The following is a 249,519-nucleotide window of genomic DNA, read 5'->3' as shown; positions in this document are numbered from 1 at the left end:
CAATGAATTGAGATGAATGAATTATTAAATCATTAATCCCTTAATCTTTCCAATAACGATTAATTTGTTCAAAGGTAACATTCCATAATTTTAAAGATTGAGGCTTACATGAAATAGTATCGAGAGAATAAAAACAGTTGGAAAATGTAAATTTATTCGTATAAGATGCGATGAATTTTTCTTTCAAATTAGCAGGAACATTAGACACTGCCTGGTTTTTTATGTGTGTGTGTGTGTACTGTACTTAGATCATTAAACAAGTAGCAAACTATTGAAGAGATATGTGTAAACATGTTTAAAACGCTACATTTGGGAATCATATTAACCAAACTGAACATTGCGAAAGCCATTGTTTCGCAATGTTGTTGCGATGCGTTGAAAGACTATTCTCAGAGAGAGAGAGAGCCGTTTCAGGTACTTTTTGAACGCTGAAAATTTTTTTTTTTTAGTCCTATTCAGTATATAGGTTTAAGGCTGCGGCTGTGCACTGCTGAGAATTTGACTAGCCTACACGAAGAAAACATTAGGAGTGGGGGGAGTAGATTCAATTGATTAAAAAATGAACTAAGTCCGATATACTTAATGATACTTACACAGTATCGAAGCGTTGAATTCCTTTGAACCTTTTACGGAAAGCAATGCAGATTGGGATGATACCCATTGAATCTAGGGACATCAAAAAACGGTCATCATTGCGAGATTTGAGGTACATTGAAATGAAACCATTTGGCTCAAAACTAGCCAGTTTGCTTTTTGCCATTCGATCTAGATGAATGTTATACTTTGTAAAGACATTCCGCGGATTTTGTCTCAAGTCATCGCCGAATACTTTCATGTAACCAGAATCAGCTTTCTGGAACGAAAACCATGTAAGAACAATTGAAGTTTAAAAATTGAGAATTCTCTATGATTAGCTGTGCCATTTTAAACACTCATTATAATTTGTTATTATTATGTATTCAATTTAACACGAAAGGAAATGTAATTTATTTCTACGTAGGTTCTGAAAAAAAAAATGTATACCGACCGTACCATTATGAGGTTGTAAAATGCTGATCCACGAGAAGAGCTGACATGATATTTTCCGGCAAGGACAGCTTCCTGAAGCTTTGGTAACGTTTGGATAGGCTTTTCGTAAGAAGGGGCCATAATGAATGACAGTAATACGCAAAGGTAGCCAAGAATCAAGACGATTCTGGATATCGACCAAAACGAAAGGAATAACAGAATATAAGAAGTCGAATCTTGATATTTTTTGTACGAGCCTGAAAGAATAAAAAGAGTCTCATAAAATGAAATTTCGCTTTCATCGGTAAAATAATTTACATAGGCTATAATAAAATCATCTATAAATGAATCATCAAAGTGTAATTCTTGTCAGGTAGAATTCGAATGACTAGATACCACCGATTGAAGAAACTTGTCCTGGTATCCACACCAGTTTCTTCCAGGAGAGTATTATATAATATACGCGGTATAATTTTTTTTCAGCTACAATCAAACTTGCTTATAACGACACCTCAGCTATAACGTCAAAAATTGGCGGTGATGAACAATTCTCATACAGAATAACGGCAATGACCCTTGTTTATAACGTAATTAAAATGCAAAAATCTCGGATATAACGACATTTTTTGGCGCTTTTGCGACGTTTTCCAAAGAAATTATTGGAATCAGATTTTAGCCAATATATGCTACACCAGCAATATTTTTAGTATGGTGTTGGTTTAGCACATTGAAAGAATAGAGACTACTGCCTCTACTTAAGCGCCTCACGCCACAGCGCGTGAAATAAGAAAGGCAGGGTAGTGTCTCCAGTGGTGTAGATGGTAGTATGTTTGCCCGGGTTGAAAGACGGCCCAGGTTCGAGTCCCGGTGGGGCCCATATGACCTTTCTTTCCGAATTCACTTCGGCATAATATCCAGAAAAAAATTTTTTTCCTTGAAAAGAATGTTTACCTGTTGTTCTATTAATACCTAACTGTGAAAAAAAGAAAGAAACATAACGTTATTTGGCGAAACATTCCATATTTTTCCCGTACTTTTGTCCGACTTTTTATAAAATTTGCCCCGTTTTTCAATGATTATGAAATTGAATTTCATAAATTATGAAGTTGTCCCCGATTCATTATTATTACTATAATTGATATATTATGTAATAAATATGACTATAAATATTCATATCCCATATCTGCCATGTTCAAATTTTTTCTCCGAGAATTAATAGTAATTAATCTTTCTCTGTAAGTGGAATTAATTTTATGTTATTGCATACTTGCTGTAGCCCTTTATTTCTCGCTAAGAGATATTTATACGCAATCATTTGCAATTTTGTTGAAAATGGGATAAAATTTTTTTTTAAACTATGGTCACCGTAATAATAATTAAATAACAACTTTGACTACATCCGATTATATTTTTACACACCTAAAATATCTTGAAAACGTCTACCTCTGTTGTAGCGACAGAATTTCGTGTAATCATCGATGGCATTGAAACCGAGTTTGATTGTAATCGTACATGGGCAACATTTAGAGGAGAGTGGAACTATTTGTTGAGAATTCGTGCCGTAAAGGGAGAAATGGCAGATCTTCAGATTTCGACACTTTGAAATCTGGCAACAACATCTATAGCAGTAGGTCCCCCCACGCGAAGCTCGTGACATCACTGGAGTAGGCCATTTCACTTACAGTCATTGGATATACTGCAGGTGATAAAAAAGATAAAGATATCGCGTGGGTCGGCCTGCCATATCCAGTGGCGTGAAATGGCTTACAAAATGGAAAAAAAGGTGATATGGCCTACTTCAGTGTCATCACGAGTTTCGCGGAGGTCTTCTTCTGCTATAGATGGTGTTGAATCTGGTCACCACAGATATGTAGACTCTCTACCTCCCCCCCCCCCCTTTTCCACATATCATGAATTAAATGTTGTGGTAATTTTTGTATCACGTATGTACTTTTGTGTATTTGTTTCCTTGCATGTATTAGAATTTACTGCTGGTATTTTTGCTTATGTAAAATATTCACTCCCCTTTTATCACATATTTTATTTTCTTTGTCCGAGAATCATGTTTGGATATTAATTTTGGACATTGAGTGTAGTATACGGCGTAACTTCGTCACGTCAGAGGCCATTGGAATTTTTTTTACTTCTGCATCTTTATCACTGTCTGAAAAAATGAATTATTAGTCCCATTAATTCTCTTCTCCATCCACAATGGATGCAGAGAATACAGCAAGAGAAAAAAAATAAAGAGAATATAATAATCTTTTAAAACTAATATTGCACTCGCAGAAGTTATTTCATTTATTACACACCTTGGCCAAGAGTCAAAGACACGAGATAGCTTAATTCGTCCATCAATGAATTTCGACGATTCGCTTCAGGATGGCCTAAGTGGTCGAGAAATTTCAAGAACAACGCTGATGCAATCAGTGATAAAGCGAGGGTTATCCATACCTGAAATCGAAACAACTAGTATGACATGCGTGTGGGCAATAGCATCTGAAAAAAATGTCGTTTTTAATCTTATATCGCTTTTTTGAATCATTTCCTTTTCACACCTGAGCCAAAACTATTAAAAAATATATTTTTTTGATTGATTTGTTTTTATGCGTTAAAAAGTGCCCTTTAAAAATAAAAATAAAAAGTTAATTAATTTGGGTCGATTTACAGGATGTTTCGAAAAGAATCACCCGATTTAAAAAAAAAATCATAACTATTCAGCTGTTAGTCTGTTTTGATCGAATAATGTATAGGTAGAAAGAGCGAAATCTCGAGTTTCACGCAGTTGCCAACAGGTAGCGCTAACGCTCTTTCTTTGGCCTCCACTTCAGTGTCTGTCAAGACGGCGACTGCACAACAGAAATCGTTTTGTGTTCTAAGCATTGCGAAGTGTGAGTCCGTAACAACTGTTCATCGTGCTTTTCGTTGCCAATACCCCGGTGTTGGGGTATTGCCAACGAACTTCCTACCGCTCAGAGCATTAGGCGATGGTATAAACAATTCCGATACATGGGTCGTCTGTGTAAAGGGAAATTCCCTGCCCGTCCCGCATGTCAGACGAAAATGTGGAGCGCATCCGACAGAGTTTCGCACGTGTGTTGGACAGAAACCCACTCGCAGTGGATGCAAACATACTCGCAAAAGTTTGGGATAAATTTGACTACTGTATAGATATGTGGCGTGCATCAATCAATCCCAAACAATCATTCCTTGGTTTCCTTGTGAAATTGATGGGGAGGAAGGATTTCTACTCCCGTATTCGTCAAAGTCATGCAAAGTCATACTGGGCTATTTCTGTTGGAAGGGAGAAATAATGCCCCCCCCCAAAGGTGGGGCTGACAGGGCCAGGACAGTTCTCGTCATTTTTTTTTTTTCATGCTATAAATTCCCTATAGAAGGGGGCCCGTGGAAAGTTTGGCCTGGGGGTCCGCCAAAGATCCCAGCCTAGGGGGCCCATGTGGATAGTCTTAAATGAATACAAATGTTTATAAAATGACCTATTCGTAGCTACTTCACAAAACAAAATAGAATAATTTTTTTCTTAAAGAAAATACCAAATATGGTTAAAGAATTTAGCCATTACGTATTTTATTCTTTAACCTGCTTTGGGAAACACCATGAATCCATGTCAGCACATTCTGCTATGCGTTATGAACTGAATAATGAAACTAAGTAAATTGGTCCGAATACAACACATAGCAACGGTTCTTTCTTGTGCATCGGTTTGCATGTGTGATATAATGATAATACAGTCGCTCCCCCCCCCCCCGTATTCGCGGTTTTCATATTTGCGGGTTTTTTTCCTTTATGGGATTTTTTTTTTTTTTGCAACATTCAGAAATCGTCATTCACGTGTTTTGTTTACAAAATTTGAGTTGTACATGTTCAGGATGGCTCGCTAATGACATTGCTGTCATCACTAGAGCCGTGTCAGCTCCCAAGAGAGAAACAGTCACCTCGGGTTGGATTAACCTTTGGCTACAATGTGCGTCAAAGAACACAACCAATTCTACAAAGCCAACTGAAGAGACTATGAAAGACATTGCCACGTTAGCGAAACAGGTGGGTGGAGAAGAAGGGTTCAATGATATGGATATAGAAGTCGAACAGCTAATTAATAGCAGTTCAGAGGTATTGACCGAGGAGCAATTAATGTAACTGACTGCTCCTGAAACTGAAGCGGTACCAGATGAAGAAGATCAAGATAAAGAAGTAGAAGGCAAGTTCACCATGAGTAACATAGCGGAAGGGCTTCGCACCTTCAAATCAGCAATAGATTGTTTTCATGTCATAGATCCCTCTACGGTACGCTCTTCACATGTAGAAAAATTGGTAGAGGAAGCCCTGTCATTTTATTGCAACATACTTGATGATATGAAGAAAAAACGGCAAACAGAAATCACAATGTTCTTTCAGGAAACATCGCCAACAATCTCTCACTGCATCCTCTTTTACATTCCCTTATACCTCTGCGTTAACCCTGCTCTTATGCTGTTCAATAAACGAGGTATACAAGAAAAAAACTATGGTTTCAGTTATTCGTGGATTTCCCGTATTCGCGGTCACCCCCGGAACGTAACCCCCGCGAATACGGGGGGGGGGGGCCGACTGTACACATATATATATTAAACTTTTTCAATGTTCTAGGAGCATTTTTATTTTTAGAAAATATTTTCTTTGATTTACTTGGCGTTTATAAATTAAATAAATAGATGTGTCTGTGCAATTTTTGTGACCCTCTTATTACAGTAACTTACGTTGAACTCGAATGGCAAAATGAAGACATAATCTTTAGACATGAGCCCAGGTTTGGCATTAATGAAATTGATTTTGTCCACAAAGTAAGGATAAGAATAATCCGATACAGCCGACCGCTGTTCTGTGGCCGTGATCCAAGAAACAGCGAAATCAGCCTCCTGCATTATGTAGTAGAATAGAACTATGATATGTAAGATCAACGAAAAACACTGAAATAGCAATTCATACATGCAAACACATAAAATTTCGAAGTTGTTGGGGCGTGGTCTGGGAAAATTACATGTTATACATCATACATGCTCAATCCATGGCCCGCGGGCCAAATATGGCACTCGGAGTTATCTTATGTGGCCCGCGACCCCACAACTAATTTTGTGAAAGAGAACTTGGCAACCCACACCCCTTACAGATCACTCATCAGTTCCAGAGCACCCAATTGGCCCACGCCAGATTTCCACATGACTTCAGTGGGCCGTGGCACGCTCTAGATAACTTAAGTGGCCCGTTTCATATTTACAGATCATATAAGGAGGGGATTCTAGTGGTTCAAATGATCTCAAAATGTGTAATCAGAGTAAGTGTAATCAGATCTAAGTGTAAATTACAGGCACTCAGTTCCAGAGCACTCAAGTGATGTAGAACTACATCGTGGAATAGAACCATTTAAGAACCACTTAACGTGTGTTAATGTTAATAACCACTTAAGAACTAACCACGTGTAGAACTACTTAAGTTACCTGCGGCATATTCCCCGATCAGTTAAGTCAGTCATCTTCAGCCGATTGCTCGCGAGCACTCCATGGTGCTCATTGAAGCACCAAGTGTGCTCGATGCGTGCGTCCGATTTCATGCTCGCGAGCACTTGTGTGTGATCAACGCTTCAATTAAACGCCCTATAAAAATTGCATTCAAGGATTAGCATTGAATGTAGATTTCAGGCATAAGTATTTCAAAGTTGACTTAAGGGGTGCACTTTGTTTGATAATGGGCATGGGCGCAGTGCTCGCGACTTGAGAAAGGTTAAAGACACCTCACTTAAGTGATCCGCGGCGCATTTGCAGATCACTTAGTTGTCTGGGAAACGCTTTCAAACCAGTGAAGTAGCCCGCACTAAAGGTTGAGAGGTTGAGTACCCTTGAGCTACACTATAATGAACTTTGTGGTTTGTTGTAAACGGGAAACAATTAGGACAAGACGCTTGATTATGCCTTATATTAATTTCATACTGGAATTGTATATTTTTTAGTTTTTCATGTACAAAACTTTTTGACCTCACAACTGAAATTGCTTACATTTGTAATTGCGTATAACTTATATAGCTTAAAAAACAAATCCAAAGTATCACAACTTCTCGTAAGAAATCCCTATCCTAAATAAGAATAACTTACCTTTCGCTGCAGCATCCCCATCATCCCAGTCCAGTTTCCGTCATCTAATACAGAGCCCCATACGTTTTCTGGTGGTTTCAAAACCTTGTATCTGAATTTAACACGTGGTAAGGGATGGGTTTATTTTAAGCATATAATTATTTTTTAGATCTAATCTTCACCACAAATAAGCAGAAACAAATTGGCAAAGCAGATGATGTAATCAACTGACTTCATAACATAGTGTCTGTCCCACAATCGACTGACGGTTTTTGAAATGGGATTGATGGAAAAAGGTGACAGATATTAACGTCATTCTTGGGGAATATAAATGATTGTTTTGTATAGTTATTATAAAATATAAAAAAAATTAACTTTTTATATATGAACAGTGAACACCCTGTGCCCTAAAACTCCATTAGAAAGTTCGTATCTTGTTTCTCCTGATGTCAACGGAAAACTTCCCCGTTTCTTAGTGCAATATTCACAGAGATATCTGAATTTAAAATCAAAGAAAAGAAGGGAAGAGAAGCTTTGTCAGTTAGGCTTTTTTTTTATTTTTCCGATTTTTGAATTCAAAAATACCTCAGCGAATATTGCGCTTAGAAACGTGGATTTTCTTTTTTTTTTGTTGGCATTAAGAGAGACACGGCAACAGCTTTCTAATTGCGTTTTTGGGTACAGGGTGTCCGTATAAAAGTTATTTTCTTTATTATTTTAATAACTATAAAACCCCTTGCATCATGAATGACGTAGCTGAAATTCCTGACTTCGCACATTTGTATTCCGCAATAATGTCTTTAATAATGACTGTCACCGTTTTCTTAGTATCCTATTTTTAAAACCGTCAGTCGATTTTTGGGACACTCGTGTGAATATAGTCTTACTTTTTACTGAAATACTAAAAGACGTTTAAAAAACATATTTTCTAAAATACCAAAAAAGAAATTGGTGTAACGGGGTTTTTTTTTTGACCATATACATTCCATGCATATTCAAACATACGTCAAACCATAGAGGGTAAGAAAAGAAATGTTTATAAAATTTCATCCACAATTTCACTAAAGTTAAATTTACCATGCTCAAAAATTCCTCCCATATCTCGTCATTATAATATGGTATAAAATGATAATATCTAGGTATGTTATGTTTATAATACAGTCGACGCTCGTTTTTACGAAACCGAACGGACGTGAAAAATAGTTCGCAAAACCGAAAGTTTGTAAATGAGAAAGACGTTTAAAGGAATAGTATATCATTTAGAACCGGAAGGTTACACACACGCACATTTACTTCAAAAAAACGTGCTGTTCGTAAATTAGAGGTTTGTAAAAATCTAGAATCTACTGCATATTTATCTTTTTGCAAATACGCAGTTGGTGTCATCAATTAAATTCATATTTTCGAAATACATATACAGTAGTTGACATCATACCTCTTAACGTTACTTCTACAGTATTTATCGAGTTGAATTATTTTTGGTCGAAATAACTAGAAAGATAGAATTGAAATTTTAGAGAGTTCTTAAATTTATTCTTTAAAGTAAATTACGCATATTGTTTCCATGAAAAAAGGGGATATAGAAAATTTTCAAGCAATAGTAAATTTAAAATCAGTTGAATTTGCAGTGCTCGAAAAATTTCTCTCATATCTCGTCACTATAACCTGGTATAAAATGACGAGTCACTGTCGCATTAGGCCATATTTATTTCAAAATAAACTTCCATATAAATTTACTGTAACTATATTGCTCGTTCTTAAGTTATAGCAAATTGTAATGAAGCGAAACTTTCCATGGTATAATGATAATAGCATTTTTACCTGAAACCGACTTTCTCAGCCAACACTTTCAACAAATCGAATTCTACGCCCGCTATTGGGATGCCATCGGAATCCATTTCAAACACCATGGAAACCTAATCAGAAGAAATAAGACTCAATCTGTGGGGGGAAAATTCTCTAGTTTATACAAAATTTTGCTTTAAATTGTCAAAAAAAAAAAAGAGGAAATATTTATTTGTTATTCTACATGAAAGAAAAGGTCGTTTAAAACCTTTACAAACTTTTAAAACGTACAAATCAAAAGAAGTTATGAAAATTAGACTTACATTGATGGCTGTTACTTTGTATTCTCTGACCATGTTTTTTAGACGTTCGGAAATGACATGGTTGAGATTTCGTGACAATTTCAGTGCTGTTCTGAAACAAAAAGCTGATATAAATATTACACGAAGAATAGACCAAAAAACTACCTAATGGGTACTGCGTGTAAGCTTCAATTATATATATAATGAATATTCAATACAATGGATATATTGTATTGAATATATATATATATATATATATATATATCTTGCACTTAGCACAGTTGAATCGATTTATTATTTATGACGATCACGCTAACACGATACCACATTTGAAATAATAATCTTTTACACTGCTAATATCACATCAAAATCGGTGGAAATGGAGGCCAATCATGTACTGAGTGCGATGTTTTTCCTGTATAAAACATTTTGATTTGATGAGCGTATCGTTGCTCTTTAATGATGCAGTACCCCTTTTTGCTTATACTGTGTAAAAAAGCTGAAACAACTCTTTCACAGTTGTTTTTGAAATGGCCACCAAAATGAGAGGTGACTTAAATGGGTTTTATCTAAAGTGAAAAACACAATTTGGAAAAGCGGTACACAATATATTGCGATAAAATAATCTAATCGCAATGGATAGAGGGAGAAAGAAATAAAAGTGCATTGATAGGATTTGTTTCAATAGCATCATGGAGGAAGGAAGTGCACAGAGCTGTGGTATACTGAAAAGTCGATTTTTCAGCAGTTTACCAAATTCAAGGCTTAATACAGCTTTCTTGCCATAATGTGCGAATTATTTGTAAATACAGAATCTATCGCAGAAATATAATGATGTTAACTATTACGTAGGGTGACCATTCTTAACGCTGTCCAATAGCCAACTCCCCAATTAAGTAATCGTTGAAAGTATAACTTTTTTTTTCAAATCAACAGCGATGTTTCTGTAATGTTGAAAAGATGAAATATATCATTTATACACAGGTTATATACAATTTATGATTGTAATATCATAAGTTGTTTATTTTATTTCATTTCTGCGGTCATTTTTGCATTCCTAACAAACTTTATACCTTTATCAACTGACCAAGTTCAGCCTCACATATTTAAGTTGTAATTTTGTTTAAAAGTGGCTAAACTCTCGAGATAACTCAGGAAAGTTCGTAAATTCTCCACCAGAGGGCGTTCCTGACGCAATCATCCTGTAGCGCATGCGTGATTCAGTACAGCCAACACTTTGTTCCATCTCTCTTTACACCTTCATTCGTTCGCAAGTTATGATTATTTCAATACCTCCCGTTTTCTACCTCTCGGGATCATTTTGGGATGCCTGGGAGCAAAAAGATAAATATTTAAGAGAAAAACATAATATGAGAAATTCCACTTAAACCTGAATAACTCTGGAAATATGACACATATAGTCATGAGAGTTACATAGTGATATACTGGGTGATTCAGAAAAGATGGGAAAACTGTTAAGAGGTCATTGCCAATGTCACTAATGCAAACAATTGTCATCAAAGAATTATGCATGGTCTAACATGAAACGCAAACGCGCTAGCTCGTTTCGAAACGGCCGCTCCGCAAATGTTAAAACGGCATTCCTGTTGAAATTTATCGAGAGAAAAAGAACACCACATGCATGCAAATGTAACCTAGGGAAGGAGAAACCGTAATCTGCACCACAGTGCGCGCACGCCAGCCCCGTGAAGTTATTCCAGCTTGTAACCGTTCTAACAGTTGTAACGTATGGGATAATGGTGCACTTTGGTAGTACTGAAAAAGCAAACATACATTTTATTTACGGAGCTGCAAACGGAAGTACCACAGAGACAGCACGAATGTACGGTGAACGTTTTCCCCCACAGGTGTTTGCTCAATCCGAAAATATTTGCGTGCTTGCATCGGCAGCTATGTAAAATGGAACTGACTAAAAAAAGTTGCCGTTTGGAATCGGCAAGAAGTTGTAGGTCCCGGTCTAATTAGCCCTCGTGAGCAGATAATGATTGTGGTGCGAGGCGCGAATACGAGCCAATCTCCCATTTGAAAAAGTCTCTCCTCAGAAAACAGGCAGACCTCCAACATGATACTTACATAACATGAAAATTTAAGCATTTATCATCTTTGCTTCAAAATATGGAACCCAGATGGCAGTACCAGCAATAACATGAAACAAGCACAATTCTAACAATACAAATACGTTAGGGCAATGCATATTCTCCACCCACACAACACGTTCTGACACTTAGTCTACCGATTCGTTAGAAATTCTGCCGAGGAATGTGTACGAGGTGTATGTACGGTTAAATACTGGTACTCTCGGTAAAAGTTTGCTTAGGTAAATGCACTTACTGTTTTGACTGTGTATGGTGATTAATCTAATTAAAATCTCGTGAGTTTTCTTACGAGTTGAATGGTGTCACTATCCCGGATGCAACTACGGTTACCGATTTGAGAATTCTTATTGACGAGCGGCTTAGGTTTTCTGAACATTGTTCAGCGGTGGTCAAAAAAGCGAATAGACTGCTTGGTCTCATTTTCGAAAAGGTCTCTTCGTGTTCTCCTAAAGTCATTCTTCCGCTTTCGCGATTCTTAGTTCGTCCTGGACTGGAGTATGTTGTAAGGTTTTGGGGTTTGGGGACCATACCTACAAAGGGACATAGACTTGGTTGAAGGGTTGCAGAGAAGAGCTACGCGTGTTATTATTGGCACAAGGGGCTTGAGTTATGAAGAGAGACTTCATTTTTTGAGTATGTTTACATTGGAGGAACGCAGGTGTCGATTAGATATGATCGAAGTGTTCAAAATTTTCAATGGGATGGATAGGATGGACCATGAACTTTTAGTACATCGCCAATCGACTGCTTTTACAAAGGGGCACCAGCATCGATTGGTGAGGGACAATGCAAGGTTATGGTGTCGCAGGGAATTTTTCTCTAATAGGGTTGTTAATAAATAGAATAGCTTACCCCCGGAAGGAGTAAATTTTAACACAATTGACACGTTTAAAAAGAAATACGATAAACATGTTGGGGTAAATCGAGAAGCTATCCATACTTAGAATAAGACAACTGTAAGTATTCTTTATGCGCATTGCATTATATTTTATCACGTGTATATATTGTTAATAATTTTTATTAATTGCATTTTTAATTGGGTTGATGTATGGTAGAAGTATATGACATCCATAAAAAGAGTGATCCATAAAAGAGCCGCTGTGGTGGTCGAGTGGTTATAGTGCCGGACTCGTGATGCGAGGATCCGGGTTCGAACCCCACAGTGGTGGTCGGCTGAAGTTGGTTTTCTGTGGTTCCCAACTTCAAGGCGCAAATGCGAGCCGATCTCCCCGTTAAAAAGTCTCGCCACAGAGAGCAACAGTCCTACAACGATAAATCATTCAATCATAACACTTCACCCATAGTTAGTAAAACTGGGGGCAGATGACAGCACTACACATAACAAGCATTACACAGAAACAAACTTTACGTCAGGTTGCACTACACGTACACGCACATTCCCGCATGTACCGATTCGTTGGGGGGTTCCGCGGCGGGGGGGGGGGGTGCATGTGTGGTGTAGCAGTAGTAGGTAGGGGCTCGGGGATCCATGATGTTCTTAAGTCAGCCACCTCGTTGGGCAATTTGCCTGTTGTGGCGTTGTATTTGTATTGTATTTGTATTGTATTTGTAAGCAACCTTCAACCCCCCCCTCCCCCCTTGTCATCAAAAGTCAGCAAATCCGAAACCCCCTCTCCCCCCCCCCCGATGCTGACGTAATACTTAAATGACCCCCATACATATCGAAAAAATAGCCATATTGAACGTTTCAACAACCTAATATTCATATTTATTGTATAAGTCAAAAGTTACTGACATAAAAATCCAGACAAATAATTTCTTAGAACTTATGTTAATACACAAATGTTATCTATTATTTTAATCTCAATCATTAATTTCGTCAATTTTTTCATGATGAGTTTCTTTTTCCTCGCATTCTTCTTTCTGCTGAGACACATCTATAGTAAATAATCTCAGCGATAAGAGCTAAGAGACCAATTACGTAGCCAGCAATTAAAACTTTGAATATTCCCGAAATGTCAGATATTTCCAGAGAACGATTATCAGAATCCGTATCTGGCTGAGATTTACTCAGCATCGTAGTGTTATTCCGTCTGGATAATCGCTTGCGAGTCTGAATTGGAGCGTCATCAACCCATTTCTTGTGTATTCCTGCACTGCTCAGACGATTAATTCTGTGTAAGAAATAAAGAGTAAGCAGTATAATTATCAAGTCATTCATTGTAGAAGAATTACAAACAAAGAATAAACGTTTCAGAAATTACTCAGGAAATAAATCTGGATGGACGAGCACGTCTAAAATGTTGATGATTCAATGAAACCCGATGACTGCAAACGTTGATCGGGACCGTGTGTCTCAAATTGTGTTTTTTCTGCTAAGTTCGATTTAATTAGTTCCCAACATTCATCAGTGAAATTTTTTTTTCATGTCGTTCTGAAGAGATATCGGTGTGGGAAGAGTATTCAGGGCTATATAATAAGGGCTGTTTCATCACCTTGAAGTTTCACTTGCCATTTTGGTTAAGTGGGCGTGGCCTCGGAACTATTGCGTGACGTCACTGCTCAAGCACTTTTTTCAAGCAGATGACAGCGGCACACGAAACGTACTCTTCTTTCTTTTTTTTTACATTTCAGTTGCTTGTTTATACAAGAGTTTTAAGTGAGTGATCTCTCGTTCATAGTGTTGCCGCAGGTATACGCGTGAGGTATTTTTATAACCGTTTTATAAACTATAAGCTAAAAAATTGATCCAAGAAATAGCTGGTAAATAACAATGCATTTTGATACAGGGTGATCAGCGAATAAGCCCTTATTTCAAAATTAAATGTCTCTACAACAAAGATCAATAGAATTATGCGGTAAACGGTACGTTTATTAGCAAAACTGTAAGAATGTTGTACAGAAATTTCGAAAATTTAGTTTTTTTTTTTAATTTTTTAAAATTAAAAAAAAAAACAAAACTGGAGATTTTGGGGTTCCGAAAATCCTCATTTGTGTGAAGAGAAACCACTGCATTCGCCTAAAGTTACTGCATGGGCTGCGGTATGCGCCATGTGTGCTGACAAATTGTTCCAAAATTGTAACGTAACGTTCAGTAGTAATCGTTTCTCGCACGAAGAAGGGGCCGATAATGCCTCTGGCGCATACCGCAGCCCATGCAGTAACTTTAGGCGAATGCAGTGGTTTCTCTTCACACAAATGAGGATTTTCGGAACCCCAAAATCTCCAGTTTTTTTTTTTTTTTTAATTTTAAAAAATTTAAAAAAAAACTAAATTTTCGAAATTTCTGTACAACATTCTTACAGTTTTGCTAATAAACGTACCATTTACCGCATAATTCTATTGATCTTTGTTGTAGAGACATTTAATTTTGAAATAAGGGCTTATTCGCTGATCACCCTGTATTATTAGCATTCAAAATAATTATAAAATATCTTCAAACATTTTATATTGTGATTTTTTTTATATATTTGCTACCCATGTTTTTATGTTGCAGTTGTATTGATAGTAATGAAGTCTAAGACTTCTAAAAGCTGCAGCTAATTCAAATGTAAACAAAACAAGATAATCAAAAATCATTTGAAAGTTCAGAAGATAATTGAAATTATGTGTCTCGAGTTGGCTTTTAATCCACCCAATTTAAATTAAATAACGTATATGATTCAACTGAAATGGATTCATTCGCAGGGGGTAATTATTTAGTCCATAAACAAATACCGAAATTTTTCTCTTTTGAGCGTTTAAAATGTTGTAAAAAGCAAATCATAAATATATACATACACTAGTGACAATAATCGGAAAGATAATTTTGGAAATAATTCAGTGAAATAGGCAGTACAGCGATTGCAAACTACGTAATTGGCAGGGTAGCAAAGCGGACGCACTCGGTTCTGTTTGAGCAATGACGTCACGCATGACGTCGGCTGGTACCGACTCCGGTGCGTTATAAAACAGCCGTTATTATGTATCCCTGGTACTAACCACTTAATATAGGTCTACTTGCCACATTTTAGTGGCGTCTTTCTCTTACATAAGTATAACCCTTTTAGCTCTTTACGATCACAAGCGTAATATCACACACCAGTAGAATAAATTCAAACAAGTTCTATATGTCTTCTTTCTGTATGTTCTCTTCACCATCGCAAAGCTTCATAGTAACCCTATTTACGAAAAAGTTGCTTTTTCTTTCCCTCCTTTATTTATATACTCCTGTTAATGATTTTTTTCCCACACATCTTAATGTATAATTATATCCATATAAGAGCGAAAGAGAACATTTTTCTTAGTTACGATGGGAATTAGGGGGGGGGGGGCAGTAGTTACACATGAGAAATTCCGTAACCTTATAAGTCATAGAGATTAAATAAGTTTGAAATGTATTAATAAAGAATCATCTATGACGGGCATCTTCAACTAGTTGCTCGCGAGCACCACGTTGCTCCCTGAAAACACCCAGAGTGCTCAGATTTCTGCTCGCGAGCACTTTATCAACGTTCTAATTAAACACTTTCCACAAATTGTATTCAAGGATTGAAATGATCCGGATTTCATGCACATCCGTGTGTCAAACTTATCATAAGGGTGCTCTTGTTTTGCTGGTACGTACAGAGGCAGTGCTCGTGACTGGAAAAAAAGTTGAAAACCTCATGTAATGTATAGGAAGATATTTCCTACGATACACCAACGTGTTAACGAGGATTAAAGCAATTGAAGTTTTTGGTTTTGTACCTTACCGGAAGATTTTTATTTTAGTGGGCAATGTCACCCCAGTTTCTCCATAGGAAATTTGGGATCACTTGTTTCAGAGCACCAACTTAAAAGGTATAAACGGATGAAATCTTATATAACGTAAATGTGAATTCAAACTATCAAGCAGCTTGAAAAAACGAAATTTTATTTTAAATAAGAGATTCACACTCTTATGAAGAACAAATATAAACAGAAAATAGTCTGACTTTACTCATGTTTGTTCCAGGGCAGATTCATGAAGTTCCTGGGGCAACCATTCAACCTGTAACTTTTACTGCCTTAAATAATATGTTTTCTCTTTCGATTCCGTTTTTTTTTTAACTCGTTCAGTATTAGATTTAACGTATTTTCCAAAGATAATAACTAATAAGTAATTGTAGCTTTGAACCATGTAAAGTTGTTTTTTGTGTATAGTAACTTATATTGCAGTGAAACCATCAGCTTGGTAGAAACATCGGCTGTACTGGCGGAAGTGTGACGTCATTTCCGGTTCGAAAGCACTGCTCACACTACCACTAGTGAATGCTTCTTAATTTTTAACTGGCTGTAACCGTATATTTTTGTATCTTTAACATTACTTACTTGACAATCACTCACAAATCACTCGTTATAGCGATATTCTCGTTATAAGCCGTACTCGTTATAACGGACTTTCACTGTAATTGTGCGTGTGGGAAGGGGGGGGGTACAAAGTTTGGTAGGAGGTCTGAAGCCACTTGAGCATTCTTCCTTTCCAGAATTTTCAGTGGGGATATACGCACACTGACAAACGGAAAAGCAATTTTTACACAAATAACTGTTCTATCGCTTGAAAAATGTGCGTAGCATGGTATAATCCAATAAAACTTACACGGTATCGAAGCGACGAATTCCTTTGAATCCCTTACGAAAAGCGACGCAGATTGGGACGAAGCCCATCGTATCTAGTGACATCAAAAAACGGTCGTCGTTGCGAGATTCGAGAAACATAGCCATGCCTGAATTTGGTCCAAAACGAGCGTATTTTCCTTTTGCCAGTCGATCTAATTGAGTGTCATCCAATCGAAAGAAATTCTGTGGATTTCGTCTCAAATCATCACCGAATATTTTCAGGTAGCCAGAATCTGCTTTCTAGAACAGAAAACATACACAGAAACAGGCAGAAAATGAAAAATTGAAATGTTCCGTGATTTATGTCATTTTACAGCCTCATTGTAGGTAATTCTCTTTCCAAAATTTTCTGTATTCAGCTCAGCACAAAAAGAAAAAAAAAAGAAAAAAAAATGAAAATTAAAAGATTAGCAGAAATTAAACACATTCGTGCTTAGGCTCTAAAACAAGTTGTATATATAAACACTGTACCACCATAAGATTTTCATATACTGTGCTACGGAGAACGCTGACATGATATTTCCCGGCTAGGACAGCTTCCTGAAGACTTGGTATCGTTCGTACAGGTTTTTCGTAGGAAGGAGCCATAACGAATGACAGTAATACGCAAAGGTAGCTAAGAACTAAAATGACTCTTGATATCGACCAAAACGAAAGGAATAACGTGATGTAAGAAGTCGAGTCTTTGTATTTCTTGTACGATCCTGAAAGAACAAAAAAGACGTCACGTAAATTCGTAAGTTCAAGGACGCGTGATTCATAAAACTGTTTTACGCGCGCTGCAATAAAATCACTGGACAGACGGGCGCCGAAATAATATTTCGTCGCAGGTATGTACAGGATGTTCCAAAAGAATCATCCGATTTTAAAAAAATCATAACTATTCAGCATTTAATCCGTTTTGATCGAATAATGTATAGGTAGAAAGAGGGGGAATCTCGAGTTTCACGCAATTGCCGACAGGTAGCGCTAACGCTCTTCTTTCGGCTGCCACTTCAGTGCTTATCAAGATGGCGACTGCGCAACAGAAATCCTTTTTGTGTTCTAAGCATCGCGAAGCGCGAGTCCGTAATAACTGTTCATCGTGTTTTTCGTTGACAATACCCCGGTGTTGAACTTCCTACCGCTCAGAGCATTAGGCGATAGTATAAACAATTCCGAGACACGGGTTGTCTGTGTAAAGGGAATCCCTGGCCGTCCCCGCATGTAAGACGAAAATGTGGAGCGCATCCGACAGAGTTTGTATATGTAGTCCACAGAAATCCACTCGCAGTGGATCCAAACATGCTCGCAAATTTTTGGATGAATTTGACTACCGTATAGACATGTGCCGTGCATCCCAAGATGGGCATATTGAGCCCCTTTAGTTTGGTTTGTAAAAAAACTTTATGATTAGCCATGTTGTTATATCGAACCACTAGAAGAATATATATGTATGCAATTATGTAGATTTAACCCAGGTTTCTAGTGGTCCAATACACATTTAGAAAAGAAATGATGACTCACGAAAGAAAGAATCATGTTACTGTTAAATTTAAATAGCATTTAATATTTAATCAAATAATCATGAAAAGAACGATTTATATTTACACAAACAAAAAAGTCAATTAAAAAAAAACCAAACATTACGATATCAAAATCTGCATAATACATAGACAGAATACTATATGTTCAATTATAATATTTTTTTAACTTGATGTTGGAATAACTCTCTTTCCCTTTAAACACTCATTATATTTAATCTCGCTATCTCCCCCTGTTAATCTCTCATACTTTGGGGTGTTAATTAAACCTTCATAATTTACTTAAAGTGTGGTAAGAATTTCTTTCCTACCTTTCCTCCATCCCTTTTCTCACGGATGATCCCAGCGTCCGATGGAAAGCTACCCTGTCTAAAAAACAAATTCTAAGTGTTACATCCTTTTCTCAACTTGATTTCTAGCTTGTACTAATCAATCTACTTTGAATTTTTTGAAAAACTTCCAAAGTAAAGTTTTGAGGGGCACCACCCCCTCTTTCCAATTGGTAGTTCGGTTTCAAAGAAAGATCCTTCTATTGGGTGATGAGGATTACGTAGGTACAAATTAGTATTAATATTAACATTATTGGTCAAGTTCAACCCCCTACGATCTTTCGAAGCATAATTGAGGAAGACGTTTTTTTTTGTGGGGGGGGGGGGGGTGTGTACAAAAAAAAGAGAAGGAAAAGAAAGAAGGGAAGAGGCAAAGAAAGTCAGAAAAGGCACATATTCCCATGGAAGGGATGCGTAAATAGATGAAATAAAGCCATGAAGTCAATTGCCTGCAGGTGGCAATACAATGGTCAAGAGATAGGTTTCAGTATTATGGGGAGAAAGAGGAAAGAATAATATAGAGCGGCTATTACGCAAACTTTGAAGGGGTCCTTTAAGTAAGTGGCCATAAAATTAAGGAGTGTTGATGATGGAGGCAAAAGAGCATGTTTTGTACATTTAGATGGCTAAAGGCCCCTTTCCCTTTTCTCTCTATTTATCCTCTATTAATATTGGACAGGGAATTTGAACTCTCCCGATTCATCTGATAGCGATGGCTATCGACGCTATAGCAATGTAATATAAAATTAATTTTAAGTGTCTATGTTCAATATTTTTCGTAACATACGCATTTCAAATCGGGTGATTCTTTTTGAAACACCCTGTACAAAAGATATGCATTTCGATTGAATGTATCAGAATTTCCTGCAGGTATTTTTGCTTATGCCAAATAATCGCTCTTCTATTAAGAGATGGTATTTTTTCGGCCCGAAATATGCTGAGAAATCGAATTTTCTGGATGTTACGCTGAAACTAATATTTGAAAAGAAATGTGATTTGTCTCCCCCTCGCATACCGGGCAAGTGCGCTAACCAATACACCAGAAACACACTTTCCAATTCCTTATAACACACATCAGTAGCGTGAAGCTCTGAGTGAGCAGCCTCCCTCAATACAGGAATTTTCGCCCCAGTTGGCACTTTTGTATTAATTTTCGCTTTGAAGGTGGGAACTACAGAAAAACAATCTTCAGCCGACCACCACTGTGGCGACGGCGGGGTTCGAAACCCGGGTCCTCAAGTCCGTGACTATGACCAATCGACTACTACAGCGGCTTAGTTAATGGACTGCATTAGTTAAGGGATTGGGGGGGTCATTAATTATTAATTAATGGCCCATTAACTAATGCAGTGCGAAACAGGAGCCGCTGTGATGGTCACGAGGTCCCGGGTTCGAATCCCACCGTTGCCACGGGGGTGGTCGGCTGAAGTTGGTTTTCTGTGGTTCCCAACTTCAAGGCACGAATGCGAGCCGATCTTCCCTTCAAAAAATCTCGCCACAGAGAGCAACAGACCTACAACTATAATTCAATCATAGCACATCACTCACTTCACTTCTGAAATATAGATGGTGGCAGTGAAAAATCGTACACAACACCACATATGCAGACTCTGTTAGGCACACACACAGTTACACTTCACTCACTGGGTAGTAAATCACCCACAGATGGTGATAGACCTGAGTTGTGTTCGGTTTGAAAGATAGAAAGTGCGAAACAGGGAGGGGAGAAGCTGAAAGGAAGCATAGAATGTGTGCATATAGTACATAATAATCATTCAAAACTATAGCATGCGGAAGTATTTTAGGGGCGCGGTAGCCCGGTCGATAAGATACTCGCCTAAAGTACCAAAGGATGTTTAGAGGTGTCGCGAGTTCGATACCCGGTTCGTCCTTGTCAGAAAACTTTCCTGACACAGGGGTACAACAAAAAAAACGGCGACTTGACCGCAGCAAAAAATTGCTACCGCAGGGAGTCCCCCATCGAGGGGTTAGCGCACCAACCTCTCGACGAGTATAAAAAAAAAAACAAGCCTGCCGTTCGGAATCGGCAATAAATTGTAGGTCCCGGTCTAATTAGCCCTCGTGTGCAGAAAATGACCGTGGTGCGACAAAAATGATCAAATGAGCGGAAGTATTTTAATTTATTTTACCTTGCCCAAGAGTCAAAAACACGAGAAAGACCAATTCGTCCATCAACGAATTTCGACGATTTACCTCGGAATGGTTGAAGTGCTTGAGAATTTTCAAGAAAAACGCTGATGCAATCAGTGATAAAGCGAGGGTTATCCATACCTGAGAAAATTAAACAACCAATTTCATACGACGCATCTACTACTACTACTGAAACGTACATGCAACTCGCACATGAATTAATAACGAAACGGTACGTCCCGGAATTGTGTGGGTCTGAGATTTTTATGTATCCCCTTAACGTATTTATGTTGTGAAAGTTGCGCTCGTTTCGTGTTCAAGCTGGTGCTGCCATTTGTTTTTAATATTTTGAGGTGAAAGATGGTAAATGTGCTTGAATTTCCATGTTATGTAAGTATCATGTTGTTACATAATTACATCACCATAGCATCTTATATCGCTTGAGTCTTGAGCGGTACAGAGTCAGGCCAGTCGTCAACTGGAAGCGAGCAACGCGGGCAACAACAGCCTGCGTTGGGTCAGACGACCAGGGGGTGTGTCTGACGTCGTCCACGGAAAGCGATCCTTACAAGCTATACTCAGTTCGCGACTGCACTCTGTTCAGAAGAGTGTGTGCGTAAATAATGTTGTGAAATATATTGAGAACTACAATTTTTTTTTTGAGAAATGCATTCAGAGGAGCTGTCCATACTTAACTTACGTTGTACTCGAATGGCGAAATGAAGACGTAATCTTTAGACGCGAGCCCAGGTTTCGCAGTAATGAAACTCATTTTTTCTATGAAGTAAGGATGAGAAAAATCCGACACAGCCAATCGTTGTTCTGTTGCCGCAACCAACGAAATAGCGAAATCAGCCTCCTGCATCATGTAGCAGAATAGAACTATTTGTGATATACAATACACACATGTACTGTAAATATTATGAATCCCGTTATTGCGCATAAAAATGATAAATTTTCCTAAATTTGTCACTTTTACCGGCGATAATGAAAAAAACATCCAAGCGTCGTTGGTAAATTTGATAAATTCCAAAAAAAAATTACTACAGTAAATTCGCAATAAGTCGAACTCCCGATAACTCGAATGAATATCTGTTTCATTCGGCCCCAGAACTTTTTCCGTATTTTACTGTTGAAATTTTACCCTTAACTCTCGAATTTTTCATCCTCCAAGTCGAAATATCAGGGAATGAGAGAAATTTAAAAAAATAGCATTTAGTAACAATTTTTTTTTTTAGCAGCATAGTATATCATTTAGCAATAGAATTTTGTACAGTATTCAGCAATAGAATTTAGCATTTAGCAATAGAATTTAGCATTTAGCAATAGAATTTAGCATTTAGCAATAGAATTTAGCATTTAGCAATAGAATTTAGCATTTAGCAATAGAATTTTGTACAGTATTTAGCAATAGAATTTTGTACAGTATTTAGCAATAGAATTTTGTACAGTATTTAGCAATAGAATTTTGTACAGTATTTAGCAATAGAATTTTGTACAGTATTTAGCAATAGAATTTTGTACAGTATTTAGCAATAGAATTTTGTACAGTATTTAGCAATAGAATTTTGTACAGTATTTAGCAATAGAATTTAGCATTTAGCAATAGAATTTAGCATTTAGCAATAGAATTTAGCATTTAGCAATAGAATTTTGTACAGTATTTAGCAATAGAATTTAGCATTTAGCAATAGAATTTAGCATTTAGCAATAGAATTTTGTACAGTATTTAGCAATAGAATTTAGCATTTAGCAATAGAATTTAGCATTTAGCAATAGAATTTTGTACAGTATTTAGCAATAGAATTTTGTACAGTATTTAGCAATAGAATTTAGCATTTAGCAATAGAATTTTGTACAGTATTTAGCAATAGAATTTAGCATTTAGCAATAGAATTTTGTACAGTATTTAGCAATAGAATTTTGTACAGTATTTAGCAATAGAATTTAGCATTTAGCAATAGAATTTTGTACAGTATTTAGCAATAGAATTTAGCATTTAGCAATAGAATTTTGTACAGTATTTAGCAATAGAATTTAGCATTTAGCAATAGAATTTTGTACAGTATTTAGCAATAGAATTTAGCATTTAGCAATAGAATTTAGCATTTAGCAATAGAATTTAGCATTTAGCAATAGAATTTTTTACAGTATTTACCAATAGAATTTTGTACAGTATTTAGCAATAGAATTTTGTACAGTATTTAGCAATAGAATTTAGCATTTAGCAATAGAATTTAGCATTTAGCAATAGAATTTTGTACAGTATTTAGCAATAGAATTTAGCATTTAGCAATAGAATTTAGCATTTAGCAATAGAATTTTGTACAGTATTTACCAATAGAATTTTGTACAGTATTTACCAATAGAATTTTGTACAGTATTTAGCAATAGAATTTAGCATTTAGCAATAGAATTTTGTACAGTATTTAGCAATAGAATTTAGCATTTAGCAATAGAATTTAGCATTTAGCAATAGAATTTTGTACAGTATTTAGCAATAGAATTTAGCATTTAGCAATAGAATTTAGCATTTAGCAATAGAATTTTGTACAGTATTTAGCAATAGAATTTTGTACAGTATTTAGCAATAGAATTTAGCATTTAGCAATAGAATTTTGTACAGTATTTAGCAATAGAATTTAGCATTTAGGAATAGAATTTAGCATTTAGCAATAGAATTTAGCATTTAGCAATAGAATTTTTTACAGTATTTACCAATAGAATTTTGTACAGTATTTAGCAATAGAATTTTGTACAGTATTTAGCAATAGAATTTTGTACAGTATTTAGCAATAGAATTTTGTACAGTATTTAGCAATAGAATTTAGCATTTAGCAATAGAATTTAGCATTTAGCAATAGAATTTAGCATTTAGCAACATAATTTAGCACTGGCATTTAGCAACAGAATTAATTCAATTAATTAATTTAGCATTTACCGATAGAATTTAGTACAGTATTTAGCAATAGGATTTAGCGTTCAGCAATAAAATTTTGCATTTAGCAATGGAATTTAGTAATATAATTTAGCAATATAATTTAGTACAGTATTTAGCAGTAATGCAGCATTTAGCAATAATTCAGCATTTAGCAATATAATTTATTACAGTATTTAGCAATAATTCAGCATTTTGCAATGTAATTTAGTACAGTATTTATCAATAATTCAGCATTTAGCAATATAATTTGGTACAGTATTTAGCAATATAATTTAGTACAGTATTTAGCAGTAATGCAGCATTTAGCAATGTAATTTAGTACAGCATGTATCAATAATTCAGCATTTAGCAATATAATTTGGTACAGTATTTAGCAATAATTCAGCATTTAGCAATGTAATTTAGTACAGCATTTATCAATAATTCAGCATTTAGCAATGTAATTTAGTACAGCATTTATCAATGATTCAGCATTTAGCAATATAATTTGGTACAGCATTTATCAATAATTCAGCATTTAGCAATATAATTTGGTACAGTATTTAGCAATATAATTTAGTACAGTATTTAGCAGTAATTCAGCATTTAGCAATGTAATTTAGAACAGTATTTAGCAATAATTCAGCATTTAGCAATAATTCAGCATTTAGCAATAATTCAGCATTTAGCAATAATTCAGCATTTAGCAATATAATTTGGTACAGTATTTAGCAATAATTCAGCATTTAGCAATATAATTTGGTACAGTATTTAGCAATAATTTAGCATTTAGCAATATAATTTGGTACAGTATTTATCAATAATTCAGCATTTAGCAATATAATTTGGTACAGTATTTATCAATAATTCAGCATTTAGCAATAGCATTTAAGAATAGAATTTATTCAAAGAATAGAACATATAAAGTTTATAGAATGTATTCAAAAATTACTTTTTTGACTGAAAATAATCTTACGTACACTTGATATATAATTCGTTTTATTTACAAGAGTATCACATATGCATCTGTTTCCATAATACATTATGTACGGCTATTTTATTTCTAAATATTCTCATTGAATAATTAAATGTTATTAAGTTAGTCTTATCTTAGAACTTATCTTTTTTGGAATTTCTTCATCTTCAGTAATTTGACATATTTTGGAATAAGATGTTCCCGATGTTCCGTAAATGGCCCCGTTATTTTAGTAAATTTTTCTTTTTCCCACTGTGTAATCGGAATTTACGGTAACTCGAAGTTTTTATTTTTGTATTCGACTTACCGAGATTTACTTTTACCGACAATTGTCCATAATGCTCAAACGTCGTTATTATAAACATAATTTATCGTGCTAAATTAATTCCATCACATTTGTCGGTTATTGTGCATAATACCCATTTCGTTTTGTTAAATACAATAAACAAGTCTCATTGTCGTGATGAGATTTATTATATTTGGATGACCGTACTTTTGAGCTATGACCTGAACCGGATACAACGAAATCTCGGATACTCGAATTTTTCTGAACACCACCCCACCCCTCCTATAATAACTCCTATTGGACGAATTCTAAAATCACACCTATTCAACAAATAATGTTCAAACCCCAGTATATATAATGAGGTCAATATAATCCTAATGTAATGATCTCAATATATAATGTCATTTAACAAATTTTACGATCACGCCTCGATATAATGATCTCTCATTCAACAGATTTTACGATTATATCTCTATATAATGAACTCCCATTTAACGAATATTACGATTGTACCCGGATATAACGAACTTGCATTTAAAAAATTCTTTTTTTATCGAATATTTACACGTTTTTGGGTGTACGAAATCAGACCCCAATATAACAAACTTCTATTCAACGAATTCTACAATTGGATCCTAATATTTCATTTGGGAAATATTTTCATATTCATGAAATTCCCCAATTACATTGGAATATTATGCATAATCACCGGTAAAAATGGTAATATTTTTAGCATATATCAAATTCATCAACGACGCCCTGGTTTTATGCATAATTGCCGGTAAAAGTGATAAATTTATCAAAATTACCAAGACGATTGTCAATTACGCATAATAACCGGTTATTATGCATACAGTAACCGATTTATCACATTTACCATAACATATATAACAACAGCAAAAACACATCAATAAAGCAATTGCTTTTCTGAGGGGGAAAAACTTTCTAATCGGGTTTTGAGGACAGGGTAACTGTATAAAAAAAGTATATAAGTACAAGTATTAAAAAAGTAACTGTATATAAAAAATTTAAAATTTAATAACTATGCAACCCCTTGCAATATAAATGGCGCATCTGAGGTCTAATTGCTATTTGGATCCTTTTTTCCAATTGAAAGTATACCTCTAGGATCAACGGTTCGCCAGTAATTTAAGGTGAGAGGAGTTAGCTATGCTCCCTGTTTGTTTATAAAACATTCAAAACAACCTCTCATAAATAATTCCTACCGTGAATAAGAATAACTTACCTTTCGTTGCAGCATTCCTATCATTCCAGTCCAGTTCCCATCTAATTCAGAACCCCATTCATATTCTGGTGGTCTAAAAACCTTATACCTTAATTAAAAACGTGATAAGAAATGCGTTTATTTTTGAGCATATATTTTTAGATCTAACCTTTACCATAAATAAGCAGAAATATTTATTTGCGAATAAATTCTCTTTGCAAAGTAAGCAGATGATGTAATCAGTTAAATTCATCACACAAACTGAAAATTAACTGATACAGTATTTTTTTAATTTTTCCATCACTACTATTTAGCAAGCTATTTTCGGTAGAAATTTTTTTTTTAAAAAAAAGTTCCTAGATTATTCTTCAAATTGAATTATACGTAACGTTTTTACTTAAAAAAAACCTTTCGAAGATGCCAGGTGTTTCAAGAAAAGTTGCAGCAGCGACTGGAAATTTTGCAATATGAGGTCCTCGTCAGAGTTTTTCCGCCTACGATTTTAATTTCGATCCCACATTGCTATATAAAAAATGCTTCTTTATTATATGTATTTTACCTTTCCTTAAAGTTTGGCCCATGAGTTCAAGGACTCTTTGTATATTCAAATATACACTGAAACATAAAGGGTTTAAAAAAATGAAAAGAAAATTTCATGCACAATGTTTTTCCATATCTCGTCATTAAAAACAAAAATTTCTCTCACATCTCGTTGTTATAATCCGGTATAAAATGATAAGCCATTCTCTCTCATCACGTCGCATTTATTTCAAAAAATTAACTATACACCATAAAAATTTATTGTAACGATATGCTCGTTTTTAAGTTATAGCAGATTGTAATGAAACGAAACTTTCCATGGAACAATGTGATAATATGATATTTTTACCTGAAACCAACTTTCTCAGCCAGCACTTTCAACAACTCAAAGTCTACGCCCGATATCGGGATGCCGTCGGAGTCCATTTCAAACAGCATAGAATACTAAGTGAAAGAAACAAGATTCAACCTTTTGGAAAAGGTCTTTATAGGTTCCTGAATTCTGCTTTTAGTTGTCAAGAAACCAGATTTATTTGCGATTGAACATGAAAAAAAATGCCTTTTCGATTTTAAAACTCTGCTGTGCATTCTCAAGGAATTATTTGACAGAATATAATGGTTTTTAATGGTTGAATAATTTGGCAAAATAATAAGGTTCAATTAAGGTTGGCCGGAATCAAGTCAAGAAGGTAAAAATATATGGTCCGGGGTATAGTTATCAATCCCAGCCAATCCACATCTGTAGTTGGCATCTTTGGTGGAGACGGCACTGATGTCCAAAGCTGCATTAAGAGTCAAACTTTCAAGCGGCTTTGCTGATGTCAGTCTGTCCAGAGATGCTCAACGATCTGGATCATAGCTCTTTAGTCGGGAATCATTTTACAAAGATATATTTTGCATTCGACATGTGAATTTTTTTTAATCAGGCTTGAGTATCCTGCTTTGAATTTTCAAAGAATAGATATTTATTTTTTATTAGAACTATTAGAAAGGATCTCAAAGTATCATAATTCTAATTTGCTTTCTCAAAATGTGTGAACATCAAGCATAACTGATATTAATCAGCTAAATACTATGTCTCACAATCGACTGACGGTTTTCAAAATGGGATAATAGGAAAACGGTGACAGTAATTATTAAAGTCCTTCTTGCAAAATATGAATGTGCGAAGTCAGGAATTTCAGATACGTCACTCATGTTGCAAAGGGTCATATAGTTAATAAAATATAGACACCCTGGGCTCTCAAAAACCCAATTAGACAGTTGTTGCCCGGGTGACAAAAAATTTCCACGACAAGACATTTCCATTTCCACTTGCAACATGAATAACGTATCTGAAATTCTTAACTTCGCACATTTATATTCCGCAAGAATAACTTTAATATCTGTCGCCGTTATCGTTCTTGCTAACTATCCCATTCTAAAAACCGTCAGTCAATTGTGGTACACTCTGTAAATTAATCGTAGTAATATCTCAGCCTCACTGGAAAATGGATTCGAGTAAATTATCACATCGGGAAAAAAAATTCGAAAAATGGACTTACGTTGACGGCTGTTACCTTGTATTCTTTGACCATGTTTCTTTGGAAAATTCGAGAAATAAGAGAAGAAAGAAGACGAAAATTCGAGAAGACGTTCGTACACTTCACGATCGTTCGGCAGCTTTCGTGGCGATTTCAATGGTTTTTTTGGAAAACGAAAAGCTCATATAAATAAACCACACAAGAATGGAACAAAAAACTACCTAATGGGTGTTACGTACAAGCTTGAATTATCTCTTCTACCTAACAGCATTCTAAAGCAATTTATTATTTATAACGATCACGTTCATGACGCAACGTTTGAAGTAATCTTTACTACACTGTTAACATGTTATTATACGAAAATCGGTTGAAATGGAGGCCAATCATGCATCGAGTGTGAAGTAATACGTACTTTTTTTTCTGTATAAAACATTTTGATCTACATATCGGATTTGGTTAGATTTTTGCTTATTCTGTATAAAAATGCTGAAAAGCGCACTTTTACGGGGTTTTTTTTTTTAAATGACTACGTGAATAAATGGTGGCTTAAATGGGTTCTATCAAAAGCGAAAAACATTTTGGAAAACATGTGCATAATATATTATGGTAGAATGTTCTAATCGCAATCGATAGAGAATTAAAAGTGTATTGGGGGGAAAAGGTTTATTTTTCAAAAGCATCACGGAGGAAGAGAGAGTTTTATTCTCGAAGTGCAGAGAACTGGGGGTTATATATACTGAAATTTATTTTTTAGCTTTTTTTTTTATCAAATTCATGTGAACTAGTTATAAATATAGTGAAACCTCGCTGCAACGATACTCGATATAAAGATAAACCCCCTCTATACGATAAGCGATACTTTTTTATATCTTGTTTGAAATCACCCGTAGTCTAATGTTGAACTCCTCTTGATACAACGATATCTTTTGCGACGATAAACCCATCCCTAAGGATATTTTTTGAGATTTTGAAAACCGTTACAAAATGTTATTTTTTTATATTTCGCCCGAAATTCTTTCAGTATGTAGTCGGACTGACTCGCTTGTGAAGAACACGGATATTACTAATTTTTAAATATAACGAAGTTTTTCTGTGTCCCGGGAATTTCACATTACTTATCTATGCTATTTTGATTGCTTATAACGAACACTGATTTCAGCAAAGTACGCCTATAACGAATTCTCAACCGATTTTCAAAAATGGAATGAAATGGAAATTTCTTTGTAATCTTATCAAAATCTACTTATCTGTAAATGTACCTTTTTGCCACTGATAATATCTTCTTGCTTCCCTTGGAAGACATTCTAGTATATAGAGTTGTTCTGGGTAGTGTAAAATCCTATTTTTTTTCCCCTCTACTTTTCGCTGTTAAATTTTAGTTTGTTTGCATTTGATCATTTGATAATTTATGTCGCACCCACGATCATTTTCTGCACACGAGGGATAATTAGACCTACAATGTATTGCGGATTTCGAATATCAGCATTCGACATTTTTATATTCACCGAGAGGTTTGGTGCGCTAACCACAATCCTAAAGTGATCCTTCCACTTTTACGGGGCTCAGTTCGCCCTGGAGTATGTTCACCCCGGGGCTTAGTATGCCGTCAGGTTTTGGAGACCATACCTACAAAGGGACATTGACTTGGTCGAGGGGGTGCAGAGAAGAACCACGTGTGGAACGCTATGCCTAAGTTATGAAGAGAGACTTCATTTTTTGAATATATTTACACTGGAGGGGAACGCAAGTGACGGGAGGGATATGATCTCAGTGTTTAAAATTTTAAACGGGATGGATAAAATGGACCATGAGTAATTAATACATCTTCAACCAACTGCTTCCACAAAAAGACACCAGTACTGATTAGTAAGGTTGTTGCAGGGAGTTTTCCTTATATGTTGGTTGTGAATAAATGGAATATCTATACCTCATGGGGTCGTGAATTCTCAGACGATTAACAGGTTTAAAAAGAAATACGATAAATATATTGGGATAAATCGAGAAGCTATCCACATACTTAGGTGAGACAACCATAATTTTTTTTATGGGCAGTATGTACAGGGTGATCCAAAGGCCACAAGACTTTCGAAAACTCAATAAATTTTTAAATAGAAAGATAGCGGCTTTCACAGATATGCTTAGAAATGCCTAGGATTTTATTTTTTATAATTAAAAGAAATCTGAATAGTTACGGTTTTTCAACAGATATCGCTATTGCATAATGTCGAATGCATTTCATAAACAGATGAGTTCATTGAGTGACATCCGCACAAGGATGTTGCTCAGAATTTTTTTTTCAGATTAAGATTTCGCTGTGAGAAACGTTTCTGTTCGAAAGTTCGATACATTTTGACCTGTAGACATGTTAACTTTGCGAGAAAAGCCTGCAGTGCCATCTGGTGAACAAAAACGCAACTATTCCGATTATTATTATTATTATTATGTGAAATAAAATCCTAGATGTTTCTAAGCATATCTGTGAAAATCGCATCTTCTTATTGCGCATAGTTGAAAAGTTATTGTTTTGAAAAGTCTTGCGACTTTTGGATCACACTGTATATATATATATATATATTTTATCATAATTACTTTTTTATTGCTCTTATTGGGTTGCTGTATTCTCGATATAGTTTAGATACGTATTCGAAATCCATGTATTTTTATGGACATCTTTTTTCAACCACCTCTTGTGTGTTGTGGCCTTTGTATTTTTGTACTGAAAAATACATCTCGTGCATGTAAATGTTTTATTTTGCTTAAATGCATAATTTTGCAAGCCAGTACGGATATACGAAGGTTTTTAACAGCTGGCTGATGAGAAGATATATTTTGGAAAGAGAGAAAAAATTCAACTGCCCCTGCTGTGAACCGAACCCACGTCCTTTCACTTTCCTGGTGAACGCACTAGACTACAGAGGCAACGAATACCTCAGTCTTTCCTAGGAGCTCGTGTGGACCATACATGGATAGTCGGACCTAACTCAGACCAAAGCTTACAATTACTAACAATGTCACCAGATAGCGACTTATCCGAAGATGATGTCACACTTGGCCTGAGTTAAGCCAGCACCTCCTAGAGATAGAAGGTCTCCGCAGTCTGCTTGTGACGTCAGTAAGTAGTCCATTTTCCCTCAGAATATTCGGGGGGAGGAATGCCCTGCTCATACCAGTATCATCGTTGTGAGGATAATAAATGATCGGGCTCAAAATTGGCGATTTCTACTCCCCACATCCAATAACTATGCGGTATTTGTCAGCCAATGAGGAAAATTCTACGTCAATACAAGAAGAAACGAAATAGGGTGCTGTGTTTCAAAATGTGGCAAACTTGCTAGGTAGTCTGAATGACGTTTATGGCAACCCGTGCGGGGGCCTTCTATCTCTAGGAGGTGCTGGTTAGGTCCGGCCATCCATGTACGGTCCCGTAAAGAGCACACGAGTCCAAGGAAAGATTGAGATGCTCGTTGCCTCTGTAGTCTAGTGCGTTCACTCGGAAAGTGGAAGGACCTGGGTTCGATTCTCCGCAGAGACAGTTGAATTTTCTCTCTTTCTAAAATATATCTTCGCATCAGCCAGCTGTTAAGAAACCTTCGTATGGATAGTTAAGAGTGACATCCTCCTCGGACAGTACGAAGTTCGCTTATAACGAACTGTTTCGCTGTTTTCTCCGATTTTGTTCTAAGTGTGGGTCCGACTGTATATTCTTACACTTGTCGCATATTTCAGTTCTTCCGAGGACATCTAACAATATCGATTTTTTCGTACCACGTGATTACCAAAAGTGTTGCGGTAACCCACTGCAGAGGTAACTCACTACCATTTTCCCTCCGAAGAAGTGTCTCCAATGTATTCATGATGTCGGAGTTGGTTTCTGGATACATCCATCCTTCGCGTGTTTGTCTGTTGCTTTATTGATGCCTAATGAAGAAATAAAGATCTATTACAGTAGACTTTCGCTGATCTGGCACACATCAGGCCTAGGGATACATTATTAACGAAATCGCCAGATACCCCCTTCCATTCAGAAATGAAGAAATAGGATGCACAAACGACACTTAATGCTGATTCCTATGACGCGAAATCATCTCTAGAAAAAACGCAACGCTCCCGAAATAAAAAAAAAATTCATTCTGGGAGAAGAAAAAAGAAAACCTCGCTCGCCTCTTGCTTCAGGTAAAGTAATGGCACTAACCAGACTGAGTGAACGACAATCATTAAAAGCTAAAGGAGAGACAGATCGTCATTTGCTCTTTTCCTTTTTTTTGAAGGTTCTATTTTAGTTGGGAAAAATTATTATGGCGGTAATTATATACTGTTATCATGTTTGTCGTTAGTACAGCGGTGCCGTCTGTTGTGGAAATTAGGGAAAGTGTCTCTACGAATGGTGAGTGCGTAAGCGTACTCCTTTCTCGGTTTTCGAATCTGGTAACACCATTTAGTAAGAGTGATTTATAACCATTGTTTTGCAAATCGCTGACAAACTAGTGACATTTTTGTTGCACTGCCTAGCACATTCATGATCCCAATTTCCCTTATTCTCTTCTATCAGATATGATCTCTCATCCCTTATCACAACTAAATATCAACTTCAAACACAGTATTTGGTTACATCTGATTATATATTCGTCCAAAAAAAGGCCTTGAAAACTACTTCAACCTCAGTTATAACGATAAAATATAAAAGAATCCTCGATGTCGTTATAACCGAGTTTTAATGTATCATAATCTAGAACATTCATGCATCAGGGTTGTGCTTTTTATTCCAGTTGCACTTGTGAGAGAGCGGTTCATGAATACAGGGGTTTTACATTTGGTTAAAAAAAGACAAATTCCTATTTATTTAGGAGAAAAAATTGTGAAATCATTCAATAGACAAATGTAATGAAATTCAAATCTGTTAAGAAACGAAAAGTACACACTTTTTTAGAACTCGGAAAAGAAAAATAATAAATTTATTAGGTTCCTTGAAGGTGTAGTTAAAACAACTGCGTAAACTCGATTGTTTCAGACTCTCGAATCGATATCGTTCATGCTCATCTACATTTTAACTGACCACAGGCTGAGATTGCTGAAGGCCGAGCTTTGCCTCTTGCGACCCTTATCGGCGATCGCCTCGAAAATCTGGATCGGCGCCTGCGACCTCATACCGATGAAACCCTCGTCGAACATGTACACGAACCGGTAGGCTTCGGCGTTAGCATGAGCGGCCAGGTTCTCGCTCATCGTCGCCTCGACCGCGTGCTTGACGTGCAAGAGCCTCAGCGCTGCTACGCCGGCCTGGGCCCTGGCCTGTTGGATCATCCGGAGGGAGATTTCCCTGGCCAGGTAAGCTATGGCCTTCAGTACCCCGACGTTGACCTCGTCTTCCGGACACACCAACTTGAAGACTCTCTCTACGGAAGGCACGTACTCGTACAGATTCGACCGGGGCGTGAAAGGCTTCTTTCTGGGTTTCGGCGCTTCGGGCCTGAAGACCAGGATACCCATCCTGTGTTGGACCACCTGCTTGTTACCCTCGGCGAGGGCGCACTGCCTGAGCTGTTCCCCGACGGTCGCGTACACCGCGTCGACAGCCGCCGAGAACACCGTCCCTTGCGTTTTCTCGCAAATTTTGACGAACACGCTTATCAGCTTCTCGTTGAAGTTATTCATCATGTCCCCGAGGAGATTCATCGTCGCCGATCTGATGCATAACTGACCACCGTGAAGATTCTTCAGAATTTTCATGAACGGCTTGCTGTAATCGATCGGTTCGTACTTGTAGTTCTTGCTCATGGTGTTCGATCGAATCAAACTCTATTCTTCACTTGAACTTCAAGGCTCGGGAGGCTCTCGCAGTTTCGATAAAGCGCTGCCTGTTTTACAAGTAATTTGTTTCGCGTGCTGTCTCTATCCTCCTGTAGCTGCTGAATATCGAATATACCTTTTTCTGCAAAAGAGCAAAAAATACTGTATGAAACAAAATTGCGTTGTTGGCATCATCAGGAGAAACACGGCAACAGCTTTCTAATTGGGTTTATGAGGACAGGGTGCCCTTATAAAAGGTCAATTTTTTATATTCTAATAAGTATACAACACCCCTTGCAACATGAATGGTGCATCCGAGTTCTATATACACGTTATTTGGATAATTTTCTCTAAGTGGAAGTACACCTGTAGGATCAACGGATCGCCAGTTTAATAGCGGCGAAGGGGGAATTAAGTAATCACCCTGCAGATTTCATTTAGCATAGAAGTGGACAATAATGAACCCCGGTATTCAACCTATTGCGTGCGTTCATTCACAAGTCGCTCGAATCGGCAATGAATTGAGTATACGCGCTTTGAAATAGATGTCAATGACGGAAATAGATGTCAAATTACATTTATTTACATTACATATGAATGTTAAGTATTTCTTAAACACGAATGGAGTATGGAATCGCGGAGGAGGAAGGAAAAAAAAAATCAACTTACTGCCTTCAGTGATATCTCCTAACAATATGATTCTTTGTTTCTTTGGAACTCGTTGCTTGTTAAAATCACGACCAGAACGTGGAGCTCAACTACCTTTTCAGCAGCTGTTGGAGTTCTGCGCAATGGCCGTGTGTAATATTACGAGCAATCAACATGAAAATTCAGGCAAATTCCATTTCCACTTCAGAATCTAAAAGACAGATGTCAGTCAGCACTATTAAATAACTTCAAATTGAGTTTTACCGGAAGAAATTGTCTGAGAAGTAATAAAAATTCAGAATCGAGGTGAATAAAAAATTAGAAAAACAAAATTAAAGAGATAATCCCAGCACTCATAAAATATCGGAATAAATGAAAGCAATAATTTTCCAGACTCTTGTGATAAAAATTCACAATAAGTGACAGAAATGCTTTCAGAATTTGGAAAAGTCCAGAATTTCAAAATCCAAGAAAATTCAGAGTTTCACAATTGAAAAAAATTCAGTATTGGAGGAAATTTGCAATTTCAGAATTGGAGAAAATTCAGAACAAACAGAATAAATGAAATAAATACTACTTCAATTATTTCCGGATCTGAATTTTCGTCAGTTCGATTTGATTGATTTTAAATGATTTTCATCATTTTGATTTTCCTGAATTTCTTTCATTTATTATTTCCATAATTTCATTTATTGTTCTTATAATTTCATTTATTGTTCTTATAATTTCATTTATTGTTCTTATAATTTCATTTATTGTTCTTATAATTTCATTTATTGTTCTTATAATTTCATTTATTGTTCTTATAATTTCATTTATTGTTCTTATAATTTCATTTATTATTCTCATGAATGAAAGAAATACTTCTAGAATTGGTGAAAATTCTGAATAAATGAAAAAAAAATGCTTCTACAATTCATAAAAATTGAGAATAAACGGAATAAATGAAAGAAATACCCAAGAGATGACAATTCAGAATTCTAAAAATTCATGAGAATCCAGAATTGATAAAATTTCCAAAATTTTATCAATTCAAATTTCATGAATTGATCCTTCAAATTTCCAAAATTTTATGAAGGAAATAATCATTACCGTAAGTGCGGGGTTAAGGGCGGCTCTGTTCTGTGGTTCCCAACTTTGAACCGTGAATGCGAGCTAATCTCTTTGTAAAATGTCTCGAGAGAGCAACAGACCTACACACACGCACACACACACACCATACAATGCTACAAATATTCAGTCATTATACTTCATGCATAGTTGTAAAAATAGATGGCAGCAGATACGAGCTCAGACTGTAGGTGAACAAGCACACTTACGGCAGAACTCATTCGGTGATAAATCGCTCAAGGCAATTTATCACCGAATCTTCGTTAGACTGGAGTTGTGATCGGTTTGAAAGATAAAAAAAAGTTATGTAGTATGAGCAATCAAAAAAAAGACTTTCTGAAGGTTAATGGTGGGGGATGGTAAGACGAACATTGGAAAGAAAGATTTGTTGTCTCCACCGGGAATCGAACGCTGCTCCTCTTGCAATCTGGTCAAGCCAATATACCACAGAGACGTACCTATTTCTTTCCTTACAACGCACAGTAGCGTGATACGCTGTGAAGGGACATGATAGCCCGCCTCCCACACTTAACTCAGCGATAAGCGACCAGGTGGCGGCAGTAGGAAGATTTTATTTTCTCAGCCCATAATATATCAAACAAAGAGACATTGAAAACAACTAATTTTCATTGGTTGATCGAGGATTACCCCTTATGTGTTCCAATGTTGTCTCTTAGCTGCGCAATCGTCTAAAATCTGGAAACAGCCTTTTAGCCAGAATCGGGTGAAATTTACCAAATTTTCGCCTGCCCATTCCACCAGCTTTCGAAAGAGCCTACAGTCAGGTGTGGATCCAGAGGAGGACGATGGGGGCGATCGCCCCTACCAAGAACCGAATAATATGGAGAAACTAGTCTGTCCTTACGGGCAGGGCCGTCTTAAGAGCATCATGGGCCCCCGGGCCAAGTGGTTTTTCTGAGGCCCTAGCTGGTAACTTCTCGAAACATTCAACTGCTTGTCGTTTTTGTGAGGCCCCTCTACTCTTGAGGCCCCCGGGCCGTGCCCGGGTGGGCCCATGCGTTAAGACGGCACTGCTTACGGGAGGCGATCCGACAAACCTACTCAATAAAGGTAATCGCCTCTTCTGACACATCGCTCTGGATCCGTGCCAGCCGCCACTATTTTCGCAGCTGAAGATTCTCCGGCATTATTATCAGCAAAAGTTGTCTGACCCCTCCTCCCTTCCATTCAAGGGGTGAAGGTGCCAAGGCTGTGTCGTAGCTCCTGCCTTGGCTTCACTCACGGCTGAACATGACTGCTTTCGCTTAAGTGCGGATCCAGAGGGCGGGCAATGGGTGATTAGCAGCTGAAGCCTGCCCCCACTCCATTTGCAGCTGGAACTGTCTGCTTCTGTTCCGGTGTTTTCGATTTGCGAGTCGAACGGTGCGTCCACCTCCACGTAGACACGAGGAATGGAATAAACAAGCAGTGCGAAATAAGAATCTCTCGGGCTTTGAAATACTTTTTTTTTCAAACCGAGGTCTCTATCACCTAAACTCAGGTCTATCACCATGTATGGGTGATTTACTACCTAGTGAGCTGTGCCGGAAGTGTACCTAACAACCTGAGTGCGTATGTATTGTTGTGTTTGATTTTTCAGTGCTGCCATCTATATTTCTACAAGTGAAGTGTTATGATTGAAATGCATTTGTACTGTTTGTAGGTCTGTTGCAAGACTTTTTAAAGGGGTAGATCGGCTCGCATTCGCGCCTTGAAATCGGGAACCACAGGAAACTAACTTCAGCCGACTATAGCTATGGTAACGGTTAGGTTCGAACCCGGGTCCTCGCGATGCGAGTCCGTCACGATCACCACTCGACCACCACAGCGACGCTTTAAAAGACTTTTCTTTTTTTTTTCTTTCTCACCGAGCACAACTCAGGTCTATCACCATGCTTTGTCGTGAGTTTGAGAACCGACTCGCAGTTTTTGCGACACCAGTGGTTTGGCATCGTCAAGATATTTGTAGTACAGTGTTACCTCGGCTTACGTATTTTTTTGCCTCGGCTAACAAATACAGATTCAGCTAACGATTTTTTTTATATACACGCACCAACATAAAAATTCCGCGTCCTGAGCTGAATTTTAGCGCCAATTATCTCACATACACACACACACATTACAATTACTGTCACTCGAGCCCCCCCCCCCCCCTCCCATTAACTCATGTCCATCTCGGATTCTTTTTTTACCTTTACTTTTTTCCTCAAAGTTTTAGCCATTTCATGTAAAATGAAATTCAGATAATAGAAAATGCATTGGGAAAAAACAAGCCTGTGTTTTCACAGCACGCGTTCTTTCAGTGCTAGACTCTTAGCATCAAACTGAATAGTCTGGACATTCAGTGGCGTATTTACAAGAGGGGCTTAGCGGGCTACAGCCTAGAGTGGCAAGTTCTGTGGGGCGGCAAAGTTTAGGAAATTGTGGTGGTCTGTAAAATTAGTGGAAAGGAAGAAGAGGGGCAAAATTTGATTTGCTCATAGGCGGTAAAACAGTAAGTCCTTCTCTGCTAGAGAATAAAGGAATAGATCAGTGAGTCACCAAACGATTTATCTAGAGCAGCGGTTCTCAAAGCGTGTGTCGCAGATTCGAAGGGAAATTTTTTCTCATCAACCTTTGCCAGAGGCGTCGCGGTAAGCTGTCTTTATTGATGTGTGACCAATGAAGCAGTTCTTTGTTAGACTGTTCTGGGAGCCACGAATACATGTAAGTTAGTGCAAGGGAGTTGCGGAAGAAAAAACTTTGACAGCCACTGAGAGACCAAGTGAACGACTGAAGAGCCAAAAGAACGACCTGTAGAGAGCAAGTGACCAGGCTAACGAGGGATCAACAGAGTGACCTAAAGAGTTTGCAAGCTTGTGAGTGACCAAAAAGGAAAGTGGGACCAATTTGGTGAGCGATTGTTACTTACAGCGTGTGCAAGTATCTGAGTGACCAGAACAGTGTGTAGACGTAGTCAACCAAAAGAGTAGCTTAGAGAGCAATGCACAAGTCATTAAATGACCAAAAGAGTGATCTAGGGAGTGTGTGAGCATGGGAGTGACCAAAAAAAGTGACATTGAGAATTTTTAAGCATAGGAGCGGCCTAGAGAGCAAGGGACCAGGTCAGAGAATGACCAAAAGGTTGACCAAGAAATTGTGCAAGCATATGAGTGACGAAAACAGTGACTTAAAGACAGATGATTATTTACAGGGGAAGGGGGAGGGGTGCTAAGCCTATGGCGGTGAATTTGAAAGGTTCGGAGAAATGAGAAAGGTGAATAAAATCAGAACTAGAATAGGAGAAGGGCGGCAAAGCCATAAATCCACTTCTGTGAACACATTCTAGGAGCTTATCTGTATCAGACACACAGAAATGAGCTGACAAATTACAAATGAATGAATCATTCGAGAAGGCTCTGTCAACACCAGCTCTAGTTTACACCAGCTGTGAACATGGTGTAAAATAAAAAGATCTTCAGTGTGCCTCATCCTCCTGTAAATTATCATTTATCCAATTTTGAAGCTGTTTATTTTAGCCTTTCGCCAGTTTTCATAGCACTCCTTGGTGTTGCGAAAAACTTATCTTTGAATTTTGGGCTGTTTCTGGAACGAATTAAGCGATTCTCAGTAGAAATCTATGGGAAATCGCGTTTCGGTCACCCTAAAACTACAGAAATATATTCGGCAATAAAAATCAGTGTCGAGTAGTGTTATACACTACTTGTGCTTAACCCAGGCGGAGGGGGGAGCTGCTCTCACCAACCCTATAAAGACTGGACCTTAGTTGCTCCGGCACCAAAACCAGGGATTTACATCTCAGTAGAAGCTGAGTTTTTGCACCCGAGTGGCGTGGTGGTAATATTCTCGTCTACTACCGTGAAGGTTGCCTTCAGGTCCCAGGTTCGAACAAGGAAGAATACAGATATCAAGATATTTTCCCTAACGAGCTTGAGGTGACCGCCCATAGATGGCGCCTTCATTTTTAGCGCAACTCGTTAACGGTAGTAAATTGCAGTATAGCGATGTGGTCGGAGTTATGTGGTGAAGTAGTGATTCTCAACTTCTGGGGGCCATGTGCCCCCCCCCTCCCGGGATCACAAAGGGGATAAGGACCCCTTACAGAGATAAGGGGTCCACGTCTTACAGTAGTAAGGGAGCGCTGATCCCAGGATGGGACCCAGGAGTGGACCCTTACCCCTGTAAGGGGGCCACGTGAAAATCATATGAAATAAGGAGCCGGGACAGGTGGTGAAGAGAAGGCCGCAAAGAACTGTGAGGAAGGAAAGCTTTCATGTGAAATATAGTGGGGAGAAAATGTGACTATATATACTTTTTTTCAGAATCCATCAGAGCTGTCCATATAATCAAGGCCATCTTAACCTATGTGTGGGCATGACATGAGGCCTTATATCCATAGTATCCACAGAGGGTCTGGTCTACATTAGATCTGGTACTATGAATTTTGAATGAGTGACCAAGAGAGCAAAGAACATGTCAGCGAATGACCAAAAGAATGACCCAGAGAGTAAGGTGCCAGGTCAGTTAGTAACCAAGAGAGATTTGAGTGCTGGAGTAAACCAGATTAAACGACCAGGTCAGTCAGTGACCAAAAGATTGACCTAGAACGTGTGTGAGCAACCATAAGAGCGACAGAAGTGTATTTACAGGGGAGGGGGAAAGAGGGATGCAGTTCAAGGGCTGCGAATTTGTCAATAAAATTAGACTTGAATGGGAAAAAGGGCGGCAAAACTTGTATAGCTCCACAGGTTCTTGGTAAGCCCTCTGGGATAAATAAATATACCTTGCGTACTTGACCAATCAAATACCCTGTATATCACAACCCCTATATACTGAAACCCCTGCTGCTATCTAAGAAAAAAAAAACAAATTACGCATAAGCCATATTTACATGGGAAATGAAAAATCCGGTTTCTTTCTCCCCGCAATAGGGAAAAATCACAATTTACTATGAAGGAAGGTGTATGCACCGCGAAAATCCTCATACATTAGAGAGGGTGTAAATATTTCCTCCTCTTTCCCCCTACGAGGGGGAAAAGGGGTCGTCAAGCAGATGCCAGAACACCCAATGCCAGTCAGTCATGATTTAAACTGGAGGGGGTGCGAGGCGCACCTTTTCCAAGTTCCGGGCCAGATATGGCGTATTTCTTCCAATTGCGGGACTCCCCATAGTGAATTTAGTGTAAAAAACAAGAAAATGGTAAAAATTCTGGGCCTCGGGGCTAGAACCTAGAACCCTGTCAGTTCCACTCATATAGTTGATCATAAGACCCCCCCCCCCCCCCCGATCTCGTACGGATAATTTTCTACCGCAATACCTTTCTCGGGCCGGGTGTTATGCGCCCTTGGTTTAAACGCTCTTCGTCAAGACAAAACTTATAAATTCTTTAAAAGATTTTTTTTGTTTCTCATGAGCTTTTCAAATGAGTTTTCAAACACTCACAGAAGCATATATTATGCCTTTTCCGCCTTTCTCCCAGTCTAGTCTTCATTTTCTCGACAGCTCTTTTCCTCGAACTCATTACCCTGTGCTACTATAACCCACCAAGCTTCCTCTCTGTCTCCAAATCACTCACGTGCTTGCACACGCTCTAGGTCGCTCACCGACCTGGTCCCTTGCTTTGCAGGTCATTAGTGTGATCATTCACATGCTTGTTCACGTTCTATAAGTTTTTTTTTTTTTTTTTTTTTTTTTGGTCACTCACATTCTTTTGCTCCCTTCATAATTGCAAACTAGTTAGGTCACTTTTTTTGGTTGCACATTCTCTAGGTCACTCACTGACTTCCTTGCTGTCTGGGCAGAGGCGGATTTATTGAAGCTTATACAAATTTCTCCGCCCTTCTTCCATTCTATTTATTTTCATGGTCACTCATTTCTCACATTTACCTCCCTGGCCTATAGCCCCCTTCCCGTGAATACGCCACTGACAACACACACACAAGACGCTCATCTTAAATTCAGGAATAACATTTATTGGTATAGTACCCATTAATAACACGTGAATTCTCTCTCATGAAAATAAAGATCAAAACAAAAAAAACGGTATGTTTTAATGAGCGAGTATTTAATGCCCTTGGCATGGACGTGTAAATTATGCACTATATATAAAGAAATTACCCAAAATTTTGCATACTCGTGACATTTTAATGAACTTAGTAACACTCTCATGAAATATAATGAGAAACGACGCTTTTACACAGACTTAGAAACTAAAATGTTCTCAATGTCAATGCAAGAAAGAATTAGAAAAAATAAACAAAATATTATTTTCACAACACATTACCATGTGTTACTGACACGAGACTACATGAAGCACACCGATAGGTTCACTTGCCAGTATTCAAAAGCAGGTCAAGCGGGGCCAAGGATTGCCGTAGACCCTGCACCGATTCCTTGGACGAGTAGGCGCGCCGATACTCGACGGGCAATCCGTACACTTCACGAGTGTCGATGTGGGCGAGGTTCTCGGCATGCCTGACGAAATGCGCCAAATCCTGTATCTTGAGCCTGACCCGACACAGCTGGACGAAACTTATCGGCGAGGCGTCGTCCGGGCTCCCGTCGCCGTCCTTGTCGACCAACTGCCTGAGAGCGTCCCCGAAGTAACAGTCGCTCATCACGGGCATGAACATCAGCACCTTCAGGCTCCGCAGGGTACGTTTCCACTTCCGCGCAATATTCGCGAAGACGTCACCGGCCACGCCGTAACTTTTGGACATGCATTCGAGTTTCTCCATCACCTCCGACGACAAATTGACCATCCCGTTCAGGGAGTCGTCCCAGACAGCGAGGTGACTCAGTTTCGGTGACTTCCCGGCGACCAGGCAGAGCTCTTTCTGCGTCAGATCGCCGTGGCAGGTGAAGGACTCCAGCATCTCGAAACCCTCATTATCGTCGCCGTCCGCGTCGTCGTATTCGAAACCGATGTTCCTCAGGATGAGTTCTTTCATTCGCGGGCAACCGGCCTTGAACTTCCGGATGTTGAACTTGCATTCGGAATTCGAATACACGACTCGGTTAGACAGGTGTAGTTTCTCCAGCAGGGGGCAACTTGCGGCAATGTCTGACGCGTCTATTCCCAGATCTAGACCGTAGACGTAGATTTTTTCCAGACGCTGGCACTTGGTGATGATCGCCTTGAAATCGCTACTCACGAGCTGGCGGTGGTTGTCTATGAGAGTAAGGTTCTGGGTGTGCGACAGGAAGCCCCTTTGGGAGAATCCTCGCAGGTCTTCTATGGAAGTTTCCATATGATCGTGCACCTGGACGTCACTCCAAACGGCCGGCTTGAGCGCGCTTTCCCTCCATTTCTTGCAAACGTTCGCCACGTTGTCCAGGAGGTTCTTGTGACCTTCGGATCCGGCATAAATCGAAAATATACGGGCGAGAACTTCATTCGAAATGTCGTCGATACGGACAGGAGACATCATGACGGATTGAGCAACCAGAAATCGGTACATTCAACTGCGACTGATCTTCACGTCTGTATTTCTCAACCGTTTGTCGGTGAAAGCCTTTGAAACGACTGTCTCTTACGGAAATTAAAGCTTTTGCTACATGCTATACTTTGCATTAAAGTAGTCATATCTATGGCGTGGCCAGATCATGTGACTGAGAAATCGGGACATAACGCAAATCCACTCATAAAAAACCGGGACATTTTCAAAAACTTTTTCAGAGGACACTATTGTGTCGAATTTCGAGGCAATGGCTAAAACAAACAAGTTAGTAAGTGATCAAGAGAGTGAGTGGATGAACAGGTGAGTGAGCCAGTGAATAAGTGATCGAATGAGTGGATGAGCAGGTGAGTGAGCCAGTGGGTACGTGACCAAGCGAGTGAGTGGATGAGCAGGTGAGAGAGCCATTGAGGGATCGAGTAAGTGATCGAGTGAAGGGATGAACAGGTGAGTGAGCCAGTGAGTAAGTGATCGAATGAGTGGATGAGCAGGTGAGAGAGCCATTGAGGGATCGAGTGAAGGGATGAACAGGTGAGTGAGCCAGTGAGTAAGTGATCGAGTGAAGGGATGAACAGGTGAGTGAGCCAGTGAGTAAGTGATCGAGTGAGTGGATGGGCAGGTGAGTGAGCCAGTGAATATCTGATCAAGTGAGTCAGGGAGTTATATAGAGCAAGCAGGTGAGTGTCATTTTGAGTCACTAAGTCATCCATTTGGTTACTAATGCGTCAGTAAATGATCAAGTGAGTGAGTGGATGAGCAGGTGAGTGAGCCAGTGAATAAGTGACCGGGAGTCAGGGAGTTATATAGAGTGATCAAATGTGAGTGGGTGAGTAAACAGGCGAGTGTGATTTTGAGTCACCATTTAGTCATCCATTTGGTTACTAATGCGATCACTGTGTGGCTCGCTCACTCAGTCAAGCATACGATCACTCACTCGCTCATTGATATTTCGCTAACGCATTCGGTCACTCACTTGCTCGCTCATTTCACTGGTGAACTCTTTGTTTTCAGTGAATTTTCCAGAAATCAATGAAATACCATGCGCCCAACTTCTGGTGAAAAAACAAAACAGCATTTTGAATGTGTGTGCTGAAAACTAGTTACAAAATGTTTAATCGTGCTGCTCTACACTGCACTGACTCCTTATTCTTCCCTCATTCTATTCTAAAAAAACGAGATTATTTTTCCTTTAAGCCCTGTCCTGGTTTTTCACCAGAAAGGAGAAGCAGTCATTTTATTAATTTGAAAAAAGTTCGCCAAAAGGGAAATTCACTGACGAAAAAATCACCACCGACTCGACCCTTGTGAGGATAGAATAGAACAGTTTGAAGTAAATTAGGGTACTTTTTAATATACAAGGTGTCCTAATTTTCAGTCACCTCGTTGGGCAGGCTGTCGTGGCCTTTGTACATTATATAGCCATGTCATGGGCTCCAATTTGGAGTTCAGAGACTTCTCGAATTTTAAGAAATATTTGATGACTTGTTCTGAAATCTGCATTTAAGGAACAAACGAAACGTTAAATAAAAAAAAAGTTTTTGATCAACCCTGTGACACTAATTTTTAACTTTCACAAAATATTTTACTTGCTATTTTCAATGTTTGTGGACACCTGGGCCAGTCGTCAACTCCAAAATATGACGGCAAAAGCTCAACCGATTGCTGGGGGGCTCTACTGGGAACCTGCAATGAAATGGCCTTCTTCAATGACGTCACGAGCTTCGCGCGGAGGCCTCTTGCTATAGATGGTATTAGCCATACTGACAGCCATCTCACAGCTGTTTGAGAATGCATGGTGGAAGACCCATAGAGCAGACAGCTAGAGGTGGATTTATGGTTTTGCGGCCTATGGGCTACAGAATTCCGCTGCCCTTCTCTCATTCTATTGCAGTTTCTTGACCACTCATTCCTGATTCACTGCCCTGTGCTATAACCCGCATGGCCCCCACCCTTGTAAATGCGCATCTAACCACTACTTAGGTCACTCACATGCTTGCGCACTTTTCGTAACTTCCCTACTCACACTCTCTTTAGGTTACTCTTTCGGTGATTCACATACTTGCACTCTTTTGGCAATTCACATGCTCACACGCGTTCTAGGTCACTTTTTTTTGGTCGCTCACTGTAACCTAGTTCCTAGCTCTCTAGGTCAGAGTTATTCAACCGCTGGTCCGCAGTCCAATGCCATTTCGCCCAATTTTTGAAGCAACTACGTGATGAGGAAGATGCATCGTTGAAAGATGAGAAATATGCTTTTTTTTTTTTCGAATTCATAGGTTAAAAAAGCGTTTTCCAGCCGTCAGAGAGAGAGAGTAATGAATACCAAGCAGAGGAATCGAATGGAAGTTGTTGCAGCGCTTTATACCTCAGAAACAGCGCTGAAGCCACGTATATGATTTTGTAAAAAAAAAAACAGCGGACGTCCAACTACTATAAAAATGTGAACCGTAATTCGTTTATCTGGGTAGCGTACATACGACCGTGTAACAGTTCATACCCTGCAGTTAGTGCATTGAAAGCCTAGGATGATACACAGTCTATGTTATCTCGCACCACCAAATGTGAAAGGAAATGAAAAATCTGTCTGGAAGTACGTTTTAATCCCGGGAGTTATCGGACCCGCCTCCTCGGGAACTAAATTAAAACCATGGGATTATGAAAATGCAGATGTTGGAGCTAAATGAACAAAATTCTGATGTCATAATAAATTGTGTTGTTTCTATGGAGGAGCCCCTTAGTCCTATTTTTTTTTTATTTATCAAAGAGAGAGTGAGTTACTAATTTATTTTTATTATTTAAAAACACATATATTTTTTCAAATTTACTGTTTTTTTTATTTTCCTAGAGCGGCCGCGGAGCCTCTGGGGAGTGCACACGGAGCACCGGTTGAGAAACGCTGGCCTAAAACATCGATGAATGAGTTCGAATTCAATTCCCTTTCAGATATTTTTGTGCAGAAGAGCAAGGCGCATAAATATTCATGGAAATACAGACACTTTGCGGCGGGATAAGTACTGCCACCTATTAAATAAGAACAATTTTTTGCATCGAAAATGTTTTGATCGTCTTTCGGGTATGGGGTCAAGAATGGCCTAAAATGTGCTGGCATAATACTTGAATGCCCCCCCCCCCAATGGATTAAGCAATTCAAATTGCAGCTTGCTTCCATGACGGTACAATACGGCTAGTATGATACTGAAACCCAAAAAATATAATACATTTGATTAACCGCAAAAGAAGTGATTTCCTTTCATTTACAGAATTAAAAGAAAACCCCAAAAAAATTACGAACTTAAGTGATAAAAGCAGAAAATTCTGAGGAAAATTTATTTGAAAGAAATAGTTTTAAGGGAACACAGAACATTAAATAGAAAATTTTTTCAGGGCTCCCAATCAAAAAAAATTTGTAAAAGCAGGATGGGGGTCAACATAATCATAGCATCATATAATAACAAAAAACAATCCCTATAAAAAATCTTTTTTTGAAAAAATTTCAATTTTTTTTTTCTTAGCACTATTTCAGTATCCTTAAAGATTGACTCAAGTCAAAGCAAAATGACAGAAATCACTCAGTTACAAGACAATTTTTCCAAAAATGTACTATATAGCAACTACAGATAATTCTTTCCTCCTCACAATATACAACTTGTATATTACATTCTTTATTTGGAATCTTCCACAGTCCAGTCTGTCAACTTTCTTCGACAATGCACACAGCAAATTATAAAGACATGTAGGTTTTTTTAAGAATGATGCTCTTTCGAGACCACTTCCAAAAGTACAATGCAAAATGTGTGAATTACACAAGGTCTGATATAAATAACTCAAGATCGACCAGATAGTTTTACTGCATTGTTCATCCCTTCTTTTAAAAGGATCTGTAAAAATTTTAGGCTTAATGCCAGTGTAATCATTTTTGACAAATGAAGCACTTTCATTTCTAGCTCTTTGCTGAGCATTGTAAATATTGTTTATAAGCATCTGCACATGCCCTAAAAATACAGAAGAAATTGAATGCTATTGGGTATCACAGTCACAAAACCTAGAATAGGTCTATGTACCCAACTGCTTTATTATGCAAACTGTTGTTTGACCTATACAGAAAATGTGCACCATAATTTTGAATGATGAATTTCAGTTACTGTCCAAGACCATGAAGTAGTAAATACAAAATTATTTTTCCCATCCAGACAAGTTTTCAATGACTACTCTACTTATAGAACCCTCAAAATAAATAAAAGGTAAATTAATAAACCAAATGATCCACATACACTTCCCAAAGAACCTGAAAAACTATGCAATTAATGATTCTGCCAAAGAAATTGTAATCTACCACATTTGTATTATTCTGCATTATATCGATGATTCCCACCTGAATTAGACAAATTTTGTTTATAGTATTTGATAGGAAAAGTAGGACAAAAATTGGAAAATAGGACAAAACTGAGAAAGTAGGACCAAAATAGGACATTTTACCAAAAAGTAGGATGAGTGGGAGCCATTTTTTTAGTATGCAAAATGTGACAAAAAAATCCTGTCTCTCAGAAAGGGTCTTGAACATGCATTAAAATTATAATTTTGTGTATACAATGAAAATAATAACAAAAACTAATGTAGCAGTTATATGAAATTTATTCAGTAAATTCATTTTTTAAAATTCATATTGCACAGCGAAAAATAATGAGCTCAAGACTGAGAACTGGACAACACATTAGTTGCATATGAACAGAAAATAGCAAAAAAGAAGTAAAAACTACATAGTCGAAGATCAACGAAGAAGAATGTTCATCAGAAAAATAAAATTGAATAATGTACAAATCAGCTCAGAATGTATCAAACAGAATTGAACACACATAACTGCATGAAAAAACTAAAAAAACAGTCATTTTGTTTTAGCCACACCTTTCACCATAAGAAAATGTCACCAAATAAACACAAATAGCTCATATGTTATACATAATACTGGGAAAGATAAGGGGTGGGGGAGGTGACAGACAAATTATAAGCAACACGTTCAATGTAAGTACAAAAGTGTACATCAAATAGAAAAAAAAGAGAGGGAAGAACTCTAAATAAGCTAAAAATTAGTTACAAGACATATTTAAGTTGCAAAACATGTAGTCTCTTGACAAGAGGATTAAAATATATTTAAATAATTGATTGATATCGGATCAACTAACTTGAATAGATCTATCAATGTCAAAAACTGGAATGCATACTAATACTTAACTTACTGATTTCAATGAAAAGTACTTTGAAGGAAAAAGTTAAAATAATTATTGTTTTCTGGTTGTACAGACAAATCTATAATAAAATAGCACTCGGTTACATTCAGATAAGATTATCAGAGATTTTACACAATTAATTACATAATGACAATGAAAAGGAAAAAAGTAAGAGTATCACATTCAACTTTTTTTTACCAGCTATAAAATTGCAAATCAAAATTCCCACAGTCCTTTTTCCCATTGAAAATGATTTTGTTTAAAAAAATGTGTCGCTCTAAACACTAGGAGAATAACAAAAACCGAATGAATTAAACTAAAATATATATATATCAATATATATATATTAAGATAAATTTGAATTAAATATGATTATTGCTTCAAGGGAATGTAGTTCCAGATATTATCAATAATAATAATGTGATTCCATCATAAATACTTCTATATGTCCTTAATGCATTCGAATAAATGTAAATAAAATAATATTTTAAGTAACCTTATATAAACTGTTATAACCTATACTTTTTTATAGCAATAATTCAGGTGCAGTTGTCCTTGATGTAATGCAATAAAGACGGTGTAAGGAACACTTTAAAAAAATTGGGAATATAAAATTTGAAACCGTGCAGAACATATATCACTAACGAAAAATATTTTTATTCACCAATAAATTAATTTAATTGACGCGAGAGAAATATTCTGGTAACTGTAATTGGTATGTATATATATTCATTTATTTTTATACATGCATTATATTCTCGTAATTCCTGGCAGCTATTTCTAACTTGAAGGTCACCGTGATGAAAATAAACTTTCTACTTCCCCAATTTCAGTATGTTCTTCGCTGTTGAGGTTATAGTTCAACTTATATTTAAAGCGAACTTTTTCCTATAAAAGGGGGAAAAAATAATGTATTATAGTATTGGATAAATGAGATCACAAAATTTATGTTACTATGATTTCTTGCATATAATTTGCAGATTCAAATTCCATTCATTAATAATGAAATATTAATGAATAGAAGAGGTTGTTGATCTTGTTTTTGAAGAAAAAAAAATATTTAGCTATATGCATATACTATCTATAAAATACTGAAAAACCACATTTTTTTACAAATTATTTTTTTTAAATATTTATCTCTATTCCAAACTCTTGGAGAAAAAAGCTGTAAATATAATATACAGCAAAATGTAATTCATGACAAGATATCACCATGCTTTTTCTTATCATACAATCAGCAGATTATATGCAGGAAAATACTGTACAATACATAAACAAAAATGCAGTGAAATCTTGGTACAACGATAAATCCATCTACAACAACATTTTTCAAGTCTATTCATTGTATCTACTTCAGTGCTGTACAATGTTTGAAAATGTCCATGATTTAAAGTTAAACTGCTGCATCTTTATATAATGATAATCCCTTCACAAACGATATTATTTCTTGGTCCACAGAATATCGTTATTTAGAGATTTCCCTATATACACAAGGCAACACATCAGACAATGTGATGTGTGATATTAATTATAATATTTTTAAGAGGGAGGATGAAAAGAAAAAATTACATGACAAATCTCTAGAGAAAGCAAAGAAATTTTCAAGACAGTAAGTTGCAGTAGCTTGGTTTCAGAAATTTAAATATGCTGCTTCATATAAAGTTGATGCTGATATGATGTCTATATTTTTTAATGTCACTTGATGTACTCATGTAGATATTACTACTTAAAATGTAGTATATTGCATACTTAAGTCTAATACTTAAGTTATAATGAACTTGTGCAGTAAGACATTTGTAAGTGGATACCTGATAAAAGAATAAACTGGTTAAGTGGAAAATGCGGAAAATGTTTCCTAATCCATCTCATTTCTACACATTCATATGAGAAAATAGAATAAGTGGGAAAAAACTGTTTTAATGGATAAGGGTAAAAAACATAATGGCAGCTGGTTTTCAATTCTACTACTAAACCAGACATGCACCTCGTCCATATTCCTCTCTGGAACCTCTAACGAATTGTTGCATGTTGGAATGTGTGTATATGTATAGTGAACCTCCCATGAAGTTTGTTTCCATGTAATGCTGCCATCTGCAATCAATTTTTTAAACTATGAGTTTTTTTCAACTCACAGTGCGTGAAGTGTAATAAATGAATAATTATACCATTGTAGGCCCGTTAATCTCTGCGGAAAACTTTTTAACGGGGAGATTGGCTCGCATTTGCGCCTCGAAGTTGGGAACCACAGAAAACCACTTTCAGCCGATCACCATTGCTGCGACTGTGGGGTTTGAACTCGATCCTCGCAATGAGTTTTCAATTCTGCAAGTTGGCGCCATTATGAATTGGTTTAATCAGGTTTTTTTGTTTTTTTTACCCTTACGCTGCTAAACTGGCTGCTCATTGGCATTGGCAAGATATCTTGTCAATGCTAATGTCACTTAAAGGATTAAGTATATACTAAATTTTTTTGGCAAAAATGGCTCCACAAACAAAAAAAAAAAGCAAAAAAACAATTCTATTTTGAGTAGTTGATAACCCTTAGAGACACAATATTTTTCTCACTGTATTCTTTTCTACGAAAGATTAAATAATCCTTTGAGTGATATAGTTCTTACATTCTGACCACAACGTTTGACTTGAGCGGATGTTTTTTTCCGCTGAGCAACCAGGAGTTAAGATTTAATATCCAACCCAAGTGGAATGCCTGGTCAGCATGAATAGTACTTATATTGTATTTATCCTCTGAAGATGACACCCATAATGCGTTGAAATGGATTAGGAATTTCATTTTTTTTTTGGTGCATTTGCTTTTTTTTTTTCACTTTGTGAATTATTCTTTTTTTAACCTCGGCGAGAGAGAGAGACTTCAACCCAAACTTCAACAATAACAAAAACAAACACCTACAACCACTTGAAGCCAGGGCTGAACTCTCAGAAGTTTAAATAATACCTACAGAAAGAAAAAAAGCAACACTTCAAATTTTCATACTGGGTCTGAAAGAAATAAACTCTTCAAAAAAATCTGTGAGAGTTGGTAGGAAGTGGAACTCAAGTCAAATTTTAAAAAATTATAAAAATGTGCTACTGCCAAAAGTATATTGACATAAAGCATCATAATTAATACAAATACAACGCCACATCAGGCAAAATGCCCAACAAGGTGGCTAAGAAAAAGATGCAAATAACAAATATGAAAGTCATATATTTCAAAAATACCGCAACCCAATTAAAAACTAAAATTATAAACAATATATACACATGATAAAATACTACACAATGCCCATAATGTATTTATGGTTGTCTTATTCTAAGTATGGATAGCTTCTTGATTTACCCCAACATGTTTATCGTATTTCTTTTTAAACGTGTCAATTGTGTTACAATTTACTACCTCCGGGGGTAAGCTATTCCATTTATTAACAACCCTATTGGAGAAAAATTCCCTGCGACACCATAACCTCGCATTGTCCCTTCCCAATCGATACTGGTGTCCCCTTGTAAAAGCAGTCGACTGGCGGTGTATTAAAAGTTCATGGTCCATCTTATCCATCCCATTGAAAATTTTGAACACTTCGATCATATCTCCTCGACACCTGCGTTTCTCCAATGTAAACATATTCAAAAAATGAAGTCTCTCTTCATAACTCAAGCCCTGTGTACCAATAAGAACACGCGTAGCTCTTCTCTGCACCCCTTCAACCAAGTCTATGTCCCTCTGTAAGTATGATCTCCAAAACCTTACTACATACTCGTCTCGGATGAACTAAGCCTCGAAAAAGCGGAAAAATTACTTTAGGACAACGCGAAGTTGCATTTGAAACATTTACGTTACCATAAATGTTGCTCTATTGCTCTAGCAAAGGATAGTTTTTCTTTTTAGTAGTAAGAGTAACTGTAACTTTGTAGGAGTGTAACTCTTTTCTAAAGAGTTTCACTATTTTAGAAAAAAAAAAAGTGACTTTTTTTTTTTCTAAAATAGTGAAACTCACATATAACAATATTCCCAGAACCGGAGAAAAGTATCATTACAAATGATTTATCATTATAGATGGAATATATCAACACTGTGAAAAATTCAACAGGACCAGAAAGTAATCTTGATTTATGGGCGATTAGGTATCATTATATAGAATTTTCATCATATCTTAGAAAAAAAATCTGTGGGTGTATGGAAGGAAGTGAAATTTTACATAGCATTCAATACCTTTTGAGGATTGGCCAATAGAAGCACTTGTGTTATGGCAGCTGGTGGCAAAATAGGATTGTGAGCTGGTAAGTCAGTAGCAGATGGTGGCTGCAACCTGATCTTCATTGACTATCCAAGAATGATGAAAAAGAAAAGAAAAATCATAATATTTATAATGAATGAATATATCCTTCCTTAAAAACTAAAGGAATTCAACAAACTATCTAAAAATAAATTAGTACAAGATACAGTCCAAGTCGTTTAATGTGATCACACCAGGAATAAGGATTCTGGTAACAACCACCGAATGATAACTATATATGAAAAAAGTCCTGTTTGCAAGTATGATGACCATACGTCTTGTTTGGTCAAAAATAATTTTTATATTTGATGAAAGAAGTGAAAAATTATCAAATATAAAAATAATAAAAATGAAACAGCAGTACGTTGAGAATCAAGATTTTTTTTCTCAGTAAGTATTTTAGGTAATAACAATCATATTCATAAGGGTAAAAATATTTACTATCCCTAAATCACGTTTTATGTACTTGTGAGATAGAAAAAACATGATTGATAAAGATGAAAAAAATTTAAAACCAATTTAAGCTTGTACAAATAACAATTAATTATTATTTGCTGAATAAATCTTGCTTTTCTCATATCACCAAGGATATAATCATAAAAAAATTCATTTTAGGTAACTGATTGGAATTAATAAATGATCTACAAAATTTTTAGGTTTTAAAAAGTATGTTATAAACTCAATTTTTAGTAACAAATGATTTTTCAATGCTCATATAATATCATATTGCCAGACTTTTTTTCAGTTTGCTTCTAGTTTCTTATTTTTTAATTTAACCCTCTATGGTCTGGTGTACACTATATAGCCAAAAGTCTGTGTGCACTTAGGAGTCTAGATATTTTTTCTTGAATTTCTAGAAAAATACTGAATGAATCACTTTGAAATTTTGGTCATATAGACCCTATGTTGGCACTCATGATTTCCAGTGAAAATTTAGTCACAAATGCATTTAGGGACTGATAAAAAATAAAATAAGAAAAAAATGTTTGTAATCAACCTGTATCAGAAAAAAACAGCAAATGACTTGTAACTTTAACAAAATATTGTACTAACTTTATGCAATAATACTTCTGCATAGTTTCGTGAGAATATATTCACAAAAATATAAATTTTTTGTATAAAAATTCCAATTTCCATTGCATATTTTTTGCTTATAATGCAAATGCAGAGTTTTCAACCAATAGTGCAACTTATACGAAAATTCCACCCGAATGTTATGGAATTTAAGATATATGCAATATTGTGAGCTGTAATCTTGGAACTTGTTGAAAGTAACTAAATGATAAGGGGATTTTTTACAAATTGGTGTATGATTATTTTCTGTTATTTAATTATTTCGAGAATAAGACCACAGCATTATGTGAATGAGCGAAGACACATGTCTGATGCTATGCAAGAGAAATGTTTTAGCATAACATCCATGTATGATATGTCAAAATGAACAAATAGAAGTCAATAATGAAATAACAGAAAATAATCCAATACAAATTTCTGGAAAACTCATCATTCCAGCAAGTTTTTAAATTATTGCTTACTGTATCATTGATATCTTCCTGAATTTTCATGACATTCAGCTGGAATTGCCATATAAGCTGCATTATGCATCTGGCAATCAAATTATGAAAAAATAAAATTTATATTTTTCGCGCACATGCAATTAAAATAATCATTTATACAAATACAAATACAGCGCCACAACAGGCAAAATGCCCAACGAGGTGGCTGAGAAAAAGATGCTCATAAAAATATGGATGTCATATATTTAAAAAATACAGCAACCCAATTAAATTATTTACTATACAAATGCTCATATATCATTGAGTAATAATTTGTCACATTTTATATTTCTATACAGTATGTCACATGTGAATGGTGTCATTTTTTTCTGTAAATTTCGTAAAAATTTGTTGAAAACTCATCATGTTATAAGCAAAAAACATGCAATGAGAATTGGAATTTTTATAGAAAACATTTATATCTTTGTGAATATATATGCTATCCTCACAAAAATGCAGAAGTATAGCAGAATGTTAGCACAATACTTTGTTGAAGTTACAAGTCATTTGCGGCTTTTTCTGATACAGGGTAGATCAAAAAAAATTTTTTCTTATTTTATTTTTTTGTCCATTCTCTTAAATCTTAAAATTAATATCTCTCAAATCAAATTAATTAATTCTCTTAAATCATTCTCGTTGGGCATTTTGCCTGTTGTGGCGTTGTATTTGTATTTGTAAATGTACTTTTGACTAAATTCTCACTAGAAATTGTGAGTACCAACTTAGGGTATATAAACTGAAGAGCCAAAAAAACTGGTACAGGCATGCGTATGCAAATAAAGAGATATGGAACCAATCAGAGTACGGCGCTGTGGTCAATAACGCCTATATAACACAACAAGTGTCTAGCATAGCTGTTAGATCGGTTACTGCTGCTACAATGGCAGGTTATCGAGATTTAAGTGAGTTTGAACGTGGTGTTATAGTCGGCGCACGAGAGATGGGACATAGCATCTCCGAGGTAGCGATGAAATTTGGATTTTCACGAGTGTACCGTGAATATCGGGAATCCGGTAAAAAATTAAATCTCCGACATCGCTGCGGCTGGAAAAAGATCATGCAAGAACGGGACCAACGACGACTGACGAGAATCATTAAACAAGACAGACGTGCAACCCTTCTGCAAATTGCTGCAGATTTCAATGCTGGGCCATCAACAAGTGTCAGCGTACAAACCATTCAACGAAACATCATCGATATGGGCTTTCGGAGCCGAAGGCCCACTCGTGTACCCTTGATGACTGCACGACACAAAGCTTTACGCCTCGCCTGGGCCCGACAACACCGACATTGGACTGTTGAGAACTGGAAACACGTTGCCTGGTCTGACGAGTCTCGGTTCCAATTGCTTTGAGCTGATGGACGTGTACGGGTATGGAGACAACCTCATGAATCCATGGACCCTACATGTCAACAGGGGACTGTTCAAGATGGTGGAGGCTCTGTGATGGTATGGGCCGTGTGCAGTTGGCGTGATATGGGACCCCTGATACGTCTAGATACGACTCTGACAGGTGACAGGTACGTAAGCATCCTGTCTGATCACCTGCACCCATTCATGTCCATTGTGCATTCCGACGGACTTGGACAATTTCAGCAGTACAATGCGAAACCCCACACGTCCAGAATTGCTACAAAGTGGCTCCAGGAACACTCTTCTGACTTGAGACACTTCCGCTGGCCACCAAAATCCCCAGACATGAAAATTGTTGAACATATCTGGGATGCCTTGCAACGTGCTGTTCAGAAGAGATCTCCACCCCTCTTACTCCTACGGATTTACGGACAGCCCTGCAGGATTCATGGTGTCAATTACCTACAGCACTACTTCAGACATTAGTCGAGTCCATGCCACGTCGTGTTGCGGCACTTCTGCGTGCTCGCAGGGGCCCTACACGATATTAGGCAGGTGGACCAGTTTTTTTGGATCTTCAGTGTAGAACCGAAATTGTAGAGCAATTCATTCAGTATTTTTCTAGAAATTTCAAAAAATGTCTACACTCCCAAGTGAACAGACTTTCGGTTTTATAATGCATATTTGAATATACTTGATAAATACATGGTCGGGGAAAAAACCTATTACACCAATTTATTTATTTATTTGGTACTTCAGAAAGTACATATTTTAATGTCATTTCTATACAAAATATGGCTGTATCAGTGCAATATATTTTTTATCTAAAAAGATTTGATTCCTCATTAGTGTCATTTTTTTTTGAGAGCTGCTGAAATCCTACATGTTCGGACATTTATAAAATTGTATCAAATTGTGGGAATTAGAAATAAAATTCAAGATAAAATTATTCAACTTTGTTGAGCAAGATTTTATCAGTTTTTAGATTACACAGTAAAAGAAAAGAAAGCTGTATATTTTACTTTTAATTACTATGGTAACTGTGTGTGTGTGTGGTTCCAACTTTTACTATAATACTCATTAAGAGAGATTTCTCATTTAAAGTTTTTTCTCATGAAGGTTTTTTTGAAAAATGTTGCAGGATCCACTGTAATTGAAAAATCCACTCTAATTATCCGAATTACAGTTTTGTGCATTGCTTCATTTAAAAATATGCTAACAGCATCAATTTACATCTGTATTTGTAAAAGAAAATTCAATACTTTTATATAGGGTTGAACCATAGAAAGTTAAAACCAAAGTCATTTCCAATATTTATAAAAACAAATGCTTTCTATTTAAAAGTCTAAAGCTATGTATTGTATCAACAGACAGATGAATACCTTTGGAACTGCAGCCTGAAACATAACATTTCTAACTGGACTAGAATTTTTACTCATAGTTGACGCAACCATTACAGACACATCTGGACGAGGCTCATTCTTAGTAAAATGTATCACAACTGTAACACCATTCTTCTCAAAGAGAGTCAATGGGGAATGAGATCCTAGAAGAAAAAAAAAGAATGTATGCACATAATTTCAGAAGTGAACAAGAAACTTTTTCTATGTAAATTTGATATCAAATACTGATTATATAAATTCTCATACATATTCTAAGAGTTCATGGCTATCTCAATTTTTACATTACACGATACAGGAAACCTATATTAACGTACTATAATTTAAATATTGATGCCCCAGTTCAAAAGGCAACAACTCAAAATTCTATGTTTTGAGAATTTTGCATTTCAAAGGTTCAACTTTGTAGGGAACTGAATGTGAATCAACTCCAATTTAATTCTAGTAGAGTCTATAAACAGAGTTAGGAGTTGTTTCTATTTCAATACATGTAGAAGTATTTACACCATTCTTATGGCATGCATTACTCAAAAATCCAATTTTCTGCACTTTTGCCTTTTTGAACTAGGCTGTTCATATTAAACTTTCAATTTTTTTTCCAGCTAAACTTAAAAAATTGAGATATATAATTCATATAGCAGACTGGCTCATATTTTTACATTTTTTGAATTGGTATACTATTGGACAGGCAAATAGTTTTATAGATCATTAATCATACTACACTTTGATCTTAGCCAAAAGGCAGAGAAGCGATCATACTACAGGGACAAAAACCAAATACTGAAAATTTATTAACCCTTAAACTGCTCCCACTGTCAATAAATGATGAAAGATTTGTGATATGGGGGGTAAATGCATATTTTCTTTCTTGTGCATACAGAAGGTGCATTTCTGACTATTTGTTTAATTTAAGGATTGAAACAAAAACGTTGCTAAATAGGTGTTATACAAACTTGAATCTAAAAATTAAAAAAAGCATACAAAATTAAAAATAATAATAATTTCTTTATTGAACAGTTCTGCAACAAAAAAGACATTTATAGTAAAATACTTTTTTCCCCCACAAAAATAAATTTTCTACATTCTAAAGATTGGAAAGCCTTACCTGGCTGAACAGTCTCAAGTGGAACAAAAACATTTGCAAGTGAAGGAACATCTGGAGTCTGGGGTCTTGATTCTGTATCCCCACTGGCATTTGCATTAGAGAATTCGTTATTTGAAATGTTTGAGTCAACTTTAGTTTGTATCAGCTGCTGAGATGCTGTTACTTGATCTTTCTGTTGCTTCAATTGACTTATAGGTATCTTCTGAGGTGTACTAACAAAGAATATAACATATTATTATCTATACCGATATATTTGAGTAGCATTATATTTTTTTTCTTTCTTCAAGGAAAAAAAACAAACATTCTGTAACTGAATTACAATGTTACAAATTTTGCCACATATTGCACCACTGATTTTGCAGGGAAAACTTATGTGTCTTTTGAACACACAAATGGAAGTCAGTCTTTTTCTTGTAATATAAAATAACATACTTATTTCAAAATTCAGTTTCCACTATCAAAAAAATAAAACAGATGCACATTGTATTTAATTGCAACAATTCATAAAAGCTAATTAGGCAAATACATGGATGAAAATCCCACTTGATTATTGAATAAAGTTTTACTAATTCAGTATCTAGATCTTACTTTGGAAACTCCATCTTGATGCCACTAGGTAGGCTCTTTTTTAACAACGATTGACTGAGTTCTTCAAGGTCTGCTAAACCTTTAGATGAATTCACTGAAGCATTTGTTACAGACTTGATTGGAGCACCTTCAATAAAAATAGAAACTAAAATTTATATGGGCTGTCAGAAAGTAAATTTTTCAAATAAATAGTTAAATCTGATTTAAACATGTCTAAACATTTCTAGTAACTAAAAACATTTTAACATTTCTCAATTTCATTTTGTAGCATTATTTATCATGCGTAGTGGATAAAATTAGAAATGATTTCAAAATTTAAAAACTCAACAAGAATTTCAAAATAATTTTGAAATGATTATGAACTTAAGATATACCAAACATAAGGGGAAAAAGTCTGGAACTTACTGGTTTGAGATCGATATGCTTTAATGTCTACTAAGCTAGGAGTAAGAGTTGTTCCAGAGGAAAAGCCAGGACCGACTGCATCCAGAGGAAGTGATGATGAAATAAAACCAGAGGAGACATTTGATGGTGTTTGGAATGAAGAAGAGATCGGTTTTGGAGTTGAATTGTCTCCCACTCTAAATAATTGGTCCAAATCAGCCAATTTACTTGAAGCTTTTGGATCTGATGTCACAGAATCAGACAAACTGCTGGAACCAACTGAAAGATCTTTCAATCCTAGTGAACAAAAATTAAAAATATTGGAGAAAATTTAAAATGATAAACACAAATTTGTGTGCTAATGTCAATATCATCACGTGATGAATGTTCTGAAGTTATTAGCACTGAAAAATAGATTAAATTACCCAATCACAATTTTTTTCCTCGATAATAAAATAGACCAAGACACATCTTTCCATATGAGAAAGATTGATATTCCCCCCTTTTTTCCACATCATCAATAAACATCTACTCATGATCCCCAAAGCAGAATGTGCTGAAATCTGCAACGTACGTCGCAGAACAATTACCGCTACTGCAGAACAATTTGGAAGAATTTTAAGAAAAAGTGCAAAAAACACTATTACATGTATGGGGATTTTTACCGCAGAACATTTCCAGTTAGCGGAAGGCTCGTCACAGAACAGTACCAAACATTCTGCTTTGGGGCTCATGACTTTTTTGTACATAAAAGTCATAAGCACAGAAGTGTTTTGTACATAATACAAACAAAAATCAGCCAACAGGTTTTTCTTTACATTATAATTGCATGCGTAAGTATAATGGTTTTAGAAACAGTTTTACAGAAGGTACACAATGGTTCACATGCACTGACTTAAGTATAGCAATAAGGAAGAATAGATTAGTATATATCTTCAAAAATTTTGTTCCATTTCTTGTAGAATATTTTCTTCGATAATGAATGTCTGTATTGATCAGCCACAACAATAATCCAGCCAATGCACTGAGAAGGTTGACTGTTTTGCACAATCACTGGAACGAAGTGGCAGATATCATTTGACTAAGCACTAATTTCGAAGAAAATCTCATTTGTGATAAAAATGTATTACCACTCCAGTTGAAATAAGCAGCACAATCCATTAAATGCATAAGGAGCAATTGTTACATCCCTCCCCCATTCAATCTGTGGTGCAGGCCTGCTATGCTGATATTATGCCACATTATACAGGGTGTTTCAAAAAGAATAACCCGATTTGAAATGTGAATATTATGAAAAATATTGAACATAGAACATAGACACTTGAAATTAATTTTATATTACATGGCTAATCATAAAGTTTTTTTTACTAACCAAATTGAAGGTGCTCAATATGTCCACCTTGAGATCCACAGCATATGTCTATACGGTAGTCAAATTAGTCCAAAAATTTTGTGAGCATGTTTGCATCCCCTGCGAGTGGATTTCTAAGGACTACACACGTGTGAAACTCTGTCGGATGCGCTTCACATTTTCATCTGGCATGCGGGAACAACCAGGGGATTTCCCTTTCACAGACAACCCGTGTCTTGGAATTGTTTATACCATTGCCTAATGCTCTGAGAGGTAGTAAGTTCAACACCAGGGTATGTTGATGAAAAGAGCGATGAACAGTTGTTAGGGACTCACACTTCGTGAAACTTAGAACACAAAACAGTTTCTGTTGTGCTGTCACCGTCTTGACAAATACTGAAGTTGCAGCCGGAGGAAGAACGTTAGCGCTACCTGTCGGCAACTGTGTGAAACTAGAGATTTCCCTTTCTACCTATACATTATTCGATCAAAACAGATTAAAAGCTGAATAGTTATGATTTCTTTAAATCGGATGATCCTTTTTGAAACACCCTGTATTACATTTAAGAACAGAAGTATTAATGTGATTAGGCATTTAGATTCAGCCAAATTCTTCCTCACATTCTTGACCCTTATGACAAAAAATTAAGCAATAGTTGTTTATGAGTAAGATTGATAACTTTCAAAACATCAAAACCTATCAGAGATAACAATTTTCCTGAAAAACACAAAATATACAACTGATTAAATAAAGAATCAAGAACATACCCAGAGACAGTAATTGGTCATCAAGAAGTGATATATCAGATGAGGATGCATGTGCAGTAACAGAATCAACTGGACTTCCCAGATCAAGAAGAGAGGCACCATCTGCAAAAGAAGCATACATGAAACAGATTTAAATTCAACTAAAACCAACACATATGAAATAATGAACCAAAAACAAATTTCATAAAAGAACAATACAGATACAATATTGAAATACTTACAGAAAATGGCTGCAACACAAGATAAAAAACACATTAAAGTAATTTCAAAATTTAACATTCCCGACATGCAATAAAATTTAATTTTCATAAATTACTTCTCTTAAAAAAGTTCTGAGAAAAATATGAGTTCAATTATCTGTATAGTTAGAATTTTCTCTCATCAGTGAAAACAAACATAATGCTCTCAATACAATCAAATGTATTGAGAGCAGTATGTACAATACCTTGAAATTCACTGTTTGAATTCCTTGGGACTCCCCGTGCACGAGCATAAATTTGAGACTTTCTCAAAATTTGAGTTTCACAATTTATCATTGGTTTACAATTAAATTAGAAATGAATTCCGAGGCACCACTGGTTTAATAAATCAAACTTACTTTTCGATGGTGATCGAGAACTATCAGACATAGAACAAGCTGCTTCCTCTTCAACACCCAGCTCTTTCTTATATCGATTTATGACAATCGTCAACTCATCATTTGCTTTCAAAATGTCATCTGAAATTCAAAAGAATTTATTTATGCTGAAATTTGAATCAGAAATAATTCTTCACAAGAGCTGAGATAAATCAAGATTTTTGGGATTATCTGAACCAGTTCATTTTAACATTCCACTAGAATTTTCATGACCAAAATGTTACAATACAATTGCACTTTTGTTTCCTTCCTTTCATTGAAGGAAGGAAAAAGGGAATTGAAGTTTGATCAGCAAAATTTTTAAAGCATATTTTTTGCAGCAATAACTTCCTGACTGATTGAAAAGTTCAATTAAATACTCAGATAGTTTCAGACAGAGATGATTATTATTGTACTGAATGTAAAACAAAAAATTTCCCATGGAAATAAGCACAAATATTGTCCAAAGTAGATAATCAAAAACACAAATGAAACAATATAAAATCCTCAACTAGTTCAAATGTCATATAGCCCTATTATGTTAAAACATACTATAAACAGTACTAATAGTAAATATTTAAATATCATTTCTGTAGCATAAGACTTTATCTTTTATACTATTGCTATATTATTTAGCACTTCAAAGACCTAAAATTACAAGAAAATCTCATTTCTATTTTTTTAAATAGAAGCTTTTTTAAATACCAAACTGCTGGATATATAAAAATAAATAACATTCCAGTAACTCTTTGTAACATCACAGGAGACAAAAAAAATGTGACATACTCGAAGAATGATGTAGCTTGTGGCTTAATCTAGGTTGTAATGTTTATTCATTTTCAACAAATATCCTAGTGAAAGTTGCAAAATACTCAAATGCACAGTGTTACGAGAGCAGCAACACACACACTATATAAAATATTGTACATAGAGTAACATTAGTGGTGAAAAACTAGGGGAAAAGATAAGAGGAAAATCAAACTAAATAAATAGAGCTGAATAAACTCACTTAAGCCTTCATCTTTTTCATCCATTTCAGCAGCTAAACGAAACAATTTAGGCCTAAGTCTTTCACAGCTATCAAACAATTCCTAGACATAAAATTATGCAGTTATAATTATTTAGTATCAAAATATAACCTTTAACAATTGTAACACCGCAAATAACCAAAAAAATATTGTTTTGAAATAAACACCAAGCTTTTCTTACATTTGGCATCTTTATGAACTTCATTTAGAAGCTAAAACACTAATTAATGTTTATGTTCAATAATGGTCCCACTTTACTTGTGAAGAGCCCAAAACAATTTATTGAAACATGTATTCCATCTTTCATTGAAAATTTATTATTAGTTACATTGAAACTTGAACTAAAAATCAAATCTTTCACATGGTCTCGTGTGATGCCAATGAGCATCATGGTAGTTATAAATTTGAGTTAGCAATAGCAAGCTAAGTCAAATTTATAACTACTTGCTACTTATTGTGCAATTTGTACAAGGAACAATTTATTTGAGCTTTCTGCAATTATTTTGAGCTTCTTTACATCTTTACAATTTATTTCAGCTTTCCTGGATATCTTGATTGTTTTTTTCCTCTTATTACGCTGCATGCCGATTAATGTGATCACAATGGGACACTGTGTTTCTGATAACAATAACCGATCGATAACTATACCCCAAAGAAAACCTAATTGTAAGTACAAGGATCATATACAGTCAAACCTTGTTAATGAGACACTCTTGGGAGAGCAAAAATATGATTTAGTAAGCGGAGTGACTCGTTAAACGGAGTAAGCCATAGCTGTGCCAATTCCTACCTGAGGACAACTGGGCTTCCAAAAATTGACCCGGTAAGCGGAGTGACGTGTTAACCGGGTGACGCACTAATGAGGTTTGACTGTATCTAGTTTTTTCCTTTCAGCTAAAATCATTGTTTTTATTCAGAAGTTGTGAGAAATCCTTATGAAACTATCTGATGTGTATTACAAATAATGATACTTTTGTTAATGTACGGAACGTTCCATAGGTCCCTTGTGAAAGTCTTCGAGCAGAGGAACCTGAATGTGGCCAGTTAAAGAAACAGAGCAAGAAATAAAGAAAGGGACTTTGTTTCTTTACTTTACACATGCCTTCATTCATTGGCATATGTAAAGGAGGGGGTTTGGAATTCTAAACCCCCTCCCCCCCCCCCAAGTCAAGATAATAGTGTTATTTTGCAGGAAAAACTTAAAAGACCTCTCCTTGAAAAGAAAAAAAAATTGAAACCTTCCCCCCGAGAAGAAAAAACTGACCCCCCCCCCCCTCCTTGAGAAAATTCTGCATGCACCTATGCCTTCATTATAGAAAAGCTGTCGCAAAAGGAGTGCTGCGTGTGCATGAATCATGGTGGCTACTAGGGCCCAATTAGGACATTGTAAACCGAGTATGGAAATTTTTGTCAACAAGGAAGCCTAATGACCTCCTGCAGGTTGATAAGGATAACTTAAAGGGGGAGGGGGGGACAAGTCTGGTTCAATCTCAGCTTCAAAATATAGAAAAAAAAAGAAAAACTTTTGACCAAAAAAAATTAATGACATAAACTGAGGTCCTGATAACTAGTTATAAACAAATTTTCTCCCATGTTAGGATATTGGTGTGTTATATACTTTATGAAAGTCATAACAATTCTGTGATTTTAATGCACAGCATCTACTGTACTCATAGCTGATTAGTCTCCACCCTTTTGCCGCAACTAACTCTTTTCTATGTCAGTAAAAATGAAGATTAGCAGCTTGATGCAACATGAAACAAAGTTGCCACTTTTTTAATATTTCTTTTATGGGAAAGAAAGATTTTCCCTTTCCTTTTCTTTAATTTTTCCCATCAAATGAATGAACAATTCTGCTTCAATTCACGGTGTGATTCATGAAACAAAAATAGCAACTTTCTACTACATGTTTATCCAGATCATGACATCCATATTTATTATGGGCATCTTTTTCTCAGCCACCTCGTTGGGCATTTTGCCTGTTGTGGCCTTGTATTTGTATCAGGAGCCACAGTTTAAAGCATTCATTCATTTTCATCTCATTTGAAATTTAAAAATACATTTTTTTTAAATTTCATTAAAAAATTCATTTTCTCAATTCCCCATCAATTTTCAGTTCATACCTGAATACAAGTGCTCATTTTTTGCATGTAAATAAAATATTTAAAAATCGTTCATAAAAAATGTAATTATTTTAACCAAAATCAAGCATTAAATGTATTTTTTCATATTATTCATTCTAATGATAGTCGAATAATGTTTTGTTATTTGATTCATTTTTGGATGAGTCAATACATGAAATATTTTGGAATGTTGATGTCATCCTGTTACATTAGCTAAAAAAACATTCACATGCACATTTTTAGACGTGCCAGTTTGATGAAAACAATAGGAGAAAAAAAAGCAATGCATCATTTCAGAGAGCACCTTATCTATATCTCATTTCTTATATGACACATAGAATTTACTGAAAGGTCAAAGACACAACTGATAAGAGACAAGAATTTATCATACCGAACAGATAACAATTTTTGATCTACAAGCGATCCTCATTCACTGTGTTTTAATGGAGATTTCTATGTAAATAAATATGATAACAGCAAATATACACAGAAGAGATAACAATTGGAAAAGAGAATATTTAATTACTAAGATGTAATAGATGAGCAAAAACCCACACTTTCAAAGTTGAATGATCATATTTGTTTATGACATAGTAATAGGGAATCAGTTTCATTGTACTAGAAAACATTCATCTGCCTGAGTTTAGGCATGACCATTTTACAACTCCATTCCAGAGCCATTCATAAATTAAGAAATTTTTTTGTTATGAAAGAAACACAATAAATTTACCCTATTTTTTTAATACACTGAATCTAAATTAACTAAAAAGATCCATTTCATTTTTGGTACAAAAGAAATTTTTAAGAATGCCTTAAGAAAAAAAAAACCTTTCACCTTCATAAGCTCTTTCTCCTCTGCTGATGTTTCTGCATAGTTATAATGATCTAACATATCAGCAAGTACTTTGGCATTATTATGCACAGTTTCTAATTCAGTGGATCTTTTGGCCAATAGCTCCATCCTTTGGTCTGCCTGGAAACATATATAAAAACTTTAAAAAAAAATAACTAGTGAATTGTAAAAAGTGCAACTAAGAAAAATCACTTTCAACATTTTTTTTCCTTCAAGTAAAGAAAGAAAATCTGTACAAATGAGACTAAAAAAAGGTGGAATTTTTTTGCAGTTAAAGGTAAACAAAATCTTTCAATTTATAGAAGATATAGAAATTAGCACTTGTACTAGGATCACATTTAACTGAAGAAACCATGAATTCCCTGGACTATGTCCTAGTCCCTAACTATATTTTCACTGTAATCTCCATTTTGTTCTGAAATGCATACTGTAAAGTCCTTTAGTAATCTCATGCAGACCTCAAGGAATGGCATATCATCTTTCGTACACAAAACTAAGGAAATTCAATCATCCAAAGTGTACCATGCATCACATTTGTCAAAAAAACATCAACATCAAAGCACATTACATAACTTCTATTGAAATTAAAAAGATATCGTACCTTGTGATTTAGTGACATGATAATTTCAATAAGCTGATTAAATATGATAGTATGCTTCAAATACCAGCAACAATAAAGTTAAAAAATATGTCAATGTAATTGAAACATCAAATCATATACTAATTTTCGTCAAATTGTAGTTATTTTTTTTATGCACATTCGTACCTACATATAAATAGTAGCCCTAACTAACCCTTAAACAGTACAAATGGCCAAATGTACAATAATACCCAAACTTGCACCACTACTACAAAACCCCACATACACCTCATCCATATTCCTCAATGGAATTTCTAAAGAATGAGAACATGTTCGAATGCTCATGTATGTGTTGTGAACCTAACGTGAAGCTTGTTTCTTAGAAATGCTTGTTAGGTGTTGAAGCAGTGCTGCTCTCTTCTAAATTTGGAAGCAGATGACTTGGCAAGTAAAGTTTTTGCTAGTTGTGTTATGTGTGAATTTCTAAATGTTGTAGACCTGATTGCTCCATAACAGCTTGGCACGCTGTAAACGTGCAGTGACTTTGAAATCACAGCACTTGAAGACGTTGAAGTCACATGAGAAGTGTGTCTTGTCCTAAAAATGATTTTTTTTCTGAATAAGACAAATATTGAACAAAGCTTAAAGGCTTCTAACATCACATTCTTTTAGAGAAAATGTTTCCCTGAGAGAGTCCCATAAAAAAAAGCCAAATAGAAAATAATAAAGAAAATCTGCAAGTTTATACCATCTCCTCCTCCTGAGGAAGGTAGGACATTAGGGGGTATTCAAGCATTACGTAAGCAGATTTTCAGTCATTTTTGACCCCCCCCCCCCCCACCGGCAAAATTTTGTCTGCAGCTTAGAATATTTCATACATTCAAAAAGAGGTGGTTGATCACGTAAGCAGCCTTCAAACCCCCCCCCCTTCCTCCCCTGTCATCAAAAGTCAGCAAATCCGAAACCCCCTCCCCCCCCCCCGATGTTGACGTAATACTTGAATGACCCCTTACCACTGGAAAAATTTACCTCAACTTCCTCACAGTCACTCTTTGAACAAATTACTGACATAAGCCTGGGTATCATTGTATACGTCTACACACACAAAATAAAATATTTTTTTTTCACCATTGGTCAAATCGTGACCAATGAGAGCAGTGTTAAATGAATTAAAGCAGATTCTTAATTACTATGACATTACCAAGATTTCAACCTGATGAACAAATGGATTGGTGTGATAATCACGCTGCTGCTAGGCAGCTGAAGCACTAAAGACAGATTGCAAAAATACATGCATACCTCTCGCACCATTGTCTTTATCAGTCTATTAGCAGCTTGAAGATCTTCTGGTTTTCTGCTTTGCAGTAACATCTGCAATTGCTAGAATAACATGAAAATAATAATATGGGTCATACTTTTATGTTTCCTCATCTTTCCAAAATCTGAGTACAAAAACAAAAAATATGTAACTTTTGTTTCTATGCATAGCTTTGATTTTAAGAGCATACTGGATAGTCAAGAAAGTTCATAATCTATTCAATTCATCAAATTTTTGGAACAGTAAAAAATATATGGTTCAAAAATATGACTTTGAAGCAATCTTGAATGATGTTTTACATGCATGAGATTTCGCAACAATTACCCGCGCTCGCTCTTCATCATCAAAAATTGCATTCCTAGGTCTTGGTGGTGGTGGCTCCGGAGACTTGTAATCCTATAAATTAAAAAAAAAAAAAATTCAAGTTAAAACTACAGAAAAAAATAAACTTCTTGACATAATTTTAATTTAAAAAATGTAATTAAGATCGTAAATGAATATTGTTTATTTTATTTATCTTATTTAGAAGCAATAAGAGCAAACACTGCAGATGTTATAGCAAAAGTTTATCTTAGTTGATAAAAACTCCACCCAAAGTCAGTATATACACCACATGGCCAATGCCCAGAAATATCTTCTTTATAGAACAAAGACCATTCGTATCACAAAAAATTTGGGATTCAAAACAGTAGTCTCTGCCTCTGTGAAAAAGAGGAAAACAATCTTCATTTCATCTCAGAGTGCTCCAAGGACACAGAATTCCACTCTAAATTACCAGACCAGAACAAGCTGACACTCTGGAAACGGCGCATCATCAGAAGTCCCATGAATGCAAATTGCATACTCAAACTTGTGAAGCATCTTGAAATATGAAAAACAGAATACGGATGCCCAAATAAACGGAATAACAATTTCAATGACTGAATATCTTGCTTCAAAACCAAAACAGAATATTCCCAGCCAGCATCTAATAATGATCATAAAACTCAAGAGTAGGGAAATACCTATCCAAGCAACCCTCCGTCCCTCTGAGATACCCTCAACATCCAAATTACAGCATCTAGATGTAAATGTATAGTTAATTAGTGTATGTTCAATCTTATTTTCTTTGGTATTGCATTATTTTATTTTTCCTTTTATGTTAATCCTGATTGTATTGTGTTCAATGTTTTGATGGATTGTTTCCACAGAATGTATATAATTATTTTTGTTGAATAAATACAAGATGCTTTCCGGCACAACCCAGCCTCCTAGGAGATGAGAGAAAGTCACAATAGCTCTGGGCATTCAATTCAAAATCAAATCAATCAGTTAATGATATTTTCACACTTCTCCTACTCCCCATAACTATAAATTTCTGATTGCGCCTTTTGCGATACGATTTTTATACAACTTTCCATGATTATTTATTATCCGTGCCCGTTGCACTTTACTTTAACTTGATTAATTTGATTTTTCGATTTACATGATTTTTGATTTCCTTGCACTATATGTAATCTTTGACGTATCAATAAATTTTGGTTTTACTGGAGATGCCCTGTTCCCCCCCCCCCCGGGGGGGGGGGGGGGGGTTGCTTACGTTGCTTCTTGCGACAGAGCCTGGGTGTCTCGCGGTCTCTCCATTTCCCCATAACTATAATCATGATATTATGTCTATTACAAATACCCCTGAAATAATCATTTGATCCTCTATGTTGCATCACAATCATTATGCATATTTATTAGACTAGAACTTTATAGCAGATTCTGAATGGATTTACTTTCGCGACTCTCCCCGAGAGGTTGGCGTGATAACAATAGACAAATTTTTTTATCATCTTAAGCAAATGACCTCATGAATATTCTTCATATGACAATGACATAACTACTGGTTTGCGGTCCCGTTGCCCGCTGCAATAGCGGTTCATACCCCCCTCATCAAGCCTCACCATCTGAGTAACGAATGTAGCGTGTAGCCATGGCGTTTTGTGCAGATTTATTACATATCAAGTACTTTCCTTTAAGGAAGTTAACGCCCCCCTTGAGGGCGAATATTCATATAGGCTACAAAATAGGCTAAACGAGACAACAAACTTCAACATGATCACAAAATTAGTGTTCAAGTAGAAAAAGTAAAGAATTTTCGTACCAAAATGATTATTTTACGACTGAAGTTTTAGTTATTTAGAGTTTTATTATTTATTTATTTAATTTACTTATAAATATAATATTTATTTTTCAAATCCAGGTAATTTCCAAATTATAGATTGAAAGAAATATCAACTTGAAAATTTCTTTTCATCTCAAAAGCATTACCTTTATCACATACACGGGATCATCCATCACAACACCTTGACGCTTCAACATTTGATATGCTTCATATATTTTCACCTCCTGAGTAAGTTGCACACTCCACATGAACAGCAGTTCTACTACTTTCTGCTTCACTTTTGGTGAGGAGCGATTTCCTAAATACTAAAACACAAAAAATATTTCACTTGTGGAAAAATTATTTTATAGTCAAACAAAACCCTTAGTTTAAAAAAGCCCCTCATAATGAAAGTCGCTTGATTAAAAGTTTGATCAATAAGTGAAGAGTTTCATTTGTCAAATGTGTGAAATCTTCACTGCCATATTCTTTGCATAATGAAATTCTTAGGTTCTTTAAAAGCTATTGACAAGAAATTCAGATGATCTCTATTTGCCGAATTGGTTATAAATATGGTAACCTTGCACAAAAAAGTAAAAGAAAGGGAAGGGAAAAAAATGAAAGGAAACATTATGATAGATAAGTCGATAAGAGAGTACATATGAAGTACATTTCTCCTTTCACCCTCACCCTACCTGTTCTCTTTCGCTCTTATATGCATATAATAATATAGTAGACGGATACATCATATGTGGAAAAAAAATCACTAACAGGAATAAACGAACGTAAAAAGGATCAAATTTCCTTTCAAAGGTAATAGGGTTACAACAAAGCTTCATGATGTTGAGGAGAGGAAAGAAAACAAAGAACTTGTTTGAATTTATTCCACTGGTGTTCGGACACAATATTGCACCCTTAATCGTAAAGTGGTTAAATGCATTTTAAGAAAATAAGAAGGGGTTGATACATGTATATTTTAAAACACATGCATAATGGTCATTAGTGCATAACTAAGATCAAAAGAAAAATGTTTGTGAATGAATTTGCTTGTGATTACCTTGGGCGAGACAACTTTCACCATCTCATTGAGAAATCTGAATTTTCCAACTTCAGAGCGAAACTTGCAACCACAACGATTCACACTTTCTTCAAGAACCTATTCATTAATAAACGGTACAAAATTATCTCTCAATTTTTAGACAGAAAAAATACATTATATACAAAGCAATCAGTCAATACCACGTTAAAGTAAGGGGGAAAACATACATACTGAGAGCGCTAAAAGAGATTCTTTTTCCAATGGGGACTGAATCTTGTGACCAAGAAGACACAGAGCCGTTTGAGGTCCATCTGGTTGTTTTTCAACCATTTCACAAAATTCAACTAAAGATTCTGGATCAGGTTGCTTATGCAAGGGATTTGTTGCTTTTGCTAAATTCAAAAAACATGAAAATTTTGTTAAAGATGTTGAAAACAACAGATTTTCATATCAATATATTACTTTTAAATAAATAATGTCAGAAACCAAAAATATGCTACCACTCTCCCATTTTGCAAATAGGCCTTGACAAAAAACTTCAGATGCCAGCCAAATTTCTTTGGAGCCAAGTATGGTTTTTTACTCCAGAGAAATGGTCATAAACGATAATTTTTCAACTTTTTCATCACTTAACGACCCCTTCCAATGTCAGAAGATACATTATTATGAAATCAAAAAAATTTGCGTCATCCTTAGATTTCAATTTAGCGAGTAAAACATTTTAGATGCCAATACTGGTTTTCTAGCTGGCATGATGACCTGGCACCTGGGATTTGTCAAGCTCTGATTAAAAACAGATTGAAGTTTGAAGCCCACCTACATGAAGGTACTCTGGTTCTTCAGGAAATAAAAGACAAATATAAATATGACTGGCTTTTTTCCCCCGCCCATATGAGCACCTTTACAGCCTTCGCTTGAACAAGGAGGAATGGAGCTAGTCTATTTGATATACCAACAATATGCATTAGGATCTTCACATGTAGTCATTAAATTGCTTGTTTCGCGAATCACAGCGACCTGTCATCATAATCACACTATACAGAAGCTCAGCAAATCACTAAAAAAAAAGCATACCAGCAAGTGTGTAGATCAGTATTGCCCTTCTCCCCCCTATTAAACCATTCCATGTTATATCTGCAGCTCCACCTATATAACTATTGTCACTCAAGCCCAATTAACTCATGCGCCCCTTGGAATCTTTTAAGATATACTCTCCGTTCTCTTCCTGAAAGTTTTTGAACCATTTCATGTAAAATGAAAGATTCAGCTAATAGGAAATGTATTTCGAAAAAAAGGAGTCCATGTTTTCAAAGCAAGCATTCTTTCAGTGAAAGACTCTCAGCATCAAACTAAACAGTCTGGACATTCTAGGAGCTTATCTTTTCCATCTGCACGTATCAGACACAGGAATGAGCTGATAAAATCACAAATGGATGGGGGAAACACTTACGACTGGGTTGTTCTACCCAGCTACCACTACTTCAGTAGACCAAAGCTGGTAGTCCTTGTGTACATATCAATGTAAAATAAGATCTTCAGTATCTCACTTATCCTGTATTTTCTCATTTATCTAATTCTGAATCTGTTCATTTTAACCTTCGGTCAGTTTGTGTCTTTTTATAGCGCTCCTTGATGTTTTAAAAAAACTTACATTTAAACTCTGGGCAGTACTTGGAATCAATTAAATGACTTTCCCATAGAAACATAATTATGGAAAATCCCGTTTCAGCTAATGGACGCAATCCCAGTTTGATTTATCTTCATTAGGTGAAATATCACTGTGTAGATGATTATGACTATTCCAGACTCTGCCACGAAGCTGGGCTGGAAGAGATATCGGCAACGGGATAAGTCCAGTGGCAAAGTTCTGGCATTCATTCATTGTATACGTGATTATAGAGGGTAGCGCTATATAGGATTTTTACTGTATTTGTGAATATACTCTACTCACAACAGCCCCCCCCCCCCCAATTTATTTTTCTACATCAATCAAAAGTCTGTTTTCTCTAAGATTAATAAAAATGGAAGTATGAAATGTACAATGTTTTGCATACTAGCCCTCATAGTTTAAATTCCTTAATTGTGTTTTTATTAAGCCCAGTATTTCTTTTTTGCTCTGACCATTGTCTGGGTTTTTATTTATATTCAAAAGAATAAGCCCTATTTATTCATGTATCAGAAGGACATGTCGTATTGCAGTGAAACCTCGATACAACCAAGCAGACTTGGATACTCTGCAGACCAAGAAAAAAGTATTGTAGTAGAGGAACTATTGTTATATCAAGAAGTAGCATTATCCAGGGCTGGAACAACTCGTGAAAAATCGAGGCACAAGAGAAAATTTTCAGGTGCCAAAAAAAATTTTACCCGAAGAAAAAGGTCCAAAATAACACTTCTTTTGACTTTTTCACGGCTTAGAGACCCGCTCCCTTGGCAGAGATAAGCTGCTGCGAATTCCAAAAATTTTGAGCTACTCTCAGCCAGCAATTTAATAACTACGTAGAGAAAAGTTTAGGCACCAATACTAATTTTTTTAACACCATGGTAACCTGAATCCTGGGATTTGTGCAACCCTGGCATTATCATCAGGAGCCGACAAATGTATTGCTGTTGTTGGTAACTCCTCTGATTGACACATCCCTCTCAAAAAATTAGTACCCTGGACATTTCTATTTGCGAGCACCATTTCTTTGGATGGAACCATCCATCGGAACAACAAATAAAGGGTTTCTAGTAATTGGATAATTTGCATATCCTTCTATTGATTAGAACTGACAACAGGTCTTCTGTTGTCCCTTATACGATATTTTTTCACTTTTTTTTTTTTTTCTTCTCTACTGCTTTCAATATACATATCTAGCATATTTACCCAGGGAAAGAAATCATAGATAGTATTTCCCCCATAATGTTCAGGGAGGCGAGAAGCCTCCCTTAAAATTCAGCTTGAAAATTATTTTTTCTCATCGTGATAAGCGTATTGGTTTGCCCAACTTCCAAAATGGCAGATGTTCGGAGGTTACTCGCAATGTTAAGTCTATGGGACGTGTTCTGTTCCACATAAAATTGTGGCTGTTGCTCGAAGTGGCTGTTAGAGGAAATTTTACTGTATTTCTCAAGCACAGTGTCAAAATACATATTTATATTTTCCACGTGAACAAGCAACTTCGGAGGAATAGGACACTAAATTGAGTACTTTCTAAAAAAAATCCCTTAAAAACAACATTGATGTTGCAAAATTAGTAAAATAGGAAGTATCAAAGCAACAAATGATATCTAATAAAAGCGTCAATGAATACTCATTGTAAAAAATGTGCTGACTCAGTAAACTCTCCCTCTCATTAACTCAACAATAAAACTAATTGTTTCTTTTCTTCTTTTTTTTTTTACTTTCGCAAATCCATGTTCATTAGTTTTCATGACAGAGCCTAGAATCGATTTTCGGGGATACCGTATTTTTTTTTTTTTTTTTTTTTTTTGGGGGGGGGGGGAGACGGGACTCGGACCCAAGGTCCTACAAGTTCGGACAAATGCATCACGATTACATAGAACAAATTGGAGCGGGGCATTGAAAACAAACCCAATAGAGTTTCCAGATTCCGTTCATCGTCGACCAATTCGTCCGCAGCCATCGGGTGAATTTCTCAGTTCAAAGTTTGACTCTCAAATGAACGCAAACAACACAACATAGCAAAACCGAAATTCGGGATCTACTCGAGTGAACGAGGACCGACCACCGTCGAGATAAACCATATCAATTTTGCTTTTAGGGTGGGAGGGGGAAAGAAAAATTAGGTGAAAGTACCCATAGGTGTCGCAGTTTCATATGTCAACCCATCACAAATCAGGGTTACCAGATCCTTAAAATAATTTCCAGCCAAAATCATACTCGAAAGTAGCCAAAAATAGTCCAAAATATTTTAACTTGTGCTGCCATCTAAGAAACAACACACGCACTGTAACGTTTGACGAAATTCTAGCTGGCCCTATGGTGCTCAACCTAGGGCTACATGAGGCCCCTTGCGGTCATGGGATATTCAAAGGGAGCCACGGGTAAAAATCACTTCACCGGGGGTGGACTCCAGTCTGTTTGTTGGCTTATGACCCGCTCTAAGGGCCAGTCACCAACGTAAACTTCTGAGTCTGGTCTGGTCTGGGCGAAAATCAGATGTTGGGGCCTCTGTGAAAATCAGCTGTCCTTCACCACGTGGGAGGGGGGGGGGGGGCTACAGAGAGATCTGAAGAAATAAAGCTTTCAAGTGAAATGTGGTGGGAAACATATACGTGGCCACTTTCAGAATCTATAGAACCAAGGTCATTTTTACCCCATGTCGCCAGTGCCGTCTTAAGGCATGGGCCTACCCGGGCACGGCCCGGGGGCCTCAAGAGAAAAGGGGCCTCACAAAAATGAAATCTGGTTGAAATTTTCAAGAATTTGCCTTGTAGGGCCTCAGAAAAATCACTTGGCCCGGGGGCCCATGATGCTCTTAAGACGGCCCTGCATGTCGCATGGGCGGAGATACGGGGGGCGTGGGGTAGCACTGCCCCCCCCCCCCCAGCGTCAAATGTGAAGTTGACTGATCTAATGTATATATGCATATATGAATTGACATCATCATCATCGTGCCCCCCCCCCTTCCCCCAGTTTTTACTAATTAGTGACGCCGTGAGCTTCGGCGAAGACTTTCTGCTATAGAAGGTGTTGGCTTCACCCGGGGCCTCATACCTTTACGATGCCTATATACGATGAGATATGATATGTAATAGGTAAGCTGTGTTATTTCCGTTTAAGTATATAGGGGCCCCAGAACCAAGAGCGCAACTTGAGGAGAGGAGAGGGGGGGGGTCTGGTCAAAATAGACAATGTTCTCGGGGGACAGAGTAAATTTTTGTTTTTAATACAGTCGAATCCCGTTTCAACGAATACCGTTATACTAAAACTCTCGTTTTAACGAGCACTCTTCTACTCCCCCCAGGAAAGTTTACTTATGAACAATGCAAAAACCTGGGATTCTTTTATAACGAAATTTCGTTAAAACGAAGTGATTTCTCCGGTCAACGGATTTCTCCGTTATAACGGGATACTCGACTGTACATCCACCCGGTCACGGCCGTAAGTTTATAGGGAGCCTCGTTGTAATGAAATTTGGTACAATGAATTCTAAGAGTATATGTATCTGAATTGATAAGCAGGTACCCGCTGTGGGTCGTTTTAAGCGCATCATGGGCCCCGAGAGAAGTGATTTTTCGAAGATCAATAAATTCATTCCTTTCAATTTGTATATTTCCAATCGGAAATTTTGCCCCCTCCCCCTACATCCTGCAGCAAGGCCTAATCGGAGATCTTTAGTGGACCACGGGCTATACTTTCCTCAAGGCCCTTGCATACTGAATTTTTAGTGCGATAAAAAACTGGGGAAAAAATTAAAAATATGGCTGGAGCTACCACCCTTGGAGGGCAGGGCCGTAACTAGGATTTTTGCTACCGGGGGCAAATATTATTTTGCCATCCGGAGCAGCTGCCCCCCCCCCCTCTATTTTCAGCCCTGGAGGGGGGGGGCAACATTTTTTTTTTCACCGGTCTCAAGAAGAAAACACCAAATAGGTGAGTAATGAAGTGAATGAAAAGAAAATGTTATTTGCTAATCAAGCAGGGTCGTCTTAAGAGCATCACGAGCCTCCGGGCCAAGTGATATTTTTGAGGCACCTAACTGGCAAATTCTCGAAAATTTCAACTGGTTCTCGTTTTTGTGAAGGGCTCCTCGTTCTCTCCATGCGTGGGGAGGGGGCAACTGCCTCGGACGGCAGTTTCAGGAGGAAACATAAACACCGTTACAAAACTATCGAATTTTAAAGTTTTGGGTGGCAAAATAATGTTTGTCCCGGGCGGCAAAAATCCATTTTACGACCCTGCTTTCAGTTTACATATATATAAAGTCGGCCCCCCGTATTCGCGGGGGTTACGTTCCAGAGATGACCGCGAATACGGGAAATCCGCGAATAATCGAAACCATAGTTTTTTTCTTGTTTATTTCGTTTATTGAACAGCATGAGGAGAGCAGGGTAACGCAGAGGTATAAGGGAACGTAAAAGTGGGTGCAGCGATTATTGGCGATTTTTTCTGAAAGAACATTGTGATTTCTGTTTGCCGTTTCTTCTTCATATCATCAAGTATTTTAGAATATGTTGACAAGGCTTCCTCTACCAATTTTTGTACACGTGAAGAGCGTACCACAGAGGGATCTATGTCATGAAAACAATCTATCGCTGATTTGAACATGCGGGGGCCCTTCCGCTATGCTGCTGATGGTGTGAACTTGACTTCCACATCTTGATCTTCTTCATCTGGTACCGTTTCAGTTGCATTCAACTGCATTAATTCCTTCTCGTTCAGTACCTTTGAATTGCTATTAATTAGCTGTTCGACTTCTTTTACATCCATATCATTGAACCCTTCTCCCCCCCCCCCCCCCACCTGTTTCGCTAATGTGACAATGTCTTTTATAGTCTCTTTAGTTGGCTCTGCAGAAATGGTTGTGTCCTTTAGCGCACATTGTGGCCAAATGTTAATCCAACCCGAAATGACTGTTTCTCTGTGGAGCTGCCACGGCTCTAGTGATGACAGTAATGTCTTTAACGAGCCATATCCAAATATGAGCCATCTTAAACATGCACAACTCGAATTTTGTAAACAAAACACATGAATGATGATTTCTGTGTTGAAAAAAAAAATTCCAATAAAGGAAAAAAAACACCGCGAATTAGGAAACCACGAATACGGGGGGCCGACTGTATATCGTAGGCGGAGATTGACTTGGAAGTCTGGGGGCGGGGGGCACGATGATGATGTCAATTCATATATACATATATACATTAGATCAGTCGAATCCACCTTTGACGCTGGCTGGGGGGGGGGGGCATTGCCCTCCCTCGTATCTCCGCCCATGATATATATGCTTGTAACTCGAAAATTTTAACCAGATCACATTTTTGTGTGGCTTTTCTTATCTAAAGGCCCCCAGGCTGTGCCCGAGTGGGCCCATGCATTAAGACGGCACTGCTGAAGAGCATCATGGTTACTCTGGCAGTGATTTTTTCTGAGGCCTCCATAGATATAAATTTGTGCCCTCCAATTTACACTCGAAAATTTTAACCAGATCACATTTTTGTGTGGCTTTTCTTATCTAAAGGCCCCCAGGCTGTGCCCGAGTGGGCCCGTGCATTAAGACGGCACTGCTGAAGAGCATCATGGTTACTCTGGCAGTGATTTTTTCTGAGGCCTCCATAGATATAAATTTGTGCCCTCCAATTTACACTCGAAAATTTTAACCAGATCACATTTTTGTGTGGCTTTTCTTATCTAAAGGCCCCCAGGCTGTGCCCGAGTGGGCCCATGCATTAAGACGGCACTGCTGAAGAGCATCATGGTTACTCTGGCAGTGATTTTTTCTGAGGCCTCCATAGCTATAAATTTGTGCCCTCCAATTTACACTCGAAAATTTTAACCAGATTTCATTTTCATGAAGCACGCTGAACTTGAGGTGGTCCCGCAGGGAGTGGGCAGGTGGGCCCATGCGTTGTGGTGGCGTTACTCTCAAGCGCAAAGGAAAAAAAAAAGAAAAATAGAGAAATATATTTTTTTCCGCCACCAAAGCTGCCCGCAGAAAACGCCACACACACGCACAAAGCCAAAAATTTCCCGCCGAACTTTCTTCAAACCAGCGCGATTCGGCAGGAAAACTGCCAATCTGGCAACACTGCCGCAAATGATACCTGACGCATATCTTTTTGTTTACAAACAGTGAGATAAGCTATCCGCTTCAAAGGCGCTGTTGGTGTATTATGTTGTGGTCCACTTATGGTTGTGAAATAATCCGTAGCGTAGAGATAAACATCCAAATAATGTTGAACAAATTTCTTAACAAGCACGAAATTCTTTGAAACTCTCCATGTGTGAAAAAACCACGTGTTTCTCATATGTTCATGTCGAATGTATGATGTTGGTTAGTGGTTTCGTCGCTGTGTTAATCCAAGATGAAGAGCTGTATCCCAATCAATGCTCATTTTTAGTCCACTGATATCGCTCTCTTTAGGACATGATTGAATATTATTTTATTATTGATTATCTATGAGTTTGATTTTTAAGGAGAATGAATTTTAAGTTCCTTGCATTAAAGCGTGTTGAGTGCCCGTGGAAATTTTAGAGAAGTATGTGGTTCATTTTTCAAATTTGTAGCTTGCATTTAAAGCTGTCATTTATATTTGTGAATGTTTGAAGTATGCAAGTGCTTTCATATAATCAATCAAGATTTTCGTTTTGAGATTTCGAAAAAAAGTTATTTTGTGTAAATGAGTTATTATTTTTTTTATTTTGCAAATTTATATTTATTTATTACTATTTTCCTAGCTTGTTCAAAATGAAGGCGACTCATGCCATTGTGAATGATAGTAATTGAGATACTGCCAAAGAATTATCTCTTATCACGACTGGATGAATCTCCAAAAATTTAGATGCCCAACTTAAAATACAGTGGATTCTACTTATAATGTCTTTTAAAATTTAAAAAAAACAACATTGTGAAGGCTCGTTTAAACGCATCAAGTGATTTAGTAGTAACTAAATTTAAAATTGTCAAGCACTTTAAAATGTATGCAGACGTTAAGGGCTGTTAAGTTGTCAAGTGATAGGTGAACAAGTGATTTAGTTGAGAAGTAAATACACCACATTTCATTTTTTCAGTTAAGTAGGTGCATGTGCCAGTGGGCATCATATAAAAATTTTCAAATGAGCATTTGTTAAATCCACTTAATGTGTGGACACTTTTTTGAAAATTTGCAAACTTGAAATTTAGTTAACTACTAAATCATAACATGTGTAAATGGTCCTTAATACATGTGTGAATTAATATTTTCTATTCATATGGGTGAAAAAAATGCATGCGGTCAAAACTTTTACATGTCAGGCAAATACATTTGTCCAGCCCTGTCTCATGATGATAGAGAATTTTTGAACAGCGTTTCCATTTTTTTTAAACTGAAAGGGTCCAAAATCATCTGTTTGAAAATTGTCTCATATATCAAATTATTATAAGGCAGTTGAAGATCTTTGTGGAGCTGTAAAAAATTTTCAACAGCTGTGGAGCTGTAAAAGCACTAAAGAACTTTGTTTGATTCACTTATGCGATTCCCAATAAAGTGAGAAAAAAAATGTACTCACACAAATTACCTGCACTATTTCTGTGATTATTCACCCAGTGTACACCCAGGGCCGCAACTAAAGAGGAGCAGTCAGGTATAGCACATCAGAGGATCCAATTTACCCTCAAATAACATTTTCAATGTTACACTGGAACCAAAAATGTGTTTTTTCTTTGTCTTACAAAATTACTTTGTATTCTTACATTAATACTTTGTATATTACAAAATTCTGTTAGTAGGCCCACAAAATATTTATGGTGTTTCACTTTTCCTAAATGAGGTTTTGTCGTATACCAACAAGAGTTTTCCAATCTTTGATTGCGGACATCATTGAGTTGCATATTTTTTGACTTTTTGATTGAAGAGCAACTTTTTATTTATTTTTGTTTTTCAGTATTTTGTTTTTCATTTTTTGTAGAGAAACATTTGCATCTCACAGACCAGTAACAAATTTGTATATTTTTTCCCTTTAAAGCATGAATAGCTGCCTTCATTTTGTTGAAAATCTCTTTGGAAGAGACCAGAAGAAAAGAGGCAAAAACAAGAACGGGAATGAGCAAAACATATATCATGAGCGTCAGGTGAAAGAGCTGTGTGCTCTACATGCCCTAAATAATTTGTTTCAAGACCGAAATGCCTTCAGCAAGCAAATTTTGGATAATATTTGCCACAGGTTAGAAGCATATTTCATTTTTCACTGATCCGAATTATCTTAAATACCATGTGTATCACTTTTATTATTTTCATGTATAATAGATGTAGGTATTTTGTTTTTCATAAACCTAGTTACTTATTGTAATTTCTTGCATACACAGTTAAACCTGGTTATAATGAAAACTGATACAGTCAAATCTTGTTTTAAAGAATACTGTTATAGTGAAAATCTCGTTTTAACGAACTCTTTTCTAATCCCCCAGATAAGTTTACATAAGAACAACGCAAAAACCTAAAATTCCTTTATAACAAAAACTTGTTATAATGAATTGATTTCTCCTGTCTCTTGGAGTTCGTTATAACAGGATTTGACTTTATTGTGAATTTTCACTTATAACAAAGTTTTTCCATGTCCTGAGAATTTTGTATTGCTTATCTGTGTTATTTTGATTGTTTATAATGAACATTGATTTCATCAAAGTACACCTATAACAAATTATCAACAAGTTTCAAACAAGAATTTTTGAGAATTTCTTTGTATTCTTATGTAAATCTTATGTGAAAATTTACCTTTCTACAATGCTTGGTTACAGCTGAAAATGTTTTTTTTTTTCCCCTGGAAGACATTCTATTCTTGCTTTTTTGGTATTTATTGTAAAATCTTTGTTGCTTACTTTTTTTACTGTTCTTCATTAAGTCCAATTTTCCTTGAAGAAAGTCTTGGGAGAAAGAAGCGAAAGGTTATTTTAATCTTAAGACCATAACCCCCAAAACTCTGCCTTTGTTGCATTTGCCACTAAGGGCATCAGAAATAGGGTGCTGTGGGTGCTCCCCATAATATTTTTTATTGCACAGCATCCCCAGAATTGATTCAGAAATCAAAGTTTCCTACGTAAAACTTGATTCAAGTGCCCACAGGTCTAAAACACTTTCAGTGTCCCTGTTTGCCACTTTTCTTTAGCTAGATTCAAGTGTTGGTTGTGATAGTGTTTGAGTAAAATTCCAGAATGTCCAAGTTCAAAGCGTTTTCAAAATTGATACAAATACAATGCCACAACAGGCAAATTGCCCAACGAGGTGGCTGACTTAAGAACATCATGGATCCTCCGAGCCATTTTTTGGAGGCCCTACCTACTACTGCTACACAACACATGCACCCCGTCCACACCCCCCCCCCCTGCGGAACCCCCAACGAATCGGTACATGCGGGAATGTGCGTGTACGTGTAGTGAAACCTGACGTGAAGTTTTTTTTTGTTTCTATGTAATGCTTCATTATGTGTAGTGCTGCCATCTGCCACCAGTTTTTCTAACTATGAGTGAAGTGTTATGATTGAATGATTGTTGTAGGACTGTTGCTCTCTGTGGCGAGACTTTTTAACGGGGAGATCGGCTCGCATTTGCGCCTTGAAGTTGGGAACCACAGAAAACCAACTTCAGCCGACCACCACTGTGGGGTTCGAACCCGGATCCTCGGATCTCGAGTCCGTCACTATAACCACTCGACCACCACAGCAGCCCCACAGATGCTATACAGTTGACTTGTAAAGTCAAAAATGGACAAAAAAGTGAAGTATCAAAGAAATTTGAGATTACCCGAAGTTCGTTATTTACGATTTTGAAGCTCAAAGAGAGAGAGGAATTGAAGAGAAATTCCAATTGATAGAGAAGAATCTGATGGTGATCTGAACATCTTTAAGAAGAGATTTATAGAAAAGAGCTTTCACTAATACGGAGGCAGCTCTTGCATTGTTTGAAAAAAGAAGGAAATGCTGTATGTATGTTCCACTGACCAGGACCCTACTAAAAGAGAAGATTTTTGTTCACATATTTTAATTCTGGAAAATTTCAATCAAATTTCAATTTTTTTTAAATATACAGGATTAATTTTTATAAAAATTATTTTTAAAGTACTCATATTATAAAAAAAATGGCCATGTGCTTGTAAATAATGTTTTATTTTGCTTAATCATTCCATTTTCCAAGCCAGTGTGGATATAACAAAGTTCGCATATCATGAACAAATTCACTGGATTTTTTGTTTGAACTTCGTTATAAGTATGTCCGACTGTAATGTGCTGTTACAGTACATACAGTAAGTGACGACCAATTATAAAGATGATAATAATCACATTTTGTAAATAAAAAATTTCAATTCTCAATTCTTGTACTCACACCTATTACTCACTGCCTATTAGCTTTAAACTCTAGTTAGCCCTCAATGGCTTAAATACTCAGAGAGTGAAAAAAAGTTCTCTAGATTTCAAAGATTAACAACACAGGTGTATGCTGCATTTATTAGCAAGGTAGGCTACGTACATACTGAAAAAATGTAATAAATTCAAGTTTCAGAACAATTAATGGTGCACACAAATGTTCAAAATGTGAACCGTGTATTATACAGCATATATGAATTCAATATAACAGTTTTTGCCAAACCTTTTGTAACGTGTTTCTGTGAATGCTAGAAATAGCAGTTGTAATATGATCTTTTAAATTGGTGATGGTTATTGGATATCTAGGCATATAAATACACACTTTACACCCCCACAAATATAAATCTTGCATGAATTTCCTATTTGTACGCTCTTACACTCCCACTTTTTGCTCTTAATCACAACTATGGCTATGGACAGTGCATTCAAAACTTGAATATTTGTGTTTTGAAACTTATATCATTCAAATAAATACAGCAACCACTTGTTGCACAATAAATCTGAGGAATTTGTTTTCATTCACATCCAGTTTTATAAAAAAAAACAGCTTACGGTACTATATTTTTTGAAAAGTGAGCATAGACATAATCAAATAATTATTTATACTATAACCGTGTTATTTTGTTTCGCTATGTTTTTTAATATTTTTTCCCTTGAAAGATTTATCTTTTTAATTTTTTTCAGCCTCTCTCCTGACAACCTAGTGAATCCACATAAAAGCATGCTCGGACTTGGAAATTATGATGTGAATGTCTTGATGGCTGCTTTACAACAGAAAGGCTATGCAGCCATGTGGTTTGACAAACGAAAGTATGAGCCTGATAAGGTTTTCGCTGCCATTTCCAATTGAAAGAGAAATTCTCTGAGGCAAAAAGGCTGTTGTCAGTATGGGTTAATTTTGCTCAATGTTTCAGCAACACCAGTGGCATCATCGAAACACATCATAACTTGACGCTAAATTAAATTTGTTTTTGGGCTGTAAATCTTTGGAGGGACTGACAAGTTGAAAAAGCATAAACACTAGCAGCGATCATTGGTTTGTCAGCTGTTAAAAAGTTTTGGATTTCCACCTACGAAACAAATCTTCAAATTTTGTATCAAGTTAAAACACTTCCTGATAAAGTCAATTATTGGTGTTAGAGAAATGTTTAGTAAAATGAATTTATACTGATGACAGTCTTTTGCTCTGAGAACTTTGCTTTCAAACGAAAGTGTTTTTTGTTAAAAATCAGAATAATAAAGATACAAAGGCCGCAACAGGCAAAAAGCCCAACAAGGTGGCTGAAGAAAGATATGACTCATAAAATATTTGGTTGTCAAAATATCTAAAATGATGCAACCCAAAAGGGCTGACACTAATAAAGAATAATAGAAAGGATAGAATATTATTCAGAGTTTTCTTTTTTTTTTTTCATTTTCAATTGTTTACCTCTTTCTAATAATGTTTGGCCAATGATGAAATCTAATTTCCTTGACTATCAAAGTATAAATTTTGTGTTAAAAATTTTATCCAATTATAAATAGAGATGTTTTTTTTCCTCCATGGTCTTTAGTTTTTGGACATGTTGTTACAATTACATGTCATCACAATTTCACTTGCAAAATAGTAATTATAATAAATTACAATAATACTTTGATTTTTACCTGCTTGTAGAAATTGTAAAGCTAGTTAAAAAGTTTTTTTTAACTAGTTACTTTTCTCTTAGAATATAAATTTCTTTTATGATAAATCAGACATCTAATTGGTGCTCATTTAAATGATCACAAGAGCTTGATGGGCATGTCCGATTCCCCTTGAAATCAGACATGCCTATCATGCTAATGTTATTTACATCCCAGTTAAAGCACAGCATTCACATTTTATTATACTGGTGTGAAAACTTTAACCAGCTTAATCAGTAATTTGGTTAAGAAGGCTGTAGATGTCATAGCATGGCTATAGCCAGAGATGTTGTTCAGAGGGGGACCACTGGTGTTTCAGGAATGAGGAGGAACAAAGCCATACAACAATAGACTTGACCATATTATTTATATATCGCTCATGGGCTGCAATAGTGGCAATGAAATTACAAACATTGGTGTTAAAATATTGACTTTGCTATCTTACAGTAATATATTTAACTATTCGACCTACCTCTGTTGCTCCCAGAAGTGAGTTTATTTTAAAGTGTTCACAATAACTCAAAAATATCAGCCCATGAGCAATACAACAGTCATTTCTCACAATTTGAAGAAATTCGGGTCTTCAGGTCACAGTCTCCCCTCCTGCTACAGCCTTGTGTCATAAACATATATTATATCACTAAAAGTACCAAAAAGATATGTTAGAAAGCCTGGCGTAAAATGTTAAACTATACAAATTGAAATCTGATATCTTGTTTGTATCAAAAGGGGAAAAATGGCCAGAGCCCCCATTTTCATGTGTTTTACTCAAGCTCTCAAACATTTTTTTGAACAGTTTTGTAAAATCACATTGAACTACCTCCTTTGAGTTGATTTTCATCAGACAGGTTGCTGTTCGGTTCAGCATACATTAAAATCACTTCTTCTGATGTTGGGTGTGAATGAAAATGGTTGATGGCTCCGAAGAGGTTAAAAACTGACCAGTTTTTCAAATTATTTAAAAAAAAAATTTCCCTACTCAGTAAAATTTTTTTATTGATGCAGAAAAATATTTCTTTTTTTAGTCTTATTTTGCTAAGCTTTGTGGGATTGTGACTTTCACATGCAATCATCTTTTGATATAATAATTAATAATTGTTACTTTCTTTTCCCCTCTTCAATCATGATATTTTGATTCTACAGGGACCCAGGAAATATAGATTTTTCAAAAATTGTTGGTCTGATTTTGAACATTCCAAGTGAAATGAAATTCTTGCCTTTACCACTGAATAGAAAACATTGGATCGCAGTGAAACAAATCGGGAACACTTTCTACAATTTGGATTCAAAATTGGATAGTCCTCATGCAATAGGAAAAGTAAGAAAATTTTATTATGTTCTATTATTGTGTAGAACAGAGGTCTTCAACCTTTCAGACACTAGGCTAAATGGAAACTTCCCACGAAGCCCATGGGCAACCAACTCATGTAATTTTGCGAGTCCCTGTTTAACTTCGGGCCTGATTTAAACAGGGGCAAAAATAATTGAAGACTTATTTACTCCAAAATTGTTTCTTTTATCAATTGTAAATTTTTGTTTAGTTCTGAAATGATTTTTTTCACTATTAAAAAGTTTTTGATTAATTACTGATAAAAATTAATTCTGAGATTATTTTTAATCTAAAATCACTTTAACCTTTTCCAGCCTGGTGTAGGGCCACCTGTTTACATTGTTTTCTATGGGTTTGGGAAAAAATCTGCTCTTCAAAGGATTAAATGATTCTTTAATTACTTATTTTGATAATTCTGTAATCGTTTTTGTTCTCAATATATCATGAAATCATTTCTTTCAATAATTATGCAATTATTCATTTATTGATTGTGAAATAATTCCTATTATAGAAATTACTAAATTATTTCTCATATTGATTTATAAGTTTTTTTTAATCTCACTAATCCTTAAATTGTTTCAAAGTTCCAAAATTATTTCTTTTATCAATTCTGGAATTATTTCTTTCATTTATTCCAAAATTAATGGCTTTTCAATGATTTCAATCATTTTCTGAAAATGCAGCCGCAACAAAAAATCTGAGGCCCAGATCTGGCCCATGCGCCATGCATTGAAGACATCTTGATGGAGGAGAATAAGATATGTTTATCCTGTTGTAAATTTCTGTCTCAGAAAAATTTTGAAATATAGTTTCTGAAAAGCAAATGCCAAATAATTTTATTGTATTTAATATAATGAAGATATTAAATGCATTGGACTCAGAAAATGCATTGCTTTTGGAATAATAATCTGTTGTGCTGGGTTTTTTTTTCTTTTTATTTGCATGAGGACAAGCATCATTTTGATAACAACCTCAAAAATTCATAAATACAGGATCCATTTGTACCAGGTAAAATGCTTTGCCCTCATCCAAACAAAAACAGGCAAAAAGAAAAACTTTCAGCCTCATTATCTGAAAGCAATTTGGTGATCCTTAAATGATGGCTGCTAAAGCTGTTTGTGTTTCACAGAGTGATTCATTTGGGACTTTGCTCCCAAAAAAAGTGTTCTTGTTCCAAGAGGGAAAAACATTTGAAGATAAATTCCAATTCAAAATGACATTAGCATCTGCTTCTGTGTTTCAATTTTTGTTCTTTGTTCATGTGATATCCAACGTAATGAATTTTTCTGATACTGACCAGCGGTTTTAAACACTATACTCTGTTTCCTAATTACTCCCAAATCCAGAATGAACATCAGCACATTTTCAATTTTTTTTGTGATAATACAGTAAAACCTGTCTATAACAATACTGTAGGGACCTAGAAAAATACTATTATAGACAGCTTGAGCATTCACACTATTTCCTATTAAATAGGAATTCAGCCAAGATCAAAGAAAATATTGTTATAGGCAGGTTTATCATTGAACACTGATTTAACTGTACTTTGATGTGATTCTAAGTAAGTAAGATGCTTTGTATTCATATTTCAGCATGAAGTGCTTTTCCCTCTTGAAATAATGTCTTTTGTTTTTCCCCTTTGAATAAACTCCTAAAGTTAATCACCTAGTGTAGTATAGACTATGAATTATTGAGTAATGTTTGGATGACTATGCACTATGCTTCAATTAAATTTCAGGGATCAGTTTTAGACCAGATCTTATTTACTTTGTACACTTATGATATCACTCAGGCTGTGTCACCCATCTCTCTATTACAATTTGCTGATGATGAGAAGTTATTCTTTCCAATAGAAAACAATAGGGGCCCTACAGGAACTGGATGTTGTGAAGATATTTATTATTTGAGATGTTAATTTTTTTTTTTTTAAGGAAGGAAAAACTCATCTCTGCCTCTACCGGGAGACAAACCCGGGTTCCGAGATGAGTTTTTCCTTCCTTAAAAAAAAAAAATTAACATCTCAAATAATAAATATCTTCACAACATCCAGTTCCGTATATCTTGTATTAACAAGTGGAGAGCAACATTCATGTCATAAGTAGATACATGTGTGGATTTAGGTATTGCAATGGGCCGCATCCTGGATTTTACAGAACATTATCATGGCATACTGCAAATGTGATGCACATATGTTGTCATACGCTTTCTGTGTGTACGTTCTGGAATTCTGTTCACAAGTATGGTGTCCTTACAAAATTAAAGACGTAAAGCTCCTCAAAAAGCCATAGAGGTCCTTTACCAAATGGATAGCTGACATGAGTGGCTGGTCTTATTGCAAGAGGCTTGAATTTCTGGGTTCTCTAGAATGGCATAGAATCGCTGCAGATCTGAAAATATGCTACAGACTAGTCCACCGATTGGTTTATCTACCATTGGGAGAACCTCAACCTATGTACGTATCAGTTCCAAATAAGAATACCTATGGCCAGAAGAGATTGCTTTTTCCATAGGTGCAGATACCATATTGCAAGGGATGTCTGCCATCAGAACTTGTATGGGTCTCCTACACATGATTTTCTTCCATTATTGAAGATTTCAACCTTGCTCCATGTGTAAAGTGCTTTCCCTTTTGACTATTTTTATTTATTATTATCATCATTATTACTGTATTTATATTTATTATTGCTTTTCCAGTGTAAGTGCATTTCATGCCTTCTGGGGTTGTCATAAATAAATTCAAATGTTTTCGTTTCTATCATTTCTAGGAAAGTGAACTCTTGAGTTACTTGAGAGAACAGATTCGCTGTAAGGACAGAGAAATCTTTGTTGTGGTATCACAGGAAGTAGAACATGGTTCTCTGTGGAAGAAAGACTCCCGTCTGTCAAGTGAGACTGCTGCAGTTCAAGCAGTGTGTAAAAGTGTTGTGGACAGTACAGTGGCAGTGATTCATTTGAATTCGTGTCGTGAAAGGACGAACACAGCAAACCATAGAAACGCTTCCAAAGATAATAATTGTCAGAGCAATTCTATGGATGTTATTGAGCGACTAGAATATTGACAAGGTTTTTTTTCCATCTTACATGAACATACATGTGCTAATTTTCTTTTCGAGTGCAATATTCAAGCTGTAATCTGCCAATTTTTTTTTTTTTCAAAAATTTATTTTCTCTCAAGTTTAAAAACGATGGCAGTCATCCGTCCATCTATCATGCAGTTTTTGACAAGTATGAATCATTGATATCAGTTAGTTGACACACGTAATCGAAGCAATCATCCTATTGGATGTGCTATATCAGTGATGGGCAAACTTGTTTAGAGGCGGGCTAAAAAACGAAGCAAAAAAATTGACGAGCCAGACATATTCGGACATTGATTCATAATTAGAATTTTTATGCTTAGAAGTGAAGTGGTGGGATATGTTATATGCGTTGAAGACTGTCACGATTTCATTGCAAATGAGAAACAATAGTTTACCCTTTACAACTGTGAAAAAATAAGTATATTTTGATAACTTTATGCATATTTATTGCATGTGTGTTCCATTTTTTGCATATGCAGACGTTTAAATATAGTTTTGAGAATTTTTATTTAAATTCTCAAAACTATATTTCCCATATGCAAAAAAAAACACCCCATAAATGAATTTTTTTTAAACACTGAAATTGAAAATTTTTATACTATTATTTTGAAATCTGTGGCAGGCTGGATAGACACTGTAAGCAGGCCGCAGTTTGCCCATCACACCCTATATCATAGTTATAAATCTCACATAGACATCAACCAGAATTATAATTGCAGTTTTTTAAAGAAGTTATTTGTGTGGAAATGTGGAAACTAATGCAAAATAAAATGATTATATATGTTTAATGTTTTCTAATCATCCTATGGAAATTAACGCTTGTTGGAGATATTACAAATATTTATGAAATATATCAGTGATGACCAAGTTCTGGGGTATCTTGGAACAAGACATAAATGATGCCACAAACTTACAAGGAAAATAAAACATTGTATTTACTCGAATCTAACATGCACCTAGCTCCAAAGCAGAATGTTTTGCATTGTTCTGCAATGAGCCCTCAGCTGACTGGCAATGTTCTGCAGTAAATATTCCCATAATAGTGTATCTTCTACATTTTTCTTAAAATTCCTCCAGGTTGTTCTGAAACTTACGTCACAGTTTTCAGCATATTCTGCTCTGGAGGTTTCTAAGTAGCCTGAATATGTATAGTTTCTTCTTAACAACGGTACAGATTCCAATGTGTATTTATATAAATTTAATTTTTGATGGGGGAAGTAATCATTAGAGTTGACTGAATAACTATTTGTAGCAATATTCAAGTTTTTTTTTTCCTAAACTCAATAATATGCATTATAATTGCTGAATTAAATGACTCACAAATTAATTATGTTCTATGAGCATTGTGATAAGTTGTAATTTTATCAGTCAGTCATACATAAAAATATTTATCCTAAGGAATTGGAAATCTTATTTGTTATGAATATGTATATCATTCTAAAAAATGTCTGAATATCTGTAAACCTGAATACCTGTACTACACAAGAAAAATACTTGTATTTGTAAACTTCCCATTCCAAGCTTTTACCAAGCCATTTTAGTGCATTTCACCATTCATAGTTCTGTAGAACCCAGTTGTGGGAAAATCCTGGGTTCTTGCCAAGTAAAAGTATACTGTACTGAGCATATGCACGATATAAATTTTTACACATCTTTTTTCCAAATTTTCAGGCATGGCTAGACAAGTGCCAGGTCCCCTAGAAAATCTCAGTATTGGCGCATAAAATTTTCTAAATGGGGTTTACTAAATTGAAGTCTAAGGGTGACACAAAAGTTTCTGATTTCATTATGCTGCATCTTTTAACATAGGAAAAGTTATTTAGAACTTTTTTTTTGAGGAAAATACTATGCTTGGTTCCTTATAAATTGGGCAGGTGCCTAAATATTTTTCCGATTTGTCACAATCCCTGATTTTTTTCAGGTACTAAACATGCTATAGCTCACCACTAACGTTGCTGATTTCCATTTAATGGCAGCTAGTGTAGCTTTGAAAAGAATAATATAGCTTACATGCCTAATCTTTTCTGGGTAACAATGCTGGTGAAATATATGGTGTGTGCCACATTTTTCCATTCATACCAAGGGCTTTAAATATTTTGTGTTCTGCAGACCTCTCTTTTTAGAATAATATTCAGTATATTTGTAGTATAATCATAATGAGTTAATTGCTACCTCATCCAAGCTAACAGGATCCCTTCCTGAAATCTTTTCATGGATCTCTGGTTTATACTCTAATATCCAATAAAACTTTGACATAACAAAAGACAGTAAACAATATAGGTTGCAGTGCCATTTAATTGAGTTTTTGTCCCCTTAGACTGCCAAGACAGTAAGTAGAGACCAATTCTGATCAGGATTAATATGGTACCACTCTGTTTAAAAGTCAGTCATTACACTCATATCATGAGCAGTACTAAATTAATGGAAACCTAAGTATTACTTTTAACTGCATATAATTTGCGTAATACAGTATATTTATTGTAACCAGGGCTGCACAACTATACAGGATGATTCCATAATTCCCTTGCTACATTTTACTGACAAGCCATTGATCCTAAAGGCATACTTCCAATTTAAAGTGCATGAAAATAACATGTAGAACTCAGATACGTTATTCATGTTGCAAGGGGTTGTATAGTTATTGAAATGCAAAACATAACTTTTCATATGGACATCCTCAAAAACACAATTAGAAAGTTGTTGCAATGTTTCTCCTGTGTGTGTGTTGCCAACAAAAAGTTCCAAGTTTCTAAGTGCAACATTCACTAAAATATTTGAATTCAAAAATCTGAAAAATCTTGGGAAAGAACAGCATGAGTAAAGGCAAGAAGCGTTGTCCATTAGTTTATGATATTCTTTCCCAGATTTCCTTCAATTCAATTTTTGAATTAAAATATTTCTGTGAACATTATACTTGGAAATGTGGAAATTTTTTTTTGACTTCGGGAGAGACAGAACAACAACTTTCTAGTCGGGTTTTTGAGGACAGGATAGTCTGTATCAAAAGTCAATTTTTGGTCTTTCAATAACTATGACAACTCCTTGCAATATGAATGACATATCTTAGGTCTACACACTTTAGATACTCTTACTGAAAGTATGCCGCTAAGATCAACGGTTAATCAGTAGAATGTGGCAAGGGGAATTATGGAATCCTCCATATACTTAATAAGATGGGGGCCAGCATACATTTTGTCTCTCACCCCCTGTAGCATTGATTGAGCAGTTAATGAATAAATTGGATGCCCTGCCTCATCTGATGTCAAAGACACCTTAAACACTAGTTGTGGCCTGGGTTATTACAGAGAATACAGATAGGTATACAAAAAAAAAAAAACTATCAACACCAGCTATACTCAGGACTTCCATCTTTAGCTGGTGTTTGAACACATAGTTGTGAGTGTGAATCATTCATTTAAATAAAGTTGAAATGAATCATTTGAATTGATTTGTGTTCTCTGGATGTAATTTTTTTCTAATCATGGGTTTTTCGGATATAATTTTTTAGCATGTCAGTAAAAAAAATTAATTTAAGGGAGAATAATCAACTAATTGTGTTCATTTGAACTCGCCATTAATTAATACCGGTAATTTTGTTTCAACTAAACAACTGCAAAAAGAATTAGGTTATTTGAAAAATTTGAGACCCGTGTATGTTTACAGTAAGGTGATTATGTTTAAAATTCAAAGTTGTGTATTGTACATGTAGTTTTTTTTAGTTATTAATATTAGACCACACATTGACTGTTTCAATGGAAATACAGTATGCACGTACAGATTGTTGATTTTAATATGGGTAGAGTAAAATGTGTTCATTGTTGAGATTGTGTCTTTTGAAAATGAAAAGAATGTGTCTGCTGCATAGCTTAGCAACATTTGATAAATATCCTGTGTCCAAATTGCGTGATATTTAACAAGATTTCGTTTTTTATGTAAATATCAATCTTTTTTTTTATGTGTGCCAAAGAAATGATGAATTTCTATCATTTGTTTGTTTTGGACGAAGATTCAATTGATATAGAAAATGCCTAAATATCATGCCAGATTTTTCATGGTTTTTTGATAACATTAAATCTTAACCGCGTGAACATGTACAGTGATGAAAAGAAATTTAAATAAAAAAAATATATGATTATTTATCTGTGTATGGTAATTAATTTTGAGCATAACTAAGAGAGACATTGCAACTTGCCGTTTAAATGGCTTTCCTATGGGGTCATTCCATTCAAGTATTACGTCAGCATCGATAATGGGGAGTATAGCCCTTATCAAGTCGCCTTAGTGGGGAGGGGGTTGAATGATTCTTATGTCATCAACAATTCTTTATAAAAATATGAAATATTCTTGATGGCATCTTAATTGGTGTGCCAAAAAGGAAAAACCTTTTCCTAGTTTGTGGGCACCTGAACTAACATTCTCCCTATTGGTAAGTCCTCTACAGAGCTACTTTAGTGATCTCTATGTTCCGCGGATCCTTCAAGTTATCTGGAAATGTGTCCGGACAGCTTACGTGCTCTGGAACTGTACGTCGCGTCACTCAAGTGATCCGTAATTATGCCGTGGATCACTTAAGTAATCTGGGAATGTGGTGGGGTAACTTGAGTGATGAAGAACTGCACTGTGGTCCTCTTAAGTGCTCTAAAACTGTGCCATGTGTGACTCAAGGGATAAATGTGTCACGGACAGCTTAAGTGTTCTGGAACTGTGTCGCGGGTCACTTAAAGGATCTGTAAATGTGTCGCTTAGTTCATTTTTACAAAATTAAGTTTGAGGTTGTGGGCCACATTTGATCCACTGCCATGGGCTTAGAGGGTGGATCGCAATGAATTTCTTAGAAATAAATTTTGAGTTCTAACGGCCGCGTATTCACCAACTGTTTAAACTACAATCGCAGGTTAAAGGATTACTGATCGACACGGATTGGTGAAAATCCTCAATTTATAACCAATCCGTTTCGATCTTTTTCAACAATCCTTTCACCAGTGTTTGTAGTTTAAACTGTGTTGGTGAATACGGCCGTAAGTCTTCAAATAGTATTAAAATTAACAGAAATGTATTATAATAACATATAAACGTATTTTCTTCAGAAAATTTTAATTTTTTTTTTCCTTAAAAAAAGTAAATTTTTTATTATCTGGGGGAGGGGCTTCCCGCTTACGTCTCTGATCCGAGAGCTGATGAGGAGGGTTAGGGTTTTTCTGCCGGGGGTCAAAAATGGCCAAAAATTTGCTGACGTAATACTTGCACTGCCCAAAGCATCTGGCTTTTTAACATGGAAGAAAAACTTTTATTTTAATAGTTCCCCTCTAAGGCCGGGATTACCCAATAAAAGTTTTGTAAAAGCTCTTTGATTAAACTCGAAAAATTCAACCAATAAGATTGTGCAACCAATAGGTTGCATTTAGTCGAATGTAACCTATGAGCTTTATTGGTTGGATTTTTTAAGTTTAATAAGAGGGATTTTATCATACTTTTATAGTGTAATACCGGCCTAAGACTAGTAACATCTAAGGGAGTAACTAATTATTAGCTTATGTGCATTAACTTTGATTCCACTGATGCAAATCCCAAAATGTACCATGTTATACAGAGACATCTAAAAAGGCTGTTGCACAGTTTGGATTGTACGCATGCAGTTTGGAGAAAGGTAATAAAGCGTCTTTATTCGACACAAAGACACACAAGCCGGCTGGAAGTATTGTCGTGCTTCATCTGTAGTATCAAAGGAGTGTGATTGGGTTAGTAATAAAAACTCTGGAGTGTTTAATAGGTTCAGCAGGAGCATTGGAAGCAGGGCCGCAACTAGATGCTTGGTCAGCCGGGGCAAGCACGCATTTTGGCGCCCCCTCATAATGTTGAAGGAGAGGTTAGAGTGAAATTTGCGCCCCCTCTAGTCCGGGGCACCAGACCCATCTGCACCCCCCCCCCCCCCCAGTTGCGGCCCTGATCGGAAGTGTTTCGAATCTGTGAGTACTTGTCTTGGGCTTTATGTAGGAAATTTTTATTGTTTAATCAATTCTGGGTTGCTCGGATCAAATCACCGTGGGTGCTTAAGCACCCTGTCTCCGATGCAGCTGAAGTTCAGTATGTTTAGCTCCAGAACAATAGTGTTTCTATCCACTGTCTATTCAAGCAGTCTTCCTTTGCTATCCATTTCAAAATGTCTGAACGTTTCTCCCTTGTTGGCTAGATGTATACTCCCATCCCGTCATCAGCGCCTTCAGGGGCTGCTAATTCAAAAATTCTTAAAGATGATGATGCATGACTGTTATTTGGATACTTTTATATATATTTAAGTATGTCCAGACCCTCAAGACAGGGAAGGAGGCGAATTTCGTCCTTTAATTTCTGCTTCAAAATTACAAGGGGGCGCCAAAATGCGTGCTTGCCCCGGCTGACCAAGCATATTAGTTACGGCCTTGAGTATGCCTCTAGGACCAATGATTCACCAGTAAAATGCCGTACATGCTGTTAGCTATTCATTTAACATTCAAAACTCTTGCATTTAATTTTGAATAATTCATGAGCAATGCGTGCATTTCTTTTCTCAGTATGCGGAAACTCCCCTTCTTCGTAAATATAGTAGAATTTCTATTATATTCGTAGAATTTATATTAATTTCGGTCAATTGTCGGGGCCCTGAGGCAGTTTCCCAGTTGCCCAGCCTAGTTACAGCTCTGCTAGGGAGGCTTGAAAACTTCGAAATTTCCCAATCATTCTCTCATATATTCCAGAAGACGAATATACAATGTATGAATTCTAAATTTTGACAATTTTTAGAACTGAACTTTAGAAAAAAGATAAGGCTTTTTTTCTCAATCTATTTCCTCATTTAGTACAGTACCGGCATTAGAAATATTTTATTTCATGAACAGAGAGTTCCTACATAAAAACATTTAAGAGCACAAAGGCCTGAAAATTTATGATGTAGGCTATGATGTTGCTGGCAGCCCCGATAGTTCATTCTCTGATAAGAAAATGTGTTTGCCAACTATTAAATAAATTATATCTGAGGTTTAGACAGATTGCAGCTAGCGTTGCTAATATTCGACAACCTATACAAGGGCATCTTTTTAAATTTCAAGTTTGAATATTCAAGTATTGATATTACAATCTTGGATATTATTTGTGGCAAGAAAACCTTGGTTTTAAACAAGTAATAAGATCGGAGTGCTCATATATATAATGAACCCACTTAAAGCGTTTTTCAAAATTTTGTCATAAAAAACGTTGTAGGCGGGAAAACGCTTTAAATGGGAAATTTCAAGTGTTGGTAAAAGTTAGAATTATGAAAATAAGTCCAACTCAGCGAGCACTTTCCAAGTGGGAACGTTAAACGGAATGCACTTTTTTTGTGAATCCCAGTACTTGATTCTTTTTATTACTATTATTTACATTAGTTGTGTAAAAATAACAATAAAAGATTCGAAAAATGACCAAAGTTATCAAATTGTAACATATCTTTGATAAAGATGATGAAATACAGAAAAAATATGGCTGTTCAATATGATTCAAGCACTGATGAAGTGTGAGCAGGTGGACCACGCTAATTATTATTAGTCATTTATAAATTTTGTCAAATTGATTAAAACGCAATTTCCTCTCAATATATCGTGTTTGATAACGATCTCAACTATTAACATGTTCCTGAAATAATGAAAAAATAAATGTAATAAAATGAGTTCTTCCTGAACAATTTTTTCCCTTCAGTTTGGGAGTGAGTGCATAAAATTTTTTTTTGCACCGGGCCGCAAAATTCCTAAGCCCGGCCCTTCATGATGGCACATTTCTCTGGTACCTTGAGAGTATCATTATATAGGTGTTTCACTGTATATATACAACATGAATAAACTGAAGCATAAAACTTTTTACACGCTGTATATCTTCCTCTTTATTAGGCCATTCTATATATCTCAACTGTTCTACAGTTTATAAATATGTAAAATCTGCCTGAAAGCATGAAAATTGTAAAAAAAAATTTGTTGAGCACACAATCAAGACTAATTTGGATTCTACTGAATTTGAAAAATTTAAGTCATATAACAAATATTATCATGTTACTGTGCATTTTCAGTTAAAATATCGACTATGATATCAAAAACATGACTGAATTTTTTTTTTTGTGCCTCTTGCGTAACAAGCCCAGTAATTTATTATTATTATTTTTAATCAATAAAAATAAATAAAATAGCATGAAATACTTTTTGAGATTAGCTTTAAATGAATTGTTAAATATCACAATTGCTCAGAAGCATTACATTACATGAATAATATACATTATGCAATCATTTGTGTAAGCACCATTTAAAAAGAAAGAGAAATTATAAAAAAACAAAATCAAAAGATTAAGTTTTGAGAAAAGCCATAGAAAACAAGTGATAAAAAGTACGAGTGAAATCATATAATCAAGATTTTATCTAAAACCTAATTTATGCATGCTTATATAATGCCCAACAAAAATTTACATTATAACATAAGAATGGAGTCTAAACATATTATATTGTATCATTCAAACATAAATAAAATCATTAAAAAAACTGTACAGGTATAAATTTGTACTTACTGAAGAACCATATATGGTGTCCACACCACACATGCTACACATTATCCTTGAGTGATTAGTTGAGCTGTCATATAAGAAGAGCAGGACAGCAGACTACAATGATTTATGACAAGCAACAAAATGGCTACTAGCGAGGATCCATTTGCATTGTACATCAGAGATTGATTGATTGATGACCGCTCATGCCCAGAGCTGTTGTGCAAGACAACTTCCTCTCTGTACATCAGAGAGACTTAACATATGCCCCACGAGTCTTATATGGTAGAAGGTTATAACAATGTGGTCGCAACAAGTTTATGATGTGGCATAAAAGAAAAGCAACAGAATGGGGTCTTTATTTAACAACTCTCAGACAAATCGGAGCATGTATGGTGTGAAATTATCCACCTTTATAAAGATCTTTTTTTGCAAGATTTCCTTATCAGATTTTTTTTTATCTGAGACATAAGACCATCAAAAGAAAAAAAAAACAAATGTCTTTTACATAATAATGCAATTCCATATTTTTTTCTCTTTCATATCAACAGTGCAGAGCCATATTAACACCTCAAAACTATTAAGAAAATAATCTATTTTTGTTATCCTCTCCAATAAAATAAATTGTTCTGTCAATAGACTTTATCTGCATAAAACATTCTCTACAAAAGACAGGCAATCTGTCTACTGATCATATTCAATAGTTTTTGTCAATAATAACCATAAAGTATAATTTTTACACATTTGGGGGAAAAATATTTACACTTGATTGAGATTCAATTTTTTTTTTCCAGTGCATCTGTTTCTTCTTTTAGTATATACATCATGAGCCTTTATTCCGAAAAAAAAAAACATAACTATTTCATATTATCAATTATCTTTTCAAAGTCATTTGAGATATTTTTTGTGTGGTTTTCATTTAATTTTATGAAAGCAACTCAAAGTTTCTGTATCTAAACAAATACAACATTAACATATAAAACAACATATATATGTACATATATATAATTAATTCAAAGTCACATACAAAATATGGTGCAATTTAAATATGCAACCACTGGTCGTTTGGTCATAACAGTTTAATCTTGTTAAGACGAACTCCCTTAATATGAATTAAATATTTTTCACATTGTACTAAAATCAAATTGCTGTTTTATTGATTGGCATAAAATTCCATTCATAGGTAATAATATTGGTTTTTTTCCCCCTCAACTTCGTCTTAACAAGGTTTGACTAAACATATAGCCTCCTTAATACCGGTCTTAAATATATATATAGTATAATAAATATACATGCACGTAACTTATGATGGAATAACAAAATAAAGTTGGAAAATAAAGAGCGAGACAAAGCAAAAAACTGATCAATAACAAACTGCATTGAATTTAGAAGGCAGTGTGAAATTTTACCCCAATAAGCTGTTATTAATAAGTACTTCTGGGGAAAAAAAGTGTATCATCACAGTCATAAAAACAAAATCTATGGAATGACTCAGGGTTCTGTTTTATAATTAACAACACCATATATATATATATATATATATACACAATCTTTTGCACTTATCCCGATCAATACCTGTACATATGCAAAGGTCAATACTTTAAGAAAAGGGGAGGGGAGTTAGAAAACTCAACGCTTACAAACAATTTACAATAAAACAACATAATTATCAAAGCCCTGTGTAGTGCTGAACTGGTTGCTGTTGCTGCTGACTTGTGGGACTGGAGCTCAAGCTAGGTAAACATAATCGACTGCTGCCACCAGAGACAGTGCCTTGTCTTCGTCTTTCATATCCATGATCTCTACAAAATAAAATAAACTGTCAAGATCTAAAATTTAAAAAAAAAATTATCGTAATTAAATTTAACATAATTCAAGTAAGTGATAATTGTTAAAAATACAATTTACTATGCAAGTCAAAAATTTAATATAATCTTTGATTAGATGTGTTTGTTGGAATTGTATACAGAGTTCGGCCAAAGCAATAAAGCCAACTGTAAGATGAAAAAATAGGCATGCTCCACAGCACCCATGTAACATGTAAGTAGATAGTTTAGGTATTAACCATAGACAACCATATGTTTGAAATCTTGTCTGGAATCACCAAAAGTCTAATGTTACATTCCTCATCATAAATGTCTATTGACACTATGACACACACACAAATTCCCATGACCCATTTCAGACTGGAAAATACATTTTTTGGGATTTTCAAGATGTGTTTTAGCATTTTTTATAAATAATGCAACTCAAAAAATACATTAAAAACATAAATGTCAGCAAATCTTTATTTTTTTCAAATTTTCAATTTTTATTTATTTATTTTTGTGAAGAAATAATTTACTTCATTTAAACTTTTCAGCCAAGTTGGTATATTCATATAGTACATAGTTTCAGTATTTTAATTCAAGCTCTGTGCAGTGGAATCTTATCACAACGACACCCGACAACAATGACAAATCCCTCTACAATGATACTTTTTCAAATCGCCCAGTTGAAAACCCCTAAGTTCATCTTCACCAAATCTAACAATATTCACTAATTTTAAATAAAATTTTACACAATCGGCTTAACTCCCTGAGGTAAAAAAAATAATTCTACAGTGAGTAAAAGCAACCACCATATTTGTGCATGCAGGATCTGAGAAAGGGTATAAATAGTACCAATATTTTTCCACGAGATTGTGAAATTGCTAAAATGGTGTTCTTGAATATCTCGCTTGAAATTAACTTCAGTATATTTTTGAACTCGTCACCTGCTTCTATTTTACTGAGAAAGTCTAATAACAATATTTGTTGCACCTGATGACCAAAAGTGTTAATGAATGTCTGTGTTGCTACTTTCTGTGCAATACATCAAAGTATAATGAGGCAAAATATAGAATCAAATTTTATTAATCAACTAATCGATTATCATTTTTGTGGGAAATAAATTCTTATAAATCCATTTTCTGATGGTATTAACAATGCTGATTTAGATAAGATTTAGCATAAATGTTTTGGAATGTGATGATAATGCTGTCCCTTGATACAATGATACAATTCCATTACAATGATATTTTTCTTGGTCTGCAGAGTATCGTTGTGTTGGAATTTCACTATATATTGATGGACCCTGTTTTAAATGCATTTGTGAGAAACCACAAAAAACCTACTACAGTTGATAAACATACTAAAACCTCTAGGATGAAAACCTGGTGACTGGTATGCGAAGCCGTCATGAAATGCACAAAAAGAAAACATTGGAAAAAAGAAAACAACAAATAAAAGAAAACAGAATTAAAGAGAATCTGGTAATTTTAAAAATATGACATTACTAAAATAAAAACTTCTCAAAAATTAGAAATAAACTAACCCAAAGAATGGCATGTGAGAAATAAATGTCTCTTTATCTGGTGCATTTCCAAGTTCAGCATTGTTCTGTAGCAACCAGTTTAGAACACAACGAAGGTAATGCTGCAATCTCCGTCTCCTTTGTTCAACAACTTTGGCATCCTGGGTAATCAGCAAAAAAAAAAAAAAAAAAAAAAAAAAATCTCTTCAAATGAAACGAAACTAAAAAAACCATGCAGTCTTGGGAGAAAATTAATTTCATTTTCATAGCGAAATCTGAAGAAGTGAATAAATATAAATTACTACGAGGAAATATAAATCACCATGCACACATCAAGAATACATAAAAAATAGAATAATGTTTTAGGAGACAGAGCTAACATGACAGCTAATATAGTGCACATTAATTTATGTTTCTGACAATTAGTAACTGATAATTAAGTATTGCTGACATAAAACTTTTATCCATAAAGTTTGCAAACATTTAATAACCAAATACAGAAATCAAATTCTTCGCAATTTCATGAATGAATTGGTGAATGCAGAAAGGGCCTTAGTACCTTTATTCAATATTCAGTCGGTCATGTTTTTATGAACCAGTCCTCTAGTCATGGACAATATGCCCTTTCCTTGAATACCGTTCCCATTTAAAATCGTTCAATCTTATGAACTAACTAGGTATAATACCCGGCGCTGCCAGGGTTTCCTTCAATGAGGCTTTTTGAATCACATGATAACTCCCTCTTTCTTTGAGGGACATACAAACAGTGTCTAAGTTAACCAATATGGAGCCTTTCTGCGCAACTCATGAAAGAAACAAATCTGGATTTAAAGAAATGTAGAAATTAATATACAGGGTGTTTCAAAAAGAATCATTCAATTTAAAAAATCATAACTCATCACCATCATCATCAACAACAACCATTTTCAGTCCACTGCTGGATGAAGGTCTCTAAATTTTTCCATTTTGCTCTGTCTGATGCTTTAGCCATCCAGTTGACTCCAGTCACTTTTCTGATCTCCTCAATCCATCTTGCGTGGAGATGCCTTCTCGGACGTTTAACACCACAGGGGTACCAGTCGCATTCCTAAACGATGGATCGGCCATACGGGACCTGACGATTCAGTTAAGCATCACTGGCCTCCAGTTTTTTGCCCATTTGGGGCATTTGCTTTGCTCTGATGAAATTTTAAAGTAGCCTATTGTTCAAGTCTTTGGTATATCTGCAAAATTTGGCGATGATCGATCTAAAATTGTACATTTGTATAGAGAACATATGCACGCATGCACATGCACACACAAACAATCAATTATATATATATTATTTAAATATGCTTGAGCTTGTAAAAAAGTATTTATCATGAAATTTTCTACAACATATTTTTACAGGGTGCATAGGAAAGTCACTTTATCCTGGAATTACTCACGAACTGAAAGCTTCTAGCTTTGAAAGCTTCCTAAGAAACAGAGGTTCACTCCTAGTCCATAGAAATGGCTCTTAAAAAAGGATTTATTACAACAAAATAGTCTAATTTTATTAGTGCTGAATGATATTTCAGACAATAAATCTGAGCCTGAGGAAACTTATGATGCAAATTCGACAATGAAAATCATGATTTTCTACTATATTTATCCGAAAGAGAAAGTATTAATTCCGGAAGTGATTGGTCCGAAACAGATAATACTGACAAAAAAGAAAGACAAAGATGTATTTTTTTAAAATTGTGTGTTCTTTATAAGTTAATTTGTAGTATGAAATTTTAATAGTGCCCTAGTTTATCCTTGATAGTGCAAATTTACAGTGCCATAATAGAATATGTTATTCATAGCATTGTGAACAACTAAATAAAGTGAATAAAAAAGAGTGTGACATACATATAAAAATGTGTATGTCATCAAAATGGAGCAATGTTATGTAAATGCAATGTTTATATACCTTTTTTCATGTTAAATCTTATCCACAGTTGCCAATAATTTTCCATATTTATAATTGGAAAGTCATTTTATGGACACCCTGTATGCATAAGAAAACGCAAATTTCTTAAAAATCAACAAATTAGCCATGTGGGATAATGCTTGTTATTTTTTATTGTAGAAATTTGGTGTGATTAAATATACTGCATTTGAAAAGAAGCAGCAATTAAAATGACTGCCAGCAGCCCTTTTAGGCATATCGTATAGTCTGGCCCTTCCAGTGTTAAATATATGTATACGTTACAAAGCCTTCAATATGACTGACTAAAAGCTTTAGAGAGATAGAGCCAATACACTAGTACATTTTTGTTTTCAATTTGAAAAGCTTTAATATCTGAAAACTCGTTTGAGAGAATCAGTATGATCAATTGTTATAGATTGCGGGGGGGGGGGGGGGGGGGGTATTGAAACGAAGATTTCAATAATGCACAATGCATTACTCATGAAAAAGAAAGATTCACTTAAACTTGAATACTTTTTTCCCAATAGTCTTTTTCGGAGGGAAATCAAAAGTGCCGACAATGGGATCTTTCTTCTTAAGCATCTTGTGGAGGGCATAAAATTGAGCATAACGACGATAGATATTCCACTCATCATCCCTTATTCTCACGTATATCTGAAAAAATAGAGAGGAATAATATTACACAACAATTAAAAAAAAAAAGATTAAAATTTTCATGTTTCAATGAATTTTCTTCCTATTGAGAACCAGTTTTTCCCCCAATATGTTTTATCAATATTAAACATGAATTCCATCGACTTCCCGTGGAAACGAAATTTTAAATTCATTTTTGCTTTATGACTGTTTTTGTTTTAATGGTGGAATAAAAAAAACCAAAAAAAACATGAATAATTTTTTATGGCAAATTTGATTTAAGTTTTTAATATTATTTTTATCTACTTAAAATAAAAACCAAATGTGTGCACATATAAGCCAAATCAATGATTATTCAATCTCAAAATTACAGCTAAAAACTAATTCATGATTATTCTATGGAGTGATCATGAAAAAAAAAGTTATGGAATAATTCATGAAATTATTGTGTTACCTGATAAACATGATGACTATCAGCAGCACGACCTGTAAGGAATGCGGATGGAATCCAGACATTGATCAAGGGGCGCAAAGGAGTTGTCTGTGAAGACCTATATTAGAAAAAAAATATTCAAATAGGCTGACTTTTTCAATTCTAGATTGAATAAAAAAAGAAAGATCAAAATCTTGTTTATTTAACTCTTTAAGTGGTTTTATAAATTTCATTGATCTACATCATAACTGGCACAGTGGGAAGAACGAAATCCTTAGTACAATGCCACATCCTTTCCAGGAAAAAGACTTTTTCTAATTTCGTGCAGGTGATGGTGGTTTCCCCTCCAATGTCGAGAATGAGAAAAAAACAAGAAATACTCTTTTTCCTATTGTTCAGACTGTACGCATATTCCTATACTACCCCGCAAGGAAAGGGAAAAAGAGGATACATTTAATGTCTCTCACCTTGAGCAGCAAAACTTTTGTAAGTATTCTTGGCATTTCCCATCAGTAAGAAACATATATATTTGTTTTAATGTTATTTTATCCCATTGAAATAAAAACTAAATACGCATAATCTATGGCACACAATATATTCTAATGAGCCATTTCAATCTCTTTCAATAATCAAGATCTGTTATTTTTGAATTTAAAAAAATTATTTGGAAAACAAAAACATTTTAAACAACTGAAATTTAGTGAAGAAAAATGATTATAATTTATGGATTGCAATTAGTAACAGTTAGAATGTTTTGAGCTATACTTCTAAGAAATGTATTTGCAGACAAAGTTGTGTAATTAGAAAATAATATAGAAAACATAAAAAAAATGAAAGTTATTCTATGATAATCAACTTACGCATCATAATCAGATGTGATACTAACGTCATCATCAGATGTCTGATTGTCATCGGGTAACTAAAGTTATGGGGGAAAATAATGATATATCACTCATATGATATCATTTGAAATTCAAAAATCATCAATCATACATAAGCAAAAAATCCTATGAGAAAATCACAAGAATTAAAAGGTCAGACCAGGTGAAAGAGATAACTAAATAAAGAAAAAGTGGAAAATAAGCAACAGTATTAAATGTATTGAAGAAAAAGTAGGGAATATTCGCCAAACAAACAGCAGACATTGGTTTTATGTACTAATTTAAATTTTCACAGCAAGGAAAATTAATTGAATATCTAGATAAGTTTTAGTATTTTAGCATTGCTGCAAATATTTGATCAAAGCATACTATTCGATTGATTCAGTTTATGGCAAAACATTAAGAACCTACAACATTGTGCACAAACCTCAAAGAAATGTGTCTGAGAGTTTTTTGTAATATTAGATTTTACAAATATGAACTTCTAGTACATCTTTGAAAAAAAATTTTCCTCACGTAATTTTGGAATTAAAAAAGTTCCCATTAATTTACTTAATAAGCAGAAAACATTTAAACTTACAGGTCCTCTTAGATCAACCAACTCTTCTCTAAGCCTCCGAATGGTAACCTCACGTTGTAATAGCAGCCTGTGAAGTCGCTCATTGAACTCCATAAGTTCCCCATGCATTTCTGCAACCTAAACATATTTGAAGTTTTTGAACATAAAGAAAATAATGCGTGTCAATTACAATTGCATCCCATATTTTACCATTATTTTCAAAACAAAAATTAATATTCACCTTGGATATTAATATTCAAATATAAGTACCTGGACAAGTTTTTTTTCATATTCACTTGCTTCATATTGATGATCAATATAGATCTTTGGTTCAGGAATAGCTGGCTGGATCTCCCCTACAACTGCTGCTACTGCATAGATCAAGAGAAAAAATCCAGTTAAAAAAAATTCATTTTTGTACAGCACTGATAAATTTATTCATGTTCAAAAACATTAAAAAAAAATTACAACAGGAGTCTCAAATACCAGATCACAAGGGGAAAAAGTTACGTGTAGTGTGATATTTAAAATATTGAAGACAACGGGTGCCTAAAGGGTTTTAGACATGTGAATGCTCTTATTGAGCTTTATGTAAGAAATTTTGTTTCCCGAATAAGGCATCAGCACCCCTGGCTCTTATATCAGTAGGAAAAAAGTAAGATAGTCATGGGGAAAAAGATGCATTCAAGTGTGTGATGAGTGAATCCTGAATCCAGTGATCCTGATGAGTGTGTGATGTCACTCAGCTATTCATATGAAGGTTTTAACAGCTGCCTGATGCAAAGATGAATTCAGGGAAAAAAAAAGAAATTTTAACTGCTCTTGTGGGGAAATGAAAATACATCCGCTCACTTAGCGGATGAACATGCTAGGCCATGCGTGCTGAATGTCGATGTACATGGACAAGCTCTAAGGAAAGATTGAGGTTCGCTGCCCTTGTAGCATAGTGAGCCCGCTCATCCGGTAAGCGACATGTCTTATATCCCTCTTTGGGACAGAGTGGGAGCCATATTCTGGTTTGGTGGTAAGTAAGAGGACATGGGTTTGATACCCCGCAAGGGCAGTCAAATCTTTTTCCTTCCCTAAATTCATCTTTGCATCAGCCAGCTCTCTCTCTCTCTCTGTTAAAACCTTCGTATAAAGATGCATGTAACGGAAACTTATGCAAAGTAATTGAAGACTAGAAATGGAAAACACAGTAAGTACCAAAATTGTTTTTGTGTCAATACGCGATACATACCACGGTTTCAACCTAGGAAAAGATTAAAAAGTGTCCAACTTCCTCTAAGTGGTTGAAAAACATATTGGTAAATGCCGCCAGCCACATAAGTAAAGTGAGAAGTGAACTTATTTTCTCTCTTTAACCTTTTCTTTATGCCGTTGTCAGTTGACAACCAACATTGGCAAAACTACGACCAACAAAATCTGAACTTTCCTGTTGTGCAAAGTAAGAAACTATGCTTCTGTTACCAGTTCCTCACGTTAGCTTTTGTCTTTGTAAAAGCAGCAAGAGTTCTCCTGGTTCTTGGATGACTTCATTAGCACCTGCCAAGAGCAGATGCGAATCCCACTATTCCGAAAATGCAAAAGTTTGTGTGTGTCAGTGGTAATCTCTGCACAGATAGAATGTCTAAAAGCTTGAATGCTGAAATCCCAGTCACTTGTCTAGTAAATGTGTAGGAGATTCATATCTCTCTAGCAATATTTTTTGTTTATTTTGGAATATCAATATAGCTTAGCTATATTTTTTTTCACCATGTCCAAATAAGGTTCATGTGCTTATTTAACTCTAACAAGGGAAAAATTGCAGTTTACTTATGTATGCAGATGTCAGTGAATAAGTCAACTTTTACTCGAGCACTTATAAACATAATTTTAATTTCATTTTTTGTATTCTAATGATGTTTCTGAATTTATTATTTACTTACTTGTGTCTGAAATCTGTAATTTATTGTTTGTCTACAATTTGATTTGAATAAACTGAATTATTTAAGGAAGAAAGTCATACTGAATAGACTTTCAGAATATTATAATAGAATTATAATATTCTGAAACAATATTCCAAGAAAGCAAGAGAGGTCTCGATTACTTGCAGAAGTTACGGACACGTTGGGAAAAAATGGCCCCTGAAGCTTGAAAATTGTGTCTTTCATTCTTTAAATTAACTTGAGATTTTGTGAAATGTTTATGAGAATCTAAAAGAAAGCAAATTTATTTGTTAAATAGTTTCTGTGATCCTTTACATTCTATATAAGGCCTTAACCATTAACACTAGTTGCAATAATAAGGAAATTGTCATAGTAAGTGATAGCATTCAATACATTTTCATAATTATGAGTTTTTGACTATTTGTGAAAGTATAGTTAACCTATATTGATGAATTAGATAATTTGAATTTTTGACAATTTGAACATTTTTTACTGTCCCCTGCAGCTTTGAATTAACCAAATTTAACTGTATTCATTAATATAAGTCCTTTCTTTCAAAATTTTCATGTTATTTCTTTTGAAACTAACAAGAATAATAAACAAGTAACTTTTTAGCTTAAAGCTAAGGAATAAAATTACTCACATTCGCTGATCTTGCTACTGTCATGCTTTAACATCTGTACAGCAGTAATGTACTTCCTTAGCTGATGCTTGAGAAGTTCATTTTCTCTGGGAGAATAAAGAAATTGAGAGAGGGAGACATCAGCATACTTCACAGAAAAAACTACTGCATAAACTCCTTAGAATAAGTAACTTTGCTTTGGTAAAATAAAATTAAAATCTTTTTTGAAAGTACTTGAAAGTTTTTGAAATTACTATTTCTTTCATTCCCATTTTTAATTTCCTTCATAATGGACATCTATAAATTTCTTTCAAATAGTCAAGTCTGGTTCAGCTATTTTAAGCACTCATTTTAATTTTATCATAACTATAAAAGACAGAAATCACTTCTGACCACCTTCATGACTTAGAAACCACCCAGAGATTATTTGAGCTCTTCTCTAAGGATATGGCTGAGCTCACAGAGAAATAACAAAACAGAAGTAACCTGGTAACTGCCTGAATTTTTGCTTCAGATTTCTCCAATTTGTCTGCGTTATGTTTCTGTATATCTTCCATTTCCGCTCTCAAACCGGCTGTCATTTCCATTTCTCTGTCCAATAAGGAACGAAGAACCCTGAAATTCAGTATGAGATTAAAGTTTATTACTTTTTATATTAATCACAAAATACAGAGAGCATACATTACAAAATACAGTCTGTATAATGATACTAAAGAGACAGTAGAAACATATCAGTCTAATGGAGTTATTGTGTTATGTGTTGTTGTTATAGATGGAATATACTAAAGCTATAAAAAATTAATCGGTACCAAAGAGCAATATCATTATATCAGCTAATCGTTATAGAAGTTATTTTTATATGACTTTCACTATGCCATATATTTTTTAAATTAATCATCATTTTGGGATGATTCTGATGTACAGAAATACCAAAATCACTATTTTTTGCACACATGCCAACACACACAGTTATCTTTATTTATGAGGTTTTTCCAATTTCTAACAATAGTAGAACTGAACTTTTAATAAATTTAACATACCTATTTTTTTCTTCCGATTCCTCTTTTTTCTGTAAAACTGCTAAAATTGCTTCCCGAAGTTCATCTTAAAAATAAATGAATAAATAAATGAATTGAATATAAATATTATAATTGATAACATTTTTACATGGCTCTTATAATGTACCTTCAATTTAGTTACATAAAACAAGTACACTACTTAACATGCTTAGTAGAGAGTAAAAACTATTTTTTTTTGACATTGACTATTCCAGAAACATTGCTTAGAATGATGAATGATATATACCAGCATTCATTGTTTGAGTGTCACTTCTGCTTCTACATTCACTGGCTTTTCTACTATTATGAACTGCCAGAGATGAAAGTGACCAAGATGGTGCCCGTTGTGCAATGGCGAGAGCTGCAGCAGCATTATCAACATCATCACAAAAACTTGGAATGGATACAGAATCTTCTGCTGCTCAAAAGAAAGACCCATAAGAAATTAAAATTATATTGATTAAAACAATTAAGCAACCTTATGAAACAAAAAGTAACAGAAATAAAAATGTCTGCAGATGGAATACTAATAGCATTGAGTAGCTGTTTTAGATTTCACTAACATAAATTTGCATCAGCAATAATGGTAGTTTTTTTATAATTGTATATTGATAAAAAAAATAACGAATTACGCTGCATATACACTTACACACTGAAGAGCAATTTTTTTTCTCATTATGCAATAATAATAAAAAAAAAGTGAAAGTCTGAAAAACACTTAAGATTTCTGAATGCAAATTTCAATGGATGAATCTCAAATTTTTCATGATTCTGACATGACAGCAATAGAGCTAACTAGAAAAAACAAGTAGCTTGAAATTAGTGAGATAAAGGATTCAATCAATTTAATTCACTGTGAAAAATAATTTTGATGTGCTGCCTGTTCATAAATTCAGCTCTAAATAGAAATCATTACCATATTATTTTCAATACTGTTTTTAGTGGTTGAATAGAATATACAATAACTAACTATCCACATCCCAAAGGCCATCGTTTTGTTTGACTGTTATTTGTATCAACAATTTTCTTTTAATCTGAATCAAGGAAATGATACAAAATTGGCTGTTTATACATGGTTGAATCTAGCTGATAAAAAAAAACTCAAATTAATAATCACCCGATGATGCTACATCTTCATTCTGCCCAACTGGAATCAGTTCACCAACAGACGCGTCATCAATAGGTGTCAAAGTTGCATGGATGTTTAAACTAAAATGAATCAATGAATGAAGTAAAAACACATGCAAATATTCATTATTATTTTCTCTGTGATATTCTGTACTTGAGAGAAAAAAAGTACTAATTATTTTGCATCACTGTTAATTTTTGTCATGTTTTATAATTTTTCTGACATCCAAAATCAGTTCTTTGGAACTACTAACAACATCAACATGGATCAATTTTTTTTAAACAATCAAACAGAAAAACTTTGTTTTCTTAAATGTTTCTGATTTTATAAAATTTTACGGCTAATGCATGCTCTGCTTCATTAAACCAGCTTTAATGAAAAAGGTTTTTACCCACCTTTTGAAGTCATGTTTTTTTAAAGCTGATATGTGAATTATCATAATACTTAACACTTACATTTTTAATTTCTCTGATCTAAATTATGGTCCCACATCATTGTAGTTCTAAAAGTTTTAGAATTGAGATAGAGCATTTACAAACATCAAAATTTTCAACAATTTATATGAATAATATGGCTTTTTTCACACATCAAACAACCAATATGAATACACTGTAAATTTCAATAAGGATTCTTGTAGGAACCAAGCTTAATAACACATAATAATGACATAAAATAATGATAATGCATTTATAAAACAAAGATGTATAGTAATTGCTAGCTATTGCTATACTGCAAAGAACAATCTGAATTTCTTGGTGGGACTAACAACAAAAAAAACATGAACCACAAAAATCCTGTCTATTTATTAAGATTTTATTAAATTTTCAGGAAATTTAGCATGTAAGGATTATGCGCCATTGAAAATAATAAGCACAAAATTGCAGCACGTAGTAGGCTATACATGTGAAGACATCCACATAAAATAAATTTTTTAGCATGCTAAATTGGCAAATGAAGTAATTGATTGAAATGGCAATGAAAATTTTTAGTTAATTTTCAGTGAATGCAATGGTGCATTTTTTTTCCTCATGGATTACCATCGACAGGCAAAAATTAATTTAAAAAACTAAGAATCTTCCACTCATAAGGGAAAAAAACCGAAACTGATGAGAATTTTCACCTTATAAGAAGAGAAAATGACATTGATGGGCCAAAACTGAAGATCCAATCTTGAGATTTTACTGAAACAACTTCATGCATGAGATTAAATATATCACATTAAAAAATTAGGAAATTATTATTTGATCATTTACCTTTGATCACCAGGATTCGGAGGGAATGATGTAGTGGAAGAAGTACTGCTGCTCAACATTTGAGATCGTTTTTCACCAACATCAAGGCCATTCCGTTGGTCATCTTGATGTCCATTGACAATGGCAGGAACTGGAACAGGAGAAGAATTCCCCATTCTCCCTGATTCTGAATTTAAAATACTTTCGCTGGAACAATACTTTTTTGGATGGCTAGCATTGAGAAAAGTGCTAACATCATGTGAAGGAACACAATTCACAGCACTAGGAATGTTTTGTTTCTTTGAGCTGCCTGCAGCAGAATCAATGAACGGAATGTTCTCCAAATCTGATTCGAGCTGTACCGAGGGAAGATCAGAAAAATTGGTTGTCACTGGTGAAGATAAACATGTAGCAGGAGCACTATTACAGTGGCAGTGGTGATCAGGTGATCTATAAGGAAAGATATTATGCATCTGAATTAAGGCAGTCTGGTCTAACAGAGTTGTCATTTTGTGAAACAGGTTTTAGCAGGGAGTTTAAAAAATAACTCTTCAGGAGCCAAAAAATTAACTCTCATACTCATTAAAGAAAATGAGTACATAATTTTTGTGTTTCACCAAATCTTGTTCACACATCTTGAAAGAGTGTAAATTCTACCACTAAATTTTCATCATGGTTAACCTCTTCAAAAATATATCATCTGAGTTTATGCAAGAGGAGTATGGCGAAGACATTTTCACAATAAACACAGCTTTCAAAAATTTAAGCCAAATGATGAATTACCTCGAGCAATTTTGGCACATTTCATTGTCATCGAATGATATTACTTGCGGAGTAGGCCATTTTTTCTTCCTCCTGCTCTTTTTCCCTAAACAGAACAATTATGAACTTCTCTATCAGTTGATACTAATCAGCACAATGAAAAACATCTGATATATAATTTCTTGCATGTACATTAAAAGCTTTCACACAATTTTTTTTAAACCTGTATTCATCTAATTGTTTCTCCATTTGATATGACAGCAGGTTGAGATGTCATGTATATGGTGATTTTGGGTTTGCACGAGCATTTTCACAATACATGGCTGCATAGCTTATAAAAACATTATGTATATAATAAGACCACAATAAACTGACCCTCTTTCAAACAAGGCTAATACAGTCGAACCTCTCTTTCTTGAAAAACTCTATATCTCAAAAAATGAAAAATTCCTTGCATTTACTGTACTGAATAAATGCATTTTCACCTCTCTGTCTCAAAGTAATTTTCGAAAAACTCTATCTCATAGGCCAAACCCAATGATAGTAAAAAGAAAACACAAATTCTTTTTCTTTCATGAAAAAATCATGCTTTTCTCTGGAGGTGAAAGAAACTGATAAGAAAGGTTTATTCGTATTGTAGCCAATTGTGTTCATGGTCTTGTCTAGGTGGATACTATGATTGACATGGAGGAAATATACCATCCTCATGGATGGCTTGTTTAGCATGGCAAAAAGTCAGTCAACAGACAATACAAAATTACTTCAAGAAAGCTGCGGGTTTGGAATCAGTCATCCTACTGATGAAGGATCAGATCTGGTGGTTCACTCGAATTTCACCGATTCTCAGAATAATGTTGAAAATGAAATTTCAAAACATTGGGACATTACTAAAAATCACTTGAAGCTAGAAATTACATTTTCTGATTTTATGAAAACAGACAAGTTCACTACAAACTTACAGCACCTTGACTGATACTGGAATTATTGTGTTATGTTACATACAGGGCTGCAACTAGATGCTGGGCCACCCGAGGCAAGTGTGATTTTGGCACCTCCTTGTAATTTTGAAGAGGTTTTAGATTAAAATTTGTGCCCCCTCTGGTTCAGCGACCGGAACACAAGACCTGCCTACTCCCCCTAGTTGTGGCCCTGTTTATGTATGGCCGACTTGAACAATGTAAAAAAGTAACAGTGTAACAGAAGTTTGAAAACTTGAGAATGGCAAATTAATCACGAAATTACCCAGAGATATGGCGGTGGGAAAATGATGGTTGGATCAACATCAGGCAGAACTCAATTGGTTTCGTGCTAAAATCAACTTTGTTAAGAAAAGTTATTATTAATATTTTTTAAATACACAAATTTGACAAGCTCAATGAAACAGTTTTTGCTTGGTTCAGATAGTGACATGCACAAGGAATTCCTATTTCTGGTGCCATTTTACAACAGAAGGCGATGGCCCTAAATAGAACCTGAGCAACAAGTCTATCCAAACAAGCAAAAAGTTAGTGCAAATTTAAGAAGCGTAACAGGATTAGAGAGCTTGTCACATGAAGAAAAACTAGCATCAAAGTAAATTTACTTGTCTTAGGCACGGGCTGTTTTTCATATTTATTTTTGGAAATCAACTCTATTAATTGCGATTCTAAATATCTGAGGTGACTCTGGACCCACTCCCAAGTTAATCAAAGGTTCATTACATTATATTTAAATGTATAGGCTTATATACCATATTTTAACGTGTATAAGAAATCCCCTGATTTTTTGGGCTTAAAATTTGGGAAAAGTTAGAGATATATCTATAATGCTATACATGTAAACTGAAGAGCCAAAAAAAACTGGTACAGGCATGCGTATGCAAATAAAGAGATATGGAACCAATCAGAGTACGGAGCTGCGGTCGGCAACGCCTATATAACGGGAGATGGGACATAGCATCTCCGAGGTAGCGATGAAATTTCTATGCCAACAAGTGTCTGGCATAGTTGTTAGATCGGTTACTGCTGCTACAATGGCAGGTTATCGAGATTTAAGTGAGTTTGAACATGGTGTTATAGTCGGCGCACGAGAGATGGGACATAGCATCTCCGAGGTAGCGATGAAATTTTTATTTTCACGTACGACCATTTCACAAGTGTATCGTGAATATCGGAAATCCGGTAAAAAATTAAATCTACGACATCGCTGCGGCCGGAAAAAGATCATGCAAGAACAGGACCAACGACGACTGACGAGAATCATCAAACGCGACAGACATGCAACCCTTCCGCAAATTGCTGCTGATTTCAATGCTGGGCCATCAACAAGTGTCAGCGTGCGAACCATTCAACGAAACATCATCGATATGGGCTTTCGGAGCCGAAGGCTCACTCGTGTACCCTTGATGATTGCACGGCACAAAGCTTTACGCCTCGCCTGGGCCCGACAACACAGACATCGGACTGTTGAGAACTGGAAACACGTTGCCTGGTCTGACGAGTCTCGGTTTCAATTGCTTCGAGCTGATGAACGTGTACGGGTATGGAGACAACCTCATGAATCCATGGACCCTACATGTCAACAGGGGACTGTTCAAGCTGGTGGAGGCTCTGTGATGGTACAGGGCGTGTGCAGTTGGCGTGATATGGGACCCCCGATATGTCTAGATACAACTCTGACAGGTGACAGGTATGTAAGCATCCTGTCTGATCACCTGCATCCATTGTGCATTCCGACGGACTTGGACAATTTCAGAAGGACAATGTGAAACCCCACACGTCCAGAATTGCTACAAAGTGGCTCCAGGAACACTCTTCTGACTTTAGACACTTCCGCTGGCCACCTAAATCCCCAGACGTGAACATTATTGAACATATCTGGGATGCCTTGCAACGTGCTGTTCAGAAGAGATCTCCACCCCATCTCACTCCTAAGTATTTATGGACAGCCCTGCAGGATTCATGGTGTCAATTACCTTCAGCACTACTTCAGACATTAGTCGAGTCCATGCCACGGCGTGTTGCGGCACTTCTGCGGGGCCCTACACGATATTAGGCAGGTGGACCAGTTTTTTTGGCTCTTCAGTGTATAAGAAACCTTTCTTGATTTTTGGGATAAAATGTTTCGGTAAAAAAAGGTTTCGTTATACACGTTAAAATATGGTATATCCCTAATTTATAATAAAATTTATTTTTAATTAGGTATTTGAACTTTTTTTTACATTCTGTATTGATTCATGAAGACTTAAAATTCTTTATCAAACTTCAATGTCTAGCAAAAACAGAAGAAATTATCAAAAAAGAAGAAAGAATCATACAATAAGCAAATAAACACTTAAAATAATATAAAATCACTCTTACTCCAAAGACCGGGTTATAGCATAAAATTTATTGTCAATGCAAAATTGTAGGGTTTTAATAAGAAACTAAAAACAAATTTTTACCTGTTCTGTGACTTTCTGATGATTTTGCTACAACAGGTTCTGGCTCGAACGAATTGCATTGCTCAGAGCTACTGTTTTTAGAGATTTCTGCCACAGATTCAGAACTCGACGATTTGTAGTTGTTCAGATCTGGATTATCTATTCCAATAGCAAAGAGAATCGACCCTAAACCTGAAATTGAGAAAAATTTATAAATGCAACACCCTTGAGTGATTACCGTAATATTACCATAACCCTTTTAAATTCACTGAAATGTCATTTCTTCCTTAACAAATGCTTCATTCATTATGTGTAGAGGTTCGTAATGAGCCGGGTTTCACTGTAAATCAATACAACTGAATTTTTAGTTTTTCCCCCTTAAGCTGGTATTACACAATGCAAGTTCTTTTATAAAACTTCAAAAATGCAACCAATAGGTTTATTGGTTGAGCAAATATAACTGATATGCTTATTGGTTGTTTTTCAAGTTTTATAAAAGATCTTTTATCAAACTTTTATTGTGTAATCCTGGCCTTATGAAAATTTTCTTTTACACAAGTTTTAACATATTATAAAGTCGGAATTCCACTGTAAAAATTTAAGAAAAGTTTCTTTATAAAATTCAACCAATAAGCACATGGGTTACATTTGAGCAAATATAACCAATAGACTTATTGGCGGCTGTTCCATCAAAGAGCTTTTACAAAACTTTATAGTTAGATTCCGGCCTAAAACTGATTTATAAATATCAATAACTTTAAGAACATAATTGAACTGATGTACTAAATGAAACCTTTATTAGGAAATTAGGGTATGTTTATCACAAAACTTTAAGAATTATATGCTGTTCATCAAAGAGCTTTTACAAAACTTTATAGTTAGATTCCGGCCTAAAACTGATTTATAAATATCAATAACTTTAAGAACATAATTGAACTGATGTACTAAATGAAACCTTTATTAGGAAATTAGGGTATGTTTATCACAAAACTTTAAGAATTATAAAAACATATCCGAGAAAAAATTAAGAATAAAAAAAAATTAAAAGATTTTTAAAAGTGGTATAATTTTTTTCTCTAAAGTACCTGCAGCCATCATAGGCAACATGCTACTTCGCTCTTCATCCATCATAAAAGCTGAATCTTCATAGAATTGACTAATTGATAAAAAGAACAAAAAAAAAAAAAAAAAAAAAAAAAAAAAAAAAAAAAAAAAAAAAAAAAAAAAAAAAACTGTAAGCAATATATTTCTGAGAAACATTGAAAATGTGTTAGTGTGAGCAATTCTGCTTTTAAAAAATAATTTTTGCATTTATACAAACTGGAATAACGTGTCTTCTCTTGTGAGTTCAAAAAATTCCCATTTTCATGTCCCAAATTTCAATGGATGTTTAGGGGGTTTGGCTTGCATGTGAAGCCATCTTATAGCAGGGTATATATGATAAATAAATAAAATGAATATATTTTCACACGTGCTGCAGAATTTCAACAATGTGTTCAAGTTGTGAAATGAAATGTGAAATCAAAAAAGTTGATCACTACTTTGTAATGTTACAATTTCTGTTATATTCATTTCTTTGGAAAATATTCATATCATTCCTCTTTTTTATGGATTATAGCACTTACAGAAATCTAACTTGCATCTTAAGCTATTTTTCAGCTGTAAAAAAACACATTTTTTCTTAGTATAACCACCAATTATAACATGCACCTAGATAAGTAGGTGTAAAAGTGTGTATCCGATTAAAGTAAATACATATAGTTTTTTTTATTATAATTGTATTGAATTATAAAAAAATATTTGAATTCTTTTGACATCAAGGGACTCAAAAAATATTTATTTTAACCTTTTAAAGGGCCATTGTTTTCTCTTTTGCATTTCAGGAATTTTTTTGTGATTTGTTATTATTTGAGAGTACCATTTTATGGAAATAACTTTTATTTCGAATACATTCCCACCCCTAAGTATTTGTCTTCCCCCCCCCAAAAAAAAATTCACAATCTTGAGGTGGCGACCAATGATCCCAGCCATATAATAGCAATGCAGAGCTATCACAGTTAGAAAAACATTTCTCAAAGGAGTATTTAATAATAAATAGGCAGGGAAATATGCTTCCCATGGCCTTAGAAAGAGTTAAAATATTTTTTAAATTATATTTTTTCAATTTTATTAGCTTTTTTAAAAGTAAGTAAGCATCCACTTTCTGATAGGGTTCCTCCATTCATACGTGTATTAGAGAAGAAACATACTTTCAAGTCTTGATTACTACGGAAAAAAAATAAATTGTTTTGCTAATTTTTTTAATTTTTTCTCATGTTGATTCTCAAAGTAGAAAGTACTACTATCAGTAAGGAAATATTAATATGGGTCAATAGCAATCATTAAAAAAAATTAGATGCATTTCAGAAAAGAAGTTTTAGGAAGAAATTGAAAACAATTTACCTGATTTGATTAGTGTCTGAAAGTAACATATGGAAATAACGCTCAAGAGATCTTTCATTCAAAGCAGATCTTAGCCATGCTCTCCCTCTTCCTATGTCTGAGTATATGTTTTTTAACAGCATGTACCTTTCATATTCATGCTTGTTCAAAGCAGTCCGTACAAAATGCCAAAAAACTAGAAAAAGAAGCAATGCATAATTTTGTACGATAAGAAAAATTCCTTTTCTCCATCAATCTGTATACTCCATTATCAGTTTGTATCTTGTGTAAAATTTCAAGTGCTTAATAAAAAGTTATGTTTAGACAGTATATTAACAAAAAGGTTTATTAAAGATGAAAAACATACCAGGTTCTCCTTCTGCATTTAGTAAACTGAGGCCTTTCATCACTTCTGTAACATTATGCCTGAATGTGAAAATAAGGTGAAAAAAAATTTATATTAAAAATGATCTAATGCAACATCATCTGGACATTTAAAATTTATAAGTAATACTGTAAACAAAACTCAAACAAGTAGTTAATGTCAAATGCAACAAGCAAAAATCAGATATATGTATAAAACATAATCATAAAAGAGTGTTCTCTTTGTTCTTGATCTATTAATCTCTTAAGCATAGGCTATAATATTTACAGAAAAACCAATTTTAACGCACTGATAAAAATTTCATACACATGCATTCGGACACAGCTCATACATGATGATTCCATATTTCTCAAGTTTAATGGTTTTTTTTATGGAAACAATTTAACACATTGCTTTACAGTAATAGGTTTGAATTGAAATATAGTTTAGGGCCTAGCCCTTTATTTTCTGCTAAGAGGAAATTTTTTTTTAGTGATAGTAATTTTTAACATTTTAGCATAAATTAGTCATGCTTTCTATTTTGTCCAAACAAAATATAGTCATTCAAAAAGTATAACTAAATTTAAAAGTATATAATTTTTTTTTAATCAATCTAATTTAGCAATTTCATTACACAAATTAATAAGAGAAAAATTCAGTACTTGAGCCGATTTATTCCTTTGATATTTTTCCTTATACCATGTTGCAAAACATTCTCAAGCTGCGTACATAAACATACCACCCTAGATACAAATAAACAAAAACTCTATGATAATTTACTAGATAACAGCTCATGTTCAAAATTTTCTTTGCCATAACAATGTAGATAAGTCAAAGGTTAGCTACATTGGTTACATGTGCAAGTTATTTACTCTACGGTAAACAATTTCTTTTCATAATAAAATTTAAATCATTTATTGATACAGTCACTATAACCTTTCAATAGGTAAATATTCATGAGTAATGTTACCTGCTGTCATTTTCCGTAGCTAACTCTGTTCTACCGCCAAATCTTATTTGACACTAAGAAATAAAAAAATATAATAAATAATGGTTAAGGACCAAATATTCTGTATGACGCTATGAAAAACATGAGTATTAACTTAAATATGTATAGATTTTGTTTTCCCACAAGCCATTTAAATAAGTGGTCCAACAGACTAGAAAAAACTAAATTGGTGAATTGCAATGTATATGTATTTTTACCATACTGGAATAAAGCTACTAATGCTCTCTATAGCATATGAAGTACGCTGAATTTCAGAAAAAGACATAAATTCATACATCCCATAGTACTTTTTCACTTGTCAAGGACCTAGGTTTTTTCAACTCTAGGTTTCGTTGTCCTAGACAAGATATAATAGAGTGACTTGACTAATGCTCTGTACACAAGAGCTCTCTCCCAAATGTTTCTTCTTACTATGCAAAAGTTGAAAAATTCCAGGGAGAGCTATTTGATATAACATTAGGTTTATTCATATGAAAAGGTGATGAGGGAAACCATAGATAAAGTTACACAACACATTTTGTAGCGAGGTGCACAAAGCAGCACATTTGGTTTTTACAAAATGTGTAAAAGCTCAATGTGGTGACTTGCAGAAAGCACAATATACACACTACTTCAGCATGGCATCACACGCTAAAAGAGTAACTCTTTATATGAAGCAGCACAAGAGTGGATCAGGACAGCAACTAGGGGGAAGCAGGTCGGTCGGGTGCCCTGGATGCCGGACCATACGAAGCAAATTTTATCCTTTAATCTCTCTTTAAACATTACAAGGAGTGCCAAAATGTGTGCTTGCCCTAACTGACCAAGCATCTAGTTGGGGCCCTACAAGTGGGCTCCAGTTCATTTTTGTAGCTTCAACCTGGGGGTGTACCACCTTCTGATTCTTAATAACCAATCATCTATACGTAAGAATCAGTTCGTAAGAATCACGTTAAGAATCGAGCTCCGAATGCAACCATGGTGTGATTGTTAAAAGTTATTCTTAAGGTCACGTGACGATGGACAGGCCGATAAATTTCCCTTTTGGGGAATTTCGCCATTGGCCAATCAGCATCCAGCTAAAAATTAACAACAACTTGTTGTTGGCAAGATGGAGAGGAAAAGAAATTTTAGAGCAACGCTAGCCTGAAAAAATAGCGGAGATTATTTCAGCAAATGTGAATACGGTTTTGAAGAAATTATAAATAATATTATACATAATATTTTTTTAACATGTTGCAGTAAAAAACAAACATATCCATACTTAATCATCCGATATGATTCAAATCAAAGATTCATCCCACGTTCACTAGGATGGATCCCTGCCACCCTCCATGAAAAGGGGCGCTATGCTATATATGTTATGGTGAAAGTGATAAAGAGCTGCTATTATATAAATAATCACCGGCCATTTCAGTAAGTTTGATAAATTTCGCTTATATACCGTGAATCTATCACATCTGTAGGTCATTATGCATAATTGTTAATGCGATAAATGAGTCATCGTTGTGTTTACATTATGTATGTAAGTGAAGCTAACATTACAAGACTAACAATAATTTTTATAATATGCTTTATGTTTCTTTAAATTAATTGTCATGGTGAATTGAATGTGGTGATGTACATGTATTGCATAGCTGCTTCGTGGTCAAATAACAATAATAGTGATCAGATAATATATCAATATTAAAAATAGTCATCGCTTCTGTAATGTTGGCTTTTTCATGTACACCGAAGCATGTGAAAAAAACAAATACAGCAGCAGGTTAATAATGATTTTTAATTTATGTACAATTATATTTCGGCCGATTAGAGCTTTATCTCACATATTTTGTGTGCGAAATTCAATTTTCTCTCAAGTTTTAAACTAATAAAAAATTTCAAATCTACAAGTTCCCATAATATGAAAAAAATGTATTTACGACTCATCAATCATGATATTTATGGATTGAAAATTTGAGAATTATGCATAATCACTGGTAAATGTGATAAATGTAGCAAAATTTATCAAACTTTATTGAAATAATCCGATATTTTATCACTATTATCAACATATATGTGCTGTATATAGACTCTTAACACTGTTTTCAACTCTCCCACACAACCTTCAGATAACTTTTCGATAACTTAAAAAGTCTGAAGAATTCCTTATTTAGAAATAAAATGCATTGTCAATTTTTTTTCCCATTTTTTAAAATATGAATCACAAAAAACTTCTATTAAAGAAAGAATTTAAGTTATCTCGCATAGAAGAAAAAAATTGTTTACTAAGAATCAAGCTAAGAAGTGGGTAGCCTTGGTTCTTAACTATGGAACAAAAACGATTCTTAGTTAAGAATGTGGTAGCAAAGTTCTCTCTTCTTAACTAAAGATCAAATCCATAGTTAAGAAGTGGATTCTTATTAAGAATCAGAAAGTGGTACATCCCCTGGTTATCTTCTTTGATGTCCAAAGAACTCAATCAGTCATGATCCTTTGTCATTGAAAAAGCTACTGATTAAGTGGTTAATTTACTAATATAGAACTTTTGTGAACAGCCAAGTGAACTGAAAAGTCTGTTCCAAACCCATAAGACTACGCTGTGGCTCGGAGTAAAGCAGTGCTCAGGTGTAGGTCTGGCATTAGACATAGTAATACCTGCATAGCTCATAAGAAAACAAATGTTATGGAATGCAAGTGTGATTGTTGTGTCCAAACAAACAAACAAACAAACATTTTGTCAAATTTTACTGGGGCACCTGCCCTATAGTTTTGTTTGATGTATGATTTTGTGGTACTGATTTTTTTACCACCTCCACTAATTTTTAGAAAGTTACTGAAAGAATGGAGGTCAGTCTCAGATGCTGAGGTGAAGGAATACATTGTTATTAACAGCCCAAATCTTTAAATCAAAGAGATCAGGACAGGATAGATACTTCAAACTGGTGAGTATATTTGAAGCGTTAGGGGATTCTTGATATCTTTTCATTTGTTCAACCCAGCATATTATACAAGCAGAACTGACCTGTTTGACAGCATCAAGAAGTTTAGATAAAAGGGACTGTCTCTCTTGCGATAGCTGATCATCTAAATTCAGAGGAAAAACAAAAATTTTTAAAGTTGTAATTAAATGGGTTTCAAATCAATCAATCTAGAATGGCAAGGCATTTTCAATGCAAATAAATAAATAAAATAAAATTTGCATATAAAGTAAAAGTCTGCTATAATGACAGTTCAAAATCACAAGGAAAATTGCTGTTATGCTTATAACAAATTTTTTGTTATAAGCAAATTTCCATTTTTTGCTCTGTCAAGTTATAAAATTGTAGAAAACTGCAGCTTTATTTGCATTAAAACATCTTTTACAGGGTTCCCCGCAAAATCAGCTCGATCATTTCTCCGACTTTTCCTGACCAAAACGCTGGAAGAAATATAGTTAAAAATCTTAACCTTTCAAATTTTGAATATTGTTTTTTGTTTCAGTTTTTTACCCCCTTCACAGAACTCTTTCATAACTTTTATCAAAAATATTTGCATAGTTCCCTGACTTTGGACAAATATTTTATATTTACCGACTATTTTTCGTTCTGGACTTTCCAGGTCACTGGGAACCCTGCGACCTGGGAACAGAATTTGAATTGATTTTCAGTCTCACAGCAGTGGATTCTGCGAGGTATTTTTTACATAGAATTTTGTATTATCAAATAATCAATAACACTGGGAACTTATTTTTTCCATTTCATGTTGCATGAGATTTTGCAACTGATTTAAGTTATTTTCTTATTGCTGATTTCATATCTGAAATCGATCTCTCTCACTCTGCAAGCTCTAGTTTTTATTCATGGCCAAAGGTTGTTTTTTTATTAATGACTTACTAGCTTAGTTTTGTATAGGTTAGTTGTACTATTACTATATAGATTCACTAGTGTGTAAATGTATCAGTCTGAAGCATCAGTTTTATAAATTTACTCCAGTTGCGACTGGGGGAGGGGGGGGGGAGCACTTTTCTAGCATTGGTGTAACACGGCCACTGTACATTGCAGTTTTAAATGCGATAAGTAAATGTCATAATCTTCTTTAGTGTTATTTCTGGTGTTAGTTGTAAACTGAGTGAACAAATACATTTTGTAGAGTTCGTTTCAGATCTGATTCACATGGATATTTCAAGTAGATGTTCTGATGTATTCTGTTATGTATGTGGTTGCTGCTGCACACTTGTTTGTCAAAGGCACAATATTTCATAGTTTGTTAATCATGCTTATAAAGCCTATTTTGAAATTAAACTTGGCCACCAAGACAGGAAATGCCTCTCCCCTATATTGAGTGTCATAATTGCAAGAAAATGCTTTGTGAATGGACAAAAGGAAAATGAGAGGGCTTGTCTTTTTGGAATTCCCATGGTTTGGCGGGAAAAACTAAATCCAGATTTAAAATCAGCATACTTGAATCAGGTAAGATCAAGTGCTTGTATGAATAAAAAATTTATTCCCCAGTGTAATTATTAATAATATTATCGATTTGTATTTCATCACCTGACCAAACATTAAAATTCTTGATTATTATATCAAATGCTCATTTCCATGCCTGGCTCACTTTCTAGCTAATTGAGAAGTTATTTTAGTAATTTTTTTTTTTTTGTCATTCAGAAACAACTTTAAACAACTTTCTGGTCCAGCTGCGTTATTTTAGTCACTGGGAGAGACAAAAGTGGAATAAAATTATCACATATCCCATGTCTATATGGGAAACTGAAAAATAGAAAAGGAGGGGAAGGGGTTAAAAATAATTTTTTAACCCTGGACCTTAACTTGACCCTTTAAGTCAAGTAGGACCCTGGAAAAAGTTGAAATGACGGCCCTGGCAAGCCTGCTTCTATATACACCAGCAGTTCCCAAATAGGGGTGCCTAGAGAGGGACCACGACCCAATTGTAAAATTATGAAATAAATTAATGCTAAGTTAAAAAAAAATTCATAAATTACTTAAAAAGAAAAGTTTTAATTGAATTCACAACCAAAAGCACTGCTGCAACAATATTATTATTTTTTGACGAAAATTGTTCTTGCAGCGACAACTCTCGATAGGGGTATAAAATATTGTTTTAGTTCTTTCGATAACAATATGCAGTAGATTGCATTGTTATCGCATTACTAGTTCTGGATAAAATGTTCTTCGGTTTGAGAACAGTCTCGCTCATAGACGGCTGTAGTTTCTAATGCTATAACTGGGAGTCCAAGACGGGCACAATTTCCTGGGGTGACCATGACTAAAAATGTTTGGGGACCGCTGAGAGAGATATACATCATTAGAGACATGACTCAACCTTCCTTTTTCATGAACTGTGGTGTGATGAAGTAGGCTGAAGTACAGACATTTAGTATCCTCCCTTAACTTCAGGAAATGGCACCCAGGTGGGACAGTAGCTAGAGCAAGGCAGTTTTTTTTCCGGCCCAATACATCAAGGAATTCGACATTTTTTTTTGGGTATCATGACTAACTCTGAAAAAAAAAGGTATCTGGTCTCAGACAGGACTCGAACCTAATTTAACATTCACCAGCAAAATTTTGCTCATTACAACAAAATTTTCATTATAAGCCATACTCATTATAACAGACTTTAACTGTGTATTTATGTTTAAAATTACAATCAAACCTGTGTGTAATGATACTGTCTATAACTAGGAAAGCAACTAGGCTGGGGCAACCGGGCACTGCCAAAGGACCCCAAGCCAAATGGGAGGCATCAATAAAAAAAAATTAACATTTACTTAGAACAATAACCCTTTCGGGAAGGGGGTGTCTAAAAAAAAAGTCTGCCTCGGGACCCCAGAAGGCATGCTATGCAAGGTTTAAGCTGGATAAAAAATTATTTGGGCAAAAAAGCGGAAATGGGGGGGGGGGAGCTTTAGCAAAATGCTACAATGTTAATGTAATGATTGATGGTTGAACGTCTACTCGTTTCGTACCTTCTGTACGCATTTTTGCAAAAGTGGCTACTACTTCTTTTGCATTTTGCGAAAAATACAACCGTAGCTTAAACCCTGATGCTGTAGACCAGCCTATAATGATACACGCACACAGTCAAAGTTGAATATAGCAACCCCCTTGGTCCCATCGAAAACGGACATTATATTGGGAGGGTTGTTATATCCAGACATGCCAACATTGGCTTAAAGCTTGTCAGTAGTGATGAATTTTCAGATTTGCCATGGGGGTACTTCTCTTGGGACAACATAATCATGATACAGGGTGGGCAAAAAGTCCGTAGGAACTTTAAAAATTCATAAAAACAGTAAAATTACCAAAATAAAAAACGGTTTGCTGGGTTAACATCGCTAGGTCACGAAAGTTTTTTAAGACAGGAAAACAAAAAACTTAAAAAACGGCGATAGGTACCGCTGACATACACAAGTCAAAGAAAAGATATGCAAATAACTAACGGAATGCCTCCAAATCGTTTATTACAGCAGTATGTGTGTGCCTTCCACAGGGGATAACACATTGCAGGCGAGTCAAAAAGCCAGCAACGCAGATTGCAGCAGGTCCACATACACAATTTACAATGGTGAACTGCTTATAACAATCTCATTTACATATTTCCACGAAGTCGCTCGTACCAGTGTCACATATCGGCCGTTTTTCTGTTATTTTTTTCCTGTCTTAAAAAAATTCCTTTGAACTAGCGGTACTGACCTTGCAAACCGTTTTTTATTTCGGTTATTTTAAAATTTTATTTTTGTGGGTGACTTTGACGGAAAACCGGTTTTTGAACGTTTGGGCATCAAATAGAGGGTTTAGATGCTGCAGTCATCCGTAGACACTAGGAAAATCCGTAGCAGTTGGCAACTCTGTATATCAAAAGTAAAACATATATGATAGTTGTTCTTTGAAAACATTTGAGACTTATCCCACCAGCCATTGAAGTGGTCATTATAATGTGGGGTTGTTATAAAGAGCGTTGACTGTATTTTCTTTGGTCCAAACAGAACTCTTATTCTACAGGAAATAATGCAAATGCTCAAACTTCCTACAACAATATTTTTTCTAGGTCCCTACAGTATCGTTATATATACAGATTTTACTGCATTTTTAAAATACTAGATCATTCATACTTATTTATTAGTGGCTTATAAAAGCTACACATACCTTCATTGCTACACATCTCTTTAAATAGCTTTGATTTGAGCAAATAAATGCGTCCAATTAACAGCATATATATTGATTAAAAATAAACAATCAACACTATTTTCACTTTGGATAGTTTTCTCATCACCAGTGCAATGAAAGTGCACCATATTGAAGGTGAAAAATAGATATTGGTTTATACTCTACTGCATAATCCAATGCTCTATTTATCCAATGCATTATCTAATGCAAAGCTTAAAAATGTTATAACCATTTTGTAATAATGAATAGCTCATTGAATGGTGATTAGATTTTATCAATTTATGGCAGTTATCAGATCCGAAGTTAAACAACAAAGAAGTCACCAACTCACCTTTATTGGACATGTTTTTTCACGGGTCCGCAATATGCTCAGAATTCATCTACTAAAAAGGAGGGGGAAAGTTCTAATTAAAAATTGATAAATTTCTTGCAAAGCAAAAGAACCGATACTAAAAGTGCGGATGAAAATACATAAACAAAAAAAAAAATTTATAAACATCAGATCATCCCACTTTACAGGTCAAGCACATTAGCTGAAGGAGAAAAGATGTTTTGAAACTTGAAACCATTGTGACCATATTTTACATTTTACTGTTGATTTTTTTTAAATTTTTTTGGCTGTTTCGTGAGATTGCTGGAACAGGTTTGGATTTAAATGAAATTTAACTTTTCAGTTTCTACTGTATGTTTGTTTCCTAGGTGGCAGCTGGCATAGTTTGGTGGATTTATGTCGATTTTCTCTCTTTTGTGGGATGATTTGTTATGTCCCGTATTTTGAAAACCGAAACTTTGAATTTTCCGCCACATACTTTTAATCATTATCTGGCATTGTAATAACTGCAAACAATACGTAAAAAACAATTTACCATAATTTTGACAATTCAAAAATATATTTTATTCTCTTTTATACGTGAATAGGACTTTTTTTTTTTGTGAACCTCAATGACGTCATCATCTGTCTTTGAAAAAAATTTACGATTCCGTTTACATATTTTAGTAAGTGGCAACAGTTGAGACCTATCGTCCATTTTGTGTCTGCGACAAGACGGGTGAGTCCGCTGTTACGAAAAATCTTTTTCGATCGTGTTAGATATTATTTCTATTAGTTTATTTTAATGTCAAACCGATCAATTTTACTTATTAATATATTGTTTTGTCTTTATTTTCAGGAAAATGGGTCGCAGACCTGCTCGATGGTAAGTCGTCGATTACCATCATTGCTTGCTTATACATATTTGTCTATGCCTTCCGTAACACATTGAACTATACTTGAGTTGACCGTATATCGGTAGAAGTTTGCGTATTGTTTACTAATTCCTCCCGTGCAAAACCTGTAATGTATTTGTTATTCCGGTAATTTTATCGCGATGTATCGTTGATGAGACTAGGTTATGGGGTTATAAGTTCCACTGGTAGCGTTGTCAGTGTTCAATAACGATACCAGTAGGGTAACTGAGTAATGGTCAACAAGTCCTTTTTTTAATGCGAAAATGGTGGTGTTGGATAATGTATTTAATGTGAAATGAACTTTTCTGTATTTTTAGCTATCGCTATTGCAAGAACAAGCCTTATCCAAAGTCTAGGTTCTGTAGAGGTGTTCCTGGTAAGTTGTAGGAGAAGTATTTGAAAGATAATGCATATTGAATGTGGTTCTTGTAAATTTAAGGTGAATTTTAACACAATTTAATAATGCTGAGAGACTTGGCATTCAGTAGTCACTGCCACAAATATACGAGGTGTTCCTAAGCTGTTTAGAAAAAGAAATTGGAGGGGTGAAAGAGTACTCACTAACACGGAAAATATTTGCAGTGGAACCTGTGAGTGCAATCCACATGCATTTATTTCTTTAAATTTGACATGCACTTGTACCAGAAGTCTGAGACAGGTGCATCGGTTGGCTATAGTTCTATAGGGGTCATCGCCATACATGGCTATACAGTCGAATCCCATTTTAACGAATACTTTTCTAATCCTCCAAATAAGTCAACATAGGAAAAATGTAAACACCTGGAATTCCTTAATAACAAAATTTCATAACTATGTGATACACATAACTTCTCCGGTCTCTTGGAGGTCGTTGTAACGGCATTCGACTGTATATTCTACAATGTTTAAAAAGCCAGAAAACTGGAAGAATGAACATATAAGACTTTTTATTTGGTGTTTCCTCCAGTTTATTGTTCATTATTGTCTGAAGGTAACGTCCCCCTCCCCCTGGAGGGCTAGTTATGATAGGCTTTTGTATGGAGTGAAACACTGGAAGACAGCATCAACAGCGTAGAAAGGGAGTCACAGAAGAAAAGGGGCATTTTTTATGCTGTAAAGCCACATCAGCTTTTAACATAATAGATCTTGGTGTAAATAGAGCCTGTTGTTTAAATAAATTGATCTGGGTTTAAATAAAGCCCGGACCGTTGCGACAAAATGGCTGTATGGCCATTGTACTGTTTGAAAAGACGCGCTATAACAATGCCGCCTGGCAGAATTTTTCATGAAATTTAAATTGACATATTTTGGAGGATTTCCCATTCGAATGCAATCCATCCAGTAGGGATACAATCTTGCATGTTTTCAAGCTTGATATATTGCTCTGGATGATTCCCATAACAGCTATTAAAAATCCCATCCAATTAATGTTGGGCTTTGTTGCTGTGTATGGCATAGAAAATTTTGCTGGTAGTGTAAATGAATACATTTTGTGATGTGTTCATCAAGGGCACTGGCAAATATGAACTATTTCTGATGTATATTTATTCAAATGGTTTTCTTCTGACTCTCTGTGAATCTGAAACTTGCTTGTATAGGTTTGAGCATGACATATTTGATTGAAACAGCATCATTTCAGAACAATACAATATTTAATTATATATAATGTAACAAGATTGAACATTGAGTAGAGCATTGATTATCTGAATACCGATCAACCGAAACTAGGTTAACTGGAAGTGTTCCAGTCAGAATATTCAAATATAGTCTGTTTATTCAAATTTTCGTGCTAAGTTCTACTATCAGCTGCTTAGTGTTTTCATTTTCAGTAAAGCTAAAGAAATTTTTTTCCCTTTGAATTGATCATTTTAAATATTTTTTTTCTAATTTGTAAAATGTGTGATTGCGTTTTGTTTATTTTATAGATCCAAAAATTAGGATATTTGATCTTGGAAGAAAGAAGGCAAGGGTTGATGAGCTGCCATTATGCGTACATTTAGTTTCAAAAGAGTTTGAGCAGATTTCTTCCGAAGCCCTAGAAGCTGGAAGAATTTGTGCTAATAAGTATCTTGTGAAGACTTGTGGCAAAGATGCTTTTCACTTGAGGATGCGGCTACACCCATTCCACGTCATTCGAATCAATAAAATGTTGTCATGTGCTGGTGCTGATAGGTGAGGTTTCATTATATATATTTTTTTATTTTAAAATTTATCTAAGTTAACCTTTGCGTAGGTATGGGCAAACACGTGCTTCCAATAAGTAAGATGGCCTGGGTTCGAGTCCCGGTGGAGACTGGTGACCTTCCGAGTTCACTTCAACGTAATATCCAGAAAATGTTTCTTTGGTATCTTGGGCTGAGAAAACAACCATCTATATCTATAGTTTATGATTATGTATAATTCCTCCATAGCAGTCATAAAACATCTTGGCTTCTAGAATGCTAAGTTGTGTTGCTGTGTATGGAAAATAAAAATGTCTTTAGTGTAAGTGGATGCATTTTTATGATGTATTCATCAAGGGCATTGACGAACAATCCGCCTTTTCAATTAAGTTATTGATTGGTAGGCATTGTTGAAGGTTTTCACATGTTCCAAAAAGATTCTTGTATTGTATCCAGTAATGCAGGGCTCCTACTTGTCCTATTTTTTGGTAGAATGTCCTACTGTGTTACTTTTTACCAAATCCTATCAACAAAATTTGTGTAACTAATTTTAATTGAGGGAATCATCGATATATTACAAATGTTGTAGATCGTAATTAATGATTCTGCCAAAGCAGAAATTGTAAAGGTTTTTAAGGTTATGTGGGGTGGTGTTAGTATCATTTGGTATTTTTTAAATTAAAAATTTCAAGGATTTAGTTAAGCTATGATTGTTGTATAAGGAGGGTCCCCCCAATCCTACTTTTTCTAATTTTTTGAGTGGGATCAATGAGTGATGGCATAGCTGTTCCTTAGGCTGTTTTTTTCCATTTTGATGTCACTTTGTATGGAAAACTGGTTTTTGCATCTCAAAAATGGAGGATGACTGCTGGGTTTTTCAGTCATCTTAGCATATGCAGGACCTATAGTTTTGACCTAATGAAATGTTGATGTTCAGGGCAGATGTTTTGAATGCTATGCTGATGAATCGAAGGGGGGTGTGGAAGGCATGGAACTCTACCTTTCTGTATACATTTTATTGTAATAGAGTTCTATACCAATCTTCCTATCAAGTATGCAGTGTGGTTTTTAATCAAATATTTTTCTATGAACTTGAAAGAGTCCTTGAGTCTGAGTCCCAAAATTAAAATGTTTGTATAATTTGAGACTACTTCACATACTATGCAGCAATGCCACTGGTATTGGTTGTATTGTTATCCTGGTAAAGATATTGTGCAGCAAGCACCTGTTGTGTAAGAAATTTCATGGGAACGACCTAGTATTTGTTATGTATAAAGCTTGTTTCAAGACTAGTATAAGGAAGTTTAAAAAATTAGCGGTTTGAAATATTGGCAGATTCAATTGTTGCATAACTGCTTTGTATTAAAATTGTGACTTATCTTTTATCTAGGTTGCAGACTGGTATGAGAGGAGCTTTTGGAAAGCCTCAGGGCACGGTTGCTCGTGTGCACATCGGGCAGATGATCATGTCTGTTAGAGCCAAGGAACAGCATAAAGACAATGTCATTGAAGCTCTGCGTCGTGCAAAGTTCAAGTTCCCTGGACGACAAAGGGTAATTGGCTTATTTCCATTATTTTTCTGGACTAAAACCTGTTCAGATCAGAAATTTTAAAGCATTTAATACCAATTCTGAGTAATCACAATTGAGCATGTTGCTATACATTTATTATCGTTGATTATCTAGTGGACAAGCAAGGCCCAGTGAGTGTCAGATTGAAATAGTTGTTCATAATTAACATCGATTGTATCTTGTAAGAACTCTGTGGTATCTATGATTGCTCTGAAACATGGGATTGGGCTCATTCATTTTTCATGTAATTTACGTGAGCTGTTTCAGATGAGTTAGATTTTTCTCCCTTTCTTGATAGACCAGTGTTTAATTTCATACTGATGCCTCACTGAGTAACAAAACTGAAATCAATGGAAAATAGTTCGTCTGTATGACAGTTTTGTATATGCATGAATTTAGGTGTTTAGATTGCAAATCACTTTTCTCACTCTGATAGGACTAGTTCAGAGGTTCTCAAACTGCTCTGTCTGTTTTGTGAAGAAACTTTTAAACTGTTCTGGAGAGTTGCGGATAAATGTTGGTTATGGAAAAAGTTTGAGAACGCTTTTTGTAGTAGTTAAATTGCAGGCTGGGCACAACACAAAATTTTTTGAATTTATCGCAGCATATCTGTTAAAATTAAAGATTGTTGTCCTGAAAAATCAAAAGCATTATTTTTGGATCCTTTCAGATGAGGGTTTTGGTGCCTAGATTTTTGTCATTTGTTCAGGCCTTGTTAAGAGTAATTTATTACTACAGTCGCATCCCATTATAACAAAATTTTATTGTAAAGGAATTCCAGGTTTTTGCGTTCTTATGTAAACTTATTTAGGGGATTAGAAAAGTTTGGTTAAATGATTTTTTTTTCACTATAACTACTCATTAAAATGGGTTCAACTGTATTTTAAGAATTTTATTTGCAGGCTATGTTTGTCTTGATTTAGAAGAGTGTAATTTGAAGTGATTCCTGAATTATTTATCTTTTGTCAGATTGCTGTGTCGAAAAAGTGGGGATTCACCAAGTGGGAAACCGCAGACTATGAAGCCATGCGAGCAGATGGCCGTTTGAAACCAGATGGAGCCTACTGTCATTATTTCAACAACCATGGTTCTTTTGCCCAGTGGGAGAAAACCCAGAAGGAGCTCCGAGGTCTTGATTGAAGTGTGTAAGATAAAGAACTGAATAAAATTTTGATATCGGATCTTTTTTTTTTTATTGTAGTTAATTTGGAATTATATCCACTATGGATATAATTCCAAAGGCGGAAATGTATTGGAGAATTCATGATGAAATGATACATGTAGATAATGTAATATGATAAATAGAAACAACATTCTATGAGTGGGGTTGTTTAAAATTTATTTCGAGGATGAGGTTCTGGTACATAATGTTAGAATTCCTATTTTTTAGGTAAAGCAATCGTGCAATGAGAATCATTTGTCAGTGACACCTTTCTTTGGACAGTTTGATTCTATTTCCTGAAAGAGTGCCTTAGCCAAGTCTTGTGCTTATAGGTACTTGCATAACTATGTAGCAATGTTCTTGGTTTATAAATTGACAATAGATCTTGCTACTAAGCAAATATTTTATTTTATGGCAATGGTGAACTGTGATAATGAATTTCCATTTCGTTAGGCCGCTTTCGAATATGTGAATGTAAAAATTGGATTAGATATAGGCTACTCAAGTTTACATATCATTGTCCTTTAACGATTCATTTTGTGGGTGACTATGAATAACCGGAACCGCTTTGTGTTCAAGTTCTTGGGAATGATTAGTTCTGAGAAAGATACATTGTGTGGGGGGGGGGGGGTGCTGGGGGAAAAAGAACCACTATTTTCTTTAGATATCATGATGGTGGAGAAACAACTTTGTTTCATATGGTTGAAATAAACCTTAGCTGTGAAGGCTAGATTGAATTTATTCAAACTCAATCTTGATAAGGTATCAATAGCGTTTTTACATTAATGAACCCATCTCCGTTAACTCGGAAAAAGTTTCTTTTTAAACCAGTCTTTTCAGATAAAACCTTTGGGAGTGATTTCATAAACGTTTATTTAACAGAACTTATATTGTTCCACTATGAGAATCATTACCTCAACAATGTTTTCCAAAAGCAACCTGAAATCTTGTTTTGAGACTTCCAAAAGAGAATGACAGTTCACAAGCCAACGAGAGTACATTCTTGTCTGAAACTCCAAGCTCTAAATTATTAAATGTCCAGATTGTGATGTTACTTCTGAATCTCAAAAGTTATTGCAAAAATCTGGTTAATTTTAAGACTCGTGAAATTTGAAAAATATATTAATGCTGCAGATGTTTAATCATTTACAAGAGGTTACTTTGGTATAAGGTGAAAACACAATGATATTGCTCCGATTCTTATGTACTGTTAATATATTCTATATATGTTTCTCCGATCCCATCAGTATTATTTCTTTGATGCTGAAACATAAGGCAATAATAAATTCTTCAGATTTCTTTCCAAAGAAAAATGTTTTGATGCTTGAGTTCAATGAAACAAACTGATTCAATATTAATAATTTTATTTGGGAATATCTCGGCACACATCTTGCCTGCACATGGCATATGTAGGGAGTGATTCTGCCTCTGATACAATGACTGGTATCCTTTGTAAATTTCTGTGGAAAAGTCCTTGTATATAACTGATGATGAGAGTAACTTTCCTAGTGGGGAGAAAAATAAAACTTGCTATGAAAATATTGATTTTTTTTTTTCATTAGTGAAAAAACCTCAAATATCAGACTCATTTATCCTGAACTCTGTTAATATCGATATCCATTATGCCAAAGATAATTTTATCACCCTGCCCAAAATTCTCCCACCAATGAACGCAGGGGTGATGCGAATAAGCAACCAAGATGCTTCTAAGGAATTGAATGACAAGTATGTTATGACTATAAATAATGTCGCTGAAACAGCTTTATGATACATCTGTCCTGGAGAAACTAATTGCCTGTGTGTCTGCCAAATATACAGTATTTTCAATTGCAATTAATTACAGATCAATAAGGGTAGCCAACCCGTATTCAGACCTGCCAACTCTCCCGATTTAAGCGGGAGACTCCGGATTTTTCCTCCTTCCTCCCGCTCTCCGGATTTGTTAAAATTGCTCCGGATTTTGGCAGAAAATTAGATTTTATGCGAGCTTTCACGTTGTTGCGGCGTCAATAATTACCATCGTCGTTAAGGAAAACACCCATAGAGGACAGCCGTAGTCATTTCCATTGAGCAGCCGTAAGAAAAAGTCTGTGACCGCATTTAAGCAACTGGCAAAGACGCGACTTTGTTTTCGTAGATTTTATCGGCAATCATTTATCAGGGGAAAGCCCTTGGTTGCCGAAATTCCTGTATAATCGTTATTGTATTCCACTAACAGCTGCGCGGTAAACACGTTTTTTCGTCCGCAGCTTTGTAATTTGAATTTTTTTTAAATCGTTTCTCCCGATTAAACATCTTCAGAAAGAAAATATAAAACTTTAAGCTATATACAGCTAAATATAAAGCCTTTAAGAATTCATATACCCAAGATTATCAATCACTGATAGCATCCACGAAAGAAAACACATACTTTATAAACAGTATGTAGATGTGATTTCTCTATTCTGCATTTAATTATATTCTGCTCAGGGGCAATGCAGAACCTCCCTTGGGGGGGGGGGGGGGTGTAACTTTTTCTTATGAACTTTTTTTTTGATCGAGTCTATGAGTGTCGTGGGGGGGTACCCCCCTCGGGAGAATTTCTGGATTTCAAAAGTTTGCACGTCTGTGAATTTTCAAAACATTAAAAGTTATTTGAAGAGACAGAAATTTTGGCAAAACACTGCAGTAATTTGCAAGAAACAATATTGGTAAAAGAAGTAGCAATTTTTACAATTTAATGTAATTGTCGTACTCGCTCGCAAAGATTTCAACCAAATCTTTGGCTATCTCAGTGCTGTATCTCACTATACAGCACTGCGTATAGTGACCTATATTGTACTAATAAATTTCATTGGGTTAACATTGGATGAATCAAAGGAGGGCGAGATACAGAGGCTAAAAATTATAATGGCAGTCTACAGCAGAATATTCGAACATTCACAATTAAATTTTTTGCCATTTTGGTCTTTTTTTCTTCATGAAAAAAACAATTATTTCTTACAGCTGATTTGATAGGTCTGAGTTTAAATACTGGCTGTAGCACAAACATATAACCATTCAGAATCAGCTTTGAACTTAAGAGCCCCTATTCTGCTCGGTCATTATCTATACAGGGAGCATCGATAACGCACAGCATGCACAACATTTTAATGCAAACTGTTGATCCTAGAGGCATACTTCGAATTAGAAAAGCATCCAAATAATGTACAGAATTCAGATTTATAATTTATGTTTCAAGGGGTTGTATAGTTATTAAAACTTTATATGGACACCCCGTGGTTTACCCATAGTTCGATACCGTTTTTCAAACTCAAATATCTCGGTGAATGCTGCATTTAAAAAGTTGGAAATTTTTTTGCTGCCTATTGGGCAACAACTTTTTAATTGGGTTTTTGGGCACCGGGTATTCGCGTATAAGAAGTTAATTTTTCTATTTTAATAACTATACAACCATTTAAAACCTTAATGAGGAATATTGAGTTCTACATGTTATTTGTATATTTTTCTAATTGGAAATATGCCTTTAGGATCAACGGTTCGCCAGTAAAATGTCATATGTACTGTTACCTGTGCACCGTGTATAAATTGACATTAAAGTGAAAAAAATTATATCTGATAGTGATTAACCCATTTGCATCATTCCTATGAATTCACTAAGCTTTCCATATTATCAAGCATCACAAAAGAAACATTTTCATAAACTGTGCATTCAAATTATTCCGCATTTGGTGATAATTGCTACTCATGATATCGCTGATTATTCCACTTCCAGATTAAACAAAACCTAACACATTTGAAATTTCAGGTTTAAAAATTATTTAATCATGATAAGATGTATTTCTTAAGCGAAATTCTACTTACTGATCACTTTGGTTCAGATTCTGTAATGGAGCAGCAACATCTCTTCCAATGACAGAAAAAAAATCAAGCCAGAACATAGCTTCTTGGATTTTGTAACAAAGAATCAAAATTTTCTTGAACTCTTCTTGGTTGCTGTACACAATGTGCGTGATGAGCCTTGTTTTATCTATGAGATAAGAATAATAGTGGGAGTTATATAAGTAAAGTTCAATATAAAAAATACATAGATATAACACTTAGTACCTGGTACACATGCAACAATTTAGTTTCACCATGATTGCCCGGAAGGCGAGAATTCCCTGGCTGATTCAAAAAATACCAGCAAAAAAGGGAGGGAAATCCAGCTTTGTGATAGCCTTTACCCTGGTTAGTTCATAATTAGGAGAAAATATGAACATTTTACATGGCTATAGATAAGAAAAATTGCCAACTCTTTTTATTGCTCCGAAAGGAATTTACCTTGTGGCACTTGGATATAAATCTGCAGACATTGGTGGTTTAAAATTGTTGACATTCGCCACCTTTTACATGTAAAATGATTTTTTAACATAGTGAATAGAGATGCAAATTTTACTGATTGACATTTTTTAAACAGGCCCCCCCCCCCTCCCTTCCTCCAATATAATTTCACAGAGGTACCACAATTGCAGTTAAATGTCTATCTTTTTATGCTGATCACATTTCATTTAAATTTCGGAATCAACTGTGGAACAATTCCTTTTTCAGATACTCTTTGTGAAACACTATATAGAGTCAAACCTTCCCATCTCGAAACTGACAGGACTGAAAAAAATTTCAAGATAGGGAGTTTTCGAGAAACAGTTTTTTTCAGTAAGAGAAAAAACACGTCAAAAATTATAAAAAAATTTGATTGATAACTGAAAAATGCTGTACTATACCTTACACACATATGATACCCCCTACATACTAATGTAATTATTTGTAAAGTTACATAATCAATATTCAATCACACCATATGCAATACCTTATTTAAAGTAATCTGTAAGCTTAGATCAATGCATATTTTTGGCTCTCTTTGAGCCTTCACAATTTCATATATAAGTGTACTAGCAAGAGCTGCAAATATTTCAAGCCCCATCTTCTCAGTTTGCTTCAGAAAATGAAGCAGCATTTTTACAGCATGTTTCACTGTTACTTTTTTCCAATTCTTCTGGAGCATTTTCTGATGTATTTTCACCACCTGAGTCAGCCATGTATTCAATAATAATTTTGCTGCAAGCTCGTTGTGAATTATCAATTTCAACAAAATCGGAAAATGAAATTTCTAGCTTGAAGTGTTTTTTTTATGTCATAAACTAACGTTATATCGGATGATCATTACATCAAAAGGAAAAAGTCATTATTTGAAAACATTTGGGAGTTGTCCTAAAAATTGTTACATTGGGATGGCCGGTAAAGCATAGGCTCATTACAACTAGTGCCGACTGCAGAAGCTAGAGGGCTTTGGCCAGATACTTCACACATTGTGTAGATAAATAAACCACAGAGAAAATGCATTGATGACAAACTTACTTTCAGAGATGATAAATGGATACCAGAAGCAAGGAAGAAAGTCAAATTTATGAATATTTTTGTTGAATTTCATATCTGAAAGAGGAGGAGAAAAAAAACTCATATGAGAGAAAATGACAAATCAGTAAGTACACAAGATCAATTTGATAGAAACTTGCTTTGAATTGCAACTCAAATAGACTCAATAATTTGGCACATATCATAACAGCGTTACGCCAGATTACTATGGGAAGCAGTTTCAAAACACCCATTTAAATAATGTGAAATTCTGTGCATAGACACACCCAAAATTTAAACAACATATCATCTTATAATGAGAACCTTGTACATCAATTTTTTTGAGTTTTAGATTGAGAATATTATATCTCATCTATTACAGCTCTTGAAAAAAAAAGAAAAAGTAACAATCTGCTCCGTGTAGAGAAAAAAATAGACCCTTTTGTGTGGTAGTTTTTATTATGAGGGGTATGCACAGTGATTGGGGGAATTGCCAACTTTCGCCCCACTGCCTATGCAAATGATACAATTTTTTGTGAGTGATGGATCATCACCCTCTGTACCGTCTATGCATCTGTATGATGTGGACAAAAAAATGAGCTGCGATGATTTAATGATGTATGATGGAAAGCTGTGACAGCTCCTGGTTTGTGCATAGGTAAGATATTAAAAAAGAAGCAAAAATTTGTGTAGGTATTTATTTACTATTCCCCTGAAATACTTGATCACACATGGTGTGGGCCCATCTTGTACTCTGAAAAAGAATTGGTAATCATTGGTTAGCCCAGACTAGACACATCCACAATAATTCCCTTAATTGCATCGATAGCTTAAATAGAAAAGAATTACTCAAATGGTTGTTTTAAGCAACCATCTTGCCATTGACCAACATCTCTGGAATTTAGAGAAATAATTGATGAAGATGAGAGCTCAATGCTCGGTACTTTGCCCCAACTAGCAACAGTAATCTATACCAATCCTTTAATTAGTGCCTAACTTAAACCAGTAATTAATAAACATAAAACACAAGCTAAAAATATATCAATCTATATAATCATGAAGTATCTATATATATAAAATTGATTTTCTGTGTGTGCGTGTATGTTCTCTATACAAATCTACAATTTTAGATCGATCGTCGCCAAATTTTGCATACATACCAAATAGGACCCGACTTGAACGATAGGCTACTTTAAAATTTCGTCAACCCAGGGCAAATGCCCCAAATGGGCAAAAAACTGTCCGGCAACAATGGTTTTTGGGCCTCAATCACTTTCCGAACGTTTACTTTGGTTACCGTGGTTCCCTAGCAATGCGTTTCAGACGTGTATATGCCTTTACAACGGTTTGTCACTTCTTTAATCCTGTTAGTATATGTATAATAGTTTATGCCTTTATAATGGTTTGCCACATTTTCAATATACTCTCAGTAATGAGGCTTTTTGAATAGACGTCATAATCATCATCAGCATCGCTTTGAGAGTCAGGAAAAGGGTGATCCTCATAGAAATCAGTGCTAAAATTGTTGATTTTATTGTAGAAATGCGGAAATTAGTGGGATTTTCCGCCCCATCAATAATTTTAAAAATTGTATTGAATTCTTGATTTTTGAAATATTCAGTTCGCTTAGAGATATACGAAGCCCAGGAGATTAAATATGAAGTAATTAGCCAAACCTATACTTTTGAGTTGGATATTCGAGCAATATCATTGATTTCATTTATATCTTCTCAAGTACGAAAATTAATGTCTCCATATTGTCTCTTTTGATATTTATTTGCATAAATTCATGTGGGTTAGGATATTTCAAAATTAGTTATGGGCCCGTGAAAAGTGCATCGAAAAAATTCCACAGCTTTAACTAAGGATTTGTGGAAGCTGGAACAGACAGATGGATAACTTGAAGTTCAGGGGGGGGGGGGATCGAAATACCTAGCGCCCCTTAAAAAAAAGAAAAATATATATTCATTTCTACGTTTCTGTGTAAATCTAGATTTGTTTATTTCATGAATCGCGCAGGAAGTCGCCATATTGGTTAACTTGGACACGGTTTGTATGTCCCTCAAGAAAAAGAGAGGGAGATATCACGTGATCCAAAAAAGCCTCATTGAAGAAAACCCGGGCAGCACCGGGTATTATAGCTAGTCCTATATAAACAGCAAAGTTCAGTACAGCAGTGTTAGATGTGGTGGGGTGAGACTCCCTATATATATTCCTGAAGTAGCCCAATCAGAGGCACACAAAGGATCAGCCTTTTGGGGGGGGGGGGGTCACAATGAATTTCTCAAAGAGAAATTTTTGAGTTCTTAACCTTCAGACAGCATTGTCTTTGATCCCAATATACATTGGAGGGAGGGCAGAGATGGCAAAATTCTGCTGATGGGTGGAGGGGGGTCAAGAATGGCTATAAATCAGCTGATGTAATACTTTAATAGCCCCTAATACTGCCACTTGAGTTGTGCCGGAAGTGTCCACCTAGCAGTATGTATGTAGTATTGTGAGTGAAATGTAATGATTGAATATTTGTACCGTTATGGGCCTGTTGCTCTCTATGGCCAGACTTTTTAATGGGGGAGATAGACTCGCATTCACGCCTCAAAGTTGGCAACCATAGAAAACCAACTTTAGCCAACCACCAGTGGGGTGGGGGAGCTGTGGCAGAACAATCTGCCATTACCATGAGAGAAGCATCAGAGACCTGAAGTGACCACCAATAAATAGATGTCCCCCTTTTTTTTCTCCATCCACAAAAATTTGATTCTGTGTCATAACTTGGGCCACATAGATTGAGTAAAACTTACATCTGAATACGTACTACTCGTATGTGGTTGGCCAAAGTTGGCTTTCTGTGGTTTAACCCATTAATGACGACTTTGATTTTTAAAAAAAAACAAAAAATAATGAGTGGAACCACTTCCACCATTTATTGGCAAAGAAAAAACTTAAAATTCAGAATGGCAAATTTTCTTACCAACCTGCGTTAATGGGTTAAGCTGACAAACAACAGAAACACAAATTAAAACATGATTTATATGTATACCACATTAATTTGGAAAGTTGATGACAGCATCCACTGAATGTATAATGCATACAACCTTACAGGTACACTCCAACACAATTTCGATTTGGTTTACAATCAAAATTTACTTCTTTACAAACAATCGCCTTCTTTCTTCCAGAGTGAAGTGAAACAGACGTAAATTGCCTCAATGGCAATAGATCTGTGGTGTGGATAGTTTGAAATGAAAAGTGTATACAAAAATGAATTCAACATTTGTGACATAACCACAACCTATCCTTAAACTATTCAACATTTTTCATCCGGGTTCACTGTATGTGTATCGTCAGACTTCAATATGCGAAGACTTACCACAGCTATTCTGTAGAACTGATCTCGAAGTGGCTAATCTTTTTTGAGCACTTGTTGAAGCATTCATCGATTTCGCACTGCTCCTGCAATATTCAAAGATACTCTTAAAATAATACCAATAAATGATTAATAGCTTCAAAATGAAAGGCCTATGCACATGTGAAATAGCATTAACTGGTCTGTTTGTTAATGTAACCTTCATATTGCCGTCAGTTTATTATCTGCCTTCGTAAGCCAGTGCGTTAAAATGAGTGCGGTACAGTATCGAGTCTTGATAATCTGAGGTGAGTGGGACAGAGGCCACTTCAGATTATTGAAAAAACTTGAATTATCCGAAAAACAATAAAAATGCTAGGAATGGCAGTTTTACTTACCAAAAAGACAAGCAAAAGCAGTACTTAACAAATCCTTCCAGTTGTGAAATTCGATCAGTGATTAGATTTCTAAACACAAGGAGACATAATGCTGTTGAAATTCACAGTCAATTGTGTGAAACATATGGGCCTATCGCAATGAGTGAAGGTAAAGTGAGGCAATGATGATGTGAGTTTAAAGAAGGCCATTCAAATGTTCATGATGAACAGAGGAGTGGCAGACCTAGTATCGAGACTGGCGATCTCATTGAGCGTGTGAATACAAAAATGAAAGGAAATTGCCGTTTTACAATAAGAAATCTTTTTCTAGAATTCCCAGAACTTTTCAGCACAATATTGTTGGGAATCGTGACTGAAACTCTAAGCTATTGGAAACTGTGTGCATGATGGCTACCAAAAATGTTTGCAGATTTGCACAGAAAATGTACAAATGTTCCTGAATGTTTTGGGGATAGTGAGTGATTGAAAATCCCAGTGCAAAATTAACTAAAATCCCACGCGGCAGAATTTTAGGCCGAAGGTTTGAAGAAGCTTGTTTCACGATATCAAAAGTGTTTGGAACAACATGGTGTTAATGTAGAAAAACAAATTATGTTACGTAAAATTTTGCAACCATTAATACATTTATCATGTTTTCAGTTATTTTTATTTTATTACTGATGGGTCTTTAATTTTAAACCATGCCTCATAGTTTAACTCAATACAGGATCTCTTCAAAAAACATAATGCAGTCGATGCTGCTTGTTAGAATCAAAAATAATGTTATCACTTTTGCAAAGAACGGAACAGACCAATATTATAACACGGAAAAAGAATTTGTTTATAATCATCAGGACTTTTAGATAATGTTATAAATTTTTTTTCATTGAAAGGTGTTTTTTTGCGCATTCCATTCTGAAACTAAGGTTTAACAAAACTTCCCCCTCTCCCCCAGCTAGTTATCCTTGTAAGGCTACAATACTATGTAGAAGACTATAAGACGTTTCCCCCCTCTTCCTTGTTGACAAAAATCAAAAATTTCCTTACTAAAAATCCATAAAACCTGCGGCTTCTCAAAATACCATATGTAAATATTTTCGGTTATGAAAGAACCGCTCAGACAATAAATAGGCACACAAATCAATGTCTCCAGCTCGCCACGATACCACTGACATAGGTTGGCGATGTCCCTATGAGCAATGACGCACATTTGAAAAACAGTAAATATCATAATCAGTCTTATAGCATTTCCTGTGATCCATATGTGTGTGGAGCTGATTTTATAATGACCTTTGAATAGTGAAGGCAAATGTATGGTTAAAAAAGTCTTTTCTTTTAGTTTTTGATCAGTTTCTTTGAGTTGACTAGATTCAAATTTCTTTTTTCTGAGAGATTTTCTCACGGGATCTATATCTATGAAATGTATTGAACATTGAAAAGAAATTCTAATTCGTGATATACATGAAACAGTTCCATTTTAACACCTCACAATGGCTGAATAATAAAAATGCATGATTTTAGCTGAATGGGAAAAAAAGCTGTTTTAGAATAGAATTTTTTTTAAAAATGAATACGAAAATTTAACATTTCATATGGGAAATAAGAACAGAGTTGTCCAGTGTTAGCAATTCCAATTTACCATATGTTAGTTTCAACCAAATAGGAAATACGATCACTGTACTTACAAATGGGGCTTTTTTCAGATATCGTTATCATTTGGTTATTATTATCAGAAACCATGAGTTTCAATGTGATCACATTAAGCGGTGTGGACTATTTTATGCACTGTGTTAAAAAAAAATTACAAATCTTTATTGGGTTTGCGACTATGATAGAGCATTGCCCCACTTAATTCAAGTCTATATTTGACAGCTTTAAAATTAACCAAACCTATTATGTTAAATAGCAATTCCTGAACAATGATGACAAATGACATCAGTAATAAATAATTGTATAAAATACAGAATATACTCACATCTTGGGTGGTCTGTTTCTATTACTTCCTTCAGCATTTCCAACCGGAGCAGATGCCTTTTTGACGAGGTACATTTTGCTGTACTTAGGCACTGTGGGTTTTTGTGGTCTAGAAATCGCTTTAGTCTTTTCCACACTTTTATTTGATATGTGCTCCAATTTCATATTCTTATATGCTTCGCGCGTTTCCTCAGTAACAGCATCTGAACTCACTGTGCATTTGTTCCCATTTAACGATACAAGTTTCTTACTAACTCGAACAGGAATGTTAGATTCAGATGGAAATCTTGTCTTTGTAGATTTGCTCTCTTTTAAGGATTCTATTCTACAAACTTTTGCACTGTCTTTGCTCATAAGCGGTGCTGAGTGCGATTGTCTAACTTTGCATTCGCTTGCATACTTCACTTGATTAGCACTGTTCTTCTTTCGATCATTTAGCGATGCACTTTCTTCTCCAGGCCCACTGGAACTCAAGAGTAGATTTTTCATCTGTGAGGAAATCGACAATTTAAAAAAAAATTATTAGTCTGAAAACCCAGTAAAAAAAAATCGGATTTAAGAAATCAGAGTTTGAGTTTGTTCATTAAATCAAGGAAGTTGTCGAAGTACTGATTATAATCTTAAAAAATTTTTTTTTAACGAATACAGTACTCAAGGGACCAGAGAAAAGTATCGTTATAAAGGAGTTAACACTACGAAAAATGCATCAGGATCAGAAAGTAATATCGTTATTTAGGAGATTATCAATACAAAGGGTATCGTTTTATATGATTTTCACAGTACATGATTTACCCAATGGAACTTCAAAAACTTTTCACTAAACTAGGGTTTTGAAGTAATTACACACAGGGTATAAATAAACTGATGGTCAGAACTGTAAGGAGCGATAGAACTCACCAAAACAAACTTTCACTACACAATGTTGGATTGGAAAGAAAGCAGTGAGAGGGTGCCTGTGTGGTGAAAATGTAAAACATGGTAACGATAAATAATAAAGGACAAAGAATCTTCATTGTCAAAAACATTACAACAAATGAGTGACCACCAGCTTCATGTGAACAGGAGAGATGCTTCAAACTGTGGCTGCTGTATGCCTTGTTGCAGGAATCAGCGTGCAAATGTTACACGTTGTGGGAAATCGGTGACCCATAGGAGATAATAGGAGTGTAACCTTTTTTCAAGCAACACACGCCATATCATTGACACTTTGGTCACAAGCTATTGCTCACATGCTTCATTCAGGATTGTTATCCACTGCATCAAGGATTGCCTCTATCTGATTTACCCTTCTCATGCCTTGTTTGACCTGTCATGCCTTGTTTGACATGTCATGTCTTTGGGCGAGGAACAAGCCCATCTCCATAAGCTGCCTATGCAAGCATTGAAATGTTCTCTGATTGGGTACCGCCCTGTTTGGAAATTACTCCTGGTAAAGTCTTATTGCTTCTACGGTATTGCCATTTGCAGCCCCATAAATAAAGTGCATATTGCCTTCTCTACATTCAAATATTGCTGCATCTCTGCCGACAAATAGCAGCTGAATGACGGGTTCTGCAAAAAGGATTGTTTCACCTACTCCAGAGAAAGCACCCTCTCGCACTTTTTGACCCCACATTGGATGTTGAAAGCTTTTGTTATTTTGTTTTGGCAAGTTCTATCACCCCCTTATAGTTCTGACCATCAGTTTAGTTACACCCTACATCAAAGCCATAGTGAGAGGGAAGGGGAACTTGGGGCGGTGAAGTCTGGTTCCCCCCAAAAATGTGAGAAAATGGCTGAGGGGGGGGGGGATATGGCCAAATCTATTGTTTTATCACTTTGGTCCCCCCCCCCTCTCCTAATGAAATTTCTGGCTACAGGCCTTCCCTATATAATTAACTTTCTGTGTCTATGTTCCAAATGTAAATCAACAATTTGGGGGGACTAATTTCTACCAAGCCATGTCACAGGTCCTGTTTGACCCAACATAAATGACAAGCTACCCATTACTTGACAAGTTTTTCAGTCTTTTATGAAGTTTTCATTCCAAGATGGCCAACAAAAAAATATATACATTGGTTCCTTGGCTTCAACAGCCACTTTTTGAATGCTCACTGTTTCACGGTTTTATTATGTTCTTCAACATGTTTATTTCTTTATAATGGTTTAACATCTTCTTTAACGTTCTAATTATAAAGAGATAACTCAAGTAAAATTTCTACTACAGTGAAAACTGTCAAAGACAAACCTGTGTTGAACAGAATTGGAAGACAGTCCTGTCAATGATTAGTACTTTGATAAAACAGAAACCTGCCTAAAGCAGAAAGTTATTTCCATCTCTTAACGTTCTGCTTCATACAGGTTTCACTATAGTACGCCCATAATTTTTTATACCTTATATTTCTGCCTTATGTGTCTCGCCTTTTTGAGCAACTTGTCAGCAAGTGCAAGAGCCTCCGCATCAGAATCTTCAGATTCATCTAGGAAAACAATAATTTTGTTCAGTTTATTTTACCAATATTTCTGGTAAATTTAACGAAAATAAGTATTCAAATGTGAACTGAGAAGAAATAAAAAAATGTAGAGTGAAAAAAGAAATAAAAAAACAATCGATGTTTAATGATGTAAAACAGCATCAAAGGCATCTGGGCTGTGCCTCACTTAGTCTATGTGTAACGGTAAAAACATAATGTGGCAAGCTTTCTAAACCATTAATTTCAGGTCTTTTAACGAATCATAAAGACACAGATTTGGGAATCAGAAAACCTGCCACGACATGTTCTTACCCTTAGATAGTTGTGTCTATAACCAAAAGAACACAAGTCTGCAATTATTTTTGAAGGAGAGGGGGAAAATGCTTCTCCCCTCTCTCCCTTTGCTTTAAGCTAAATTGAAGATGTGGGTGCAAGAACCAGATAGCTCCACTTTTTTGCAGATTTTCACTTTTTCACTATAAAGGAAAAAAACTTATATCAATTGGTGCAAATCTTCTATCATAAAGCTCCAAGCAATAGCTATAGAGATATAAAGGAAAAAGGAGCTGTACTGGTGTCTCATACGGTGCAATAAACTTGTTTTTGCATCAAATTATTTCAACGTTTGGTTGCTTGGTGGCAGTGCTTTTTGTGTTGCATCAGCCAGCCATTGGCAGATGAATGTGATGTTGATGATGAGAATTTCTGAGCACATTTTTAAGTGAGTGAATGAACAGTGCAATAATAACTGTTGTTTTTGTGATTTTGGTAAAGTACTTTTTAAAAAATGGACAAACTTCATGATTATTTAAAAATCTTTCTCTAATTAATTTTCTCTAAATATCTCTATATATTTTCTCTCTCTAATAACTTTCTCTAATCATTTAATAGATTTTTTTTTCTATAAACTCATTACTTCTTGTAACCATACAATTTAAACGGGTTAGTAAAGAGTTTTTAGGTATCTACTAAGATTTTATTGATAAGCCTGGCCACAAAATTCCAGTATTGGGTCGAAAAAACCAGACTGCCCCATTCTTTCTTTCTCAATTAAAAAAACCAGTCCGTGATAAAGGAAGGTATTATTAATGTTCTATCCAAAATTGAAAAGTTTAAAAATTTTAAAACTTTTTTGTCCACCCTGGAAAATTTCTAAAACTGGAGCTGTCTGGTTCTTGCATCCATGTCTTCAATTGAGAAGTTACGACTAAAATTTAATATTTTCTCTAGCGAGAAATACTTGAACAACCAACGTTTGGATATTTACATAGCTCTGACACCCCATATACAAGCCTCCACCTTGTTTTATAACAGATTCTTTAACAAATACCAAAAATAATATACTTGTATGTATCTCTACAATCACAGTCCTTCTCTTAAGCAAGATTGATATGGAAATATGAAAATTCTGGACTATTGATAAATTGTAAAGAATCTGACAAAATTTTTTCTTCTCATACACAACACTTACATGCACTCATCAAAACATGCATATTTTAGTCTTCTCTTGTAATTTTTCTTCACAATAAGAGCCAATTCATAAGCCACACACACACACATCTTTATGCCAAAATCCAGCATAATAATTCTGATTCTAGTTGGGTGTATGTCACAGTCTTTTCTCAAGACTTATCAATGCTGCTTCATTATTGTGAAATGCTCAGAGAAATGTTTTAAATATAATACAATGATGCTTTGTAATATACAGTGATCGATTTTTTACCATGCATGTATGAATCCTGGATAGACTTATAGGGATAGCACAGTTCCGAAATAGTTTGACATTCGTTTTGGCGATGGATTTAAAAAAAATTTTAATAATGTGATCCTCATATATTCCCAAGAGACCTGTATGATCTGTTTAGGGAATTAGTTAGTGTTGGTAGGCATCCATGCTTGAAGCAGGATTCAAACCCAGACCTGCACAATCAGAGGCCAGTTCCTTAACCACTCAACTGCCATATGAAACTAAAAACATTAGTGTCGGATTGCACAAGGCACCACTTTATATGAGAAAATTTCTTCCACATAACACACATTTACAGTTATTTTTAATCTGATGACTCCAGATTTAGAGAAATAATTTTATTCATGGCACTATTTTGCAGTTTCTCCGATTTATAAGCCAGGTATTTAAACACAGTCTATTGAATCAGTAGAGAGGTGAATTTTACAAGACAAATATATCTTGACACAAGTGTCATCAAATTTAATGTCTGAAGGAATAATTCAAAGAGTCTTCAATGATACATGATATATTTAGGTTGAAAATTAAAATTTGGAATAAATACTCTTGAAATACATCTGATAACAATATAGTGATTTCCAACAGATGTGAAGCATATTTCTAGAGGAGGAGGAGATATGTGATGAGTCAATCAGAGGTACCTGGTAAATTATCAGTAATGGAGGAAAAGTAAACAAGGAGATAAAAATGCAAACATTATAAAAAGGAGGTAAGTATTTCCAGGGGATATTTTAAGCATGAAAGGTTGAAATCCAATGACTTATGGACATTAATTAAATACCTTTTATAGTTTCTATATCTTGTGATGAAAGGATCTCTTCTTCCTCTTCACCGTCTTGAGCTCCACTTATCAGCAAAATAGCTTCTGCATTAGAAGATTCTCTCCTATAATGGGTATGGAAAATATTAATATCTGACCAGAGAATCAAAAATGTATAAAATCACTGTGAAACAATAGACACCTTTTACTTTTTAGGTCAGCAGCGATGTTAATATCAACAGTGAATGAGTATTGACAAACTACAGTATGCTGAATACCAAAATTTTTGGAAAGAGATGAGTAAAAGTTCAATTCATGAACTTCATATTATACAAGTATACTATGATTGAAACAAAAATTCAGTCATTAGCGAGTCAAGGTAAAAGGTCTTTTATCTTTACTCACTAAAGACTAAATCTTTTTCAACAATCAGAATTCCAGGGAATGGATATGCCACTACATTGAGGGTGATGAATTCTGGTACAAATTTTATGATGATATTGCAATTTTATGAATATTTTTAAACTAATGTTTGTTGTGGCAAAAGTCAGCCAAGTAGTAAACAAATTGAGATGGAAGCCATCCATTGACTCAGAACCATCTAAATATTTGCAGTGATACCTCAGTCATACCCCACATCCTGGAGCAGGGCCGGGACTCCCCCCCCCCCCCCCGAAACAAGCTTTTTTGCTCGCAGGCCCCTTTATAGTGAATTTGTAGTGAGAAAAACAAAAAATGATAAGAATTGGCAGGGGTCTTGTTAGCCTCACCCTTATGGAGGCCGTGACCTCAGTTAATGAACTCCACGGCTAACAAAGATTTTTATCATGATTTTTCTGCCTCAAATAACAAACATTTTTGTTGACATGGATGCACATGCTAATACAAAACAACCGTGTTGTGAGCTGAATTTTAGCGCCAATTATCATCAGAATTACTGTCACTCATGTCCACCTCAGAATATTTTTCCAGATGTACCTATACTTGTCTTTTTGAAAGTTTTTGAATCATTTCATGTAAAATGAAAGATTCAGTTAATAGAAAAAAGTATTTTAAAAAAGGAGCCAATGTTTTCAGAGCGCAATTTCGGAGGGAGGCAGGGCAGTATCGTACCTTCTTGTGGACTTAGACACTTTTCTTGGGGTCTTCTTGAATGAGTTATGCTCCGAAAAAGAAGAGGAGTTAGGGACAAAACATATTCAGCTTGGGGCCATGGGGCATCACCCTGGTTGACACAGCCTAGTTACGGGCCTGACTGAGCATAAAACTGAACAGTCTGGACATTCCAGGACCTTATCTTTTCCATCTACATGTGTCAGATGCAGAAATGAGCAGACCAAATCACAAATGGATAGGGACACCAACAAACTCGGCTGGGTTGTGTTAACACCCAGTTCTTATTTATCACTATCGCCTGTTGTGGTGTTGTATTTGTATAAAAGACCAAAACTGACTGAAGACTAAAATAAACAGCTTCACCATTGGATAAATGAGAATCCATAGGAAGATGAGAGATTGAATATCTTCTTATTTCACACTAATATAAGCACACACAACCCACTCCAGCTTTAGTAGACTAAAATTAACAGCTTTAGTAGACTAAAATTAACAGCTTTAGTAGACTAAAATTAACAGCTTTAGTAGACTAAAATTAACAGCTTTAGTAGACTAAAGCTGGAGTGGGTTGTGTGTGCTTATATTAGTGTGAAATAAGAAGATATTCAATCTCTCATCTTCCTATGGATTCTCATTCATCCAATGGTGAAGCTGTTCATTTTAGTCTTCAGTCAGCTTTGGTCTTTTATACAAATACAAGCCACAACAGGCAAAATGCCCAACAAGGTGGCTGAGAAAAAGATGCCCATAAAAATATGGATGTCATATATTTCCAAAAAATATATAGCAACCCAATTAAAGATGCAATTAACAAAAATTATAATCAATATATACACTTGTATAGTGTCCTTCAGTGTTTTAAAAAGTTCATCAAATTTTGGGCAGAACCTGGAACGAATCAAATGATTTTCCATAGAAAGCTATGGTAAATCACATTTTGGCTTATGAAGATTTCGTCTAATGTACATGATTTCGGAATGAATCATCTTCATTAGCTGAGGTATCACTATGTGTGGGTGTTGAAACATCAATTCAATAACTAATTGCAAATGTGGCAGAAAGTGACTGATATTCCATTTGGTTCAGATAACAGCTTCTAAACCAGCAGTCTTGAACCTGTTACACATAAGCAATAAATTAAGCCCAGAATAATAATACAGTGAAATGCCTATATAACTATATTCAAGGGAGCAGAGAAACATATTGTTATAAAAGAAGTTGTTATAGATGGAATATATTGATACAATGAAAAGTGTATTGGAACTAAAGAATAACAATGAAATATAGAGAGTATCATTGCATAAAACTTTCACTGTATAAGCCAACCTAAGAAAAGGGTCGAACACCAGTGCTGACACACGCTCAACCCTTCAAAAGGCAATTAGAAATCACTAAACCCTTCAAAATACCAAATCTTTTTTAAGGAAGCAGGCTTTCTTCTAATTTTCAGCAGGTGCAAAGTAAGGGGGCATAGGGAAAAGTTTTCCATTGAGAAATCAACTTTACAAAATATCTGGACTCATCAGTGCTAAAATAAAAGGCTTTTATGAAGATGGTGATATCTCGCCAATGCCACTTAAAGGGTTAAACTCAGACGTATTTGTGTTGTGATCAACTCCTAAATGGTGAACTTCTCACAAGTTGAACTTGATTATTAAATTAAATCAATTCAAATTATGCATTATAATTTAACATACATACATCAAAATTGATTGCTTCACGTATAAAATTTCAAAGATTGAATAAACTCACACTTCTGCTTGGCTACATATTTCTGTTTCAAAACGATGCTCCAGACTACACCTTTGCTGGTCACAACAGTGCTGAACAATATGAACAAAATGCAAGGCTCTGTAAATTAATGAATATAAGCTTCTGAAATTAGCAATTACGGTTTTATTTGAAAACACACACACACACACACTCTATTAAGTGACAGTAATTTACTAATGCTACCCCAGAGCTTGACAAATTATGCGCCAGGTCATCATGGTGACTAGAAAATCGTATTGTGCACTGCCTAAAATATTCTATACATGATTGCTAAATTAGTGTCTAAGGATGACACAAAATTTGCTGAATTCATTAAATAACTTTTTCTCCTGTTGAGAGACATAATCAAGTTCTGGAAAAATAAAAACATTATTTAGGATTGTTTTTCTTCAGCAAAAACCATGGTTGGTTTCTAAGAAGTTTGGCTATTTGGCTAGAGCCTAAATATTTTTTTCACATTTGTCAAGTCCTGCAGTAGGCTATATAATACTCATAGACCGGGCTGCAACTACAGGCCACAGACTAAGTATCTGTTCGTGACCCTGCTCATAGCACTTTCTTTTAAACTCCTGATAGGTTTAATTTCACGTTTTATTTTATAAAAAACTTTTGGAATAAAATATTGAAATTTAATTTGGAGCATTATATCCACAAAATACACAAATAATGTCTTCTTACTTTTTGATAATGCTATTCAGTTCATCCATACTTTATTATACTGCAAACATACGTAACACCTTCTTCTTGATTGATTCCAGTGGTGGTGCTTCTTCGAGTTCTTGAAAAATAAAATAAGGCAATCATTATGCAAATGAAGAAAACTCAAGTCAAGGCTTTTTAATAAAAAATGTTTATGTTAATAATTATATTGCCATTTAAAAAGTGGCAATATGTGATAAAGTTCCTTTCCATAAATTCCATACAGACTGCTTCACAATTCATAATAAAAAAGTATGGTAGAGCATCAATTATCCGAAACATAGGTTAGGTTAACCGAAAGCATTCCAGTCAGCAAATTCAAATTTGCGTACCAAGCAGAAGTTCCGCTAGTGCTTTTAGTGAAGCAAAATAAAATTTTGGATTTCTTTTCCTAAACTGTACTTTAATGGTCATTTTTAACTTGTCAAACAAGGCTAGTCAATTATCTGTGTTATTTGTGAGAAATGTGATACAAAATATATACACGGTTTGTTTAATATCACTGTTTCTTTGTTTTATATTGCTCATGAGACTGGTACAATTTTTTTCCGTGAATGATCAGTTATCCTAACACCCCCCCCCCCCCTCCCAATCCTCAATTGTTTCAGATAATCGATACTCTACTGTAGTATAGACTCAAACTTGGTTAGTTTGAAGTCCAAAGTCACTGGAAAAAAGTTTGAATTATACAATTAAGCTATCCTGGATCAGTAAAATGACTACAAATTGCAACTTAATCACCAACATTAATACACAATAATAATCACCACTATCAAAATTTTATCATCAGTTACGAAATTGTTTTTCAAATTTTTGAACCAATAGAAAGGTGCATCAAGATGACAATAATAGCTCAAGAAGCTGGGTCCGGCTATCATTTATTGATTCACAAATATACCAATACATTTGCGTTGCTGTTAGCTGCTGCATTTCTTACTCATTTTTTATTATTCATATTCGGGGGTGGGAGGGGGGCGGTCATGAGCCATCATGACTAAGTACGACGAAACATTTTCTGCACTGTTTCACTTTGTGTGATTTTGCTTTCATCCTGCAGTGCTGCTGCGTATTCTGCTCTCAATCACGTTTCAGCACCCATTTATTTTTCCACTGGTTTTTACCATGTTAAATTGCTTCTGTTTGGCAGAGTCTTCAGGATGACTTCAAAACCTGACAAATTTATTTTTCCAGTAAATTTTATTTTGCATTTTAGTTTTTTTTTAAAAATTGGTTAGCATCAGTGTACTGTCCATTCAATTCCGTAGTTTTTAAGAACATCGGAACGCACGTCGGATTATTACTCTAGCTAAGAAAAAAATTCAATAATTTTTTTTCCCCCTACACTATGCGTCAGGTTGCATGCAGGTTACCTGAAATCTTGGCATGCAATAAGAGTAACTAAACTGTTTTCACCAATAATGTTGAATCAAGAGGGAGCTGTTCCAGAACTTATCATTGCATGGAATATCATTGTAGTGAGGTTTCACTGTAATAATAATAATCAGGGGCGTAGCCAGAAATTTCGTTAGGGGGGGGGCCACATTCATTTCGGGGGGGGGGGGGAACCAAAGTGACAGAACAATGGATTTGGCCATCTTTTTCCCTTTTTTCGGTCATTTTCTCACATTTCGGGGGGGGGGGGGACCAGACCCCCAAGTCCCCCCCCCGGCTACGCCCTTGATAACAATCAAATGGCAATTGTATTCTTGTCAAACAAAAAAAAAAGATGCCACTAAAAGGGAATTTTCTGTATAGCTGTTTGAATTTTAGTTATGGATTCCTAAGTATATATAACCCTCTATGCTAACCCTGCATGACTATATATTTATATAGTCATGCAATAAAATACGCAATATTTGATCTTTTACTGTAATGCCTTGAATAAATATATATATATATATATACAGGTCGACTCAAAATGAATACCAGGATTTCAAAGCTTTACTATGCAAAATGTAATCAATGTATTTATTCAAAGATACACTCTGTAAAACGTAATATACACAAGTTAAAAATGGCAGTTTGTAATTTTATATTTTGCGACTAGATGGCACGTAATGCAATCACTGTAAGCATCTGGGAAACTGAGTTTATGCAAAGACAAAGAAAGAAGAAACTGCGTTCAGTTACACTTTCATAACATGGCAACACAATAGCAAAAAGGGTCTTGTGTGCTTGAGCATCATGTAAGCAAGTCTATTATCACTGTTTAGTGCCAGTTCCGAACGAAATACGGGCAGGCAGTGCCAGGTGATAAAGCGATTCATCGTTGGTATTCACAATTTCAAGAGAGAGGCTGCATTTGCAAAAGAAAATCAACGGGTCGTTCTTCAGTGGAAGAAGGCATAGCTCAGCATATTCAAGACAGCTTTGTGAGAAGTCCTCAAAAATGTACATATCGAGCTGGACGAGATCTCAGTGCACCTCAGAAAACTGTGTGGCGAGTTCTTAGGAAGTGTTTGCAGATGAAGCCATATTGTTTGGTGCAACAGCTGAAACGAGAAGACCTGGTACGTTGATTATTTTTCTGTGATACATTTCTGAAGTCGATGGAGGATGAATTTTCTGAAAAGTTAGTATATTCAGTGATAAATCAATGTTTCACATTTCCGGATTAGTGAATAAGCATAATGTAAGAATTTAGGGTACTGAATATCCTTATGCGACAGTGCAATATGAATGTGATTCCCTGAAGGTTAATGTGTTTAGCACAATATCCTGTAAAAATATCTACGGACCATTCTTTTTTTGTTGAAACCACCATGACAGAAATTGTGTATCTCTATAAGCTCCAATTATGGCTTCTGCCACAGCTACAAGATGACCCGCCTAGCTGTATTCTGCAACAGGATGGTGCACCACCACATTTTCTGACTGGTGTGCGGAACCAATTCAATAACACGTTACCACAACGGTGGATTGATCGCGTATCTGCCCTCAACAAAGCACTGGCCACCGCAATCCCAGGATCTCACCCCGTGCGATTCTTTTTGTGGATGTTTTATAAAGGATAGTGTATACGTGACTCCAGCGACCATGACTGCTTTAAAAGCTGCTATCGCCAGCATCGATACAGACATGCTACACAAGGTTTGGCAAGAATTGCATTACAGACTTGATGTATGCCGTGTAACAAAAAAGCGCATTTATTGAACATTTGAGAGGACCACATTCACAAAACTTGATTGTAATACAGTTCTACATGTATCTATCTTATGAATATATACATTAATTACATTTTGCGCAGTTGGAAAATGTAACACCATGATCTGGATGATCGATTGCGCTTCAACTTTATAAATGAATGTTGAGTGGAGAGAGAGAAATGAAAAAAAAATATAAATTAGTTATGACATCCCGGAAATGCTTACGAGAAATCAATGACACTTCCTCCCAAAATAAAACTTGCAATAAAATCAGTTTAAAATTAAATAATAATTTGCAAACCACAAAATTCAACTAAAAAACAGTATCTACGTCGAAACACTGTAAGTTTTCATAACATATTGCTTACATATAAACAGCTATTTAAAATATCGTGTTTGTTTTTTTTTATTTCCCAATACAAAACAAATCAAAACATCGGTGTTGCCAAGTTGCTTAGTACTTGCAATTTACATGAACTCTCCATCTCTGGATATAGGAGTTCCCTTCCAGTATCTTTGCTGCCATCTTTTGTCAAAACACGGAGAATGAAACACGAAGTCGATGTCAAAATACTTCAGCGTTTGCTGCCATCTATCCAGGAATTCAAGAACTCCATTGATTCAATATCAAAGAAGCATATATTATCATCATCATCGCACTGTCATCGAGCTTATACTGTATATCAGTGTTTCTTAACCTTTTTTTTGCCCGTGGTCCCCTTTGAACCATATTTTTTTCCTAATGGCTCCCCTGTCTTACACAGCGTTTTCTACCCTCATCTAGACGCAAGATTATTCGTATTGAATTGATTTTTTCAGTTAATTTATACTGAACGAAAATTTTGCAAGTAAGATTGGTCTCCAGACCACTGGCCTAGAATTTATTGAGTTCCCCCGCTAGTCCGAGTTCTATTCAGGCCCATCTCAACATTATGGGCAACTTAGGCAAAGTGATGTTATGGTAGCCCCATACTTAGCTGGAAATAAACAGCCTACATATTTCCTATTTATTTTCAATATTTATTGTACTATACAAAATATAAGGTGGGGTTACTTATGGACATGAGACCCCCCCCCCCCCCCAGCATGACCCCTCACAAGAGTGGGACTGACAGAGCTGCAGCCTGGAGCCTGATATGGTTTTCATCATTTTTGTTTTTCACACTATAAATTTAATATAGAGGAGGGGTCTGTGAAAAATCTAGCCGAGGGCGTGCGAAAAACCCCATCCTAGGGAATCTGCTGCAATATGTAGGCGGTGAGGCCCTAGTGGGTCCATGCCCAAAGACGGCCCTGGTTTTATATATATATATATATATATTTCTTTATTTCTTCCCACCTTAATTTTTCTTCTCAGCTCTCTACAGCCCTCCAAACCACCTGTCATGGCCCCTTTCTCCATTTCCTTCCGTGGCCCCCTTGAAGTATCCCAGTACCACTAGGGGGCCATATGGCCCCCGGTTGAGAACCACTGCTGTGTATTATCCAGCCTAGAGGCTGGGATCTTTTGCAATCAAAGCCGAACTTAGAAATTTCGTGGCCCGGTGAAAAAAAATTTTCCTCCTCAATTCATAAACTTTTCGAGTTACGAATATAAATCTTGAAGTTGATAAAACTGTTGAGAAAGAACTCATTTTATTATACTCATAAATACGCGCTAAACTCCCAAAGGAATTTATAATTTATGGAAGGAAGGAAAAATAACTAAAAACTGAAATATCAAGCGTCCAAAAACTCGCTGAAAAATTGGTTGCACTAGATCCGTCTACCGTTTCAATTAGAGTTTATAATAATTGCATTGTTATCCGAGTTAAACTGATTTCAAGCCCAGAATAAAGTATTTGAAGCCCCCCTCTCAGGTAAATTCCAGGGCCACCATAAACAGACGAGGATCCCGAAGAGAAAATAAGCTGTGGGGCTCCTTCGAGGTGCGAAAAATTCTCGTTTATTTGATGAGTTGTTTGAAATAATCACTGTCGTATCTATAGTTGAAACATAGCCACCTTGTTCTTATTGTTGTTAAAAAAAATTACATTTTTTTTATATTCCCAGACATACGCGGGACTCTTCTAAACGCGAGCTGTGTGACGCATGTGTCGCACACCCCTGAGGGCGACTCTGGCGAATTTAATCGAATAGCAAAAAATGTATATGTAAAATAAATGGCCATAGTTTGTATTTATGGTGTAAAAACAAAAAACAACGTGGATTTTGTACATAAATTTTTATTGGATAAATTTTTTCAGCATTTATCGCTAATGATGGAAGGTGTGGTTCGGGGCTGGACAAATCTATTGCCTGACATGCCCGGGGTATGAGTTACTTACCCCGACCTTACTTACTTACCCCATACGGTGGTTCCCAAAAGGGAGCATTTATTTTCTCAATCAAAAAAAAAAAAAAAATGTTAAAAATATATACATTCTATATCCCCGGAGCACCATTGGTCCGAGATTAACAATTCACCTTACAAAACTCGGGCAACACCATTAACAACCCGCGAGCAGAAATTTGGTGCTCATGCCCAGGGTATGTAAAAATTTGAAGCGGAATTGTATTTTTTTTTCCCCGACCACATGGCCGTCGTAGGCATGTAAAGAAAATTTCAAACACTATTTTTTTTATAGTTTTAAATCAACATTTATGCGAATAATTAGGATGTGAAATGAATGTGATGACACATGTATTTGCAGAATAATGAATTGTGTCCGAAAAAAACCGAATTTTTCACAGAGATTATTCTCAACAGAGATTGTATCAACTCTCTGACCAGTCCCTTTCTCCGAATTACCCCATACCTCGTAATAGAGCTCAATTAAAACTTTCCGTTACAGACCCCTCCCCTCTGCAGAAGGGGTTTAGGGGTCCATCTTCTTGTCTGCGTTGGCGGCAAATTTTAGTTTGTCATTCCTCACAAGTCAAAAAAGGGCAGAAAGATATTGCTCTAAGACGACACAGAATTCTTGAAGAGAGACTGCATAATCCACATTCGCAAACGTTGGGTTTCCTAGGCCCATCGTTTGGTGACAGAGATTTGAAATCCTAGCCATGCCCACGTGAGTGCCCAGGAGCAACTTTACAAGTGCGTCCTGTGTCTGAAACAAATTTGAATATCATCCCCTTTTATAATAATTTTATCTATTACACTGCTATTGTTGAGATTTCAACAATGAAATTTAGTATTAAACAACAATATTTTCAACAATAAACCTGATGAACTGAAACAACAACGTTAGTATTCTTGCAACAGATTACTGTTATGATGAAGGGAAAGATGCCACATTTCAATGTAGATTTATTTTCTTACGTAGAGATATTTTTGTCAATAAGTTTTACGATTACCCGAAAAGACTACTTTTCTTTTTCTCATGCAGTCATGTCAGATAACTGGTTGCGCGAAATCAATGTGATTCTATGGGGTTGTGGAATGTCAGGTAAATATCACTGTATAAGTCTTGCAAATTTAGTAAATTGAAAATACAGTGATACCTCAGCTCAGGTGCGTAGCCAGAAATTTCGTTTGTGGGGGGGGGGGGGGCACTTTCATTTCGAAGGGGGGGGGACCAAAGTGATAGAACAATATATTTGGCCATCTTTTTCCCTTTTTTCGGTCATTTTCTCACATTTCGGGGGACGACGAGACCCATGAGTCCCCCCCCCCCCCGCTACGCCTTTGCCTCAGCTAATAAAGAGATAATTCATTCCAGAATCACGTTCGTTAGCCAAAATGCGATTTCCTATAGGTTTATAGGAAAACTTGTTTAATTTGTTTCAGATAATACCCAAAATTTAAAGATAAGTTTTATAAAACACTAAAAGGGATTTTGAAAAATATAGAAACTAATCGAAGGCTGAGATGAGAAACCGATCCGCTTTCTCAAATGCATTTTCTCTAACCTTAGTCTTTAATTTCACGATGAGAATATCTAATAGGCGTCCAGTACCAATATTGAAAAACAGAAAATAATACATCGAAAACTTTTTCCAAGAAATAATGGTTTAGAATACATAAGGGGTGTTCTGTTAATGGACCGACAAACTCAGAGGGTTGTTAGTTGACCTCAAGGGAAACAAAAATTGCAGTGGAACATGGTGTGGCAAGCCACGTTGAGAGGGTGAAAATCGCGAAAAACGCAAGCAGGTTTCGACGTCACGCTGGAACGACACAAAGTACGATAATAACTATAAAAAGGTTTATTTGATTAATTATTACAAGAGTTATTGGAAGTGGCGGCCGCTGACGTCATTGCACTGTCTGTAACGACGTGAAAACGATTCCCGGATGCGCTCGAAGATACCAGGTGTTTTTGATGTATGCCGCTGCGACGACAATCCGCGCTATGAGATTCTCCGGTGTCCACAGGCGTCACATAAACGAGTGATTTAAGGTGACCTCATAGGAAAACGTCACGCGGATTGAGATCCGGCGAACGTGGAGACCAAGCAACGGGTCCCGTGCGTCCAATCCACCTCCTTGGGTATATAACATCGAGGTGATCGATCGTGGCGAAGTTTGTATGGTGAGGACCATGGCCCCCACATCCTGAAGCAGTGCCCTAGGCTGGGATCTTTATGATGAATTTATAGCATGAAAAAACAAAAAATGATGAAAATCATCCCGGGTCCCAGGGCTGGAGCCTTGTCAGCCCACCCGTTGTGGGGGCCATGGTGCGGACAACGCCTCATTGGATATTGCTGTTGGTGCATCCGCTGTGTGTGCTAAGCTACCACTGCCATTTTCTCGACCGTAAATCAGATGCATATCAGCGTATTTCTCGTTGGTATAGTCACCCATCACGATATTCATTGAAACAGACAACTAACTGCTGCATGTGATTAGGGATCGTTCAAGTATTACGTCATCATCGATGGGGGGGGGGGGTTTCCGATTTGCTGACTTTTGATGATAAGGAGGGGGTTTGGATAATGCTTACGTCATCAACCACCCTTTATGAAAATATGAGTTAGGATTCAGAGGGGCAGAGCTGATGACGAAATTTTGCTGACAAGGGGGTGGGGTCAAAAATGGCTAAAAATTTGCTTACGTAATACTTGAACGGCCCCTTACTACCGCAATAATGCTAATTTACGTCGTCCGCAGCGCGTGATCCTATCCCAGCGCATGGGTTTCGCGACGCTGCTTACGTCAGATATGGTGAGCGAACATATTCGGCGATCAACTGACATCCGCCTTTCGTTTCCTCTGGACTCGGAGCCTGCATGCTTTTTTCGCGATTTTCACCCTTTCAACGTGGTTTGCGACACTATGTTCCGTGGCAATTTTTGTTCCTCACGATGCCTTCTAACAACCCTCTGAGTTTGTCGGTCCAATAACAGAACACCCAGCATAAAGTATAAACGAACCTCGAGATGATAGCTTACTTACTCTCCTGCGCCTAATTTTATTTCTCTGGAACAAAAATTGAACGTTTTGCCTGTCAGAACAAGAGGTTCAATTGTGATGTTACAAAAAAAAATCATGTAAATATAGCTGTGAATTTCCACGTGTAAATAACGTGAGTAGCTTTTTTTTTTCTATGCAAAATCAACTTTGCCACTGGACTTATCCCGTTGCCGAGATCTCTTCCAGCCCAGCTTCGTGGCAGAGTCCGGAACACTTTATTTTGTGTCAAAAGAAAAAAAAAATAATAACATACAAAACTTTTTACAACATATTTTGTTGACAATTGGGTATAATTGTCCTGGGGGGGGGGGGGTATCCATTTGGTATACTGTCGCGATTAATAAATTTTGTGGTGATTTCTGATGAGATGGGGTTGGGAGTTTGAGAAAAGTTTCGGGGTTTCGTTAAGAGGGATGAATGTACGCATATTATAGGATGGATGTATATTTTAAAAGCAATTAGAGGGCGCGACCCATGCCATCTCGTCTGTTATCTTACACTTGTCATATTATATATACGGGATACAAAAAAAAACCCAACGAAATGAGAATTTTATTGCGAAATATAAAATATACATCGGGGAGCGAGTTATCTCGTTTAATACCTTATTGGTCAGTAAATGGGCTTGATAACTTGCGAACTAGAAGCCAGCATCAGTTTCATTGGGTTGAGTTCACTCGCTCCGGTGGATTTGATGAAAAAATAGAAATATTGTGGGGGGGGGGGGATATATACAATTAGGGATCACCTCGCTCAGCATCTTATTCGGTAAACAACATGAATACGACAGTATGAGTACGCACGTGTGTTGTGGACATGAAATGAATCAGGAACTTAAATAGAGAAAAGAGAAATACACATATATATACATACATACATTTATATACATATATATATAACTGTCAGGCCGAGTCTTCTCGCTCTAAACCTATTTTGGTGAGCGATGTGGGATTAGTTTAAATGAGGAGATTGTCTGAAGAGAGCCTTAGCTAAGGATCGCTTCGGTCTTGTTTTGGTTGACTCACAGTGGCTGGTTATATTTATATTTAAAAAAGAATATATATAAAATAAAAACTACATGTATAATGGTATGTCGTCCCAACAACATTCATAGCTCCAGGGCAAAATGAAAGAGGGCCTAGGCGCGCGCAGCACCTTTTAATTTACATTTAATTAATTGTCATAAATCATTGTACCAGATCTTATCGATGAAGCTCCTATTCAATTGAGGTCCCTGCATGGCCCCCATAAAGGGAGTGGGTCTGGCGGGGCTCCTGCCCAGGGGCCAGAGATAATTTCCATCAGATGTGATTCCATTTTTGTTTTTCACACTACAAATTCATATTGGGGAGAAAGAGGTGAAATAATAAATTTTCATTAATTCTGAAATATATATATAATCAATTTTTGTTCATTCTAAATCAATTTTCATAAATTATGAAATAATGAATTTTTTGTTAATTCTGAAATAATGAATTTTTTGTTAATTCTGAAATAATGAATTTTTTGTTAATTCTGTTGTTAAAAATCAATTTTCATAAATTCTGAAATCAATTTTAATAAATTCTGAAATTTTTGTTCATTCTGAAATCAATTTTCATAAATTCTGAAATCAACTTTCATAAATTCTGAAATCAACTTTCATAAATTCTGAAATCAACTTTCATAAATTCTGAAATTTTCATAAATTCTGAAATTTTTGTTCATTCTGAAATCAATTTTCATAAATTCTGAAATCAACTTTCATAAATTCTGAAATCAACTTTCATAAATTCTGAAATCAACTTTCATAAATTCTGAAATTTTCATAAATTCTGAAATCAATTTTCATAAATTCTGAAATCAACTTTCATAAATTCTGAAATTTTCATAAATTCTGAAATTTTCATAAATTCTGAAATTTTCATAAATTCTGAAATCAATTTTCATAAATTCTGAAATCAATTTTCATAAATTCTGAAATCAATTTTCATAAATTCTGAAATCAATTTTCATAAATTCTGAAATCAATTTTCATAAATTCTGAAATTTTTGTTCATTCTGAAATCAACTTTCATAAATTCTGAAATCAACTTTCATAAATTCTGAAATCAACTTTCATAAATTCTGAAATCAACTTTCATAAATTCTGAAATTTTTGTTTATTCTGAAATCAATTTTCATAAATTCTGAAATTTTCATAAATTCTGAAATCAATTTTCATAAATTCTGAAATCAATTTTCATAAATTCTGAAATCAATTTTCATAAATTCTGAAATCAATTTTCATAAATTCTGAAATCAATTTTCATAAATTCTGAAATCAATTTTCATAAATTCTGAAATCAATTTTCATAAATTCTGAAATCAATTTTCATTCTGAAATCAATTTTCATAAATTCTGAAATCAATTTTCATTCTGAAATCAATTTTCATAAATTCTGAAATCAATTTTCATAAATTCTGAAATCAATTTTCATAAATTCTGAAATCAATTTTCATAAATTCTGAAATCAATTTTCATAAATTCTGAAATCAATTTTCATAAATTCTGAAATTTTTGTTCATTCTGAAATCAATTTTCATAAATTCTGAAATTTTTGTTCATTCTGAAATCAATTTTCATAAATTCTGAAATTTTTGTTCATTCTGAAATCAATTTTCATAAATTCTGAAATTTTTGTTCATTCTGAAATCAATTTTTGTTCATTCTGAAATCAATTTTTGTTCATTCTGAAATCAATTTTTGTTCATTCTGAAATCAATTTTCATAAATTCTGAAATTTTTGTTCATTCTGAAATCAATTTTTGTTCATTCTGAAATCAATTTTTGTTCATTCTGAAATCAATTTTTGTTCATTCTGAAATCAATTTTCATAAATTCTGAAATTTTCATAAATTCTGAAATTTTTGTTCATTCTGAAATCAATTTTCATAAATTCTGAAATTTTTGTTCATTCTGAAATCAATTTTCATAAATTCTGAAATTTTTGTTCATTCTGAAATAAATTCTGAATAAATTTATCGTTGATTCTAAGTAAATTTCTCTAAATTTCTCATCGATTCTGAATAAATTTCTCATTGATTCTGAATAAATTTCTCATTGATTCTGAATAAATTTCTCATTAATTCTGAATAAATTTCTCATCAATTCTGAATACATTTTTCATTAATTCTGAATAAATTTCTCATCGATTCTGTGTGAATAAACTTTTCATCGATTCTGTGTGAATAAACTTTTCATCGATTCTGTGTGAATAAACTTTTCATCGATTCTGTGTGAATAAACTTTTCATCGATTCTGTGTGAATAAACTTTTCATCGATTCTGTGTGAATAAACTTTTCATCAATCCTGAATGCATTTCTTTCAATAATTATGGAAAAATTTTTGATCGTGTATAAGACATCACAGAGAACACGTCGCACGTGTCGCGTGTTTAATAGAGCGCTGTTGCGCGTTTGAGTTGATCGACCATTTTTGAACAGAGTTTTGGAACGTTTGAAATTCAGTGTCGTGAATTTGTGAAAATTCAGTGTCGAGCTTGTTTATTTTATTTATTTTTTCCTCTACTCTGCAAAAAATCACGATCGCTTTGGAACCCGATTATTCCTCCAGGATGTCCAGCTCAGATTTCGAACAAGGGATGAAGGCTCTGAAGAAAAAAGTCGTTCCGGACCTGAAGTTGCAGCCCGATGCGCTGGACTTGTTGGCATATCTATGCGCAGACTTGAACGTAAAACTGGTCAAAGAAGCGAAGGAAGCCTACAAGATCAACAAGAAAAAGCTCACCAAAGGGATGAACGATTCAATGGCAGAAATGGCATCAAAAAAAGTCATCAAAACACAGATCAAGAACTTCGCTGTCACCGAAGCCCAGAGGTACGTCACGAAATTTGGAGCCGGCGAAATCCGATACAACCCGTTACCCGTCGTCCAAGAATACGAGGAAGAACTCAAGGAAGCCGCGAAAATGAAAGCTCAGATTCCGAAACCCGTAGGGCACGACTTTCATCCGGGGGTGAAGAACCTGCTGAGCTACACGCACAGCGAGAAGCAGTTGGACACGGAAACCAAGACATTCTTTGGGGAATGGATCCATGATAATATCTTGGCGATATTAGATGCGGCTCGATCTACGAACGGGAAGATCGGTGCTAAAGAGATGGAAAATGCGATAAGGGTCAAGCTGGGACCTCAGATGGCCTTAATTGGTCACGCGGAAGGATCAGAGAAAGTCAACCTGTATTCGACGGGAATGCTACATTTGGAGAAAGATGAGGACATTCATCCACTGGCGCTCACGGGATCCAGCCTCTCGTACAGGGACCGTTCCCCTCTTCACAGACCAACTGAAAAACCAGGAGTTGTCGAACAGCGAGCTCCAGAAGATTTCTCTAATGTATTCAGCAGCGGGATCAAGCTTTTAGCTTCCACTGTGGGCACCGGCTTGAAGTTGGACCCGAAGGCAACAAAACTGATGAACGCCTTGCTCGAGAACGTGTGTTCGGAGCTCGTTCACGTGTCAGTTTCCAAGACTCCTCCTAAGATAAGGATCGTCGGAATAGTCGAAGTTGAATCCGCAATCCAAGACACGTTAAAAGGCCAAATGGTCGACTGCGCTCTGAGCGAAGGTCGCAAAACCTTGAGCTTATATGAAGGAGGATTGATTTCCTTGCCGAAGTTGAAACCCCAACAGCAGCAGCAGCAGACTGCAGCGAAGAGGAAAAAAGTCGAGGCCCCCGCGAGCCCACCGAAAAAACACACTGCTTCATCAACGGAACTCGTCAAGCCAAAAAAGATTCCCACAATCGATTTCCTTCCAGGGATAATCACACTCATGAAAGAAGTGAACGAATTGGTTCATCTAGACAGAGCAGTCGGCCCTTTCATGAACAACGTCCTGCAGTCGGTCACCGATCTGCTGTCTTCGGACCTGGTTGGCCAAATGAACGTCATTACAGTCGAAAGCATCCGGGAATCGATCGCAAAAAAGTTTTCTGCCCGATTGTATGCCTACGCCAACCTCGCGGGTAGCAATGCCATCACTTCCGACCCAGATGCCAAGAAATTACTCCCAGTGGCGAAACCAACGGCTGTCTAATTACCTTGTTTCCCATCATACCGCTGAAGGAATCGTTGGGTCATCAGTTTGATCGTGACTTGAGGAGAAAAAAAAATTATAAAACAGTGAAAATATATATCGTAGACAGACATGTATCATGTGTACAGACAAAATAAAAATTCAGTTCATTAAGAGATCTGTGCACATTATCTACAGGGTGAATATGACATTCTCTGCCAAACAAAAGGGGGCTAGAGACGAGCCCGAGTGGAACATGAAAAACCCTACCAATTTGTCCTATCTCTAAGCTGCTTAGGCCGAAGCGTTTTCGAGTTATCGTGGGTAATCGATTATGGAAAAAATATGTGTCAAGTCTAAAAACCCTGCATTTGTGAAGTTTTTAAGAGACCTACACGCAAAATTAAACACATATTTGGAAAGAACAGAAAAAATAGTATAAGATATGACATCATTTTCAAATCGAAATATCTTGATTTATTGACGAGCAACAAACGCTGAAAGATTGGCAAAGTTCAAAATCGGATTGTTGCCAAAATTTTTCATCGCCAATTACGCAAGTACCTCTCTGGCTACAATCGGTCAAATTTATCAGAAACTTGTCCATTGCCAGTTTTCGAAAGAGCCTACAATGAACCATATTGGTGGTCTAATTCAAGAGAAATTTAGTTTTTGTTTGCAATGCATCACTGAAATCTGCGTTCGTCAAAGTAATTTTTGTAGGTTTTGGCGACAATTCGGTTTTTCACTTTACCGATCTCTAAGAGCTTGAAGCTCGCCATTCAATACAGATATCTTGTAGATAGAGGTAATATTGTCACCTTATAGGATTTTTTTCTGCAAACTCAAGTTGTCGCTAAAATCTCTAACAACTCTATTCGTTTGGCAGAGCATGTCACATTCACCCTATATATCGAAATTGTGAATATGAGGGTCTGTCAAACGATTACCAAGAGCACAGGGGGGAAGGAGAAGCTGAAAGTTCTCAGACGTTCCGTATATACGGGATTCAAGTCCGTACGTAGGAAGGGTGCGTTGTATTGTTTATTCATTAGTTATTTGGGGGCTCGGCCCCCAGGTTCCGGCACCTATGCCTGAAAGTACAGGGTGTCCTGGGTAAAGGTGTCCAAGAGAGTAACGGCTTATAGTGAGAGAACCACACATGATTACTTATAAATTGAAGTTGCATTGAAGAGGAAAAAACTTAAGTTAGGTTTATAAGTTCAACGTGAGCACTTTAAGTGGATCTGTAGATGTCCAAACGATACTCGATTCTTACCAGGTGCTTAGCGAATATGAGGTGTTATCAGGCCCGTAGCCAGAAATTTCGTTCGGAGGGGGACCACTTTCATTCCGGGGGGGGGGGACCAAAGTGATAGGACAATAGATTTGGCCCCCATCTTTTCCCCCTTTTTTTGGTCATTTTCTCCCATTTCGGGGGGCCCCCACTACGGCCTTGGGTGTTATTGAATCGACTGCTGCAGACGCTGTTTCAGAGCACGTAGGAAACTTCACGCTTCACTCAGTTGGTACACGGCATTTAACACGTGTCTGATTTATATCCAGCTAGTCTGAGCACGCACTGAACCTTATGCTGGGCTTTCACCTGCTGCTGCTACTACTACTACTATTAAACCGCATATGCCAGGAGTTCTCAAACTGTGTGCCTCCAACCTTTTTCAGGGGCGCTACGTTGCGGTGACCCTGTCAAAGGTTTTTTTTTTAAAATAATTTTTGCTAAAAAGCTTTAGGGAGCCGGCGGAGCTCACAGATAAGCATCAAATGGGGAAAAAGGGCACCTCAGGTGGAAAAGGTTTGAAAACCCATGGCATATGTATCTCATAAAAATTCTTAGAGACTTCTAAAGAATCGGTGCATATCGGAATGGGCTCATGTAAGTGTTGTGTACCTAACCCCACCAGCAAAGCTGAGCAGGATTCTGCAGCGCGAAAACCGGTTTTGGGATGTGAACTACGCAAAATCGACCATTAAAATTACTCGCGCTGTGCTAGCCACACCTCAAAAACAGGTTTTCTGAGGAATTCTGTGCAGTACTATGGGTGTGGACCCGGCTTAACGAGGAGCTTGTTTCTGAGGAACGCCTGTCATGTGTTCCAGAAGTGCTGCACATCTGTCTTCCGAATTCCGAAGCAAACAACTCGGCAGTACCGTAACTACACTGATCAACCGAACCGAGGCAATAACCCCTGGGCCCAAACCCTTCTTTTTTTTAGCATAACTCTCTCAAGGAAGCCCCAAGAAAAAAATTCTGCAGTTTATTTTGCCATGCATCACGTGCTATGAGTGAATTGTGTGCTTTCTGTATGGAGGGATTTTTTTCAAATAAGAGATCGGCTCGAATTTGCACTTTGAAATGGTAAAACCGCAAAATACCAACTTCAGACAATTAACGCAACTGCTGTGAAAGCATTGGATACTTTTAGCTCGGACACCCCGTATACTCATACGGTACCAGTTTGCAACTGCCTTGAACCTGTGGGTAGAGATGTCCTCTCCTTGTAACGCGGGAAAAGCCCAAGAAAGCCTTGGGGTTATAATCAATCTTTCAAAGCGATATTCATCTTGGTGTCTGAGGCTAACCTTCATGCATTTAGAGATTAGGGACTCCCTGTGTTAGTAAAAAAAACAAAGGGCTGGTCCCCCCCCCTCCCTTTGCTAGTAGTATGAAAGCCTCTGGTCATCTTAAGAGCATCATGGCCCCCGAACAAAATGATTTTTCTGAGGCCCTTTACCTGAATACAAATGCCTGGTTACCAATTTACAAGCTTAATCCAGAAAATCCTTTCTATAATTTATGCCTTTATTATGAAACCCACTCCCCCTTTGCTAGTAATATCAAGGCCTCTGGTCAGGGCCGTCTTAAGAGCATCATGAACCATGATTCATGGGGCCCAGGACAAAATGATATTTCTGCGGCCCTTTACCTGACTACAAATGTCTGCTTATCAATTTACAGGCTTAATCTAGAAATCCTTTCCATAATTTACGCCTTTTCTGCATTTGTGGACATACGGGGAGGGGGGCGTAGGTATGAGGATTACCACCTCCCACGCACATCTGGGTGATCTAATGCACAGGATGTCCTGTAAGTGCTAAGAACTGTCCGTCATAGAAATATTATTCCAATTCAAAAACTGCTCTAAGGCGTTCAAAAATTACCCCGTACTAATTTTGAGAGTGAAAATACAGTATGTAACAAAATACAAAAAATTGTAATTTTTTTTTTTTTTCAAACCGAGCACAACTCAAGTCTATTGCCATAGGCAATTTACTACCTAGTGAGTTGCGCCGGAATTATGTGTGTACCTAACAGTCTGAGTGCGTATCTAGTGTTGTGTATGATTTTTCAGTGCTGCCATCTATATCTCAGAAGTGAAGTGAGTGATGTGTAATGACTGAATATTTGTACTGTTTGTAGGACTGTTGCTCTCGGTGGGGCTCGAACCCGGATCCCCGCGATGAGAGTCCATCACTATGACCACTCGACCACCACAGCGGCAAAATTTTCATACTGTAACCTAACTTTCAATTATGAAGTTGTTGCCCCGTCTCTCCTGAGGCCTAACAAAAAAAGAAAAAAAAAATTCGAACAGGAATTTTTTTCTGTTGGCTTCAGGAGAGACAGGGCAGCAACCTTCTAACTGGAAATTAGAGGACAAGGGGGTGGGGAACCCATATGAAAATGTAGATTTTTCATTTTGCTACACACTGTATTTTCACTCCCAAAGCTGGTACAGGGTAATTTTTGAACGATTTTTGAGCAGTTTTTAAATTGAAATTATACCTCTATGACGAGCGGTTGATGAGAGATAAAGACCGCATTAGAACTTACAGGACACCCTGTATGCGGGGGCTGCAACTAGAGGGACCAGAGGGGAGGGGGCGCAGACTTCATCCTTTCACTTCTCCTTCAACAATATTGGGGGGGGGGGCGAAGTTCGTGCTTGCCCCGGCTGAGCAAACATATAGTTGCGGCCCTACCTGTATATGGGTGTTTAGTAGCTCATACATGATTTTCTCTACGGCAGGGGCTACGGTTTTTACTGCAAATTACATATAATCTCGGCTCAAGGGGTTGGGGGTTTCAACATCGAAAAAACCCCTTTGCATATGCAATGTAGCTTACATATATGTAATGCGATGATGATGTCAATACATATATGTAATGCGATGATCATCGCATCCCCCTCCCCAAACCTTCAAGTCCCCTTATGGTAAATAAATTGGGCTGGAAATAAAACTCTGAAAACATAAAAACCTGTTTTCACAATCGTACAAAAAAAAGGAATTGAACTTTATATTTGTTTGAAACTGAATTTTTAAAAAAGCGCATGCATTTTTTTCCTTCGAAACCCCCTAAATGCAGGACCGTCTTAAGAGTATCATGGGCCCCCGGGCCAATTGATTTTTCTGAGGCCCTACCAAACAACTTCTCGAAACTTTCAACCAGATCTCATTTTTGTGAGGCCTCTCTTAGCTTGAGGCCCCCGGGCCGTGCCGGGTGGGCCCATGCCTTAAGACAGCACTGCCTAAATGGCTGCAATACAATATTAAAATACATTACTGGGGGGGGGGGAGGGGAAGGAATGATAAAATTCCCTAAAAAATCACACTACTCCAACTGCAATACAGCTTTTCAAGGATTTTGAAATTGTGCAGGATTCTTTTTATTCTATTCATGGAAATTTTGGCGAACTTTTTTTTTGTGGTTGATGTTGAGACTTTTCCCCAAAGTGAAATTTTTTAAACTTCTCTCTCATCTCATTCAGGCCCGTAACTAGGCTTGTGTGTGTATAGGTACCTAACAGTCTGAGTGCGTATCTATCAGGGCCGCAACTGGGGGGGGGGGGGCAGGCGGATCTCGTGCCCCGGGCGCTGAACCCAAGGGGGCGCAAATTTCATTCTGAAACCTCTCCTTCAACATTACAAGGGAGCGTCATTGCCCCGGTTGACCCAAGCATCTAGTTGCTTCCCTGGTATCTAGTTCCGTGTTTTTGAATTTTCAGTACTGCCGCTGTGATGCTGATGGGGTTCGAACCCGGGCCTTCGCAATACGAGTCCGGCACTATGACCACTCAAGCAAATACCACTCTGCTCTTAATATTGTAAGACTGTTGTCTAACTTTCGAGGAGAAGAAAGAAATATCCCAAGGCATCAAAGTTTTAGCGAGGGAACTATCATTTTGTTTCAGCTCAAACATTTTTGAATATTCTTCTTCTGCTCTGAATCCTACTTTGTCATTTAAGGCTTGCAAAAACTCATAGACAAATTCAGGTGACCCTGCGATGCTGCTGTTCACCGCCCTATGAGCATAAGTAGGAAACCCACAGAGAGTTGCTAATCTGTAACGAGCCAAGAGAAGCTCGTCCAACAGATTTTCTTGCTGTTTATTCGGAAATAAATACATTTTATAAGCAGCTTCTCTGATGAGCTCCACTTCCGAATCTGCAAAATCCCTGGGCCCAGAGCCAAATGGGGGCCCCAAAGACTACCTTTTCTTTAGCATAACTTTTTCAAGAGGGTCCCCAAGAGATAAGCTACGGCCCTGCTCTCAATATTATTTACAACCAGATTCCGAACACAATATCAACAAATTCCATCTTACAAACCTATAATAAAACTTTTAGTCAAGAAAAAAGTTTAATGGCTTTGGGAACGTGAGATTTTTCTCACTATTTTACTTCCTTTTTTGTCATTCGATCAAAAATCTTTAAGAAAATGGACTTTCACAAAGAAAAGATTGAGAAACATTTGAATGCGTAAAAACTTCACATATTATTCATTTATTTATGCTTTATTTTATTTACTGGAAATTGTTGGACACATACAGTAGCCTCTCTTTAATCCAGCGTATAACAGACCAGGTTGTGCCGGATTACCAAAATCGCCAGATAACTGGAAGCCAATTAAAAAACATAAACTTCTGCACAAAGACATATAAGTGACAAGTTTTTCTCTTATATATATATTTGCTCAAAGAAAATCCACCTTAAAAACGCTGGATCACCGAATGGGCTGAACTAGTGCATAGCAAAATTTTCGAGAGTTTACTGTATTTTTAAAAATTTGAAGCTTTGAAATCAGGGTGTTCAATTAAAACACAGCATAATACACAAGCTGTAGGTAGGGCCACCTCAACAGCACTCTTGCAGGAATGCAACTGGGGGAGGGCATATGGATCTGGCATCCCGGGTGCTTAATGAGGAAGGGCACTGAGTTTTCTGTGTTTCTCTCCATTCAAAACTATGAGGGAGGGGTATCTACATCTATCCACCAAGATTGACACTGGACCCAGCAACCAAATAAATTTTCATTTCTAATTGCATCCTTGAGCAAATTGATTATTTTTTTAGGCTTCTATCTGACCAGAAATGATTGCTCACCAATTTGTAACTTTGTTCTTTTTTACAGCCGTTTTTTTTTTCCTGAAAATAGACTCGTATAAGTTTTGACTAATCTTTTTTCTCTGTCTTCACTCTTTTTCTCCTCACCCTTTTATGAATGAGACTTAGACTTGTTTTTCAGGTTTCCAACTCTGACGAGATCTTTCATTTTATTTATTCCTCACCCTTCACAAATTCAAAACATACCCATGCTCTCTATCTCGGCCGTCTTCAGGTGTTTTGGTTTTTATAGAGTTGATATCTAAAATCTTGAGTTCTCATTATAATGAGACCTCCCTGGATGTGCTAAGATGGCACTGGCTGTAACATGCAGAGATGATCGTTATGGACAGTAATCGAGACGAATTCTCGCTCTACCTTAAGTTTTTAACACATATCTTACACATCAATAAATATGTTTAAAATGAACATTGATATAAAGTCAATTCAATCATGCACAGTATTTGACAAATCCCAGGCATGAGATTGCCATGGCGACTATAGTATAAAAAGGGTATTGGCACCTAAAATTTTCCATATGTGATCGCTGTCAGTCTAAGAATGAGAAAAAAATTTCTGATATCATAATGATGTGTCTTCTAACATAGGAAAGGGGTCATCAAGTCCAAAAATATTATTCAGGACTTTTTTCCTAGGGGGGTGGGGGAAATATGCTTGCCTCCTGAGAAATTTGCATGGCATCTTAATTTTTTTCAGATTAGTCAAGTCCTGATCATACATGCCACCTGAAACACATTTAAAGCAAATTGAATTTTCTACAACAAGAATTACAGAGCAGCTTGAAAATCACAATGTCACTCAGTCAAAACGCGTTATAAACATTTCAGTATCAGCAGTGCAAAAAAATATTCATTGCATAACTTGATGTTTTTCATTAATATCTTGGATCAAAGCATCGGCAAGGCTTCCGGGTGTCACATTTGATCCAAGGAAGTCTTCGATGAGCAATTTTGGTGGTCTTGAGCCTCCAAAAGAGAGGAGTTGTTTCCTGTATTCTTGGCCATTCAAAGAGTTGAAAGGATCTTCAATGAAGAATCGATGCCAAACCCAAGAAGCAACTGCTCTGGAAACAAGATACGAGTAATACTTTGCACCATATCCTACCAAATGTCCAAATCGTAAGTGCCAAGCAGTGTTCGGTACATGGGGCAAACTGTAGAACTTATTCTGTGTGTTTGCTAAAAGTTCTGTGGTTGAACAACCTAATGGATGTTTTCCATGGCAAGCTTGATCAAAAGCAGCGTAAAAAACTTGGAGTTGAACTTCTGAAGCGGAAAACATCTTTTTAGAGCTCCAGATTTTACTGGCTAACTGTTCTGGGATGATTTCTCCCGTTTTATAGTGCCTCGCAAATTTCATCATAACCCTTGGATCCGACGAGAAATATTCCATCAAAACAGAAGGGACTTCAGCTAAGTCTGTAGAGCACCTTGTACCGGTAACATGCTGGTGGGTGGTTCTAGCGAGCATAGAATGCATAGCATGACCCATTTCATGAAACAAGTTATCAACCATTCCATGGGTCAGTAGGGAAGGTGTGGACCATGTCGGGGTAGGTAAATTCAGCATGAGTACTACAATTGGTCTCTGGTAAGTACCATCGTCAAGTAACTTTCCACCTTGAATTGTGTAGTGGCAGTCCTGATTAGGCTTGCCTGGTCTTTCATACAGATCACAGTAAATATGGCCTAAAATGTTATTGTTCTCGCACACCGCCAATTTCTTCACATCTTCGTGCCACGTTTCTCCTTCCCTGACTTCTTCTATTTCTAAAGAAACTCCATACAGCTCCTGAAAAATATAGTTTAAACCATCCATGCAAGCTCCAAGTGAAAAATAAGGACAGTAATCGCTGCTCTTAATATTGTAAGACTGTTGTCTAACTTTCGAGGAGAAGAAAGAAATATCCCAAGGCATCAAAGTTTTAGCGAGGGAACTATCATTTTGTTTCAGCTCAAACATTTTTGAATATTCTTCTTCCGCTCTGAATCTTACTTTGTCATTTAAGGCTTGCAAAAACTCATAGACAAATTCAGGTGACCCTGCAATACTGCCGTTCACCGCCCTATGAGCATAAGTAGGAAACCCACAGAGAGTTGCTAATCTGTAACGAGCCAAGAGAAGCTCGTCCAACAGATTTTCTTGCTGTTTATTCGGAAATAAATACATTTTATAAGCAGCTTCTCTGATGAGCTCCACTTCCGAATCTGCAAATAATCCTGTAACGAGCACGCTGTCTCCTTCGGTGGTGAAGCAATTCTTGATTGACTCAGGCAGCTGTGACTTCGAAACAGATCGGGGACTCAGACTTTCTCGCATGAAATGCGAACCAACATGTAAGATATAGTCATTATAGGCAACAACTTTTTCTCGCTCGATTTCTCCGAGGTGTATCCCACTCTGCTCAAAGTCGAACAGGAACAGTTTAGCCACGTGTTTGTCTTCTTCGGTAGTAGGTAAGAGATCACCATTATCAACAACATCCTTCAATTTCTCATACAATTGGCGGTCAGTGTTGAGTTTTTCCACGATGTTGTTGACAGTGATGGAGGCATCCTTGGCAGCGTACGCCACCCTCTCATCGGGGTGACCACTCCTCACGAACTCGGACAGGTCGGCGACTTTGCATAAAGTGTCCGAAAGTTCGTCGAATATGGTCACCATTTTCCGTCGCCGAGATGGGTTCAAGGCCTCCCTGACCAGCACCTCGGCGTTGCAGATCGCGTCGTCTTTCATGAGGTAAAACCCATTCGGATCCTGTAGAGCTTCGATCCCGAACAGTCCGGTCCGCCGCTGCTGTCGCCCCAAGAACTGGGAGCTCAAGAGCTTAGTCCTCGACGATTTGCTGTTGAACGCGAAGGCTAGAGGCGACCAAGTTGCTACGCCTCTTGTGATGTGACGGCCGCGGTAGAATTTTGAGATCATAACTGTAAATAGACGAACAGCATTCATCTTGTCGATCGGAACGAAGAAACTGAGACCGTGGCCAACATTATATATAGAAATCAAGCGTTTTGTTGTGACCGCTGGGATATGTCGTGAGAAGTGATGTAAATATAGACGTCTGTGACCGCTAGAAAAACGCACTGTTGTCAGATCAGCGATGCAACTTCGTTGAGCCCTTTTGACTAAATTCCCCTCACATTCTGAAAAATTGTGCTGCCATCTACCAGAAAATTACACCGACTTTTTTTTCCAAAAAATTCTTTTGTTTAATGAACTGACAAAACTTCCCGCAAGTGCCACAAAATTTCCCTCGTGTGGGCACATTTTAGCCAATTTTTTCCACGAATATAGAAAATTTCCCACGAGTTACCTTCACTGCGAAAGATGCTTAAAAGTTTCCAGCAAAAATCATCAATAAAAGCAGCCCGAAATGTTTAGACTCGTGCTGCTATCTAGGAAACAACAGGTCCTCGGAGTCAGGGCCATAGGGATTTTTGTCGCCCGGGGCAAACATTATTTTACTGCCCCTACATCATTAAAATTATATAATTTTATAACGGTGTTTTTTGTTCCCACCTAAAACTACCACCCCCTAAATTTTGCCCCCCCCCCTAGTTACGGCCCTACTCGGAGTCATATGATCAGTGCCATCGTAACACATCGGCATGCTTACCCAGGCACTGAGGCTTCAAGAGAAGAAGAAGAAAACATTAACTAAACGGCACCTTTCCCGAGCGCTTGTCACCTGCGGAACATTTATAGATCACTTAAGTCCCTCACGGTGCAGTTCACATCACTTAAGTGCCCGTGAAGATCACAGTTAAAGATCACACTTATTGACCGGCACTGCTCCATCCAGGATTGCGACTAGGTCACATTGTCACCCGGGGCAAAGCGGCATTTTAGCGTCCCTTACCATGTGGAAGAAGCAGTAAACGGCGAATATGACAACCTCCCCCTTCTGGTCCAGCTCCCGGGGCAGCATTTCCACCTACCCCCCTCCTAGTTACGGCCCTTGTTACACTCTTAAGCGGCTCGTAATGATGCAGTTTCACATCACTCAAGTTATCTGCACATAGCCGGGGATAGACTTGAAAGTATGGGGGGGGACACACACGTCATTATTGCTGGGAGGAGGCACGATGATGATGATGATGTCAATTTTAGTGTATATACATATACATTAGATCAATCGACTCCACCTTTGACGCTTGCGAGGGGATGCCACACAAATGATTCCCCGTATCTCCGCCCACGTATCTGAGGCACAATTCCAGATCAAAGAAGCGCCCCAAGTAGTCGCCTGACGTCATATATGACGGGAAAATTTGGTCATTTTCTCTGAATGACGTCAGTCAAAAAAATAATCCCGTCATTTCAAAGGAAAGTCAGGAATCAAAAGGAAGGCCAGGAAATGACGTGGTACTTGATGACCTTAATGAAATGACATGATATTAAATGGCGTAAATGATTTTGCATCATAAAAATCACGACTTCCAAAAAACGTTTTTATTGACGTCAGGCGGCAACTTGGGGCTCAATGCACATTACCGCGTGTCTTAAATGCAGTGCCTTCTGGAATGCACATTTTTCAAGTGTAAGCGAATGTATTTTGGTGATAAAAAAATCGCCCCTCCCCTTCAGTTTCGCCCTAAAAAAATCGCTTTCTTTCAGTTTTCGCCCTAAAAAGTAGGTCCCTTTAAGTTGGCACCTTCTGCAGCCGCGTAGTTCGCAGGATTCAAGATCCGGCCCTGCTTAGATGGCCCTTGCACAATTTCAGAACACAAGTGGCCTGTATGGCACAGGTGTACATCCCTCTAATCATAGGCACCGGAACCTCGGAGCTGCACTAATTTGAGCCCCTCCTCCAAATTTTATGAGAATGCTTAGCCCCCCTCCCCCCACCTCCAAAAAAAAAATTCATGAACATACAATGAAACGCGATATTTCACCGCCTGCGTACGGGCTTGACGAATGGCGATTTTCAGCCCCCCCCCCTTAATGTTTTCTTCACATCGGTGCCTCTGTTTCTAATGCCCCGGGCCGGTTTCAGACCGATAAGACCAGATGCATCCCCCCTTACATCTTTTAGAGATTTCAAGGCGTTCCCATGCCATGAAGCGTTTATTTATAAAACAAATTTTTGTATGCAACGAATTATTTTGAAAATGTTTGAGTATCTGAGCGTGCCAGTCTCAGATCACTCAAGTGACCCGCGGCATATTTATAGATCACTTGCATGACCTGCGGCACAATTCAAATGCACTTAAGCTGCCCGAGGCACATTTACAGATCTTAAGTGATTCGTGGCACATTTATTGACCGCGATTACTATGTACCTCGTCACCATGGGCGGAGATACGAGCATAAGGGACAATAACCCCCCCCCCCCTCCCAGCGTCAATGACGGAGTCGTCATATGCGTTACTGTGCTATCCGAAAGATAATTTTTGAAGGCTAATTTTACTCCTCTCCAAAGTTTTAAGGGGTGATTTTGTAAAATGAGGGGTATTTATTTTTTTTATGATAAACAGAGTAATGTTATATATATTGAAGAAATACACATATTTGAAATCTGAAGAAGTATTTTTACTCCTCTACGAAATTTAGAGGGGTAAAATGGAGTTTTGGTGAGTGAATTACACGTCTATATGCGTATTGGCGAACATGCGTATATATGAATTGGCATCACCATCATCATCATGCACCCCCCATCCCCCCCCCCCCCATGTCTGTGGTACTCTAGGGGTCATAGTGACGGACTCACACATCACGCGGTCCCGGGTTCGAACCCCCACCGTCGCACAGTGGTGGTCGACTGAAGTTGGTTTTATGTGGTTCCTAACTTCCCAGCTCGAATGCGAGCGATCATTACACTTCATTTCTGCAACATAGATAGCAGCACTGAAAAAATAAGACACAGCACTAGAAACACACCTCCGACTGGTGTGTACTTACACTTACACTACCGGCACAACTCATAGGCGATAGATCTGAGTTGTGCTCGGTTTGAAAGAAAAGAAAGAACCCCGCTTTCATTATCGTGGTCCCCCCCCCCCCAAGCTTTCATTTCCGCTTATGCTCGCGACATGGTTTCAAACCAATAAAGTGGCCCGCACTCTCATAAAGGTTGAGTAGCCTTGTAGTAATCTATTTCTGCAGCGGTTCTAAAATTTTTGTCACCCACGGCTCCTTTGCCCAATTCATGGGTCACCTGCGGTTCCCTACAACAGTTTAGTAGATATTTTCACTTATAAAAGAACCACTTCAAAGCATAAATAACCACGCAAATCAATGTCTCGAGCTCGTCGCGACACCTCTGAGAAAGGTTTGCGACTCCGTTAGGAACTGTGACGCACCCTCTGAGAAATACTGAATGTCTGGGATAAGTTCTGGTAATACGGGCTAGATACTCGATATCCTCTTCTAGGCCGTTTCAATAATGCGAGGACCAAAGCCGTAACGTACCCTCTCGGGACCCTGGGGAGGCATGTTCTTGGCTCCACCTAAAAAGGAAAAAATAATTGCAAAATAAGTGTGCATTTTTTGTGGCCCGGGGCAGTGCCTCGGTTGCTCCAGCCTAGTTACGGCCCTGGCAAGGACTCACCCGAGCAGGACCATGAGTGCATAGGGTACCTCATAGTAATGAAATTTGTTACAATGTATTTTTAAATAGTAAGTACGTATGTGGATATTTAAGCAGGCACTTTCAGGCATGGGCCCCACACAAGGGCTAACAGGGCTTCAGCCCGGTTGCCGGGACGATTCTTACCATTTTTGCTTTTTCACACTATAAAGGGGACCCGCTAAACATCCTAGGATAAGAGCCCTGCTGCAGGAGGGGGGTGGGGGAGAGGAATGCTTTTAGGCTAGTTGGAACTACACCATAGGCGGAGGTAGACTTGGAAGTCTGGGGGGGGCACAGTCATTATTGCTGGGGGGGGGGCACGATGATGATTATGTCAAATATATATACATATATACATTAGATCAGTCTTCTCCCCCTCTGGAGCTGAACTACACCCTTATCCTGTTGAGATGACCCTGATCCTCACTCCTGGTGGTCTTAAGAGCATCAAGGTGTGATTCCCCTCCTCTTACTTGCTATAAATTTGTGCCTTTCAATTTGCATTAAAAGTTTTGACCAGATTCTATTTTCATGAGGCCCATGCGTTAAAGGGTCTCCGTTGTGGGCATCATACTAGATTCTAAAAGCAGTAGTCACGCTTTCCCCCCACCCACCATAACTTGTAATGTTGAAGGAGAGGTTGAAGGGTAAAATTTGTGCCCTCTATGATAAGGTGCCCGGGACACCAGATACACCTGCTCTTTCCTAGTCGCGGTCCTGCTTTGATGACCCTACTTCCTGCAGTAGGGGGCCCCCCGGTCTTCTTTGACGGTCCCCGGGTCCTACATAGTGAATTTATAGTGGGAAAAAATAAATCAAGTTAAAAATTGTCCCAGGCTAGAATACCCCCCCCCCCTCTCACACACACACTTCTTTAGCCGGGTGTTGGCTGGAGCCTTTTGTTCACACCATGTTTCTTTCACGGGGCATGATTTCTTTCACAGTTACGCCCCTTCCCTTGTCAAAAGAAAACACCGAATAGGTAAGAACTAAAGTAAATTAGAAATTTTTTTTTCTGTCAAATGAATAAAAAAAAATTCCTCACAAAAGTATTGGCGAAAACTATCGAAAAAACTGCCATCTGCCACACAAAACCAAATATTTCTCGCCGAACTTCTTTCAAACCAGCTAAATTTAACGGAAAAAAAATCACCAATCAAGCAACTACTGTACGCAGAAATCAACACGTTTAGTCCTGTAGCGAGCCGCTCCTATTTTGCTAGTCTTTGGCATTATTTTTGGCAATTACTGGCGATTTCCTGCATTTTTCCGGTATTTTGGATTTCATACCCGTATTTTCTTCGAGGAAATATGGTCATCCCGCGGGAAGGTGAATCTTCTTGAAACATGTGTTTTTTCCTAATCAGAAATTTAACAGTCGCAAAATATGTCCAGTGCGCGGAAGGATACAATTTCAGTACCGTGTTTTTATGTTCACCAAAAAATATTTTTTCACATATATTATAAATTTATTTTTTCTATTTCTAATACCACAATAAATATTCACAGCCAACTTTATAATAAACATTTCAGTTTCCACTAAATATTTACACGGCTTTTAATCCGCGCATGTCATGGCGGACTATATTTTTCTGAGGTCGTGTTTACAATTTTCTTCTCGCCACTCTCTCCGCCCCCTGTTGGTGAATGCGCGAAACTTTCCCACACTCGACGAGTCTACCAAAGAGTTCGGGAGTTAATAGGCGCTCTGTCTTGTGACAGTGGATTTCCCTCCCTCCCTCCTCTCTTTTTATGTACCATAGTGTTGCGCGGTGTTAGTGTGTGTGTTTGTGCTCGTAAGATGCGCCCATAATGTGATCTTTTTATTAAGTGTTCCGAGCGGAGAAAAAAAATGTGCTTTTACGTAAAATGGACGAATTCATTTCCGTCGTTGGATTATGTTGTTTAGCTCATCTTTTACGCCTTGGATATTGTGCTTTTAAGTGAATTCAGTGACGCCTATTTCGTTTTTTTTCTCTCTCTCTGTCTCCCGAATCAAAACATGGCTAACCAGTCCCACAACCCACCCAACAGGAGGAATGGGGCCATGAAAATACGACTCACGGGTAATAATTTATATTATTTATTATTATTATAAATTTCTATAAAATTGTGATTGCTGGTTTTTCATTTTTTGTTGTATTGTTCGGCAGGGATATTGACTGTGGGAAGTTATAGCGCCGCGATATTTGTTAATTCTCGTGTATGTAAGTAGGGTGTTTGTTATAAATGCAGCCCTCCCCCCCCCCCGTCTCAATGAGGCGAGGGAGGCCGGCTATGGTCCCCACCAGCATCGTGGATAAGAGGGCCCACTGCCCTGGGTCGGTCCTCCAGGCCAGAATTTCCCCCTCTATAGTGAAGTTATTCTGCAAGATAAAAAACAAACAATTGGATTCATCTTGCTCCCTCCAATAATATATATATACACCTCTTAATGGACACTCCTCAGATGTGGTCACCCCCCCTGTTATGGCCAAATGATGATTTCCCTGTGTTAGGTGCTTGTCTTATAAAATATAGGCCCTATGCATTTCCAACCCGTGATGTGTGATCAATGTTCATTCCTCTTTTATGTACAATATTATTTGTTTACCAGTGTCCACAAAAGAGAGGTTTTACTGTATTTGTGTGGGGGCATGATCCTCACATCCCGGAGTAGGGCACCTAAGCTGGAATATTTTGCAGGCTCTTGGCCAGACTTTTCACGAGCCCCTCTATAATTAATTTATACCATGAAAAATCAAAAAATTATGAGAATTGTCCATTGCCCCAGGGCTGGAGCTCTGTCACTATCCTTGTGGGGGACCCCCTGGGGAAGGGTTGGTTGGCATGTATAAATATACAAGATTCATCGAAAGACTGGTTATTTGTGGAGATGAAGATTACAAGGAAGAAAATACAAGATTCATGAATCTTGTATTGACAAGTGGAGAGGACGTTTCTATATGCATGTATAAATATATTCACATACAGTTGATGCATGTCTATGTAATTATTAAAGCCCGGAAGTTGACATTAAAAATGATCGAAATAGCAAAAAGCTCAAAATAGACACTAAGAAGAGGCATTTGTAATTAATGGAAGAAAGAAAAAAATGGCTAAATGCCGAGAGGAGTTTCCTAAACTGGCTAAAAATTGGTTGCACTTACTCCATTTACTGTTTCAATTATAGTTTATAATAACTGCATTATTTCCAAAATAAAATTTTCATGCCAAAAAATAAAGTATTTGTGGTCCCTCAGGATTAGGTCGATTCCAGGGCCAGCACTACCAGACGCAAAACCCGTAAAGGAAATGATTGTGGGGCTCCGAGTTAGAATGATTCTCATTTATTTGTTGCATTATTTGGAAAATTTATTATCATTTTTATAGTTGAAACACAGCTACCATGTTTTGTTGCAAAAATGAAAAAAAATGTTTTTCCATATTACTTTATATGCAGACATATATTTCCAGGGCAGGGCCTGATGTGACCGCGCCTGTCACACGAATCTGACAGCGCTTCTGGTCAATTTATTCAAATACTAAATACCTGAAATAACTTTGCCACGATTGGTTGCAGTGCATTTGTGGTGTAAAAAAAATAATAAAATGGGCCCCAATACAATCTCGGCCCCCAGGACCAGAGCCCTCTCAACTGCTGCCCGGCCAAGCCTTGAGGCACTGATGACCTCTTGGGGCAGGGATCGGTCAGCTATACATGAGCAAGATATGGTGTGAGGAGAAACAACTCTAATTTTTCTCATACATAGGCTGCCTTCCAGGGTTTAAGCTACGGTCACATTTTTCGCAAAATGTGAAAGAAAATCTTAGAATGCGAAAGAAGGGGTAGCCACTTTCCCAAAAATGCATACAGGAGGTATGGAATGATTAGACATCCAACCATCAATTATTACAGTAGCATTGTAACATTTTGATAAAACTCTTCTCCCCATTTTCGCTTTTTTTCAAAAGGAATTTTTTATTTAGCTTAACCCCTGCTTCCTTCGTCTAAAACAAAAACATTCATGTCTAACACCATCAGGCCAAAGCCAAGTTAATGCAGTCCAACATCAAGTTCTCTATCTCTCAGGCACTTGCACCTATTTGCATTTAAATGGGGCTGGAAAAGGGGGAAGGGTTGGATTTCTGATAATTAATATTAAGAGTTAAAGATCTTAAAAAGATCAAGCCTTTTAAAGTTCTCCATGCTCAAAATATCCAAGTTCTACAGAATATGACCTCTGAAATTCATGAACAAACTCAAAACAATGCTAAAATACGCATTTATGGAAAAATAAAAAAAAAATACATGTTTGCAAAAAATGTTCGGAAATAGGCATTTATGATATTTTGCCTGAACTTCTGGGTTGTAATAATTATGTACAGTAGAGCAATCGTATAAAGTTCTCAACATTTTCTCGTTATTGGTACAACTTATTTTCTTGGTCTAATTTCTTAATAATTGAGATTTCCTGGTTGCAATGTTTTTAATGACCAGTTTTTGAAAAATGTTATAAGCAGGATCCAGTGTATGTCTCTCAAGGCACACATGACTATAACACTTCTGTATAGGCATAATTACAGGATAGGCAGACATATATTATAGTATTCTTTACAGAGCTGCGGAAATGAAAATATCGAGGAGGTTGAAAGTTGCCAGTTGAACCGTGTATACAGGACTCAAGCCCTTACACAGGAAGGGGGGAAGTGGGGTGTTGCACTGGGTATGCATTAATTTTTGGGGACGGCTCAAACAGCCTCAGCTCCCAGTATTTATTTATATATAAATAATTACTCTCCTATTATAAATCTCCCATTTTAAATTAATGCTCATTAAAATGAGAGTACCTTAAGGTACAAAAGTGAAATAATCTCCATCAGGGTAGAAACACATTTTTCTCTGTGCTTTATGATTATTTTCATTATATTGATAAATTAGTTTTAGATGTTTTGAGAAAAACACATTTAAACAATGAATGACATGTATGTCTGACATTAGAAAGTGGAAACCAACAAGAAATTTTGCTTAAACTTGTGTTAGTTTTTCCAGTTGCAGCATATTGAAGGGTATGCTAAGATGGTGATGTGCAAACTACGGCCTGCTTAGAGGTTCTATCCAACCAGCAGCAGATTTCAAAATAATAGTATATAAATTTTGAATTTCAGTGTTTTAATCAGGGTTAAAACACTAAAATTCTGTGCGTAACTGGCGTCGTGGGGTCATTTTGACGTCAAGTATTAATGTATTTTAAAAATCAACAAAAAGTCTTCATAAAAAGCAATGGGTTAAAAAAATTTATCAAATGGGACGATGCCATTACATTATACATATTTAGCATATGTGTTCCATTTTTTTAAACATGAAAAAGTTTTCATAAATCAATTTCTATTTAAATTCTCAACTATATTTTTCATATACAGCAAAAAAAAGGGGATAATTTTGCTGTATATGAAAAATATAGTTGAGAATTTAAATAGAAATTGATTTATGAAAACTTTTTCATGTTTAAAAAAATGGAACACATATGCTAAATATGTATAACGTTGTTATAATAAACTTATTTATTTCTTCACAGTTTCAAAAAAGGTAAACCATTGCCTCTAATTTTCAATAAAACCGTGGTAGTCTTTGAAGTATACAACACAGCCTGCCATTTCATTTCTAAGCATAAAAATTCCAATTTCTGTCCCCCCCCCCCCCTCCCAGCTGGGAAACAAAGAGAAAGACCAACATACTGAGGGAATTCACGTCATAGATTCTGGAAAAGTCTTAATTTCTCTATATATTAGACTTATATTATTAGACTTATTTAGTTATTACTTTTTAATTTTACTTTTTAATTATTAGACTTATTTTAAAAATCCATTGAATTGGCTAAATGCATATTGTAATATGCATTTAGCCAATTCGATAGATTTTTAAAATCAAGATAGGATTCAAGAGGTTCAGTAAGGATCATAAATGATCCTTATTGAACCTTTTTCTTCCCTAGCATGCGGGGAACAGACCAGTCCTCCAACATTTAAAAAGATGGTCTTGTGGTTTTAAGGCATGCTAGCTAGTGCGGGGGATTGCTGTATGAATCAATGTCTAAATATGTCAGACACGCCAATACTTTTTTTTAGTTTTTTGGCCCACTTCTATAAAAAGTTTGTTCATCATTGTGTTAAAACATGCCATTTTTTTGTACTTACCTAAAAATCATGAATTTTTGAATTATCAAGTTGTAGTATTGAGGCAATGTTTAACTGATGGGAAAATGGCCTTTCTACTCTGAATGTTATTGAATGACAACAAATGTCAATGTTGATATGTAAGTTATAGTTTAAATCAAGCTGAGTAAAATGATAAATGAGTTTTGGATAATATATAGGCTTAGGTCAAATAAACCCAAGTGAAAATAGCAAAAGTTTCAATATTTCTGAGTATTTTTTTTTCCAACTATTCTATGTTTCCAACAACTAATCTTGCTTCGGGTTGATATAATTTTGATGCTTTTGATTTTTTGTTCCATTTGCTTTTTTTTTTTGTTGGTGACTTGTGAGTATTGTTGAGACAAAGGCTAATAAACGCTTCCATATTCATAAGTCCATTCCGTTCCTATGCATGAGAAAGTGAAAGCAATTTTTCGATGATGAAAAGAATGAGAATAATACTCTACTGGTGATTTAATTTGCTCCAGAATAATATTGAGAAGTTGCCAAAAACAAGTAGTTTGAGGAGACTAATAACGTATTGATGTCTTTCTGTTTGAAATTCAAGTTCATGGATTTTCTTTTTTGTGTGTTAGCTCTGCACAATGAATGTATCCTAGTAGGTATATTGTAAATGAGGTTGTAATATTTATTTTTTGTCTCTGCCATTAAACTGGTAAATATTGGATATATATACAGTATATAGTGTTAGTACACCTTTCTTATTAAAGGGGGGGGGGGAAGTTTTTCTTTGTTCTGTGAAACTCCGTTCCACAGCCTGCACTCATGGGTGATCGCTATGTGAAGAAAGTGATAGTTTTACTTGTAGTAAATGTAGGAGGAACTCTATGATGAAAAAATCGAGATATTTCGCGGTGGTTGGGGAGGTTAAAACATTTCAGAAATGGCTTCCCATAGCTGTTAAATCCCAGAGGCTATTGTTGTCCAAGCCAGTTCATGATGTTGATGTGTCGGATAAGATCAGTGGAGAGAGCATCCTCTGGAAGATATACTCGCGTGCTCCAAACTAACCATCCTTTTTTTTAACTGACTGTGCGGGATGGTAGTATAATAAGTGTTGGAGATAATGTGCTGGTGCTCCTTCCTTTGTGGTGATGACTTTTTTTTTTCATTTTTGTTGTTCAGTCGTGCATTACTGGCTGTTTACTGGTCAGTGTTTTTGCCTTAAGAAATAGTAGGTCTCATCCATTTCTAGAAAATTTGGTTTCACTTCGTTGCTCTCGCGGAACATTCCAAGACAAGAAAAAAGTTTCATTTGAGAGAACCCTTTACTTTTCATTTTTTGGTTGGCCGCGGGCAACATGTTTGGGTGAGAGATGATTTTCCTTTTTTTAAACTCTAACTGGCATGCATGTTTGCGTGTTGAAAATGTACGTGTCTTTCTCGGGTCATGTGTCTTCTTTTTTTTCTTTCTTTTTGCATGTGTGAAATTAATTTTTAGGTAATACCAAGTATTTTTTGAAGAAAAAATTGAGCTTCGTTTTTAATTTTTTCTTCTAATTCTCTGTGTTTTTAGCCCTGAGACGATCGCACTCGTTTTTCAATTCCACACCTAACTCATAACATAGTTTGAATAGGCCTACCATTTTTTTTGCATTTTATTCCTTGCAGTCTGCACGCTCTTGGTGCTAAGAGTTGATTAAAATTCGTCGCTTCTCCATACGCTAAGAGTGCCCGACTTCAAATCGTCATTCTTCTGTGGGATCAGTTAATCAGAGCAATACTCCTTGGTTAAGATGATTTTTTAGTTCATCTGAGAAAGAACAACTTATTTACGAGTCTTCAATGGTGAATTTTTCAATTTTGCGAAAATGTATTTGGATTGTAATAGTGTTCATTTTACGGTAATACGAGTAAAACTTATCTCAATAGACCTTTGGAAAACTCGTGAGCATCAGCCAAACAAAAACTAGGTGTTGTATGTTCGATTTTCAGATAGCATGGATAAATTAGCAACGAAACAAATGTTTTATCATGTTGACGTGGTGTCGCAGCCTGGCGACTTCGTTGCGTATCGTTTTGATAGTGATAATATTTGTAATAGACCATGTTGCCACCTCATTTTTTAACCTTGAGGTAACCTCAGATGATTGTGACTATTTGTTAGATTATTCATGGTTTTGAATGAAAGATTAAGAATTTCTCTCGAATATATTTTTAGTAGGACTCGGATTTTTATGACAAGTCATATTTTGGACTATTGGTCATATTTTAAGTATTTTTGAGCGGTCATATTTTAGGAATTTTCAAGCTTTAGATTTTTCTTTTCGGTCATTTTATCAGCAAAACTTTTCATCTGTAAGCATTTTTTTTCATTGGTATAGTATGGCACTTATAATGAATTCTTGCCTTTTATATTTCCTTTTTTTGCAGGAAAAACATCTGTTTTTGGAAAAACAGCTTAATAGAGCTATAGTTTCCGCTTAATAGAGATTCATAATGTCTAATGAAAAGATCTCATAAAATTGAAATAAAATAAAAATAAATTAATTGAAAATGCAGAGTAAATGATTTAAAAATAAAGTAATGCACATAATTTATTCTATGATTATTAAATATTTATCACTTGATATGATTATTTATTAAAAATACATACTGTATTTAATTTAACATTACGCTACATTCACACCATTTCATACATTAACTCTTCGTATCGCTGAATAGTGAGTAAGAAATTAAAAACAGCAGTGCAAATAAATTTTTATTTTTTCCAGTGGTCAATTAAAGTTTTCTGTATGCAGTTCACACCCTTTGCTACCTGACTTTCAGTAAACCGTTTTGTTTCAGAAATCATACAAAAAAAAAGCCTAAGTCATTTATGTCGCAAAGCAAAATAGCTGCAGTTCTTTCAAGGTTTTGACAGCATCTGTATAAAACTTCACCCTACGCTATTTTTTTATATCATAACATTCCTCTCATTTTTTTTTTGTAAAATGACATTTATCTCATTTTCATTTTTTTCTTTTTGACTTTCTCTAAAAATTTATATATCTGTCGATGTCAGGTTCAGTTTGTACATTGCCATCCATGTTTATGTAATCCTCAGCACTGCGATCACGGAAAGTAGCTTGTTGCAACTTTCTAAGTTTTGCATGTCATTCTGAAATCCAACCTTTGCACTAATTTCTCTTGTAGAAAAGCCTGCTTTTCCGGAAAGTTTTTTAATAATTTCACGAAGCAACTGCCTTTACTATGGGCTTATTGAAATCACGGCATCAAGTACGAAACAGTTTTTGCTAATGTAGCGGCGGATGATGCAGAACTCACATTGGCAAGCACAGATTGCGTAAAAAAATTCGGTCAATTAACATTTAGTGTGATTCTATTGGTTTGAGCAGCGGGGCATGTTCTGGTTAGCAGGAGGAGGTCTGTTGATTTGGGAAACTTGTAGTGTTTGTGTGAAGTTTTCCGTTAAAAGCATATAATTTTCAGGTTCCGTTCAATTTAGGTTTTTTTAGTGTGTATTTTGGCATTGAAATCACGTGGGCCAAGATTTTTCTCAGTTGAAGACAAGTTTTACTGTGTTACATATTGTGAGAAGAACAAAAGAATTATCTGTGGTTGCTAGTGCACTGTTTTGGCCAAAAATTCTTTTTGTGTAACCAAGTTATTTCTGTCATTTTGCTATGACTTGAGTCAATCTTACAGGATACTGAATTGGTGTTATGTAAAAAAAAAGAAATTATAGAAAATAAAAAAGAAAATAGATTAATGGAAATTAAGAACTTTTTTTTTGATCAGCTATAATTATGTTGTCTGGGGGACCCTTCCTCCCCCAATTTACTTTTTAGTCCCGTTTTTTAATACTTTTTCTAATTTTTTGAGTGGGAGCCCTGTCTCTGTTGTATCGGACACTTGGAAGAATATATAGAAAAAAATTGTCAAGATTTTTTTTTAACACAGGTTCCTTGTGGTTCGATACACATTTAAATACTAAATGACGGTTCATGAAAGAAAGAATCATATTATAGTTAATTTTCAGCTTTTAAAAAAAATCATGAATCGATTTTCATTGAAACAAGCAAAAAACAAATTATTTAAAAAATTTTTGATATAAAATTAAAAATCAAACATTAAGAAAACAATATATATGAATTCAAATTTCAAATATAATAAATCTTAAATTTGATGTTAGAATAAATTGACCTTGAAAAACTCACCTCAGATGCAATACTACCCTATCGCCCTAATAATTCTCCCTTAAAAAAAAAAGGGAGAACATTATTGTTACAGTTCCCGGTCACTAGAATTCCGAAACAAAATGATAATGTTTTTAAATTATGTTGTGGAGTAAAAATATTTTTTTTTCCTTTAATTTTTTGTCCCTAAAATTGCCACTCTCTCTAGTTTAGTAGTTGCCTCCCTTCCTGTAATTCTGGCGCTGTCAAAGTTGAGTGTTAAAATATAGATAGAAATATATATGAGAATAAAAAGTTACGGAATTTTTACCTACAACTGTACAGATATTCAAGCATTGCGCTTTGCTCACAATTCGAAATATAGATGGCAGCACTAACTGCAAGCACAATACTAGATACGCACGCAGACGTCTTCGGTATATTAGGTATCAGTTAAGTATAGAATATACGCACTTTTGGCACAACTCCTCTGAAAAGGGGAGGGGGGACGAGATAGTAAATTGCCCGATGTCGGAAGTCCGGAGTTTTGCTCGGTTAGAAAGAAGGACCGATTATGCCACTGTACCATATTTTATTAAACATTTAAAAGTCTCAGCACAAAAATAGGTTTAATATGCTTGATGTTTGCTCAAAAAAGTGGACAGTCGCCCTTCTCCCACTATTTGCTTGAAAAATATGCCACAACTGTTCCGTACATTTTTACTTTACGTTTCCTTGTGAAACACATTTTGCATATAGCTTTTTGAAATCATACACTTAAGCATTTCCAAGCTCTCGCCCCCTCAGTGTTTGCCGTAATCGTTAACGCTTGTGTTGTGTATATATTTTTCTCAGACGTTCGATAATCTATATGCTGTGGTGAAATATATTTTTTTAACCATGAAGAAATATAGAAAGAAAATGAGAGAGCAACGTATACAGAAAAGAGATGAAGAAAGACGAATTCTCTCTAGGAAAATTCCCCCAAGGGAATTTCTTTTCCAGTCAGTCTAGAAACAAGAAAGGTTTTCTACGTCACGCCATCAAACAAACCTTTTCGTGTTTTGATTTTTTTACCCCTTTGGGTCTTTTTTCGTTCCCACGTACAGCACTGTTTTTCTTCTCCATTTCACCCGTAACTTTCCCTGGTGCTGCTCTTCGATATGGATTGGGAATTTTGGTAGCACGCGCGTTTTTCCATCACATGAATAGACTTAATGAGCTCCTATTAAGAGCTTAGGTCTTTTTCTTCCTTTCGATAGTTGACGTTATTTTCCCCTTGTATTTTAATTGAAAACTTAAGGGTTTTATGTGGAAGTGTTCGTGCTGATCTCATCGTAAATTTTTATGCGAAAACTTTGTTTGTACACACGTTTCACCTAATTAAAACATGAGTGTGGTGACTGACTTCTGTCTTCTCATCTTGCATACTCGTCGAATAATGGGCAAAATAATCTTTGCTATGCAGTTCGCTTATGTATTGTGATCATATTTAAGTAGAAAGTTCTCAGACGAATAAAACCAGGAAGCACGAGATAAAAAAAAAGTGGGATTTGACCATCACCTTGACCTCATCCAATCATATGTGGCATGTAAAAAAAACCTAGCTTGCCTTTTATTGCCTTCACCTCACCCATTAGATCTAGAGAAGAGCTCCAACGAGTTGAAGATGGCAGTAATGATATAATGATCCCTGGTATTTTCTTTATTGGCACATGATGTGCTTTAAGATGTCCAAAACAATGGCAAGGTCTCGGAGTTTTTTTTTCCCTTCCTTTCATTATCGAGACACATTCTGAAGATTACTGAACATGCTAAAACGTCATTGTTATCGAATGCTTAATGGTTCTGGTCGCCAAAAGTTGCCGGATATACATGTTTGAGTCAGTCGATTTGTAGTCAATGCGTTCAACGTATTGATTCATTAATGAAATTTAGTTATGTTAACACCTGTTATTTAATTTTTATAATGAAATTTTCATTATTCTAGACATTTTTCTTTCAATATTTTAATATTTTTAGACTTGTATGGCGAGGCATGACTTAACAAGTCATTGTGTCGTTTAAAACCAAAATTCCCTTCTGAGGATGGATTCGATTAAAAATGAAAACAAGCGAAACATTGTTTTCTGAAGTATGAGATGAAAATATATATAAAATACAACATACGTGTTCCAGAATTGTAGGTCTATAGAAATTCATATTCATGTTAATAATATGTTCACATGCATATGATATGCAAGGGTGCTTCACGAAGAGTGTTCTAAAGGAATAAACATTCACTGCTTGTTTCTACAGTTGAAGTAAAATATGAAAAATGAGACCAGCAAAAACAAGCGAGGAAACTCGGTTAGGATATTGGCACATCCGTAAAATAATGATTTTAGGAAGTATGAAAATTGTAGTTTTATACTTTTTTTTTCTCACAATAAAAAAATTGTCAAACAGTAAAATTTGCGTCTTTATACCAAAAGAAATATACCCCATAGCAAATAAAGATTGAGATATACAGTATTAAGATTCTTGATTTTTTTATGTGGTAAAATATTTTTTAAAAACGTGACTGAAAGCAAGAATTTTAATCACTGAGGTGAATTTTCACCAAAATTTCATGGGTTGAATTTTTTCATCAAACGAACTTTCCTAATTGACATTAAGAACCTGTTAATAATTTCAATCTATTTTTTTTTCCACAAATTTTTATTTTACGGAAGTGCTATTGTCAACAACTGAATTTCCTTTTCGTTTTGCGGGTATGTTTTCATATTTTTACTTCAATTTAACAATCAACTAATGTTTTTTCCCCCATTTTCAAAAGATTTTTCTGTTGATAATGCAGATGTAATAATGTAGAACGGTAAGATACGCCGTTCCTTAATCATGGATTAGAACCATCAGCAAAGATATAAATATATGATAGATGAGAACCTTTCAATCATTCGCGATATCCACTAAACGAAAACCATTCATTAATTCATCTCGGCGGTCTTTCTTTGAACTTTAATTTGATCTCGAAAATTATGGAAATCTTTGAGAAAGGTTAACGTCCGTGATACACATGCTGATAAATAGCACACAAGCATGCCTCTTTCAAGCATGTGCAACCAATTAGGTTGTTGAGATTATTGGTAACATTTGTGCAAATGTAACCAATCTCATTGGTTGCATATGCTCGAAAGTGGCACGCTTTCGTGCTACTTAGTGACGTGTATCATGAACCTTAAGGGATATCATATATGTATATTTGTTACTACCAAAACTCAAAGTGCGGCCGATTCGTGAATTCTCCAAGAGTTTCAGCCAAAGACCGAATTGCAGAAATGATTCGGACTTTGGCCAGCCATTTCGTGACCGCAGGTCCCTGGCCAAAACTCGATGTGCTGATGTAAGGCGTCCCGACAGGAGCCAAATCCATTTTTTTAATCTCCAACATGTGATACATGTCTATGTATAGCAACTGTATTGGACTAGCTCCGTGTAATGAGAGAAAAATTAAAACTAAGAAAACTAAAAATAATTATATAAACAGTTTTTTCTACCAAATTTTGGAGAAAAAAATGATTACCGCATTGTGACTGTGGTTTGATGGGTTGTCATAATTAACGTGGGCATAATTATCACGAAAAAATACTCGAACTTGATAAGATGATCCCGAATCGCGTTTTGTTATCGGACTTTGGCCGGGTAAATATTTAACGAAATTGGCCAATTTCGGGCTTTGGCAGTAACATATTCACTGATCAGATATGACGTATTCTATTCAACGAGATTTTCTTTCTGCATTTCTAAAGCAAATTTGAAGTCTTTTTTTCCCCCCTATCGTTTTATTTGTAGAAAATCATATTGGTTATTATGGCGAGTAATAATTGTGATTTGAATGATATCGTGGTTTTTTTCTTTTTTAAATAAGTACATTTTTTTCTCACTGTTGTAATATTAATGAGGTTAGTGGGACAATGATGAATCGCTTTGAATAGGGAAAAAGAAAAAAAGGTGGTACACACACACACACACACACACGCACGCCAGGAATTTCCAAAAGCAAGACTTGCGCAAAAAACAGTTTTCTAATTGAAAATATAAGCTTTTGAATTATTTTTCATACAAATAATTCATTTATTTTCCTTGTTATTGAAGTCTTGAGTTACGTGTGGTATACAAGCAGCATATAAATAAATTAAGGATTTCACTTAAATATTTATCTCAGTCTTATTATGCATACAATATAACAACATAGTGGTTACTTGACTAAGATTTAATAATAAATCTCACACATGATTTTCCCAGGCGTTGTCCTAGCTAAGGATGGAATGAATAGTGATTTGGCCGAATACCGAATATTCGTCGGCCAAATATCAATTTTCCTAAAATTCATCGCAATTATAAATGAAATTGACGTTTTTAATAGAAAATAAAATTATTGGTAATTTCAGTTGATACTGAATTTTAATTATGTAATTTATTATTTAAATAAATATTAAACTAGTAACTGAAAGATTTTTAATGTCATGATACTGATAATAAAATTTAATAATGATATATTGCATTTTAATATTACAGTGATACGTCGGCTAACGAAGACGATTCATTTTGGAATCACCTTCATTAGTCGAAACGTGATTTTCCGTAAATTACTGTGGAAAATCATTTGATTAATTTCAGGTTCTGCCCAAAATTTAAAGATAAGTTTTTCAAAACACCAAGGAATGTGAAAAAAAAGACAAGCTGATTGAAAGCTAAAATGAACATCAAAATTGTATCAATGAGAATATACACGAAGTTTTATACGATTATAGATGGCAATTAAGTTCTTGATGTTATCGTAGTATGCATCTCTCCACACTGTAATAGCGTAAGTTACTCTTGATTGGATTCAAGCATGGAAAACTATTTCAAGACGTTCTAGATTTATGTTTTTTAATTTATATAAAGCTCCTATTTGTTTTCTTATCTTCTGAAGATTACCGAACATGCAAAAACGTCATTGTTATCGACAGATCGAATGGTTATGGTTGCCGGATATACATGTTTGAGTCAGTCGATTTATAGTCAATGTGTTCAACTCATTGATTCATTAATGAAATTTAATTTAATGTTAACACTTGAATTTAATTTTTATAACGAAATTTTCATTATTCTCGTCATTTTTCTTTCAATATTGTGAATATTTATTACTTTTAGTCTTACTTTTTGTATGTGACTGCAAGAACAGCTTAAGGTAATAACATTTAATAATACAAATTTACTAAAATCAGAAATTTTATTACTGCACCTAAGGCAAATTAATATGTACATAATGATAATTTTCATGGCTAAAAACCACAATTTATTTCTTACAACTAACAACCTCAAATAGATACAATGTCTTCTATTCAACTCCAAAAACAAATACCTTGTTCAAAAAAAAGTATAAATTACTTAAGACCAACCATTTGTAACGAATTCGGGAAAAAAATTATTAGACCTTAGAATAAATAAACATCTCAAGAAAGAAATTTTTATATTTTCAAATGCTATAACGGATTTTGAAACGTTTACCGATCATTTCATTGATCATTTTCGTCGCACCACGGTCACTTTCTGCACACGAGGGCTAATTAGACGGGGACCTACGATTTATTGCCGAATCCGAATGGCAGCCTTACTCACCGAGAGGTTGGTGCTCTAAACCCTCGGTGTGGGACTCCCTGCGGTAGCAATCTTTTTCTCCGGTTATGTATTCGTTTGTGTTGTACCCCTGCGTCATGAAATTTTCTGACAAGGACGACTCCCCCCTCCCCCCGGGGTGTCGAATTCGCGGCACCTCTAAACATCCTTCTGTACTTTAGGCGAGTATCTTATCGACCTGGGCTACCGCGCCCGAAACGTTTATCGAAAATATAAATAGGTGACCAAGGCAAAATATTTGAAATACCTTTAAAAAAACAGTAAATAAATCAAGAGCGTGACGTTTATTGTGTACAGAAATTTTTTACACGCTTCTTAGGACGGACCAAGTGGGTCCCTAAGCGCTGCATAGTTTATTGTTTTGTTGTTTTTCATGGTATGGTGTCTGTGTTGTGTTAAAATAAAAAAATGTTTATTAACGCATTCTCTCTCTAAAACTGTATTCTTACAACTTCCTATTTTCCTGGACATGCGTATATTCATATTTTCTCCGTCATTGTTCTTTGAAGGTCATGTCTTAAACATGACTCGTCGGGTCACGAAGTCGCATGGAAAATAACGTTAGAAGGAAAGAATGGAATATAATGTACGCACACAAAGAAAAATTGATTTCTTTATTTTTTGGTTCTGTATGTCTAATTCGACGTTTTACGACTTGGGTTTCTGTGCGCTTGGGGTATGAGATCTACTGTTTTCGTTAAATATATAATATGTTTATTGTATGTCTATATCGGTATTTCGTCCTTTGTCGTTTTTTATATTCCCTTCCCTTGCCGGTTTTTTCCTTTCTATTCTTTAGAATATACAGTGTATTTGAAGCATAGGCATTTCCTTCCGTTTGAGTCAAATCGGCTTAGTTTTTTCCCCCCTTTGATAGCTCTGACCTCTACTCTTGGTATCATTAAAAAAAAATGTCAGAGGTTTGTCAGGTTTATGTCTGGCTCTGAATTGCTTTATAGATATAGGCTATCCATGCGATAGTGACTCATAGAATGGTCTCTCCCCCCCTCCCCCTTTTACTCGCTTTTCTTGATAATTCCTTCTGAACCATTGCTGCTGATGTAAATTCGTAGTTTGATTACGCGGTCGATATTCTTGAAGTGATTTTTTCCTTTTACGTTGCAGACACGCATTGAAAGAGATCAAATCTATTAGGAGATTATTTCCAGCATCAGTTAGAGATACTATGAAATCTTCTATAGTGCACGTGCATATGTTTTTTCTCAAATATTTAAATTACAGTTCTTATAAAGAGGAAACAATTTAGGTTATAATGTATATTTTACTTTTAAGAAATATATTACAGTGGAACCTCTTTCTACCGTCACCCTTGGTGACCCGATGAAAATGGCAATAAAAAAGGGGTGACCAATGACGGAAGTGGAAAAGGAAATCGTCATATTAAAAAATGTCATTATTTCCATGGTGAAAATATTTTGAGTTTTGAAAAGCTTCCTCTCCGAAGATGGTTCCAGCAATCGGTAAATTTCGAGCTCTAGCGTAATTGAACCAAAGCGGCAGAGCTTTGTTCACTTGACTCATAGTTTGTCACGTGCTGTCATTTCCTTCGTGAGTAGTCACATTTCTAACCTGAAATCGTGATGCTTAAAATATTAGGGGGGGGGGGTGTAGTAGAAACCTTTGTTTTTTTTCTCTGAACTCTTCAGTCAGTTTTTCCGTTCACTATCAGTGTAAGAGCTTCCCGAATCTTGATCTGAATGTGTAGCAAAATATAGAGGAAAGTAAAAAAAAACTACATGTACAGGGTAATTTAAAGTGAAATAAAAAAGGTTACTGTATGCTAGAATGTGCAAAAATTCCAGTACCGAAAATTTTGTTTACCAATTTTGTGTGGGGTATGTAGAAATAGGACTTATAACAGTTAAAACAATGAATAGGTGATGTCAAATTAATTGCCTGATTTATCTTTTATATGAAGGATGATATTCTCGCTCAGGTATGGCAAACATTTAGCAGCATTTGTAACGAATATTTAGGAGGTGGCAGCTTTTCAGTTTTATTTAACATGGAGAGTTAATCTTTCACATGACGTAGATATGTGTGAACTAAATTCATTTCAGCAGTCACAGCTCATAAGCACGCGTTTTTTTATGTACCATTCATTTAAAATTACCCTGCACGTTGGTCACTTTTTTATACATGGAAGTGACGGTATACCAGAATGTTGTTAACATTATCTTGTAACGTTATATTTCTAGCCGGGGTTGTAAAAGAAACTGACGGAAAGAAGTTCTACCGTACATTCAGTTAGCATTTCTCATCTTCATTTTGAAATATGGAAGGCACATGGTAGCACTAGAGCAAGAACACGAAACAAGCACAACTCTGACAAAATAAATACGTTAGACCCACGCATATGCGTACACGAAACATATTCCAGTATGTACAGGTTGCTTAGAAATTCCGCAGAGGAATGTGTACGAGGTGCATCTACGGTTTTGTAGAGAGTAAGTGGAAAATTCAAGGTAATTTTCATTGCCTTGTGCTAGTTGAACATTCAGCTGCTAGATAGATTCATCAATTTCCTCACGCTTTAGTGCGCTGGTAATTAAACAAACGTTTTTAAGTATTTTTTTTTTATCGTTATAAAACAGTGTTTGTTAGAGGCGCTCATTAGATTGAATTGGCATTAGATGAAAGTCGTGAAAGAAGCTAGTGAAAATTTATTGCAGTCCTTGATATGTAATTCTAGTTGTCAAGTTCCACGTGACCGATTTATTAGCGATTACCTCGCCGAGATACTGCCTAATTTATGGGTAATGTTATGAGGAGGATCATAATTAATACCGTAGCTGGTTCGGGTTCATCACAATTGGTTTTAATTCGTTGGAAATCGATTCCCGTCAGATTTGAGTGATGACGGTTTTCACACGTCCATTTCTAGGAAGTTAATCCAACCTATGACTGTTCTTATCTTGTAATCGTAAAGCCACACAAAGGCAAATTTATTAACATTTTGATGAGTACTATTAGTTAAATTTAAAATTTTCAGTACATCAGAATCGTGTACTTCGTGAAGTAAATTTTTTTGGTTTTGAAATTTGAATTAAGAGTTTTTTCCTGAAATATTTGTTTAATAATAATTATTTTGCTTCTTTTTGTTCGTATATAATCAGTGGTTTTTTAAGCAAATATCTGTCATGATTGAGTCTGGTTTTACCTGTATTCAATATCAAATAAGATAAAAAAAAAGGAGATATTTTTTTAATAAATGATCTCGGTAGTGGTTATTGCTAAATGAGATTTTTTATGTTACTTTAAGATTTGTGAATTTATTAGTAGAAACGAGTTTCTCTTCCGGGTTTTACGAATTAATAAAATCTAGAAAATGGGAAAATCGGTAAGATTAATGCTTGGAGAAGAGAGAGGCATGTGAAAGCCAATGCATTTTCATGAAAATTTTTGTTTTTTTTCTTATTAGACTGTGCATATAAACCAGGTCAATGTTATTTTTTTTTACGGATAGATTATGAAGCTTAAATCATAACGGATGTGGCAGTTGACCTGTGTATTGCCATTTGTTCCATCCCTGCGGTCGACCGTGAAGGAAGCAAGCACAGCAGCAATGACGTTTTATTTTATTTTTTTCCGAAACGCATAAATGAATACCTAATTGCGGTTTCCGGGTGGTAATAAGAAATTTCGGCTTCTGGTGCCGGTTTGGTCATAAACACAGTGACTGCCTCCCCCACTTTTTTTTTTTTGCTCCTTAAAAAATGCTTGAAATGGAAACTGTTTTTCTGATGCGACCAGGTCATCTCAAAATATAATATACTGCATGTATTTTTAAAAAAATACATAGGTATAATTTATATTTTTCTAAAAATGTTTACAGACCTATGGGACGCTGTTAAATCTCATTGGAAGCTTTGGAGCAGGGCTGTTTCAGTGATTTTCGGTTTTAACTTAAGTTGGCAAAAAAGAAAACCAATGTATTTATCGAAATTCATTCATTCGTCCTTATAGAATTATATGGACGAATATTAAATAAAAAAAAGAAAAAATGCGTCAAACGTAAACATAAGTTAGGTGAACATACGTGAATAAATAAATATGCATAAAATAAAAACAGTAATTTAAGTCGGAGTTGGGGGCCGTATCACATACTAAACAGAAGAAAAATAAAAAATATCAGAATAAACAAGATCAAAATTTAAGCTGAAATTAATCGTATTCGATTCTTAGCAAAAAAACAAAGATCGATTTTTAGAAGGACTTCAGAAAAATGCTAGAACCTCCTCCAACTTTCGAGACTAGTCTATACAGCACTTTCTGAAATCGCGATCGCTCGGCGATTTCGATGATTTTCATTCAATTTGTTGATATTTTTTCCGTCCAAGAATATAGTATGTTTTTTCAGTAACTAGTCTATGACCGAAATCATGACTGAAAATTGTCCGTAAATGGTTTTTTTTCCTACTATTTCTTCGGTTCCCACGATACTAGTGGCCTGCGTACGCTATGGTTTTAGTTTTAATCGTTAATTTTATGTGCTCTTATTTCATTCCTCTTCCTTCTGTTTGTAACATTGGATTTTTCTTTTATCCAATTTTTCCAGGCTAAGTATTTGGCAAGATGCCAGAGTGAAAAAAAATAAAGATTCCGGAACGATGAGAAATGTCTCCTGGAGGTTAATCCAATGCGGTGTTCACTCACGATTTCTTTTCCTGTTTATTTCCTTTATGCGCCATGTAGAAGATTATTCAACGTAAAAAAACAACAGATTTTATTAATTTGAAAATTTTCCAACTCAAAAATTCTAGTGTTTTGGGGTCAAATCCCATTAATATTTTTATTATAGAGAAGCAGGATTTAAAATTTTCATTCTAGTTCAGTTCTTGTTGTGACTGTTATTAGCTGCTGCAGTTTAACCGTACTTACACTGCACTTCGTAAACCTCTTTCCTTGTTCACTTCAAAATATGGAAGACGTATGGCAGCACAAGTATGACATGGAACAAGCATAACTCTAACAATATAAATACGTAAGGGCCAGGCATATTATACACACCTAAACATTTCTGCATGTTATTTTTTACTACTATTTGTCAGTCTGTAGTGATGTCATGTGTTTCGGTGAATCGCTAATTTATAGTTTCTCACATGTTTGACTGTTCGACATAAGCCTGCAAATGCTTTGTTTGACAGCTGATCCTTAAATTTATCGCTAACAACCAATGCGACCTATGAATCTAAAGCACTGCTGGAAGATTTCGGATAATTCTCTTCGATACTTTGATCCATCGAACGCGTTTCCCGCGGTCTTGAGCACAAATGTGTCGTAAAAATAATTAACACTTAACAGTGTGGTCGTGTTTAGAAATTTTCTTGAGCGTTTGTGAAGGTTGAAATTGACTAAAAATCCCACAAGAATATAAAATCGTATTAAAATTTGTGATACAGTAGAACACACACACACCCCGTATATTTTTCTTGACTGCTAGCCCGAAACATTGAACATTCGGGCATACCTCGCTTCATATCTCCGAGAGATGTGCTAGCTAAAAACAGCAGTTTTTTTGTTATAGGAGTAGTACATAGATTGATGAATCACAGGCAATTCGCCATGACAACTAGAAAATCAGTGTTGGTGCCTAAAATTCTCTGTTTTGCAAATGATAAATTAGAGTCTAAGGATGACATGAAATACTCTGATTTCATGACTATGCATTTTCGAAGACGTAAAGGGATAATTAAGTCTCGGAAAAGTCGAATAAACATTATTTTAGACCGATGTCTTAAGGGAAAAATAACCCTGTGCTTGGCTCCTAAGAAATCTGGCTGGCCCATAATTTTTTTTTCTTTCTGATTTGTCAAGCCCTAGAGAAGCAAAACACCCATTGTGCTCCATTCGGTACTAGACTAAAAATTCCGCGTTAATCTTCGACAAGTATAGGGATATTCTATTTGGACTATTTCCCCCCCCCCCCCCCGAAAAAAAACTCTCAATTTTTTTTCGATTTCTCAAGCTCTGAAGGAGTATATTAACACTATGGAAGTGCATCGGCACCAGAGAGTAATAATTGTTATATAGGATATAACTGTCGTTACATAAGATTTTTACTGTGTGTGCATGAAACCGCACATACGGAAAATTTGCGCCACTGGCATTGTGTTGAACGAATATCCTCATCCACGCGATATATCTGAATATTTTTTGATGGAAATGATGCCATAAGAAATGGAGAATTTCTTCATATGCGAATATTTGATGACTAAAAATTGGGCCTTTTTGTCTCCCCAGTAGTACAGTCGATAAACCAGTAGCGCTACTTGTTTGCAAAATACTGCAATATTGTTTAATCCCGCATACATACACATTTTTGCTTGTACTATCGATTGTGTGTAAGGTTTAGAATAACGTGGCAAACATTTGTCTTATTCAAAAGACGACCCCGATTCTTAAAAGTATGTGAATATTTTTCTTTGAATACATGCTTTTAAATGATAAAAATTTAATTTATTATGATTAAAAATTTAAGTCATTGTAGTATATACTATTTCCATTAAAATTCATTTATATTCGGTTTCGCTCAAGGAAATAGCTTTCATCGTGGGGGGGAGGGGGTTACGTTAGAAATGAACTAAGAGATGACATTCTCTTCAATTCTTTTTTTTTTCTTCTGCTAAATGATATGCGTGTTTATATTAGGTCTATGATAAATGAAATGCAACGTCATTCTGCAGAAATGTCAGAATGTCGTCCTTGAAAGCTGTGCCCAGCAACACGTATTTCACAATTCCTTTTTCAGCTCTGATATTACAATTACAATCGGTGATACTCGTAAATTTTTTATGCTGATAGAATATACTGTAATATATCGAAAACGTTTTTCTTTCTTTTTGAACGCAATTATATTTTTTTGAAGGTTTTTTTTATTTCCCAAACTTGATTCTACCCCCATTTTCTCGCAATATGTTATATGAGAATGCGGTGGTGTATTTTCGAATGACCTTGCTCCGTATGCATTCTACGAAATGATTCTAATATGAAACTAGATTTCTCTACATGAATTTTTTTCTTGTTTTTCGATACGTCTGTGTGATGTCTCATTCGATTTTGAACAACCTTTGAGGTGCGAATCGTCATAGGCGGCTTTTTTGTAGACCAGTTTTATGAAATTGTATTGTAAAATATGTGGACCAGTTTTATTATGGTGTCTGCCAAACCAATTGGACTTGTTATTCTGTTATACAAATTTATATAGATATATATACATATTTAATAAAACTCCGGATGCACCCATCTTTCGGGAACGCTTCGATATCTCCTTGAGATGGGAAGCGGGGTGTGTCCGGTTGTTCAATGGTTCAAATCAGACACCACAATACATATACAGTTTCGCAGCTCTTCTTTGAATTAGCGTTTAAACGTCATCCTCATAAAATATGTTATCGACAATCTGTTCTACCGTTGTCTCATTTAACATGTAGATCTGAGGTGGCAGTGTATGCGTAACAACTCCTTAGTGCTTGCCGTGAATCTTGATGCTGTATCATCATTGCCGTGTTATTTTGCTCTAGGCTCTCTCTTGCTCCACCCACTTTATTATCGATTTATGTGCTTGATTTCGGGAGGAACATAAAAAATATAAAACACGAAACAAGATTTTTTTCCTAGGCCCACCTTGTGTTTTCTGGGCCACATTTGGAAGAGGTAAACTGTTTTTTGCCACGCTCAAAACAAACTTCTCTTACTGCTACTCAAGCGTCTCGTCTCGTAAATATACCTGTGAGGAATTTCTAACTAATTGGTGCATATCAGGACGTGTGTGTGAGGAGCTAATATTTATGATGCTGAGTCACGTGTTTTAGTTTTTTTTCTGCCATCTGTGTTCCATATTAGAAGTCATAGGTGCCTGAATTTTAGTTATGTAAGTATCGAATGAAACAATAGCTTATGGGAACGCTTTAAAGCCAAATTTCTGTTCTCAGTCGAAAAAAATGAACGCAACGTATTTTCTCCGTCCGCCCATGGGGGGCGGAATGAAATCTTCGATAGATAAATCTGCTTGCCGAAATACTGCAGTAGTGAAGTTTTTGTGCTTCTCCATTTACCAACTTCAAGCCGATCTATTGTTGAAATGTCTCTCCACAAAGAGAAATCAGGACCACAACTTCCAAAATTCATGTATAATACAACAGGTATAATAACCTGTTTAGTTGTTTCTGAATACGAAAGACAGATGTCAGCACTTCTTAAACACAACAGGCATTCCTCTGAAACAAACTTCACGTTAGGTACACGACACATACTAACATGCACCAAATCATTAGAAGCAATGTTTAGAAATAATGTATTAGAATGTAACTATTTAAGAGATGCATGTGCGGTTTAGTAAAAGTAGTATTGAAGAGTGGTGGTTTGAAGTTGCTTGTTGAACTGCATTAGCAGCTGTTCCGTGCCTCGTGTTGGGGGCATCCCTGAACCTTGAACCTCTTTGGAACGAATAAAATGAAGGATAATATATTGTGTGTGTCCGTTATTCAGGAAAATTTTGATGTGCTAGCGTTTTCCCCCACCCCCGATGCATACGAGCGTGTAATGAGAGCTTAACCGCCCCCGCTCATCTAGGAAACGCAGTCCTATCGGGATGGAACAATGGCTATTCGCTTTGCGTGCTTAGTTTTTTTTCCTCTTTCTGAAGTAGGTAACGCTAAATAACTCCACAGTTAGGTAAATATGCTTCATTTATAACCGTCTCTTTTTTTTTTTTTTTTACACCTCTCTGCCTTATGAATCGCAACGCTAATAGCACAGTTGCGTAGCCGCTGAAATGCCCCCAATGCGTGCAGAACGAATTAACAGTTGTGCATGTGTCCTAAACTGTGTGTGTTTTTTTTCCTCCTTTTCCAATTTTATCGCATCGCCTAATAACTTTTTTTACTGCATTCATCTATATTTGATATTTGTCTGTTAGTTGGAAGAGGGATTTTCCTGTTATTAATTCTAATTTGGAACGTATTCTCGGCAGTTTCACGCGATAACGATTCGTTTTTTGTCGACAACATCCAAGGCTACTTGCCGTTTTTTTCCCCCGCGCGTTTGTTTATGTATTTGTTTCAGTAACAGGAGGTAAACTCGAGAAGGAAGTTGTACACGTTTGTGAATAAAAACAAGATTTCCCGCGTTGAGGTGGAAAATGAAATTTTTTGCAGAGTTCAAACACGCGTTGAGTAGTCCGACATAAATTTTGAGACGTCTTCGGTCACGAATGCTGACGTGATTTTCATGTCCTTCAGTTTATAATGTAATCTTCCACCTCGTTTATTTACAAATTAATTTGTCTTGTGTTTCAATGTTTCAGATCAGTGGAAACACACAAAAAGTAAAATATTCAGTGCTGAAAGTCCTGAACCTTGTTAGTCCCCCTCGCATTTAAAATAACGTTGGTAAAATTTTGTGATTTGATTAACTCTAGGCATGGTTCCCTCGTTAGATGTTGTTTGGTTCGCAAGTAGTGTGTCCAGTATTGAGCTGGCATTCTTCAGTCTGCATCGCGAGGTGAGTCCGAGGAGTATCGCGCTCTGGCACGTCAGAACTGAGATGTGAAATGAAAATTTTGTTTCTGTGACTCGAATTTGAACCATATAAGTGATGCAACACAATAGGGCAGCGTTTCCCATTCTTTTTGATATCACGGCGCTCTCCTTCCATAAAATCCAAAATGTATTGTGTTTTTACAATTTATGTCATAAAAGATCGAATAGATTATAATTTCTCAGCACAAAATGTGTGTTTCATTTGCTACCATTGCATGACTACGATCCCGTGGACCCCTTACAAAGCGCTTTGTGGTCCGCGGACTACAAAATGCTGAAATAGTGACGTCATCTCCCCTGGGTGCCTAGAATCTCCCAAAATGTTGAAGAACCAGATCTCAATGAAAAAGAGTCCATAACGGGGGAAAGTATTGTTGGAGGATTGGGGAATCAAATTTTAACGCGTACTTTTCCGAAATCTCTCGTATTGACGCGCTAGACATCACTGCCAGCCATAGACATATATTACAATTTATAATCATGTATTCATGCTGCCAGCAGATCGTTCCTAAATTTAAAGCGATTATTATTATTAGAGAATTCTAACCCTGCATGAAGGTTATGGCAGACAACTCGAAAAGTTTTAATTATTTGCACCATTTCAGTTCTTCTATCTTCATAAATGTTTTTAGTGTGGGAGTCCTTGACTGACCTTCGTGTAGTTGGAAATGATTTAGAATTTTCTTTCGTTTCTCTCTCTCTAACTTCCGCCACACTGATTTTTCGGAAATCTCTCTTTCCCCCCCCCCCCCGGTGATACAGGCGACTACTTAACCGTACATACACCTCGCATACATTCTTTTTTGGAACTTCTAATGAATTGGTACGTGTAGGAACGTATTGTGTATGTACGTACGCAAATGCTTGGCCTCCACTTATTCATGTTGTCAGAGTTATGCTTGTTTTGCTTTCTTGCTGTTGCTGCCATCTGACTTCCATATTTTGAAGTGAAAATGACGGATGCCTGCATTTTCATGTTACGTGAGTATCGTGTTTAAGGTCTGCCAGCTCTCTGTGGAAAGACAAAAGGCCAGTACTACTCAGAGTAATGTGTAGCGACCCCTGAATCATGATACAGGCTACTATATAATTTATTAATTTCGGTCTCCAAACGCGACTCTAAATTTGCCAAATTAATAAACAATCGCCTTGATCATATTTATCGAATGCTTCCAAAAAAGATATTTTTTTTTTCTTTTCTGTTATATTGCTTTAGAAATTTTTGTGCTGGAAACAGTTTTCCTAATATAGAATAAGAGTATATATTTCAAGCCTGATGTTTAAAAATATATTCGATTTCCGTGAGATTTTTTTTGTTGTTTTATTACGTCTATAAAAATATGCATAGATCATTTGAGGGAGGAAGGATTGGATTTTTTTGCCTTAAGAGATTCCGTTTCACAAACAGGTTACTCTGTAATTATGACTGACGGGTCTTTATGATCGACCTAATTTGCCAGACGACTAATTGGGAAACCTCGGTATTCGCACGAAATGATCTGTTTTTAAAATGATGACGACGCTCGGGCGCATACGTAATATGTTTGTTATTAGCTGCAATCGTCGCATTTTGAAATCGGTGAAATTGACGGACGAGTCGGCAGCAACCAGCAGACACGATTCTTGGAATTTGCGTTCGGAACGGTTACTCTATTACGCACGGCCGGAAGAGAGAGAGAGTGAGGGGGTAAAAAAAAAAGTGAGGTCAACGAATGGATGACGCGACGACGAAAGACGTCTTTTTATTTTTCCTTTCTCACAGAGACGAGCGACATCAGTAGATAAAGCAGCCTGTACCAGTCATCAGCAGTTCCGTCTGCATCATCATCAATTGGGTGGAAAGAACTCGTTTTGTTTGGATGTGGTGGGTGGGTTTTTATTTATTTCTTTGTTAAACCAGTCGCTACCAGGACGGATATCTCTCATGTTCAGCTTATTTGTGCCCCCTCCCCCGTTCCATTTTTACAATCAAATCGTTTCGAAGTGATGTTACATCAGGGGTTCTTGGGGAGACTTCGTGGGGGGGGGGGGGGATCCTTGAGTTTTGGGGAGAAAACAATTTTTTGAAGGAAGTGACTTTTCTGGATATCATCCCAGAAGAAAAGTTTTCTGTCAACGCCGGAAATCGAACCCTTGATCCTCTTGTACTTGGGGCTAGCGCGCTTCCGTATTCACCAGGAGAGTCATGACTGCTTTCCTTACTTCACGCACCTCGGTATGACGCGTTAATGTAGAGCAGTGATTTCCAACATGGGCGTTAACGCCCCCTGGGGGGCGATGGAATGTTTCAGGGGGGCGGTAGAAGCAACGGATATAGCATAGGATTCTATGGGTTAGATTGCTTTGGGGGGCGATGGGACAAAAAAGGTTGGGAAACTGTGATGTAGAGAGATAGCAGTCTCCCTTAACTTCACAAATGGGCCCCGGGTGTCCACAGTATAGAGATATTTTTCCTCTGCCTATGTTACACAATAAATTGAGAAAGTAAAGTCATTTGCTGAAATTAACCCTTTAAGCGGCACAGTATGAATGAATGAATGAACGCCAGAACTGGGCTACTGGACCTATCCCGTTGCCGAGATCTCTTCCAGCCCAGCTTCGCCTGAGTCCGGAACACTTTATTTTGTGTTAAGAAGAAGAAAAGAAAAAAAGCGTACAAAATTTTTTCAACATATTTTCCCCGGACAATTGGGTACTGTCGCGATTAACAAATTTTGTGATTACGGACGAGATAGGGTTGGGTGCTGGAGAAAAGTTTCTGGGTTTCCATTCCGCATAAAGGGTTAAGGGAGACCGCTATTACACACCACAGTACGTGAAATATGTAAAGCAATGTCTGTCGTGGTGGAGATGTACGGTTTCGCACTTGCCCTTATTGTAAGATTCAGACACCAAAATTTTCTTTCCGATCTTTTTTTTCCTTCAAACGTTTCTTCACCTCGGCATAATAACCAGAAAAATATATCTCCGAGAAAAAAAAAACTTACTATTTTTGAATTAACTATATTATTAACCGAATATTATTTTGTTGAGCCGAGCCTTCATTTTATTGGCATAGGGGGTCCGTGGAACACAAAAGGTTTAGAACTCCTACTCTACATAAATGCTCAACCAGTGCCTCCTTGAACTTACGTTAATATCGGAACTTGATTAATATTTGCTAATGAATTTTTCAAATGGTGAAAGATCTGTATGGTGAAATTCGACTTGCGGAAGGAAGGAGGCTTGTTATTTCACGGAATAAAGGCGATCATCTCTCGTCTTCACGAGTTCGGGACCTGAATATTAATAGAGCCTGGCCTTTTTCTATTCCTTCTCTAAAAACTGATTTTTTTTTTGTGTTGAAATGGAATTGTCAATAAAAAAAATCAAATCAAAAATAAATAAAATGTTGGAGAAACAAAAAAAAAAAATTTCATAATGGATATTCAATTTAAATTTTTAAACCATCTGATTTCGAACAGTTGAAAAAATGAGTTAATTGGTTTGGAGGGTCGAGCTCTTTTGATGTACACAAAATGTCACTTAATTTTTATTTAGGAATATGACGATAAAAACGGCTAATATGACCAAATAATAGATTTTTCGCTTCGCTTATTTAGGCCTACCGAGTTCGACTGTTTATTTACTGAATAAAATGTTTTATTTTCCCCAATGTGGACAAGCTCCGGTCTTTCCCATCATTCAGCGAGTATTTTCCAAGCTTAACCAGTTTCATATTGCAGGTTCAGCAATTTAAAAAAGACCGTACCTGTTGATCATCAAAAGGTAAAAAAAAAAAAAAAAGAGTATATTGGCTTTGAAAAGAGAAGAGATGGCCTTGAGGATGGCTGATGATGATGGTTTATCGAAGCTAAACGGTGTTCATATGGCGGCCGTCGGAAAATTCCGCTAATTGCAAAAAATTCCAAACATATTCGAGTGAAAGAGAGGTGGAGAAAGAAAGCAAGCAGAGATATCGGCTGCTGGGAGCGAAATCCTTTTAATGGGATCCTCGTATTCATGTGAATGAATCGCTGCCTTTTTTTTTTTTTATCTTTCCTGCCTGTCTGCCCTTCACTGTTCAGTTTTATTTATTCGTTTAACCATTGATTTATTTTGTGTGTGGTGCGCTACTGAATGGAAAGTCTTTCTTTTTCTTAATTTCACGCTCTTCGATTCGGCCTTGATCGTCATTGAAAAGCGGTGAGGCGCTGCATCCACATATTGCCCCCGAATATCCATTTGCTGAACACATCCTAAAAATGACTTCAATAGAGAAGAGGGGAAAAAAAATAGTTTGTACTGTATGTGTGTAGCGGATTTGAATGATCCTTTAAGCGTTACCTATGAGCTGAATAATATAGGCAGGGCCGTAACTAGGATTTTTGCCGCCGAAGGCAAACATTATTTTGCCGCCTCCCACAACTTTAAAATTCGATAATTTTACAACGGTGTTCTTTGTTTCCACCTCAAACTGCCGCACTCCCTAAATTTTGCCACCCGGGTCAGTCCCCCCCCCCCCCAGTTACGGGGGATAGGGGTCATGATAGATGACCCCTGATATAGGGGTCATTTTTAAAGACGATATGACTGAGAAAATTCGATGAAATCTTTATTCACCTTTAAGTATCCGACTACGTTTAGAACGTCATTTTGGAAGAAAGTACCGATTTTTTTTTCCCCATTTCTTATGAGAGCCCCATTTCGTGTGATTCCAAAACGTCTTGTTTTGTTTATAGGTATCACGTGTGAACCCGAAGTTACGCCTACTTTAGTGCTGCGTTTTTACTTATCAAGTGATCTCTGAATAAGAACTTTAAACGTGTTTTACAAAGAATGGTTTTTTTTGACATTTTACTTGAGTTTGAAATATGATTTCTAAAAAGATATTGATTGTATCATTTTAAAAATTTTTAATGACATTCCACCATATATTTTTAAGTTTATGAATTAAAACCTAAGATCAGTCTTATGTATTTGTCTAATTGCAGTGTTTTTGTACACGATATGTTAAGTAAAATTTCAGAAAAATTCACATTTATATCAATCGATTGGGTGCAAATTATGATCATGCCATGCACACACAATTCTTTAAATTTTGGTTCATAACCCGCGCATCATAATGCACTATGAAAATAGCAAAACATTTCATTTATGGGGGAATTTTTTGCTATCGTGTTTCGAATATTACAAATTTTGTTTAAAATTTGACATAAAAATGAGTTTTTATGTCCATACGAAGTGACATAGGTAGCCTAAAATTTGTTTTAACTATTTTTTGAGACATTTGCTATCAAAAAGTATTATCAAAGTTCACTCCAGTACTATTTTTTTTATAAAAATGATAAAGGCAGTTCGATATCTTAATACGTATTTGGTTTGTCTCTTCCTGATTAGTTCTGTAGAACTTGATCACAAGTTCACTGGCAACTTGTGATTTTGAGTTTTCCCGAGTAAAATTTTGCTGTTGAAATATATGTAACATCGTTTCAACGGAGGTAGGGGTTCATAAAAGTTTATGTTTAGGTAGGGGTTCATTTCTGTTTTGAAATATTCAGCAGTGTTTTTGGAACTGATTTTACATATTAAAGCGGTGCTTCAGTTAGTGCCTCATTTAGTGATCGATCTTGCAAATAATCCAAGTAGCTGTGAAAAGTATTGAAATTTCGCAGTTTGGAGGCGAATATTCCACTCGTAGCTTCTGACGTTCGAGAAAAAGTGCATTTGGTACACAAAAGCTCTCGGGGCTTTAAATAACTCAAACTGTATTTGATTTGTGAGCAAAATTACTTTCACTTTTACGTATCGACGATCCAGTTCTTGAACTTTCAGAACGAAACATCGTTGAAACTAATCCAAAAAAAGTGTTTATTTTAGTCCAAGCTTTTTTTATTGTTCGTACAAAATATTAGAAGATTAGGCGACTTATTCTTTCTCTTCAATGCTCGCGGATTTGCAGATTTAATAATGTCGTTATATAGTGATCGCTCACTTATGCGTTGGTGCGAGTAAACAAGAAAAAACGACGCATAAGTGAGAGAGGTGTATAAGCGAATAGTGGTATTTACCTATATACTGGGGGTGCTGAAAATCGTGTGAGAGAAACGTGTAAATGAGAGTAAATGTAAATATGAATTATGGAATATTACTGATTGTTAAGTGTATGACTAAATGTTCTTGATATTTCAGATTTTAGATTCATTGATGCCATTATAACAGGAAACTACAGTGATGAAGCTAATCATTGTCAATATGTTAAATTTTTCTTTCAAGTTTTTCACTTTTCAGAATCATTCAAATTACAGTTTCTTAGAAACATTTACAAAAGTGCTAGAAAAACCTTTTAGGAAGGATTTTAACTTTTTTTTTTGATGTACAATTTATATTTTGTTCCCATACGAGAATTAGAGTCTATACTGCAACCGTGTTTTCCGGCAAACTGGGAAAAAGGGCGCGAATACGAAAAGCTCGAATATGAAATGCGCGAACTACAGACTATACTCTACATCGTTTCTCAACCTTTGATCCGCAGACGAGGTAGTCCGGAGGCAGACTAGATAAAATTATTCACCCGTTGTGATTAATATTAGTAATATCGATATGGGTTCAAATAAAATTATACTTTCATACTCATGTTCACCATATATCATCGAGGAGAATGCAGGCAGCTGTTATCCTAAGTACAAGATATCACTAAATTACTGCTGAAATTGCAAAAATAAAGGGCTGCTACAAATCGCAGCAAAGAAAGATGTATTTGTCGAAAAAAAATATTCAAATGATCTGATAACCATATTTCATTGAGAAAAATAAAATTTGGTTAATTGGGATCTTAAATAACAATTTGTAAAATATCGCCAATTGATATCAAAAACATTGTCAGGAGTAGGCACAATCACCAACCGTAATTAAAATTCCAAAAAATAAATTGAGGACAAAACGTTAAACCTGTCAAAAATATGTGAGATAAATACTTTTTATAATTTTTGCCATAATTATCATGATATAATTTATATTATGGAAACGCAGTGTATTCACGACTTTAGTAATAGTACATCACTAATTCAAATAAATAACAAAAAAACAGGACGAAGATATAAAAAAAGATCGGAAGAACTAAAATTTCAGGAATGTCCCGTAATACGGGACGCAAGTGATCCGTCAAATTTTTTCACTAGTTTTACTGGTCCGTTTCAGAAAGGTTGAGAAACACTGCTCTATTACATTGTAAAGTAAATATATTTTTTTCATCTCTATTGACACTAACTAGTCAGCAACCATCGAATTCTATGGTCACTTTTGAGGTCATGATGATGACAGAGAATAGAATAATATATCCGAGTGGGGATTGTTATGTGTCCACTGAAAAGAAATAAAAATCGAGTTTGTTCCAAAAAGTCAGATTTTTCAGATCATAAAGTATGAGTTTTTGACCTACAAAAATGTTTTGTTGGTGACTGGCGATTGTGTTTCTTTTTGGTTCTATTTTGTCGGGTTTTTTTCCCCCTTTTTTACAGTTGCTTTGAATAAAAACCTCAGCCTATTTCTCTCCCCTCACTTCAACACGCTTTCTGTGTTGCGTAATTTACACTATTTCACACACACACACACAAAATAAAAAAAATGCTCCAGTGAACCCATTTTTCTCCTGAAATTTGAAAAAAAAATTTTTTTTGTTGGATCAATAAACGTTTAGTATCATTCCGATGCTTGTATGAAGAGGGGAAATAAATTATCAACAAGTATTAGGAATTTTAATAATGTAGCGTCCATCAAAATGATACAAGGTGCGTTCTCCATAAGAACTTGGAGTAAAGTCATATAGAAAATCTGGAAATATAGGTACAGCAAAAAATAATGTATTTTTCAAAGTATCTTCCCTCAGATGATGTGCAATAGCCCCCATCGTTCAATCCACTTTGCGAAGCAAGTAGAAAAGACTCTGAAAGCTGCGCCACACAACTAAAACAGATGTGTATTTACTGGGGCGCTTAGCGAGCTATAGCCCAGGGCAGCAAGTTTGGAGGAAAGGCAAATTCAAAGAATGAGTGGGTCAAGAAAATTATTAGAATGTGAGAAGAGAGGGGTAGCGCGCAAAACTTTTACTCACAAGCGGTAAAACCATAAATCTGGCTCTGCCCAGACTGGGAGGAGCTAGGTCGGTGAGTGATCTACGGAGTTGGCAAGCATGTGAATGAATAAAAGAGTGACTTACAGAGCCAGAGACCAGGTGATTGAGCGACCAAAAGAGTAACCTAGAAACATAGGCGTATTTACATGGGCAAGAAAATCAATAGCGAGAGCCCCCCCCCCCCCCTCTCGCTATTGATAGAAAATGACTGATTTTTTATGGTTTTATGGAATGATATGGTTTAAAATACACTGTTCTATCATTTCTGGCTACTGCCCTGAGGTCGGGCCAAGCGGGTTATATCCCAGGGTGGCAAATTTGAGGAACTGGTGATCAAGAAAATTAGACTACAATGGGATAAGGGCGGCAAAATCTCCATACCCCCCACAGGCAAAAAACCATAAATCCGTCTCGTAGCTTTTCCTTCAACGTTGAAAACAGCCAGAAATCGTATGGTGCAAGATCTTGCAGTAAGGACGTTGTGTGGCATGATTTCAATATTGCATTTACATATTGTTTCAGTTTTGAAAAGTTTGTGTCGACACATATCGAGAAAGCGTCGTAAACTGGTAGGAATTTCAGCTGTGTGGGGCAGAAAAAGCCTTCTCTAGTTGCTGTAAAAAGTGGATTGAGCGATAGGACCATTGCATATCATCTGAGGGAAGATATTTTGAAAAATAATAAATTATTTTTGGCTGTATTTATAATTATTTTTATTTTTTTTTATGATTTTGACCCTGGCTCCAAGATATCTATCGCCCCCAGTCTGTAGCGAGCCAGGGATTATTATCGATTAAAGCCCATCCGTTTGTCGTTATCTGGAGGTACCGAAAATAATAATCCTCGCCTCTGAGTCTGTCCTCTTTCCGAAAACTTCGTCTTTCCCGGAAACGCCAGTGATATTATGTCTGGAAGTAGTTCGTCCTTGAAGTAATCGATTCGATACTTGTCGATCTTGCCTTAAAAAAAGTAATAACAACACAGTCGTCACGTCACATGCGTAGGTATGTGTAGCGTGTGACCGGGCTTCTCGGTTTGAAAGGCCCGTCTCGATGTTTCGTCCGATTTTTCAATTGTCCTGCGAAGACGTAATCTACAGTGAAACCTCGATATATGTATATATTTCGATACTCTTCGGAACAAGAAAAAAATATTGTAGAAGGGGGGGGGGGGGGGTTATCGTTATATTGAGGGTATGAATTTTTTTTTATCATCATGCGCCATCAAATTTACGCTGTTGTTGACATTTCTTCTGAATTGGCGTTGCTTATACGACGATAACATGCATTTGTAAGAATTTATTCCCAGAATAAAATTCCGCCGCTGTGGTGGTCGAGTGGTCATAGTGACGGACTCGCATCGCGAGGTCCCGGGTTCGAACCCCACCGTCGCCGCAGTGGTGGACGGTAGCACCAAGCTTACATTGATACAATTATTCAATCACTACACTTCACCCATAGTTAGAAAAACTGATGGCAGATGGCATCACTGACACAACAAACATTACACAGAAACAGACTTCGTCAGTTTCACTATACATCGTCCAGCGCCAATTTGTTAGAAGTTCCACAGAGAAATATGGACGAGGTGCATGCATGTGTGGTTTAGTAGTAGCAAAAAATTCCAATTGATTAGTTGATGAATGAAATTTAGTTTTGTCCTGTAAAATAATTTCCCGCACAACACTTTTGTGCCCCAAAGCAGAATATGCCGAAATGTGCGACGAACAATCAGTGCTGTTGCAGAACGATCTGGAAGAATTTTAAGAAAAATGTAGAAAAACGCTATTACGTATATGCGAATTTTTACCGCAGAACATTTTCAGTCAGCTGAAGGCTCGTTGCAGAACATCGCAAAACATTCTGCTTTGGGGCTTTTGTGTACTTTACACAAAATAGCTCTGCACGGCAACTTCATTAACAATTTTGGGAATACAGAATACCGATGTTATTAAAAGCCCTCGAAAGTGCAAACACTGGTGAGGAATTTACAAATATATTGAAAGTGATTTTTTTGAGTGAAGTATAAAATATATCGTTGTAGTATATTATATTATTAGTTTTGAAATATCCTCACGAAACATCGTTATAAAGGGATTTATCGTAGTGGAGGATATCGTATCTAAATATTGAAAGGAGTTTAACATTAGACTATAAGCAATTCCAAACAAGATTCGAAAAAATATCGTTGTCGAGGTTATTTATCGTTATATCGAGTATCGTTGTAGCGAGGTTTCACTGTAATTTAATCGTGAACAGGCAATATTTAACCAGAATTAACTCGATACATCTCTTTTCTGTCTTATTGAAATCTGATTCTCCCCCAAAGATACGTGTTTTGTTTGAAATTAAACGAGAACCACCAGTTGAAGGATTTCTGGATTTTCCAAGTTCACTGTCATAGCGGTGTGAGTTGCGGAGAAGATTCTTCCAGGTTGAGCGAGCGCTAGTACTCATCATCGCGCCAGAAGAAAACGACGTCCAAATGGAATGAGCTAATTTCTTTCATATGGCGACTCCTAGTGGATCGCGCCCCCACGAGAGCGAAGATACGCAATGTTGCGCTGTTCACCGTCCACATCGACCGCTCCACCTCAACCGCTGTGCAGCGCCGCGGCTTAAGAGAATGGTTGCTCAATGTGACTATTTTTCTGGAAATAAAACTTTTTATCATAGGTAGTAGAAAAAAATCCCATGTCTTTCTGTGCATTGCATTTTTAATTTCTCTAACTGTTGGATCACCTGGTAACCGGGGGGGGGGGGGGGGTGTCAGAAAAATAGCTTCGCCCAACGAGGCCCACGATTCCCTTACGACGGCCCTTGGTATATCTTAGCTCGGTGACTTCCTCGACGATTTTTGTCTTTTACGTTTGCCCGTGGACAGGGCCATAATCGAATATAGGCTCCTTGAACAAGAGGAGGCGAATCACCGAGTTCGTGCATAGTGAGCGGAGGGAGGCGAATGACCACCTCTCTCTCCCCCCTTCTACGCCGATAATACAATTTTTTTACTGAAAGGGGTAATGGCCCTTTCGTCTGTCCCCCCCCCCCATCTGTATCCGCCTATGAGCAGCGCTGTCTTAACAGCTTCATATGCCATCGGACAAAGTTTCTGGGGGACCCTCACTTGGCTAGAAGTACATACCTCTTGAAAATCGTAAGTAAAATCTCACTAGCATTAGGCTCTTACTCTGCACTTGATGCCCCTGGTCCGGGTGGATCTATGCGTTAAGACAACACCGCCCCGGAGAGCCTTAATGCCCAACGGATCTATTACTCTTACCCTCAAGTGCACGCCACAATTTTTTTAGAATCATTGCTCAAGCCTTACCAGCAGATAAGAGAAATAGCGTATAATTTTTTATTTGTTCATCACTAAGCTCGTATATATCATCCACTTTTCAAAGCGGTTTGAGAGCACGAGACTTCATCGCATCTAATCTCTAATCAATTTGTATATTTCATCAGCTCGATAGTGAAGCCCTTCAAGGTTTTGTTATAAGAAATAATCCCCCCCCCCCTTTCCAATTTAATTTTGTCTCGTGTGATGCGCAGTATTTATCGATTTCCGAACCTCGGCCGAAAGAAGACACTTCATGATTTACTTAAGAGATAGAAAAAGATTATATGTGTATAGAGCTAGAGTAAAACATTCTGTTATGTTTACTCTTTAAAATCAAAGAAAGATCCGCCCTTTTTTTTGTGGTTATCATATTTACACAAAACCCTACTTGTATCAGTGACTTGAGTCGTTTGTATTGACACTTTATGAGAAAAAACATTGAAAATGACTAAAAATGAGACTGGGAAAAAAAACCCGACATCGGATTGAAAATAATCAAACATGGATACTTTATTGCATTTCGTTCGTATATACATTTAACGGGATTGACATGCATTTATCGGGATCGTAGGGAATTTTGTTCGCAGTTCGCGAGTCGAGAATCTTCAGCCAGACAAGAGGTTCATGTAGCTTTTATCGTCGTCCGATATCGGTAGATGCTTTATTCCATGAGGCAATTGCCAGCTGAGGTACAGCGCGCGGCGTATTGCAATCCTGGTCCAGTGCTTCAAGGTCATCGGCTCGTTGAAGGCCTTGATGGACTTCGGCTTTATTCCGCACATCGTGTCCAGCCACTCTTTCATCCTCACCAGACCCTTCGTCAGCTGTCGTTTCCCACGTAGCTCTTCGATGTCGTCTTCGGCGTCGGGCCTGATCATGGCTCGGTATGGGGCGATCCTCTGGAGCCAGCGGCAGCACTCGATGTAAACCTCCAGTTCATATTTCTGGTCTTCCTTGAACTTGCCGTCGCTGAACGACACGAACTTCGGGTTGATCTTGGCGATTTTCATCACGAGATACTTGAGAAGTTTCTGGTGGACCAGCTTCAGGAACACCAACCTCCTTTTCTTCCTCCTCTTTTTCTGCTCGGGCGTCCTGGGAACCTCCACCGTCAGAGCGCCGTACGACAGCAGCATGAATAGGTCCTCTGCGGATCGACGCACGGCCACCTCGCTCAAGGATTTCCAGGCGAAGTCGAAGACCTCAACATTCGCCAGCCTGACGTTGTCGAATTCGACTCGGTAGATGTAGGCGTGCTCCAAGAAATACTGCAGCGGTTTTATTTCCATCCTGTTCGTGTAGCGCCTCAGAAGGCTCGGGGTCGTGGCCTCGGTGGGTTGCACCAGGAAGAGGAACTGTCCGTGAGATTCGTGTATGCCTTTCAGAGCGCCGGATACAATTTCACTGTCCTGGAACTGCGACCAGTAGCATTCCTGTACAAACCAGTACATCAGGTTACGTGCGAAGCCTCTCTGGTGGTTGACCTGCATACACCAGCGAGTGAACAGTTCGAAAAATTCCACCATTTCGTTTTCGTCGAACAGCGGCACTGTTTGGTCGAGGCAGCACTTCCACCTCCTGTCGATTTTCTTCACATACTTGCGCATCTCTCTTCTCGTTTTCATCGGGAAGTTGTCCTCGAAGAGTCTCGTCCTTTTCTTCTTATCCATGTGTCTCCGCAGCTGCTGTCACCCTTCGATTATGTAGACGACCAGAGGTTGGCGTTGTCCGTTGCTATTTCTAAGTGGTTTTTAGTATTGGTTGCCACGAAAGACGTTTCCTCAATCGAAATTTCAAGACTTCCGAATCAAAGCTGCGACTACAACTGAGGATTTTCCCGTGTTGCATTTTCTACAATGACAAGCGTTTATGATGCACATTGTTTAGAGTTGGATGTGAATCCCCTAGTCACTGTGCATTGTTTACTGGGATATTCAATGTTTGTTGGAACGCCTTCTAACAATGCTTAAGTGATTATCAACCTCATATCGTGAATTCACTTTGTGAAGTGTCTGATGTTTATTATATTGAATGGAGAGAACTTGTTTATTCACTGATGTATGCATTTCTCTAATACTTTTTCTTTTTTCTTTATAGTACTGTGCGCCAAAAACCTCTCCAAGAAAGATCTGTTCCGTAAGCATTTTTGTTGTTCTCGTTTGTGATTTTTGTGTTATGTGCGATCTGTTATACTTCATTTTATGGTACGAAATGTCCAAATGTGTACGTCAGGGCTCTAAAAATCGAAATAAACTTTAGACATCAGCCAAAAACGTAAAGCCGAGCACTACCCGACAACAATGGTTCAAAGTGTAGTCTGGGACTTAATAGACCCCTTTCCGTGCTAGCTGACACTCTAACATAAATTTTCCAGTATTTGATACGGTCTTCAGAATATAATCCAGTTAAAAAATATTTAGATGCCAATGTCTTTTTTTTCCTAGTCACCATGTTTACCTGGAACTAGATTTGTAAAACCCTGGTATGCATTCTATTAAAAAATCAAGTCTACGGCTAAGTTTTTACCAAAAATACGCGTTACGATTATGAAATTCAGTTTTTAAATTGTTTGTGTGGTTTTCCAACTGAAAGGTGCGAATGTGAGCCGATGTACCATTAAAAAAAAGTCTTTCCACTGAGAACAATCAGGTCTAACGACACTTAAAAATCACGCATGAATTCAAGCAAAAACTTAATCTTTCTGAGTTGTCTGCATCCGAATTCGGAATATAGACGGAATCCTTACTTGAATACATAACAAGCATTCAGAAGAAACAAATTTCACATTGGGTTCACAACATGCACACGCACATTCCAATATTTACTCAAATTCGTTAGAAATTTCATAGAGGAATATGATTCATGTGTGTGGTCTAGTAGTGCTTTTTAAATTTGTATATAGTCGATTCCGCTCATGTTCCCATTTAGAACGTTTCCCGGTTAGTACGACTTATTTTCGTGATCCAAACTCTGAATAATTCTCATTAATATTTCCCGTTTTCCCGGTTACAACGTTTTTTTATGAGGGTTTTCTTGAAAAACGTTGTAAGTGGGATCCACTGTATATTGCACATGTGTGCAAATACATCTTTCGACAAAAATAAAAAGCGTGGAAAATATTTTTGTAATAGGTTTTTTTTTTTTTTTCAAATATGATATATATTTTTTTTTTTGTTCTTAATGGTTCAAAATGTGCACGAAAACATAAACATATTTAAGTACAGTTAAACCTGTAAGTTCGGGCACCTTTGTATCCTAGTCACCTCTCTACATTGGACGGTTTTGAATGGAACTGGCCATAATCGTATAACACAATGTCCACAATACTGTACCTCTATAAATTTTAATGAAACCGTAGATGTCTAACTTAGGTTTTACTGTATTACAGAGAACGATCATGTGCAGATGCAAACGACTCAACCGCTCCAAGTCGCAAAATCTTGGGCTGTAAAACGGGTTAAATTTCTTTTGACTGCTTATTTTGTTTGGACTCCTACTCTTCAGGGGGAAAAAAAAATTATCATAAGTTTATTAAATCATCGTTATAGCTGATATTTCCCTTGAAGTTAGATATTTAAATCATTCAGACGTGTCTTGTAATATCAATTAAGAATGCTTAATATAGCACCTGTGTCTTATTAAAAAATGAAGCATTTTAATCTTCATTTCTAGGAACAGTTTTACCTCGTTTAACAGTAAAACCAATAAAGAAAACTTTTTGAAATTTTATGACAAGACAAACAACGAATTTCTGTTTAATAAGGTAACCCCCTTGAAATTGCTCTCAGTCTTGAAGAAATTGCGGGAATAAGAACTACTTGGAGCCTCTGGACCCGGATGAAGTTCAAAGTGATCGTCACAGACTTGAGAATGTAACTTACTGTACTTCCAACTCTTTCCATGTAATGGGAAGAAAAGAAACATGAAAAGCAGCTTAAGAGAATGCCTGAATAAATTTCCTTCAATTTTATTGTGTCTTGAAGCAAAATTTACATTTTTGTCAGCCGCTGCTGACCAACCACTCTTTCTCACTGCTACGTGTTTAATCTCATAGCAGCTTGATATTTTTCCTAAGTGCATAATTTCTTACATTTTGTCACGATGCCAGAAATAACTTCCTTTGTGATTTCATGAATAGAAAACATGTCTAAAAGTTCTTCTGTGATGTCTATGTTAGCTCGAAGAAACGGTCATTTAAGCCACGTCCATGAACACCCGAAAATATCGCCGAGCACTATTGAAAATCAATGTACATTTGAGGACATTACTTTTAACTATTCACGCAAATTATCAGCTATTGCTGTTATTGTTTCGACCTCAATATGTCTCGATGCGAAAGTATCATGAAATGCTTGCACATATTTAAGACACACATTTTCTGCAGCATCGAATTACAATGCCCAAAACTGATTTTTTTTTTCTCAAAAATATTTCAGCTAGTTTAGGATGACTTTCGAGCCCTGATTCCGAATCTGGCATTGGGTTTTGTCAGATTGGCTTCATTTTTTTTTTAAATAAGTGAAAATTAAATTTTAATAGTAATCATATCGTAAGCAGCACAAAAATCACATTGAAACTGCGCGTTATAAATAAATACAGAAAATCATCGGTAAAGATATTTTTCAATGATTCCAGTGTCATTTTGGGGCGGTGATTCCGAATCTAGCATTGGTTTAACCCAGTGTCTCCCAAAGTGGGCGATAGAACCTACTTATTTAACATTGGATCCTATGGGTTTACTTCAGTTGGGGGGCGTTGAGAGGAAAAAATTTCTGATGAAGGGGGCGATGGAACAAAAAGTTTGGGAGACTATGGTTTAGCCGGATTGGCTCCAGTTTTTGAGATAATGCATACTCTCTACAACGTGATTTGCATTCTGCTTATGTACTACCATTCAAATTTAATTTTCACTTCATCTCAAAAACTAGAGCCAATTTGCCAAAATCAATGCCAGATTCGGAATCAGCGCCCTAAAATGACTCTTAAAATCAGTGAAATACCTTTGCAAAGGACATTGTATTTTTTACAACACACAGTTTCAATGCCGTTTGTATGCTGCTTATGGTATTTTCACTTCATTTCAAAAACTTGAACCAATCTGACAAAACCAATGCCAGATTAAGAACGTGAATTTTTTTTTTTTTTTTTGAAAAGTGTTATCCATTCCATAACCATCGCTGAAAAAGTTGGAATGTTTCGCGAATATGTAGCTGGTTTCATTATGCGAATAGGCTGTCATTGCCGTTTTGTGAAATAAATTCTTCACACTTTTAAAACACAAAATTATTAGTTTGTTTTTTATTTTAAAAATATATTTTTTGCATCTTGTTGGGATGTCGCGATGAAGTTTGACACCCCTGCACTAAACTATAGAGGGTTAATTGAATCTCGGATTTCTTTTACACGGGAACCAGTTTGAGAATACCATGGAAGCACGAGAACGATATTCCGTTTTGGAAAAAATACAATGCGGTGAAAAAGCGAAAGATGTAATAGCATAATATCGATTGGGGTTCTTTCTCATCAAGGTCTTGCTCCAAAATCCTGATAAACAAGTTTTTTTTCCTCGTCCGTTCGTTTGGTATCTTGTAGATTATTATTGTTATTATTTTATTATCATTCCTTTTTTTTTCCTTCTCCAATCATATATTTTTTGCCCTGGCTGTGGGTGAGAGTTGTTTCCTGTCTCGATCCGTTCTTGAGGTGTGTTTTGGCCAACACCGACCATCAGTGTATCAGGTGGCTGCTACAAAGATTCAAGAGGTCCTGACAGGTGTATGCGATCTGTTGTTGTCTTACGTCATGGCCGGCAGCTGTATGTAACAGTTGTTGTGTAGAAATGAGTGTGCATGGGTGGTGATAGTGACCTCTGTTCTTGAGGTATACTAATCCCGTTTTTCTCCTACCCTCATCGCAAACGTGCTAATGATTTTTCAACGCTGCTGTTGTTGTAGTCCTCGTTCGTCTTTTTGTTTCTCGTTCGGATTGGAGAGCTTGCAGGGGATGTTGCCAGTTAGTTATTCATTAACTTGACCTGCCGCATCCTGCCTGTCTGCCTGAGAGAGAGACAGAGCCTCGACACGCCTGTGAGCGTGACATGGTTTGTACGGAAAAGAGAGAAAGAAAGAGCAAGGGGTCACAGAATTTTTTTTTTGTACATATTTTATCTTAGCATTTGATTGTGTTGCATATACGACAGTCCTCATATTTTCTACTTGTCTGTGCGTAGCTGCAAGCTGGTTGACCCACATTCGTTTTCGAATTGGCAGTGAACTGTGATGACCTTTCCCGATGCAACAACCACTGGTCCTTGTCTACTATCAGTAATAACTCGTGAATTTTCTCTTCCCCCCCCCCCCTCCCTTGTGTTTCCCCGTTTGACCATCGGATTGCATTTCACTTTCGTGCTTTCGATTGACTAGTCACAACCACAATTACTCATTACTATTTCTTTCTTTCCCTCCGTTTTCGGTACACTTTCTTTTTCGAGCAATTTGTTTTCCTCCTGTGCAGTCAGTCTTACGGTTATCGTGATGCAGGGGCGTATGCAGGATCAACCTTTGGAAGGGGCACAAAAATTTTCTTCCCGAGAAATTCGGAGTTTCCACCCTTCTAAATTAACAGAAATTGGTTAAAATAATACAAGAAAGAGAAATTATTTTCTTTTGATATTTTAATTTTTTTCACGAAGGGGCCGTTCAAGTATTTCGTAAGCAAATTTTTAGCCATTTTTGACCATTCCCCCCCCCCACTTGTCAGCAAAACGCTGACCCCTTCCCTCCCCCCTGTCAGCAAAATTTCGTCATCAGCTCTACCCCTCTGAATCCTAACTCATATTTTCATAAAGGGTGGTTGATGACGTAAGCATTATCAAAACGCCCCCTTGTCATCAAAAGTCAGCAAATCGGAACCCCCCATCGATGTTGTAATACTTGAACGGCCCCAAATATTAAATTTTTCTTTCTACTTTCGGTCGACTTTGGGGGGGGGGGGGTGCGTACGTCTCTGTCGTGATGATTTCGAAAATCCCGAAAAGTTGTGCGATTCGGGCACGGTGGTGAAGTTGGTTTTCTTTGTTTCACCAACCAACTTCCAGGCACTAAGTAGAGTCCGTCTGCCATTTAAAAAAAAAGCCTGTAGAGAAAAGGCAGACTGTGACACGGTAATAACAAACATAAATACTCGGATGTCTCGTGGGGTTCGAAACCGGATCCTCGCAATGCGAGTCCGTCACTATGACCACTCGATCACCAGAGTGGCAAAAACACTTCCCGCCGGAATCGGGCCTCCTGGGTGAGAGCCAAGTATCCTGACCACGTGGGAGCTCTACCAACTAAGCTTTTTTGCTTCTCCAGTTTTCTGTATCGGTTGTATTAACAGGGGAGAGTGACGTCTTTCTACATATACGTCGTCATCTGGTAGCCCTGGTGTCAATTGCGAGCTATTAGCAGAATGTGGCCGCCGTCCATTGCACGGAGCCATTCAGCATATGCATACGCTCCAGGGAGGGGGGGGGGGGGAAATTCTATCTGTCTTCATAGCTTAGTTGGTAGAGCACTCGTCCGGCAAACGAGAGACCAGGGTCGAGTCCCCGTAAGGGCAGAGATGAATTTTCCTTCCCTGAAACACCGATATATCTTCATTCATCCAGTTTTCCGTATCAGTTGTTGTAATAGATGGTTGGTTGAAGTAGGTTTCCGGCGATTTTCCAACATCGACGCACGAATGCGAGTCGTCCACCCATTTGAAAAAAATCCCTATTTCCTCAGAGAGTGGGTAGACCTTCAACACGATCACTTGTGTAACACGAAAATGCAGACATCCCACTTTCACTTCTGATATTGAAGAAATCGGATGCCAGCACCACCAGAACACTAAACACATAATTCTGTCAACCTAAATACGATAGGGCAACATGCACTCTCATTAGGTCATTTTTATTGGATAGATGCGCCTAACATTGCCCTTTCTTGTCAAATGAAGGACCTACACTTCGGTTTGTCATATAAGCCGGGATCATTGGAAAATTTCGTCTTTTCCGCAAAGGGATTCGAAAAAAATATACATTGAAGGACCGGAACACCTCGCTTCATATCTTAGGGGAGATATCGGAGCGTTCGAATAATATACGGTATGTGTTTCAAAACATGATGGAATTTTTGAAGTCGAATCTCTCATGTTTTTTTGAATGGTTGGTAATTGAGCAGAAAATAGACTATCAATTCAAACTAATAGCCTATGTTTGAACTGATATTTGAAACTCTATAACTCAGCTACTGCCATCAAAGGCAATAATAGAGGAAATATGGTCCGCTAAACGAAAAATTTGTGCATTCACGATTAGGTCGAATACTTGATCTACTATACAAACGTGGAATGCTTATCGTACATGTTGGAAAGCGTATTTGACCATCTCACTGGTCTATGTTATTATTATTACTGTATTTGCATGCATTTTAACCCAATTGCATCCGCAAGAGGAATGAATAATCCGTAAATTCTTACTCAAAGCGTGGAATAATCCGCTCACACACCAAAGGTTTTCTTCTGTGGCGAGATACCGTGCCTCTTAAAAAGTCATTTCGGTGTCCCGGGGGGGGGGGGAGGAACGTATTGAAAGAGTGCATTACTTTAATGGTGATTATTAACAGTTGGCGCCAGCCGAACTTTCATAATATAATCACGCACCATCTTGGGAACTTGTCATTCTCGTTAGGCGGGGTTCTTCGATAGGAGGCTACTTGGACAAGAAGGTCGCATCTTTATTGTGTATCTCGTTAATTTCTAATTAGCGATTGGAGACGATATTTTCATCGGCCGTTATTTTGATTAAAGATTAAATTCTCATCAGGAATTTATTGTGAAATTTTGAGACTCGCGTTTCAAATGCACGTATGTGGCGATTTTTTCTTCTTCTTCGCCTATATATTTCAAATTTTGCTTTAAAACTTCAAGCTGATTTTGTAAACCTTATTAAAATTTAAAGTCTCAACGTGGAAAAGATTTAGTTTTCGAAAATTTCTGACTTCGACTCAGTAACAAAAATTGAAGGACTCTTCTGTCATTGAAGAGTGCGAGTTCTCGACGCTTGTTGAGAACGCGTCAGTCGTTCCTTACGGTTTTAAAAATACCATTACCATTGTAGACAATTACCACTTCTACTAACCGTACATGCACATTCCTCTGTGGAATTTCTTACGAATCGGTACATTCCTGAATGTATGTTCTAAGTGTATTTGTTTCCCTAACTCAGTGGTTCTCAACCGGTGCTCCGCGGTCGCTTGAGGAAAATAACAAAACAGTAAAATTAAAAACAAAATTATAAATATTTTTAAATAGTAAAAATAAATCGGTAACTTTGATGAATAGTTAAGAAATTAGCCTACGGGGCTCCGCCATAGAATTTTTTACTAAAAAGAGCGAGTCAAAAAAGGTTGAAAACCGCTGCCCTAATGTATTTATGTTATCAGAGACTTCTGCGTGTTTTGTGTTCTCGCTAATGCTGCAATTTGTTTTCTATAATTTGAAATGAAAATTCAAGAATTTACCATCTTCATGTCATGTAAGTATCATCTTGAAGGTCTGCTTGCTTTCTGCGAGACGAAGAGACTTTTTTTCGGAGAGACTTTTCAAATGGAAGACCGACTCATATTCGAGCCTTGAAGTTGGAAAACCACAGAAAGATAACTTCAGCCGACCATCGCTGTGCTGCCAACGGAGTTCGAGCCTGGATCCTGACAAATACAAATGCTATTGAAGATGTTATATCCGTAAAAAAATATTGATGTCTAATATAAATAAAATACAACCAACCCAAAATAAGAAGTTATCACGAGAAAAAAACTAATACACACTCCAAAATAAAACCAATAAAAACATAATTATGATGAAATATAAAACACTGCTCATGAAAATTATGTTTGTCTTATCTAAGTATGGATAGCTTCTTGATTTGTCCCAATGAGCTCATCGTACTTCTTTTTAAACATCTCAATTGTGTTAAAACTCACAACCAGCGGAGGCAAGCTATTCCATTTATCAAGAACCCCATTAGGGAAAAACTTCCTACAACACCACAACCTGGATTCGTTCCTTACTAAACGATACTGGTATCCCCTTGTCGAAGCAGTTGATTGAGGGTGTATTAATAACGCGTATTCCGTCCAATCCATCCCATTGAAAAATTCAAAACACTTACATCATATGAGACACCTGCGTTCTTCCAATGTAAACATATTCAAAAAATCAAGGCTTTCTTTATAGCTTAAGCCTCGTGCGCCAACAAGAGCACTCGGGGGTTCTTCTGTGCACCCCCTCAACCAAGTCCATGTCCCTCTGAAGCATGGTCTCCAAAACCTTACGACATACTCCGGTATAGGAAGATGCCCCTGAAAAGTGGAAGGATCGCTTCAGGAGAGCGTGAAGAGGCATTTTTTAAGAATTAAACCGAGCAGTGTATCAACGCCACCTATAGAACAACGCCTCCGCACAAAGCTCGTGACGTCACTGGAGAATGCCATTTCACCTATAGCCACTAGAGTAAGGGCTTATCCAGTCGCCTTAATTTCACCTATTGCCATTAGATAATGCAGGCCGACGCATGCGATATCTTTACCTTTTTTTGCAGTATGTCCAATGGCTATAGGAGAAATGGCCTTCATTGATGTCACAAGCTTCGTGCGGAGGCCTTGTTCTATAGAGGGTGTTGATTGTATTCGACTTTTTAACCACCACGGAACAATGATGAGAGTCAAATGAGATGATCAAGCATATTACATTTCCGTATTTCTAGGGGTAAGGGCGAAGCAATCGAAAAAAATAATTTTTCAACGTTAGTGCCGCAATCGAAAAAAAAAAGTGAAAGCAAACGCCACAGTCCTACAACGATAAATCATTCAATCATAACACTTCACTCATAGTTAGAAAAACTGGTGGCAGATGGCAGCACTACACATAACAAGCATTACAGAGAAACAAAAAACTTCACGTCAGGTTTCACTACACGTACACGCACATTCCCGCATGTACCGATTCGTTGGGGGTTCCGCGGGGGGGGGGTGTGGGCGGGGTGCATGTGTGGTGTAGCAGCGGTGGTAGGTAGGGCTCGGGGATCCATGATGTTCTTAAGTCAGCCATCTCGTTGGGCAATCTGCCTGTTGTGGCGTTGTATTTGTATTAGAGTATCCACTTCACCATAACGGGTAAATATCATCATAAATAACAAATTTACTCCTAGGCCTAGAAATACGGTACATGAAATATGTCCATGGTTATGTCCAAATTGTGTTCAGTAAATATATAGGGTTCCTCCCAGCGACTTAGAACTTTAGGGAAAGTCAAGGAAATGAGAAATAATCTGGGAGATGAGACGTACAAGTCGCGCGTAGAAAAATTCTATGAAGGTAAAAACACTGAAACTTGCAAAACGTTTGAAAGGGTAAGATTTTGAATTACTGTTTATTCTTCCTTCGTGAGTTCTGATCAGGGAATTTTTCAGTTTTGGTCAGGGAATTGATCAGGCAGATTTTGCTTTGAATCCTGCAATAATATTGCTCTTATGAATTTATTTTTTCGAGTTTTTGGCATAATGTCTCTCACTTTCAACGTCACGCCGCGAATAACATCAACTTTAGTAGGTTCCTGTCAGCGGAATCAGCAAATTGGTCTCGTTATTGACCCTTTAAGTGACATTAACGAGATATCTCGCCTCCTTAAAAGCCTTTCATTTTAGCATTGACAAGCCCAGATATTGTGTAAATTTGATTTTTCAATGCAACACTTTTAACTAAGGGGTATCCGTAGAGGGTTCTCAACCGTGACCCAAAACCAACAAACATTATATTATCAACTTCGCGACCCATGGTTCTTTTTCGAATTTGCAAATGCTTGTTAAATATTTCTAAATAAAATGTTCGGCTTTATACTTTTTAAAACCAGTCAGTGACGTCATAACAGGTGAGCCGAAATTGGAAAGTCACGAATTCTGGGAATTTTTTTTTCATAAATTCTGAATTTTTATTAATTTTCAAATTATTTCTCATTTAATTTCAATTTTCGCAATTATTATTTTTATGAATTTTTTCAATATTTCATTTATTTTTTCAATATTTTTATTAATCCTTGCACTACTTTCGTTAATTCTTGCATTATCTTTCACTAAGGAAATATTTTCACTTACTCTAAAATTATGGGGTTTTTTTTTTCAAATTCTCGTCAATTCTAATTTTTGCTTGGGGAGTTCATATTTTTGTATTGATATTTTTCAGCATTGCAGTGCATTCTGTAATGCATTAGGGGCTTATGAGTTTTTTATACCACAAAATATGTGAAATCACGACTCAAATAATGTCTGGGTCTCACAGCCGAAACCGCCGATGTCGTAAAAATGCTCCTGAAACCAGTGGTGCAGCAACAAATGAATTTTTAATCACATTATATGGAGAATTAGTACGACCTATCCCAGAAGTCTTTGCAAACAAGTTTGGTTCGCGACCCCCATTTGTTAAAAACCCCTGGCTTAAAGGGTTAAGTCATCTCCAGTGGTGAACGTTATACCGAGGCCTGACGGCATTATTTTTTTAGCAAAGGCATCATAACTTGTCCGCACCTATCCACTGCAATGATGAAGTGAAGAACGGAAAGAGGGATAGTCATGAGGGCAATTTAAAATCTTGCAGTTTCTGTGCTTCTGGCGCCATCCGTAGATTCAGATTGAGAAAAAGAGAGAGAAAGAAAAAGCAGCATGCAGCAGCTGATTCAAGCGACCGACTGAGCATTTTTATATTCACCCGTCGGTCCCTCCCCCCGTTCAAAAAGCGCTACCGGCGTCTTACTGACGGACGTCTATGCTGCATGTACACTGATTAAAAGGACTGTTATTGCCGCCGTCGCTGGGTTCCCAAACATTTTTTTTTTTTTGCGGTATCATCCTCTATGCTTCAACTTGGGAGATATTAAACCCAGACTTTGCGCATTCATGATTTCAGATGAGAATCCACCAGCGTACATTTTCTCCCCCCCCCCCTCATTTGTTCGGAATTATTGCATAGATAAGAACTAACAATAACACCTGTTCTATACTTTAGTGGGATCCCATGATTCCTGGTTTCCCACACAGGGTAAGATAATTAAAGTAAAAGATAATACGTCTTGGAAATTTCAAAGGCAGACCCTTGGTGGGGAGAAAAAATAAATTTATCTGTAGGACATTGCCTTTTATCTTCGCCTCTTTTTTTGACACCTTTTTTCTTGTTTGGAACTTTTTACCCATATTTTTAGTTGCACTTTTGTCATATAAGTAAATATATCATCTTTATATACATTACTGCGTGCATACTTATTTTCATACATTTCTGTTCTAATTGCAGCATTACTATAACAGTAATAGTGTTATTGTTCAAATTATTAATGTAAATAACTAATTACATTTCTCGTGAACTTAATATTAATTAATGATGGGTTTTTCATTAAATTGTAATTGGTTTTCTCGCAATGATTAAGGCATTCAACTAATAAAATACAATTTGATGAGATGATTTCACTCAAAGTCGTTTCTTTGTTAAATTACAGTTAAATTTGAAATTAAATTCTTTACATGAAAAGTGATGTTTAATTTTGAAAATTTTAATTACCTGTTGCGGCTCTTATTGACTAAATTCATCCACCATCGCCTTTTGTACTTCACTTTTCTCCTTTGTACACATTATAATTCTTCGCTGCATACTAGGGCAGTGGTTCTCAACCTTTGGGAGCTTGCAATCCGGTTAATTTCCTTTATGTGAGTGGAACCCCCAGTCATGCACAGGACTAATATGAAATAAATTGGTAAAAATGAAATGGTGATTCTTTCACTGCCCGGTTCGACTGATGTCAGCTCCTGGCGGTTGAGAAACACTACTATAGATCAGTGGTTCTCAACCTATGGAAGCCCGGGGCCCTGTAAATCTCTTTTGCGTAAGTGAAAGAGCAGGTCATACACACAACTAACGAGAAATTAATGGGGAAAATGAAACTGCGAATCACTCATGGCTCGGTGTGACTAGTGTTAGGCCCGATATTGGGCTTTAGCCCAGCAGTTGAGAAACACTACTAGTTCATAATACGCAGTGGCGCAAACGTCTTCCTTCTCTAACCATTTCGAAATGTCCGAACGTTCTCTGTTGTTGGCTAGATGTTCCTCCCGTTCCATTGCCTTTGTATTGGAAGCCATAAACATTATTGCTTCCCCAAGGTCCGAAGACGACCTCGGATCCTGACAAAGGCGCCCCGCCTTTCATTATCTTTTACTTCAATTATTTCACCATTCGTCGCGAACCATGAATCATGGGATCTCCTCTTTTATTTCAATGTTCTGTAGAAGTTTTCACCAGTAAACTGATTTTCGAAATTCGCTACTGGCACTCATGGTTGTGATTGTGGATCCGTTTATGCAATATATGCTATAACGGGCTCTACATCCTGGAATCTGGCTGATGGACTGGTAATTTTTGGGGACCCTTAGGCTGAAATTTCTTGCTGTCCCCCAAAAAATTATAGTAGAAACTCGTTTATCGGGGTGAAATATGTAGTTGTGTGTCTTCAATGTGTTAATCACTCAAGTAACTTGAGTTTCTTGAAGTAAATTTTTAAAGTTCTAGGTGCTGACCCTGTAATGGCATAGCAGATATTGATGTTATAATTCAGTTTTTGCCTAACACACTGAAACAAGGTTCACCTGAATTAAACGTTCTCTCTCTATCCCTTGAAAAGATATGAGGGTCATTCTTCTTTCATGAGGAAACAGTGAATGAGTTGCTGTTGTCATTCTAAATTAGTCAAAAGTCTTACTCTTATTCTTTTTACTGCTCATGTACGTCTTTTGAATTTAATGAAGATGCATTTTTGGATTTCCAAATGCATTCCCATCCCTCGGGAAAAGCTTCAAAATCTCCTCTTGGAGATGTGAAGTGGGGTGTTTCCAGTCCATCAATGTCAATGTTGCCATTTCTCAATGAAAGGTTGTACTGTCTTGATTTTTGCCAAGATAGTGCTTTGTATCAGTGGCATACAGAGTTTAATACCTGAATGATAATCGGTCTAAACCAGTGTTTCCCAAAGTGAACAATATTGCCTCCCAAGGAGTGATGGGTAGATGCTCTGGGGGGGGGGGGGGGTGTAGAATGTATGGGTTTAGTATAGAATCCTATGGATTGGCTTGAGTTGGGAGGGGGCGACAAGAGAGGGAAATGTTTTTTAAGGGGGTGGTGGAACAAAAAGTTTAGGGAAACTAAGCCTAAAACAATGGATTGATTACTAGTTAAATGTGAATATTTCTTTGAGTTCTCCAAGAAATTACCTTTTTCAAATAAGGCTGTATCGAGGTTAGTGTTTTTGCCCCCCCCCCCCAACTTTTTGTTAAACCAAATGAGCTGAAACACAGGATCGCATAATCTGTAAAGAGTGTTTATAAAGATATGGACTAATGTGTTGGACAACAACTGGATAATTCAATCCAAATCGATCAGATGTCTAAGATACTCACTGAATTTATAATTTGCCACTTAGACCTCTTATTATATAATTCGTTTCAGACCATAACAAATTTTATAATATGTTTATACCACCTGTCTCATTGGAATTTCTCAAAGCATGTGTCATCTCAAAGTTGCTTCAGTGCACTTTGACAAACTTAGCTTCTAGTGATGTGCAAAGGTGAATGAATTTATCATGGTATATTGCTCATTGTATTGTAGTCATGTTATTTATTCGGATCCCAATAAAAAATAGTTCAAAAACAAAAATGTAGATGTGGTCAATTTGATTTGCATTCATAGATTTATTTTCATTCTCTAGAAAATAATGTGTTAATTTTTTTTTTTTTTTGCTGCCAGGTTTACCAGATCCTTTTTGTAAAATCAGCGTTGAAGGCTCTGGCCAGTGCCATTCCACTGAAGCTTGCAAAAATACACTCGACCCTTTGTGGAACCAGCATTATGATCTGTTAGTATCAATTTTCTTTCAATATATGTGACACTGCAGATTTGACTGATGGATCAATAATTTTTCCTTACAGAACATCCTTCATGGAGAGGCTGTAGTATTTTTTTTTAATAGAAGTTATTTCATACAGCTGGTGACACAAATGGTACTAAAGCTGTTAAAACTAGGCATTATATTACTTTCGTCATTTATTTTTTTGTAGATATGTTGGAAAAACTGACTGTATCGTTGTAAGCATCTGGAATCACAAGAAAATTCACAAGAAACAAGGGGCAGGCTTTCTTGGTTGTGTTCGAATTATGGCAAACGCAATACAAAGGCTAAAAGATACAGGATGTGAGTTATATATAATCATGTCTGTTGGTAGATATATATGTATTTATCAGAAGATACTAAATTAAATTTAATTCACATATTTCTTTGGTATGGTGAATATAATCATGCTACATTTTTTCTGATTCACATAGTGTAAACGGAACTAGATGCAGATTGACATATTTTATCTCTTAACATAGAAATAAAGGGGTTGTTGAACGTTTTTAACATTTAAACGTGTAGTTTTTCATATAAACACCAGAGGGTTCTTTAAACATTCATTTCTGCAGCCAGTTTGAAGATAAAAATTCAAAATCATCTTTGCACATAAAGTGAAGTCATATTTTTTCCATTTTATATTTGGAATTTTCTGGTAGATGTCTCAATTAACAACAGCTTTTTGTTGGTTGCAGAGCATGTGTAGCTGTGATTTCTCACTAATTTGCTAAAATGTTTTCTTTGCATTTTTTTTCTTCTTCAAAGTTTGCAATCTGAATTTTTTTCTTACTATAGTTTGAATCTCAAAGAAGGTAGTTGTATGTTTGAAAAGTAACATTACTTCGATACATTCATTTTTTGTACGATTTTTGAAGCTTTGCACATCTGCAGCGAGTTCCTCTATTGTATAAGCACTATGAATCAAAATGGATTTTTTAAAATTATTCCTGTGGTTTTAAGTATGTCATAAACTATGAAAAAAATATATCGGCTAAAAAAAAAGAGAGCATTTAATGATTAAGTACAGGGTTTTTTATGTGAGTGTGAATTTCAAGATTGTTGAATGCTATCAAAAATGATCAAATTTATTGATCCTCCCAAAAGCTTTAATTGCAAAATATTCTATAATATATATCACAATTTTTCTTTTAAGTTTCTGTTCCAGAATTTGTAAACACATTGCATGAAGGCAAGAATAATGTCACAACTTAAAACTCATGATTTTGGTTCAATGCCATATTCTAACAATTTTTTCTCTACAAGTCAGTAATATTGACATTCCTGTAGCTACAAAAAAAACTGGTCGCTAAACATTATAAATTTTTTTCTGGTAGACAGCCTTTTGTGATGGAAAAGTTAAGTTTATTTTCGTTATTTTTCTACGAGTTCAGGTTATTTTGAATTGTGACATTATTCTTGCCAGTGTGTGCTATAGTTTCACTGCAAATGATTTATCTATGTATTCCAATCTCTGAGTTACCAGTTGATGCAAATAATATCTTTATTTGATGGTAGATCAAAGACTGGATTTGACTCGCAGCAGTTCTGATGATACAGACCCTGTCAAAGGTCAGATAGTCATCAGTCTTCTCTCAAGGGATGGTCACGGCACAGGCAGCCAGAATGTTGTTGTTGACCGACTAGGAAATCTCACGTGCCCTGGAGAACTGCCCGAGGGGTGTGTATGAAAACTTAATTTTTTTTCTTAGATTTTCTCGTTTCATTTTCACATTTAACAAAAAATATTTGGGGGAAAAAAATAGATTTCAATGATGTTAGATTATCAGGAAAATATGTATCAAGCTACAGTAACATCAAATATATGTAATCAACAAACTTAAAAAGTTGTCTTGATAGAAGGATGCATTAAATTTTTCTTGATTTAACCCATATATAAATTAATGCTTTAAATTAGGCTAATTCATCAGTTGAAACAGAAATTTTGAACTTCCATTTTGGTTTTTTCCTCATAACTTCCATTTCATCAATCTGTAGCCAAAATTTCTTATCGTCTAATTTGGTTATTTTTACAGGTGGGAAGAAAGACGAACAGTGTCTGGTAGAGTTTACTATGTGAATCATTTTAATAGGTCTACACAATGGGAAAAGCCTACCAGGTTACCATTTACATTTACATGTTGGGTTTTTTCCTCCAACAAGTATTGCTATGATCTGATGCAATATTTTTAAAACGTAGTTAGACAATTTTTTTTCTATCCTCTATATTCTAGGCCTGCATGTGAATCAGAACCAATTAATGGGCATAGTAGCAGTAACAGTAATAATAATAATAACAACAACAACAACAGCAGCAGCAGTAGCGGTAATAATAGAAACTCTGCACACATTAGTTCCAACTCTAGTTCAGTTTCAACATCCAATTCGAATAGTGGCAATTCCAATTCTAATCATAATTCTGGGAATAGCTCATCGAATGGTGCTGGTAGCAACAGTCAGCCATATCGGCGAAGATCTACTAGGCATAGACATTATTTATCAAGGAACCAACTCCATCAAGCTGTTGAATTACCTGAGGGTTATGGTAAGTTACCTTTAGGACTGCTTTGTTGGTATTAGCCAAAGTTAGATTTTTTCTGTTTTTCTGGAACAGTCTTCCAAATGTATTTGTTGTTTCCCCCCCCCCCCCCCCAAAAAAAAAAAGAATCTCTTGCTATGCCAACCCATAAGATCTGATGTTAAATTTGTAGCTTTTATCCCCATCTGTCCATCCCATCACCCTTCAAAAGAGCAATATTGCTCAGTTTGGGAAACACTGCTCCAGAAATAGTCATGTATTGGAACACATAGATGAAATGTTCAATAACTACTGACAATTTCAATGACTATCAATGGATTTAAAATATATTAAAAAATTTATTAACCTTTGATTGGGAAGCAATGAAAAATCCAGAGGAATTTTTTTTTTGAGGAGATATACATTGGCCATTGGTCAAAAAATTAGGAACACCTTGCTACTCACCACTAATATCCCGTGGAACCTCCTCTGGCTTTGATGATAGCAGATATTCTTCTAGGCATTGACTCTACAAGTTGCTGAAACTGTTGGAGGAATATTAGCCTATGCTAAGGAAATAGCAGCTCTTAATTCCCTCAGATTAGATGGTGATGTTTCAGAGCTTTTAACAGACCTTTCAATCTTGTCCCACAAATGCTGAATTGGGTTGAGATCCGGTGACTGAAGGGGCCATTGAAGTAATTGAAACTCTGAATCATGTTCTGCAAACCAATCTGAGATAATTCTAGCCTTGTGGGAGGGTGCATTGTCCTTCTGGAAATAGCCATCATCATCAGGAAACATTATGGCCATAAACGGGTTCACATGGTCAGCAATGATGTGGAGGTAGGTGCTGGCATTGATGGATGTCACCAATTAAAACAAGCGACTAAGAATGTATCAGGAAAATGCTCCCCAGACTGTGATTTCACTGCTTGAATGGTTGCCATGTGGCTGCATGCTGTAATACTGAGACATATTCGAGACAATGAAAAATATCTATGATATTCAATCTGGAAGAGTTTGATATGAATTATTTTATTTTTCAGAAATTCGGACAACTCCTCAAGGCCAAGTCTATTTTTACCATATAGAAACCGGTGTTAGTACGTGGCATGATCCACGGGTGCCTCGTGATCTTGCAGGTTTTAATTTTGATGAGTTGGGACCTCTTCCTGCTGGCTGGGAAATGAGGCATACAAGCAGTGGTCGTGTATATTATGTTGATCATAATAATCGAACAACACAATTCACTGACCCTCGTTTGTCGAGTAGTCTTGCTGTTCAAAATATGCTCAAGTAAGTCGGGTCTAATTTCATACAATGTTTTCATGTACAAGTTTGGTACTTTATTTTATTGTGTTTGTATCTGCTGAAATGTAATCAAAACCTACTTACATATTTTTTACTCTATGAGTATATTGTGTTTCTAACCCATCGAAATTAACAAATTTTTCAGTGTTGAAACTTTGCTTCATGCTGTTTTGTCAGCCAAGAACATACCGTAAGATGGGGTATTAATGTGCCACTTCAACTTTGTAAGCTTTTAGAACCTCCTGCAGGCCAGGATGTAGAACTAGTGTGTTGAGTGCTCACAGAGTAGTGCTCGTGCAGAAGGATGCCACAGAATGTGAAGCGAAAGTTGCAGAAAGTTTTGTTTACATCTACCAAATTTTTGAATTTAAACTATCTATTGTTAAAAAAGTGTGTGAAACCTATGCAAACCTTCTCTGTGATCAAGCCCACATAATCTTGGGGGACAAATAAGTATATTATGTCTTTAACACACTCTCCAAGATGATTATGCCAATAAGCTATCTCTTCTAGAAGTTCTGAACGAATTATATTTTATTTTAAATTTTTTATTTATTTTTTTTATGTGTTCTGTACAGACAGACATGACCGCTGACCGCCCAGAGAGACCATCTTGGGATGGTTTCTGTACAGTGGAGCACAATTTCTGTGATTGTGCAAGATTTTTTTCCTGGTGGAATACCAGGGTCAACTTTACCCAGGTGAAATGGTGATAGATTTTGATGACTATGGAGAGGTTTATGTCTCGGTCATGAGTTTTTGTTTTGGGTTTGGCCCAACCCTAAAGAACTCTGGTGCAGAAAGACGCAAATGAAGAATACAATCGCTCCCCCTAGTGAAATTCGGAAATGAGGGAAAATTCATGGTGCCTTTGAAGAAATGAATTTATAGTGCATCCTCCATATTTTCTTTGTGATAACCACCAAAGTCCTTTTTAGAGTTTAAAGGGTTTAATAAAGAAAGTGTTAAAAAGAAAATGTCTATTGTTTCTTCTTCCATTTATTTTCAGCAATTTGATTGACTGTTCTCTGCAGACAAAACATGTTCTATTTGATGAGGTAAAAATGTGAGCCAGAGCGTGTATTGGTTTAAAAAAACTAGGTGACACACATTGTTACCTCACCTTTGGTGGAAATATCTGTCAAAAGAAAAATAATTCCCTGTCCCTTATGTGTTAAAATTTTTCTTTAGCCTTGAATTGAAAGCTAAGGAGTGTTGTAACATTGCCTAAACATTTTGATCTGATTTGATAATTTTTAAAGAAAAAATTTTTAGTGAAAAAAATCTCAAAGTGGCACATTATTATCCCATTTTAAGGTACTAGCTCATGCTGCGCATGCCAACTTTTTTTCCCCGTTATTACTCAAGGTATAATGAAAACTGCATATCATGGACCCCATGAGGGGGGGGGGGTTGCTGGAATGATTGTTATTCTGGTTTTTTTTTCACATTAAAAATTCGCTATTGAGAGGCCTATGAAGAATCTGACTGTGTGTGGGGAAGGGCGGGGGGCTGTTGCTGGATATGAGAACCATGCCACACATTTTAAAATTGTGGTAACTACTATAATGCTCATGCTCAATTTGGCATATTTTAATTGTTTTCAGCTCAAGGAGAAAGAACGGAACAGAAGATAACAGCAACAACATTCAAAGCAGCAACATTCCTCAAGGCCAAATAAGCTCTAGCAACAATAACTATAGTGCCATCACCTCCAGCAGTAACAATGTTCTCTCGGAGCCACAACATCCACCTCCTCCCCCACCACCTTCAAAAACTAATCTGTTGCCAATTGATAACTCTGACTTACCTGTTACCAAACATCGCAGGGATCTTGTTCAAAAGCTCTCTTCTCTTAGACAGGAACTACATGCCCTTCAGCCACAATCAGGACACTGTCGGCTCGAGGTTTCACGAGAAGACATATTTGAGGTGAGGGAGACTTTTAACTCTGGGCAATATTATTGACTAATTTTTCTCTTTAGCTGGACATTTTCTGAATGAAAAATTGTATACTTTTTTCCCCCCATTTCTAAATCTAGTAATCATTTGGTTTCTTAGTGTTTTAATCAAAAAGCAATTTATCAATTTATTTTTTTCCTCTGGATTTCAGGAGTCATATAGGTCTATAATGAAAATGAGGCCAAAAGATTTAAGAAAAAGATTGATGGTCAAGTTCCGAGGTGAAGAGGGCCTTGACTATGGAGGAGTCGCAAGGTGAGATAAAATATTATGTTATAAGTAATTATATCTAATGAATATATAGTGAAACCTAACTACAATGGTACTTGCTATAACTGTGTAAACCCCTCTGCAACAATATTTTTTCAAATCTTATTTGGAATTGCCTTTAGTCTAATGTTAAACTCTTCTCTATATAACATTATCCTTTAACTCCTCTTTTAACAATGCTTTTTGAAGGTATTCTACCCCTCAGGAAGTGTTGATGAAGTTGTAGTGGAGCTACTTGCTGTATAGTATGCACAGTGTTTTGCAGTGAACTATTTGACAGGGTGCAACAATTAACTGAATTTTACCATCAACTAGTCAATTTTAATATTTTGCTGTGAATAAATATTCATATAAATACATTTTATTGTAGTATTTACAGTGCCAATTCAGAGGAAATGTCAACAATAACATAAATTTGGCTACGCCTGCTAATAATGCTGCTTCTCAGTATAACAATAACCCCTCTACAACGATATTTTTTCATGGTCTGCAGAGTATCCTTATATAGAGGTTTCACTGTAGTGTTAAATTTGTATCGATTTTCACTGCTTTTCTTTTTCTGCTTTATTTGTCCATTGATTTTGTATATTTTGTGTGAATTTATTTATCCTATTTTCTCTCATTTCTTTTGATTCCAATAGGGAGTGGCTTTACTTGTTGTCCCATGAAATGCTCAATCCATATTATGGCTTATTTCAATACACCAGAGATGATATCTACACCTTGCAGATCAATCATGATTCATCTGTGAATCCTGTAAGTTTTTATAGTAATAATTATGATCAGATTATACCAAGAGTTTTTCTTTTGATCAAATTACTTTGTGTGCTTGTGGTGATTAGATTACTTTGAGAACTTGGAGGGGAAGTAGAAACTAACTTTTACCTTGATACAATATTAATTAACACAGGAAATTAAGTTTCAGTGGTTGTATTTTTCACATTCAGGATAGGAGTAAGAAGGAAGGGATACCAGCATTGTATAAGAAAAAAAAATGAAAAATTAAATTAAAAAAATTATAAGAACATTTTTTTATAGTTTCAAAAGGGTTTTCAGACTGAAAGGTTATGTTGTGAAATGTGAGCTTATACAGTTGCATTGTAGGTGCCCAGTGTATGTCTTTTTGAATTTGTTCTTTTTAGGAAAATTTCTGAATTTTGCATTTCATGTTATGTGCTGCTTCATTTTATGTGCAAGAGTTTGTTTTTCTAATTACATTAACAGAACTTGATTTTCTAATTCTTTTTTTTTATGTATATCAGGAACACCTTTCATATTTCCACTTTGTTGGAAGGGTAATAGGACTAGCAGTTTTCCATGGTCATTACATAGATGGTGGCTTCACGCTGCCATTCTACAAAATGTTGTTGAACAAACCTATCACTCTGGATGATATAGAAGGGGTTGATCCTGAGCTTCAGAGAAGTCTGAAATGGATACTGTAAGTTATCCAGAGTTTCTTTATTTAAATTGCATATTGAATTTTTTATTGATGATTCATGTTTCATCATTTTATTGCTTAAAAATGTATTTATACTTTATTGTACATAAAATCCATAGTCTTATGGATAAGATTATTTATCATAACTTGTATCCTAATTATATCCACTTATTAGCATAAAAATGATTATTCTTCTCATTTGATTAATAGGTTTTTCGAATTCAAGACGTGATGAAACTTTACTCAACGTTTAATGCCATATTAATTTCACATTGAAATTATAATTGGTATAACTCTAAAAATATGTTCATTAATTTTATTTCTAACATTTATGCACCTAAAATTAATTCCAATACTGTGTTCAAAATGTTTTTTTTACTGATTATTATTGATAATGATGCACATTAATACATAACATGGAGCAGAGAAATTTTTATAAGTTTTTAAATGTTGATTTATTTATTTTTCAGAGAAAATAATATTACAACAATCATTGATACATCATTTGCTGTGGAGCACGACTCATTTGGCCAGATTCAAGTCCATGAATTGAAACCGAATGGACGTGAAATTCCATTGACAGATGAAAATAAAAAAGAATACGTCAGGTATTGATATTTTCACATTTTCAGTAACAAGTTGTATTTCAAAATTGTCAAATATCTATAATATCTTCATCTTTTCAGTTTTATGCATTTTGTATTTTTACATTTTCACAGTCAATCTTGCTATTTATTTTTATATTTATATGTAATTGAGTTATTTTTTAAATTTATTTTACAGGCTATATGTCAACTACAGGTTTATGAGAGGAATTGAGCAGCAGTTTCTTGCATTGCAGAAAGGTTTCAATGAGTTGATACCTCAGCATTTATTGAAAGCATTTGATGAAAAGGAGCTGGAGGTAAGAAAATTTGTATTGAGAGTACACTACAATGATTAAGATTTTTCTTTCTAGGTCTAATTGTTTATGGATTTTTTTTTATTTTATTTTATTACTTTTATTTGTAATGTTTATCAAAGTTCCACACCTATACTTTTCGTTGCAAACCAATGAATTAAACAATTTTATTGTAAAACAACAAGCAATTCAGGGTTAAAATTTTTTTTTTTTTTATTTCATGCAAATGAGGTTCATTTATTTCATATTCATATTACATTAAATTTTATCCACGTTCAAAAATTCTCTGGCCGAGGTTTGTATCCTGGCCTAGGCATGGAAGCATTTAAACAGCATGCTTCTACTTCTGTTTTAAACTGTGAGCACCATTTTCATTAGCCTTGGTGATGATGCCAAACCTTACACATGACTATAATGTGAAAAATGATCAATGGATCCAATGTACAGAAATTCTGAAAAATTGCAGTGATACATAAATTAGAAAGATAGTAATAAATAAAAATTCTCATCATAAATTATGTTGCTGAAGATAATCACATAAGCAGTGTTTTAGAACCACTGATCCACAAATAGTGCCAGTCTGTGGGAATTTTCTTCCCTGTCTGCAAAACATTTCACCCAATTCATATAACTGCTACATAATTTTTAATATAACTGAATATTATAACAGCTCTACCTTGGTTTTTATTTCTGTTTTAGCTGTCAGTAGGTCTGTAAATCATTTCTTCCATTTATTTATTTTTGCCAGTCTGAAAATTATTTCTATTTCTTTTTTCCTCCCTGCTTATCTTTTGCTTATCTGTAAATATTTTCTCTCATTTATTTATTTTTGGCGGTTTCCTAATTATTTGTATTATTATTCTACATTTATAAATTTTTTATTAGACCATAAATAATTTTTTCTATTAATTAATTTTTTGTCTGTCCGGAAATTATATCTTCAATCTATTTTTCTGTTATTTTCGGCTGGTCGAAAATTATTTCCCACTTTATTTTATTTTTTTGGGATCCTGAAATTTTTTTCCCATTTATTTATTTTTTGCTGGTTTGCAAATATTTTCTCCTCGTCATTTATTTTTGCCTGTCCACAAATTATTTCACATTTCTGCTGGTTCATGAAATTGTTCAGCTACTTTCCCTTATCTGCAGCTGTAAAAAGTTAAAAGAGCACTGCTCTAAAATAAAGTTGCATGAAAGAATGGCAAAATGAATGGGAATCATGTATAACCACATGTAAAAAGGTATACTACTGCTCTAAATGGCATTGAACTGTGTTGTTCATAAGTGTAGAAAAGTTGAGTAAATCATGAATGATATTTTTCCTCACAGCTGGTGATTGGCGGATTAGGCAAGATAGACCTGGAAGATTGGAAAGTCAACACCCGTCTAAAACACTGTACACCAGATACCAATATTGTCAAGTGGTTTTGGCAAGCAGTTGACTCGTACAGTGAGGAACGAAGAGCTCGGCTGCTTCAGTTTGTTACCGGTAGTTCTAGAGTTCCTTTACAAGGTTTCAAAGCTCTCCAAGGTTTGTGAATGCATGATTGGTTTTATGTAAATGATTCTACTTAATGTACTTTATAAAACGTGTTCAAAACAAAAGATTCGAAATCTTCTGAAAAAATTCCCTTTAAATCAACAAAACAGCATTTTAATATACCATTTTATATTACAAGATCACAGATAAATGAAAACAGAAAGAGATGAGTTTGGTATTGTTTGTTCTCAGAAAACCCAATTATTGTACAGGGCGAGCAGAACTCATTTTATTATTAGTATTTGACATTACTTTTTTCTTTGTTTGTTAGCTAGTTTTCCTCTGCCCTCTAAACTAAGGATAGGCTTTACTGTTCCCAACCTTTTTTCACCAATTTCAGGCTTACACATAAAAAGAAAAAAGGTATGTGCAATTACTAGAGCCTAGATTATATGCTCTAAAAGAAGGTGAAATATGCAAATATGCACTGAAAAATGCCAAAATATGCATTTAATATGGGAAAATGTGCACTTGAAAATGCCAAAATGTGCACTTAAAAATTCTAAAATATATGCTAAAAATGAAAAAATGTGAGCTAAAAAAATTGAAAAGCCATGCATGAAAAAAAAGGCAAATATGTTTTTAAAATGCATATTTTCTATTTCTTACTGCATTATTAATTCACAAAAAATATTCTCGTGTATGTATATTTATGCAAATAACTTCTACAATTTTTTTTAGGTATTTTTAATTTCAAGTTAGTTGTAGCTGCTTAGTAACAAAATATCAATAACAAAAGAATTTGTTACTGGCATTTCTAGAAATAGCATTACACAAAAGTGGTCAATATATGAATGAAAAATAATATAGGTTTACCTCATATTAACATTTGACTCAAAAAATGTGGCATGCAAACAAAGCACCCGGTTTTCAATTATGGCCCATCGTAGCCAAAACTTGCTAAGGGTTGAGTCACAATCTTTCGCAGCTCACAGCAACCATTAAACTGTTATAAACTACTGAATTTCTTGGGCTTGCATAAATAATTTAACCTCAGAATTATATTTCAATTTTGGTCGTGCTATGCATAGAGAAAATGAATCACTAAATCCCGATTTCATGGAAAAAAAAGGTTATGAGTAATATTTATTTGTAAAATTGTAAAAAAAAAAAAGTAATTGAGATTTTGAAAAAATACGCACTTATTCTGAAAATTCTTTGATGTTATGCATTTATGATGAGAAAGGCCAAAATATGCAAATGCATATGCACATAATCCGGACTCTAGTAATTGCTAATACATGCTTAATTTTGCATGCATCAGTGAATCTAAATGGTAGTGGTTTAATTGTATTAACAGGATAAAAAAATATTTTTTCAATCACTTTAAGGTTCAACAGGTGCTGCTGGGCCAAGATTGTTCACCATCCATCTCATTGATGCCAATACTGACAACCTGCCAAAAGCTCACACATGGTTTGCACTTTTTTTTTGTTCTGCAATATACAAACATATATAACTTGTTTATCTAGTACATGGGTAGTACCTATGGTCACTGAATTCTGTATTTGATATTATGAAACATGAATGTATCTGCATTAATTTTTGTAATTTTTTGTCGAGTTACTTAATGTAATTATATTGTTTGTGATCATGTAGATTAAGAAGTCTTTGAAGTACAGGGTTTTTTCTTTATTTTCTAAATTAAGTTTTGAATCTCAAATGTTCAGGAAAAAGAAATATCAAGTGTTTTCATGAGACAAATATATATATATATATATATAATTTTTTATTTTTTTTTATTAGTAAAATCAATGTTCCCAATTAGGGAGATTGGTCATTTAAAGGGGAAAAACAGCCCAAAAAGCACTTTCATCCTTGCATAAATAAATATTGTTTTTATATACTAATGCTGTTTCAAGTAGATATTGAGTATATTTTTCCACCAAAGAAAAAACAGACTGCTTTTTTTTTACTTGAAGTGGCAAATTTGGCTTCAAAATGCTCTCATCTGCTATGATTTATCATTTGAGTGTGACCCAAAACAGCTTTTTCTTCTCCCAATTCAGCTTTTCTCTTTGTAATGCAGCCCAAAATGTTCTATGATCTCTGCTGTAATGTAAAACCACATTAAAAGCCCCATTTAACCTTATTTGTTTATTATTATTTATGAATTAGTTATAAAATAATCGATAGGAATCTTACTTTCCATCTCTTTATGTAAGAGTTTCAGAAACTTTAATAATACAATGAGCCTACTATTATCTTGAAGCTTTTAGTACACAATTAATTTACGCTTAAATGAATTTGAATGGCTGAAACTATTTAAACTTTTTATTATAGCTGAAACTTTTGAAAAGTTTGGTTGGGATCTTCTTTTATTTCTCTGTTTCTTCAGCTGTTATGTCAGCATGGATATCTTACAGACATATCTGAAGATTTTTCTGCTATAGCAACTGGTGGAACATAAGAGAAAGATGTAAGGATAACACAATCTGACAGCTCAGAATATTTCAGCTACTCAGATGTTAGCTATGAAAGCCTGTGCTATTGCATTATTTAAATACAGTGAAATCCTTGTTATAACAAAATTCTGTGGACCAAAAAAAAAATTGATATAGAGAGATTATCACACATTGTAGCGAGAGGCATCATCATCATTGTGCATCACCAAACTTATACTGTTGATGAAATCTCTTCTAAAGTGTTGTTAGTGCCACTAGAAATGCACGGAAAAGTATTTACTTGTCAAAAATCACAATTCAATCAATAAAATTAGGGTATATGTCTTGCCTCTGTAATGGTGTTAATCACACTATACTTCTGTATACTACACAGAAAGTGGAGGTACCAAAAACTTCATTTACACTTCTGTGATTAGGTCATACAAAATACAGTATATCATTAGATACCCTTGGAAGTACAAAAACTAGTAAGGAATTAAAAAATATATTTAATGTGGTTATTAAAGAAATAAAAAATATTATATTGTAGTGATTTCAAAATTGATTAAAAAATATTGCTAATCATTATTGAAGGATTTATCACAGTAATGGATATGGTTGTATCATTTAACATAAGACAACAGGGGGATTCTAAATTCATGGGACAAACTTTAAGATGTGATATAAATGCTATATAAATCCTGGTTGACTTTTAAACCAGCATTTTTGGTAATAGATTGTGTGGTCGAATCGCATTACCAAAGGTGGTAGAGGATGGTTTTTAGAGAGTGCACAACAGCATTTCACCAAGAGCAAATATCACATTTTTGTGATGGATTTGCTGCAATAAATGCAGTTTACCATTCGAGGGTGCAGGATATTGTAATGTGGTAGGCTCTCTCATGGTGCAATGTAGTAGGCTCTCTCATGGTGCAATGTGAACAACACAGACATAAGTCATTATACTGCTTGATCATTGTTTGGCATAGCATAGATGTTTCTTGTACCAATAAAAAACAAACCCCAATCCAATCTGAAGGTGCATATGCAGCCTCAAATGGTTGATAGTAGATATTGCGGAAAAATATTATTGTTTTTGGTGAAGTGCTGTTGAACCACTCTCTAAAAACACCCTCTACCGCTTCACTATTGTGATTCGATTGCACATTCTATGATTAAAAATTGCTTGTTTAGGTGTTTTATATCACCTCTTAAAGTTTGTCCCATGAATTTAGAGTCGCCCTGTATAGGTAATTCCATAACAAGATTTGAAAAAATATATATCACTGCGGGGGAGGGGGGGGGGGAATTTATATCGTTCAAGTGTGATTTTACTGTATATTTATTTATTATTGTCTTACAGAAGATGCGAAATGTTTTGAACCTTGATTTATGTCTTTTTTTCCTCTCTCTCCAATTTAGCTTCAATCGTATTGACATCCCTCCATATGAATCATATGAGAAAATGTATGAAAAACTAACCCAAGCCATAGAAGAGACATGTGGATTCGCTGTGGAATGAAGAGAAATGTGAGGAAACAAACTCATATGAAAAAGCTTCCATTTCCTTTTTCTACCTTTGTCCAGAAATACTTCAAGCGAAATAAGAGTAAGAACGGTGAAGTAGTTCGATGCAATGAAAAAACAATGATAAACCTCTACACAAAAAAAAATTACAAAAATTATTAAACTATGTACTGACTGAATTCTGTTCAGCATGAGAAAGTTTCATCATCACAGATTAGGAGCTTATCTTTAGAAGAAAAATCGTTGTGTGGTTGTTATACATTCATCATCATTTTTGTTGTTTGGAAACATAGAGACGTGGGATATTTTTTATAACTTTTTATTTGTAGAGTTGCGTTATAAAAGTGTGAAATGGTCAGCACGGTGGAATCCATCATATCTCTGTGTTTGTTGGGGTAGTTCATACAGTCCGAGATGCTTAAGTGACTCTGCCTCTCTTTATCACGCAAGGAAGAAAAAAAAAAGAAACTATGTTAATATATAAATGTATAGAGCGTTCAATGGGTTCATAATGTATGGAGAGCAAATTTTGTTAAATTAGTGTTACCTTGTTCCAGAATGTCAAATGTTATACCCGTTTCCTCAATATCAATTTGAGATTGAGGTCTTTCCCGTTTGTAACTGTTGTCATTGATACCGTCACACTGCCTCTGCTGTTGATCTTTTTTCTTTCTTCCCTGCATGTTCTTGTTTCATTTGCATGTGTGGCACATTTCCCCCCCCCCCACATTCTCCCCCTCTTTACTTTCCAAAAAAAAAATGCTCAGAAATATATTTATTAGTATTTATGAAATGTCGAAGGGATAGTAGTTCATGTTTGTGACATTTTGGGTAGTTTTATAATGCATATTTTTCACTTTTTTGTTTTACTCTAGTAATTTTCATGTTTTTATTTTTATTTTGGCTATTGGTAGCGAAAACGCCTGTTTTATCATTTTCTCTTGCCAAATATGCGTTAAAAATTTTTTTTTGGAAATGAAAAATTCTAAAAACTTGACATAAGTCATCAAAACTATTGAGGACATTGCGAATTAGATTTTCTTCACTATGTATCCTTGAATATCATGCCAGGGCAGTAGCATATCCTTGAAGTTGTTTTTTTTAATTTCACCCTTCATTGAGACGTTTAACACTCATAAAAACTTGCCAGACAAGTGTACAATAAATCAAAATAAACTAAATGGTACACATAGAAATATAGATATATTGCTGTTGAAATATCGAGAATAGTCTATTTTCAAAAATAGGTTGAGCAAAGTAGAACAGGGAAAAAATTATTTTTAGATATTTCATTTTTTTTTTCTTTCCCTCGGCTTTCCGGGTCCTAGAATGAATTGGCTTCCAACATATTTATACGGTCAAACCTCATTATTAGGTCATTCTGCTTATAAGATCACTTAGTGAAAATTCACAGCTAGATTTAAATTTAAGTTATTGCTCTTCAACATGTAAAGTGATCCCTCTTATAAGATTCTATCAAGTTCCTTCGAATGACTGTATAGCAAGGTTTGATTGTGCATAATACTCAAAATAGATGAAAAAAAGTATGTATTGAATAGTATTGCATATAGAATTATTGGGTATTTGTGAGATGTAACTGAGGATTGGAAAAATTGAATTTTAAATGTGTTTTCCTTTTGAGGTATGAACAAACACTTTTATTTTCTGCTTAACTTTCATTAAATTTTGCTTGCTTCTCATAGGCACTGAAGATTTGATTATTTTATTTAATGAAATCTTTATACATCAATGGGTGTGTCTGAAAAGATGGGCAAGACTTTAATATTGAAATTTCTTTCATTGTGTATAGTTGATGGACTTAATGGGCTCCTCTGTTGGTTATTGATGGTTTTCCCTGCATATGGAGAGTTATATGGCTGACTATTTGTGAAGTTGAAGGTTTAATGTGAGGTAGAATCAAGGCCTGTTTTTCTTTATGTTTGGGCTGTGGGTAAATATGAGTTTTTTGGGTTCCCTTTTATACCTTGTTCTTTAAGGGAGAGTGGGGCCCGTTTTCATGCTACAAGAGGCAGCCAATTTTGGGGCTCTGGAGATTCTGGGAATCCAGAGCAGCAGAGGTAGTAGAGTGTACTTTCCCATGAACATAACAAGCATTTCTACCATGCATCATTGAAGCAGTTATGACTCCAGGTATGGCAAAATATAGTTTAATAATCAGATATTCATACGAATTACTCAAGAGCGGCCACCCACCAGTTCGGGACAAATCTCCAAAAATTTACATGCCCAATTGATAATAAATCAGTGTTTTATATTTCAATTTCAAGCATGTAGTTTATGAATAATACATACCTGGTCAAAAAATTTTTTGTATGCTTCGGCCAATACATTTGACTAGCCGTTCCTCCTACCCTAGTGCATGCTTTATAGAATCGACAGCAGGATCACATGCATGTTGGAAGATGCCCAAGCACAGTGCATGAACACAATAATTTTGGTGATGTGATCCTCAGGAGTTTCAATGGGAGCTACATAGGAGGTGCTCCACCTCGAATGTTTAACTGCCTGATTTACAGCTTTGATGTTACGCGGCAAAAACTACTTGCTCAGGTGTGTTCTAGCAACACTGAAAGTTTCGCCCATCTTTTCCGACTTTTACTTTATATTCTTCTCATGCATGATTCATGCTTCCATTTACCGAAATCATCATCTTATATAAATTTTCTAATCAGTCAAAACTGTTAATTCAAAATGCAAATTATAAAGTATATGCTATTGCAGTTTATGAAACAAGCACCTTTTTTTTGGTTCTATACCTGCATTTTGCTCAATGAGATCGTGTAATGACACTTTGTGTCTTTAAGTGTGTATATTCAAAGCTGTATATGTGTGCTTGTAGGTATTGATACCATCATTTGTACCGATTCAACACCCCCCCCCCCCCAGTCCTGCGCACTCTCTATTACTGTGCTGCATTCCAATTAGTGTGCATGGGAATGATGGCGGTTTTTATTCATCGTGGGAATGATCGGAGCAATATGTGTAAAATGATTAATTATTTTTGATATTAAAATGACAAACATCTTCCTCTACTAAACAATCAGTCAATAGATGAATATTTGTTAGTCTTCCTATAAAAAAAATATTTGAAACAATGAATCACCTTTTAGACGCATTCGAGAAGCGTTGAATTTCTGAAAATGTTACTTTTCAGTATGTCTTATTCTCATTTTAATCATTCCAATTCTAATTACGCAAATATTTGCCTTTTCAATAGCTCATAGCATTTCTGTTAGTTTTCTATTCCTATGAAAATATTCTATTACTTTTAATTTCATATGCATGTTTGTTCCAAGAAACCAAATTTTCAAAATAGCTTGCCAATAAGACAGTGCTTTAAAGCAGTGTTCTTCAACATTTCCGCAGTTGCGGACCAGTGAAAGTAGTTGCGCCATAGTGGCATGATGGTAAGATGCTCGTCTATCATTATGAAGGTTGCCATCAGGTCCCAGGTTCGAATCGGGGGAAGAATGTAGATAAGATATTTCCCCTTGAGATGACCTTCTGATGGATGGGGCCTTCATTTCCAACCCAACTCATTGATGGCAGTAAATTGCAATATAGCGATATGGCTGGAGTTGATGTTTGGTGAAGTAGTGAAAGTAGTTGAACAATTTGGCAGGACATAAATAAATATAGTAGAGATAATTTGCAGACCAGCCGAAAATTATTAAACAAGAAATAATTTTACAGACTGGCAAAAAACTAAAAATTAGAAAAAAA

The 249,519-nt window shown here is 36.0% G+C and overlaps 8 protein-coding genes across 9 annotated transcripts; 3 read left to right on the top strand and 5 right to left on the bottom strand.

Annotated features, from left to right (window-relative positions):
- Positions 1-42,262: 42,262 nt before the first annotated feature.
- LOC149090214 (uncharacterized) lies at positions 42,263-43,366 on the bottom strand. The gene has a single exon (XM_089241028.1). It carries the CDS (start codon positions 43,364-43,366, stop codon positions 42,263-42,265), a length of 1,104 nt encoding a protein of 367 aa, XP_089097154.1.
- Positions 43,367-49,255: 5,889 nt separating this feature from the next.
- Positions 49,256-74,805, bottom strand: Gga (ADP-ribosylation factor-binding protein Gga). The gene is made up of 16 exons (XM_089232831.1): positions 74,658-74,805; positions 71,312-71,472; positions 71,099-71,197; positions 70,209-70,367; positions 68,238-68,309; positions 67,895-67,975; positions 65,998-66,135; positions 63,021-63,102; positions 61,994-62,113; positions 61,396-61,497; positions 59,298-59,573; positions 58,893-59,019; positions 58,305-58,516; positions 57,182-57,345; positions 52,826-52,936; positions 49,256-49,506 (listed from the first exon to the last, which is right to left on the bottom strand). The coding sequence occupies exons 1-16, from the start codon at positions 74,707-74,709 to the stop codon at positions 49,411-49,413; spliced, it is 2,052 nt and encodes a 683-aa protein (XP_089088957.1). The 5' UTR covers positions 74,710-74,805; the 3' UTR covers positions 49,256-49,410.
- Positions 74,806-78,898: 4,093 nt separating this feature from the next.
- On the top strand, positions 78,899-93,329 carry LOC149090212 (josephin-1-like). The gene is made up of 5 exons (XM_089232819.1): positions 78,899-79,285; positions 80,751-80,948; positions 83,829-83,954; positions 85,950-86,124; positions 88,902-93,329. Exons 2-5 carry the CDS (start codon positions 80,752-80,754, stop codon positions 89,193-89,195), a joined length of 792 nt encoding a protein of 263 aa, XP_089088945.1. The 5' UTR covers positions 78,899-79,285; position 80,751; the 3' UTR covers positions 89,196-93,329.
- A 3,752-nt stretch (positions 93,330-97,081) lies between these two features.
- Positions 97,082-127,101, bottom strand: LOC149090211 (sorting nexin-29-like). The gene is made up of 22 exons (XM_089232805.1): positions 126,911-127,101; positions 122,439-122,500; positions 119,417-119,469; positions 119,109-119,189; positions 118,450-118,508; positions 118,104-118,278; positions 116,747-116,817; positions 115,683-115,853; positions 112,283-112,367; positions 111,521-111,949; positions 110,256-110,347; positions 109,386-109,556; positions 109,121-109,184; positions 108,567-108,695; positions 108,102-108,187; positions 105,801-105,901; positions 105,552-105,668; positions 104,951-105,009; positions 104,112-104,208; positions 103,538-103,678; positions 101,110-101,249; positions 97,082-99,557 (listed from the first exon to the last, which is right to left on the bottom strand). Exons 1-22 carry the CDS (start codon positions 126,921-126,923, stop codon positions 99,425-99,427), a joined length of 2,529 nt encoding a protein of 842 aa, XP_089088931.1. The 5' UTR covers positions 126,924-127,101; the 3' UTR covers positions 97,082-99,424.
- Positions 127,102-127,544: 443 nt separating this feature from the next.
- RpL10 (ribosomal protein L10) lies at positions 127,545-132,699 on the top strand. Its single transcript, XM_089232794.1, has 6 exons — positions 127,545-127,628; positions 127,749-127,775; positions 128,124-128,182; positions 129,711-129,957; positions 131,338-131,500; positions 132,488-132,699. Exons 2-6 carry the CDS (start codon positions 127,753-127,755, stop codon positions 132,656-132,658), a joined length of 663 nt encoding a protein of 220 aa, XP_089088920.1. The 5' UTR covers positions 127,545-127,628; positions 127,749-127,752; the 3' UTR covers positions 132,659-132,699.
- Positions 132,700-134,027: 1,328 nt separating this feature from the next.
- Positions 134,028-155,900, bottom strand: LOC149090209 (uncharacterized). Of its 2 annotated transcripts, none has more exons than XM_089232774.1 (10): positions 155,813-155,900; positions 152,278-152,377; positions 151,579-151,677; positions 148,732-148,835; positions 146,124-146,209; positions 143,752-144,239; positions 141,424-141,506; positions 138,057-138,131; positions 136,524-136,689; positions 134,028-134,185 (listed from the first exon to the last, which is right to left on the bottom strand). In XM_089232774.1, exons 2-10 carry the CDS (start codon positions 152,304-152,306, stop codon positions 134,044-134,046), a joined length of 1,272 nt encoding a protein of 423 aa, XP_089088900.1. In that variant the 5' UTR covers positions 152,307-152,377; positions 155,813-155,900; the 3' UTR covers positions 134,028-134,043. The 2 variants fall into 2 exon arrangements, with proteins under 2 accessions (XP_089088900.1, XP_089088907.1); XM_089232781.1 differs by having other exon boundaries at positions 155,670-155,878.
- A 15,791-nt stretch (positions 155,901-171,691) lies between these two features.
- LOC149090208 (mitochondrial intermediate peptidase) lies at positions 171,692-175,419 on the bottom strand. The gene has a single exon (XM_089232761.1). The coding sequence runs from the start codon at positions 175,285-175,287 to the stop codon at positions 173,185-173,187; it is 2,103 nt and encodes a 700-aa protein (XP_089088887.1). The 5' UTR covers positions 175,288-175,419; the 3' UTR covers positions 171,692-173,184.
- Positions 175,420-180,573: 5,154 nt separating this feature from the next.
- Positions 180,574-249,199, top strand: LOC149090207 (E3 ubiquitin-protein ligase SMURF2-like). Its single transcript, XM_089232748.1, has 17 exons — positions 180,574-180,975; positions 218,008-218,046; positions 231,780-231,888; positions 232,091-232,224; positions 233,437-233,599; positions 233,955-234,038; positions 234,153-234,463; positions 235,486-235,735; positions 237,358-237,682; positions 237,864-237,967; positions 238,624-238,738; positions 239,245-239,423; positions 239,894-240,031; positions 240,207-240,327; positions 241,654-241,855; positions 243,196-243,280; positions 245,671-249,199. The coding sequence occupies exons 1-17, from the start codon at positions 180,912-180,914 to the stop codon at positions 245,768-245,770; spliced, it is 2,523 nt and encodes an 840-aa protein (XP_089088874.1). The 5' UTR covers positions 180,574-180,911; the 3' UTR covers positions 245,771-249,199.
- The last annotated feature ends 320 nt before the right edge of the window (positions 249,200-249,519 follow it).

The sequence above is a fragment of the Pholcus phalangioides genome, unplaced genomic scaffold, assembly GCF_987345545.1.
Source record: "Pholcus phalangioides strain wild (caught in Gottingen) unplaced genomic scaffold, Ppha-v1.0 ptg000001l_1, whole genome shotgun sequence".
NCBI classification, from domain to species: domain Eukaryota; kingdom Metazoa; phylum Arthropoda; class Arachnida; order Araneae; family Pholcidae; genus Pholcus; species Pholcus phalangioides.
This window is presented reverse-complemented; position numbering and strand designations above follow the sequence as displayed.

Coding starts and splice junctions, on each gene's coding strand:
- RpL10 (XM_089232794.1), top strand. CDS start 127,753: ATGGGTCGCAGACCTGCTCGATG. Junction 128,183..129,710: donor GTTCTGTAGAGGTGTTCCTG/GTAAGTTGTAGG, acceptor TTTATTTTATAG/ATCCAAAAATTAGGATATTT. Junction 129,958..131,337: donor TCATGTGCTGGTGCTGATAG/GTGAGGTTTCAT, acceptor TCTTTTATCTAG/GTTGCAGACTGGTATGAGAG.
- LOC149090208 (XM_089232761.1), bottom strand. CDS start 175,287: ATGAATGCTGTTCGTCTATTTACAGTTATGATCTCAAAATTCTACCGC.
- LOC149090207 (XM_089232748.1), top strand. CDS start 180,912: ATGGCTAACCAGTCCCACAACCCACCCAACAGGAGGAATGGGGCCATG. Junction 218,047..231,779: donor CTCCAAGAAAGATCTGTTCC/GTAAGCATTTTT, acceptor TTTTGCTGCCAG/GTTTACCAGATCCTTTTTGT. Junction 234,039..234,152: donor CAATGGGAAAAGCCTACCAG/GTTACCATTTAC, acceptor TCTATATTCTAG/GCCTGCATGTGAATCAGAAC.
- LOC149090212 (XM_089232819.1), top strand. CDS start 80,752: ATGAATAGCTGCCTTCATTTTGTTGAAAATCTCTTTGGAAGAGACCAG. Junction 80,949..83,828: donor TTGGATAATATTTGCCACAG/GTTAGAAGCATA, acceptor AATTTTTTTCAG/CCTCTCTCCTGACAACCTAG. Junction 83,955..85,949: donor ATGTGGTTTGACAAACGAAA/GTATGAGCCTGA, acceptor TTGATTCTACAG/GGACCCAGGAAATATAGATT.
- LOC149090209 (XM_089232774.1), bottom strand. CDS start 152,306: ATGGATGAACTGAATAGCATTATCAAAAA. Junction 144,240..146,123: donor ACATAAGGCAGAAATATAAG/GTATAAAAAATT, acceptor ATTTCCTCACAG/ATGAAAAATCTACTCTTGAG. Junction 136,690..138,056: donor TCCATTTATCATCTCTGAAA/GTAAGTTTGTCA, acceptor CTTATCTCATAG/ATAAAACAAGGCTCATCACG.
- Gga (XM_089232831.1), bottom strand. CDS start 74,709: ATGGCTGCGGACGAATTGGTCGACGATGAACGGAATCTGGAAACTCTA. Junction 70,368..71,098: donor TGAAAGTTGTCTCGCCCAAG/GTAATCACAAGC, acceptor TTTGTGTTTTAG/TATTTAGGAAATCGCTCCTC. Junction 58,517..58,892: donor ATCAAGATGGAGTTTCCAAA/GTAAGATCTAGA, acceptor ATTCTTTGTTAG/TACACCTCAGAAGATACCTA.
- LOC149090214 (XM_089241028.1), bottom strand. CDS start 43,366: ATGATGTCTCCTGTCCGTATCGACGACATTTCGAATGAAGTTCTCGCC.
- LOC149090211 (XM_089232805.1), bottom strand. Junction 111,950..112,282: donor ATGTGCCAAAATTGCTCGAG/GTAATTCATCAT, acceptor CTTTCCTTATAG/ATCACCTGATCACCACTGCC. Junction 105,010..105,551: donor TGGTTGATCTAAGAGGACCT/GTAAGTTTAAAT, acceptor CCATAACTTTAG/TTACCCGATGACAATCAGAC.